Genomic DNA, 288,358 nt, shown 5'->3' with positions numbered 1-288,358 from the left:
GAGTATATCAGCAACCAGTTCAGGTGCCGGTGCAGGCCATTTATCTCCTTTCACAGTTCTCCTTTCAGGTACAACTGGTTTCACAACATTTGCGGTGCTGGCAGGAGTCGATTGGCTTTGACTTTGCTCTCCTGCACCTTTGTCTGCATTCAGGTTTTTTTCACTTTCACCACTTTGCAAGTTTTCTGTATCAGCCACTTGTTCCATCCTCACAGCTTGGTCAAGCTGAACCCCTTCTTCATCAGCAGCATTCACTCTTGCAGGATAAGACTCTGCATTTTCAAGAGGACAGAGAACTTTGCGGTTGTGGCTTGTGTGAATCTAGTGCAGAAGACCAGCACACTTCACAGCTGCTGTCGTCACCAAGATAACTTGGCTCTAGGCAAGTCTTCCTCACCTGCTTTCTGATAATAATCCAGTCTTCAGCTTTCAAGCTAGGACAATGTTCTTGAGCTAGTTGAACTTGATGAGACAAAGAGTGAACCACAGGTCCAGATATTTGCAATAATCCAGCACTAAGGCCCTCATTCCAACCCTAGCGGTCTCTGACCGCCAGGGCGGAGGGCAACGGAAGCACCGCCAACAGGCTGGTGGTGCTTCCAGGGCTATTCTGACTGCGGCGGTAAAGCCGCGGTCAGAAAAGGGGATCCGGCGGTTTCCCGCCGGATTACCCCTGGCCGAGAGAATCCTCCATGGCGGCGCTGCTTGCAGCACCGCCATGGGGATTCCGACCCCCTTCCCGCCAGCCTGTTTCTGGCGGTTTACACCGCCAGAACCAGGATGGCGGGAAGGGGTGTCGTGGGGCCCCCCAACAGGGCCCCATAAAGATTTTCACTGTCTGCTTTGCAGACAGTGAAAATTGCGACGGGTGCCACTGCACCCGTCGCACCCCTGCAACTCCGCCGGCTCCATTCGGAGCCGGCTTCCTTGTTGCAGGGTCTTTCCCACTGGGCCGGCGGGCGCCCTTTTGGCGGTCGCCCGCCGGCCCAGCGGGAAAGTCGAAATGACCCCCGCGGTCTTTCGACGGGGGAACTTTGGCGGGCGGCGGAATGACCCCCTAAGTCATCTGTTATGTTCACAAGTGCATTTGCAGGTACTGCTGGTAATCTTATTGCACGCCCCATTAGAATCTTGTGGGGAGACAGTCCTGTCTTCCTGTCAGGGGTGCTACGCATGCTCATCAGAACAAGTGGTAATGCATCAGGTCATTTCAACTTTGTTGAGACAGAGCCCTTTGCCAGTCGAGCTTTCAGTGTTCCATTAATTTGCTCCACCAATCCAGATGCCTCTGGTCTGTAACTGCAGTGCAATTTTTGCTCAATGTTTAGTGCTGCACACAACAATTTAATAATCTTGTTATTAAATTGAGTTCCTCAGTCTGATTCCAAAGAAGTTGGGAACCCAAAACACGGTATCAGTTCCCCAAGCAGCAGCTTACCTTTAGTAAGACTGTCATTCTTATGTGTTGGATAAGCCTCAATCCATTGGGAAAACACATACACAACAACCAATACATACTTCAGTCCATTGCAGGCAGGTATCTCAATAGAATCAAGTTGCATTCTATTAAATGGACCTCATGACCTGCCTATGTGGCTCAAATTAACCACTGTACATTTCCCTACATTCATTTATTGATATATAACACATCTGTGACAAACCACTTCTGCAATCAACCTAAATTTGGGGTTGTACCATGTCTGTTTGAATGTGTGGATTATTGCATCTCTGCCGAGATGAATCTGACCATGATAATATCTTGCCATCGAGTTCAACAAAGAATCTGGCAACACAACTTTCCCTTCATTTGAAATCCAGACATCATCTTCCTCCCTTTGAACACAACGTGCTTTTATCAAACCTCTGTGTTCTTCCTGCAGGCTCTTGATTTCATCCCAGGTATCACTCACTAACATCAAGAAATTTTGATTTGTCTCACCAGTGAAGGTGACACAATGAAGTGCACAATATCTGGCAATTTGGTCAGCATAGGCATTACCCAATGACACAGTCATTTAACCCCTGACCGGCTGTGCACTTCACATCTGCAATCTTCTCAGGTAACTGCAGAGCATTTAACAAATTATGAATTCTTTTACCATTTCGAATGGGTGATCCTGATGAGGTCGTGCATCCTCTCTGCTGCCATAACTGTCCAAAGTCTCGTAAACACCAAACCCTTATTGAGTATCTGTGAATATTGTCTTTTTGAGCTGCTCAGATACTCAGCATGCTCTTGTAAGAGCAACCAGTTCGGCTACTTGGGAAGAAATGACTCCTTGAAGCCATGAAGCTTCGATTGCTCCTGAGAGGGTGCAAACTGCATAACTAGCTCTCAGAGTACCCTCACTATCTCTTAAACAGGAGCCACCAACAAATACAACTTGGTCATACTCCTCTAAAGGAATATCCTGAATATCAGGTCTGGGTTTGGTGCACAGTTTAGTGACATCAAGGCAGTCATGTTCTACTTCATTTATATCATTTGAACCATTAACATTTACAGGCAATAATGTAGCTGGGTTCAATGTGGCACACCCCTTGGCAATCACAGTGGCTGATCCAAGAATCAATACCTCATAACGAGTAAGACGGGCAGTGGTCAAATATTGGGTCCTAGATCTGGTAAAAGTACTTAAACTGAGTGTGGGACATAAACGGTTAAGGGATGTCCCATCACAATGCCTTTGCAGTGACCTATGCTTACATCAGCGGCCGCTACTGCCTTTAAACAACCAGGCAAAGCAACAGCAACTGGATCTAATGTGGCAGAAAAATATGCCACAGGTCTGTTTGTGCCTCCATGTAACTGTGTCAAAACAGAAAGAGCACAATCAGCACATTCATGACAAAACAGTGAAAATGTATTTGTGCAATCAGACATTCCCAAGGCTGGAGCTCTGCACAAACTCTCTCAATTAAGTGAAAGCACTCATGCCTTCTTCATTAAAGGCGGCTGGATCTGTAACTTCTTTGTGCCTTAACCTTTGCAGAGGTTTGGAAATTATGGAAAAATTTGGGATCCATTTGCGACAATAGCTCACCATTCCCAAAAACATTCTGACATCTCTCTGTGTAACTGGTGGATTCATTTGCATTTGGTGGATAAGTGTGGCGCAATGGTTAGAGCAGCAGACCCTGATGCAGAGATCTGTCCCGGGACCAGGGTTCAATTCCTGCCTCGGTGGGTCTTGAGCTGAATTCCCTTGGACCAGACAATTCTCGCCTCAGTGCCTAATCTAATTAATGGGTGTAACTCTGGGCAATAGCTTGCTCAATCTCCACAACAGCCCTGATAGTGTTTAGATGCCTGGCTTCATCCTGGGGGTTGCCCAGGAGTGGGCACCTCACAGGGAAAAGCCAAGAGGGGTTCTACAGTGGTATGCATGCAGCACCTTGAGACCCTAACGGGTAGGTGGTGCGCTATAGAAGTGCAAAGTTTATGTTTATTTGCACAATAACTGCAACACTCTCTCGAGACACTTTCCTTGACCCTTTCTCAATCTGATGACCCAAATATTTTACTTTCTTCTGGCAATACTGTAATTTTGTCTGGGAAACCTCATGCCCATTTTCGTCCAAATGATTTAATAATGCTTTGGCATTTTGTCTGCAAGCCTCACATGTATTGCATGCAACCATCAGTTCATCAATGTAAGGTACTAAAGCAGACCGAAATGGCATGATTTAAGAATAAATTCTTCTTCAGAATTTGATTAAATATGGATGGAGCTGGCACTGTGGTGCTCAATCTCTCCATTTCTGCATTAGTTCCAAAAGGTGAATATTATTGCTGATACCGAATTTGGAATCTGTGAACCACTATCATTATTACCCGGGGCATACAACGGGACTCCTGTTCCAATTGTCACAGGAACTGTTAATACATCCGGTTCTGCCAAATTTGTTTGACTTGAAGGAAACATTAATCCTTTACCTTGGCCAGTCAATATTGTATCAAAAGCCTGATTTGCCTGATTCGGGGAAACATTCTGCGGTGTTGTTACTGGGGAATACATTGGCACTGTCTGTCTCTGGTTCACAAAGGTGTCTGTACATTAGGTGTGGACTTGAATTGAGCCTTTCCTGCATGCCTCTGTCATTCTGAAAAAAAACATGTTGAGTACAGCACCACGAATACACATGGTTGCCGAATCTGAATGAGAAAAGGAATTGACTATCCTCATGTAGGAGTACAGTAAAGAAAGCCTGTGACAAATCAATAACAGAGAACCATTCTGCTTCACATGGAATCTGAAATAAGATCACTGCTGGGTTGGGCACTACAGGACAACAGGATAGCACAATTTAGTTTTCTCAAATCCTGAACTATGCGATAGTTCCACTCAGCTTTCTCAACCCCATAATTGGAGAATTACATGGGCTGCTCATTACTTTTTTCAGAACTCCCTCCTCAACAAAATCTGCACATAATGTGTTAATTCCTTCAATCACTTCTGGGTCCATGTTATACTGCGGTGTTCTGGGAAAACTGCATTTGGGGTCACAGTTACTTTACCTGGTTCAACACCTCATATGAGTCCAATATCCTTTTCAGAAAGATCCCAAACTCTTAACATCACTGTGCCTTGTCATTCATCTGGCAGGTCCTTAACTGTTATGGCAGGAAACTATGTAATAAGAGGATACATCTCATCCATGTGGCTGGAAGTTTCATCATCGCTATTGGTTTGAATTGCTTTCCCTACATGTGTACAAGTAATGAAGCATTTTAATTTGCATAGTAAGTCTCTTCCTAACAGACTCATAGGACTGGAATCGCAGTCTATGAATTGGTGCATATCCTTGACGGTTCCTATTTTAACTGGAATGGGCTCTGTCATGGGGTTTACCAAATGCTGGTTTGCTTCTCCTACAGCCTGAACCGTACTTCCAGAAAGGGGCACATTTGGGACTTCTGCAGATCTGACAGTGGAACAAATTGCTCCAGTGTCAACCAGAAATGAAACATCATAACCCATAACACTTGCATTCACATAGGGACCAAGCTGATCTACCTCCAGTGAGGCACACATTCTTCCTCTTCCGAACTCTCACTCCACTCATACATTCTTCATTCACTTCATCATCACTGAAATCAATCAGTGGGTATTGTGTGATTAACTGATTTACATTTACATTTGCTCCTTGTGCAATCTGACTTTGCTGTGGGGCTTGGAACTGGTGTTGGGGAAACTGAACTTGTTGCTGGGGTGTGTGCATTTGGACTGTTCCCATGTTTTGATTTTGAGGCCTTTGAACTCTTTGATTTTGAAATTGACTGGTGTCAACCATCTGTGCAACACCACAACCTTGCAACAAATTATTTACTTTACTATAGGGACACCCCCTTTTCCAATGTCACACATTGCCGCACACATGACAAGGAAGCATTTTCTTTATGTTATTAACATCAGCCACTTTAACATTTGGATCTACTTGAACTCCACGACCTCTACCTCTAAACTGAGGTACCATAGTTTCCTGCTGCTGTATACCCTGCATTCCGCCTGCATTCACAATACCTTGCGATCCGTACATATTTGCTGCTTGGGCAGACTTGATTTGCATCACCATTGCTTTTTCCTTTAATCTCTTCTGCTTCAACTCAGTTCCGTAAACGAGAGTATTTTGCATAATGTAATACTTCATCAATTGTCTTCCCTTGCCAACACATCAAATGAATCTGAATCATATTACTAATTTCAGGCCTTAATCCTTGAAAATGTCTGAACATAAAATGAATCATATCTCTTGGTTCAATAATGTCTATGCCACTTTGTAGGAAAATGCCTCTGTTGGCATGGTTACCCCCTAACCTTTTGCCTTTTGTTAATGCCAGTTATGATTGAAATTGAGTTGGGACTCTGCTAACCAGGCCCCACCACCAGTGGTCTTTCCCTAAACTGTACCTTTCTCTCCACAACTTGCACAGCCCTGGCACACAGATAAGAACCTTGTACATGGTACCCGTGGTACCAAGGGCCCTGATGCCAGGGAAGGTCTCTAAGGGCTGCAGCATGTAATATGCCACCCTGGGGACCCCTCACTCAGCACATGCACACTGCCTCACAGCTTGTGTGTGCTGGTGGGGAGAAAAAGACTAAGTCGACATGGCCCTCCCCTCAGAGTGCCACGCCCATAACCCACTGCCTGTGGCATAGGTAAATCGCCCCTCTAGCAGGCCTTACAGCCCTAAGGTAGGGTCCACTATAGCACAGGTGAGCCTAAGCAAATTCCTAGACATTGTAAGTGCAGGGTAGCCATAAAGAGTATATGGTCTGGGAGTTTGTCAAACATGAACTCCACAGTTCCATAATGGCTCCACTGAATACTGGGAAGTTTGGTATCAAACTTCTCAGCACAATAAATCCATACTGATGCCAGTGTGGGATTTATTGAGAAATGCACACAGAGGGCATCTTAGAGATGCTCCCTGTATACCAGTCCAACTACTAGTGCTAGGCTGACCATTTTCTACCAGCCTGCCACAACCAGACGGGTTTCCTCCCCCTGCAGGAACTGTAACACCTGGCGGTGAGCCTCAAAGGCTCAAGCCTGGTGTTGCAGTGCCCCAGGGCACTCCAGCTAGTAGAGATGCCCGCCCCCCGGACACAGCCCCCACTTTTGGCGGCAAGTCCGGAGGAGATAATGAGAAAAACTAGGAGGAGTCACCCTCCAGCCAGGACAGCCCCTAAGGTGTTCTGAGCTGAGGTGACCCCTGCCTTAGGAAATACTCCATCTTGTTTTGGAGGATTCCCCTCAGTAGGATTAGGAATGTGCCCCCCTCCCCACAGGGAGGAGGCACAAAGAGGGTGTAGCCACCCTCAAGGACAGTAGCCATTGGCTACTGTCCCCCAGACCTAAACACACCCCTAAATTGAGTATCTAGGGGCGACCCTGAACCCAGGAAACCAGATTCCTGATGTCCTACAACAACAAGAAGGACTGCTGACCTGAAAACCCCGCAGAGATGACGGAGATCACAACTGACTTGGCCCCAGCCCTACCGGCCTGTCTCCAGACTCAAAGAACCTGCACAGCGACGCATCCAGCAGGACCAGCGACCTCTGAGAACTCAGAGGACTGCCCTGCAACCAAAGGACCAAGAAGCTCCTGTGGACGGCAGCTCTGTCCAAAACAGCAACAAAGAAACCATCTTTAAAGGGTCTCCAGCCTCACTCCGGAAGCGTGAGTCCCCAACTCTCTGCACCCGACGCCCCCGGCTCATGTCCAGAAGAACCAACACTGCAGAGAGGACCCCCAGGCGACTCCAACGACGTGGACACCCTGAGACGACCTCCCTGCACCCCCACAGCGCCTCCTGCAGAGAGAATCCAGAGGCTCCCCCTGACCGTGACTGCCCGATAACAAAAAACCCGACTCCTGGAAGAAACACTGCACCCACAGCCCCCAGGCTCGAGAGAAACCAACTACTGGTGCAGGAGTGACCAGCAGTCGGCCCTCATCCTTTCCCAGTCTGTCGCTGGCCCGAGAAGCCCCCGTGCCCTGCCTATGTAGCCAGAGTGACCCCCAGGTCCCTCCAATGTTTCCAATGTAAAACCCGACACCTACTTCACACACTGCACCCTGCCGCCCCTGTGCTGCTGAGGGTGTATTTTGTGTGCCTGTTTGTGACCCCCCCCCAGTGCCCTACAAAAACCCCCTGGTCTGCTCCCCGAGGACGCAGGTACTTACCTGCTAGCAGACGAACCAGAGCACCCCTGGTCTCCATAGGCGCCCATGCTATTTGGGCCCTACTTTGATCTCTGCACATGACCGGCCCTGTGTTGCTGGTGCTGGGTGTTTGGGGTTAACTTGAACCCCCAACGGTGGGCTGCCTATGACCCGGAGATTGAACTTGTAAGTACTTTACTTACCTGAAAAACAAACTATTACTTACCTACCCATGAACTGTTGATTTTTGCAGTGTCCACTTTTAAAATAGCGTATTGCCATTTTTGCCAAAACTGTGTACATTACTGTTTTACTTCAAAGTTCGGTATTTACCTATGCCAAGTACCTTACAATCTATGTACTTACTTGAATTCTGAATCTTCTGGTTTTAAAAACAATTAAGAAAATAATATTTTTCTATATAAAAACCTATTGGCCTGGGGTGGCCTTTGAGTGTGTGTTCTCATTTATTGCCTGTGTGTGTACAACAAATGCTTAACACCACCCTCTGATAAGCCTACTGCTCGACCACACCACCACAAAATAGAGCATTAGTATTGTGAGAAAGTAGCCTCTTTCTAGCCTTGTTACCCCCACTTTTGGCCTGTATGTCAGGGTGTTTTCACTGTCTCACTGGGATCCTGCTTGCCAGGGCCCAGTGCTCATAGTGAAAACCCTATGTTTTCAGTATGCTTGTTATGTGTCACTGGGACCCTGCTAGTCAGGACCCCAGTGCTCATAAGTTTGTGACCTATATATATGTGTTCCCTGTGTGATGCCTAACTGTCTCACTGAGGCTCTGCTAACCAGAACCTCAGTGGTTATGCTCTCTTTACAAATTGTCACTAACAGGCTAGTGGCCAATTTTACCAATTCACATTGGCCTACTGGAACACCCTTATAATTCCCTAGTATATGGTACTGAGGTACCCAGGGTATTGGGGTTCCAGGAGATCCCTATGGGCTGCAGCATTTCTTTTGCCACCCATAGGGAGCTCTGACAATTCTTACACAGGCCTGCCACTGCAGCCCGAGTGAAATAACGTCCACGTTATTTCACAGCCATTTACCACTGCACTTAAGCAACTTATAAGTCACCTATATGTCTAACCTTTACCTGGTAAAGGTTGGGTGCTAAGTTACTTAGAGGGTCATTCCAACCCTGGCGGTCGGTGTTAAAGTGGCGGCTAACCCGCCAACAGACGGGCGGTAAAAAAAATTGAATTCTGACCCTGGCGGAAACCGCCAACAGAGACCGCCACTTTAAGACTCTGACCGCCACGGCGGGACAGACAAACAGTGCAGCGGTCCCCGCCAACAGACAGGCGGGAGACAATGTACCGCCCACCCTATCACAACCCACCAATCCGCCACCTTTTCCGAGGCAGTAGCCCCGCCGATAAAAACACGGCGGAAACAGACATTTCAAATGGAAAACGCTCACCTCTACACACTCCACGAGGAATCTGGACAGCATGGAACCCGAACTACACATACTGCCAGCTATTGTATTCCTGCTCCTCTACCAGGAGCACGAACGCCGGAGCAGAAGACAACGGTGAGTACTGCACCTACGACACAGGGGAGGGGGGAGGAGAAAAGATTACGGGCACACACATACGCCACACACCCACCCTCACCCTCACCCACCACTACACACACATCAATACATAGCAACAACTCAGAGTGACACCGCCAAACCCCCCGGAAGAATGCAAATACAAAAGGAAATGATGATGAAATTGGAATTATATTGTACGGCTGAGTAAAAAAATATATAAAACATCTATAACTATAGATATATAGATATAAAAAGTCCAGTCCGAATTGTGTAACAGCCATTGTTCGTGGGCCACTGGGCCAAAACACATGGGCAAAGCCCACACAGGATACCCGACTCCAATGGAGAGAACACTGCAGGGGCATCAGATAGCAAAACTACAGGCACCTCAGGGGGAAGGGAAGGGGGTGCACCTCAGCCAGATGAGTCCATGACGCCAGATCCACGAGGGGCCTCCATTGCCACTGTGCAATCCTGGGGAGTGCAAAGCCACAGTCTCTCAAGCCCAGACAGTGGGTGGCCTGCCCACTGTGCAATCCTGGGGAGTGCAAAGCCACAGTCTCTCAAGTCTCTACAGTGGGTGGTTTGCCCACTGTGCCATCCTGGGGAGTGCAAAGCCACAGTCTCTCAAGTCTCTACAGTGGGTGGTTTGCCCACTGTGCCATCCTGGGGAGTGCAAAGCCACAGTCTCTCAAGTATCTACAGTGGGAGGTTTGCCCACTGTGCCATCCTGGGGAGTGCAAAGCCACAGTCTCTCAAGTCTCTACAGTGGGTGGTTTGCCCACTGTGCCATCCTGGGGAGTGCAAAGCCACAGTCTCACAAGTGGATTACAGACTCCACTGGTTCTGGAGGAGGCATGGTGCCCAGAGTGCTTCGTGCAGCCCTGCCCGACATAGATGCGGGCCTGCCCCTTCTGCCAATGGGCCAGCGGTGCTCGAGACGGCGGTGCCCAGCGGAGCGGTGCTTGAGACGGCGGTGCCCAGCAGAGCGGTGCTTGAGATGAAGGGCCCAGCGGAGCGGTGCTTGAGACGGCGGTGCCCAGCGGAGCGGTGCTTGACACGGCGGTAGCCCAGCAGAGCGGTGCTTGAGACGGCGGTGCCCAGAGGAGCGGTGCTTGAGATGAAGGGCCCAGCGGAGCGGTGCTTGAGACGGCGGTGCCCAGCGGAGCGGTGCTTGACACGGCGGTGCCCAGCGGAGCGGTGCTTGAGATGAAGGGCCCAGCGGAGCGGTGCTTGAGATGGCGGTGCCCAGCGGAGCGGTGCTTGAGACGGCGGTGCCCAGCGGAGCGGTGCTTGAGACGGCGGTGCCCAGCGGAGCGGTGCTTGAGCCGGCGGTGCCCAGCGGAGCGGTGCTTGAGATGAAGGGCCCAGTGGAGCGGTGCTTGAGACGGCGGTGCCCAGCGGAGCGGTGCTTGACACGGCGGTGCCCAGCAGAGCGGTGCTTGAGATGAAGGGCCCAGCGGAGCGGTGCTTGAGACGGCGGTGCCCTGTTCAGCGGTTCTTGACTTGAAGGGCCATGTTCAGCGGTTCTTCACTTGAAGGGCCATGTTCAGCGGTGCTTGACTTGAAGGGCCATGTTCAGCGGTGCTTGACTTGAAGGGCCCTGTTCAGCGGTTCTTCACTTGAAGGGCCCTGTTCAGCGGTGCTTGACTTGAAGGGCCCTGTTCAGCGGTTCTTCACTTGAAGGGCCATGTTCAGCGGTTCTTGACTTGAAGGACCATGTTCAGCGGTGCTTGACTTGAAGGGCCCTGTTCAGCGGTTCTTCACTTGAAGGGCCCTGTTCAGCGGTGCTTGACTTGAAGGGCCCTGTTCAGCGGTTCTTCACTTGAAGAGCCCTGTTCAGCGGTTCTTCACTGGAAGGGCCATGTTCAGCGGTGATTGACTTGAAGGGCCCTGTTCAGCGGTTCTTCACTTGAAGGGCCCTGTTCAGCGGTGCTTGACATGAGTGTCCAGGTCACCAGATCCGGGCATGCCATGGATTTCACTCGCCACCTGACATGTGGCTGCCGGGCCCTTCGTGCCCATCTGTCTTTTCGCTTGCGGGGCCCTCCTGTGCTGCCGTACCGGGCCTGTGGGTATCCTCCTGCACACCTGGAATGGGGCTGGTGGGGCCCTCCTGGGCAGCTGGCCTGCTGCCCGACTCGTCGGGCGTGCTGCCCTTGCCACCCTTCCCTGCTCGTCTGTGGCCCTTTCCTCCCTTTGGCGGTGTGCCAGGTGGCACCCCACTTCCTGACGGTGGCAGGGTAGTGATTTTGGAGCCTGCTGTCTTTGGCCTCTCGCGCCGGGCACTGGCTTTCTTTGCTTTTTTTTCAGGGGGTGGGCTGCCCGTCTCTTTGCTCCTAGCCAAACTAGCTGGCCTTGAAGGTGGGGGACTCCAAAATCTTTGGACTATTGTCTTGGTAGGTCCAGGTTTTGTGGTGGCTGAGGTGCTGATTGGAGTCTTATGAGATGGACGGGGTGCGTGGGTTGTTGGAAAGAGGTCAAGTTTGGAAAGGAAAAGCAATTTAGAAAGAGAGGGACGGGTAGTTGTAGTGGGTATGGGTATGGGAGTGGAGGAAGAGGATGTGGTTGTAGGAGAGCGAAGTCTGGTGTCTTTGGGTGCAGGTGCTGGAGGCTGTCGTGAGGTGGATGGCTGTTGGGTGGGTGGCTGCCTGCGTTTGTGTGGCTTGGAAGAGGGGGTGACAGACACACTGGGAGAGGACACAGGGGACGTGTAAATGGTAGTGGGGGTGGTGACTGCGCGTGTGCGGAGTGTTCTGGTGGGTGTGCTGGTGATGGACGTAGTGGCTGAAGATGTTGTGCATGCAAGTGTGAGTGGAGACGTCACAGGGAGGGAGGAGGGAGACGAGGAGGAGGGGGACACAGAGGAGGCAGTGGCTGTTGGTATGTCTGCATGTGGATGTTGCTTGGGTGAATGCTTGTGTGATGTGTGGTGCTTATGTCTGGATGAGCTTCCCTTGGGTGTTGAGGTGTGTGAAGGCGGGTCTGTAGGTGTGTCTGGGATAGGCAGAGGTACAGGGGAGTGGGACGGGGTGGAGGAAGTTGGAGGAGGCAGGCAGGAGACAGGGACAATGGCTGCCGTCAGTGCTGAGGCCAGAGCGTTGAACGATCGCTGATGGGCAGCCTGACCCGAATGAATGCCCTCCAAGTATGCATTACTCCGGTGCTCCTCTCTTTCTACACCCTGGATGGCATTCAAAAGGGTAGACTGCCCAACAATGAGCGTCCTCAGTAGGTCAATGACCTCCTCACTGAGGGCAGCAGGGGTAACTGGGGCAGGGCCTGAGGTGCCTGGGGCGAAGGAGATGCCCACCTTCCTGGGTGAGCGGGCACAGGGCGAACGCTGAGGGGCTGCTGGGAGGGCGGGGCTGGTGCGCTGGGTGGCGGCTGTACCTGTTGTTGCGGGGGGCACGGATGTTGCCGCCACCACAAGGGACCTCCCTTCCGAGGACGAGTCTGTGTCGCTGGTGTCACCACGTGTCCCCGCTGTGGAGCTCCCCTCGCCCTCCGTCTCACTGGTGAATTCCGAGTCAGTTGCATGGCCCTCCATGGCCATGTGAGATGCAGCTCCCTCGTGCTCCGATGCCACTTCTCCTCCGCCTGATGATGCTAATGCACACATGAACAGGAAGACCACCAAAAAAGGGGGGAGGTGGGAGAAATAAAGACATGTTGAGTGCATGCATTGGCGACACCGTTGGCGGAGAGGACAGACACAGAAGCCCCCTGCAACCCTATGGACGACAACTCCACACATAGGTGACACAGGGCCATGAATAGCTGTACTAGGCAACCTACAGAGGTGGGGGGCGGGGGCACAGGGCCATGCCTAACGGAGGGGCCTAGCCTACAGAAATTGCCCTGGCCTAGGGAGACCCACAGCCCTCCTCCCCCACCCAGACACCTCCAATATGCGCAAAATCAGCAGAATGTGCTTGTACTCACCCCCTTGTGTCTGCTGTGATGTCCTCACGCGCCCATCCAAATCGGGGTAGGCCACCGCCAGGATCTGGGACATCAGGGGGGTCAAAGTACGACTGGCACCCCTCCTATGTTGGGAGGCCATCCACAGTAGAGCCTCTGCGGTCTTCCTGCTCCCGCGGCGGATGTCCTCCCACCTCTTCCGGCAGTGGGTGCCCCGTCTGTTGTGGACCCCCAGGGTCCGGACGTCCTTGGCAATGGCACGCCAAATGTCGATTTTCTGATGGGCGCTGACCTATGTGACATGTACAGGTGGAGAAAAAAAAATCATCACCTTCTGCATGCTCGATGTGAGTGGCCCCCCATCCCCACCCTTGCCATGTGGCACATGCTCTCATCTGTCGTTTGATGTATGCCTCATTCGCTCCCCTCCCCACCATCTTTCATTCACCCCACTCAACCCAGGCATTGGCCACAAAGCATGGTCACAGTGTACTTACCTGTTGGTCTGGAGGACCGTAGAGTAGCGCATACTGGGGGAGGACCCCATCCACGAGTTTCTCCAATTCTTCAGAAGTGAAGGCAGGGGCCCTTTCCCCAGTCGCAGCAGCCATTGTCTCTTCCAGACCGAGGTCACAGCAGCACTTGCAGTATAGGTCCTCTCCTGTGGATGATCAGGTATCGAGTGATAAAGCAGATAGAAAATGGCGGTCACGCCTGCGGCGGTGAGTACCGCGGCGGTGCGTACCGCGACCGCCGGCACACATCGTCATTGGCTCCTGAAACCCATAGGGTTTCATGTTAACCAATGCGGCTTTGCGCCGCGGTCTTCGACCGCCTACCGCCACGGTGTGCCACGCCAGCGCATTGACCTCACATCCCATTGTCACACTTCACAGGTCAGGCAGCCGCCATTTCAAGGTTGGCTTAAATTCTACTGCGTCACACATACCTAGGCCTTGCATCAACACTCATACAAGCCATTCAATGCATTGAGAATCGTATTGTGTGCAAGCTGTGGGAACGTACCTGTGGGTTGATTGACTCTGTGCTCCATGTTGTCCTTCCTAGGCACCGTCTGCTGGGACATGCGAGGAGATGGAGGAATCTTCCCGTGTACAGACCGCTGGTGGACCTGTCGACAATGGTGGAACGACATGTCATACTGACATACAGGCTTGACCGAGCCACTATACGGGAACTATGTACCTAGTTGGAGCCCGACCTGATGTCACCCATCCGCCAACCCACAGGGATCCCCCCTCTAGTGCAGGTGCTGTCAGTGCTCCATTTCTTTGCAAGTGGGTCATTTCAAACAACGGTGGCCATATCATCAGGGATGTCCCAGCCTATGTTTTCCAAGGTGTTGTCCAGAGTGTTGTCAGCCGTGCTCAAACACATGCAGAGCTACATAGTTTTCTCTGAGGTGGGGGATTTGCCTACCGTGAAGGGTGATTTCTATGCCCTTGGACATATCCCCAACATAATTGGTGCCATTGATGGGACACATGTTGCTTTGGTCCCACCCAGCAGGAGTGAACAGGTGTACAGGAACAGGAAGAGTTATTATTCCATGAATATCCAGGTGGTCTGTTTGGCTGACCAGTACATCTCCCATGTGAATGCCAAGTTCCCTGGCTCAGTGCATGACGCCTACATCCTGCGGAATAGCAGCATCCCTTATGTGATGGGTCAACTCCAGAGGCACCGGGTGTGGCTATTAGGGGACTCTGGTTACCCCAACCTTTCCTGGCTATTGACCCCAGTGAGGAATCCCAGGACCAGGGCAGAGGAACGGTACAATGAGGCCCATGGGAGAACTAGGAGGGTGATCGAGCGAACCTTTGGCCTACTGAAGGCCAGGTTTAGGTGCCTCCATATGACAGGTGGATCCCTAATGTACTCACCAAAGAAGGTGTGCCAGATCATCGTGGCCTGCTGTATGCTTCACAACCTGGCATTGCGACGCCAGTTGCCTTTTCTGCAGGAGGATGGTCCAGATGGTGGAGTTGTAGCAGCTGTGGAGCCTGTGGAGAGTGAAGAGGAGGAAGCCGAAGAGGACGACATAGAGAACAGGAACACAGTAATACAGCAGTATTTTCAGTGACCCACAGGTAAGTGTCCAACCCGTCATTTTACATATACTTCAACACTCCTATCTCTCTACTGTCTGACTATTTTCCCCAGTGTATGGTAACTGTGTTGTGACTTTCCCTTCCGCTTTCAGTGATGTGGGCTCCACTGCTTGACATCTGCTTTGTTTCCCCATGGACTACAGCTGTGTGACAGCGGTTTGTTGGCATCACAATGTGAATTGACATTTTTGCACGGTCATGTCTAATACATTTGTTCAAAATCACAGCCAGACTCCAGATTGTTTTGTGCAACAAGTGTGTTTATTCAAGTGCTCTAAATGGAGGTTGCCGAGGTTGGAATGACCCCCTTAGTGTGTGGGCACCCTGACACTAGCCAAGGTGCCCCCACATTGTTCAGGGCAAATTCCCCGGACTTTGTGAGTGCGGGGACACCATTACACGTGCGCACTATACATAGGTCACTACCTATGTATAGCGTCACAATGGTAACTCCGAACATGGCCATGTAACATGTCTAAGATCATGGAATTGTCACCGCAATGCCATCCTGGCATTGGGGAGACAATTCCATGATCCCCCGGGTCTCTAGCACAGACCCGGGGTTTCACTGCAGCTGCTGCTGCTGCCAACCCCTCAGACAGGTTTCTGCCCTCCTGGGGTCCAGCCAGGCTTGGCCCAGGAAGGCAGAACAAAGGCCTTCCTCAGAGAGAGGGTGTTATACCCTCTCCCTTTGGAAAAAGGTGTCAGGGCTGGGGAGGAGTAGCCTCCCCCAGCCTCTGAAAATGCTTTGATGGGCACAGATGGTGCCCATCTCTGCATAAGCCAGTCTGCACCGGTTCAGGGATCCCCCCAGCCCTGCTCTAGCGCGAAACTGGACAAAGGAAAGGGGAGTGACCACTCCCCTGACCTGCAGCTCCCAGGGGAGGTGCCCAGAGCTCCTCCAGTGTGCTCCAGACCTCTGCCATCTTGGAAACAGAGGTGCTGCTGGCACACTGGACTGCTCTGAGTGGCGAGTGCCAGCAGGTGACGTCAGAGACTCCTACTGATAGGCTCTTACCTGTGTTGCTAGCCTATCCTCCTTCCTGGGTAGCCAAACCTCCTTTTCTGGCTATTAAGGGTCTCTGCTTTGGGGAATTCTTTAGATAATGAATGCAAGAGCTCATCAGAGTTCCTCTGCATCTCTCTCTTCACCTTCTGCCACGGAATCGACCGCTGACTGCTCAGGACTCCTGCAAAACCGCAACAAAGTAGCAAAGACGACTACTGCAACCTTGTAACGCTGATCCTGCCGCCTTCTCAACTGTTTTCCTGGTGGTGCATGCTGTGGGGGTAGTCTGCCTCCTCTCTGCACTAGAAGCTCCGAAGAAATCTCCCGTGGGTCGATGGAATCTTCCCCCTGCAACCGCAGGCAACAAATGACTGCATCACCGGTCCTCTGGGTCCACTCTCAGCACAACGAGCGTGGTCCCTGGAACTCAGCAACTCTGTCCAAGTGACTCCCACAGTCCAGTGACTCTTCAGTCCAAGTTTGGTGGAGGTAAGTCCTTGCCTCCCCACACTAGACTGCATTGCTGGGTACTGCATGATTTGCAGCTGCTCCTGCTCCTGTGCACTCTTCCAGGATTTCCTTTGTGCACAGCCAAGCCTGGGTCCCCGACACTCTAACCTGCAGTGCACAACCTCCTGAGTTGTCCTCCGGCATCGTGGGATCTTCTTTTGTGACTTCGGGTGAGCTCCGGTTCACTCCTCTTCGTAGTGCCTGTTCCAGCACTTCTGCGGGTGCTGCCTGCTTCTGAGAGGGCTCCTTGTCTTGCTGGATGCCCCCTCTGTCTCCTCACACAATTGGCGACATCCTGGTCCCTCCTGGGCCACAGCAGCATCCAAAAACCCTAACTGCGACCCTTGCAGCTAGCAAGGCTTGTTTGCGGTTTTTCTGCGTGGGAACACCTCTGCAAGCTTCTTCATGATGTGGGACATCCATCCTCCAAAGGGGAAGTTCCTAGTCCTCTTCGTTCTTGCAAAATCCACAGCGTCTACCATCCAGTGGCAGCTTCTTTGCACCCTCAGCTGTCATTTCCTGGGCATCTGCCCAAGCTCGACTTTGTCGCGACTCTTGGACTTGGTCCCCTTGCTCCACAGGTACTCTCGTCCGGAAATCCACTTTGGTTGTATTACTGGTGTTGTTCTTTCTTGCAGAATTCCCCTATCACGACTTCTGTGCTCTCTGCGGAATATAGGTGCACTTTACACCTACTTTTCAGGGTCTTGGGGTGGGCTATTTTTCTAACCCTCACTGTTTTCTTACAGTCCCAGCGACCCTCTACAAGCTCACATAGGTTTGGGGTCCATACGTTATTCACATTCCACTTTTGGAGTATATGGTTTGTGTTGCCCCTGTACCTATGTGCTCCTATTACAATCTATTGTAACTTTACACTGCTTGTATTACTTCCTTTTGCTATTACTGCATATTTTTGGTATTGTGTACATATATCTTGTGTATATTTGGCATCCTCATACTGAGGGTACTCACTGAGATACTTTTGGCATATTGTCATAAAAATAAAGTACCTTTATTTTTAGTATATCTGTGTATTGTGTTTTCTTATGATACTGTGCATATGACACCAGTGGTATAGTAGGAGCTTTGCATGTCTCCTAGTTCAGCCTAAGCTGCTCTGCTAAGCTACCTTTTCTATCAGCCTAAGCTGCTAGACACCCTATACACTAATAAGGGATAACTGGACCTGGTACAGAGTGTAAGTACCCCTTGGTACCCACTACAAGCCAGGCCAGCCTCCTACAAGTATTAACTAAATGTGCCACTATCAACCTCTAAGGAGAACCCTTGGACTCTGTGCACACTAACTCTCACTTTGAGATAGTATATACAGAGCCAACTTCCTACACACTTTATTGCTTGAATGCTTGCAGCAATCTCTCATAATAAGCATGAACATACTCCTTTGCCTCCTGAGATGCCCTGTCAATTCTTTGCCAATCAATATATTTAGGGGAAACTCTGCTTTTCAAATATTCAATCACCTTGTAGTAGCTTTTCATCACCTCTTCAGACGGCGCACCTGTTGCGGCATCTCTTGTCGGGTCTCGCGTTCAACATCAACGGTCCGCTTACACTCAACGCACAAATCTGCTGGCACCACAATCTCAAATAAAGTGTTTAAATCTTCCCATAGTCATTTTGCAAGCTTAACAAACCTCTATGTTTGCTGGTACCACTCCACTAGTTTCTCCCTCAACTTTGGTTAATCATTTGTAAATGGCAGTATGTCACTTCTGGTCCATGGAACATGAACAAAACTCCCCCCCTGGAATTTCTCTCATTAGCATCATTTTTACATCTCCCTCTGCCTGCTGTACATCATTTGAAGATGTAGTCGACGTTTCCTTCTGTTCTCTTTTCTTTGCCCATCAGCCTTCCCATTTACCTAATGCTCCCCATGTTTGAATGTTCCAGATTAAATATTTAATTCTTTAATGCGACCTCAGGTGAACTCATGTTTGCAACATCTCTCGAATCAAATGCTAATCTGTAACTCTTCTTTAACTATTTGGATTTATTCATCTTGATTTCATACTTTTTAGCTAAATTAGTTAATTCCTCATAAAACTGTTCTCTTCGAAGAGTAATGTCCTTGCACATAAAGCACAATTCATTTTCATTGTAAGAATCCAAACTGTCTAATTCAAGTGTTCCTTCAATCATTTCATTTAAGACTAATTTTAGTCTATCCATGTTCACTGTCTTTTCCCTCTCTGGCGTGTTTCCTGAAGCTGATGTTCCACTCAAACTGTCTAACCAATCAGTAAATTTTTAGGCTGTAAATCCTTGTAAACTTATGTTATTACCATTGTCTCGTGGCATAAACTGTGAAATATTGCATGGAGCCCTCACAGCCTGTTCTTGAGCCATTAAAGATGAGCCTGTAGAGCATGGGGGACAAGTCACATCAATCAGCGGACCCACGTTATCATGTGTCAGGTTTGTACCAAAAGAATTCATACGGGTCATGGCAGGCACCATGGTGCTCAATCTCTCCAGTTCTGTTACTTCACCAAAAGCCTGAATTGACTGATTTGGGAGCAACATTGTGCGGTGTTGTTACCGGGGAATACATAGGCATTGTCTGTCTATGGTTCACAATTTGTGCAGGTGTAGGTACATTAGGCGGGGACTCAAATTGAGCCATTCTCGCAGTCTGAATTGGCTGTGGCACAACTGAAACTATGACATTCTCTGTATACTTCTGTATGTATGTTTTGTGGATTTTAAATCTGCATTCGACTCGGTACAGCGTAGCCTGCTGTAGGCAAAATTAAACTTCTTGGGTATCCCACCGAAATTATTAAATGCAGTGCAGATGCTGTATTCTGACACGTGGATTAGAGTGCAAATTGGGGATGGTACCTTTCTATCAAGGAACGCAGTCTTAAACAAGGCTGTGTCCTAGTACCCTATCTTTTCAATCTTTATTTATCAGATCTCTCCTATATATTAAGTGGGGAAAATGTGTAGCCCCCCGCCAAAGATTGGGGATCTCTTCATCTCAAATCTGCTTTACGCTGACGATGTTGTCCTTGTAAATTACACAAAAATTGGATTACAGCGTTTGGTAACGAAATTGGCAGATTTTGCAGCACAAAATGGTTTAGTTATAAATGAGAAGAAAACAAAAGACAGAAAAAATATAATTTCTACCTTCAAGGCTCAAAACTTGAACAAGTCAAATTATATGAATACTTGGGTGTACTATTAGATGAGAGGGGGTCATTTTCCCCCAAGATAACGGATTTAGAATGAAAAGGAAATACCTTGTTGCTTGCTTTTCGTTCCTTATTAAGAGTGATGGCCCCAGTTACAGACCTCCGTTACAAATGATAGCCGCCAAGTTCATAGCAAGCGTTACCTATGGTAGTGAAGCCCTGAGGGGTAGGAATGCAATCACCCTGAATGGGATTATTGGGAAAGTTCTTAGATCTCTTTTCCACCTTTCCAAGAAAGCATCTCAGGCCCAAATTAGGCTGGAGTTCGGGTATGTGAATCAAGTGATTGCAAGACAGGGGGCCTATATTAAACTCTGGAAAAGCGTGCAACTTGCAAATGAAAATGGGTTAAGCAAAGTTCTTTGGAAAGAGCTAATTATGGAACCAAGGTCCTCCTCGTGGTTATATTTTGACCAGTCCTTGAATGATCTGGGTGCCCGTTCATTAGGGGATCAGAGTTTGCCAGTGGCTGCTTTAAAAAAAGTTATTAATCGCCTGTTAAAGAAAAAATCCCTGGTTGTGGATAAGAGTCTCCTTGCTAGTAGATCTCATTCGTGGTTTATAATCAAGGAATATAAAATGCTAAAATGCCAGTTGTATCTGGACCGGGGTTGGTCAAAAAAAGACAAAGATCTATTTATTAAATATAGATTTGGTGAACTTCCAGGAGGTCAAGATTTTGCACAACCAATTCCCAAAGAGAAAGTGCTTCAAATTGTGCAGGTCTGTAGGAGGCTGGTCGGGCTTATAGTGGGTACCTGATGGTACTTACACCTTGTGCCAGGTCCAGTTATCCCTTATTAGTAGATTAGTAGTGTTCTAGCAACTTAGGCTGATAGGGGTAACTATAGCAGAGCAGCTTAGGCTGAACTAGGAGACATACAAAGCTCCTACTATACCACTTATATCATATAGCACTATATCATAAGAATCACAATACTCAGAGTTACTAAAAGTAAAGGGACTTTATTTTAGTGACAATGTGCCAAAACTATCTCAGAGGATATACTCCCTTAGGAGGTAAAATACACACAATATACACACAAACCAAAATCAGGTAAGTAAACAGTTAGAAAAGTAGTGCAAACACTGTACAATACAATAGGATGCAATAGGTCGAGGGGCAACACAAACCATATACTAAGAAAGTGGAATGCGAACCACTTAGGGGGGCCTGGCCTAGTGTAGTGTGTAGAGGGTTGCTGTGAGTGTAAGAAAACACTAAGGTTGTCCAAGATACCCCACCACAAGACCCTGAAAAGTAGGAGTAAAGTGATACTACTTCCCCAGAAACACACTAAACTCATGATAGGAGATTCTGCAAAGACCACAACAGACTGCAAAGCACTGTGAAGATGGATTCCTGGACCTGAGGACCTGTAAAGGAAGGGGACCAAGTCCAAGAGTCACAAAAGTGTCCAGGGGAGGCAGGAGCCCACTAAACCCCCGATGAAGGTGCTATTCAGCCAAAAGCAATGCAAGTGCAAGCCCTACTCAAAATTCATACCGTACACTTGTAACATGCCACTGTAATTTCATCAGCATCTACACTACACCGAAACAACTCACAATGTGGTCAAATTCTGACTCCCCTCTTCACAAGACACAAGCATAACTCTGCTACCAAACCTGCTGGCGCGCTCGCAGTGGTCTTTTTCCCACTTCAGGTTCAGAAACCGCAAGCGCGCAGGTGAGGCATCATCAATTTTCCCACCTTCAGAGGTCGACTAGATCTTTGGACTTGGCGAAGAGTGTAGTAGTCAGAATCATTCAATCACAAATCAATGGCATAAACCATAAACAATTTCTGACCACCATAAACAATATAACACTACATCAAACTCCAAACTGACTAACGTTTCAAAGCTTCATTACAATCCCAAAATCAATGTCACGTATATGGTACGCAAAACTAAATCATAAACATACATGAAAACCACTGACTGACCAAAACGTCTAAAGAGATTTAACCTACTAAACATCAGTACTGTTAAACACTCCAAAAGAATAACATAGATCAGCAGAAACACAATATGCGCATTAACATCAAATTTCCAAGCAGATGATGGTGACATCAGTGAATCATCTACATACAATTTTAAGTCAATTATAGAGCTGGGCCATCCTTATCTCTAACACGAATTGCGACTTACACGTGTGGGAGCGGGCTAAGCAAAAGAGAAAGAGCAAAATAATTTAGAAAAAAATCATCTAGCTAAGGTGACTCTATAAAAAAAAATAAGCTGGTGTAAGTGTCTAAGCTGGAAAGGAAGCAAGAAAACACATTTAGTTATACCTCTCCTCATAGGACAGCAGACAGGATATTTTATCAGCAAGAGTGGTCAACTTCTCCAAATGTCAGTTGATAGCAGCATCAGGACAGTGCAGAACACGGGCTGTACATAGGGCAGGTCAGCAGTTCAGAATTAGTTTGGGCATATTAGTAGTGAACGGCATAAACAAATTGGTCAATTAAGACTAAGAGTAAACTCATTGGAAGACTTGGAAAGTGACAGGAGGTGATACCAGCGGACAGGGTTCAAGACGGACTCGAGGCTGGGATAGACTAAGACCAAGACTAACTTCAAGTTTCAAAGTCTCTCACTAATTAGAAATATCCACAGGCTTGTGATTGGTCCTCCGGGTGGGTCAATTTTTCACACAAGATCCAGAGGCTGTCAATGGCACCACCAATATTGCAACTCTTCTGGATTTTCTCGGCAAAAGTGTGTTGTCATTTCAGTGATTTCAAACAGTTCAGAAAAAAAGATTACATTTTCTAGGTATTTGTTATTTCAGATGCCTTTCTCACGATACACAAGAAGTGCTAAACAGTTCTCATATGGGAATCATGAGTTTTCCTGTCTTGTTCAACAGCTTGTTCAACAGCTAGAACAAATATTGTTACATGGTTAGTTCTGAAATATGTTCTTTGCCTTCACCATCACGTCAGCAACCTAGGAAACAAATTCAGGTCAGAGAGAACAGAATAAACAAATAATTTTCCTCTACTGCTGCAAGAATAAACTTCAGGCCTAATTTATCTAAGAAAACCTTAATGCATATTAATTCAATTAATATATTTTTCTATTTTTCTGCACACATGTAACTCGTGGTAATAAAATCCATTCAAGTCAATATAAGTATGATTAATTTGGGTACATTTAATACTCATAATATGAGTGGCGGCCACATTGTCCACCAAATTTAAAGGTGCACATCTTCATGTTAAATTATCTGTGAGAATTTTAAATCAAAGGTTTGTAAGTCGCCATATGCTAACTTCTATGCCACTAATGTATTAGTAAAATTTTATCTCTATCAGTGCTCAACTGTAAATATAATATCTTCAACTGAAGACCTACAGAGGTTCAATTCCTGCCTCAAACTCATCCAATCTTGGATGTCAACTAACTTCCTAAAAATAAACCTGACACAGACTAAATGCCTACAGCATCAAACAAACATTCAAGCCTGGCTCTCCTACTTAACCCCACCTGACTTCACCCCTAGTTCAAAGACCATGCAAATTACTCTGGATCAACCCTTAACACAGACCTCACATTCAGGCACCACATTGCAAAGAAGACCAAGAAAGATTGACTTCAACTTGAAGAAAATTGAGCCATTTCTCCAAAAAGACGACTTCAGAACAATCATGCAAGCTTTTGTCCTTTCCCATTTGGATGGAGGCAGCACTCTGCTCAACAATCTCCATTATAATACTATAGCATCAATAGAAGGTATCCTACACGTAGCAGCATAGCTCATCATGGGCCTGAAGAAATACAACCACATTTCCCTCTTGTGAAAAGCCCTACTGTGGCTCATCTCATCAGGCCCGAATCATCTTCAAGATGAGCTCCATCAATTAAAACAAGACAGGAGTCTGGATTTTGTGAGACTGAAGACAAATCTTTGAAAGAAAAAAGTAAAACCGAATACCCGCCTATTCTGTTCATGCTCTCAAGATCAAGAACACCATCTCTATCAACATTAGATCAGCACAACCTCTTGTACAATTCACAAACAGCTGAAGATTCACCTCTTCAAGGAGCACTATCCCTGCCCCAAGGGCCTACCTTTCTGGGAGGTCATCATGCCTGTTCAATGTCCTTCTGCTCTTGAGCTAGATTTGCACTCTACAAATACATACATACATGCAATGAAAGGGAAGAATCTATATCCATGCCCTTCAATAATAACTTCTATTATGCAAGAAACAGTGAGAGTGAGATGGAAAGTGTAAAGTTTGGTTCTTAAGAGTTTCCCGAATTAAAAGTGGTTTGGTTCAGATCTCAAGGTAGGGCTAAGGGATTCCACAGTCTGGGGTGCTGGACTCCACAGAATCCACCTCCAACTTTCTTTGATTTCATCTTCATCGTAAATTAAATTTGTAATTTACTTCATACAGCCAAAGTGACCTCAGGGTGCAATTTAAACATTGGGGTAATGTGAACTACATTCATATTAGATTAACAATTAGCAGAGCTGGACTGGAAACCAAAAGCATCCTTACCTTTCTCTCTCCCCCTTAACATTCTTCCACCAGCACATGCCTCACTGTGTCTGCTGTGAGGAGAGCTTTTAAAGGCCAAGAAGCAGTTCGGGGTATTAAAAAACAGGCCTCCAGTGGCACCAGCCCTCTGGGGAAATGCCTAAGGAGCTAACTGGCCAGTCTGACCCTGATAATCAGTTCTGAATGGATCTCTTTGAGAGGAGGCTGTCATCCATGAGAAGAATGGGGAAAGGTAGTGAAGTTACCAGACCACGATGTCCTTTTAAACATGTAAAAACCAGACACCAACAGATCTGGTTGGTGTGTAGGATCAATGATGTCACTGAACATGTCATGAGTGATGTCATATGTGAGGTCATTGGCAGTGCATAGTGGGGGAACAGGTTTGACGCAGGAACTTTAAATAATTAATTAATTTCTAGTGCATTTTGGAGTTTGAAATTGTATTGTAAATGTCATTTTCACCTACCTCTGACCTCAATTTCACCTTTGTTTTTAAAGTTAATTCCCAGTTTTTTTTTTTAAAGTAACATAAACAAATTATTTCCACATGTAGGAAGTTAGACTTTTGATTGAAGAGGGGGGGCATTTTCAAGGAACAACCAAATTCCTTGTCAGGGTAAGCCACAAAAATCACTAATTTAGCCTGTCAGGCTTACCTTAGAGGCAATGTACTGCATATTTATGCAGCACACAAACTGTAATAAAGTGATAACACAATACAAGAGATACCGCACAACAATTTAGAAAAAAGAGTAACATGTAAGTAATTAAATGAAACTAAAAGGGCAGAAATACAATTAGTAGAACCAGAAATATGCAAATTTAAATCTTTAAGTAAAAATAGCTTCCAGAAGCAGAAAACGATAACTGTAGTTAAATGGTTGCACTAGACTGGGAGAAAGTCACAAGCTCCAGCCGACTGCGATGAAGTGTGGGCCGAATACAGGGTCCAGGTTAATCCAGCTGGAAAAGATACCTTCTCAAAGTCCGGAGTACTGAGTTCAAACCTTCAGCATTTCACAGGAGGAGCTCAGCTGATGCTAACTAAGGGTCCAGGTCCTCTTGGGGATCAGGAACTCACTCCATCAGATGCCAGCAGAACTCAGGCAGGTCCGGTTGCAGATCTATTTGCAGGTCCAAGATGGCAAATTTATAAGTACAGGCATGACCAGTTGCAGCAGGTCGGCTGCGCAGTTACAGGGATGCCTCTACAACTTGTTATGTCCCTTTACGTCACAACACGAGGTCACCCAACTGATTCTCAGAGTCACTCAGTTAGCCTGGGATGATGGGAGCATGTCCAGTCTTCCTTCTCAAGGAGATCTACAGAGAAACTGCTGTGTGTTTCACAAATCACTTGAAGCACATCCTTTGTGATTCTTAAATTCTAGAATGAGGCAAAAACCCTGCTCAAGGTGTCTGCTATTATGTCGTCCCTGCCTTGGATATGAATTGTTCTCAAGGATAATAGCTTCCTCTATGCACAGTCTATTACCCTTCACATTAGTAGATACAGGGACCTGTAGCCTGTTCCAAACTGTCTGTTAAAATATGACAATGCTACTGCACTGTCTATTCTTATCAGTACATTCTTCTTAAAGATTCTGGACTGAAAAATCTGGAGAGCCATTGAAACTGTTCTGAGTTCACTCCAGTTTAAAGAATCGTTCCTTTTCTGAACCTTCCAAACTCCCTGCACTAGGGACGAACCCAGACCTGCCCCTCAGCCCCTGCTGCTTGCATCTGTTGTTATCATAGCTGGCTGTTGAGGGAAAAGAGCAACCACCTTTTCCAGAATGGCAGGAGACAACCACCATTGAAGTTGAATCCTCCGAGACTTTGTTACCAGTAACAGGAGCTCAAAATAGTTGCATATCGAAAGTCAGTGCTAAAGAATGTGGAATATAAGAGGCACCTAATGTTGTCTGGCCCAAGGAACCCCAAACAGAGAGGCCACCTGAAAGACAGAAATATCAAAATCTATTTGTTTAATAAGCGAGTACTGCCCATCAAAAATCATAAAAGGAACTGTGGAGAACAGGAAACACTTATCATGTCTCCCTAAACTTGTTGGAACTCTCCTGACAATGCATGTTCCATGCTCAGAAGTGTTGACAATCCGTAAATGAGTTTTAGCCTTCTCTGTAGTGGAAGACAGACCAACCCCAAATCTGTCCAGAACCAGGCTCCAATATTAACCAAGCTCTGAGAAGTAAGCAGATTCAATATGAGATTGGGGAGAAATATAAGCCTTGTCAGGGTCCGTACTACTTTCCTAACGTCTGATGTAAACTTCTGAGCAGAACTGAAAACCATGAGAAGATTGTTCAGATAAGGATGAACCTGAATACTCATCAAGTGCAAGATAGCAATTACTGGAGCCAAAGTCTTAGTGAATGCCCACAGGAAAGCGTTTAATCCAAGTGAGAGGACTCAAAATCGCCAATGATTTTTGCCCACTGCAATCATAGAAACCTCTGATGCTCTGTGATAACGGGAATGTGATGAAGCGAATTCATCTTGAAATTAATTGTATTTAAAAAAAGATTCAGGTCTTTTGGAGATGTGATAAGGCGATCATCCCGTTGTGTTTTTGTACCATTAATATAGGAGAGTACCAGCCCTATCCCATTACAGAATCTGTAACAGGCACTTGGTGTTGTTCTGAATCAAAAAAGCAATGTACTGCCACAATGCATGGGTCTTCCCTATGGAACTGGGGAGCTGAGTCAATAGAACACAATTCTTCAGAGCAAGAGATTGGAATTCTAGGGAATAATCCTGGGAAACTACCTGAAGAATTTAGTTGTCCCTGACTAGATCCTTCCAAGAGTAGACAAAGAGAGATAGTCTCCTACCAACACCTTCATCCATCAAACCATTCCCAGCATAGTCTGGAGCGCGGATTGCTCTTTGGGCCTTGGGAATCCTTTAAATTATCGCTGCATATATGGGGTGGAACCGAATCTTGTTAAATGAGGTGTCAAATTTCTTCCCTCTGGAATAATGATAGGGCTTTCTCCTCTTTCAAGAAGATTTTCAATCATGCTCAAAAGAAAGAGTATGCTTTCTACTCTTGAAAGACTTGTGTATCATGTTCTCTAATTTCTCTCTGCATAGTTTACCACCGAAAAAGGCATCTTCAAAAGGCACATCTTTTGAGAAGATTCCGTCTTCCAACCCGTCACATACAACTGTCTCCTAGCAGACACCAATCCACTAGCTGTCATGGCTGATGCCTTTAGATTATCAAAGGTAATTACTGAGACAGATTTCAACTCCATAGCTTCCAACAAATATGTGTAATTTTCTACCTCCTAGATAGCAGATGAAAGTGCACTCTCTCCGTTTTTCTGTGCTGTTTAGTGCACACTTCTCCCCTCAACACATCATCTGACAAGAGCTTAGCTGACTGATTGTCTGTTAGCAAGCAAAGTGTCGGTACGGGGCTTTTCAGGAAGTTCCAATTCTCTCGTAGTAAAATAATACAGTCTTCCTATAAATCTTGGGATAGAAGTCTTCTTGAGATTCTTCCAATCCCTTTCTTAAGGGTCCATGTTCTGCTGAATTGATGGGAAATCTAGAAAGACTGGTTTATAAAACTATCCTAAACAGTCACCACGTGGAGAAGGCTGCTCCTCATCCAAAGGGGATGCAAATCAGAGGAATTATAAGATCCCAATCTCATTTGAATGTATTTTTCTCAGGGCACTCAGAGGCACCAGTTTCATCATCAGTGTGTGCCTCTGTAGTCCTCATGCACACCACGGAAGCACTTCCCTCATAGGATCAAAACAAAGACAACATGCTTGCAACCACACATCCTACACCGTTTAGATTGCTACTCGTGTAGGCAACTGCTTCAGCACCCCACATCAGGACAGAAAGTGCTATATAAATGTTGCTATAAAATACAACACAATAGCTGGAACTAGACCAAAAAGAAGAGACTGAAGCTGGAGATAAATAGCCAGTCTTTTCCTGTTAAAGGTCTCAGAAATGGATTTAATCAACACTGGAGCTTTTTATCAGAAATGTTCAAAGCTCTCCCAGGAGCGCTCTCTTGAACTAGTTCTTAGATAACTTAGGGGTAACTCTTGCCTAGAGGGAGAAGGGGATGGATGCCTACACTTCTCACTGTAGTTCCATTGTGAACACTCACATATAGACAGGATCAAAGTGAGATGGTACCTACACCCCCTGAAAGACCCCTAATCAGAAGAGGCTGAGACTCAAAATCCATTCAAATTCACAATTAAAATGTAAGTAAGTAATGCAATCAACTCCTGACAAACATAATAAAGACAAAAACCTCTTGAAAAAAAGAAAAAGAAAACAATACCTAACAGGCATTAAAGGCGGCAGCCTTTCAGTCGTTTTTGCTGAAACACTGTTCCCTCTGGTTTCCCTTAAAAAATAAGAATAGCGGGACAACACAACAGGCTTGTTAATTAAACGCATCACAGCAACAGTAAAAGCAAGAAAATAAGAACATGGTAAATACATTGTTTCAAAAGACTTACCGTAGAGTCAGGAATTAAATGTCTGCCCCTGCTGACTGCTTCACCGCTGCAGCAACAAACTAGGCTGCTAAACAATACAAAGCCTTATCTCTCCTTCGTTAAAAAGGCGGGCCCTCTGCCCTGCTTAAATGAAAAACAAAAAACTATAATCTTCCTAGTTATATAGAAACACTGTGCCCTCAAAGCCCATATCCATGAAGGAAACACAAACAGAAAGCACCAGCCCATTGCAGTCTCTTAAGAGCAAGCAACCCTGGGACAAGTTGGAGTTGCAGCCAGATATCCAGGCAGGACAGTATGGAGAGGCTGAAGCCAAACACAACATTCCTCTCCCCAATAAACAAGCATTGGCAAAGCCAACAGGTCTCGCCTACACAGGAGCTATTAGCTTTGTCAAAGTTTTGTTTAGCCATGATGTCCATCAAAAACTGGTTGCATGCATTTAGGACATTGGCCTGTGTGGTAGTGCAGAGGTTCTCGCGACGTGCGGCTGCACTCTTCCTCTACCAGCAAAAGATTTATGGCGCTCAGTTCATGTACCAAGGTGGGACATCGTTAAAGTATGATAAAAACAGAGAAAAGTGCAAACATGGCCCATTATAGAATGGGATCACAAGAATGTAATGGGTTTCACACACATTATGGTGGCAGCGCGGGAGGGGATGAGCAAAACTGAGACTTCATTTTGAGTCTACAGGAATAAAGGGAAGGAGGAGTGGTTCCAACAAGGCAGTAAAGCTAAACCCTACCAGGGGTGGAAAGCCGGTAAAGGCCAAACAATAGCCTGTTGGAAGTATAATAGAGGTGAATGCCAGTGAGGGCAAGCATGGAAGTTCAAACGTGCCTGTGGGAACTGCAGAGGTTCTCACCCAGCCCGTGAGTTCTGAAAAGAGAAAGTCATCACTGATAAAAAAAAATCCCCCAAGAAGCAATAGCAACGAGGATCTTTTAGGGTGAGGGAAAGGCGAGAAGGCAATGTGCAGAGCACCCACATCCATTAAAGTCAGGTAATTCATACAGCTACTCAACAGGTACAGCTAATACCTAAACGATTTGAAGAAGGTTTCTGATACCATACAATGGCCCCCAAGTAGAGTTCTTCAGCAAGAGATTCAAATCAGTGCTTAAGAATGTTGAGGTGGCTAGTCGAAAGGTAGCGAAGGAACTCCAGCTGTGCCACATGGCAGGCCCATTCTGAAAGCGCACATCCAAGGTCCTATTACCTGCCAGAAGTAGGCACATGCTGTCACTCACAGCTGCAGGTCAGCTGGCCACCACTACAAATCAGGAGTGTAATTCAAGAATGAAGGGCTTCCACGGTTTCCACAGTAGTGGAGCACAAGCTCAGTTCCCCTCCACAGCCTTTGCTTGGATACCATGGCAGGAAGCTGGCATTCCCAGTATCCATTTAGTCTCTAACCATACCCTATGCCGGCCACTGACCTGGCCAGTGGCCTGTGCAGACAATGCAAAGCAACACCCAGGGTTGCCCTGCAGGGCTTGGATCAAAGGGGTCAGGGGACCTAGTAAAGAAAGGACATGACGACCAGCGACAAAGACGGGGCTCCTGCTAAAGGTGATGTACTGCCCAGAGGACAAGCACAGTAAGTGGAGGGAAAAGATAAGGAGGCAGGACACAATGCTATCCCTCCCCATCTCTGCAGCAGGCCCCCATGCCTCACTTCACAGCAGGGAGCCAAGCAGAAGTACCCAACCTGACTGGGGCATAAGGAGGGAGTAGCACGCAAGGCTCAGAATTGAGAAGCCAGCTTGCGAGTACATAATGGCTTCCCAAGGTGAACACCCCCCAGGATTGTTAATGAGACAGGATTACCCATCCTCGTACCTTTAACAGTGAAGGAAAGAATATGTAGCAAGGAATTCATTGACATTTTCTCCTTGTTGGAGGTAAAGGCATGTTGGGTTAGACCTAGTGGCATGTGCGCAGTAAAAAATATGACGATAGAAGGGAGAAGGGCAACCCTGTGATTGAGAGGTCCACTAAAAATTGGCTGCACGCACTTAGGACATTGGTCTGTGTAGTAGTGGAGACGTTCCCTCAAGCACGGTGGCACTCTTCGTCTATCAGCAAAAAGATCAATGATACACAGTGCGTGTACCAAGGTGAGGTGTGCTTAAAGAAAGATGAAGATTTCAAAGAAAAGATGCATATGTGGTCTATTATAGAATGGGACCACCAGGATGTGACAGGTTCCACACTCAATATGGTAGCAGTGTGGGAGGGGGCAAGCAAAATAGAGACTTGATTTCGAGTCTGTGGGAAAAAAGTGAAGTAGGAGTGTTTACATCAAAGCGGCAAACCTAGACCTTGCCCTGGGGAGGAAGCTGGTAGAAGACAAACAGCAGCCTGTTGGAAGTATGATAGAGGTGAATGCCACTGGAGGCAAGCATGCAAGTTCAAACATGTCTGTGGAAACTGCGGGGGTTCTTACTGGGCTAGGGAGTGCCGAAAAGAGGAAGACACCACTGATAAAAAAGATCCCCACAGAAGCAGTAGCAGTGGGGATCATTTAGGGTGCGGGGAAGGTGAGCAGACCATGTGCCCACACCCATTAACGTGAGGCAACTCAGACAATTGCTCAATGTAGGAAGCTGGATCTGTATATACTATATGAAAATTAGATATGGTGTGCACAGAGTCCAGGGGTTCCCCAGAGGCTTAACAGAGGCTAAAGTAGATAATACTAATAGTCTCTTTTGTGGTAGTGTGGCCGAGCAGTTAGGCTTATCAGAGGGTAGTGCAAAACATTTTTGTACACACACAGACAATAGACGAAGCACACACTCAATGACTTAACTCCAGACGAATGGTTTTTATATAGCAAAAATATATTTTCTTAATTTATTTTAGAACCACAAGATTCAAGTTGCAGTTAAGTACTTCAATACATTTGCATTTCACATATTTATCAACAGTACTTTGTTTGAAATCGATAAGTTATACAGTTTTTTAATTATTGGCAATAATCTGTTTTAAAAAGGACACTGCAATTTTCAGAAACAGTTCCCGGGGGGAAGAAATGTTCGTTTGATTTGCAGGTAAGTACAACACTTACAGTTTCAGTATCCGGGTTTTAGGAAGTCCACCGGTTGGGGTTCAACTTAACCCCAAACACCCACCACCAGCAACAAGGGGCTGGTCAAGTGCAAAGGTCAAAGATGAGCAATTTTAATGTGGGCTCCTATGGAGAAAGGGGGTACTCAGAGTCAGGTCTGCCTGAAGGTGAGTACCTGTGACTCGGAGGGCAGACCAGGGGGGATTAAAGGTGCACTGGAGGGGCCAAAAGTAGGCACCAAACATACACCCTCAGCGGCACCGGCACGGCCGGGTGCAGGGTGCAAACAGGATGTCGGATTTCCAATGCTGGTCTAAGGGGGGAACCCAGGGGTCACTCAGAGGCTTCAGGCGAGGTCAAGAGGGGTGTCTCAGACACACCACCGGTTGGACAGGGAGGAGGGCCACCTGTTGAACGTGGCTGCTCTGGGTATCGGTTTCTCCAAGGCCTGGTGGCTGCGGGTGCAGTGGGTTCTTTGGCATCGGACATCTTTGTTCAGAGCTGTTACGGTCAGGGGGGATTCCCTCTGCAGGCGTCGTCGTGGAGGGGTGGAGAGGTCAACGCAGGGTGGGCACTTGCTCAGAATCGCCTGGGGATCCTCTCTACCTGGTTGGGCCACCTGGATAAGGGCTTTGGGCGTCAGGTGCAGAGTAGTTGTACTCACCCTTCGGGAGTGAGGTGAGAGTCCCTTTAAAGTGGGTTTCTTGGTCTTCATTTTGGACAGGTCCGCTGTCCATGGGAGTTAATTGATCCTTGGTGATGCAGGCAGCCTTCTGGAGGCTTTTCAGGGGTCGCTAGTCCTGCAGAACGCATTGCTTCTTTTCTTGCAGCTTTTTGAAGCAGGAGACGGGCCGGTAGGGCTGGGGCTGAGTCAGTTGGTGTCTCCTTCTCGTCTCTGCTAGGTTTTCAGCTCAGCAGTCCTTCTTCTTTCTTGAGGTTGTCAGGAATCTGAAGAGATGGGTTCAGGGTCACCCCTAAATACTAAATTTAGGGGTATGTTAGGGTCAGAGGGCAAAAGCCAATGGCTACTCTGGGGAGGGGGGCACATCCCTATCCCTATTGGTCCTAATCCTCCAAAGCAAGAAGGAGGATTTCTTAACGAGGGGGTCACTTACGCTCTGGACACCTTAGGGGTGGTCCTGGCTGAGTTGGTGACTCCTCCTTGTTTTTCTCATTATCCCTCTGGACTTGCCGCCAAAAGTGGGGGCTCATCTGGGGGTGGCCATCTCCACTAGCTGGAATGCCCTGGGGCACTGTAACACCAGGCTTGAGCCTTTGAGGCTCACCACCAGGTGTTACAGTTCCTGCAGGGGTGGTGTGAAGCACCTCCACCCAGGACAGGCTTTGTTTCCGACCACAGAGTGCACAAAGGCACTCACCCCATGTGGTCAGAAACTCTTCTGGAAGTGGCAGGCTGGCACAGACCAGTCAGCCTTGCACTAGCAGATGGGCTAACATACAGGGGGCATCTCTGTGTGCATTTTTCAATAAAGCCCACACTGGCATCGGTGGGGGTTAATTGTGCTGAGAGGTTTAATACCAAACTTCCCAGTATTCAGTGTAGCCATTATGGTGCAGTGGAGTTCGTAATGACAAACTCCCAGACCATATACTCAGTATGGCTACCCTGCACTTACAATGTCTAAGAATTGACTCAGACACTGTAGGGGCATAGTGCTCATGCAGCTATGCCCTCACCTGTGGTATAGTGCACCCTGCCTTAGGGCTGTAAGGCCTGCTAGAGGGGTGACTTACCTACGCCTCAGGCAGTGGTTTGTGGGCATGGCACTCTGAGGGGAGTGCCATGTTGACTTTGTCTTTTCTACCCACATGCACAAGCTGCAAAACAGTGTGCATGTACTGAATTAGGGGTCCCTGAGGGTGGCATAATACATGCTGCAGCCCTTAGGGACCTTCCCTGGCCACAGGGCCCTTGGTACCAGGGGTACCTTTTACAAGGGACTTAACTGTGAGCCAGGGCTGTGCCAATTGTGGAAACAAAGGCACAGTTTTAGGGAAAGAACACTGGTGCAGGGGCCTGGTTAGCAGGGTCCTAGCACACTTCCAATCAAAGCTGGCATCAACACTAGGCACAAAGTGGGGGGTAACCATGCCAACAGTGGCACTTTCCTACACTGAACAAGTAAGGGGATGCATAGCTACTAGGTAAAGGCTTTGAAGAAGAGTTCCCAATATGATACAGTGGCCCCCCAACTGGAGTGTTTCAGCAAGAATCTCAAGCCAGTGCTTGAGAATGCCGAGGTAGCTAGGCGAAGGAACTCCAGCTGGGCCACATGGTATACCTGTTTTGGCACCCACCTTTGGATAATTTTGTGGTGCCATCACTCAGAATGGTTCCTGTAGGAGGCTGGCCTGGCTTGTAGTGGGTACCAAGGGGTACTTACACTCTGTACCAGGTCCAGTTATCCCTTATTAGTGTAGAAGAGGTGTCTAGCAGCTTAGGCTGATAGAAAAGGTAGCTTAGCAGAGCAGCTTAGGCTGAACTAGGAGACGTGTGAAGCTCCTACTATACCACTGGTGTCATATGCACAATATCATAAGAAAACACAATACACAGATATACTAAAAATAAAGGTACTTTATTTTTATGACAATATGCCAAAAGTATCTCAGTGAGTACCCTCAGTATGAGGATAGCAAATATACACAAGATATATGTACACAATACCAAAAATATGCAGTAATAGCAATAGAAAGCAATGCAAGCAATGTACAGTCACAATAGATTGCAGGGAGAGCACATAGGTATAGGGGCAACACAAACCATATACTCCAAAAGTGGAATGCGAATAACGTATGGACCCCAAACCTATGTGACCTTGTAGAGGGTCGCTGGGACTGTAAGAAAACAGTGAGGGTTAGAAAAACAGCCCACCCCAAGACCCTGAAAAGTAGGTGTAAAGTGCACCTAAGTTCCCCAGAGAGCACAGAAGTAGTGATAGGGGAGTTCTGCAAGGAAGACCAACACCAGCAATGCAACAACAATGGATTTCCAGACGAGAGTACCTGTGGAACAAGGGGACCAAGTCCAAGAGTCACACTCAAGTCGTGAGTGGGCAGATGCCCAAGAAATGCCAGCTGAGGGTGCAAAGAAGCTGCCACCGGATGGTAGAAGCTGTGGATTCTGCAAGAACGAAGAGGACTAGGTACTTCCCCTTTCGAGGATGGATGTCCCACGTCGTGAAGAAGCTTGCAGAGGTGTTTCTGTGCCGAAAGGCCGCAAACAAGCCTTCCTAGCTGCAAGGGTCGCGGTTAGGGTTTTTGGATGCTGCTGTGGCCCAGGAGGGATCTGGATGTCGCCAATTGCGTGAGGAGACAGAGGGGGCGCCCAGCAAGACAAGGAGCCCTCTTAGAAGCAGGCAGCACCCGCAGAAGTGCCGGAACAGGCACTACAAAGAAGAGTGAACCGGAGCTCACCCGAAGTCACAAAAGAGGGTCCCATGACGCCGGAGGACAACTTAGGAGGTCGTGCACTGCAGGTTAGAGTGTCGGGGACCCAGGCTTGGCTGTGCACAAAGGAAATCCTGGAAGAGTGCATAGGACCCGGAGCAGCTGCAAATCACGGGGTACCCAGCAATGCAGTCTAGCGTGGGGAGACAAGGACTTACCTCCACCAAACTTGGACTGAAGAGTGACTGGACTGTGGGAGTCACTTGGACAGAGTTACTGAGTTCCAGGGACCACGCTCGTCGAGCTGAGAGGGGACCCAGAGGACTGATGATGCAGTCTTTTGGTGCCTGCGGTTGCAGGGGGAAGATTCCGTCGACCCACGGGAGATTTCTTCAGAGCTTCTAGTGCAGGGAGGAGGCAGACTACCCCCACAGCATGCACCACCAGGAAAACAGTCGAGAAGGCCGCAGGATCAGCGATACAAGGTTGCAGTAGTCGTATTAGCTACTTTGTTGCGGTTTTGCAGGCGTCCAGAGCAGTCAGCGGTCGATTCCTTGGCAGAAGGTGAAGAGAGAGATGCAGAGGAACTCTGATGAGCTCTTGCATTCGTTATCTAAAGAATTCCCCAAAACAGAGACACTAAATAGCCAGAAAAGGAGTTTTGGCTACTTAGGAAGGAGGATAGGCTAGCAACACAGGTAAGAGCCTATCAGAAGGAGTCTCTGACGTCACCTGCTGGCCCTGGCCACTCATAGCAGTCCAGTGTGCCAGCAGCACCTCTGTTTCCAAGATGGCAGAGGTCTGGAGCACACTGGAGGAGCTCTGGGCACCTCCCAGGGGAGGTGCAGGTCAGGGGAGTGGTCACTCCCCTTTCCTTTGTCCAGTTTCGCGCCAGAGCAGGGCTGGGGGATCCCTGAACCGGTGTAGACTGGCTTATGCAGAGATGGGCACCATCTGTGCCCATGAAAGCATTTCCAGAGGCTGGGGGAGGCTACTCCTCCCCAGCCCTGACACCTTTTTCCAAAGGGAGAGGGTGTAACACCCTCTCTCTGAGGAAGTCCTTTGTTCTGCCTTCCTGGGCCAAGCCTGGCTGGACCCCAGGAGGGCAGAAACCTGTCTGAGGAGTTGGCAGCAGCAGCAGCTGCAGTGAAACCCCGGGAAAGGTAGTTTGGCAGTACCCGGGTCTGTGCTAGAGACTCGGGGATCATGGAATTGTCTCCCCAGTGCCAGAATGGCATTGGGGTGACAATTCCATTATCTTAGACATGTTACATGGCCATGTTCGGAGTTACCATTGTGACGCTATACATAGGTAGTGACCTATGTATAGTGCACGCGTGTAATGTGTCCCCGCACTCACAAAGTCCGGGGAATTTGCCCTGAACAATGTGGGGGCACCTTGGCCAGTGCCAGGGTGCCCACACACTAAGTAACTTAGCACCCAACCTTTCCAGGTAAAGGTTAGACATATAGGTGACTTATAAGTTACTTAAGTGCAGTGGAAAATGGCTGTGAAATAACGTGGACGTTATTTCACTCAGGCTGCAGTGGCAGGCCTGTGTAATAATTGTCAGAGCTCCCTATGGGTGGCAAAAGAAATGCTGCAGCCCATAGGGATCTCCTGGAACCCCAATACCCTGGGTACCTCAGTACCATATACTAGGGAATTATAAAGGTGTTCCAGTATGGCAATGTGAATTGGTGAAATTGGTCACTAGCCTGTTAGTGACAATTTGGAAAGAAATGAGAGAGCATAACCACTGAGGTTCTGGTTAGCAGAGCCTCAGTGAGACAGTTAGTCATCACACAGGGAACACATACAGGGCACACTTATGAGCACTGGGGCCCGGGCTGGCAGGGTCCCAGTGACACATACAACTAAAACAACATATATACAGTGAAATATGGGGGTAACATGCCAGGCAAGATGGTGCTTTCCTACACAACCCCCCCCCCAAACGAAGGACAATAAGACTAGCCATGACCTGATGAGTCTTCATTGTCTAAGTGGAAATTTCTGGAGAGTCCATCTGCATTGGAGTGGGTACTCCTAGGTCTATGTTCCACTGTATAGTCCATTCCCTGTAGAGATATGGACCACTTCAACAATTTAGGGTTTTCACCTTTCATTTGTTTTAGCCAAAGTAGAGGTTTGTGGTCTGTCTGAACAATGAAGTGAGTGCCAAACAGGTATGGCCTCAACTTCTTCAGTGCCCAGACCACAGCAAAGGCCTCCCTCTCTATGGCAGACCAACGCTTTTCTCTAGGGGTCAACCTCCTGCTGATAAAAGCAACAGGTTGATCCTGGCCCTCAGAATTGAGTTGTGATACGACTGCCCCTACCCCTAATTCAGATGCATCAGTTTGAACAATGAATTTCTTGGAGTAACATTGGCTTTTTAGGACAGGTGCAGACCAAATGGCCTGTTTCAGCTCCTCAAAAGCTTTCTGACAGCTGTCTGTCCATAATACCTTTTTAGGCATTTTCTTAGATGTGAGGTCATTAAGAGGGGCTGCTATGGAGCCATAGTTATTTATGAACCTCCTGTAATACCCAGTGAGGCCTAAGAAGGCTCTCACCTGGGTCTGAGTTGTAGGGGGAACCCAATCTATAATAGTTTGGATTTTTCCCTGAAGTGGTGGAATCTGTTCTCCACCTACCAGGTGTCCCAGATAAACCACTTTCCCCTGCCCTATCTGGCACTTTGAAGCCTTGATAGTGAGGCCTGCCTTTTGCAGGGCCTCCAAAACTTTCCACAGGTGGACCAGGTGATCATCCCAGGTGGAGCTATAGACAGCTATATCATCTAGATATGCTGCACTAAAAGCCTCCAACCCTTGCAGGACTGTATTCACCAACCTCTGAAAAGTGGCAGGTGCATTTTTCAAACCAAAGGGCATTACTGTGAATTGGTAGTGCCCTCCAATAGTCGAAAATGCAGTTTTTGCTTTAGCATCCTCTGATAACTTGATTTGCCAATACCCTGCAGTCAAATCAAAGGTGCTTAGATACTTGGCAGATGCCAGTGTATCTATTAGCTCATCTGCCCTGGGTATAGGGTGAGCATCAGTTTTAGTTACCTGGTTGAGACCTTTGTAATCCACACAAAATCTCATTTCCTTTTTTCCATCTTTGGAATGAGGTTTTGGTACAAGTACCACAGGAGAGGCCCATGGACTTTCAGAGTGCTCAACCACTGCCAGTTCCAGCATTTTCTGAACCTCTTGTTTTATGCAGTCCCTGGCATGGTCAGGCTGCCTATAGATCTTACTTTTGACAGGCAAGCTGTCTCCAGTATCTATAGTGTGCTCACACCAAGAAGTGGTGCCTGGCACAGTAGAAAAGAGTTCAGAAAACTGACCCAGGAGATTTATGCAGTGGTCTTTCTGCTCAGCAGTAAGACAATCTGCCAAAACTACACCTTCCACTAGAGCATCTTGCTCTGTGGAAGAGAAGAGATCAGGGAGAGGGTCACTCTCTTCTTCTTGTCCTTCATCTGTTGCCATGAGCAGGGTGAGATCAGCCTTGTCATAGTAGGGTTTCAGGCGATTGACATGGAGTACCCTAAGGGGACTCCTGGCAGTGCCTAAGTCAGCCAAGTAGGTGACTTCTCCCTTTTTCTCAACAATAATGTGGGGTCCACTCCATTTGTCTTGGAGTGCTCTTGGGGCCACAGACTCCAAGACCCACACTTTCTCCCCTGGTTGGTACTGAATCAGAACAGCCTTCTGGTCATGCCATTGCTTTTGGAGCTCTTGGCTGGCCGGAAGGTTTTTGCTGGCCTTTTTCATGTACTCAGCCATTCTGGATCTTAGTCCAAGTACATAGTCCACTATGTCTTGCTTAAGAGCTTTTAAAGGTTGTTCCCAACCCTCCTTCAGAAGTGTTAGAGGACCTCTTACAGAGTGTCCAAATAGGAGTTCAAAGTGGCTGAAGCCCACTCCTTTCTGGGGTACCTCCCTGTAAGGAAAAAGGAGGCAAGGTAACAGTACATCCCATCTTCTCTGGCGTTTTTCAGGGAGTCCCATTATCATTCCTTTGAGAGCTTTGTTAAATCTCTCAACCAGTCCATTTGTTTGTGGATGATAGGGTGTGGTGAATTTGTATGTCACACCACATTTCTTCCACATGGCCTTTAAGTAAGCAGACATGAAGTTGCTACCCCTGTCTGATACCACCTCTTTTGGGAAGCCCACCCTGGAAAAGATTCCCAGGAGGGCCTTTGCCACTGCAGGAGCTGTAGAGGTCCTTAGAGGGATTGCTTCAGGATATCTGGTGGCATGGTCCACTACCACCAAAATAAACCTATTGGCTGAAGCAGTAGGAGGATCAAGGGGGCCAACTATGTCAACCCCTACCCTTTCAAAGGGAACCCCAACCACAGGTAGTGGAATAAGGGGTGCCTTTGGAGTGCCACCTGTTTTGCCACTGGCTTGACAGGTTTCACAGGACTTACAAAATTCTTTTGTGTCCTCTGACATTCTAGGCCAATGAAACAGGGGGACAAGCCTATCCCATGTTTTCATCTGTCCTAAATGTCCAGCCAAGGGAATGTCGTGGGCTAGAGTTGGGAGGGATCACCAATCTCCTGGAAGCTCCAGGTTTTGGGTCCCTTGCCTCTGTATACAAGAGGTTGTCCTCCCAGTAAACTCTGTGAGAGTCACTGACATCCCCATTTAGCTGTTTGACAGCTTGCTGTCTTAGACCCTCTAGTGTGGGACAGGTCTGCTGTGCCACACTCAACTCCTCCCTGGCAGGCCCCCCTCCACCCAAAAGCTCAGCAGTGTCTGCTTCCAGCTCCTCTGGTGAAGGTTCTGCACAGGGTGGAAATTCTTCTTCCTCAGAAGTTGAATCCACTGTAGAGGGAGGGATAGTAGGTAGTGTTTTACTTTTACTAACCCTAGCTTTAGGGAGCACTTGGTCCATTGTTCCAGGATCCAAGTCACCCTGTCCTTTTTGCTTTTTGGCCTGAGCCCTTGTCAAAGCAAAAATATGCCCAGGAATGCCCAGCATTGCTGCATGAGCCTCCAACTCCACTTCTGCCCAAGCTGATGTCTCTAAATCGTTCCCTAGTAGACAGTCTACAGGTAAATCTGAGGCAACCACAACTTTCTTTGGACCAGTAACCCCCCCCAGTTGAGATTCACAACAGACATGGGGAGGCTAAGAGTGTTGTTATGAGCATCAGTCACTTGGTACTGGTGACCAAGTAGGTGTTGTTCAGGGTGGACCAGTTTCTCTATTACCATGGTAACACTGGCACCTGTGTCCCTGTAGGCCTGAACCTCAACACCATTTATTAGGGGAAGTTGCTTGTACTTATCCATATTAAGGGGACAAGCAACTAAGGTGGCCAAATCAATGGCACCTTCAGAGACTAACACAGCCTCTGTGGTCTCCCTAACAAGACCAACCCCAACTAAATTACCAAACGTGAGCCCAGCTACTCCCTTGGATTGGCTATTAGTAGGTTTGCTCCCACCACCACTGCTATTACTAGGGGCACTAGGTGTAGCAGCAGGGGTTGTAGTGGTGGGAGGCTTGGTGCTTTTCTTTGGACAACTGGCATCAGTTGTCCAATGGCCTTTTACTTTACATAAATAGCACCATGGTTTCTTTACTTGATTTGAAGAGGATTTGGGCCCACCACCCCCACCAGAGTGTTTTTGTGGGCCTGATGAAGACTCATTTTTAGATTTGTCCCCACCCTTGTCTGAAAACTTACCATCCTTCTTCTTGCCATCCTTGTCACCCCCTGTATGAACTTTTCTGTTCACTCTTGTTCTGACCCATTTGTCTGCCTTCTTTCCCAATTCTTGGGGAGAGGTCAGATCTGAGTCCACTAGATATTGGTGCAACAAATCAGACACACAGTTATTAAGAATATGCTCTCTCAGGATTAAGTCATACAGGCTTTCATAGGCAGAAACTTTACTGCCATGTAACCACCCCTCCAAGGCCTTCACTGAATGGTCAACAAAGTCTACCCAGTCTTGTGAAGACTCCTTTTTGGTTTCTCTGAACTTGATCCTGTACTGTTCAGTGGTTAAGCCATAACCATCTAGGAGTGCATTCTTTAAAACTGTAAAATTATTGGCAGCCCACTGCCTTTGAGGGACCCCCTGTACAACACAGGCCCTCTCAAGTGCAGCAAACCACTTGTTAATGTCACCCCCCTCCTTGTAAGGGGGAACTATCTTGTGCAGATTCCTAGAATCATGCTCTTTTACAGGATTACTATCTGTAATACTGCTGCTGCCACCATGGGGTTCAAACCCCAACCTCTGCCTTTCTTTTTCTAAAAATGCTTCCCTGTCTAGATCCAGCTGTTGCTTTTTAAGCTTTTAAGCTTCAGCCTGGACTCTTCCACTATCAATCTATTGAGTTCCCTTTCTAACAGTCTGTCATCAGGGTGGGTGGGTTGGGCATGCCTTGACACAGAAGAATGGTGTGAATGAACAGAGGGAGACCTGTCCCTAACAGATGGCACTCTAACAACCTGGCCTGCAGAAGTAACACTCCTACTGTGATGAGAACTCACATTAGTACCAGCCATGCTAGGTGGCCTGCTAAGGGGCAGGTTGGGAAGAATACTATCTAATACTTTTACTGGGGCTACCCCAGAATCAGAGTGTGACCCATCTGCTAATTTCTCACCTGATGTGCCACCTAAGGACTTATCATTTTCAATGAGCATATTAACCAACAATCCTCTAGAGGGATTCTTCCCTACCCCTAAACCTCTATCAATGCAGAGACTCCTTGCTTCTTTCCAGCTAAGGTGGTCATACGCTGTGCTGGCAAGATCAAGAGTTTGGCCTGTACCAGACATGATAGAAAAGAGTTTAAGGGATAGATAAAGAAAGAAAAAGTTTCAGAACTTTTTAAGGAAACAGAAAAAAACTTTTTAAACTTTTTAAGAAACTTTTTGAAAGTTTAGAGGTACTTTTCAGCACTTAGCAATAGAGTAAGAGAAGAAAAGCAAAACTTTTTGGTTAGGTGTACATACTTTGAACTTGTTTTGTATATTTTTTTCTTATGAAAAGTACAATATGACAAAGTGGTAAGTAGTTGCAAGTACTTATCCCACCGCTGCACAACCAATGTAGGAGGCTGGCCTGGCTTATAGTGGGTACCAAGGGGTACTTACACTCTGTACCAGGTCCAGTTATCCCTTATTAGTGTAGAAGAGGTGTCTAGCAGCTTAGGCTGATAGAAAAGGTAGCTTAGCAGAGCAGCTTAGGCTGAACTAGGAGACTTGTGAAGCTCCTACTATACCACTGGTGTCATATGCACAATATCATAAGAAAACACAATACACAGATATACTAAAAATAAAGGTACTTTATTTTTATGACAATATGCCAAAAGTATCTCAGTGAGTACCCTCAGTATGAGGATAGCAAATATACACAAGATTTATGTACACAATACCAAAAATATGCAGTAATAGCAATAGAAAGCAATGCAAGCAATGTACAGTCACAATAGATTGCAAGGAGAGCACATAGGTATAGGGGCAACACAAACCATATACTCCAAAAGTGGAATGCGAATAACGTATGGACCCCAAACCTATGTGAGCTTGTAGAGGGTCGCTGGGACTGTAAGAAAACAGTGAGGGTTAGAAAAATAGCCCACCCCAAGACCCTGAAAAGTAGGTGTAAAGTGCACCTAAGTTCCCCAGAGAGCACAGAAGTCGTGATAGGGGAGTTCTGCAAGGAAGACCAACACCAGCAATGCAACAATGATGGATTTCCAGACGAGAGTACCTGTGGAACAAGGAGACCAAGTCCAAGAGTCACACTCAAGTCGTGAGTGGGCAGATGCCCAAGAAATGCCAGCTGAGGGTGCAAAGAAGCTGCCACCGGATGGTAGAAGCTGTGGATTCTGCAAGAACGAAGAGGACTAGGAACTTTCCCTTTGGAGGATGGTTGGCCCACGTCGTCAAGAAGCTTGCAGAGGAGTTTCCGTGCAGAAAGGCCACAAACAAGCCTTGCTAGCTGCAAAGGTCGCGGTTAGGGTTTTTGGATGCTGCTGTGGCCCAGGAGGGACCAGGATGTTGCCAATTGCGTGAGGAGACAGAGGGGGCACCCAGCAAGACAAGGAGCCCTCTTAGAAGCAGGCAGCACCCACAGAAGTGCCGGAACAGGCACTACGAAGAAGAGTGAACCGGAGCTCACCCAAAGTCACAAAAGAGGGTCCCACGACGCCAGAGGACAATTCAGGAGGTCGTGCACTGCAGGTTAGAGTGTCGGGGACCCAGGCTTGGCTGTGCACAAAGGAAATCCTGGAAGAGTGCACAGGAGCCGGAGCAGCTGCAAATCACGCGGTACCCAGCAATGCAGTCTAGCGTGGGGAGGCAAGGACTTACCTCCACCAAACTTGGACTGAAGAGTCACTGGACTGTGGGAGTCACTTGGACAGAGTTGCTGAGTTCCAGGGACCACGCTCGTCGTGCTGAGAGGGGACCCAGAGGACCGGTGATGCAGTCTTTTGGTGCCTGCGGTTGCAGGGGGAAGAATCCGTCGACCCACGGGAGATTTCTTCGGAGCTTCTAGTGCAGGGAGGAGGCAGACTACCCCCACAGCATGTACCACCAGGAAAACAGTTGCGAAGGCCGCAGGATCAGCGATACAAGGTTGCAGTAGTTGTCTTTGCTACTTTGTTGCGGTTTTGCAGGCGTCCAGAGCAGTCAGCGGTTGATTCCTTGGCAGAAGGTGAAGAGAGAGATGCAGAGGAACTCTGATGAGCTCTTGTATTCGTTATCTAAAGAATTCCCCAAAGCAGAGACCCTAAATAGCCAGAAAAGGAGGTTTGGCTACTTAGGAAGGAGGATAGGCTAGCAACACAGGTAAGAGTCTATCAGAAGGAGTCTCTGACGTCACGTGCCAGCAGCACCTCTGTTTCCAAGATGGCAGAGGTCTGGAGCACACTGGAGGAGCTCTGGGCACCTCCCAGGGGAGGTGCAGGTCAGGGGAGTGGTCACTCCCCTTTCCTTTATCCAGTTTCGCGCCAGAGCAGGGCTGGGGGATCCCTGAACCATTGTAGACTGGCTTATGCAGAGATGGGCACCATCTGTGCCCATCAAAGCATTTCCAGAGGCTGGGGGAAGCTACTCCTGCCCAGCCCTGACACCTTTTTCCAAAAGAAAGTCCTTTGTTCTGCCTTCCTGGGCCAAGCCTGGCTGGACCCCAGGAGTGCAGAAACCTGTCTGAGGGGTTGGCAGCAGCAGCAGCTGCAGTGAAACCCCGGGAAAGGTAGTTTGGCAGTACCCGGGTCTGTGCTAGACACTCGGGGGATCATGGAATTGTCTCCCCAATGCCAGAATGGCATTGGGGTGACAATTCCATGATCTTAGACATGTTACATGGCCATGTTCAGAGTTACCATTGTGACGCTATACATAGGTAGTGACCTATGTATAGTGCACGCGTGTAATGGTGTCCCCGCACTCACAAAGTCTGGGGAATTTGCCCTGAACAATGTGGGGGCACCTTGGCCAGTGCCAGGGTGCCCACACACTAAGTAACTTAGCACCCAACCTTTACCAGGTAAAGGTTAGACATATAGGTGACTTATAAGTTACTTAATTGCAGTGGTAAATGGCTGTGAAATAACGTGGACGTTATTTCACTCAGGCTGCAGTGGCAGGCCTGTGTAAGAATTGTCAGAGCTCCCTATGGGTGGCAAAAGAAATGCTGCAGGCCATAGGGATCTCCTGGAACTCCAATACCCTGGGTACCTCAGTACCATATACTAGGGAATTATAAGGGTGTTCCAGTATGCCAATGTGAATTGGTGAAATTGGTCACTAGCCTGTCAGTGACAATTTGGAAAGAAATGAGAGAGCATAACCACTGAGGTTCTGGATAGCAGAGCCTCAGTGAGACAGTTAGTCATCACACAGGGAACACATACAGGGCACACTTATGAGCATTGGGGCCCTGGCTGGCAGGGTCCCAGTGACACATACAACTAAAACAACATATATACAGTGAAATATGGGGGTAACATGCTAGGCAAGATGGTAGTTTCCTACAGTTCCCAAGAAGGAAGTTTAGACTGCTCCAATACCTTTCACACCTCAAGGGAGCATCAGTCAATATGGTTGCGCAAAGAAAAGTGCTCAGTGTCATACACCACTCTAAATGATGCATTCAACATGCTGAAGGCTGTAGGAAAAGGTGTGTTGATAGCCAAGGTCTGCATAGAATCTGCCTTTCGTCCACCCAGATAGCTTCTATTTGTTGTGCTTTCAGCTGGATGGACTATTCTACGTCGATAAAGGCCTCCCCTTGGGTTGAGCAATCTCCTACTCCTACTTATAGGCATTTAGGGGGTCATTATGACCCCGGCGGTCGGTGGTAACATGGCAGTAAGTACTGCCAACAGGCTGGCAGTACCTACCGCCATATTATGACATTGACGGGTTGGCTGAAGCCAATCCGCCAATGTACCACTCCGACCGCCATGGCGGTGACAGCCACTGGGCTGGAGATATCTATCTCCAGCGCGGCGGCCGTCACTGTTCTACCCGCAGGATTAGGACCCCGCCTACTGCCATGGTTTTCATGGCTTCCTTACCGCCACGAAAACCATGGCGGTAGGCACTATCAGTGACAGGGAATTCCCCCTCCCACTCCCTCTCCAGTTACCCCCTCCTCACCCCCTGCCTCTCCAAAGCCCGCCAACCACCCAACATTCATGCCTCCCTTCACACACATACACATACACACACATTCCCACAAAAATCCACGCATGCATACTTTCACTCACACATACCCGCACACACTTTCAAACATGCACGCACACATGCATTCACAAAACAACATAAACGCACTCACACCTTCATACATGCACACTCACATCCAACACACAACACACACCCGCATACACGCACATACAAACATACACACACACACCCACACACTCAACACCCCCCCCCACTCGCCTCCCCTGTCGGAGCACCCACTTACCTGTGTTTAGGGGGTCCTCCGGCAGGAAACGGGACAGGGCGCTGCTGCCAGCAGCAGTGTCTGCCAGCATTGGTCATAATACGGCTGGTGGAGAACTACTGGCGTGGTGCTGCTGCTGGCAGCAGCGCCACCTTACCGCCATCCACCGGCATGGCCACAGCCGGATTTCCGCCATCCTTCTGGCGTAAATACAGCTGTGGTCATTATATGGTGGACGGCTGGTAGCCGCGGTGACGGTTTTTTGGGCGCCGTCGCCACGGTGGTAGCCATTTTTTACCGACAATGTTGTAATGAGGGTCTTAGTACTTTACTGGAACGGGAACTCAATGCTAATCACACAGAGGGAGGGAAACTGCACTACCTTGATGCCTTCTTGTGTATTGGTGAACCGGAATAGGCAGAATGTGGGACCCTCCTTGGGCAATTTGTCCTGCTGACAGAGAAGCTGGGCATGCCTCAAGAGCATGACAAAACAACCGGCCCAATGGCTAAACTGCCACAGACCTGAGGCAGGCAATCTGGGGGCTGCTGGCAAAGAAGAAGGCAACTCTTGGGGAGGTCCAGAGCAGTTACTCAGAAAGCCGAATTTTGCATTAAGGACGACTTAATGAGACTTAAAAGAGCATTTGCCGCACACTTGGCAGGTGAAAGGTCCTTCCCAAGGAGCACCACCAGGTCAGGCTGTCCGCCGGGGTCAAGCTGGACCTTTGCAATGGCTGACCATCCTTGCCAACTTTAACGGAACATTCATATCACTGGCCCCTTAGGTAGCAACAAAGAAGTTGGAGCTCTTCACCGATACGGCACTGGGAAAAGGGTACAGTGCCATTTTAGGTGGGCTTGGTGTATGGTGCGACACTTAAGTTAAGTTTAACCTCGCACCATTCATGACCCAAGCACTGGTAAAGTAGCATAAGTCCACAAGAGGTCCTTGTCTACTTATAGTAGCTCTGAGCAGTTTAAGAAAGTTCAGGCACCCAGGATCTGCCCCAATTTCATGGCACGGGTTGGGCACAGGGAGGCACACTCGTCCACAGAGGGCCACGGTGAAGGCGGGAAGACCAGCCCAGACAAGCCATTGTTTCTCCTTATCTCGGAGAGAGGAAAGCCTGAGTGATGGCTCAGAAATCTCATCCCCCACAGAGGGACAGGGAGGGTGCTTGAAACATCACAGAGGGACAAGTAGTGTGCACTATACAGCACGGAGAGATGGGGTGCACTATACAGCACAGAGGGACAGAGAGTGCTCTATACAGCATGGCAGGAATGGGGAGAGTGCACACAACAACACAGAGGGACGGGAAGGATAAGAGGGTGCATGCAACAACACGGAGGGACATGGAGGTTAGGTGGTAGCCCGCAACATTCATCTTTGTTCACTAATGCTCCGGTTATTTACTGGTAATCTTCATCCAGTGCAAGTCTTCCCTGATACAGCCCTGGGATTCTCCCCCTCCCATCCCTTTGGGGGGGATTGGTTATATGTGCTACTTTTGTTCTGTGGTTTGCTTGGTACTACAGGATGTGTGGCTCGACTACTTCCCCTTTGTAGTGGCACCTCAATAATGGCCGCCATGTTGTGGGAAGTATTTTGAGTCAAGTAGAGAATAGGGTTTGTCAGAAGGAGATTAGATCTCTGTTGCAAGGACTTGATCAGGGAAGATGGACATGGAGGTAATGAACTTTAATAAAAGTGATTTATAAAACTGCATTCGAAAAACTTAGGTTAGCTGGTACATAGTGCCACAGTTCCGGTCACAGGGAGTTAATCCTCCAATACAGATCATTGAAATAAATGTGTGAGTTTAAGCATGTTGCTAAATGTTCACCTTAAAGATATGAAATTGTAATGCTGAAGACCATTGGAATTCATTTTCAATTCACTCATTTGGTGGGTGAACTCACAGGCACTTCGAAGCGCTGTACCGACAGCCCACAGCTTTGCGAGGGAGCACAACGCTTGCCGTATCTGCTGGCAACTCCAATCCAGGAGAAAGGAACAGATCCTGTGTTCCTTTCCTGCATGGAAGTGAGTGGGGCAGAGAAGTAAAACAAGAGAGTGCACTGTGCTAGTGAGAAATGGGAAAAAAGCAAAACCAAAACAGGAAGGAGGAAAGGCAAAAGACAACTCAGCAAGGGAGTAGCCAAAAACATAAAATACCCCCCACTTTGACCCATATGTAGCAATAAATGGGCAAGTAAGTGATCCTAACTCTTCCTATGAATTGTACCCCTGGGGAAAATTTGCAGAAATTGTTGCAAAATTACGAATATGACAGAGAGATCTCAAACGAATTTGGCCAAATGTTATACATTAACCAGTACTGGTGCATGCCTCTTATTCATCCGTTCCACCTTCTTTCTTTCCTTTTCTGCTTCTTTCCGTCCATCATCTTTTCCTTGTTTTAATGCCTATTTCATTATCTAGTTCCATCCCTTTCCTTCTGTCTATTCTTCTCCCATTCCATTAGAACTTTTTCTGGCTTTCCATCCTTCTTCATATCCCTTTATTCTAATCCTGCCCACGTTGTTTCGTCATACCTTCTTTCCATCTTTTCATTTTATGTTTGTTCCATTAGTTACTTTTATTCTCTTCTTTCAATATATTTTTCTGTTTTCTTTCATTCTCCTCTTTTATTTATTTGTTTTGTTATTCCTTCCCTTTCTTTCTATTGTACTCTTCATTCTTTTCTGTCTTTTTCCTTCCTTTTCTTCTTTTGCTTCTTTTCATATTTCCTGTGCCCTTGTGTACACTCTTTCCTTCATGCTTCTTTTTCCTTCCTCCTTTCATTATTTGCATTTTAATTTCTTTACCTTATGCTGTATCCCTTCATTTGCCACTATTTAATTTTTATCTTTTGCCATTTAATATTTTTTCATTTTCTTTGAAACCTTTTCTCCTGACTTGCTTTGACCTGCGAGTCTGAGCTAAAAGTTAAGAAGGTTCATAAAACAATTGAATCTTCTCTTGTAACGACCCCCACTCCAGCTGGTATAACGAGTGAGTCCTTGCAACCCAGGAGGGAGGATGGGGTACAAACAACGCGGACAGGCAGGAGAGGAATGCGGCAAGCAATGACAAGGGCCAGGACTAGGGCACGACAGAGTGTGGGAGGGAGATTGCAAACCCCAAATTAAACAAGCATTTGCAATGCAATAGGTCTTGCATTTGCTTGAATTAGAACTATTAGTGTTGTAAATGCATAACTTGACTTTTCTTGCATACATTGGTCAGCCCTGCCACATAGTTTGGTCCTTTGCCACATAATTCCAGTGACCCTGCATATAACTAAAGCATTTCCATTTACCTTCTTCCTCTATCTGCAGCAAAAAATGAAAATATTGCCATTATTTATTATATTTTTATATTATTATTTTGGGGTCCCCCAACCTAGTGTGTGTACGCAGAGATGGCCTAGAGAGAAAGAGCACCTTGTGTGGTGAGTTATGGGCAAAAATGTTTTGTAAAAGGAATGCCCCACAAAGCATTATGGGGCAAGTTTTCGCATGCAGCGAATATTGTAGTATTTTGACTGTAATGCTCAGAACAGCCCATAGAGGACACCATAATAAAAATAGCATTTGTAAGAAAAAATGGGCATGTTACCATATAGCCAACCCCTAGAGGGCCTAACGACATGAAAACAGAATGGCAGAAAGTAATGCAGTGTAACCATATATGTAGCCCATAGGGGGAACTGTGCCTTACATATTTTCAGACCTAGCACGCCTACTGCAATACTATTACAAACAAGGCCCTTAAAACACAAACTACGCCCAGCTGTAAAACAAAAGTTTCAGCTATAAAAGAGCTTTGAAAGAAACTGAATGGTGGGAGAGGTTACTATTTTGGAGTCCCACCAACCTAGCGTGGGGACCCAAACACCTAGACAGAAAGAGCACATTGTGCTGAACGGTTTGATGGTGGTCCCACTGGCGTAGGACCACCACAGGCTGAGTTCTGTGCAAAAATGTTTTGATAAAGAAATGCTCCAAAAAGCATTTTGGGACGAGTTTCCCAAGTGCAGTGAATGTTGTAGCATCGGCTCTCCCACTATGTTGGGAGAGACGTATTGAGGATATCTGTGGGTTTTTTATGTTTTAAATGCTCCCTTTTGAATATTTTTCAACTGCTAAACTTGTAGGTAAGTGGTAGTCATGTAAAGTGCTCCTTAGATCGCGTTCGCACTATATGATACTTAACAGACTCATGTAAAGCGCTCCTCCGATTGAGTTCCCGCTATATGAAACTTTGAAAAGCGCTCCTCCGATCGAGTTTGCGCTATATGAACCTTTAAAAAAAATATTTAAAAAACCCCTAGAGGCCTGAAGCCTTTGTGCGCAGACACCACAAAGAAACAGAGGCATGGCCAAAACAAGGAAGAGGAAGAAACAACATACAGCTACCCAGTGAGAAGTAGCGAGGCGAAAGAAAAAAGTAGTATGCCACACTAAGGTATATGGCTAATCATGCTATAATCCATGTAGCAGGGTCAGTCTTCAAGGCGGTAACAATGCAGCCTCAAGGCGGGACAAACGTAAAGCATTTATATACAAAATGAAGGGAATTCCGAAAGGCAGGCCAAGGAACGAATGAAAGTGATGGATGTGAGATGGGCGTGGTTAAAGCCCACAGATGTAGATTACAACATGTCGAGAGACCTCCCATGCGCTCTCCCTGGGCTCGACCTAAAAAAAAGTGAAATGAAAGAGGCTTCGACATTGAAAGAAACCCTGAAAATGTAATAACTGCATTTTGACAATTCACCTTGCAACCGGACGCTCTCGCCGAAGGCCAAAAGCAACATGGAGAGCGGGCTGTGGCTCAGCATTTTCATTTGGTAAGCTAGTGCGAGGGGCTTTCCTTGCGAGCACGCAGTGCATAAAAACAGATTCCAAATGTAAGAACCACAAGAAATGTCTTGAGCACCATGAAAGCACATTGATTAATATCTGCAGCAGCCTAAATGAAGAGATATTACACTACACCAGGTTACGTTTAGGGTGCACTCCTTGCACATAGTTTTGAGGGTTGCCCCTAGCACAAGTACAGTGCATCTAAGGTTACTACAGCCTGGTGTGATTTCATGACTAGCAGTTGTCTCTCGTGAGTCATAGCCCCCTGGCCACACAGTACTGATAGCATATTACACTTTACATCTCAAAATCAATACATATGAAGAAAGTATACATACATACATACATACATATGAAAACATATTATTTAGTTCATGGGCACTATTAAACAATTAGACCTTGAATGTGGATTCCTTCACTACGTGGATCAATAATCTTACCCCATATTTGAAGTTCACTTCTACCATCTCTCTAACTCAAATTCCTTTTTTGGAGTTTATGATTACTACTGAACAGGGCAAACTGAAAACCTGTACTTATCAAAAAACCACAGATCGTTAACAGCTTGCTACTTTATGAAAGTCACCATCCAAAAGCACTACAGGACAATTTACCTTATGGACAGTTTCTGCGACTACGTGGCAACTGTAGTAGTGCCCAGTCTGTTGACACACAAGATAATGACCTTTCGGCCAAGCTGCACGAAAGACACTACCCATGTCACGTAATCAATATAGCCCGGCAACGGGCACGGAACAATCATAGAGAGGCACTGCTGACAACAACACTCAAGGAGCCTGATACTCGTCCAACTTGTGTTTCCACATATACTCCACTGTCCAATACTATAAAAAAAACTCATTAACAAGAGATGGTCTATTCTTGTGAGTGGTGGGGTATCTTTTCCCAAGCCTATGTTTGACTTCTGACAAAAGTGTCGAGACACCGGGACACTTCCCAAAAGACTGGGACCATCCGGGGAAAACCGGGACGTCTGGTCACCCTATTTAAATGGAAAAAGAGAAGTGCTGGTACTCACCAAATTGATTGGGATGGTGTAGGAAAATGCCTCTCATGGCATGGTTACCCCCTAAATGTTTGCCTTTTGTTGATGCTAGATATGAATGAAAGTGTGTTGGGATCCTGCTAACCAGGTCCCAGCACCAGTGTTCTTTCCCTAAACTGTACTTTTGTCTCCACAATTGGCACAGCCCTGGCACACAGATAAGTCCCTTGTAAATGGTACCCCTGGTACCAAGGGCCCTGATGCCAGGGAAGGTCTCTAAGGGCTGCAGCATGTCGTATGCCACCCTGGGGACCCCTCACTCAGCACATGCACACTGCCTCACAGCTTGTGTGTGCTGGTGGGGAGAAAAGGACTACGTCGACATGGCACTCCACTCAGCGTGCCATGCCCACCACTCACTGCCTGTGACATAGGTAAGTCACCCCTCTAGCAGGCCTTACAGCCCTAAGGCAGGGTGCACTATACCACAGGTGAGGGCATAGCTGCATGAGCACTATGCCCCTACAGTGTCTAAGCAAAACCTTAGACATTGTAAGTACAGGGTAGCCATAAGAGTATACGGTCTGGGAGTCTGTCAAACACGAACTCCACAGCACCATAATGGCTACACTGAATACTGGGAAGTTTGGCATCAACCTTCTCAGCACAATAAATCCACACTGATGCCAGTGTGGGATTTATTGAAAAATGCACACAGAGGGCATCTTAGAGATGGCCCCTGTATACCAGTCCAATTCCTAGTGCTAGGCTGACCAGTTCCTGCCAGCCTGCCACAACCAGATGGGTTTCTGGCCACATGGGGTGATTGCCTTTGTCACTCTGTGGCCAGGAACAAAGCCTGCACTGGGTAGAGGTGCTTCTCACCTCCCCCTGCAGGAACTGTAACACCTGGAGGTGAGCCTCAAAGGCTCATGCCTTTTGTTACAGCACCCCAGGGCATCCCAGCTAGTGGAGATGCCCGCCCCTCCGGACACAGCCCCCACTTTTGGCAGCAAGTCCAGAGAAGATAATGAGAAAAACAAGGAGGAGTCACCCTTCAGCCAGGACAGCCCCTAAGGTGTCCTGACCTGAGGTGACCCCTGCCTTAGAAAATCCTCCATCTTGCTTTGGAGGATTCCCTCCAGTAGGATTAGGGATGTGCCCCACTCCCCACAGGGAGGAGGCACAAAGAGGGTGTAGCCACCTTCAAGGACAGTAGCCATTGGCTACTGCCCCCAGACCTAAACACCCTCCTAAATTGAGTATTTAGGGGCAACCCTTAACCCAGGAAACCAGATTCCTGCAACCTGAAGAAAGAAGAAGGACTTCTAACCTGAAAGCCCCGCAGAGACGACAGAGACAACAACTGACTTGGCCCCAGCCCTACCGGCCTGTCTCCAGACTCAAAGAACCTGCACAGCGACGCAGCCAGCTGGACCAGCGACCTCTGAGGACTCAGAGGACTGACCTGCACCTAAAGGACCAAGAACCTCCCGAGGACATCAGCTCTGTCCAGAAACAATAGCAAAGAAACCATCTTTAAAGAGACTCCAACTTCCCGCCAGAACCGTGAGTCTTCATACTCTGCACCCGACTCCCCCGGCTCGAGTTCAGGACAACCAACACCGCAGAGAGGACTCCCAGGCGACTCCAACAACGTGGACACCCTGAGTTGACCTCCCTGCACCCCCACAGCGACGCCTGCAGAGAGGATCCAGAGGCTCCCCCTGACCGCGACTGCCTAATAACAAAGGAACCCGACGCCTGAACCAAGCGGGGAACCACCTACCAGTGCAGGAGTGACCAGCAGGCGGCCCTCATCCTAGCCCAGTCGGTGGCTGGCCCGAGAAGCCCCCCTGTGCCCTGCCTGCATCGCCAGAGTGACCCCTGGGTCCCTCCATTGTTTTCAACGACAAACCCGACACCTACTTTGCACACTGCACCCAGCCACCCCTGTGCCCCTAAGGGTGTATTTTGTGTGCCTGTGTGTGTCCCCCTCCAGTGCTCTACAAAACCCCCCTGGTCTGCTCCCCGAGGACACAGGTACTTACCTGCTAGCAGACTGGAACCAGAGCACCCCTGTTCTCCATAGGCGCCTATGTTATTTGGGCCCTCCTTTGACCTCTGCACCTGACCAGCCCTGTGTTGCTGGTGCTGAGGTTTTGGGGTTGCTTTGAACTCCCAACGGCGGGCTGCCTATACCCAGGAGACTGAACTTGTAAGTGCTTTACATACCTGAGAAACTAACTAATACTTACCTCCCACAGGAACTGTTTATTTTTGCACTGTACACTTATAAAATAGCTCATTGCCATTTTTGCCAAAACTGTGTGTACTACTGTTTTAATTCAAAGTTCCATACTTACCTGCGTGAAGTACCTTACAATTTATGTACTTACCTAAATTTTGAATCTTGTGGTTCTAAAATAAATTAAGAAAATAATATTTTTCTATATAAAAACCTATTGGCCTGGAGTTAAGTCTTTGAGTGAGTGTTCTCATTTATTGCCAGTGTGTGTACAACAAATGCTTAACACTACTCCTTTGATAAGCCTACTGCTCGACCACACTACCACAAAATAGAGCATTAGTATTATCTAATTGTGCCACTATCAACCTCTTAGGGGAACCCTTGGACTCTGTGCACACTATCTCTTACTTTGAGATAGTATATACAAAGCCAACTTCCTACATATGGGCCTTGTAGGGGCGTGTCTGGGGGAGTGTCTGGGGGCGTGGCTTTGAGGCAACTTAAGTGGAATTTTCTTATTCAGTGCAAAACGCCTTGTTGTCCTTCGGCCACGTTTTTTCACATGTGCAGGGCACAATGGCAGTTTTTGCAGTTTTTAACAGTCCGAACTTGGCAAGCGGGCATTAAAGCTTTTTACTTAAGAAGCAGACGTTTTACATGAAAGCATACTTTTCTTGTTTTTATGGCACAGGTTGATTAAGTGACTTTCCCAGAATAACAGGACTGGGATTTCAACTTCTTGTGCTATAAAAACAAAATAAGGTATGCTTTCGTGTAAAACTTGCGCTTCATATTTAAAGCTCTTTAATACCCTCCTTTCCAGTGTGCGCAACACCTGGATAAAAGCGCCCACTGCGCTCTGTACACATGAACAAAGGATGGCGAATGTATCTCAGCGCTGCCGCCTTGCTCTCGAACTGACAACGCAACTGCTCCAGTGTTGGGGGCTCTAGCTGTCAGGCCCAGTGTTATTCCTGTCGCACTGTCAGAGTGTATGCTGCGGCGGCAACCTACCGCTGGAGTATACTCTCTGCTGACTGACAGAGGGCCTCACAGAAACCCTCCCTCTGAAGCAGTGCTTAATTTGTAAATAGAAAAGTGCCGGTGCTCAGAGCTCTCCTCTGAAACACGCGGCTGCTGCAGTTAAATGTAGGAGCAGGGAATACGGAGGCGGCGTAATCCTGAAGCCATCTCGGGCCTCTTTAATCCATTTAAAGCCACTCCAACGCTTCAGGTCACTTTTGCAGCTTTCTACTTTCTCTCTTTGTGACGCTTTTTCATTTTTCCCTTTCTCCGTCTTTCCATTCTGTGTCTTTTGCCCGCAGCAAATGCTTGAGGCAGAAGAAGCCCCAGCACTCAAAAATAAGTGCCGGTGCTCAGCACCGGAAACAACAAGCACAAATTAAGCACTGCTCTGAAGGCCTCGCAATCAGCAGCACTTAGGCTGCAGGTACCCATAACCCAAAGCCTGCCCCCACCTTGCCTCTAGGAGTAGCGGTACTCTCTTGACGCAAGGAGAAGTTCCGGTATTTAAAGCACTGTATTTGTTAGTATTTGCTGTACCCAGCTGGGAAGCAGGTAAGTGTTGTACGTTATTGGTGATTGTTTGGGAGACATTACAAGCTTGGCTAAAGCTATTGGGGTTTTTACATATTTAAACTGCATAATATTACATCTAACATATTAACCGGCGCTTAACATTTCACACATATTTACAATTTTGTGTACAGGAAAGTTAATGGGGTCATTTAGACTTTGGAGTTCGGTCCGATAGCCTGGTGGGTGGTTGGTAGATTTTGCCTCTTGCCCGAAACTCTCCCAGCAGAGGATCGCCCACTGCATGGAGAGAAGCCACCTGCCTAGCAGAGATTTCTTCCCTAAAAGGATGTAGGATGCTATGTTTGTTTATCATGCTCGACACTTTTTGTTCAGTTTCTGCATTTTGCTTCTGATAAAAACATAGCAGTGGCCTGAAGGCCCTGGAGGCCCGTCAGGCCTTTGTTTCCCTTCCCAGGTCAGGCATGCTTCCAAAAAGGGCTCACACATGTGAGCCCTGTGCTAGATCATGGGGACCTCCTCATGCGTGAAAGGCATCGACCCTCTCTCACAAGGAAAGTCCTCTTTGGCAGACGCAGACCTCGCAGTGTCCCCATCGGTGGTCACTCGGTGGTTCTCTCACAATCCATGTGCTACAGGACATTGTCTGGCATCATCACGTGCCAAATGGTGCCACAGAGGCTCTGAAACATAACGTGCACTGTGAAATAGCTGGGCAGAGCCTACATTTTCAAGAAAATGGACTTTGTCCTCTTGAAGATTGATTAAGGACAGGCTGTGTAAGCAGTCCACCTTGGGGGGGCTCTGTGCCATTCCAACTCCTGAGAGCTTCGAAGTAGGAAGCCTCCGCTTTCAAACTTTTCACAGCGTCAGGAAATGAACTGGCACCTTTCTGTCCCACAAGCATCCCTATTGGAATGACGTGGCTCTGCTGCACCAGAAGGGGATGCTCTTCACCCCTATCGATTTGCGTGGTAGGCCACCTCTTATTAGAAATTCCTACCACTTTTGCATTAGAGTCCTACAAACTGTTCGAGGCCTGGTGCCGGCCTTCACAATTATATGTAAGCACTGGCAATGCCAATAGGTTTCGCCTTTGTTTTTTCTTTTGCATTCTATTTTACTATTTAACTGGATTATACATCTTAGAAAAATATGATAATAATGTTAGTTTTAAATGGCATAAACCATTAATAGTTGTTTATGTTGGGATGTATGTTGAATTAATAAACAACTATTAACGGTTTATCAAATTAAAAAAACATTTTTCTAAAAATGTTCTTATAATTTGTAATCTAGTTATATAAAAAGAAAAAAACAAAGGCAAAATCTATCGGCTTTGCCAATGCTTGTTTTCTATATAGGCATGGGGACATTAAGTAATTTGCCTAGAATTGTGGGATGTTGAAATTATACAGAGACTCGAACCAGGTCTGTCAGTTCTAAAGTCAGTAGCTCTGCCCATTTACACTATATCTTGACAGTAGAATTAACAAGCTTGTGAGGTCCAGAGAAGGTGAAAAAACTGAGAGGTCACTTAATCAGTAGTGGTGAGAGGAAGGCAGTGGAAGTGCTTAATTTGTAAATAAAAATGTGCCGGGGCCCAACGCCCTCCTCTTAAACATGCGGCTGCTGCAATTAAATGTGCGAACAGGGAATACTGAGGCAGAGTAATCCTGAAGCCATCTCGGGCCCCTTCAATCTAATTACAGCCATTCCCTACCCCTTCAGCTCACCTTTACAGCTTTCTGCTTTCTCCCATTGTGATGCTTTTTTTTTTTCTCTTCCTCCCATATGTGTCTTTTGCTCGCAGTAAATGCTTGAGGCAGAAAAATAAGCGTCGGCCCTCAAAAATGAGTGGCGGTGTCCCGCACCGGAAACATCAAGCATAAATTAGGCACTGGTTGGTGGTGAGAGCTGTAGCCACACCTACATAACGCATTAGTTACGACTAGAGACTGTAACTTGTGCAACCGTCCCTGGCTCATCGACTTTCATCACCACCAAAAGAGGTGTTTGGAGGTTACTGATCTGTATTCCCCGAAGCTTCCCCTGGCATTAGAAGAAAAGGAGAGACTCGTGTAATTAACAAAGTCCAAACGAGGAAAGAAAACAGGGTTAACAAGTAACCGCAGCCCTGCCAATTGTCATGCATTGTGTGTTAGAATAACACTTTTCCGGTCATTTTCCTGCATTACCGCAATGCCTGAGATTGTCACGCATGTCCTGAAGTGCGTTAAAACCTTCATGTTCCAGTTTGTCACTTTGCTAGATAAGCTCCGAGGAGTGTTTACCAAAGGCCACAAGTTGGCGATAGTGAACAACAGGAGATATAGGATTCTTGATATATATATGGTTCCCTCATCTTCATCGCTTGATTTTGCTTGCAAGAAAGTGTCAATCATAGTCATTGAAGTGTCACTCATAATTACACTGAAATTATGAAAATGTCACACATAGCAATCTGAAACCATGGCAGCTATGGTTTAACAGTGCTCGGGGTCTCATTAATCACAGAGAGGAGAGCATCTGTGCTGCTTTCCCCTGAGCACACTTCCTGTTCTCCAAGGCTGACAGTGACACAGTCATGCGCAAAAAGGCCCTACTAAATTTAAATGGGAGTGCCTCAGAAGGGAAATTGTATTTTGTATTCAGAGAAGAGGCGACAGCAAAGGCCTGTGGAGGCATCTGACTTCAACTCGGAGTTGACTATCTAAAGTGCTATTCGCGAGTATATTTATAACTGTTAATTAAAGAGAGGGGGAAGCCAAATATAAGATCCTTTAGAGTTCTGAACAAGCCAGTGCATGGCCAGGAAAGGCTGTTAGTGCTGGGTTTATGTCTGACCTGCAGCTGACATGACTACAGTCCTACGGGAACGCCCTGATTTTGTAACAGCCCAGCTGTCCTCTTCATTAGGAACCTTTAGTTGACATTATTAACTTTTGATAATAGTTTGATGCAGTTAAATGGTGCACGCCACAAGGTAAACTGCCTTATAGGGTTTAAATAATTAGAGTTAATCAAACCAAACAAAACCTTGAAAGGATGAATGTCCAAGCCTATGTTCCATAAATTACGCACACAAAATAAGATTAAGTGGTGCAATCCCTCACACAACTTCCATGTGCTGTCTGACGCCTACAAACAGCCCTAGTTGTGTAGCAGTATTTAGGGAAGAGGATGTAACCTAACTGTCAGAGCTGCTGACCTTGGAGCTGGGGATCCAGGTTCCAGTCTTGGTGACGGCTCAACATCATGTGATTCTGGGCAAACCACTTAATCTCCCTGTGCCAACCAAAAATGAATGTCTTCTTCCCACATGTAAAGCGCTCCAGTACCTTGGGTGAATATGTGCTGTTGGAAATGGCCCTTTTTGCAGGGTGTTAGACCTGACAGGCTTAGGGTGGTCACCCCTAACTTTTTGCCTGCCTCCCTCCACTTTTTGGACATTGTTTTTGCTGCTTTTAGGACTCTGTGCACTTTACCACTGCTAACCAATGCTAAAGAGCATATGCTCTCTCCCTTTAAACATAATGACATTGGCTCATACCCAACTGGATTATTTAATGTACTTGTAAGTCCCTAGTAGAGCGCACTACATGTGCCCATGGCCTGTAGATTAAATTCTACTAGTGGGCCTGCAGCACTGATTGTGGCACCCACTTGAGTAGCCCCTTAACCATGTCTCAGGCCTGCCATTGCAAAGCCTGTGTGTGCAGTTTCACTGCCAATTCGATTTGGCATTTTAAGGTACTTGCCAAGCCTAAAACTCCCCTTTTTCTACATATAAGTCACTCTAAGGTAGACCCTAGGTAACCCCTAGGGCAGGGTGCTGTTTAGACAAAAGGCAGGACATGGACCTGTGTAGTTTACATGTCCTGGCAGTATAAAACTCCTAAATTCATATTGCACTGCTGTGAAGCCTGCTCCTTTCATAGGCTAACATCAGGGCTGCCCTCATATACTGTTTGAGTGGTAGCTGCTGATCTGAAAGGAGTAGGAATGTCATATTTAGTATGGCCAGAATGGTAATACAAAATCCTGCTGACTGGTGAAGTTGGATTTATTATTACTATTTTAGAAATGCAACTTTTAGAAAGTGAGCATTTGTCTGCACTTACATCCTTCTGTGCGTTACAATCCACGTCTGGCCAGCTCCCTTATGCATTCACTCAGACAAACCCCAAACACAGGATGCTCAGCCTCACTTGCATACATATGCATATTGAATGAGTCTTCCTGTGCTGGGAGGATGGAGGGTGTGACACTTACATGTCAAAGGACAGTAGCCTGCCCTCACACAAAGGACTGCTACACCCCCTACTGGGACCCTGGCAGACAGGACTGAACTGAAAGGGGACCTTGTACACTTCTAAGCCACTCTTTGAAGTCTCCCCAACTTCAAAGTCACATTTGGATATTTAAACAGTGCCTCTGGCCCTACCAACTCAGACACTTCCTGGAGAAGAGAGCCTGAACCAGAATCTGCAACCTGGCAAGAACTGCCTGGTTGCCTAAAGGACTCACCTGACTACTTTCTGAGAAAGACTGCTGCCTTGCTGTTGCCCTGCTGCCTTGCTGCTCTCTGGCTGTGCTGAGCAGAGCTCTCCAAGGGCTTGGATAGAGCTTGCCTCCTGTTCCCTGAAGTCTCAGGACCAAAAAGTCTTCAATCCTGCAAGAAGAACTCCCTGTGCGGCGAACATCGATGCACAGCCTGCCAGAAATGACGTACAGCCTGCATTGTGGTGAAAGATTCACTGCACGCAGAACCGGAATGACACAGCCCGACTTTGCAAGGAGAAGATCGACGCAGCACCAGTGTAGCAACCAGAACTTCGATGCAAAGCCGAGCCGGAACGATGCAGCTCGACTTCCTGACCGGAATCGATGCGGTGGAAATTTCCACACAGCACCCACCAGATCGACGCAGCCCCTGTGACTTCATCCTGCCAGCGCCGGAATTCAACGCATCGTCCCCGGGGTGTCCGAAAACACCGCAACCCGAAAAGGATCCAAGACCGAGCGCCGGAAATCAACGCAAAGCCTTCCCTGCGTGAAAAATAAACGACGCATCACCTTGTGTGGCCCGAGAGATTGACGCACACCTCCCTGTCTTCCACGCATCTCCTCCTCTGTGATACTCCTTGCGGAGATTTTGAACGCAAACCAGGTACGTTGTGCTTGCAAGAGACAATTGTTGCTTTTAAGAGACTAAAAGACACTTTATATCACTTTTACAGTGATATCTCAACATATACTTATTGCATCTTAATCATTTTGACCTGCATTTTACCAGATAAATATTATATATTTTTTCTAAACACTGTGTGGTGTATTTTTGTGGTGTTCTACTGTGTTATTGCATGATTTATTGCACAAATACTTTACACATGGCCTTCTAAGTTAGGCCTGACTGCTCAGTGCCAAGCTACCAGAGGGTGGGCACAGGATAATTTGGATTGTGTGTGACTTATTCTGACTAGAGTGAGGGTCCTTGCTTGGACAGGTGGTAACCTGACTGCCAACCAAAGACCCCATTTCTAACACAGGGTTATCCCCAAACTTTTTGCCTCCGTCCTCCTATTTTTTCTGACCTGTTTTTGTTGTCTTTAGGACTCTAGGCACTTTACCACTGCTGACAAGTCCTAAAGTGCAAGTGCTCCCTGTGTAAATTGTATTGGTGATTGGTTTATCCATGACTGGCATACCTGATTTACTAGTAAGTCCCTAGTAAAATGCACCAGAGGTGCCCAGGGCCTATAAATCAAATGCTACTAGTGGGCCCGCAGCACTGATTGTGCCATTCACATGGGTAGCACTGTAAACATGTCTCAGACCTGCCACTGCAGTGTGTGTGTGAGCAGTTTTGTACTGCCAGTTCGACCTGGCAAGTGTACCCACTTTGCAGGCCCAAACCTTCCCTTTTACTACATATAAGTCACCCCTAAAGTAGGTCCAAGGCAGCCCCATGGGCAGGGTGCAGTGTATTTAAAAGGTAGGACATGTACTGGTGTGTTTTACATGTCCTGATAGTAAAATACTGCAAATTTTATTCTTCACTATTGCAAGGCCTATCTTTCCATAGGTTAAAATGGGGATTGCCGTTAAATGTCTTTTAAGTGTATTTTCCCATTATGAGCAGATAGATATGGAGTTTGGGGACTTTGAACTCACAATTTAAAAATACATCTTTTGGTAAAGTTGGTTTTTAGATTGTAAGTTTGAAAATGGCACTTTTAGAAAGTGGGCATTTTCTTGCTTAACCATTCTGTGCCTCTGCTTGGCTGCTGAATATACACCAGGGTCAGACTGATAGTTGGGCTGGTTGTGAATTCACTTTAGACAGTGACACTGACATTGGAGCTATTCACTGAGGTCAGAGACCCCAAACCCGGTGCCACTAGCAGAGTGGGAGTCCCTCAGCAGTTTAGAGAGTTTCTCCTCACTTTGGCCCGTGATATCCCCCTAGCTGGTCATCTTGACCATGCAAAAACATGGAGTAGGTTGGTGAACCACTTACACTGGTCTGGTATGTCCCAGAAGGCGCAGATAGGTGGTCACCCAAAGGCCCCCTTAATTCCACTTCCAGTGATTGAGGTTCCCTTTGAAAGGGTAGGGATTGATAGTCGGTTCACTTGACCCTCCAACTGCATCAGGGAACAGATTCATACTGGTTGTGGGGGATCATGCAACCAGGTGCCCTAACACAATTCCCAGAGGATTACTACTGCCCCCTGCAGTAGCTAGGGCCCCCATTGGTATCTTTACCAGAGTGGGCTTTCCAAAGGAGGCTGTGTCAGACAGAGGTACAAACTTCACGTCTGGCTACCTGAAACACATGTGGGCTGAATGTGGTATGACCTATAAGTTCACTACCCCCTAGCACCCACAAACCAATAGGCTTGTTGAGAGATTCAACAAGACATTGAAAGGTATGGTTGGTGAACTCCCTGAAACACTCAGGAGATGGGATGTCTTGCTTCCATACCTGTTTTTTGCTTACAGGGAAGTGATACAGAAGGGAGTAGGTTTTTCCCCTTTGAGCTTCTGTTTGGGCCTTCTGTGAGGGGACCACTCTGTCTTGGGAAGGATGGATGGAGAGACCTCTCAGAGAGTCTAAACAGGATATTGTGGACAATGTACTTTGGCTATGTTCCAGAATGGCTGAGTACATGGAGAAAGCATCCAAAACCCTAGCGGCCAGCCAAGAGCTCCAGAAGCTCTGCTATGACAGAAAAGGCTGCACTGGTGGAGTTCCGACCAGGGTAAAGGGTATGGGTTTTGGAGCCTGTGGCTCCTAGGGCCCTCCAAGACAAGCGGAGTGTGCCCTACCTTATCTAAGAGAGAAAGGGGGAAGCCACCTACCTGGTGGACTTTGGCTCTTGCTGGAACCTCAAAAGGGTTATCTTTATAAACCGCATTAAACCCTATCACAACACAGCTGAGATGACCATGGTCGTGGTCACTAATGAGGAACAGGAAGCTGAGAGTGAACCTCTCCCTGATCTCCTCTCCAGCAAACCAAAAAATGACTCACTTGAAGGAGTGGTCTTTTCAGACACCCTCACTGACCAACAGCAGACTGACTGCAACCAAATCTTGCATTAGTATGCTGTGCTCTTCTCCTTGACCCCTGGTCAGACTTCCCGGTGTACAATGATGTGGAAACTGGGGATAGTTTGCCTGTCAAAAACAAAATCTATCTATCATGTCAAAGAGAGCGTCAAAGCTGAGGTCAGCAAGATGATGGAATTGGGAGTCATTGATCACCCTGAGAGCCCCTGTGCCAGTCCAGTGGTGTTAGTTCCCAAGTCTCATTCCCAGGGTGGAAAGAAAGAAATGTGGTTTTGTGTGGATTATAGGGGTCTCAATGATATGACCAAAACAGATGCCCACCCAATTCCTAGGGCTGATGAATTGATTGACAGAGTAGGGGCAGCCAAGTATCTCAGTACGTTTAATCTCACATCAGGGTACTGGCAGATAGGTCTGACCCCTCGAGCAAGACTTTAGTGTAGCATATCTTGATGATATTGCTGTCTTTATCTTTACCAGGCAGGATCACCTTATCCACCTTGGAAAGGTCTGTGAGGCTCTGTGACAGGCAGGCCTCACTATCATGGGAAGTAAGTGACAGATAAGGCAGGGACAGGTTATATATGTGGGCCATCTTGTAGGTGGAGGACAAGTTCAACCACTACAAGCCAAGATCCAGACAATTCTGGACTGGGTAGCTACAACAGCCCATACTCAAGTCTGGGCGTTTCTTGGCTTGACTGAGTACTACAAGAGGTTTGTAAAAGGATACGGCTCCATTGTGGGCCCTCTCACAGAACTGACCTCCAAGAAAATGCCCAAAAAAGTAAACTGGATAGTAAGCTGTCAAAAGGTCTTTGACACCCTGAAAAAAGCAATGTGTTCAGCACCTGTTCTTAAGGCTCCAGATTACACCAAGCAGTTCATAGTGGAGACAGATGCTTCTGAACATGGGATAGGAACAGTCCTGTCCCAAATCGATGATGGCCATTACCAACCTCTTGCTTTTATTAGCAGGAGGTTACTCTTCAGAGATCAGCGTTGGAGTGCCAATGAAAGGGAAGCCTTTTCTGTGGTTTGGTACCTGAAGAAGCTGAGACCATACCTGTTTGGTTCTCACTTCCTAGTTCAAATTGGCCTCTCCGATGGCTAGTACAAATGAAAGGTGAAAACTCCAAACTGTTAAGGTGGCCCATCTACCTACAGTTAATGGACTTTAAGTGGAACACAGGCCTGGGGCTGACCATGCCAGTGCAGATTGCCTTTCCAGGTTCTTCCACTTGGAAGATGAAGTCTCTCCGTGGAAGGGTTAGTTTCATCCTCTTTCATTTGGGAGGGTGTCATGTAGGAAAGTGCCTCTTTTGACAAGGTCACCCCCACACTTTTTTCCTGGTTTCTGATGTAATCTCTACTGAAAGTGCGCTGGATTACTGCTAACCTGGACCGCAGTGCCGGATCTCTTTCCCCCAAAACTGCAAAATCATTTTTCCCAATTGGCAAAAGCTTTAGCACCCACTGTAAGTCCCTAGTAAATGGTACCCCTGGTACCTAGAGCCTGGGGTACTAAAGAGGGTCCCTAAAGGCTGCAGCACAAACTGTGCCACCCTATGAGACTCCTCACCAAGCACATGACCAGCTGCCCTTGCAGGCTGCGTGTCTTGGTGCAGACCAAAGTGAAAATACGACATGGCACACAGCCTGTGTGCCATGTCCCCTAACACTTCATGCAACATATGTAAGTCACCCCTCTAGCAGGCCTTACAGCCCTAAAGCAGGGTGCATTATGTTACATGTCAGGGTGAATCTGCATGAGCAGATATGCCCCTGCTATGGCTTTGGCGACTCTCAGACATAGTAAGTGACCAGGGAAGCCATTTTAAATGCATGTGCTGGACACTGGTCATTACAAGTTAACCAGCTACATGATGGCTACTCTGAAAAAAGGGATGCTTGGTATCAAATATCTCAGATTAAAAAACCTCTCACTGATGCCAGTAAGAGATTTATTAATAATTGCACCCAGAGGGCACCTTAGAGGTGCCCCCTGAAAACCTAACAGCTACTAGGTTATTGACTGACTGGTCCTTACCAGTTCAGCCACCCTGGATGCATTTATGTCCCCCAAGGTGAAAGCCAGTGCTCTCGAGGGCCAGAGATAAAAGCCTGCACTGGGTGGGGGTGTTAGCCCCTCGCCCAGGCAGGATGGACATTCCAGGGTGGGAAGCTTGAAAGGCCTAGCCGTCTTTGTAATGAGACTCAGGTCTCTTCATTGGCTACCACCTGGCACTCCCTGTAGCGCCCCTAAATTGAGAATTTAGGTGGCCCCTAAACTCTAGGATTCAGATCCTGACTACCTGCAAAGAAAAAGACACAAGGAATCACACCTGCAAAAGAAGAAAAGAAGAAGCAGCTGGCTTGGTACCAGCCCCACCGTCCTGCCTGCTGACCTTAACGGACTCTTCTCAAAAAGATGACTTTTCCTGCAGCTGAGTCTCCAAGAAACCCAGGAGGACTGCCTGCCTTCCAAAAAGACTCAGACTTCCATGAACTGCGGATCTGCTCTGCAACAAAGTTTTCAAGAAAGGACTCTGAAGCCTTCAGGAATAGTAAAGACCAGACACCTGAAGTGACCTCTGCACCCAACGTCCATGTCCCGAGGTGAAGCCAACCAATGGTGCCAGCAAGGTTCTCTAGCTGCCCGGAGTCCAAGTCCACTCAGGTTTCACTCCTCTTGGACTCCCCCAAGTTGCCTGCAGCCTCTGCAAGCAGGCTTCTTTTTCTACAGCTTTGTCATGAATGAAAACCCGACACCTCCAGCAACCACTGCATCCATCGCCCCCGTTGCAGTCTTGGGGGTCACCAGTGCCAATGACATCCCCTGGCTCTCCTGAGCTCAGGTCCACCCCGAGTCCCCCCCACCGGCTGGACTACCCGATGACACCTGCAGCCTCACAATGCCCAGGACCCCCTGACTGCGAGTGTTTCCGGATGGAGAAACCCGACCCCTAACGACACCCCAAGTCTACTACCTACCTGTGTGTTGTCCCCAACTGGCTTCCTAGGAAGAGCCAGCAGCCTGTCTTCACTAGGACCAGCTCCCATAGGAAACCATTGGGCACCCAACGCCTTACTGCATGTAATGAAAATAAGTATGTTTGACCACTGACTTTGTGTTTCACCACAGTGCATATTAGTTGTTTAATGTTCACCAGTTGCAGATTACATTTTGTATTCAGTTTAGCTGCCTATTGGCTTTATCATGGCGTTAGACATTGCAGTTGAGACATTGCAGATGAGCTGTGTGTTTCCACATGGTAAACTAAGCTTGTCTTTTTCGTATTTTCTCTCACCGAACACGATAGCATGATAAAGAAGTGCATATTTTGTGTTTTTCTTTAGTGCAGAAAACAGATTGACCTTGAAAGGCGTGTCTCGAAACGGTGGCCAGCTTTCAACACATTCCTGTCAAGGTTTACCTAAACAAGCCAGCATTTTTTTAATAATTCACATCTGAGAGGGAAGGGCCTTTCAGAAGGCTTTTTCCCATGATTATTTAATCTATAAAATGTGTCCCTGGGCAACAGTGAGGGGAATTTTCCGAGACTTCAGTCAGGATTGGATGTCAAATTCCTGTCCTCCTGTGAGGGTGGAAAACTCTTTCTCGCAGTTGAAAAGGGGTCATCAACTTGCTGGCATGAGAAAGATGAAGAGCAGTGACAGGCCCTACGGTGATGAATTTTGACTTTATTCTTTGCTTTGCAGTTATGCTATAAAATCACTTTGATATATTTTCCTTTCATTGCTGTGACTATTTTTAAACGTGTGCCTCCAACCTACTAGTCTCTCTCAGGAACTTTGTGGTGAAGTATTAATAAATGTCTTCTTTAAACTAAGAAGTGCATTCCAGAGGGCGCTCTCAGGAATACTGGGAGCCTGGTCAGGCTCTCTCCAGCCTGGCAACCGTGTTGCTGAGTTGGAGAGAGCCTACTGTGCATGTATTGTATTGTAATCGTATTTATATAGCGCTTACTACCCCTGACGAGGCGTCGAAGCGCTTTTCGGTGAGTAGCACGCTACTCTGGAACCCAACAAGAATTAGTGATGGATTAGTATCGGGAAATAATGAGTACAGTTTTAGTATTATTATGAGTTAATTTGAGCGGCGGATATGAGAGTTTGTTAGTTAGATTGACAGGAGTAATGGAGGGGTGGAGGAGGAAAGAAATCCAGGAGTGTTAATTGGGAGTATATGGTAATAGGATTTAGGCTTGGGATGAGTAAAGGGGGATGGAGGATGTAGGAAAGTACCATCTTGCCTGGCATGTTACCCCCATATTTCACTGTATATATGTTGTTTTAGTTGTATGTGTCACTGGGACCCTGTCAGCCAGGGCCCCAGTGCTCATAAGTGTGCCCTGTATGTGTTACCTGTGTTATGACTAACTGTCTCACTGAGGCTCTGCTATCCAGAACCTCAGTGGTTATGCTCTCTCATTTCTTTCCAAATTGTCACTAACAGGCTAGTGACCAATTTCACCAATTTACATTGGCATACTGGAACACCCTTATAATTCCCTAGTATACTGTATGGTACTGAGGTACCCAGGGTATTGGGGTTCCAGGAGATCCCTATGGGCTGCAGCATTTCTTTTGCCACCCATAGGGAGATCTGACAATTCTTACACAGGCCTGCCAGTGCAGCCTGAGTGAAATAACGTCCACTTTATTGCTCAGCCATGTACCACTGCACTTAAGTGACTTATAAGTCACCTATATGTCTAACCTTTACCTGGTAAAGGTTGGGTGCTAAGTTACTTAGTGTGTAGGCACCCTGGCACTAGCCAAGGTGCTCCCACATTGTTCAGGGCAAATTCCCTGGACTTTGTGAGTGCGGGGACACCATTACCCGCGTGCACTATACATATGTCACGACATATGTATAGCGTCACAATGGTAACTCCGAACATGGCCATGTAACATGTCTAAGATCATGGAATTGTCACCCCAATGCCATTCTGGCATTGGGGAGACAATTCCATGATCCCCCGAGTCTCTAGCTCAGACCCGGCTACTGCCAAACTACCTTTCCCGGGGTTTCACTGCAGCTGCTGCTGCTGCCAACCCCTCAGACAGGTTTCTGCCCTCCTGGGGTCCAGCCAGGCTTGGCCCAGGAAGGCAGAACAAAGGACTTCCTCAGAGAGAGGGTGTTACACCCTCTCCCTTTGGAAAAAGGTGTCAGGGCTGGGGAGGAGTAGCCTTCCCCCAGCCTCTGGAAATGCTTTGATGGGCACAGATGGTGGCCATCTCTGCATAAGCCAGTCTACACCGGTTCAGGGATCCCTCAGCCCTGCTCTGGCGCAAAACTGGACAAAGAAAAGGGGAGTGACCACTCCCCTGACCTGCACCTCCCCTGGGAGGTGCCCAGAGCTCCTCCAGTGTGCTCCAGACCTCTGCCATCTTGGAAACAGAGGTGCTGCTGGCACACTGGACTGCTCTGAGTGGCCAGTGCCACCAGGTGACGTCAGAGACTCCTTCTGATAGGCTCCTTCAGGTGTTGCTAGCCTATCCTCTCTCCTAGGTAGCCAAACCTCCTTTTCTGGCTATTTAGGGTCTCTGCTTTGGGGAATTCCTTAGATAACGAATGCAAGAGCTCATCAGAGTTCCTCTACATCTCTCTCTTCACCTTCTGTCAAGGAATCGACTGCTGACCGCGCTGGAAGCCTGCAAAACTGCAACAAAGTAGCAAAGACGACTACTGTGACCTTGTAACGCTGATCCTGCCGCCTTCTCGACTGTTTTCCTGGTGGTGCATGCTGTGGGGGTAGCCTGCTTCCTCTCTGCACTAGAAGCTCCGAAGAAATCTCCCGTGGGTCGACGGAATCTTCCCCCTGCAACCGCAGGCACCAAAGAACTGCATCACCTGTCCCCTGGGTCTCCTCTCAGCACGACGAGCGAGGTCCCTTGAACTCAGCAACTCTGTCCAAGTGACTCCCACAGTCCAGTGACTCTTCAGTCCAAGTTTGGTGGAGGTAAGTCCTTGCCTCCCCACGCTAGACTGCATTGCTGGGAACCGCGTGTTTTGCAGATACTCCGGCTCCTGTGCACTCTTCCAGGATTTCCTTTGTGCACAGCCAAGCCTGGGTCCCCGGCACTCTAACCTGCATTGCACGACCTCCTGAGTTGTCCTCCGGCTTCGTGGGACCCTCTTGTGCAACTTCGGGTGAGCTCCGGTTCACTCCACTTCGTAGTGCCTGTTCCAGCACTTCTGCGGGTGCTGCTTGCTTCTGAGAGGGCTCCTTGTCTTGCTGGGCACCCCCTCTGCCCCCTCACGCGATTGGTGACATCCTGGTCCCTCCTGGGCCACAGCAGCATCCAAAAACCCTAACCGCGACCCTTGCAGGTAGCAAGGCTTGTTTGTGGTCTTTCTGCATGAAAATACTTCTGCACGATTTTTCACGACGTGGGATATCCATCCTCCAAATGGGAAATTTCTAGCCCTTGTCGTTCTTGCAGAATCCAGAGCTTCTACCATCCGGTGGCAGCTTCTTTGCACCCACAGCTGGCATTTCCTGGGCATCTGCCCACTCCCGACTTGATCGTGACTTTTGGACTTGGTCCCCTTGTTCCACAGGTACTCTTGTCTTGAAATCCATCGTTGTTGCATTGCTGGTGTTGGTCTTTCCTGCAGAATTCCCCTATCACGACTTCTGTGCTCTTTGGGGAACTTAGGTGCACTTTGCACCCACTTTTCAGGGTCTTGGGGTGGGCTATTTTTCTAACCCTCACTGTTTTCTTACAGTCCCAGCGACCCTCTACAAGGTCACATAGGTTTGGGGTCCATTCGTGGTTCGCATTCCACTTCTAGAGTATATGGTTTGTGTTGCCCCTATCCCTATGTGCCCCCATTGCATTCTATTGTGACTATACATTGTTTGCACTGTTTTCTATTGCTATTACTGCATATTTTGGTATTGTGTACATATATCTTGTGTATATTTGCTATCCTCATACTGAGGGTACTCACTGAGATACTTTGACATATTGTCATAAAAATAAAGTACCTTTATTTTTAGTATATCTGTGTATTGTGTTTTCTTATGATATTGTGCATATGACACTAGTGGTACTGTAGGAGCTTCACTCGTCTCCTAGTTCAGCCTAAGCTGCTCTGCTAAGCTACCTTTTCTATCAGTCTAAGCTGCTAGACACCCCTCTACACTAATAAGGGATACCTGGACCTGGTGCAAGGTGTAAGTACCCCCTGGTACCCACTACAAGCCAGTCCAGCCTCCTACAGAGGAGGGAAGAGTATGTGGAAGGGTTAGGGAGATCATAGTAGCAGGGTGAGATAAATGCGGGAGAATTTAGTAGGGTTGTGTGGGAGGTCATGGTAGTAAAGTGAGGTTTGGTGAGTTAGATGAGAAGCGGAGGGAAGAGCTTAGGCAGAGTTATTTAGGAGATGAAAGTAGTAGAAAGGATTTAGGATGAGTCAGAGTGAGAATGGAGGATAGATTGATAGAGACATGACACATGATGATGGGTAGATAAGTGTGATAAGATGAGAGCAGGAATTCATAGATAACCCACCCAGGAGCCATGCAATGACCCACGAACATGCCAAGCACGGAAACAACATATATATCACTCATTTGTAAAGATAGCTCAATAGATAAACGCTTTCGGAGTCAGAGGTGACATGATGACCTCTTTTGGGAATCCAGCACGTTTATAGGGCACTGGGAAACTGACTGTCTCCCCGTAACATTGCATTCAACAAGTCATGGAACCCCTAAAGTCTTCTGTTTGTTTCTCAACCTCTGAGTATCAGTGAATACTTTTTTTTATGACTGACGAGCACACCTGGCTGGGAGTGAGTTTCCTCTAGATACTCAGTGCCGTTACTACACCCTCTCTCTGACAGGATGAACTCCGGATAGCTGCTACCAGCCATGTTCCACACACGTCAATCACCCCTCACTTTCGCTCAGTTGTGAGTGTTGTCCATCACATCAGGAAAAGGGGTCCGTTATGTCACGGCTGCCAGAATACGGACTCCTCGTGATTTTTCTGCGTGCACGGAAACTCCGGGTTTATCTCTCAACGTGCATCGTTCACCCTGAAGAAGGGAGTGAGGTCCAATGAAGCCGAGGGTGGAGCTCTCACACTGAAACGGAGAGCTGACCCCGGCTACCTGTGGCAAGGCCTCACCAGTGGCTGAGACAACAGTGGACGCAGCTCCTGGCCTCCACCCCTTTACTGTTCAATGCCCAACACCAAGCTGGCCAGCATTTACTCTGTGGCACCGAGGCCCAGCTATGGCATCAAAGAGGCATCAGCTGTGGCTGGCTCTGGGGCATTCTGGACACTAAACACGCATACATCTCTCTCTCTCACACACACTCACTCACTCCCCCCTATCTCTTTCTCTCTCTCCCTCCCCCTCTCTCTCTCTTTCCCCCTTCCTCTCTCCCTCCTATTCCGAACTCTTCTGTGTGATTGGGCGGTCTGAGACAGCCGGACAAACACACATGCGCTCTGAGGGGAGTGCACAGTGCACTCCCCTCACTGCTCGTCACCCCCGTGGCCCCGCCCCTTTACATGAAAACAATAATAAACACAGTTTATAATTGTTTTCTTGTAAAGGTTTTGCAGCTGCTGGCGGGGGGCGACGCTCCTCTCCCCTAATGGGGGAGCCGCGCCTGGCACTGAGAAATAAGAAGAAAGCATGAGTAGAAGAGAAGGAATGAGATTGGCAAAAGAAACCGGTGTGACATGCCGCGGAAAGACATGGTAAAAGGCATGAGCGAAGTGGGCACCTGACCTACCTTCCGGGGGTTTTCCGGGGAAAGTGACGGCTCTCTTTTTTTAACCTGTCTGTTTCGCTATCTCAATCTTTCTCTGCCTTCCTCTTCCCCAGACTCCGCCTCTCTGTGCCCATAGTCATCTCAGGCAAGACATATTTCAAGTGTTTTTTTTGTGGGACCTCCTTACTGAAAGTTTAACGTATAATTAGTACAAATGGGTAATAATAGTCAACATTATTCCAAACAAGGACCCCTAAAATAGGTCTTGGCCACGGCCACCAAAATCCATAAGATGACACTTTTAGGTGGCACATTCTATGTATATTTTGACTTTGTTGCATATTACCAAATAAAATAAAAGAACCATTGCACCAGCTTGCCACGGCCGGACCAATTGGCTTTGATGATGGTGTTTGAAGAATCGATAACATGAGGTCCGCAGTGGTTGAAGTTCTCGCTGCCAGTCCTATAAGGTGTCTCCGCTGGGTAGGTGCTGCTGATGAGGTCTCCTTGGAGGGCTGCTGAGGATACCGCAGCCCACCCTGCGGCCGCTTCGGGATCACTGATTTCTCGGAAGAGGCCGCATTGTAGGAACAGAAACTTACTTTCAGTTTCGGGTCTGGGCACGAGGTGCGCGCGCCCGTGTGTCTGTAGATGGGGCGCCCTGGGGGTGGTTTACAGAGCTGGGGCTGTGGGGGAGGAGCAGGCAGACCCTACTCACGCGGAGAAGCTTCGAGGCGCTTTACAGCTTGGCACAGGTGGGTTCCTGCTATGCGAGTAGCGTTTGTTTGCGGCATTAACGCGCTGCGTTATGTTGTGACTCTGCATAGCGCCCAGTACGAGCTCTGGGGCACCTAGGCGCTGCAGCAGCCAGCAACCTCTACTACTGTAGGCAATAGATTTCCAGACTCCGAGATATAGCAAAGGAGGGAACTGCTGCAGAGGCGCTTCGGATGGGTGAAGGGAGAGGGCAGAGAAGCTGCTACGGCATCAGATTCTCAGCGCCTCCATAACCCTGGCACACACTTCCTGTTATCTGCAGTGTTTATGTTCTATGTGCGGGGCGGGGCTTCTCTATACTGGGGTGCCATTTGTTTTCAGATTCAGCCTTTTGCTTTATGATGTACGCTTCAATAGCGCCTATACGGGTTTAAGCACTTCAAGCAGCAGCTAACAAACACTACAAATTCACAGTAATAACAACTATGGAACCTGCAAGACAGGTAGACAGGCACGACGGTGAAGTAAAGGAAGAATTATTATGTTGCAAAATAGAGATTGTCGGGACTGGACGAATGAGTGGATTAATGGAGGGCGGACAGTGTGGAGAGGAACAAAGAGTGGCTGCTGCTACACCAGAATAAACACGGATCCAAGCCGTTTAAGTCATTGTAACTTGTGAACACGCAGTTATTGTATAATGCAGCGCCTGGACGCCAGGGCGCCTCTCTGCCCAGGAGGTGCCCTTTTAATGGTTTATTGATATTACGTTCTGCTTTGAACTTCTATAGCGCTCTACAAACTCAAAGGCTTCTGGGTGCTGAAGTGGCTCACCGCACCCCAACTTCCCAGTGAAACATTGGTGGTAAATGGGTGTTAATCGCACAAAGACATAGCTTCGTAATGGCTGCAGGGTCTGTACGACATAATGAGGAGTACATTTAAAATGAATTGCATGACAGAAAGAGACCTAATGGGTGGTGTCATTAACGGAGTGTGATATGGCGTGCTCAGCTGTGCAAGTTTGTATGCACCAACAAACCTTTCCCCACAAGGTCAAATCTATCCCTGGCCTACCCTGGAAATGGTCTGGGATGTCCTCCAACCTTCCAAGATGGGACGGGGAACGGACCACCTCCAGCCTTGGTGGGGATTTCCACCAGGAAAGATGAATACCCCATTAAGTTAACAAAAAAATCATTTGTGTAGCCTGCTCCGTTTCCCTGTGCGGACGTCTGTGCTATTATATACAGTTCCCTATAGAGAAAATTGGAACCCAGATGATTTGTCACATGACACTCTGGTAGCCACCTGGAAACAAGCGCCTGGCGCAGCCTTCCAGGCGCACTGCTGGAAACGTATGTGACTATTAACAAATACTAAATCTGCACCTGTACGTAGGAGTACTTTTACAGGTGTTGGTTTCCTACTTTTTGTGGGAGTTGGTGCCTTTGCCTTGATTTTTGCTAGCAGACTACCACCCTTGAAGTTGTTACATTAACCAGATCCTTAACGGCCAAGAGAGGCCCATGTCGTGGGACACCTTGGGTCATTCCCAGTTTTAACCAGCAGCGCAATGTGCCCTGGAACTTGTAGTTGAGCTTTTCACATTGCAGGAGTGTGCTCAAAGATCTCATCACAGAAAGTGCTGTCGCCTAAAGTGCATGTGTTCCTTTCCTCTCTTTATGCACGCCTTTATTTGATGTTTCTGTCTGCCACTTTACTCATTTTCAGGGAAGTACTTTGTAGGTTCCTCAACAACAACGCGCATTTACTTCTGAAGTCTCATTGTTTCTAGTGATAAAGTGCATTTCCGCTCACATTATAAGTAATGAGACACCAAGAGAGGCAAATAAAGATCCAGGCCTGGCTGGAGCAGTGACGCCGGATGGGGCAGCCATGGGCGTAGGAAGTGTGGGGGACGCGGGGGATGTATCCCCCCCAGATTTTGGAGGGTGGGGGACACGGGGGACGAAGGTGGGGGGGACAAGGGGACACAATAATTTCCCCTCTCACATCTGTCATTCAGAGGGCCATTAGCGCACAAAAGCGCTACTTACGATAGCCCTGTACAGACAAATCCTCCAAGCTGATGGTAACCAAATGAAGGTGAGTCAGGAGGCCCCCTGCGCCCTCTGCCCTTTTGTCCTGTTCTAAGGGTGCTCATAAGAACAAAGGGCACAGGAGGAGAAAAGAGTTTTGGATGATTACTGTCACCTGCTGCCTTGAAGAGGAGCACTGCAGGATGCCTTCAAGAGGAGCTGCAAAACAATGAGGAAGATCTAAAGAGAGAACAGAGTCCCACTCACCGTGATGCCTGCAGGCTAGAAAGGAGACTCTGTGAAACACAATATTTGTATTTGCCTAAGATCACACCAGTTGGTGAAACAGTGAAGACGAGACTGAGCCCAGATTTTACATTTTTACACAACAATTTAGCTATTAGAAGGGTATATTTTTCTAACATTTATGTTTAATGTTTTGTTTTCTAGGTAATGAAGGGCTTGATTACAGCGTGGCTAACAGGGAGAAGCCATATTTCATTTTGGGCCGTTATGCCTAGCGTTATTATTTATGTTGTTGTTATCGTTACATACTTCAGCATATTGAAGTATATTATCTTTTCTCTATCTTTTCTTCACTCTACTCTGAAACAATCTACCCTATGCCACTGCACCCTACACCACTTTTCTCCACTCTGTGCCACTCTACGCCACTGCAATCTATGCTGTACCACTCCACTGCACGCCACTTCAATCTATGCTATTCTACTCTAACCATTGTACACTACACCCCTGCACTCTGCCAGTGCACTATTCACCACTTTACTCAAAACCAATGCACTCTATCCCACTGCCAATCTACTCTGCACCACAGCACTCTATTCCACTGCTTTCAATGCCACTGTACTCTGCACCACAGCACTCTATGCAACTGCACTCTATGTCACTCTACAATACACCACTGTACTTTGCGACCCTCTAATCTGCAACATTGCACTTTCTGCCACTGAACTCCACGCCACTCTACTCTGCACCACTGCACTCAATGCCACTGTGCTCTGTCCCACTGCACTCTTTTCTGCACCACTGCACTGTAATCTACTCTACACCACTCCACTGTAGGGCACTTCACTCTACTTTGAAATCATCTCCTCTATGCCACTGCAATCTACGCAACTCTACTCTATGCTATGCCAGTCTAATCTATCTTGCACCACACCAATGTACCCTGCGCCACTCCAATCTGCTCTGCACCGCTCTATGCTACTGCACTCTACATCACTATGCTCCACTCTGCAACAATCTACTCTTCACCACTATACTGTACTCTGCAGCAATCTACTCTATGCCACGGCACTCTATGCAACTCTAATCTACTCTGCACCTCTGTACTCTAAGCCACTCTTCTCTACTCTGCATCACTGCAGTCTACACCAATGCATTCTATGCCACGCTACTCTACACCACTGCCCTTTATGACACTCTACTCTGCAACACTGCACTCTGCCACTGAACTATACTCCTCTCTACTCTGCACCACGGCACTCTACTCTGCACCGCTCAACTATATGCCACTCTACTGCACTCTACACCAGCGTACTATATGCCACTACACTCTATGCCACTCTACTCTGCATCACTGCACTCCACCACTGCACTCTACACTAGTCTACTCTACCTTGCACCGGATCACTCTATGACACAGTACTCTGAACCACTGCAATCTATTCTGTGCTCCCCTCTACTCTTCACCACTCTACGCTACTGCACTGTACGCTAAACCAGTGCAGTATTCGCCAATGCACTCTACACCACTTTACTCAAAACCAATGCACTCTATACCACTACACTCTACACCAATCTAGTTTGCACCACTGTACTCTATGCCACTTCACTCTAGACCACCCAACTCCACTCTATGACACTTCACTATGACATTACACTCCATGATATTAGACTCTGACACTCTATTCCATTAAACTCTAACACTTTCTCCACTCTGTAACTCCCTACACAACTCGCTATATGCCACTCCATTCCACTTTACTCCACTGTATGCCACTCCACACCACTCTATGTCACTTCAATCTACGATACTCTACTCAACGCCACTGCACAACCCTCTACGCCACTCCAATATACAACAATGTACTGTGCTCAACAACACTCTACCCAACTTTCTCTATGCTAGTTCATGTTACTTTACTTCACTCTACTCCAGTTCACTCTTCCTTATGCCTTTTCACTCTACGACACTCTGCCACTCCACTCTATGACACTCTATTACACTGTGACACTACTCCACTCTACTACTACTTTATGGCATTGGGGCTTGATTAGAGATTCAGATCTCCATTGATTGCCTTGTCACTCATATGAGACGTGAGTCCGATTTATCTTCGCCGTTATGGTTACAAGCACTCTGTAACCCTTTTAACTCAAGCTTAACGAAGGCTTAGGAGGATCCTGATACTTGTCTAGGGGATCGAAATATTGTCGGTCAAAGTACCTTGACTTGAATTTGTGATATTGTACATAAGTTGGCATAAGCATAGGTACTATGAGCTAATGACTTCTTGATTCACTATTTGAGTCATTCATGAAAAAGTCGGTGTATAAAAGCTTGTAAATCATTGTTGTGGATGCTAACCTTGTAGGAAAGTAGCCTCTTTCTAGCTTGGTTACCCCCACATTTGGCCTGTTTGCCAGTGTGTTTGCGTGTGTCTACTGGGATCCTGCTAATCAGGACCCCAGTAGTTATGCTCTCTCCCTTAAATTATTGGTTTTGCATACTGGTAACCCAGTATTTCACCCAAAATTGGCATATTGGTGCCCCCTTATAAGTCCCTAGTATATGGTACTTAGGTACCCAGGGCATTGGGGTTCCAGGAGATCCATATGGGCTGCAGCATTTCTTTTGCTACCCATAGGGAGCCCATGCAAAGGCTTCTGCAGGACTGCTATTGCAGCCTGCGTGAAAAGGTGCATGCACCCTTTCACTGCCAGTTGCACTGCACCAGGTCACTTATAAGTCACCCCTATAGCAGGCCCTCCAGCCCTGAGGGCAGGGTGCAGAGTAACTGTGTGTGAGGGCACCCCTGCACTAGCAGAGGTGCCCCCACGACCTCCAGGACCATTTCCCCAGACTTCCTGAGTGCGGGATGCCATTTTACACATGTACTTGAAGTAGGTCACTACCTATTCCCAGCTACATAATGGTAACTCGTAACACAGGTATGTTTAGTATCAAACATGTTGGAATCATAACCCAAGGCTTTTGCAAGCATTGGTTGTATGATTTTATGCACTCTGGGGCTCCTTAGAGGACCCCCAGTATTGCCATTCCAGCCTTCTGAGGTTTTCCAGGCAGGCCCATCTGCTGCCACCTCTCGGACAGGTTTCTGCCCTCCTGTTGCTTGAGAAGCTCAAGCCCATGAAGGCAGAACAAAGGATTTCCTTTGGGAGAGGGGTGTTACACCCTCTCCCTTTGGAAATAGGAGTTACAGGCTTGGGAGGGGTAGCTTCCTTCCCCAGGCCACTGGAAATGCTTTGAAGGGCACATTTGGTGCCCTCCTTGCATAATCCAGTCTACACCGGTTCAGGTACCCCCTGTCCCTGCTCTGGCACGAAACTGGACAAAGGAAAGGGGAGTGACCACTCCCCTGTCCATCACCACCCAAGGTGTGGTGCTCATAGCTCCTCCAGAGGGTCCCTGTGTTTTGCGATCTTGGATTCCAAGTTGGCAGCAAACTCTGGGAGCATCTGAGTGGGCAGTGCCAGCAGGTGGTGTCTGAGCCGTCCCCTGATAGGTGCTTACCTGTTTAGCTGACCAATCCCCCTTTCATGGCTATTTAGGGTCTCTCCTTTGGGAGGTTCTTCAGATTCGGATTGCAAGACTCCACCAGGAATCCTCTGCATCCTTTACTTCACCTTCTCACCGAAGAAACTGCATCTGGACCCTCCAGGAACTCCACAAACTGCAACAACGAAGCAAAGACGACTTCTGCAACATTGTATCTTCAGCTCTTGCCAGCATATGCAACTGTTTCCCGGTCGTGCATCCTCAGAGGACAGCCTGTCTTCAGCCTGCACCAGAAGAATGAAGGAATCTCCCTTGGAGTGAAGGAGTCACTCCCCTGCTTCAGCAGGCACCTCTCTTCAACGACGACCATCTGCTTGGGTCCCCTCTCCTGTTGAGTTGCATGGATCCTACATCACGGGTGGTGGACTGAAGTGGTCCCGATGGTCCTGACGTCCTACTGTCCAACTTTGGTGGAGGTAAGAGCTTGCCTTCCCACGCAAGACAGTAACCCTGTTCACCACGTGTTTTTCAGTTGCCAAGGCTTGTTGGCATCCTTCTATGAAATTCTTTGTGCACAATGTAATTCTGGCCCCCAGCACTCCTTCCGGCAATGCACAGCTTCCTGAGCGGTTCTCTGGCGGTGTGGGATCCTTTGTTTTTGTGCTGCGTGGGCCTCCTTTTGCAACTCCTTTGTCCCTGTGCTGGAGGACTCCTGTGTGCACTGGCTGGTCTTCTGTGGGCTCTCTGAGTTGCTGAGAGCCCCATCTGACTCCTCCTCCTGGGTAGAGTCCACCAGGTTCCTCCTGGTCCCAGGCATTGCCATTTCCCGCTAACTGTGAGCTTTGCGTGTGCCAAGGTTTGTTGGCAGAATCCAGCCACGCAACCAGACTGCAATCATCCATCCGGTGTGGGATATCATCTGCACCAACCAGGAACCCGCATCCATCTTCTTGGGTGCAGTACTGACTGTTGTTCTTCACCAGTGGTTCTTCTTTTGCACCTTTATTCGGGTTAGCAGGGGCTCCTGTCCTCCCTGGACTCTTCTGTGCTTCTTGGACCTAGTCCCATTATTCCACAGGTCTTTAGGTCCAGGATTCCCCCCTTTGTGTCTTGAAGTATCTTCTGGTTCTTGCATTATCTTCTTTCTCGTGTTCTTGTGTGTTCTAGGAAAGTTACTGTCATTTACTCCTGCGTTCCTGGGCTCTGAGGTGGGTTCTATTACTTTCCTTTGGTGTTTTCTAATACTCCCAGCGCCCCTCTACACACCACACTTGTCTAGGTGGGAAACCGACATTCGCATTCTAATTTCTTAGTATATGGTTTGTGTTTACCCTAGGCCCATTTCTAACCATTGTGATTTTCACTAATTGCACTTTTCTAACTTTTTATTGCTATTGCTGCATACTAGTGTATATAATTGGTGTATTACTTACCTCCTAAGGGAGTATAGTCTCTATGGTATTTTTGGCATTTGTGTCACTAAAATAAAGTACCTTTATTTTTGTAACACTGAGTATTTTCTTTCATGTGTGTGAGTGCTGTGTGACTACAGTGGTATTGCATGAGCTTTGCACGTCTCCTAGATAAGCCTTGGCTACAGCTACCCCTAGAGAGCCTGGCTTCTAGACACTGCCTACATTTCACTAATAAGGGATAACTGGACCTGGTATAAGGTGTAAGTACCATAGGTACCCAATACAAACCAGGCCAGCCTCCTCTAAACCACTGTACTATATAGGTTACTTTTTACATTTTTCTTGTAATTGGTGACATTGGGTCATCCAGATAACTTGTGTAATGCCCGAATACCAGTCTTTCTCGATTTCCCCTGTTGATGTTTTCCCACTACATTTGATCTTTTATATTGTGATTGAATAAATGTATGAAACAATCCATTTGCATACTACTTTAATATCATTGTTTATGGGAGTGGTGTTGCATTTTATTCAAGGGACCCCTGTTCCTTTAAAGTTAGTTTACTGCTCCATTTTAGGACACCCTACTTACTCCATGACACTACACCACACCAGTCAATGACACATCATTCTCCTTTATGCCATTAACTTTGAGCCATGCTGAATAGTAGTCTCACTAGTGTACAGCATGGCTAAAACACATTGGCAAAGGCAACAGAACTTGCATAGGCGAGACCTATTGGCTTTGCCAATGCTTGTTTATAAGGTATGAACTTCAAGGTGACTTGCAATATCCTTATGTACGCAGGGGGGGGGGGCGCAAAGGGTATGTTCTTCCTTTTTACCCTCCTACCTTTATTTGCTTGGTGCATGAAGATGCAAGGTTAATCAACATGTTATTTTCACATTTTAGCTAATTACTTTGTGAATGTAAATAACAATAAAAGATACTTTCAGACTGTGTAAACATGCCTTCCTTTCTCCCTATTTTACTTCCAATATATATGATTGTGTATATTTATCGGAGCCTGCAGTTCGTAAACAACGAGCAATTTGTATAGGGTTGATTGAAAGTCCCCAAGGCTGTCCCTGTCCCCCCCAGAAATGTATTGTCTCCTACGCCCCTGGGGGCAGCCCATGTGCCAGACGCCACGGGGGGTGGGAGGGTGACTGGGGAACCTCCACACAGTCCTGAGCTTTGCATCAACCAACCAAGGCATTCATTTCCTTGCAGATGAGCCCCATTCCCTCTCAACTTCTCTGTCTCCTTTCTAACTTGTATGTCTTTAGTTTTTCTCTCACTCTTCTTTTTTTGACCCCCCACCCAATCTTCACTCATGGCTCTGTCCCTCTATTCGTCACCTGACTTATTTTAGCCTATGTGCTTACATCACACCCTTATTCCTTTTCCCTCCAGTTCTGCACCCTCCCCCTTGTCTATCCTCCCCCTTGCAGTCTCTTCTGGGCGCCTTCGCACTCCCCCCCCCCTGTTCTGCCCTCTCTGTTGTGCCACACTGACTGCTGCTGGCCTGCCACTCTCGGAGCCGCTCCAACTCTCACCGACCACGCACGCAACCTAGGATTCATCTTAAACTCCTCATTATCCATGACCCAGCAAGTCAACGCCATCTCCTCCTCCTGCTTCAACACCCTCCGCATACTCCGAAAGATCTACAAATGGATATCCACTGAAACCAGAAGAACAGTCACCCAAGCCCTCGTAAGCAGCAAACTGGACTACGGCAATGCCCTCTACGCAGGAACCACGGCCAAACTCCAAAAGAGGCTGCAACGTATACAGAACGCCTCCGCACGCCTCATCCTGGACATCCCCCCACCACTGCCACATCACAGACCACCTGAGAAACCTGCACTGGCTCCCAATCAACAAGAGAATCACCTTCAAACTCCTCACCCACATTCGCAAAGCACTGCACAACACCGGACCAGAATACCTCAACAGACGGCTCTCCTTCTACACCCTGACCCAGCATCTCCGCTCCGCCGACTTCGCCCTCGCAACCGTCCCACGCGTCCGCAGAACTACAACCAGCGGTAGATCATTCTCGCACCTCGCCGCCAAAACGTGGAATACTCTTCCCACCCACCTGCGCCAGACCAAAGACCCCCCCTTACCTTCAGGAAACTTCTCAAGACCTGGCTGTTCGAGCAGTAGCAGCACCCCCCCCCTCGTTCTCCCCTCCTCTCCTCAGCGCCTTGAGACCCTCACGGGTGAGTAGTGCGCTTTACAAATCCTGATTGATTGATTGACTGCTTCCCAAGCATTTCCCTTCTACTCTATCCCTCTGCTCCACTCTCGCCCCATCTCCCCTTCATTGTCTCACTCCTTGAGTGCCCGGTTCCTCCCCTCTTCCCATCATCTGCCTCCCTCCTTCCTCTCTCCCTTCCTTTCTAATTTATTCAGTTCCATCTTCTCTGCCCACCCTCTCTTCCTCACCTAGGACGGAGTATCACCTCTGCACGTGTGTGTCTTCTGCTCTTTCTTATAGATCATTATTATGATTTATAAGCAGAGCTGCCTCCTTGGACTCCCTCCTCCTAACCCTTCAGAAGAGTTGTCATGTTTATGCAGATGGGCCACAATGAGGTTGGAGCCAGTAAAGTTAACTCATTCCTGGGTCTCTCTCTCAATGACCCTCACTCGCTCAAGTTCAGCGAGTTTTATCGGAATGATTATGATTTTTTAATGACACCTGGGGGGGAAAAGAGCTCTCTGTGAGGACGACAGACTGCCTCGGCTTTGCGAATGATGCTTGAAGAATTCGATAACATGAGGTCCATAGTGGCTTAAGTCGTAGCCGCCAGTCCTATAAAATGTCTCCTTCCGGGTAGGTGCTGCTGATGAGGTCTCCTTGTAGGACTGCTGAGAATACTGCAGCCCACCCCTCCGGCTGCTTTGGGATCAGTGATTTCTCAGAAACGGCCCTATTACAGGAACAGAAACTTACTTTCAGTTTCAGGTCTGGGCACGTGGCATGCATGCCCGTGGGTTGGTAGATGTGGCACCCAGGGTGTGGTTTACAGAGCTGGGGCTGTGGGGGAGGAGCAGGCATGCAGACCCTACTCAACCGGAGAAGCCTCGAGGCACCTTACAGCAGGGGACAGGTGAGGCCCTAAAATGCGAGCAGCATTTGCAGCGGATTTGCTTTGCTGAGATATTTAAACAGCATTTGCAATGCAATGGGTCTAGCATTGGCTCGGGTTAAAGCTATTAGCGTTGTAAACTCCTAACCGGTCTTTTCTTGCCACATAAACTGAAAATGAAAAGTAAAACAGTTTCAGTTTTACATATGCGAGCCCACGACCACCATAAAGCGTGAAGGAGACACAGAAAAGGAAACAGAAGTTCGCTTGTAGTCGAAAGTATCAGCAAAAGTGCAATTATCCATGTAACCGGCAAAAGTGCAATTATCCATGTAACAGGGTCGATGTCATGCAAAGCGCCTGACTACTGGCCAGCAAGATTGCTCTGCCTATGAAATAAAGAAAAAAAGTAGTCCAGAAACTATGTAGAAAACATCGAGCCTCGTACATTTTCAGGAGTTTACCGGTGCGCTCGGGGAGAGCTAAACACCAGAGAAGACTTGACATATGCATGTCTTTCACTAATGAAATCAAGCGAATTTTAAAAGGCAAGCCCACGAACCAACCAAACTGATGGTTGTGTGGTAAGCCCACTGAGAGATTACAACAGGGACAGAGCGCTTGAGCGCTCGACCATAAAAATGACATTTTATTGCATATCAAACCTTGGGAATCAAATTGAGGTACATGGGCGTAGCATGATTTGCCTAAGGTCACACTATTTGACCAAGGTGGGAATCTGGGTAACAAACCCAGGACTCTTAAGACTACAACTCAAACTCTAGACCTATGCAACTCTTCCCCCCCCCGCAACTAAAAAATCTCTAATGCTAATCACGCCTCTTGGACATTCAGTGACCCACTTAGGTACCCTCTGATCCAATCACTGAATGCACATGTTACAGTAAGTGACATCACCTGCTCTGATGATGTTAACGTTCTGTGAAACACTAATTCCAGAAAGACAGATTATAACTATTTCCCCGAATAAGTCTCCCCAATTATTATAATTTTTTCTTGTTTTTCGGAGGTTAAACATTTTTAGGGAGTTTTCATAGAAAGTGAACCATCAGACATCCCCAGAAGGAATGGCAGAAATGTGATTACTAAAGGAAAAATGTCAGGAACCCTTCTATGACTCGTATCAAGGTCAGGCACCGCTCAAGGTGACAAAAGGTCTGAGCTCTGAAAAGCATCTTCTTCCACTCTGCCTTTTAAAATTCCCCTCCAAGATCCTGCTCCCAGGCCCTCCGCTAGGTCACTTTGAATTCATCCGTATGTCTGTATGGTACGTCTGTATGGTATGTATGCATATATGTGACATTTGTACTGCACAGACTTAACCAAAAGGCAGCAGAGAGCTGTATAGGTTCAAAGGTTAACGAGTGATAGGAGACCAAAGGTAGCAAGGTACAGTTAATGAGTGATAGGAGACATGGTTGGTTACTGCATCATGGTTTAGTGTTCTGTAAGGAAGAAGTTCTTCAGCTATTTCCTAAACTAGAGCAGGGTTGGGGCAGTCCTGGTAGATACAGGGATGGTGTTCCAGATCATGAATATACATCTTTGCCTCAAGGCTGTGGGTGTCCAGGCTGTGGGTGTCCCCAGACTGTGGGTGGGTGTCCAGGCTGTGGGTGCCCGGACTATGGGTGGGTGCCCGGACTATGGGTGGGTGCCCGGACTATGGGTGAGTGTCCTGGCTGTGGGTGTCCTGGCCGTGGGTGTCCGAGCTGTGGGTGGGTTTCTAGGTTGTGGGTGTCCTGGCTGTGGGTGTTGTGAGAAAAGGCCTTTTTTGACATGGTTAGTCCCCCCTTTTTGCCTGATGTATGATGTAGCCTAGAAATTGTAGTGTCCTTGGCTCCTGCTAACCAGGTTCTCTGGGCCAGAACTCTTTCCCTAAAACTGTTGTGATGCATTGGCACAATTGGATACACCTTTAGCTACCACTATGAGTCCCTAGTAAAATGTATTGGGGACCCAGGGCATGGAGTACTAAGTGTAGGCCCCTGAGAGTAGCAGCACTGATTGTGCCACTCTCTAGGGCCATGAATCCACATGCAGAATGATGAATCCAATCTGGTACCAGTATTGGATTTATCCATAAATGTATCCAGGGGTCACCTTAGAGGTGCCCCCTGCTAAAGCTAACTACCCTGGCATGATTGATGACTGGTCCTATCCAGCCTGCCACCTCCAGACACCAAATCTACAAACCTTGGGGAGAGAGATCTGTCTCTGGTTTGTAGGACAATGCCCTTCCTGGGTGGAGGTTCTAACACCCCCTTCCTCAGGAATGTGCACTGCCCTAGCGACGAGCTTCAAAGGTCTTACTGCCTTTGAAACTTGACCCCCAGGCCTGCTGCTGGCAACAGATGGTCACCCCCTTTGCAAACCCCCACGTTTGGCGGGAGCAAAGGCGGGAAACTACACAAAGAGCAGGAGTGGGCCCACCTGGCATGCACCACCCCTAAGATGTCGCCTGCGAGGTGGGCACTCCATTTCATTTTCCTCCATCTTGGATGGAAGGAAAATAGCCAATCACAGATAGGGAAGTGAACCATCCCACAGGAAGTGTCCACTGTAGTGGGTGTAGCCACCCAAAGGTTGGTGTCCCATTGGTCACTACCAGGTTCCCCCTAAAACGCCCACTAAATTCAGTATTTAGCAGGAATCTCTAGACCAGGTAATCATATTCGACAGACAAAAGAAGACCAGCAGCAAGAAGATCCAAAGTACAAGAACTGTGGACCTGCTGCACAAAGGAAAGGTGCCAAAGCCTGTTTGCTGCACCCAGGACACGACAATCGCCACTGAGGAGCTGCTGGACAACTGGAAAAACTCTAAAGAATCCCAGAGGACCTCCAGACTTCGAAAACCACCATAGAACTCCCTCCAGAGTGGAGGTACCACTCTGCAACAGCAAGTAACCAGCAAGCCAGTGAGGGTCACTTCACTGACCAGCCGCTAACTCCCGAACCGGAAGTCGCAGCTGAAACCGACGACACACCAACGACTGCAAGGACAAACCCTGCAAGTGTGGCAAGTTTGGTGGCACTGTGCTCTCCAGTGGTAAAACCATACCAATACCCTGGGTATTAGTCAGGCAGCGTTGGACATCAAGAAAACCAGCCAACCGGGGCTGAAGAAGGACCAGGAGGAAGCCCCAGTCGAGGGACTTCAGGAACACCTGGGCCTCCTGCCAGAGTGCCGCAGTTGTCCTGCAAAACTAACTTATCTCCTGCTCCAGAGGGCATCCTTGCGCACAGCTCCTCACTCACCGATTCGCTCTGCACCTGGCAGCCCTGTGCCCTGCAGAGAAGAACCTGCTGTGTGCCCTAAGTGTCCCCCACCCTTTGCGACCTCGCCACTCCAAGGGGACCCCAAGGAACCATCTTTAGCCTTACCTGTGCACTGCTTTTCCAAGTGGTCCTTCGCAGTGACCCTGCACCAGCTCCAGAGACCTTTCATTGTTGCTTCTGCAGAACCGGGAACCGCCCAAACTTTCTAGTCACACTGTGCCCACTGACGACCTCAACCAACCTGCAAAAGAAGAACTTGGTAAACCAACTGTACAATTTTATATGTATTTTTAAATGTGACTTTCCATTAATTCCTATGGTGTGTAATGAAGCACAAAAATAAATTTTTTATTAAACTTCAAAAAATTCATATCTCAAAAAGTACTTAACCAATTTTGATAATCTTGGTCTTAAAAATTACACAAAATCGTACGTATTTTTAGAAATTGGTCTCGAGTTATTCCTTTGAGTGTGAGTTGCATGATTGATACTGTGAGTACAAGAATACTTTGCACTTCTCCAAGATTGGAATAACTGCGCGACCAAGCTACCCTAAAAATTAAAGGTGATCTAGTTTTTACCCCTGTAAACCAACGTGTGGTTGCCTGGACCCCCTGCACAGTGTGCCTAGCTTTGCACACTACATAGAGGGCCAGCCTCCTACAGGTGTCTTGGTTGTGGGTGTCCTGGCTGTGGGCGTCGTGGCTGTGGGTGTGCTGACTGTGGGTGTGCTGACTGTGGTTGTCCAGACTGTGGTTGTCCAGACTGTGGGTTTGCTGGCTGTGGGTTTGTTGGCTGTGGCTGTGGATGACCAGGCTGTGGCTTTCCTGGCTGTGGCTATCCTAGCTGTGGTTGTGAAGGCTGTGGTGGTGAAGGCTGTGGTGGTGAAGGCTGTGGTGGTGAAGGCTGAGGTGGTGAAGGCTGTGGGTGTGCTGGCTGTGGGTGTCCAGGCAGTGGGTGTCCAGGCAGTGGGTGTCCAGGCAGTGGGTGTGCTGGCTGTGGTTGCCCAGGCTATGGTTGTCCAGGCAGTGGGTTTGCTGGCTGTGGGTTGTCCAGGCTTTGGGTTGTCCGGCTGTGGATGTGCTGGCAGTGGTTGTCCAGGCAGTGGGTTTGCTGGCTGTGGGTTTGTTGGCTGTGGGTGTGCTGGCTTTGGATGTGCTGGCTGTGGATGTGCTGGCTGTGGGTGTGCTGGCTGTGGGTTGTCCGGCTGTGGGTGTGCTGGCAGTGGTTGTCCAGGCAGTGGGTTTGTTGGCAGTGGGTGTGCTGGCTGTGATTGTCCAGGCAGTGGTTGTCCAGGCAGTGGGTTTGCTGGCTGTGGGTTGCCCAGGCTGTGGGTTTTCTGGCTGTGGGTGTGCTGGCAGTGGTTGTCCAGGCAGTGGGTTTGCTGGCTGTGGGTTTGTTGGCTGTGGGTGTGCTGGCTTTGGATTTGTTGGCTGTGGTTGTGCTGGCTGTGGGTGTCCTGGCTGTGGGTTGTCCGGCAGTGGGTGTGCTGGCAGTGGGTTTGTTGGCAGTGGGTTTGTTGGCAGTGGGTGTGCTGGCTGTGGTTGTCCAGGCAGTGGTTGTCCAGGCAGTGGGTTGCCCAGGCTGTGGGTTGTCTGGCTGTGGGTGTGCTGGCAGTGGTTGTCCAGGCAGTGGGTCTGTTGGCAGTGGGTGTGCTGGCTGTGGTTGTCCAGGCAGTGGTTGTCCAGGCAGAGGGTTGCCCAGGCTGTGGGTTGCCCAGGCTGTGGGTTGCCCAGGCTGTGGGTTGCCCAGGCTGTGGGTTGTCTGGCTGTGGGTGTGCTGGCAGTGGTTGTCTAGGCAGTGGGTTTGCTGGCTGTGGGTTTGTTGGCTGTGGGTGTGCTGGCTTTGGATTTGTTGGCTGTGGATGTGCTGGCTGTGGGTGTGCTGGCTGTGGGTTGTCCGGCTGTGGGTGTGCTGGCAGTGGTTGTCCAGGCAGTGGGTTTGTTGGCAGTGGGTGTGCTGGCTGTGGTTGTCTAGGCAGTGGTTGTCCAGGCAGTGGGTTGTCCAGGCAGTGGGTTGCCCAGGCTGTGGGTTGCCCAGGCTGTGGGTTGCCCAGGCTGTGCGTTGTCTGGCTGTGGGTGTGCTGGCAGTGGTTGTCCAGGCAGTGGGTTTGCTGGCTGTGGGTTTGTTGGCTGTGGGTGTGCTGGCTTTGGATTTGTTGGCTGTGGTTGTGCTGGCTGTGGGTGTGCTGGCTGTGGGTGTGCTGGCTGTGGGCGTGCTGGCAGTGGTTGTCCAGGCAGTGGGTTTGTTGGCAGTGGTTGTCCAGGCAGTGGTTGTCCAGGCAGTGGGTTGCCCAGGCAGTGGGTTGCCCAGGCTGTGGGTGTGCTGGCAGTGGTTGTCCAGGCAGTGGGTTTGTTGGCAGTGGGTGTGCTGGCTGTGGTTGTCTAGGCAGTGGTTGTCCTGGCAGTGGGTTGCCCAGGCAGTGGGTTGCCCAGGCAGTGGGTTGCCCAGGCTGTGGGTTGCCCAGGCTGTGTGTTGCCCAGGCTGTGGGTTGTCTGGCTGTGGGTGTGCTGGCAGTGGTTGTCCAGGCAGTGGGTTTGCTGGCTGTGGGTTCGTTGGCTGTGGGTGTGCTGGCTTTGGATTTGTTGGCTGTGGGTGTCCAGGCTGTGGGTGTGCCCAGGACCACCAGAGGTGGAGAACTCTTCAGCCAGATAAGGGGAAGTTGCTTGTAATCAGATGATTCAGCTGGTTTAAAAGATTGTCCAGGGCCGACAAAGGGAGCAGGTGATGTTGCTTCAGGAAGGGATGCTGCGTCAAATTTGCCTATATTTAAGAATTAATTATAACCTTATGCTTTATTGATCAGTGATTAAGTCAGTCTTTGTGCTTTCTCATTACAGACATCCTACGGTAGCAGCCATGGTGAAAAGTGACTCCCAGGGAACACGTAATTCATGTAGGTAAAGCAGAGCAACACTGTAATTATGAAGGGAAGACAAGTATGAGCCATAGTGTAAAGCATACATGTTACGCAGTAGGATTCCAGTATGTATTACCTCTGGTGTAGGAATACTCTAGGGGCACATGGTGGGAACTACTCTATTGATATTATAAAAGTGTGGGCCTAGGTAAGCAGATGGCAAATTATACTGATTATTTATGCTCCAGAGAAGACCCCCTTGATTGGTTTGCACAGATATGCAGTGCACCTGTGTGTGAGCATGGTGCAGGGATCTGTTTCATGCAAATCAATGCAGAACACAAAATGAAGTCTATGTGATAGCAGTCTTCCTGTATACATAACCTCTCAGGGAACAGATTGACTGCATATTCCAATCATTCTTCCCAACAAATTGTAGTTGGTGAAGTGCGTTGGTGAGCATAGCGTTTGGAAACATAGAAACACAACATGTCTTCAGGATCCCCCTAAAATCATCCCTACTTTATACTTGGTTTCTTCTGTCTGCCTCTATTGGTGTATTGTCAAAAAGTAAGTACATATTCTTCTACACTTATCCACTGTGAGGAAATGGGGTGTATTATATGGTGTGGTTGTGCAACCTCACTGTGTAATACACTTACTATCCCCTGTAGGTCCAGGAGGGTTTGTCTGTCAACCCCCAGCTCAACCCTGGGTAGCTGTTGGACTGAGCAGCAAGGCTTACTCAGAGGAACAAGTGTAAAGCATTTAAACAGCACCCAAAAATTAAAAATCAACGCAACACTCACAGCAATTTATAAAAATAGACTGTATTTTTAAAAGAATTTAGACAGTACAGCGAAAAAGATTGTTGGTGATCCTCGGGAGTAGTACCTTCCAAATGCCCACCTTCCAGCAGCTCCGATTCTGGTTGGAATTCCACAGAGTATCAGAGCAGCTAGACCAGGGGAGGGAACTTAAAAGAGTAGAGAGTAAGGAAACATGCAAAGAAAATGCACATATACACCAAACCTTTTAGAAAGTTTGAGCCTCGCCTTTCCTTAGTCTCTGGAGATACATAATCAGCAATTATAAAACACGCAAGATTGAGGTGCCATCAGGGTTAGTCTTTACACCCCTTCATCACAGCCCATGAAGTACCTCACCCTTCAGTGCAGTTAGCTTGGCCTCTCTTTAGATTCAGGGGATGCACAACCAAAAAGCAGAGAATACACTTGTAGGAAAGTCCCTCTTTTTGGCATGGTTACCTCCACTTTTTGCCTGTTGTCAGTGTGCTTAGACTGTTTTCACTGGGATCCTGCTAACCAGGACCCCAGTGATTGCGCTCTCGCCTCTAAATTTGGTTACCTTGGTACCCTTTACACCCCACAATTGGTATACTGGTGTACCCCTGTAAGTCCCTAGAATATGGTACCTAAGTGACCAGGGCATTGGTACACCAGGGGTCCCCCATGGGCTGCAGCATGTATCATGCCACCCGTGGGATTCCATGCAAACTGTGGCTGCAGGCCTGCCATTTGCAGCTTTCGTGAAAAGGTGCATGCACCCTTTCACTGCTGGTCACTACACAAGGTCCCCTGTAAGTCACCCCTATGGTAGGCCCTGCAAGCCCTAAGGGCAAGGTGCAGGTCCCAGTCTGTGGGGGCACCCTTGCAAGAGCATAGGTGCCCATACGAACTCCAGTTCCAATTCCCTGGACTTGGTAAGTGTGGGGAAGCCATTTTAGGTATGTACCGGCATAGGGCAGCTACCTAATGGTAACTCCGAAACTAGGCATGTTTGGTATCAAACATGTTGGAATCATACCCCAATACTAATGCCAGTATTGGTGGCATGATTTCCAGCACTCTGGGGGCTCCAGTATTGCTCCTACCGGTCTCCCAGGGTCTGCGGGCAGCCCACGCTGCTGCAGCCCCTCAGACAGGATTCTGCCCTCCTGCTGCTTGACCAGCTCAAGCGGGGGAAGGCAGTGTAGGAAGCTGCCTCTGTATATATCAAAATGGGATACAGTAAGCACAGAGTCCAGGGGTTCCCAACAGGCTTTACAGAGGCTAAAGTAGATAATTCTAATGCTCTCTTTTGTGGTAGTGTGGTCGAGCAGTTAGGCTTATCAGAGGGTAGTGCAAAGCATTTGTTGTATACACACAGTCAAGAAATAAGGCACACACTGAATGATTAACTCCGGGCCAATGTATTTATGTAGTAAAAATATATTTTTTACTTTATCTCTAGAATCAAAAGATTCTTGTTGCAGGTAAATACAGTTGTAAGTATGTATCAAGCATATGTATCAAATGTATTTTGTTTAGGTTTGGCAAATAAAACAGTTTACAGGCAAGTAACACTTCTCACTTTCAAGAGTTGACAGTGCAGTTTTCAGTACAGTCCGAGGGTAGGAAAAGTGTTAATGCAGTTTTGAGATAAGTACTCGACTTACAGTTCCAGTGTCCGGGGTTAGGATGTCCACTGGTCATGGTTCAAGTTGACCCCAAACATGCACCACCAGCTACACAGGCCGGTCGGGTGCAGAGGTCAAAGTTGGTGCTGTATTTAGAATGGGATCCTATAGAGACTGGGGGCACTCGGAAACAGATCTGTTGGCAGGTAAGTACCCTCGACTTCGGAGGCCAGTCCTGGCAATTTAGGTGAGCACCCGGGGGGCCACAGGTTAGCACCAAACACAGCAGCACTGGGGAGACCGGGTGCAGGGTCCCAACACAGTGTCGGGCTCCTAATGCTTTTCAATTGGTGGCCCCTCTGGATCACAAAGATAAGGCAAGCTGGGTCCAAGGGGTGGATTCTGGAAAACCAAAGGCTGGACAAGGGCGAGGGCCGCTTGCTGAACGTTGCTGGACCATTGGTCGGATTCCCCAAGGCCAGGGGACTGCAAGTGCAGGGGTACCTTTGGACATCGGGTATCTTCGTCCGGTTCTCTCACGATCAAGGGGGTCCTCTGGATTTAGGCTTCAGGCGTCGTCGTGTTGGGCAGGAGGGGTCAACCCAGGGTGAGCTCAAGGTCAGAATCACCCGGGGTCCTGCTCTGGGCCGGTGGGCCAGCTAGACTCGGGTCGTGGGCATCAGGTGCAGAGTGGGCAGGGCTCGCAGCTCCGGGGCGGTTCTGGAGTCCTTTGTTGTTGGACAGGGCAGCTGTCCTCTGGAGTTCTTGGTCCTCTGCTGGGCAGGCAGTCATCTAGGGGGTTGTAGAGGTCGCTGGTCCTGCAGGATGTATCGCCTTTTTATAGCTGAGTCATTGAAGATGCAGAAAGGCCGGAAGGGCTGGGGGCAAGTCAGTTGTCGTCTGGAATCTTCACTGCTGGAGGGTCGGCTTAGCAGACCTTCTTTCTTCTTGTCTTTAGGTTGCCAGGAATCTGATGAGTAAGGTTCAGGGGTGCCCTTAAATACTAGATTTAGATGCGTTACAAAGGTCAGTGGGCAGTAGCCAATGGCTACTGTCTCCGAGGGTGGCTACACCATTCCTACACCCACTCCCTTTGGGGAGAGGGCACATTCCTATCCCTATTGGTCCCTTTCCTCCAAACCATGATGGAGGATTCTGCAAGGAGGGGGTCACTTCAGCTCTGGAGTGGTCCCAGCTGAAGTGGTCACTCTTCCTTCTTTTTCGTAATGTTCCCTCCAGACTTGCCAAAAGTGGGGCTTGGTCCGGGGGGGGGCGGGCATTTCCACTGGCTGGAATGCCCTAGGGCACTGTAACACGAAGCCTGAGCCTTTGAGGCTCACCGCTAAGTGTTACAGTTCCTGCAGGGGGGAGGTGTGAAGCACCTCCACCCAGAGCAGGCTTTGTTCCTGACCCCAGAGAGCACAAAGGCTCCCCATGGGGTCAGAAACCTGTCTGTTAGTGGCAGGCTGGCACAAACTGGTCAGTCCTACACTAAAGGGCTGGGTAAAATACAGGGGGCATCTTTAAGATGCCCTCTGAGTGCATTTTACAATAAATCCAACACTGGCATCTGTGTAGGTTTATTGTCCTGAGAAGTTTGATACCAAACTCTCTCCTCTGGGGTCGGCAAGACTTCAGCTGTGCCAAAGAAGCAAGAAGGAATCTCCCTTGGAGTGAAGGAGTCACTCCCCTGCATCTGCAGGCCCTAAGGCAACGACGTCTGGCTGTTGTGTTGAGATCTGCTGTCCTCTGGACCTGTAAAGATTCTTTAACACAGGTGGTAGTTCTGAGGAGTCTTCTGGGTCCTCTCTTCCTTCCTTCCAACTTGGGAGACAGTGAGCCCTTGCCTCTTCCTCCAGGACGGAATCCCTGTGCACCACGACTGTTGCAGCAACCAAGGCTTTTTGACTTCTGCTCTGAGGGAACTTCAAGCTCCAAGTAGCCCCAGCCCCCAGCATTCTATCTCTACAAGGACAGTCTCCACTCTGCTGCTCCAGAAACGTAGTACTCCTCTTCAGGTGTGCTGCCTGGGCCTCACTGCAATTTGCTGTGCCTGTTGCTAGTGGGTTTCTTGTGGGGGGCTGACTGCTTCTGCTGGCTCTCCTTTTTTCTTAGGGTCAGCCCAGACTCCCCTCCAAGGGTCAAGACCCCAGGACCTGGACATATCCTTCAGCTCAAATTTGCATTTGCTTGTGGTTGTTGGTGGTCATCCAGACCACTGACCCATTTGCAATCCGACGACTGTCGAGGGACAGCTCCTAAGCAACTTCAGGGACTCCTCTGCATCTCCTGGATCTTGCAGTCCATCCACCACCGTCGACCCGGAACTTCACCCACAGAAGGGTGGGCATTGTCTCCTGCCCCACCTGGACACTCCTGCATGGACTGGACTCTGACCCTTTCTTTTATAGGCCCTATTCATCAGGAATCCACCATTGGGTTCCACTGGACTGGTCCTGTCCTTGCATTGTTCCAGTTCCTCATGTTAGCCTATGGGACAACCAGGTAACTTACCTGTGCTCTCCTGGTCGCTGGGGGTCTTCTAGATACTCACCTTTTGGGGTTCCATACTCTCCCAGCCCTTGGCTAACAACTCCATATCCTTTGGTAGGGACCCATTCTCACATTCCACTATTTTGGTATATGGTTTGGCCCCCCTATGGGGCCTATACTATTTCTAAAGATTTTATGCTAATTCGTAGTATTCACCTGTGTACATTTTGTGTGTACTTACCTCCAGAAAGTGGTCATTGCCTATAGTATTCTAGTTCAGTGTTCTTATAATAAGTACCTTATTTTTTGCAACACTGTGTGGTTCCTTTCATGTGTGATAAGTTACTGTGGTATTGCAAGTGCTTCACACTCCTCCTAGATAAGTCTTGGCTGCTCACCAGAGCTACCACTATAGAGCCATGGCTTCCTAAATACTATAATGCTTACTAACAAGGGTTGCCTGGACCTGGTATAAGGTGCCAACACCATAGGTGTCCACCACACACCAGGCCAGCCTCCTACAACACTGATCTGAGATTACATCAGTGTTAATTACCACAAACCTTGTATCACAGCCTGGATATAATGGGTGTCTTTTACCAAATATGTAAAATCACAACTTGCATGCAGTGTGCACTATTAATTCAATACATCCTTAATCAATAATAAGAATAAGTTCTTTGTCCACTCAGAGTTACTTCACTCTGAGGGTTCAAGGAAGTTCCTAGACTGCACCTCATTTTCGATAAAGTCTTTATAGTGTGCCTGCCTCAAAAGATATTTCCGGGTCACACTCCTTGGAACATGACAGCAAGAATAATTAGGGTATTTCCTACTGTTTCTCCATCTGCACAGGGTAGGCGTTGCATCGCAGTGACACGGAGGCAGAAAGGAAGTGGCCACCAAGTCGGCCTGTGCCTTCCTCGTCGATTTCCTGCAGAACTGAATTCAAAGTTCCCTCCTTCCAGCTGCTTGCGTGCTGAAGCTGTTGGGTCCCTTGGAATCTGAATAACAGGCACGCAATTATGTCAGTGGGCCCCTTAAGCAGTGCAGGTAGCATGATGGCCACTAAAAGTTCTGAAACCACACAAGAAACTTGAGGATGGTAACTATCTTAACCTAGTGTCCAAGGATGGCGGCGATCTTAGCCTAGTCTATAAGGATGGTGACCATCTTGACCTACTCTGTATAGATGGCAGCCATATTGCAGGGGTGTGGAATTTAATAAAATATCTACTTGTCCATGGGACAGGTTGCTTCTCAAATCTACTTGTCCTATAAAAAAATCTACTTGTCCCTTTGGTGCCATGTAGTTTACAAATTATGGCAGCAATCTCATTATGTAAGAGCTTTGATGATAGCCTCTATGATTATGCTTTAGCTACTAATTTAGTAGGGCTTAAATTCTTGCAATTTCATTCCCTACTTTAGCAATTTCCTTATTTTGCCACCTTTTCGCAGATATACATACTGGGTCTGGAGAAAGCAGTAGGCAATGGTTACAGGGCTGGAATGCCTTTGAGTCTGCAAACCTGCTAACTTGTATGTTTAAGGATTTTCACCAGCTCTTCTCTAATCTCTTCCGATACTGAGAAAGGTTGGAAATGTACTTCTGAAAATGGCAGAAGTAGAAGTTCTTCTAAGGTTAGGAAACAAATGGTTGGAGGGAAAGTGAACTTGTAAACGCTCAATAGATTTTCACATGAGCAAATCTACACATGCATATTTGCTAGTGCTAAAATACAGATCACAAATACTTTCTAGGAGTACATTTTCCTGGTCTACTTCTGTAGGTTCTTGTGAATTCACAAAAGCCACTAATTCAAAGACATATACAAAGGGTGCACTGTTGTGGTTTTCTTTAAGAACTTGGTCCTTAATTAAGTCTGGCGTTAACCAATACATTTTGTTTTTATTAAACTTCTATTTCTCTCTGTATGCATGGGTTGGCTTTACTGAGAGTGATCATATTCTGCTCTTCCACAAGGAGCATATTGGCACACAAAGTAGTTTTGTTCAGTGCCAGGACCTGCTGTGGCAATCAGTGACATAACAAAACTGGCGGGGGCCCCCCTGCAAAGAACATGGAAGGAATCCCCCCTACATACTCACTCAGGGCAGGTGCTGTGCTAATGGGGCCTCTTGGAGGGGTCCCCCGACACCGCAGGGGCTCTGGGGCCTTTGTTACACCACTGGTGGCAATGTGTGCTTTTTGAGACCAAAAAAAAATGTTTTTGCTTTTTGCCAATGTTTGTTACAATGGTGAGGGCCTGGCAGCTTCTCCATTAATAAGGTGTTACAAAAGCCATGTCAAAACAAGACACGCATTGACAAAGCCAAAAGACTCACAACAAATGTCGGATCGGTTGGCTTTGCCAGTGCTTGTTTATTTTCATGCTTCCCATAATCTTGTTGAAAATGGTTACACTTATTTTCCATTAGAAATATTTTTTTGAAATATTAGCATGCGTCAACAAATGTTACTAAATGACGCTTTAAAGAAATAGCACCTAAAATTTCATAGTATCAAAATGTTTTTTTCATACTTGCATTTTTTTCCTGAACGTTTTATTTCAAAAGCAAATAATCATCACTCTTGCTTACAACCTTCTGCAAAAATTTGCATCTAGTCAGAGAGCATTCTGGGAGCATTATACTTAGCCTCATATTGTTAAACTTTTCAAACAAGTGCATATACTTTTTTTTACTGGAACTACTGTCAGTAGTGCAGTGTGACCTTAAAACGTTTATTTACAGCGCTCCTTTAATAGTAAAGGCTTTTCAATAATGAACCATAAATACAAGTTCGAACAGTCTTAACATATGGACACCCATATTACCTCAACTGCAGAGAGTTCCCTTATCTGTAAACTGGCAACCAAAGGGTTTGTGCTGCAGGGGGTTGGGCCTACTTGTCCCAAGGACAAAATAAACATGAAAACTTGTTGCCCTTGACCCCAAACAATATGTCCTGGGTGTGGGGCTATTGGTCAGCTGACGTCAGACACAAGGAAAACCAGCCGCCCCAGGTGGAAAAAGGACCAGGAGGAAGCCCCTGTTGAGGGACTTCAGGAACACCCTGGACCCCTCCTGGACTCAGTAAACTTGGGTGAAACTATGTGGATCCGGTCTTGGTCCTCAGCGTTGCACGGTGACTGTGGTAACAGCATGAAGACTTTGGGCTACCAAAGCTGTTGTGTGCCCTATGCTGCGAACAGGAGGTCAGTCAACTTGCCCTTGGAGTTTTCTTGGCTTCAACGGGCTCAGAAGACAACTTCTCCTTGAGCAGGACACACTCTTCTCTAGCCGCCAGGTGCAGTCTTTGTCAGAGCTGCCTCTCTTTGCTGATCCCTCTGAGCAGCAGGCCAGTGTTTCTTTGGTCCTTCTTCCAAGTTGGTCGAGATCTGATGTCTGGATTCCAAGGGTGCCTCCATTATGCTCAGCAAATGCCCTCAGGTTAGGCTGCAATTGATAGTCCATGGGCTATAGGGTTCCCTTCCACCTGGTGACCACTTCCTGTGGAGTGTGGCATCTGGCTATCCCAAGATACATAATTCTGACCCCTCTCTCGATGTTCAGATCTCCATAGCCCACCCCGGGGTGTGGCTAACTTGGGCCTGCAGGCCCCGGTGGGAACCAGATTGACAACGAGTTTCCCTCTTTGCTTCCCATGCCAGCTTATCTGCCTCAATAATGGGGCAGCCCTCCCCATGGTCTTCCCCTTTGAAGCCTGCCTTTTGAGGCTGACACCCAAGGGTTTCCTGCAGGAGGGAGATGACGCCTCAATGGCCTGCAATCCCTAATTGTTCTCTTCCTGAGAGTCTTTAGCACATCTCTGCAGAAGGGCAGACAACTTTCTTGTGGAGCAGGCTCCAGGTGTGCCCGACAAGGCACAGGAGTTTTAAAAACAACAAAGTGTCAGCTTTTCTAAAACTGCACACTGCAACAAGTTACCTTAATTTTGACTTGAAAGACAAGTCTGGCTTAATGTAACAGGTTGTTTGATATTGTGGAGTGGCCACTTTGGTTGCATCGTTCAGGAGTTAGCACAGCTGAGGGCTCAGCATATAACCCTGCACTCACTAATTGGACGACCAATCCTTTCCACAGTAAAAACGATTGTTTTGCATGCTTTACTGTCAGGACATGTAAAGTACATGTCCTTCCTGTGTCATATGTTGCACTCTGCCTTTAGGGCTCGATAGGCCTGCCAGAGGAGTGACTTATACACATGTCCAGGGAAAGTGGAGGCTTTGCCATTGCTTTCAATGGCAAGGTTGGGCTAGCAGTGCGTGACTGCTCTACCAGTTTGCAGTGGCAGGCTGGAGGACATGTTTTGTTTGAGGGACCTCCAGGGTGGCACAATCAGTGCTGCAAGCCCTGGAGTACCCTTCGAACTTACTTGCTCTGGATACCAAGGTACCATTTACTTGGGACTTACAGGTAAGTTAACCATTTCCAATTGGGTAGAATCAATTCGACATATACCTAGGGCTGACTGTAGGAAGCTGGCCTGGTGTGTGGTGAGCACCTATGGTGTAAGCAGCTTATACTAGGTACGTCCAGGTATCCCCTATTAGTGAAGTGTAGGCAGTGTCTAGGAAGCCAGGGCTCTCTAGAGGTAGCAGTGGATGAGCAGCTGAGACATATCTAGGAAACATGCAAAGCTTATGCAATATCACTATAGTCACACAGCACTTACACACAAGAAAGAACCACACAGATTTAGAAAAATAAAGGTACCTTATTATGGTAACACAAATACCAAAATACTGTATAGACAGTACCCCAACCGGAGGTAAGTAAGCACACTATTATATACACATTAGCAATCAGGAAATAGCAGAGAAGGCAATAGGCATTGGTAAAAGCAATAGAAAACAGTGAGGGCCCTACGGGAGGGCCAAACCATATCCTAAAAAAGTGGAATCTGAAAGGCCGTCCCTCACCCAAGGAAGTGGAATCAGTAGAGCAGAGCTGGAGGAACTAGCAACCCCAAGAGATGAGTACCAGGGTTCCCCCCAGCAACCAGGAGAGAAGAGGTAAGTACCTGGTTTTCCCCAAAACCAACAGGAGGACTTTGGAAAAGGACTGTGCAAGTCCCAGACAAGACTAGGAGAAACCAGAGGTGGATCCTGACAGAAGAGGACCTGCAAAGGAAGAGGACCAAGTCCAGTTCGAGTTGGAGTGTCTGGTTGTGGCAGGAGCCACTACCCACCATTCTGTGGATGCAGGACCAGGTCAACGGTGGATGAAGAAAGTCAGCAGTGCAGCACAGGAGCAGAAGAGGAGTTCCAGAAGTGATGCAAGTGATGTCCCACGTCAGTGGTCGTGATGCAGTCAGTAAGTGGTGCTGGAAAAACACCAACCAGCATTGGCAAATGCAAGAGTCAGAGAAGAAGGTTTTGCAAGGCTGAAGAGGACCAGCGAGGCCCTGGGCACTCGACCCAAGGCGGAGAGTCCAAGGTGACCCTCAGCATCTGGGAGAGTAACAAGAAGAGGATGCAGCCCCTAAGGGCAGCAGGCACAGTGTAGGAAAGTACCATCTTGCCTGGCATGTTACCCCCATTTTTCACTGTATATATGTTGTTTTAGTTGTATGTGTCACTGGGACCCTGTTCACCAGGGCCCCAGTGCTTATAAGTGTGCCTGAATGTGTTACCTGTGTAGTGACTAACTGTCTCACTGAGGCTCTGCTAATCAGAACCTCAGTGGTTATGCTCTCTCATTTCTTTCTAAATTGTCACTAACAGGCTAGTGACCAATTTTACCAATTTACATTGGCTTACTGGAACACCCTTATAATTCCCTAGTATATGGTACTGAGGTACCCAGGGTATTGGGGTTCCAGGAGATCCCTACGGGCTACAGCATTTCTTTTGCCACCCATAGGGAGCTCTGACAATTCTTACACAGGCCTGCCACTGCAGCCTGAGTGAAATAACGTCCACGTTATTTCACAGCCATTTTACACTGCACTTAAGTAACTTATAAGTCACCTATATGTCTAACCTTTACCTGGTAAAGGTTAGGTGCAAAGTTACTTAGTGTGAGGGCATCCTGGCACTAGCCAAGGTGTCCCCACATTGTTCAGGGCCAATTCCCTGAACTTTGTTAGTGCGGGGACACCATTACACGCGTGCACTACATATAGGACACTACCTATATGTAGCTTCACAATGGTAACTCCGAATATGGCCATGTAACATGTCTAAGATCATGGAATTGCCCCCTCTATGCCATCCTGGCATTGTTGGCACAATTCCATGATCCCAGTGGTCTGTAGCACAGACCCTGGTACTGCCAAACTGCCTTTCCTGGGGTTTCACTGCAGCTGCTGCTGCTGCCAACCCCTCAGACAGGTTTCTGCCCTCCTGGGGTCAAGCCAGGCTTGTCCCAGGATGGCAGAACAAAGGACTTCCCCTGAGAGAGGGTGTTACACCCTCTCCCTTTGGAAAATGGTGTGAAGGCAGGGGAGGAGTAGCCTCCCCCAGCCTCTGGAAATGCTTTCTTGGGCACAGATGTGCCCAATTCTGCATAAGCCAGTCTACACCGATTCAGGGGACCCCTTAGCCCTGCTCTGGCGCGAAACTGGACAAAGGAAAGGGGAGTGACCACTCCCCTGACCTGCACCTCCCCTGGGAGGTGTCCAGAGCTCCTCCAGTGTGCTCCAGACCTCTGCCATCTTGGAAACAGAGGTGCTGCTGGCACACTGGACTGCTCTGAGTGGCCAGTGCCACCAGGTGACGTCAGAGACTCCTTGTGATAGGATCCTTCAGGTGTTGCTAGCCTATCCTCTCTCCTAAGTAGCCAAACCCTCTTTTCTGGCTATTTAGGGTCTCTGTCTCTGGGGAAACTTTAGATAACGAATGCAAGAGCTCATCCGAGTTCCTCTGCATCTCTCTCTTCACCTTCTGCCAAGGAATCGACTGCTGACCGCACTGGAAGCCTGCAAACCTGCAACAAAGTAGCTAAGACGACTACTGCAACTCTGTAACACTGATCCTGCCGCCGTCTCGACTGTTTTCCTGGTGGTGCATACTGTGGGGGTAGTCTGCCTCCTCTCTGCACTAGAAGCTCCGAAGAAATCTCCTGTGGGTCGACGGAATCTTCCCCCTGCAACTGCAGGCACCAAAAAGCTGCATTACCGGTCCCTTGGGTCTCCTCTCAGCACGACGAGCGAGGTCCCTCGAATCCAGCAACTCTGTCCAAGTGACTCCCACAGTCCAGTGACTCTTCAGTCCAAGTTTGGTGGAGGTAAGTCCTTGCCTCCCCACGCCAGACTGCATTGTTGGAAACCGCGTCTTTTGCAGCTACTCCGGCCGCTGTGCACTTCCGGCGGAAATCCTTTGTGCACAGCCAAGCCTGGGTCCACGGCACTCTAACCTGCATTGCACGACTTTCTAAGTTGGTCTCCGGCGACGTGGGACTCCTTTGTGTAACTTCGGGTGAGAACCATTTCACGCATCATCGTAGTGCCTGTTTTTGGCACTTCTCCGGGTGCTACCTGCTGCTGAGAGGGCTCCTTGTCTTGCTCGACGTCCCTTCTCTCTCCTGGTCCAATTTTCGACCTCCTGGTCCCTCCAGGGCCACAGCAGCGTCCAAAAACGCTAACCGCACGATTTGCAGCTAGCAAGGCTTGTTAGCGTTCATTCGGCGGGAAAACACTTCTGCACGACTCTCCACGGCGAGAGGGATCCGTCCACCAAAGGGGAAGTCTCTAGCCCTTTTCATTCCTGCAGAAACCTCAGCTTCTTCTGTCCAGTAGAAGCTTCTTTGCACCCACAGCTGGCATTTCCTGGGCATATGCCCATCTCCGACTTGCTTGTGACTTTTGGACTTGGTCCCCTTGTTCCACAGGTACCCTAGATTGGAAATCCATCGTTGTTGCATTGTTGGTTTGTGTCTTTCCTGCATTATTCCTCTATCACAACTTCTTTGTCTTTTGGGGAACTTTAGTGCACTTTGCACTCACTTTTCAGGGTCTTGGGGAGGGTTATTTTTCTAACTCTCACTATTTTCTAATAGTCCCAGCGACCCTCTACAAGGTCACATAGGTTTGGGGTCCATTCGTGGTTCGCATTCCACTTTTGGAGTATATGGTTTGTGTTGCCCCTATCCCTATGTTTCCCCATTGCATCCTATTGTAACTATACATTGTTTGCACTGTTTTCTAAGACTATACTGCATATTTTTGCTATTGTGTATATATATCTTGTGTATATTTCCTATCCTCTCACTGAGGGTACACTCTAAGATACTTTGGCATATTGTCATAAAAATAAAGTACCTTTATTTTTAGTATAACTGTGTATTGTGTTTTCTTATGATATTGTGCAAGTGACACTTGTGGTACTGTAGTAGCTTCACACGTCTCCTAGTTCAGCCTAAGCTGCTCTGCTAAGCTACCATTATCTATCAGCCTAAGCTGCTAGACACCCTATACACTAATAAGGGATAACTGGGCCTGGTGCAAGGTGCAAGTACCCCTTGGTACTCACTACAAGCCAGTCCAGCCTCCTACATTGGTTGTGCAGCGGTGGGATAAGTGCTTTGAGACTACTTACCACTCTTGTCATTGTACTTTTCATAAGAGAAAAATATACAAAACAAGGTCAGTGTATATACACATAGCCAAAAAGTTTTGCATTTCCTCTTTTCACTCTTTTCTAAGTGCTGAAAAGTACTTCTAAACTTTCTAAAAAATTCTAAAAAGTTTTAAAAGTTTTTTTTTCTCTGTCTTTCTAAAAGCTCTGACAAACTTTTTTCTCTTTTTCTATCACTTTAACTCTCTCTAAAAATGTCTGGCACAGGCCAAAATGTTGATCTGTCCAAACTTGCATATGACCACCTTAGCTGGAAAGGAGCAAGGAGTCTCTGTGTAGAGAGAGGTTTGAGTGTAGGGAAGAATCCTTCCTTGGAATTGTTGCTTAATATGCTTAGAGAACAAGATAAGGCCATAGGGGCCACATCTGTTGAAAAAGTAGCAAATGGTTCCCAATCTGATCCAGGGACTCCCCCAGTTAAAGATTTAGGAAAGAAAGTTCCTAGCCTGCCCATTACTAGACAGTCTAGCATAGTTGGTAATGATGAAGAGCCACACCATACAAATAGTGTTGTCTCACATCATAGCAAGAGCATTTATTCACACCACAGTGGAAGTGATGTTTCTGTTAGCCAAGCTGTTAGGGTGGCTTCTGTAAGGGACAGGTCTCCTTCTGTTCATTCTTCTGTGTCTAAGAATGTCCCTCCCACCAACCCTGATGACAGATTGTTAGAAAGGGAACTCAATAAGTTGAGGGTGGAACAAACCAGACTGAAGCTTAAAAAGCAACAGCTGGATTTGGATAGACAGTCTTTAGAATTAGAGAAGGAAAGACAGAAGTTGGGTTTAGAAACCCATGGTGGCAGCAGCAGTATTCCCCATAGTCATCCTGCAAAAGAGCATGATTCCAGGAATCTGCACAAGATAGTTCCCCCTTATAAGGAGGGGGATGACATTAACAAGTGGTTTGCTGCACTTGAGAGGGCCTGTGTTGTACAGGATGTCCCTCAAAGGCAGTGGGCTGCTATCCTATGGCTAGCATTTAGTGGAAAAGGTAGGGATAGGCTCCTTACTGTGAAAGAAAGTGATGCCAATAATTTTACAGTACTTAAGAATGCACTCCTGGATGGTTATGGCTTAACCACTGAACAATACAGGATAAAGTTCAGAGAGACCAAAAAGGAGTCTTCACAAGACTGGGTTGATTTCATTGACCATTCAGTGAAGGCCTTGGAGGGGTGGTTACATGGCAGTAAAGTTACTGATTATGACAGCCTGTATAACTTGATCCTGAGAGAGCATATTCTTAATAATTGTGTGTCTGATTTGTTGCACCAGTACTTGGTGGACTCTGATCTGACCTCTCCCCAAGAATTGGGAAAGAAGGCAGACAAATGGGTCAGAACAAGGGTGAACCGAAAAGTTCATACAGGGGGTGACAAAGATGGCAACAAAAAGAAGGATGATAAGTCTTCTGACAAAGGTGGGGACAAATCTAAAAATGAGTCTTCATCAGGCCCACAAAAACACTCTGGTGGGGGTGGTGGGTCCAAATCCTCCTTTAATCAAAACAAAGAAAAGAAACCATGGTGCTATTTATGTAAAGTAAAAGGCCATTGGACAACAGATCCCAGTTGTCCAAAGAAAGGCACCAAGCCTCCTACCACTACAACCCCTACTGCTACACCTAGTGTCCCTACTAATAGCAGTGGTGGTGGGAGCAAACCTACTAATAGCCAATCCAAGGGAGTAGCTGGGCTCACTATTGGTAACTTAGTTGGGGTTGGCCTTGTTAGGGAGGCCACAGAGGCTGTGTTAGTCTCTGAGGGGGCTATTGATTTAGCCACCTTAGTTGCTTGTCCCCTTAATATGGATAAGTACAAGCAGCTACCCCTAATAAATGGTGTTGAGGTTCAGGCCTACAGGGATACTGGTGCCAGTGTGACTATGGTCATAGAGAAACTGGTCCACCCTGAACAACACCTACTTGGTCACCAGTACCAAGTAACCGATGCTCACAACAACACACTTAGCCACCCATGGCTGTTGTAAATCTCAACTGGGGGGGGGGGGGTTACTGGTCCAAAGAAAGCTGTGGTAGCCACAGATTTACCTGTAGACTGTCTACTAGGAAATGATTTGGAGACATCAGCTTGGTCAGATGTGGAGTTGGAGGCCCATGCAGCAATGCTGGGCATCCCAGGGCATATTTTTGCTTTGACAAGGGCTCAGGCCAAAAAGCAAAAAGGACAGGGAAGCTTGGATCCTGGAACAATGGACCAAGTGCTCCCTAAAGCTAGGGCTAGTAGAAGCAAACCACTTCCTACTGTCCCTCCCTCTACAGTGGATTCAACTTCTGAGGAAGAAGAATTCCCTCCATGTGCAGAACCTACACCAGAGGAGCTGGAAGCAGATACTGCTGAGCTTTTGGGTGAAGGGGGGCCTGCCAGGGAGGAGCTGAGTGTGGCACAGCAAACCTGTCCCACATTAGAGGGTCTAAGACAGCAAGCTGTCAAACAAGCTAATGGGGATGTCAGTGACTCTCACAGAGTTTACTGGGAGGACAACCTCTTGTACACTGAGCATAGGGATCCTAAACCTGGAGCTGCCAGGAGATTAGTGATTCCTCAGGAGTACAGAAAGTTCCTCCTAACTCTTGCCCACGACATTCCCCTAGCTGGGCATCTGGGACAAATGAAAACTTGGGACAGACTTGTTCCCTTGTTTCATTGGCCTAGAATGTCTGAGGACACAAAAGATTGTTGTAAGTCCTGTGAAACCTGTCAAGCCAGTGGCAAGACAGGTGGCACCCCAAAGGCACCCCTTATTCCACTGCCTGTGGTTGGGGTTCCCTTTGAAAGGGTAGGGGTTGACATAGTTGGCCCCCTTGACCCTCCTACTGCTTCAGGCAATAGATTCATCTTGGTGGTAGTGGACCATGCCACAAGATATCCTGAAGCTATTCCTTTAAGGACCACTACAGCTCCTGCAGTGGCAAAGGCCCTCCTGGGAATATTTTCCAGGGTGGGCTTCCCAAAGGAAGTAGTATCAGACAGGGGAAGCAATTTCATTTCTGCATACTTAAAGGCCATGTGGAAGGAGTGTGGTGTAACTTACAAGTTCACTACACCCTATCATCCACAAACAAATGGACTGGTGGAGAGATTTAACAAAACTCTCAAAGGCATGATTATGGGTCTCCCTGAAAAACTCCGCAGGAGATGGGATATCCTGTTACCATGCCTCCTTTTTGCCTACAGGGAGGTACCCCAGAAAGGAGTGGGCTTCAGCCCCTTTGAACTTCTTTTTGGACACCCTGTTAGGGGTCCACTCACACTTGTAAAGGAGGGTTGGGAACAACCTTTAAAAGCTCCTAAGCAGGATATTGTGGACTATGTACTTGGCCTCAGATCAAGGATGGCTGAGTATATGAAAAAGGCCAGTAAAAACCTTCAGGCCAGCCAAGAGCTCCAGAAGCAATGGCATGATCAGAAGGCTGTTTTGGTTCAGTACCAACCAGGGCAGAAAGTGTGGGTCTTGGAGCCTGTGGCCCCAAGAGCACTCCAAGATAAATGGAGTGGTCCCCACACAATTGTTGAGAAAAAGGGTGAAGTCACCTATTTAGTTGACTTAGGCACTGCAAGGAGTCCCCTTAGGGTACTCCATGTAAACCGCCTGAAACCCTACTATGACAGGGCTGATCTCACCCTGCTCATGGCAACTGATGAGGGACAGGAAGAAGACAGTGATCCTCTACCTGATCTCTTCTCTTCCACAGAACAAGATGCTCTTGTGGAAGGGGTAGTTTTGGCTGATTGTCTTACTGCTGAGCAGAAAGACCATTGCATAAATCTCCTAGATCAATTCTCTGAACTCTTCTCTACTGTGCCAGGTACCACTTCTTGGTGTGAGCACACTATAGATACTGGAGACAGTTTACCTGTCAAAAGTAAGATCTATAGGCAGCCTGACCATGTCAGGGACTGCATAAAGCAAGAGGTGCAGAAAATGTTAGAACTAGGAGTGGTTGAGCACTCTGAAAGTCCATGGGCTTCTCCTGTGGTACTTGTACCAAAACCCCATTCCAAAGATGGAAAGAAGGAAATGCGGTTTTGTGTAGACTATAGAGGTCTCAACTTGGTAACCAAAACTGATGCTCACCCTATACCCAGGGCAGATGAGCTCATAGATACACTGGCATCTGCCAAGTATCTAAGCACTTTTGATTTGACTGCAGGGTATTGGCAGATCAAATTGTCAGAAGATGCTAAACCTAAAACTGCATTTTCAACCATTTGAGGCCATTACCAGTTTACTGTAATGCCTTTTGGTTTGAAAAATGCACCTGCCACTTTTCAGAGGTTGGTGAATACAGTCCTGCAAGGGCTGGAAGCTTTCAGTGCAGCATATTTGGACGATATAGCTGTATTTAGCTCCAGCTGGGATGATCACCTGGTCCACCTATGGAAAGTTTTGGAGGCCCTGCAAAAGGCAGGCCTCACTATCAAGGCTTCAAAGTGCCAGATAGGGCAGGGTAAGGTGGTTTATCTGGGACACCTTGTTGGTGGGGAACAGATTGCACCACTTCAGGGGAAAATCCAAACAATTATTGATTGGGTTCCCCCTACCACTCAGACTCAGGTGAGAGCCTTCCTAGGCCTCACTGGGTATTACAGGAGGTTCATTAAGAACTATGGCTCCATTGCAGCCCCTCTTAATGACCTCACATCCAAGAAAATGCCTAAAAAGGTATTATGGACAGCAAACTGTCAGAAAGCTTTTGAGGAGCTGAAGCAGGCCATGTGCTCTGCACCTGTCCTGAAAAGCCCTTGTTACTCTAAAAAATTCTATGTCCAAACTGATGCATCTGAATTAGGAGTAGGGGCAGTCCTATCACAACTTAATTCTGAGGGCCAGGATCAACCTGTTGCTTTTATTAGTAGGAGGTTGACCCCTAGAGAAAAGCGTTGGTCTGCCATAGAGAGGGAGGCCTTTGCTGTGGTCTGGGCTCTGAAGAAGTTGAGGCCATACTTGTTTGGCACTCACTTCATTGTTCCGACAGACCACAAACCTCTACTTTGGCTAAAACAAATGAAAGGTGAAAATCCTAAATTGTTGAGGTGGTCCATATCCCTACAGGGAATGGACTATACAGTGGAACATAGACCTGGGAGTAGCCACTCCAATGCAGATGGACTCTCCAGATATTTCCACTTAGACAATGAAGACTCATCAGGTCATGGCTAGTCTTATTGTCCTTCGTTTGGGGGGGGGGGTGTAGGAAAGTACCATCTTGCCTGGCATGTTACCCCCATTTTTCACTGTATATATGTTGTTTTAGTTGTATGTGTCACTGGGACCCTGGTAACCCAGGGCCCCAGTGCTCATAAGTGTGCCTGAATGTGTTACCTGTGTAGTGACTAACTGTCTCACTGAGGCTCTGCTAACCAGAACCTCAGTGGGTATGCTCTCTCATTTCTTTCCAAATTGTCACTGACAGGCTAGTGACCATTTTTACCAATTTACATTGGCTTACTGGAACACCCTTATAATTCCCTAGTATATGGTACTGAGGTACCCAGGGTATTGGGGTTCCAGGAGATCCCTATGGGCTGCAGCATTTCTTTTGCCACCCATAGGGAGCTCTGACAATTCTTACACAGGCCTGCCACTGCAGCCTGAGTGAAATAACGTCCACGTTATTTCACAGCCATTTTACACTGCACTTAAGTAACTTATAAGTCACCTATATGTCTAACCTTTACCTGGTAAAGGTTAGGTGCAAAGTTACTTAGTGTGAGGGCACCCTGGCACTAGCCAAGGTGCCCCCACATTGTTCAGAGCCAATTCCCTGAACTTTGTGAGTGCGGGGACACCATTACACGCGTGCACTACATATAGGTCACTACCTATATGTAGCTTCACAATGGTAACTCCGAATATGGCCATGTAACATGTCTATGATCATGGAATTGCCCCCTCTATGCCATCCTGGCATAGTTGTCACAATCCCATGATCCCAGTGGTCTGTAGCACAGACCCTGGTACTGCCAAACGGCCCTTCCTGGGGTTTCACTGCAGCTGCTGCTGCTGCCAACCCCTCAGACAGGCATCTGCCCTCCTGGGGTCAAGCCAGGCTTGTCCCAGGATGGCAGAACAAAGGACTTCCTCTGAGAGAGGGTGTTACACCCTCTCCCTTTGGAAAATGGTGTGAAGGCAGGGGAGGAGTAGCCTCCCCCAGCCTCTGGAAATGCTTTCTTGGGCACAGATGTGCCCAATTCTGCATAAGCCAGTCTACACCGGTTCAGGGACCCCTTAGCCCCTGCTCTGGCACGAAACTGGACAAAGGAAAGGGGAGTGACCACTCCCCTGACCTGCACCTCCCCTGGGAGGTGTCCAGAGCTCCTCCAGTGTGCTCCAGACCTCTGCCATCTTGGAAACAGAGGTGCTGCTGGCACACTGGACTGCTCTGAGTGGCCAGTGCCACCAGGTGACGTCAGAGACTCCTGCTGATAGGCTCCTTCAGGTGTTAGTAGCCTATTCTCTCTCCTAGGTAGCCAAACCCTCTTTTCTGGCTATTTAGGGTCTCTGTCTCTGGGGAAAGTTTAGATAACGAATGCAAGAGCTCATCCGAGTTCCTCTGCATCTCTCTCTTCACCTTCTGATAAGGAATTGACCGCTGACCGCGCTGGAAGCCTGCAAACCTGCAACATAGTAGCAAAGACGACTACTGCAACTCTGTAACGCTGATCCTGCCGCCTTCTCGACTGTTTTCCTGCTTGTGCATGCTGTGGGGGTAGTCTGCCTCCTCTCTGCACCAGAAGCTCCGAAGAAATCTCCCGTGGGTCGACGGAATCTTCCCCCTGCAACCGCAGGCACCAAAAAGCTGCATTACCGGTCCCTTGGGTCTCCTCTCAGCACGACGAGCGAGGTCCCTCGAATCCAGCGACACTGTCCAAGTGACCCCCACAGTCCAGTGACTCTTCAGCCCAAGTTTGGTGGAGGTAAGTCCTTGCCTCACCTCGCTGGGCTGCATTGCTGGGAACCGCGACTTTGCATCTACTCCGGCCCCTGTGCACTTCCGACGGAAATCCTTCATGCACAGCCAAGCCTGGGTCCACGGCACTCTAACCTGCATTGCACGACTTTCTAAGTTGGTCTCCGGCGACGTGGGACTCCTTTGTGCAACTTCGGCGAGCACTGTTTCACGCATCCTCGTAGTGCCTGTTTCTGCCACTTCTCCGGGTGCTACCTGCTTCAGTGAGGGCTCTTTGTCTTGCTCGACGTCCCCTCTCTCTTCAGGTCCAATTTGCGACCTCCTGGTCCCTCCTGGGCCCCAGCAGCGTCCAAAAACGCCAAACGCACGATTTGCGTCTAGAAAGGCTTGTTGGCGTCCTTTCGGCGGGAAAACACTTCTGCACGACTCTCCAAGGCGAGTGGGATCCGTCCACCAAAGGGGAAGTCTCTAGCCCTTTTCGTTCCTGCAGAAACCTCAGCTTCTTCTGTCCAGTAGAAGCTTCTTTGCATCCGCAGCTGGCATTTCCTGGGCATCTGCCCATCTCCGACTTGCTTGTGACTTTTGGACTTGGTCCCCTTGTTCCACAGGTACCCTAGATTGGAAATCCACAGTTGTTGCATTGCTGGTTTGTGTCTTTCCTGCATTATTCCTCTAACACGACTTCTTTGTCCTTAGGGGAACTTTAGTGCACTTTGCACTCACTTTTCAGGGTCTTGGGGAGGGTTATTTTTCTAACTCTCACTATTTTCTAATAGTCCCAGCGACCCTCTACAAGGTCACATAGGTTTGGGGTCCATTCGTGGTTCGCATTCCACTTTTGGAGTATATGGTTTGTGTTGCCCCTATCCCTATGTTTCCCCATTGCATCCTATTGTAACTATACATTGTTTGCACTGTTTTCTAAGACTATACTGCATATTTTTGCTATTGTGTATATATATCTTGTGTATATTTCCTATCCTCTCACTGAGGGTACACTCTAAGATACTTTGGCATATTGTCATAAAAATAAAATAACTTTATTTTTAGTATAACTGTGTATTGTGTTTTCTTATGATATTGTGCATATGACACTAGGTGGTACTGTAGTAGCTTCACACATCTCCTAGTTCAGCCTAAGCTGCTCTGCTAAGCTACCATTATCTATCAGCCTAAGCTGCTAGACACCCTATACACTAATAAGGGATAACTGGGCCTGGTACAAGGTGCAAGTACCCCTTGGTACTCACTACAAGCCAGTCCAGCCTCCTACATTGGTTGTGCAGTGGTGGGATAAGTGCTTGAGACTACTTACCACTCTTGTCATTGTACTTTTCATAAGAGAAAAATATACAAAACAAGGTCAGTGTATATACACATAGCCAACAAGTTTTGCAGTTTCTCTTTTCACTCTTTTCTAAGTGCTGAAAAGTACTCCTAAACTTTCAAAAAGTTCTTAAAAGTTTAAAAAGTTTTTTTCTGTCTTTCCAAAAAGTTCTGAAAACTTTTTTCTCTTTTTCTATCACTTTAACTCTCTCTAAAAATGTCTGGCACAGGCCAAAGTGTTGATCTGTCCAAACTTGCATATGACAACCTTAGCTGGAAAAGAGCAAGGAGTCTCTGTATAGAGAGAGGTTTGAGTGTAGGGAAGAATCCTTCCTTGGAACTGTTACTTAATATGCTTAGAGAACAGGATAAGGCCATAGGTGCCCCATCTGTTGAAAAAGTACCTAATAGTTCTCAATCTGATTCAGGGACTCCCCCAGGAAAAGATTCAGGAAAGAAACTTCCTAGCCTGCCCATTACTAGACAGTCTAGCATAGATGGTAATGATGATGAGCCACACCATATAAATAGTGTTGTCTCACATCATAGCAAAAGCATTTATTCTCACCATACTGGTAGTAATGTTTCTGTAAACCAAGCTGTTAGGGTGGCTCCTGTAAGGGACAGGTCTCCTTCTGTTCATTCCCATCATAGCTCTGTTTCTAGAAATGTCCCTCCCACCAACCCTGATGACAGAATGTTAGAGAGGGAACTCAATAAGTTGAGGGTGGAACAAACCAGACTGAAGCTTAAAAAGCAACAGCTGGATTTGGATAGACAGTCTTTTGAATTAGAGAAGGAAAGACAGAAGTTGGGTTTAGATACCCATGGTGGCAGCAGCAGTATTCCCCATAGTCATCCTGCAAAAGAGCATGATTCCAGGAATCTGCACAAGATAGTTCCCCCTTATAAGGAGGGGGATGACATTAACAAGTGGTTTGCTGCACTTGAGAGGGCCTGTGTTGTACAGGATGTCCCTCAAAGGCAGTGGGCTGCTATCCTATGGCTATCATTTAGTGGAAAAGGTAGGGATAGGCTCCTTACTGTAAAAGAAAATGATGCTAATAATTTCCAAGTTCTTAAGAATGCACTCCTGGATGGTTATGGCTTAACCACTGAACAGTACAGGATAAAGTTCAGAAAGACCAAAAAGGAGTCTTCACAAGACTGGGTTGATTTCATTGACCAGGCAGTGAAGGCCTTGGAGGGGTGGTTACATGGCAGTAAAGTTACTGATTATGACAGCCTGTATAACTTAATCCTGAGAGAGCATATTCTTAATAATTGTGTGCCTGATTTGTTGCACCAGTACTTGGTGGACTCTGATCTGACCTCTCCCCAAGAATTGGGAAAGAAGGCAGACAAATGGGTCAGAACAAGAGTGAACAGAAAAGTTCATACAGGGGGTGACAAAGATGGCAACAAAAAGAAGGATGGTAAGTCTTCAGACAAGGGTGGGGACAAATCTAAAAATGAGTCTTCATCAGGCCCACAAAAACACTCTGGTGGGGGTGGTGGGTCCAAATCCTCCTTTAATCAGAACAAGGAAAAGAAACCATGGTGCTATTTATGTAAAATAAAAGGCCATTGGACAACAGATCCCAGTTGTCCAAAGAAAGCTCCTACCACTACAACCCCTACTGCTACACCTAGTGTCCCTACTAATAGCAGTGGTGGTGGGAGCAAGCCTACTAATAGCCAATCCAAGGGAGTAGCTGGGCTCACTTTTGGTAATTTAGTTGGGGTTGGTCTGATTAGGGAGACCACAGAGGCTACTTTAGTCTCTGAAGGGGCTATTGATTTAGCCACTTTGGTTGCTTGCCCCCATAACTTGGAGAAGTACAAGCAACTAACCCTAATAAATGGTGTTGAGGTCCAGGCCTACAGGGACACAGGTGCCAGTGTCACAATGGTGATTGAGAAACTGGTGCACCCTGAACAACACATACTTGGACACCAGTACCAAGTAACCGATGCTCACAACATAACACAAAGCCACCCCATGGCTGTTGTAAATCTCAACTGGGGGGGGGTAACTGGTCCAAAGAAAGTTGTGGTAGCTTCAGATTTACCTGTAGACTGTCTATTAGGGAATGATTTGGAGACATCAGCTTGGTCAGATGTGGAGTTGGAGGCCCATGCAGCAATGCTGGGCATTCCAGGGCATATTTTTGCTTTAACAAGGGCTCAGGCCAAAAAGCAAAAAGGACAGGGAAGCTTGGATCCTGGAACAATGGACCAAGTGCTCCCTAAAGCTAGGGCTAGTAGAAGCAAACCACTTCCTACTATCCCTCCCTCTACAGTGGATTCTAATTCTGAGGAAGAAGAATTCCCTCCCTGTGCAGAACCTACACCAGAGGAGTTGGAAGCAGACACTGCTGAGCTTTTGGGTGAAGGGGGGCCTGCCAGAGAGGAGCTGAGTGTGGCACAGCAAACCTGTCCCACATTAGAGGGTCTCAGACAGCAAGCTGTCAAACAGGCTAATGGGGATGTCAGTGACTCTCACAGAGTTTACTGGGAGGACAACCTCTTGTACACTGAGCATAGGGATCCTAAACCTGGAGCTGCCAGGAGATTAGTGATTCCTCAGGAGTACAAAAAGTTCCTCCTAACACTGGCACATGACATTCCCTTAGCTGGGCATCTAGGACAAATGAAAACTTGGGACAGGCTTGTTCCCCTGTTTCATTGGCCTAGGATGTCTGAGGACACAAAGGAATTTTGTAAGTCCTGTGAAACCTGTCAAGCCAGTGGCAAGACAGGTGGCACTCCAAAGGCACCCCTTATCCCACTGCCTGTGGTTGGGGTTCCCTTTGAAATGGTAGGGGTTGACATAGTTGGCCCCCTTGACCCTCCTACTGCTTCAGGCAATAGGTTTATCTTGGTGGTAGTGGACCATGCCACAAGATATCCTGAAGCTATTCCTTTAAGGACCACTACAGCTCCTGCAGTGGCAAAGGCCCTCCTGGGAATATTTTCCAGGGTGGGCTTCCCAAAGGAAGTAGTATCAGACAGAGGAAGCAATTTCATGTCTGCATACTTAAAGGCCATGTGGAAGGAGTGTGTTGTAACGTACAAGTTCACAACACCCTATCATCCACAAACAAATGGACTGGTGGAGAGATTTAATAAAACTCTCAAAGGCATGATTATGGGTCGCCCTGAAAAACTCCGCAGGAGATGGGATATCCTTCTACCATGCCTCCTTTTGCCTACAGGGAGGTACCCCAGAAAGGAGTGGGCTTCAGCCCCTTTGAACTCCTTTTTGGACACCCTGTTAGGGGTCCACTCACACTTGTAAAGGAGGGTTGGGAAAAACCTTTAAAAGCTCCTAAGCAGAATATTGTGGATTATGTACTTAGCCTCAGATCAAGGATGGCTGAGTACATGAAAAAGGCCAGTAAAAACCTTCCGGCCAGCCAAGAGCTCCAGAAGCAATGGCATGATCAGAAGGCTGTTTTGGTTCAGTACCAACCAGGGCAGAAAGTGTGGGTCTTGGAGCCTGTGGCCCCAAGAGCACTCCAAGATAAATGGAGTGGACCCCACACAATTGTTGAAAAAAAGGGTGAAGTCACCTACTTGGTTGACTTAGGCACTGCCAGGAGTCCCCTTAGGGTGCTCCATGTCAACCGCCTGAAACCCTACTATGACAGGGCTGATCTCACCCTGCTCATGGCAACTGATGAGGGACAGGAGGAAGACAGTGATCCTCTACCTGATCTCTTCTCTTCCACAGAACAAGATGCTCTTGTGGAAGGTGTAGTTTTGGCAGATTGTCTTACTGCTGAGCAGAAAGACAATTGCATAAATCTCCTAGGACAATTTTCAGAACTCTTCTCTACTGTGCCAGGCACCACTTCTTGGTGTGAGCACACTATAGATACTGGAGACAGTTTACCTGTCAAAAGTAAGATCTATAGGCAGCCTGACCATGTCAGGGACTGCATAAAGCAAGAAGTTCAGAAAATGGAACTAGGAGTGGTTGAGCACTCTGACAGTCCATGGGCTTCTCCTGTGGTACTGATACCAAAACCCAATTCTAAAGATGGAAAGAAGGAAATGCGGTTTTGTGTAGACTATAGAGGTCTCAACTTGGTAACCAAAACTGATGCTCACCCTATACCCAGGGCAGATGAGCTTATAGATACACTGGCATCTGCCAAGTATCTAAGCACTTTTGGTTTGACTGCAGGGTATTGGCAGATCAAATTGTCAGAAGATGCTAAACCTAAGACTGCATTTTCTACCATTGGAGGACATTACCAGTTTACTGTAATGCCTTTTGGTTTGAAAAATGCACCTGCCACTTTTCAGAGGTTGGTGAACACAGTCCTGCAAGGGCTGGAAGCTTTCAGTGCAGCATATTTGGACGATATAGCTGTCTTTAGCTCCAGCTGGGATGATCACCTGGTCCACCTATGGAAAGTTTTGGAGGCTCTGCAAAAGGCAGGCCTCACTATCAAGGCTTCAAAGTGCCAGATAGGGCAGGGTTAGGTGGTTTATCTGGGACACCTTGTTGGTGGGGAACAGATTGCACCACTTCAGGGGAAAATCCAAACTATCATTGATTGGGTTCCCCCTACCACTCAGACTCAGGTGAGAGCCTTCCTAGGCCTCACTGGGTATTACAGGAGGTTCATTAAGAACTATGGCTCCATTGCAGCCCCTCTTAATGACCTCACATCCAAGAAAATGCCTAAAAAGGTATTATGGACAGCAAACTGTCAGAAAGCTTTTGAGGAGCTGAAGCAGGCCATGTGCTCTGCACCTGTCCTGAAAAGCCCTTGTTACTCTAAAAAATTCTATGTCCAAACTGATGCATCTGAATTAGGAGTAGGGGCAGTCCTATCACAACTTAATTCTGAGGGCCAGGATCAACCTGTTGCTTTTATTAGTAGGAGGTTGACCCCTAGAGAAAAGCGTTGGTCTGCCATTGAGAGGGAGGCCTTTGCTGTGGTCTGGGCTCTGAAGAAGTTGAGGCCATACCTGTTTGGCACTCACTTCATTGTTCAGACAGACCACAAACCTCTACTTTGGCTAAAACAAATGAAAGGTGAAAATCCTAAATTGTTGAGGTGGTCCATATCCCTACAGGGAATGGATTATACAGTGGAACATAGACCTGGGAGTAGCCACTCCAATGCAGATGGACTCTCCAGATATTTCCACTTAGACAATGAAGACTCATCAGGTCATGGCTAGTCTTATTGTCCTTCGTTTGGGGGGGGGTTGTGTAGGAAAGTACCATCTTGCCTGGCATGTTACCCCCATTTTTCACTGTATATATGTTGTTTTAGTTGTATGTGTCACTGGGACCCTGGTAACCCAGGGCCCCAGTGCTCATAAGTGTGCCTGAATGTGTTACCTGTGTAGTGACTAACTGTCTCACTGAGGCTCTGCTAACCAGAACCTCAGTGCTTATGCTCTCTCATTTCTTTCCAAATTGTCACTGACAGGCTAGTGACCATTTTTACCAATTTACATTGGCTTACTGGAACACCCTTATAATTCCCTAGTATATGGTACTGAGGTACCCAGGGTATTGGGGTTCCAGGAGATCCCTATTGGCTGCAGCATTTCTTTTGCCACCCATAGGGAGCTCTGACAATTCTTACACAGGCCTGCCACTGCAGCCTGAGTGAAATAACGTCCACGTTATTTCACAGCCATTTTACACTGCACTTAAGTAACTTATAAGTCACCTATATGTCTAACCTTTACCTGGTAAAGGTTAGGTGCAAAGTTACTTAGTGTGAGGGCACCCTGGCACTAGCCAAGGTGCCCCCACATTGTTCAGAGCCAATTCCCTGAACTTTGTGAGTGCGGGGACACCATTACACGCGTGCACTACATATAGGTCACTACCTATATGTAGCTTCACAATGGTAACTCCGAATATGGCCATGTAACATGTCTATGATCATGGAATTGCCCCCTCTATGCCATCCTGGCATAGTTGGCACAATCCCATGATCCCAGTGGTCTGTAGCACAGACCCTGGTACTGCCAAACTGCCCTTCCTGGGGTTTCACTGCAGCTGCTGCTGCTGCCAACCCCTCAGACAGGCATCTGCCATCCTGGGGTCAAGCCAGGCTTGTCCCAGGATGGCAGAACAAAGGACTTCCTCTGAGAGAGGGTGTTATACCCTCTCCCTTTGGAAAATGGTGTGAAGGCAGGGGAGGAGTAGCCTCCCCCAGCCTCTGGAAATGCTTTCTTGGGCACAGATGTGCCCAATTCTGCATAAGCCAGTCTACACCGGTTCAGGGACCCCTTAGCCCCTGCTCTGGCGCGAAACTGGACAAAGGAAAGGGGAGTGACCACTCCCCTGACCTGCACCTCCCCTGGGAGGTGTCCAGAGCTCCTCCAGTGTGCTCCAGACCTCTGCCATCTTGGAAACAGAGGTGCTGCTGGCACACTGGACTGCTCTGAGTGGCCAGTGCCACCAGGTGACGTCAGAGACTCCTGCTGATAGGCTCCTTCAGGTGTTAGTAGCCTATCCTCTCTCCTAGGTAGCCAAACCCTCTTTTCTGGCTATTTAGGGTCTCTGTCTCTGGGGAAAGTTTAGATAACGAATGCAAGAGCTCATCCGAGTTCCTCTGCATCTCTCTCTTCACCTTCTGATAAGGAATCGACCGCTGACCGCGCTGGAAGCCTGCAAACCTGCAACATAGTAGCAAAGACGACTACTGCAACTCTGTAACGCTGATCCTGCCGCCTTCTCGACTGTTTTCCTGCTTGTGCATGCTGTGGGGGTAGTCTGCCTCCTCTCTGCACCAGAAGCTCCGAAGAAATCTCCCGTGGGTCGACGGAATCTTCCCCCTGCAACCGCAGGCACCAAAAAGCTGCATTACCGATCCCTTGGGTCTCCTCTCAGCACGACGAGCGAGGTCCCTCGAATCCAGCGACGCTGTCCAAGTGACCCCCACAGTCCAGTGACTCTTCAGCCCAAGTTTGGTGGAGGTAAGTCCTTGCCTCACCTCGCTGGGCTGCATTGCTGGGAACCGCGACTTTGCAGCTGCTCCGGCCCCTGTGCACTTCCGGCGGAAATCCTTCGTGCACAGCCAAGCCTGGGTCCACGGCACTCTAACCTGCATTGCACGACTTTCTAAGTTGGTCTCCGGCGACGTGGGACTCCTTTGTGCAACTTCGGCGAGCACCATTTCACGCATCCTCGTAGTGCCTGTTCCTGGCACTTCTCCGGGTGCTACCTGCTTCAGTGAGGGCTCTTTGTCTTGCTCGACGTCCCCTCTCTCTTCAGGTCCAATTTGCGACCTCCTGGTCCCTCCTGGGCCCCAGCAGCGTCCAAAAACGCCAAACGCACGATTTGCGTCTAGAAAGGCTTGTTGGCGTCCTTTCGGCGGGAAAACACTTCTGCACGACTCTCCAAGGCGAGAGGGATGCGTCCACCAAAGGGGAAGTCTCTAGCCCTTTTCGTTCCTGCAGAAACCTCAGCTTCTTCTGTCCAGTAGAAGCTTCTTTGCATCCGCAGCTGGCATTTCCTGGGCATCTGCCCATCTCCGACTTGCTTGTGACTTTTGGACTTGGTCCCCTTGTTCCACAGGTACCCTAGATTGGAAATCCACAGTTGTTGCATTGCTGGTTTGTATCTTTCCTGCATTATTCCTCTAACACGACTTCTTTGTCCTTAGGGGAACTTTAGTGCACTTTGCACTCACTTTTCAGGGTCTTGGGGAGGGTTATTTTTCTAACTCTCACTATTTTCTAATAGTCCCAGCGACCCTCTACAAGGTCACATAGGTTTGGGGTCCATTAGTGGTTCGCATTCCACTTTTGGAGTATATGGTTTATGTTTCCCCTATCCCTATGTTTCCCCATTGCATCCTATTGTAACTATACATTGTTTGCACTGTTTTCTAAGACTATACTGCATATTTTTGCTATTGTGTATATATATCTTGTGTATATTTCCTATCCTCTCACTGAGGGTACACTCTAAGATACTTTGGCATATTGTCATAAAAATAAAGTACCTTTATTTTTAGTATAACTGTGTATTGTGTTTTCTTATGATATTGTGCATATGACACTAGGTGGTACTGTAGTAGCTTCACACGTCTCCTAGTTCAGCCTAAGCTGCTCTGCTAAGCTACCATTATCTATCAGCCTAAGCTGCTAGACACCCTATACACTAATAAGGGATAACTGGGCCTGGTGCAAGGTGCAAGTACCCCTTGGTACTCACTACAAGCCAGTCCAGCCTCCTACAGGGGGGTTGTGTAGGAAAGTACCATCTTGCCTGGCATGTTACCCCCATTTTTCACTGTATATATGTTGTTTTAGTTGTATGTGTCACTGGGACCCTGTTCACCAGGGCCCCAGTGCTCATAAGTGTGCCTGAATGTGTTACCTGTGTAGTGACTAACTGTCTCACTGAGGCTCTGCTAATCAGAACCTCAGTGGTTATGCTCTCTCATTTCTTTCTGAATTGTCACTAACAGGCTAGTGACCAATTTTTACCAATTTACATTGGCTTACTGGAACACCCTTATAATTCCCTAGTATATGGTACTGAGGTACCCAGGGTATTGGAGTTCCAGGAGATCCCTATGGGCTGCAGCATTTCTTTTGCCACCCATAGGGAGCTCTGACAATTCTTACACAGGCCTGCCACTGCAGCCTGAGTGAAATAACGTCCACGTTATTTCACAGCCATTTTACACTGCACTTAAGTAACTTATAAGTCACCTATATGTCTAACCTTTACCTGGTAAAGGTTAGGTGCAAAGTTACTTAGTGTGAGGGCACCCTGGCACTAGCCAAGGTGCCCCCACATTGTTCAGGGCCAATTCCCTGAACTTTGTGAGTGCGGGGACACCATTACACGCGTGCACTACATATAGGTCACTACCTATATGTAGCTTCACAATGGTAACTCCGAATATGGCCATGTAACATGTCTAAGATCATGGAATTGCCCCCTCTATGCCATCCTGGCATTGTTGGCACAATTCCATGATCCCAGTGGTCTGTAGCACAGACCCTGGTACTGCCAAACTGCCTTTCCTGGGGTTTCACTGCAGCTGCTGCTGCTGCCAACCCCTCAGACAGGTTTCTGCCCTCCTGGGGTCAAGCCAGGCTTGTCCCAGGATGGCAGAACAAAGGACTTCCTCTAAGAGAGGGTGTTACACCCTCTCCCTTTGGAAAATGGTGTGAAAGCAGGGGAGGAGGAGCCTCCCCCAGCCTCTGGAAATGCTTTCTTGGGCACAGATGTGCCCAATTCTGCATAAGCCAGTCTACACCGGTTCAGGGGACCCCTTAGCCCTGCTCTGGCGCGAAACTGGACAAAGGAAAGGGGAGTGACCACTCCCCTGACCTGCACCTCCCCTGGGAGGTGTCCAGAGCTCCTCCAGTGTGCTCCAGACCTCTGCCATCTTGGAAACAGAGGTGCTGCTGGCACACTGGACTGCTCTGAGTGGCCAGTGCCACCAGGTGACGTCAGAGACTCCTTGTGATAGGCTCCTTCAGGTGTTGCTAGCCTATCCTCTCTCCTAAGTAGCCAAACCCTCTTTTCTGGCTATTTAGGGTCTCTGTCTCTGGGGAAACTTTAGATAACGAATGCAAGAGCTCATCCGAGTTCCTCTGCATCTCTCTCTTCACCTTCTGCCAAGGAATCGACTGCTGACCGCGCTGGAAGCCTGCAAACCTGCAACAAAGTAGCTAAGACGACTACTGCAACTCTGTAACGCTGATCCTGCCGCCTTCTCGACTGTTTTCCTGGTGGTGCATGCTGTGGGGGTAGTCTGCCTCCTCTCTGCACTAGAAGCTCCGAAGAAATCTCCAAGTTTGGTGGAGGTAAGTCCTTGCATTGTTGGAAACCGCGTCTTTTGCAGCTACTCCGGCCCCTGTGCACTTCCGGCGGAAATCCTTTGTGCACAGCCAAGCCTGGGTCCACGGCACTCTAACCTGCATTGCACGACTTTCTAAGTTGGTCTCCGGCGACGTGGGACTCCTTTGTGTAACTTCGGGTGAGCACTGTTTCACGCATCCTTGTAGTGCCTGTTTCTGGCACTTCTCCGGGTGCTATCTGCTGCTGAGAGGGCTCCTTGTCTTCCTCGACGTCCCCTCTCTCTCCTGGTCCAATTTGCGAACTCCTGGTCCCTCCAGGGCCACAGCAGCGTCCAAAAACGCTAACTGCACGATTTGCAGCTAGCAAGGCTTGTTGGCGTTCTTTCGGCGGGAAAATACTTCTGTACGACTCTCCACGGCGAGAGGGATCCGTCCACCAAAGGGGAAGTCTCTAGCCCTTTTCGTTCCTGCAGAAACCTCAGCTTCTTCTGTCCAGTAGAAGCTTCTTTGCACCCACAGCTGGCATATCCTGGGCATATGCCCATCTCCGACTTGCTTGTGACTTTTGGACTTGGTCCCCTTGTTCCACAGGTACCCTAGATTGGAAATCCATCGTTGTTGCATTGTTGGGTTGTGTCTTTCCTGCATTATTCCTCTATCACGACTTCTTTGTCTTTTGGGGAACTTTAGTGCACTTTGCACTCACTTTTCAGGGTCTTGGGGAGGGTTATTTTTCTAACTCTCACTATTTTCTAATAGTCCCAGCGACCCTCTACAAGGTCACATAGGTTTGGGGTCCATTCGTGGTTCGCATTCCACTTTTGGAGTATATGGTTTGTGTTGCCCCTATCCCTATGTGTCCCCATTGCATCCTATTGTAACTATACATTGTTTGCACTGTTTTCTAAGACTATACTGCATATTTTTGCTATTGTGTATATATATCTTGTGTATATTTCCTATCCTCTCACTGAGGGTACACTCTAAGATACTTTGGCATATTGTCATAAAAATAAAGTACCTTTATTTTTAGTATAACTGTGTATTGTGTTTTCTTATGATATTGTGCAAGTGACACTTGTGGTACTGTAGTAGCTTCACACGTCTCCTAGTTCAGCCTAAGCTGCTCTGCTAAGCTACCATTATCTATCAGCCTAAGCTGCTAGACACCCTATACACTAATAAGGGATAACTGGGCATGGTGCAAGGTGCAAGTACCCCTTGGTACTCACTACAAGCCAGTCCAGCCTCCTACATTGGTTGTGCAGCGGTGGGATAAGTGCTTTGAGACTACTTACCACTCTTGTCATTGTACTTTTCATAAGAGAAAAATATACAAAACAAGGTCAGTGTATATACACATAGCCAAAAAGTTTTGCATTTCCTCTTTTCACTCTTTTCTAAGTGCTGAAAAGTACTTCTAAACTTTCTAAAAAATTCTAAAAAGTTGTAAAAGTTTTTTTTTCTCTGTCTTTCTAAAAGCTCTGACAAACTTTTTTCTCTTTTTCTATCACTTTAACTCTCTCTAAAAATGTCTGGCACAGGCCAAAATGTTGATCTGTCCAAACTTGCATATGACCACCTTAGCTGGAAAGGAGCAAGGAGTCTCTGTGTAGAGAGAGGTTTGAGTGTAGGGAAGAATCCTTCCTTGGAATTGTTGCTTAATATGCTTAGAGAACAAGATAAGGCCATAGGGGCCACATCTGTTGAAAAAGTAGCAAATGGTTCCCAATCTGATCCAGGGACTCCCCCAGGAAAAGATTTAGGAAAGAAAGTTCCTAGCCTGCCCATTACTAGACAGTCTAGCATAGTTGGTAATGATGAAGAGCCACACCATACAAATAGTGTTGTCTCACATCATAGCAAGAGCATTTATTCACACCACAGTGGAAGTGATGTTTCTGTTAGCCAAGCTGTTAGGGTGGCTTCTGTAAGGGACAGGTCTCCTTCTGTTCATTCTTCTGTGTCTAAGAATGTCCCTCCCACCAACCCTGATGACAGATTGTTAGAAAGGGAACTCAATAAGTTGAGGGTGGAACAAACCAGACTGAAGCTTAAAAAGCAACAGCTGGATTTGGATAGACAGTCTTTAGAATTAGAGAAGGAAAGACAGAAGTTGGGTTTAGAAACCCATGGTGGCAGCAGCAGTATTCCCCATAGTCATCCTGCAAAAGAGCATGATTCCAGGAATCTGCACAAGATAGTTCCCCCTTATAAGGAGGGGGATGACATTAACAAGTGGTTTGCTGCACTTGAGAGGGCCTGTGTTGTACAGGATGTCCCTCAAAGGCAGTGGGCTGCTATCCTATGGCTATCATTTAGTGGAAAAGGTAGGGATAGGCTCCTTACTGTGAAAGAAAGTGATGCCAATAATTTTACAGTACTTAAGAATGCACTCCTGGATGGTTATGGCTTAACCACTGAACAGTACAGGATAAAGTTCAGAGAGACCAAAAAGGAGTCTTCACAAGACTGGGTTGATTTCATTGACCATTCAGTGAAGGCCTTGGAGGGGTGGTTACATGGCAGTAAAGTTACTGATTATGACAGCCTGTATAACTTGATCCTGAGAGAGCATATTCTTAATAATTGTGTGTCTGATTTGTTGCACCAGTACTTGGTGGACTCTGATCTGACCTCTCCCCAAGAATTGGGAAAGAAGGCAGACAAATGGGTCAGAACAAGGGTGAACCGAAAAGTTCATACAGGGGGTGACAACGATGGCAACAAAAAGAAGGATGGTAAGTCTTCTGACAAAGGTGGGGACAAATCTAAAAATGAGTCTTCATCAGGCCCACAAAAACACTCTGGTGGGGGTGGTGGGTCCAAATCCTCCTTTAATCAAAACAAAGAAAAGAAACCATGGTGCTATTTATGTAAAGTAAAAGGCCATTGGACAACAGATCCCAGTTGTCCAAAGAAAGGCACCAAGCCTCCTACCACTACAACCCCTACTGCTACACCTAGTGTCCCTACTAATAGCAGTGGTGGTGGGAGCAAACCTACTAATAGCCAATCCAAGGGAGTAGCTGGGCTCACTATTGGTAACTTAGTTGGGGTTGGCCTTGTTAGGGAGGCCACAGAGGCTGTGTTAGTCTCTGAGGGGGCTATTGATTTAGCCACCTTAGTTGCTTGTCCCCTTAATATGGATAAGTACAAGCAGCTACCCCTAATAAATGGTGTTGAGGTTCAGGCCTACAGGGATACTGGTGCCAGTGTGACTATGGTCATAGAGAAACTGGTCCACCCTGAACAACACCTACTTGGTCACCAGTACCAAGTAACCGATGCTCACAACAACACACTTAGCCACCCCATGGCTGTTGTAAATCTCAACTGGGGGGGGGGGTTACTGGTCCAAAGAAAGCTGTGGTAGCCACAGATTTACCTGTAGACTGTCTACTAGGAAATGATTTGGAGACATCAGCTTGGTCAGATGTGGAGTTGGAGGCCCATGCAGCAATGCTGGGCATCCCAGGGCATATTTTTGCTTTGACAAGGGCTCAGGCCAAAAAGCAAAAAGGACAGGGAAGCTTGGATCCTGGAACAATGGACCAAGTGCTCCCTAAAGCTAGGGCTAGTAGAAGAAAACCACTTCCTACTATCCCTCCCTCTACAGTGGATTCAACTTCTGAGGAAGAAGAATTCCCTCCATGTGCAGAACCTACACCAGAGGAGCTGGAAGCAGATACTGCTGAGCTTTTGGGTGAAGGGGGGCCTGCCAGGGAGGAGCTGAGTGTGGCACAGCAAACCTGTCCCACATTAGAGGGTCTAAGACAGCAAGCTGTCAAACAAGCTAATGGGGATGTCAGTGACTCTCACAGAGTTTACTGGGAGGACAACCTCTTGTACACTGAGCATAGGGATCCTAAACCTGGAGCTGCCAGGAGATTAGTGATTCCTCAGGAGTACAGAAAGTTCCTCCTAACTCTTGCCCACGACATTCCCCTAGCTGGGCATCTGGGACAAATGAAAACTTGGGACAGACTTGTTCCCTTGTTTCATTGGCCTAGAATGTCTGAGGAAACAAAAGATTTTTGTAAGTCCTGTGAAACCTGTCAAGCCAGTGGCAAGACAGGTGGCACCCCAAAGGCACCCCTTATTCCACTGCCTGTGGTTGGGGTTCCCTTTGAAAGGGTAGGGGTTGACATAGTTGGCCTCCTTGACCCTCCTACTGCTTCAGGCAATAGATTCATCTTGGTGGTAGTGGACCATGCCACAAGATATCCTGAAGCTATTCCTTTAAGGACCACTACAGCTCCTGCAGTGGCAAAGGCCCTCCTGGGAATATTTTCCAGGGTGGGCTTCCCAAAGGAAGTAGTATGTATCAGACAGGGGAAGCAATTTCATTTCTGCATACTTAAAGGCCATGTGGAAGGAGTGTGGTGTAACTTACAAGTTCACTACACCCTATCATCCACAAACAAATGGACTGGTGGAGAGATTTAACAAAACTCTCAAAGGCATGATTATGGGTCTCCCTGAAAAACTCCGCAGGAGATGGGATATCCTGTTACCATGCCTCCTTTTTGCCTACAGGGAGGTACCCCAGAAAGGAGTGGGCTTCAGCCCCTTTGAACTTCTTTTTGGACACCCTGTTAGGGGTCCACTCACACTTGTAAAGGAGGGTTGGGAACAACCTTTAAAAGCTCCTAAGCAGGATATTGTGGACTATGTACTTGGCCTCAGATCAAGGATGGCTGAGTATATGAAAAAGGCCAGTAAAAACCTTCAGGCCAGCCAAGAGCTCCAGAAGCAATGGCATGATCAGAAGGCTGTTTTGGTTCAGTACCAACCAGGGCAGAAAGTGTGGGTCTTGGTGCCTGTGGCCCCAAGAGCACTCCAAGATAAATGGAGTGGTCCCCACACAATTGTTGAGAAAAAGGGTGAAGTCACCTATTTAGTTGACTTAGGCACTGCAAGGAGTCCCCTTAGGGTACTCCATGTAAACCGCCTGAAACCCTACTATGACAGGGCTGATCTCACCCTGCTCATGGCAACTGATGAGGGACAGGAAGAAGACAGTGATCCTCTACCTGATCTCTTCTCTTCCACAGAACAAGATGCTCTTGTGGAAGGGGTAGTTTTGGCTGATTGTCTTACTGCTGAGCAGAAAGACCATTGCATAAATCTCCTAGATCAATTCTCTGAACTCTTCTCTACTGTGCCAGGTACCACTTCTTGGTGTGAGCACACTATAGATACTGGAGACAGTTTACCTGTCAAAAGTAAGATCTATAGGCAGCCTGACCATGTCAGGGACTGCATAAAGCAAGAGGTGCAGAAAATGTTAGAACTAGGAGTGGTTGAGCACTCTGAAAGTCCATGGGCTTCTCCTGTGGTACTTGTACCAAAACCCCATTCCAAAGATGGAAAGAAGGAAATGCGGTTTTGTGTAGACTATAGAGGTCTCAACTTGGTAACCAAAACTGATGCTCACCCTATACCCAGGGCAGATGAGCTCATAGATACACTGGCATCTGCCAAGTATCTAAGCACTTTTGATTTGACTGCAGGGTATTGGCAGATCAAATTGTCAGAAGATGCTAAACCTAAAACTGCATTTTCAACCATTTGAGGCCATTACCAGTTTACTGTAATGCCTTTTGGTTTGAAAAATGCACCTGCCACTTTTCAGAGGTTAGTGAATACAGTCCTGCAAGGGCTGGAAGCTTTCAGTGCAGCATATTTGGACGATATAGCTGTATTTAGCTCCAGCTGGGATGATCACCTGGTCCACCTATGGAAAGTTTTGGAGGCCCTGCAAAAGGCAGGCCTCACTATCAAGGCTTCAAAGTGCCAGATAGGGCAGGGTAAGGTGGTTTATCTGGGACACCTTGTTGGTGGGGAACAGATTGCACCACTTCAGGGGAAAATCCAAACAATTATTGATTGGGTTCCCCCTACCACTCAGACTCAGGTGAGAGCCTTCCTAGGCCTCACTGGGTATTACAGGAGGTTCATTAAGAACTATGGCTCCATTGCAGCCCCTCTTAATGACCTCACATCCAAGAAAATGCCTAAAAAGGTATTATGGACAGCAAACTGTCAGAAAGCTTTTGAGGAGCTGAAGCAGGCCATGTGCTCTGCACCTGTCCTGAAAAGCCCTTGTTACTCTAAAAAATTCTATGCCCAAACTGATGCATCTGAATTAGGAGTAGGGGCAGTCCTATCACAACTTAATTCTGAGGGCCAGGATCAACCTGTTGCTTTTATTAGTAGGAGGTTGACCCCTAGAGAAAAGCGTTGGTCTGCCATAGAGAGGGAGGCCTTTGCTGTGGTCTGGGCTCTGAAGAAGTTGAGGCCATACTTGTTTGGCACTCACTTCATTGTTCAGACAGACCACAAACCTCTACTTTGGCTAAAACAAATGAAAGGTGAAAATCCTAAATTGTTGAGGTGGTCCATATCCCTACAGGGAATGGACTATACAGTGGAACATAGACCTGGGAGTAGCCACTCCAATGCAGATGGACTCTCCAGATATTTCCACTTAGACAATGAAGACTCATCAGGTCATGGCTAGTCTTATTGTCCTTCGTTTGGGGGGGGGGGGGGTTGTGTAGGAAAGTACCATCTTGCCTGGCATGTTACCCCCATTTTTCACTGTATATATGTTGTTTTAGTTGTATGTGTCACTGGGACCCTGTTCACCAGGGCCCCAGTGCTCATAAGTGTGCCTGAATGTGTTACCTGTGTAGTGACTAACTGTCTCACTGAGGCTCTGCTAATCAGAACCTCAGTGGTTATGCTCTCTCATTTCTTTCTAAATTGTCACTAACAGGCTAGTGACCAATTTTTACCAATTTACATTGGCTTACTGGAACACCCTTATAATTCCCTAGTATATGGTACTGAGGTACCCAGGGTATTGGAGTTCCAGGAGATCCCTATGGGCTGCAGCATTTCTTTTGCCACCCATAGGGAGCTCTGACAATTCTTACACAGGCCTGCCACTGCAGCCTGAGTGAAATAACGTCCACGTTATTTCACAGCCATTTTACACTGCACTTAAGTAACTTATAAGTCACCTATATGTCTAACCTTTACCTGGTAAAGGTTAGGTGCAAAGTTACTTAGTGTGAGGGCACCCTGGCACTAGCCAAGGTGCCCCCACATTGTTCAGGGCAATTCCCTGAACTTTGTGAGTGCTGGGACACCATTACACGCGTGCACTACATATAGGTCACTACCTATATGTAGCTTCACAATGGTAACTCCGAATATAGCCATGTAACATGTCTAAGATCATGGAATTGCCCCCTCTATGCCATCCTGGCATTGTTGGCACAATTCCATGATCCCAGTGGTCTGTAGCACAGACCCTGGTACTGCCAAACTGCCTTTCCTGGGGTTTCACTGCAGCTGCTGCTGCTGCCAACCCCTCAGACAGGTTTCTGCCCTCCTGGGGTCAAGCCAGGCTTGTCCCAGGATGGCAGAACAAAGGACTTCCTCTGAGAGAGGGTGTTACACCCTCTCCCTTTGGAAAATGGTGTGAAGGCAGGGGAGGAGTAGCCTCCCCCAGCCTCTGGAAATGCTTTCTTGGGCACAGATGTGCCCAATTCTGCATAAGCCAGTCTACACCGGTTCAGGGGACCCCTTAGCCCTGCTCTGGCGCGAAACTGGACAAAGGAAAGGGGAGTGACCACTCCCCTGACCTGCACCTCCCCTGGGAGGTGTCCAGAGCTCCTCCAGTGTGCTCCAGACCTCTGCCATCTTGGAAACAGAGGTGCTGCTGGCACACTGGACTGCTCTGAGTGGCCAGTGCCACCAGGTGACGTCAGAGACTCCTTGTGATAGGCTCCTTCAGGTGTTGCTAGCCTATCCTCTCTCCTAAGTAGCCAAACCCTCTTTTCTGGCTATTTAGGGTCTCTGTCTCTGGGGAAACTTTAGATAACGAATGCAAGAGCTCATCCGAGTTCCTCTGCATCTCTCTCTTCACCTTCTGCCAAGGAATCGACTGCTGACCGCGCTGGAAGCCTGCAAACCTGCAACAAAGTAGCTAAGACGACTACTGCAACTCTGTAACGCTGATCCTGCCGCCTTCTCGACTGTTTTCCTGGTGGTGCATGCTGTGGGGGTAGTCTGCCTCCTCTCTGCACTAGAAGCTCCGAAGAAATCTCCAGTGGGTCGACGGAATCTTCCCCCTGCAACCGCAGGCAGCAAAAAGCTGCATTACCGGTCCCTTGGGTCTCCTCTCAGCACGACGAGCGAGGTCCCTCGAATCCAGCAACTCTGTCCAAGTGACTTCCACAGTCCAGTGACTCTTCAGTCCAAGTTTGGTGGAGGTAAGTCCTTGCCTCCCCACGCCAGACTGCATTGTTGGAAACCGCGTCTTTTGCAGCTACTCCGGCCCCTGTGCACTTCCGGAGGAAATCCTTTGTGCACAGCCAAGCCTGGGTCCACGGCACTCTAACCTGCATTGCACGACTTTCTAAGTTGGTCTCCGGCGACGTGGGACTCCTTTGTGTAACTTCGGGTGAGCACTGTTTCACACATCCTTGTAGTGCCTGTTTCTGGCACTTCTCCGGGTGCTACCTGCTGCTGAGAGGGCTCCTTGTCTTGCTCGATGTCACCTCTCTCACCTGGTCCAATTTGCGTCCTCCTGGTCCCTCCAGGGCCACAGCAGCGTCCAAAAACGCTAACCGCACGATTTGCAGCTAGCAAGGCTTGTTGGCGTTCTTTCGGCGGGAAAACACTTCTGCACGACTCTCCACGGCGAGAGGGATCCGTCCACCAAAGGGGAAGTCTCTAGCCCTTTTCGTTCTTGCAGAAACCTCAGCTTCTTCTGTCCAGTAGAAGCTTCTTTGCACCCACAGCTGGCATATCCTGGGCATATGCCCATCTCCGACTTGCTTGTGACTTTTGGACTTGGTTCCCCTTGTTCCACAGGTATCCTAGATTGGAAATCCATCGTTGTTGCATTGTTGGTTTGTGTCTTTCCTGCATTATTCCTCTATCACGACTTCTTTGTCTTTTGGGGAACTTTAGTGCACTTTGCACTCACTTTTCAGGGTCTTGGGGAGGGTTATTTTTCTAACTCTCACTATTTTCTAATAGTCCCAGCGACCCTCTACAAGGTCACATAGGTTTGGGGTCCATTCGTGGTTCGCATTCCACTTTTGGAGTATATGGTTTGTGTTGCCCCTATCCCTATGTGTCCCCATTGCATCCTATTGTAACTATACATTGTTTGCACTGTTTTCTAAGACTATACTGCATATTTTTGCTATTGTGTATATATATCTTGTGTATATTTCCTATACTCTCACTGAGGGTACACTCTAAGATACTTTGGCATATTGTCATAAAAATAAAGTACCTTTATTTTTAGTATAACTGTGTATTGTGTTTTCTTATGATATTGTGCAAGTGACACTTGTGGTACTGTAGTAGCTTCACACGTCTCCTAGTTCAGCCTAAGCTGCTCTGCTAAGCTACCATTATCTATCAGCCTAAGCTGCTAGACACCCTATACACTAATAAGGGATAACTGGGCATGGTGCAAGGTGCAAGTACCCCTTGGTACTCACTACAAGCCAGTCCAGCCTCCTACACACAGGAGTCTCAAGGAGGCCCACTCAGCACACCTAAAGAGGAGTCCTATGTCGCTGGAGCAGCATGCAGGAGACTGTACTTTACAAGAAGGAGTGCTGGGGTGCGGAACTACACGGAGCCTGAAGATCCCTTTGAGGGGGAACAAACAAGTCTTGGTAGCTTCAAGAGTCACGGTGCACAGGGGTACTGTCTTGCAAGGAGAGGCATGGGCTTACCGTCTCCCAAGTTGGACAGCTGGTAGACAGGACCAAGGGGTCATTCCAGACCACCATCCGTGATGCAGGATCTACGCAGTTCCGAAGAAGAGAGGATCCATGCAGCCGGTCGTCGTTGCAGTTGGTGCCTACGGATGTTGGGGAGCAACTTCTTCACTCCAAGGAGATTCCTTCTTACTTCTTGTGCAAGCTGAAGACTCGCCACCCTCAGAGGGTGCACAGCCAGGGAAATGTTGCAGTTGCTGGGAGGAGTCAGAGAAACAATGATGCAAAGTGGAGTCATTGCTGGAGTTGCAGATTGTCGGTTCCTGGAGGGTCCAGTTGCAGTCCTGGTGGCCAGAAAATGAAGTAAACGATGCAGAGGAGTCCTGCTGGAATCTTGCATGTCGAATCTGAGGACCCACCCAAGAGGGATACCCTAAATAGCCCAGGAAGGGGGATTGGTCACCTTGTAAGGTGACCACCTATCAGGAGGGGGCTGTGATGTCACCCGCCTGACCTGGCCTCTCAGATCCTCCCAGGAGCCTCTGCCCACCTTGGATTCAAAATAGCAGAACCAAGTGGCCACCTGGAGGAGCTCTGGGCACCACCCCAGGGGTGGTGATGGGCAGGGGAGTGCTCTCTCCCCTTTCCATTGTCCATGTTCGCGCCAGAGCAGGGACCAGGAGTCCCTAGACTGGTGCAAACCGGTTTATGCAAGGAGGGCACAAAATGAGCCCTTCAAAGCATACAAGTGGCTTGGGGTGGCTACCCCTCCCAAGACATGTAACACCTATTTGCAAGGGAGAGGGTGTTACCTCCCTTTCCCACAGAAGATCCTTTGTTCTGCCTTCCTCTGCCCGAGCTGGTCAAGCAGCAGGAGGGCAGAAGCCTGTCTGAGGGGTGGCAGCAGGACGTGCTACCAAGAAAACCACAGAAGACTAGTAGAAGCAATGCTGGGGGTCCTCTAAGGAGCCCCTAGAGTGCATGGAATCGTAAAACAATAGTAGCAACAGTATTGGGGTATGATTCCGACATGTTTGATACCAAATTCAATCAATCAATCAAGTAATTTATAAAGCGCGCTACTCACCTGTCAGGGTCTCAAGGCGCTGGAGGGGGGGGGGAAGCTACTGATCGAACAGCCATGTTTTGAGGCGTTTCCTGAATGTCAGGAGGTCCTGGGTCTGGCGTAGGTGGAGCGGTAGGGAGTTCCAGGTCTTGGCGGCGATGTGAGAGAAGGATCTTCCTCAGGCAGTGGTGCGGCGGATGCAGGGGACGAAGGCGAGGGCGAGGCTGGCGGAGCAGAGATGGCGGGTGGGAGTGTGGAAGGTGAGTCTGTTGTTGAGGTAGGCCGGACCAGTGTTGTGGAGGGCTTTGTGTGCGTGGGTGAGGAGTTTGAAGGTGATCCTCTTTGTTACGGGTAGCCAGTGTAGGTCTCTGAGGCGGGATGAGATCTGGTCGCGGCGTAGGACGTCGTAGATGAGGCGGGCAGATGCGTTTTGGATTAGTTGCATTTTCGTTTGGAGTTTGGCCGTGGTTCCCGCGTAGAGTGCGTTTCCGTTGTCTAATCGGCTGCTGATAAGAGTGCGGGTGACTGTTTTCCTGGTTTCGACGGGAATCCATTTGAAGATCTTGCAAAGCATGCAGAGGGTGTTGTAGCAGGAAGAGGAGATTGCATTGACCTGCTGAGTCATGCTGAGTGCTGAGTCTAGGATGTATCCTAGGTTGCATGCTTGAGTGGTGGGTGTGGGTACGGTTCCTAGGGAGGTAGGCCACCAGGAGTCGTTCCAAGCTGAGAGGTCGGTGCTGAAGATGAGGATCTCTGTTCTGTCAGTGTTTAACTTGAGGCGGCTTGATTCCATCCAGTTGGTGATGGCGTGAAGTCCATTGTGGAGATTGTTTTTTGCAGTTGCAGGGTCTTTCGTGAGCGAGTGGATCAGCTGGGTGTCGTCTGCGTAGGATACTATGTTGATGTGGTGGGTTTGTGCGATGTTGGCGAGTGGGGCCATATAGACGTTGAAGAGCGTTGGGCTGAGGGAGGATCCTTGGGGGACGCCACATATTGTCTTGGAGGCTTCGGACAAAAATGGTGGAAGGCGACTCTCTGGGTTCTGCCGGAGAGGAATGATGAGATCCAGTTGAGATCCTTGTCGCGGATCCCGGGGTTGTGGAGGCGTGTGCGAAGGGTATGGTGACAAACGGTGTTGAAGGCTGTGGAGAGGTCCAGGAGGATGAGCGCTGTGGTTTCGCCTTCGTCGAGCATGGTCCTGATGTCATCTCTAGCAGCGATGAGTGCGGTCTCAGTGCTGTGGTTCTTGCGGAATCTGGATTGGGAGGTGTCGAGCGTCTTGTTGTCTTCCAGGAAGCGAGATAGTTGGCCGTTCACAATTTTCTCGATGACCTTTGCTGGGAAGGGGAGGAGGGAGGTGGGCCGGTAGTTCTTGGGGTCGTCTTGGTCCGCCTTGGGTTTCTTCAACTTGGCGTTGAGCCGGAGTGGATGGAGGCCATGGCGTTGACGGTGTCTTCATTGTTGACGTGGGTCCAGGCACAAAGGAGGTTGGTGTCGCTTGAGGCATTAAGGTCGTGGGTGTATGTGGTTGGCTGGTGGGTCTGGGGGTTGAAGCTGTTGTGGATGTTTTCGATCTTTCGATGAAAGTAGGTGGCGAGGGAGCTGCAGAGCTCCTGTGATGGCGGGGGTTCGTTGGAGCAGGGCCTGGGGTTGGAGAGCTCTTTGATGATGCCGAAGAGCTCTTTGCTGTTTTGATCATTGGTGTCTATGCAGCTTTTGTAGTAGGCTCTTTTGGTGGTGCGGATCAGCTGGTGATGTGTGCGGATGGCAGTCTTGAGGGCGATGTGGTTGGATTTGGTAGGTTCATAATGCCAGGTTTTCTCGATTTTTCTGCATTCCCGTTTGGTGGCCTGTAGGTCGGGAGTGGACCAGCTCGCCTTGGTTCTGTAGTGGATGTGTGAGAGTTGTTTGAGTGGCGCGAGGGTGTTGGCAAAATCGTCGATCCATTGATGCAGGTTGGTGGCGGCTGTGTTGGGGTCTGGGATCCTAGGAGGTGCGGCCTAGGTGAGGATGGAGACCAGCTGTTCTGACAAGATTTTGCTCCAGTAGCGGCGGGGGGGTTGTGTAGGGTGGTGGTGAGTGACTGGCTTCTGGAAGGAAAAATGGATGCAGCGGTGGTCGGTCCAGTGGCCTGCGGTGTGAGTGGGCGACGTGACGAGTTGCTTAAGGCTGAGGTTGTCGAGGTTGTCGAGCAGGTTGGTGGTGTTGATATCGTTGTTGTTTTCTAAGTGAAAGTTCAGGTCGCTGAGGAGGATGTAGTCTGTTGAGGCTAAGGCTTGGGCGCTGATGATGTCGGCGATGGCGTCGCAGAAGTGAGGTCGGGGGCCCGGAGGTCTGTAGACCAGTGTTCCTCTGAGGGTGGTGTTGGCGTTGATGTGAATTTTGAAATGGAGGTGCTCGGCTGGGTTGAGGGTGTCGTGGGTGCTGGTTGAGACTCTGATGGTGCTTTTGTGGACTATGGTGATTCCTCCTCCTGGTTTGTTGGTGTGGTCTCTGTAGGAGGCTGGACTGGCTTGTAGTGAGTACCAAGGGGTACATACACCTTGCACCAGGCCCAGGTATCCCTTATTAGTGTATAGGGTATCTAGCAGCTTAGGCTGATAGATAATGGTAGCTTAGCAAAGCAGCTTAGGCTGAACTAGGAGACGAGTGATGCTCCTACAGTACCACTAGTGTCATATGCACAATATCATAAGAAAACACAATACACAGATATACTAAAAATAAAGGTACTTTATTTTTATGACAATATGCCAAAGTATCTCAGTGAGTACCCTCAGTATGAGGATAGCAAATATACACAAGATATATGTACACAATACCAAAATATGCAGTAATAGCAATAGAAAACAGTGCAAGCAATGTATAGTCACAATAGAATGCAATGGGAGCACATAGGTATAGGGGCAACACAAACCATATACTCTAGAAGTGGAATGCGAACCACAAATGGACCCCAAACCTATGTGAGCTCGTAGAGGGTCGCTGGGACTGTAAGAAAACAGTGAGGGTTAGAAAAATAGCCCACCCCAAGACCCTGAAAAGTGGGTGCAAAGTTCACCTAAGTTCCCCAGAGAGCACAGAAGTCGTGATAGGGGAATTCTGCCAGGAAGATAAACACCAGCAATGCAACAACAATGGATTTCCAGACAAGAGTACCTGTGGAACAAGGGGACCAAGTCCAAGAGTCACGATCAAGTCGGGAGTGGGGAGATGCCCAGGAAATGCCAGCTGTGGGTGCAAAGAAGCTGCTACTGGACAGAAGAAGCTGAGGATTCTGCAGGAACGACAAGGGCTAGAAACTTCCCCTTTGGAGGATGGATGTCCCACGCCGTGGAGAGTCGTGCAGAAGTGTTTTCCTGAAGAAAGACCGCAAACAAGCCTTGCTAGCTGCAAGTCGTGCGGTTAGGGTTTTTGGATGCTGCTGTGTCCCAGGAGGGACCAGGATGTCGCCAATTGCGTCAGGGGACAGAGGGGGCGCCCAGCAAGACAAGGAGCCCTCTCAGAAGCAGGCAGCACCCGCAGAAGTGCCGTAACATGCACTACGAAGAGGAGTGAAATGGTGCTCACCCGAAGTTGCACAAAGGAGTCCCACGCCGCCGGAGGACAACTCAGGAGGTCGTGCAATGCAGGTTAGAGTGCCGTGGACCCAGGCTTGGCTGTGCACAAAGGATTTCTGCCGGAAGTGCACAGAGGCCGGAGTAGCTGCAAAAGACGCGGTTCCCAGCAATGCAGTCTGGCGTGGGGAGGCAAGGACTTACCTCCACCAAACTTGGACTGAAGAGTCACTGGACTGTGGGAGTCACTTGGACAGAGTTGCTGGATTCAAGGGACCTCGCTCGTCGTGCTGAGAGGAGACCCAGGGGACCGGTGATGCAGTTCTTTGGTGCCTGCAGTAGCAGGGGGAAGATTCCGTTGACCCACGGGAGATTTCTTCGGAGCTTCTAGTGTAGAGAGGAGGCAGACTACCCCCACAGCATGCACCACCAGGAAAACAGTCGAGAAGGCGGCAGGATCAGCGTTACAGAGTTGCAGTAGTCGTCTTCGCTACTTTGTTGCAGTTTTGCAGGCTTCCAGCACGGTCAGCAGTCGATTCCTTGGCAGAAGGTGAAGAGAGAGATGCAGAGGAACTCTGATGAGCTCTTGCATTCGTTATCTAAGGAAATCCCCAAAGCAGAGACCCTAAATAGCCAGAAAAGAGGGTTTGGCTACTTAGGAGAGAAGGCTAGTAACACCTGAAGGAGCCTATCAGAAGGAGTCACCTGCTGGCCCTGGCCACTCAGAGCAGTCCAGTGTGCCAGCAGCACCTCTGTTTCCAAGATGGCAGAGGTCTGGAGCACACTGGAGGAGCTCTGGGCACCTCCCAGGGGAGGTGCAGATCAGGGGAGTGGTCACTCCCCTTTCCTTTGTCCAGTTTCGCGCCAGAGCAGGGCTGAGGGGTCCCTGAACCGGTGTAGACTGGCTTATGCAGAAATGGGCACCATCTGTGCCCATGAAAGCATTTCCAGAGGCTGGGGAGGCTACTCCTCCCCTGCCTGAACACCTTTTTCCAAAGGGAGAGGGTGTAACACCCTCTCTCTGAGGAAGTCCTGTGTTCTGCCTTCCTGGGCCAAGCCTGGCTGGACCCCAGGAGGGCAGAAACCTGTGTGAGGGGTTGGCAGCAGCAGCAGCTGCAGTGAATCCCCTGAAAAGGCAGTTTGGCAGTACCCGGGTCTGTGCTACAGACCCGTGGGATCATGGGATTGTACCAACAATGCCAGGATGGCATAGAGGGGGCAATTCCATGATCTTAGACATGTTACATGGCCATATTCGGAGTTACCATTGTGAAGCTACACATAGGTAGTGACCTATATGTAGTGCACGCGTGTAATGGTGTCCCCGCACTCACAAAGTCCGGGGAATTGGCCCTGAACAATGTGGGGGCACCTTGGCTAGTGCCAGGGTGCCCACACACTAAGTAACTTAGCACCCAACCTTTACCAGGTAAAGGTTAGACATATAGGTGACTTATAAGTTACTTAAGTGCAGTGTAAAATGGCTGTGAAATAACGTGGACGTTATTTCACTCAGGCTGCAGTGGCAGGCCTGTGTAAGAATTGTCAGAGCTCCCTATGGGTGGCAAAAGAAATGCTGCAGCCCATAGGGATCTCCTGGAACCCCAATACCCTGGGTACCTCAGTACCATATACTAGGGAATTATAAGGGTGTTCCAGTATGCCAATGAAAATTGGTAAAATTGGTCACTAGCCTGTTAGTGACAATTTGAAAGAAATGAGAGAGCATAACCACTGAGGTTCTGATTAGCAGAGCCTCAGTGAGACAGTTAGTCATAACACAGGTAACACATACAGGGCACACTTATGAGCACTGGGGCCCTGGCTGGCAGGGTCCCAGTGACACATACAACTAAAACAACATATATACAGTGAAATATGGGGGTAACATGCCTGGCAAGATGGTACTTTCCTACAGTCTCTTCTTGTGATTTTGTAGCCTTCATGGATGGCTATGGCTATGTCTGGTTCCGAGGCCGATTTCATCCAGGTTTCGGTGAGGAAAGCGACGTCAGGTGATGATGAGGTCAGTAGGTCCCAGAGTTCGATTGCGTGTTTGTGGACAGAGCGGGTGTTTAGGAGAATGCAGCTGAGGTGGTTGTCGGCGGGTCTGTTGCGGTGCTTGGTAGTTAGGGTGCAGGTGAAGCTGCAGGCTCTGCAGGAGAAGGGTCCCTTGGTGTGCTTCGGAGTGAACTGGAAGCAGACGGAGGAGCGTCCTGGATTGAGGGCGTGGAGGTCACTGGTTGTGCAGTTACCATTATGTAGCTGGATACAGGTGTCCAGTACACAGGTAAAATGGCTTCCCCACACTTATAAAGTCCAGTGTACTGGAGCTGGACTTCGTAGAGGCACCTTTGCTAATGCAAAGGTGCCCTCACACCCTGCCCTCTGTGCTAGGAGGGCCTACCATAGGGGTTACTTATAGTGACTTGGTGCAGTGACCTCTAGTGAAAGGGTGCATGTACCTTTTCATGCAGGCTGCAATGGCCTGCATACACATTTTGCATGGGCTCCCATTGATGGCACAATACATGCTGCAGTCCATGGGGAACCCCTGGTGCCCCATTGCCCTGAGTACCTAAGTACCATATACTAGGGACTTATATGGGGGCACCAATATGCCAATTGTGGGGTGTGCAAAGTCCTAAGCAACCAAATATAGAGGGAGAGAGCACAGTCACTGGGGTCCTGGTTAACAGGATCCCAGTGAACACAGTCAAAACACACTGATAGCAGGCAAAAAGTGGGGGTAACCATGCCAAAAAGAGGGTACTTTCCTATGGTAACCATAAAAAGAGGCTTTTCCTTACATCCACCTGCAGCTCTTTGGTCACTCCTGTCTTCCTCTGTTCAACACCAGTGGTTAACTGTATTCCCTTCCCCCATACTGCCCTCCAGTGTTCCCTTTCACCATGCTTCCCTCCAGTGTTCCCCTTCACCATGCTTTAACTCCAGTGTTCCCTTAGGAGAGTGCCCCTTTTGACATAGCCACCTGCCAATTTTTGCCACTGGTACTGAGGTTTTTCGACTGAGGTGCACTGGGTTCCTGCTGAACAGGTCCCCAGAGCTAGAGCCCTTTCCCATAAAAAGGTACCATGGTGTACATTTGGCTCCCTCCTCCACCCGTGTAAGTTTGTAGTAAGTGGTACCCCTGGTACCTAGGGCCTGGGTAGAGGAGATGGTCTCTAAGGGCTGCAGCACAGATTGTGCCACCCCCAGGGACACCCCCTAAAAAATGAGAAGCACACAGTTGTCAATGCAGTCTGCGTGCCCTGGTGCAAGCCAGAAGGCACGACATGGTGTGACATGCCCCCATCACTGCATCTAAGTCTATGTAAGTCACCCCTAAGGCAGGCCTAAGAGCCTTAGGGCAGGCTGCAGTACATTTACTGTGTGGCCATATCTGCACGAGTGGACATAGCCCTGTGATGCTCAGCCTCACTGCTGAGCATTGCAAGTGAACTGGGAATTCATTTGAAGATATGTGGTGGGCACTCTGCAACACGAGTGACCCAGTCACATAGGGGGTTATTCTAACTTTGGAGGAGTGTTAATCCGTCCCAAAAGTGACGGTAAAGTGGCGGATATACCACCAGCCGTATTACGAGTTCCATAGGATATAATGGACTCGTAATACGGCTGGTGGTAAATCCGTCACTTTTCCGTCACTTTTGGGACGGATTAACACCTCCTCCAAAGTTAGAATAACCCCCATAATGGCTTCACCAAGCCCTATGGTGTTGTGTATCCAACACTTCGTCTTAATAAATCTGGGCTGATGCCAGCCTCAGATTTATTCGGACATGTACCCAATGGGCACCTTAGAGGTGCCCGCTGATCCCCACCAGTCTCTTGGTGTGCTGACTGACTAGATTTGCCCAGTCTGCCACCACCAGACACGTTTCGGACACCCTGGAGGTGACAGCCTGTGCTTTCAGAGGTCAGAAACAATGCCTACTCTGGAGGTGGGTGTTTACACCCACTCCAGCAGGATGGCGAGCAGATTTGCATACCAAGGCCGGATCTTCAAAGACCCTCCCGCCTTTGGTATGGACACCCCTAGCTTCCCCAGTCCTGGGTGTAGCCACCCCCTTCTCTGAGGCCCATTTGACATCAGGACAGGTGGGAAAATTAGCTAGTCAGTAGGTGGGTACCACCTCAGGGCTAACCACACCCCTAAGGTGGGCCAACCGACGTGGACACTCACAGAAGGGTTCCACTATCTTGGTTTTGGTCAAAACTAGGCTTTCTGGGATAGGGATATGCCCACTCCCCACAGGAAGTGGTGATAATGTGGTGTAGGCACCGTCAAGGGCAAGTAGCCCATTGGCTGCTACTCTACACTCCTCTAAGACATCCCTAAATTCAGCATTTAGGTGGCTTCCCGACACCAGAAGCCAGATTCGCCATACAACAAGAACAAGAGGTCACAGAAGAGCTGGAAGAGCGAGAACCTCGGAAACTTGGTAAACTTTTGGCGCAAAACGCTGCCTGCTTACTTGGTGCTGTCCTGACAGTCGCAACATCACGACTCCTCCTGCAGCTGTGGGGACTCCAAAAGCCTTTGAGGTTCTCCAGCACTTCGCCAGCCCATCAGCATCTCCCTTGGAGTGGAGAAGCCAGTTCCCTACTTCTTGCAGGCACCAACCGCAACGTCTAGTTCACAGGCCTACTGACTCCCTGGTCCACCGTCACAGCAGATATACAGGAGGAGGTCCCTGTACTCTTAAGAAGTCAATCCTGTCTCCCCACCAAGTGAGAAGTCCCAAGGATCCACCGGAATTGAGCTGCACCAACACCTGGGGTACTGGACCCCTTGCACCAACCAAGGCTTGTTAAAGCCTTTCCCCGACTCCAACAGCTGAACCAGAGACCTGCCGGTGAGGGACATCAGTATTTCAGAGGACAGCTTTCTCAGTTGTCCAGTTGCCTTGTTCCGTCTCTCCTGCTGCAGGTCACCCAAAGAACCGTGTGCGCCTCGATGCAGGAGCACCACCGCCAAGGATCTACTGCACCCAAGCGCCCCAGCCCAAGTCCACAACTTCCAATGGTGTCCTCCTGCTCTCTGGATGCCCACCGACCGAGACCCCCTGTTCGGATATCCCAGACTTGTCCCAAGTCCCCGCCTTGCTTTCCCTTTCTAAGTGGACCCCCTCGTTGCCAAGTGTTTGGTGAGCAGGAACCACTGCACCAAGTCGCCCCTGGGTAGGTACACCTGAACGGCTGGTCTTACCTATAACTTTGCACTCCTAACACCCTCCCAAAAACTGAGTGTAAGGACTCCTATGCAGACTCAGTACTCTGGAACCGGTGCTGCCATAAAATGCATTTATCTACAAAAGTGTTACTTACTTGCAAATCATTCTAAGAACTGCAATAGTATGTATTTTTCTGCAAATGTTCTGGTGTTTACTTATAGTACAAACAAAGTAACTATTTTTTCCAAGCTCGAGTTGCTTCTTGAGTGTGTGTCTCATTTACTGACTCTGCACATTCAAAAAAGTGCTTAACTCTACCCTCTGATAGCCTAACTGCTCGCCCGCACTACCACAAAAGAGAGCTTTTGGGAGACTATCTGCATAGTGCCCCTTACATTGGGACATTGCATAGATAACCAGCTTCTTACAGTTCCCATTCACCATACTGCCTTCCAGGGTTCCATTTCACCATGCTGCCCTACAGTATTCACTTTCACCATGCTGCCCTCCAGTGTTCCCTTTCACCATACAGCCCTCCAGTGTTCACTTTCACCATACTGCCCTCAAGTGTTCACTTTCACCATACTGCCCTCAAGTGTTCATTTTCACCATATTGCCCTCCAGTGTTCCCTTTAACCATACTGTCCTCTGGTGTTCCCTTTCACCATACTGCCCTCCAGTCTTCCCTTTCCCCATACTGTCCTCCGGTGTTCCCTTTAACCATACTGTCCTCCGGTGTTCCCATTCACCATACGGCCCTCCAGTGTTCCCTTTCACCATACTGCCCCCCACTGTTCCCTTTCACCACAGTACCCTCAGTGTTGCCTCCCCACACCTCACACTTCTAGCTAATGTATGATTCTTATTCTGCCCACCACTGCCAGCTTCTAACACTGCCCTCTGGTATTTCCTAACTGTGGCCACTAGTGCAAGCACCTCCCATTGTGAGCCAGGATATTCTCCTCCCACCAGAATGTGCTCCTAGTACCGCCCACTAGTGTCTGCTTCTTACACTGCCTGTTACATTTGAGCTTCTCACAGTCTGTCAGTGCCAGCTGCTCACACTGCCAGCGAATTCTAGAACTACATTGCCCTCTTGGGAGACAAACTTAATAACAAAACCATCCCATATTATTTACATGCAGCATAGGTCCATGATTATTTGGAAAAAATCCTTTATTTTATATAAAAAAAAATATTCTTTACTCATATAAAAATTAGTACAAAAAAGTCCCCTATGGTAACACCAAAAAAGAAGGACAAAGAAAAGTGCAAAAAGATCAAGTGCTCGTGATTAGAAAAAGAAGAAAGAGAGCATAAATCTCACACCTATCCATTCAAAAACATAAACTTAAAAGAACAGCCCGTTGGTTAATCCTTTTTCCGCATTGAATCAATATTTAATTTTAACAGCATTGAATCCCCATTTCAGTCCTTCCTTATCTCTACGGAAAGAAACCACATCCAGGCTCAAACATCATCGTCGACGTTTCGACCCCCTCTAGCTCTCGGGCTAATTCCGGGCTCCTCAATGGGTCTTCTTCAGGACTAGTCGATAGGGGACCTCCTCATTTCAACACATCTCTTGAAGCAACAATCTTCTCCAATATCGCTTCAACTCAACCCAAATCCGAAGTACATAGGAATTTCCTACTTTGATTATATTTTCACCACTTCCATTCCATGTGTCATTTCTCCAATTGATCAATTAACATAGGCGGCCTCAAGAGACAGACGAGCGAGATATTGGCGGTTTAAAGGGAAGAAGTTAAATTTGGAGGGTGACCACCTATCAGAGAGGGTCACTGACGTTAGTTACCTGTCCTGACCAAACAGATGCTCCCAGGGGCCTCTGCACATCTTGTTTCCAAGATGGCAGAATCAAGTGGCCACCTGGAGGAGCTCTGAGCACCACCCATGGGGTGGTGATGGACAGGGGAGTGGTCACTCTCCTTTCCTTTGTGTGATTTCATGCCAGAGCAGGGACCGGGGGTCCCTGGACTAGTGCAAACCAGATTATGCAAGGAGGGCACCAAATGTGCTCTTCAAAGCAAGCCGGTGGCCTGAGGAGGTTACCCCTCCCCAGCTTTGTAACACCTATTTCCAAGGGAGAGGGTGGTGCATCCCCTCTCTCACAGGACATTCTTTGTTCTTTCGTCTCCTGCTTGAGCTGGTCAAGCAGCAGGAGGGCAGAAACCTGTTTGAGGGGCTGCTCGCACAACCATGGAAGAATGGTAGGAGAAATACTCGGGGTCCTCTAAGAATCCCCCAGAGTCCATGGAGTCATGCCACCAATACTGGCATTAGTATTGGGGTATGATTCCGACATTTTTTTATACCAAACATACCTAGGTTCAGAGTTACCATTATTTTATGTTGCTGGACCACAGGTGGACCACTGTGGCCAGTACATGGGTAAAATGGCTTCCCCTCACTTACAAAGTCCAGTGCATTGGAACCTCTGCTCATGCAGGGGTGCCCATACACACAGGGACTTGCACCCTGCCCTTTGGGCTTGGAGGGCCTACCATAGGGGTGACTTGCAGTGACCTAGTGCAGTGACAAGCAGTGAAAGGGTGCATTCACCTTTTCATGCAGGCTGCAATGGGAGGCCTTCAGAGAGTTTGCATGGGCTCCCATGGGTGGCATAATACATGCTGCAGCCCATTAAGACCCCTGGTGTACCAATGCCCTGGGTACCTAAGTACCATGTACCAGGGGTGCACCAGTATGCCATTTGTGGGGTGTAAAGGGTACCAAAGCAACCAAATGTAGAGGAGAGAGCACAATCACTGGAGTCCTGGGTAGCAGGATCCCAATGAAAACAATCTAAACACACTGATAACGGGCAAAAAGTGGGGGTAACCATGCCAAAAATAGTGACTTTCTTACACTTACACTCTGGTAGTTTGGCACAGAGCAGGCAGGCAGGCTTAACTTTAAAGGCAATATGTAAAGTATTTGTGCAATACAGCAAGCAGTAAAACAGTGAAAACACCACAAAAACACTTCACAGCAGTTTAGAAAAATAGAGTATAATTTTATAAATGAAAACAAGACAGAAACAACAAAAATCCAATAAGTAGAAGTAAAGATATTAATTTTTAAAGATTTAATGCAAAAATAGCGCTTAGAAGCAGTAAGCACTTAAAGAGTTAAATGGTCGCGCTGGACCGGGACAAAGTCAAGAGTTCAGGCTGACCGTGATGGATCGTGAGCCGGATGCAGGACCCATGCAAGGCCCGCTGAGCAAAAGTACCTTAATCCTGGTAGCAAACAGCGAGGCATGGGGTGCATGTGGTGTCAGTCCCGCATTTGAGGAGCTGTGTTGTTTTTTTCATCACAATGATGGCAGTGCGCTGGTTCGAAGCGAAGCGCCGGTGACAAGATGAGTTAGTTCTGAAGCCGATGCGCCGGGTTTTGTCTACGCAGCCGAGGGGATGCATCGATTGTCTTTTGCTGTTGTGGAGGCGATGTGGTGGTTCTGATGCAGTGGTTCCAATGGCAAATGTGCAATTTCCACATGTGATGCACTGGTTCTGTTCGCGCAACAGTGGAGATTCGTTCTGCTCGTCGCTGCAGAGGATCCATCGATTCAGCTGGAGCAAGCACCTGGGTTCACTTCCAAAGAACCAGGCACAGAAGCAGGGTTAAATACTTTGTTGTCCCCAAGTCTTTGATGAACTGGAGGCCAGTCAACTAGCCGTTGGAGTCACTCTGGGTCAAGTGATGAAGGAAATCCCAATTTTAGCTGCTAATTACTAGACATAGATCAGGATGGCTGTGGCAGTCTCAGTCGGTGCAATTTTCTAAAAACTTCTAAAACAATTAACTGTGTCAAAATTACTTGATGTTTAGAGGCTGTTATACTGGTATTTGCACAGAGAGGAAGTGGGAGTTTCTAGAAATAACTTCTTTGCACTCCATATCAGCTTCGAAAAATACTGTAGTGAATCTGGAGTGTACTGAGCTTTGCATTTTACAAATTGCATTTTAAAACTCTGTTATTATTACTGTGACATGTGCCGAGATTTTAAAAGTTTAAAAAAAAAAATCTTTTTTATTCACCAGCTCACAGCTTTCTCGCAGAAGGCAGCCTCTGGCACCCTTCTGGGTTCAGGGCACGACGTAGCACGGAGACAGAACTATTGGAGATCTCCAAATCCATTAAAGAAGGTTTGGAACCAGGACTCAATGTAGCCTTGGTGCTATTAGACTTGCCAGCAGCTTTTGACACTGTGGACTAAAAAATTCTCCTACACAGGATGGAGTACTTGGGGGTAACCAGACATACTCTGAACTGGCTGGGCTTCTTTTTTTAAAACAGCAATCAGGATGTACGGATGAAGCCCTACACCTCTGGGGTAAAACCTTTGAAATGGGGAGGGGGGGTCCCACAGGTTCCCCCCTGAGCCCCATTCTTTTACTGTTTATATGACCCCACTGGCATTTTTGGTCGAGTCTTTCGGCATGAAGGTCATATAATTTGCTGATGATACACAGCTTTTGCTCACATACGAAAGAGACTCGGAGCTAAACAAACATTCTCAAGCTGTATTAAGGCTCTACTGTGCTGGCTTAGAACAAATCGACTGCAATGCAGCCCAGACAAAACAGAGATTCTGTTGTTTGAGGCCGATCCCCAGCCAGGGTGGACAGGATCCTGGCCTAGTAGCAACACCCCTCTTCCCAACAGGCGTGGCAAGAAATCTGGGCATTCAGTTTGACACTCAACTTTCCTTTAAACCTAGATTGCAACATGAGTGAAATCCTGCATTTGGATCCTAAGAATGCTCAGGAAATTCCTGAGTGTACTTGACACAGGTCACTACCGTTGTCCAGCTACATAATGGTAACTCCGATCCTGGGCATGTTTGGTAGCAAACATGTTGGAATCATACCCCAATACTCTTGCTGGTATTGGTTGTATGATTCTGTGCACTCTGGGGGGTCCTTACAGGACCCCCAGCATTGCTCCTACCAGTCCTCTGGGGTTTTCAGGGCAGCAAGCACTGCTGCCAGCCCTCAGACATGTTTCTGCCCTCCTGCTGCTTGACCAAGCTCAGGCATATGAAGGCAGAACAAAGGATTTCCTGTGGGAGAGGAAGGTAACACCCTCTCCCTTGGAAATAGGTGTTACATGACTTGGGAGGGGTAGCCTCCCCAAGCCACCGGCATGCTTTGAAGGGCACATTTGGTGCCCTCCTGGCATAAGCTGGTTTGCACAAGTCTAGGGACCCCCGGTCCCTACTCTGGTGCGAAACTGGACAAAGGAAAGGGGAGTGAACTCTCCCCTGTCTATCACCACCCCAGGGGTGGTACCCAGAGCTCCTCCAGGTGGCCACTTGATTCTGCCATCTTGAATCCAAGGTGGGCAGAGGCCCCTGGGAGCATCTGAGTGGCCAGGTCAGGTAGGTGACGTCACAGACCCCTCCTGATAGGTGGTCACCCTGCTAGGTGACCAATCCCCCTTCCTAGGCTATTTAGGGTCTCCCTCTCGGGTGGGTCCTCTGATTCGACATGCAAGATTCAAGCAGGACTCCTCTGCATCCTTACTTCATTTTCTGGCCACCAGGACTGCAACTGGACCCTCCAGGAACTGACAATCTGCAACTTCAGCAACACCATTGTTTCGCCGGCTCCTTCCATCAACTGAAACATTTCCCCGGGTGCGCATCTTCTGAGGGTGACAAGTCTTCAGCTTGCACAAGAAGTAAGAAGGAATCTTGCTTGGAGTGAAGGAGTCACTCCACTTCATCTGCAGGCACCAACTGCAACAACAACTGGCTGCGTGGATCTTCTCTCCTCCGGAGCTGCATGGATCCTGCATCACAGGTGATGGTCTGGAGTGGTCCCTTTGGTCCTCTCTACCAGCTGTCCAACTTGGGAGATGGTAAGTCCTTGCCTCTCCTTGCAGGACAGTACCCCTGTGCAGAGTGACTCTTGCAGCTACCAAGGCTTGTTTGTTCCTCCCCCAAGGGATCTTCATGCTCTGTGTAGCCCCCGTCCCCAGCACTTCTTCCTGCAAAGCACAGTCTCCTGCCTGTTGCTCCAGTGACGTGGGACACTCCTCCAGGTGTGCTGAGTGGGCCTCACTGCGACTCCTGTGCCTGCTGCCAGTGGCTTGCCTGTGGGGGCTGTCTCCTATTCTTGTGACTCTCCAGCTGCTGAGGGTCACCCCGGACTCCCCTTCTTGGGTCGAGTCCCCTGGACCTTGCTGGTCCTCTTCAGCCTTGCAAAACCTTCTTCCATGTCTCTTGTATTTGCCAAGGCTTGTTGGTGGTTTTGTAGCACCACTGACCAACTGCATCTCGACCGCCGACGTGGGACATCACTTCCATAACTTCTTGGACTCCTCTTGGGCTCCTTTGCTTAACTGCTGACCTTCTTCATCCACTGTTGACCTGGTCCTGAATCCACAGAAGGGGGGGTAGTGGCTCCTGCCGCAACCGGACACTCCATCTCAAACTGGACTTGGTTCCCTTCCTTTGCAGGTCCTCTTCTGCCAGGATCCATCTTTGGGTTCTTCCAGTCTTGGTTGGGTCTTGCACAATACTTTTCCAAAGTCCTCTTGTTGATTTTGTGGAAAAACAGGTACTTACCTTTGCTCTCCTGGTCGCTGGGGATCACTCTGGCACTCACCTCCTGTGGTTCCTAGTTCCTCCAGCTCCCCTCTACTGATTTCACTTCCTTAGGTAGGGGACTGGCTTTCACATTCCACTTTTTTAGTATATGGTTTGGTCCTTCCCTAGGGCCCTCACCATTTGCTCTTACCAATGCCTCTTGCTTTCTCTACTATTTACTAATTGCTAATGTGTATGTAATAGTGTGTTTACTTACCTCCAGTTGGGGGATTGTCTAGTATTTGTGTCACCCTAATAAAGTACCTTTATTTTTATAACACTGTGTGGTTCTTTCATGTGTGTAAGGACTGTGTAACTATAGTGATATTGCATAAGCTTTGCATGTCTCCTAGATAAGTCTTGGCTGCTCATTCACAGCTACCTCTAGAGAGCCTGACTTCCTAGACACTGCCTACACTTCACTAATAGGGGATACCCGGACCTGGTATAAGTTGATAACACCATAGGTGCTCACACCACACCAGGTCAACTTCCTACACCAGTTACTTGAATGGGAGGATCCTCGAGTACAGACCAAGTATGGTGTTGCGCTCTAGTAATGCTCGCCTATTATCAGTCCCGCGTTTTAGAAGAAAGCGTAGTAGGGATCCTTCTTCATTGTCCTTGCCGCAAAGATTTGGACCCAGATGGTTGTCCATCTGAGATCAATTAGAGATTAAGCAACCTTTAAAAAAGCCTTGAAAACTTACTTATTTAAGCTTTCATCAGACAGCTCACACCTGACTGTCCACCCTCCTGCCGGTTCTTTCATGCCAAGCATCTGGATACTCACTGAGTAGCCATGCACTATATAAAAGTTAATCATTCATTCATTCATTAACCTAAGAGAGGGGTAAGCCTCATGGTAGTGAAAACTAATTTGGTTGTTTTTCACTACCAGGACATGCAAAACTTAAAATTACATGTCCTACGTTTTGATTACACAGCATCCTGTTCTATGGGATACATTGGTCCTACCTTAGGGGTGGCTTATAGTAATAAAAGGGGAGTTTAAGGCTTGGCAAGGGGTTTTAAATGCCACGATGACATAGCAGTGTAAACTGCACACACAGGCTCTGCAGTGGCAGGCCTAAGACATGTTTTACAGTGCCATTGTGTGGGTGCCACAACCAGTGCTGCATGCCCACTAGTAGCATTTAATTTACAGGCCCTGGGCAAAGGTAATGCACCTACTAAGGACTTATAGATAGAATAAATATTCCAGTTGTGGATAAGTCAATCAAGCCTTGTTTTAGGGGTGAAGCACATGCACTTTAGCACTGGTTGGGAGTGGTAAAGTGCTCAGAGCCCTAAAGCCAACAAAAAGAATCAGCAAAAATATGAAGCAAGCAGGCAAAAAGTTTAGGGAAAGACCCCCCTAAGACTGTCTGATCTAACAATACTTCTTTTCCATTTTTTATGTATAGCCTCTGCCAGACCGCCGAATCCCCGTAAAAGAAAATTAAACACAGGTAAGTGTAATGAATATGGCCTTTTATTCACCCTAACATGATTCCTACCTAAATTTCATAACCTTTTTTCAGCTTTTGAATAACTTCCCTGCTTTAAGGGACAATTATATTTTAGTTACCCCTTGTGTAGAGAGATCTTTAGTCTGGGGTTAAGGTTTGCTTCTCTACCTGTTGATTTCCAAGTTCCTGAACCAGCTTCATAGGAATCCTCTTTGCTGATAACTTTCAGCTGTAGTATAATACTGAGGGCTGCAGCTGTAGTATAATACTGAGGGCTGCAGCTGTAGTATAATACTGACACATATGCTCACAGGAGGCGGAGGGCTGCAGCTGTAGTATAATACTGACACATGTCCTCACAGGAGGCGGAGAGCTGCAGCTGTAGTATAATACTGACACATATCCTCGCAGGAGGTGGAGGGCTGCAGCTGTAGTATAATACTGAGGGCTGCAGCTGTAGTATAATACTGAGGGCTGCAGCTGTAGTATAATACTGACACATATCCTCACAGGAGGTGGAGGGCTGCAGCTGTAGTATAATACTGACACATGTCCTCACAGGAGGCGGAGGGCTGCAGCTGTAGTATAATACTGACACATGTCCTCACAGGAGGCGGAGGGCTGCAGCTGTAGTATAATACTGACACATATCCTCACAGGAGGTGGAGAGCTGCAGCTGTAGGATAATACTGACACATATCCTCGCAGGAGGCGGAGGGCTGCAGCTGTAGGATAATACTGACACATATCCTCACAGGAGGCGGAGGGCTGCAGCTGTAGTATAATACTGACACATGTCCTCACAGGAGGTGGAGAGCTGCAGCTGTAGTATAATACTGACACATATCCTCACAGGAGGTGGAGAGCTGCAGCTGTAGGATAATACTGACACATATCCTCACAGGAGGTGGAGGGCTGCAGCTGTAGTATAATACTGAGGGCTGCAGCTGTTGTATAATACTGACACATGTCCTCACAGGAGGCGGAGGGCTGCAGCTGTAGTATAATACTGACACATGTCCTCACAGGAGGCTGAGAGCTGCAGCTGTAGTATAATACTGACACATATCCTCACAGGAGGCGGAGAGCTGCAGCTGTAGTATAATACTGAGGGCTGCAGCTGTAGTATAATACTGAGGGCTGCAGCTGTAGTATAATACTGACACATATCCTCACAGGAGGCGGAGGGCTGCAGCTGTAGTATAATACTGACACATGTCCTCACAGGAGGCGAAGAGCTGCAGCTGTAGTATAATACTGACACATGTCCTCGCAGGAGGTGGAGGGCTGCAGCTGTAGTATAATACTGACACATGTCCTCACAGGAGGCGGAGGGCTGCAGCTGTAGTATAATACTGACACATGTCCTCACAGGAGGCGGAGGGCTGCAGCTGTAGTATAATACTGACACATATCCTCACAGGAGGTGGAGAGCTGCAGCTGTAGGATAATACTGACACATATCCTCACAGGAGGCGGAGGGCTGCAGCTGTAGTATAATACTGACACATGTCCTCACAGGAGGTGGAGAGCTGCAGCTGTAGGATAATACTGACACATATGCTCACAGGAGGTGGAGAGCTGCAGCTGTAGGATAATACTGACACATATCCTCACAGGAGGTGGAGGGCTGCAGCTGTAGTATAATACTGAGGGCTGCAGCTGTAGTATAATACTGACACATATCATCACAGGAGGTGGAGGGCTGCAGCTGTAGTATAATACTGACACATGTCCTCACAGGAGGTGGAGGGCTGCAGCTGTAGTATAATACTGACACATGTCCTCACAGGAGGTGGAGGGCTGCAGCTGTAGTATAATACTGAGGGCTGCAGCTGTAGTATAATACTCACACATATCCTCACAGGAGGTGGAGGGCTGCAGCTGTAGTATAATACTGAGGGCTGCAGCTGTAGTATAATACTGACACATATCCTCACAGGAGGTGGAGGGCTGCAGCTGTAGTATAATACTGACACATATCCTCACAGGAGGTGGAGGGCTGCAGCTGTAGTATAATACTGAGGGCTGCAGCTGTAGTATATTACTGACACATGTCCTCACAGGAGGCGGAGAGCTGCAGCTGTAGTATAATACTGACACATATCCTCACAGGAGGTGGAGGGCTGCAGCTGTAGTATATTACTGACACATATCCTCACAGGAGGCGGAGGGCTGCAGCTGTACTATAATACTGACACATATCCTCGCAGGAGGTGGAGGGCTGCAGCTGTAGTATAATACTGAGGGCTGCAGCTGTAGTATAATACTGAGGGGTGCAGCTGTAGTATATTACTGACACATGTCCTCACAGGAGGCGGAGAGCTGCAGCTGTAGTATAATACTGACACATATCCTCACAGGAGGTGGAGGGCTGCAGCTGTAGTATATTACTGACACATATCCGCGCAGGAGGTGGAGGGCTGCAGCTGTAGTATAATACTGACACATATCCTCACAGGAGGCGGAGGTCTGCAGCTGTAGTATAATACTGACACATATCCTCACAGGAGGAGGAGGGCTGCAGCTGTAGTATAATACTGAGGGCTGCAGCTGTAGGATAATACTGACACATATCCTCACAGGAGGCGGAGGGCTGCAGCTGTAGTATAATACTGACACATGTCCTCACAGGAGGCGGAGGGCTGCAGCTGTAGTATAATACTGACACATGTCCTCACAGGAGGCGGAGGGCTGCAGCTGTAGCATAATACTGACACATATCCTCACAGGAGGCGGAGGGCTGCAGCTGTAGTATAATACTGACACATATCCTCACAGGAGGCGGAGGGCTGCAGCTGTAGTATAATACTGACACATATCCTCACAGGAGGTGGAGGGCTGCAGCTGTAGTATAATACTGAGGGCTGCAGCTGTAGTATAATACTGACACATATCTTCACAGGAGGCGGGGGCTGCAGCTGTAGTATAATACTGAGGGCTGCAGCTGTAGTATAATACTCACACATATCCTCACAGGAGGTGGAGGGCTGCAGCTGTAGTATAATACTGACACATGTCCTCACAGGAGGTGGAGGGCTGCAGCTGTCGTATAATACTGACACATATCCTCACAGGAGGTGGAGGGCTGCAGCTGTAGTATGATACTGACACATATCCTGTAGGAGGCTGGACTGGCTTGTAGTGAGTACCAAGGGGTACTTGCACCTTGCACCAGGCCCAGTTATCCCTTATTAATGTATAGGGTGTCTACTGTAGCAGCTTAGGCTGATAGATAATGGTAGCTTAGCAGAGCAGCTTAGTCTGAACTAGGAGACGTGTGAAGCTACTACAGTACCACAAGTGTCACTTGCACAATATCATAAGAAAACACAATACACAGTTATACTAAAAATAAAGGTACTTTATTTTTATGACAATATGCCAAAGTATCTTAGAGTGTACCCTCAGTGAGAGGATAGGAAATATACACAAGATATATATACACAATAGCAAAAATATGCAGTATAGTCTTAGAAAACAGTGCAAACAATGTATAGTTACAATAGGATGCAATGGGGACACATAGGGATAGGGGCAACACAAACCATATACTCCAAAAGTGGAATGTGAACCACGAATGGACCCCAAACCTATGTGACCTTGTAGAGGGTCGCTGGGACTATTAGAAAATAGTGAGAGTTAGAAAAATAACCCTCCCCAAGACCCTGAAAAGTGAGTGCAAAATGCACTAAAGTTCCCCTAAGGACAAAGAAGTCGTGTTAGAGGAATAATGCAGGAAAGACACAAACCAACAATGCAACAACTGTGGATATCCAATCTAGGGTACCTGTGGAACAACGCCAACAAGCCTTGCTAGCTGCAAATCATGCGGTTAGCGTTTTTGGACGCTGCTTTGGCCCTGGAGGGACCAGGAGGTCGCAAATTGGACCAGGAGAGAGAGGGGACGTCGAGCAAGACAAGGAGCTCTCTCAGCAGCAGGTAGCACCCGGAGAAGTGCCAGAAACAGGCACTATGAGGATGCGTGAAACAGTGCTCACCCGAAGTTACACAAAGGAGTCCCACGTCGCCGGAGACCAACTTAGAAAGTCGTGCAATGCAGGTTAGAGTGCCGTGGACCCAGGCTTGGCTGTGCACAAAGGATTTCCGCCGGAAGTGCACAGGGGCCGGAGTAGCTGCAAAAGTCGCGGTTCCTAGCAATGCAGTCTAGCGAGGTGAGGCAAGGACTTACCTCCACCAAACTTGGACTGAAGAGTCACTGGACTGTGGGAGTCACTTGGACAGAGTTGCTGGATTCGAGGGACCTCGCTCGTCGTGCTGAGAGGAGACCCAAGGGACCGGTAATGCAGCTTTTTGGTGCCTGCGGTTGCAGGGGGAAGATTCCGTCGACCCACGGGAGATTTCTTCAGAGCTTCTAGTGCAGAGAGGAGGCAGACTACCCCCACAGCATGCACCACCAGGAAAACAGTCGAGAAGGCGGCAGGATCAGCGTTACAGAGTTGCAGTAGTCGTCTTTGCTACTTTGTTGCAGGCTTCCAGCGCGGTCAGCAGTCGATTCCTTGGCAGAAGGTGAAGAGAGAGATGCAGAGGAACCCGGATGAGCTCTTGCATTCGTTATCTAAAGTTTCCCCAGAGACAGAGACCCTAAATAGCCAGAAAAGAGGGTTTGGCTACTTAGGAGAGAGGATAGGCTAGCAATACCTGAAGGAGCCTATCAGAAGGAGTCTCTGACGTCACCTGGTGGCACTGGCCACTCAGAGCAGTCCAGTGTGCCAGCAGCACCTCTGTTTCCAAGATGGCAGAGGTCTGGAGCACACTGGAGGAGCTCTGGACACCTCCCAGGGGAGGTGCAGGTCAGGGGAGTGGTCACTCCCCTTTCCTTTGTCCAGTTTCGCGCCAGAGCAGGGCTAAGGGGTCCCCTGAACCGGTGTAGACTGGCTTATGCAGAATTGGGCACATCTGTGCCCAAGAAAGCATTTCCAGAGGCTGGGGGAGGCTACTCCTCCCCTGCCTTCACACCATTTTCCAAAGGGAGAGGGTGTAACACCCTCTCTCAGAGGAAGTCCTTTGTTCTGCCATCCTGGGACAAGGCTGGCTTGACCCCAGGGGGGCAGAAACCTGTCTGAGGGGTTGGCAGCAGCAGCAGCTGCAGTGAAACCCCAGGAAAGGCAGTTTGGCAGTACCAGGGTCTGTGCTACAGACCACTGGGATTATGGGATTGTGCCAACTATGCCAGGATGGCATAGAGGGGGCAATTCCATGATCATAGACATGTTACATGGCCATATTCGGAGTTACCATTGTGAAGCTACATATAGGTAGTGACCTATATGTAGTGCACACGTGTAATGGTGTCCCCGCACTCACAAAGTCAGGGAAATTTGCCCTGAACAATGTGGGGGCACCTTGGCTAGTGCCAGGGTGCCCTCACACTAAGTAACTTTGCACCTAACCTTTACCAGGTAAAGGTTAGACATATAGGTGACTTACAAGTTACTTAAGTGCAGTGTAAAATGTCTGTGAAATAACGTGGACGTTATTTCACTCAGGCTGCAGTGGCAGGCCTGTGTAAGAATTGTCAGAGCTCCCTATGGGTGGCAAAAGAAATGCTGCAGCCCATAGGGATCTCCTGGAACCCCAATACCCTGGGTACCTGAGTACCATATACTAGGGAATTATAAGGGTGTTCCAGTAAGCCAATGTAAATTGGTGAAATTGGTCACTAGCCTGTTAGTGACAATTTAGAAAGAAATGAGAGAGCATAACCACTGAGGTTCTGATTAGCAGAGCCTCAGTGAGACAGTTAGGCACCACACAGGGAACACATACATATAGGCCACAAACTTATGAGCACTGGGGTCCTGACTAGCAGGGTCCCAGTGACACATAACAACCATACTGAAAACATAGGGTTTTCACTATGAGCACTGGGCCCTGGCTGGCAGGATCCCAGTGAGACAGTGAAAACACCTTGACATACACTCACAAACAGGCCAAAAGTGGGGGTAACAAGGCTAGAAAGAGGCTACTTTCTCACACAACCCCCCCCCCCCCAAACGAAGGACAATAAGGCTAACCTTGGCCAGTTGAGACTTTATTGTCTAAGTGGTGATAAGTAGAGAGTAGTTCTGCAATAGACTGGTTACTCCCTTTATCATCCACTATATGGTTACTTCCCAGTGGGGATATAAACCACCCTGTTTGAAGTTTTTTAGCTAAGCAACAATGTGAAGATGTATTTTCAGAGTTTCTATCAGTAAGTTTTAGTTTAGAGCAGTGGGAATTGTCCACTGAACCTATTTGTAGTGATGGAAATGCCAGACAGGGATGCTGTCTCAGAAAAGCCATAGCTGGGCAAAAACTTTGTCCATATAGCTGGAAGAGAGAACAGGGATGCTGTTTCTCTTGAGTTGGAGCAGGGCAGGGATGCTGTCCTATGAGCTCCACACTAGGGCAGGGATGCTGTCCTAAGTGTTGTGAGGCAGTGCAGGGTTTCTGCACTAAAGTTTCTCTGGGAGGGTTGGAGGGATGCTCCATGTTAACTAAAATGGTGCTCTTTTTGTCACCAATGTTAGTTATCCCACAGAGAGGTACTTCTACCTCAGGGAGTCCAGCTTTGCCAGCTGATGATTCCCTTGGAACAGGTGCCACCCCAGGAGAGGTTTCTCCCACCACAGGAATGGTATCCTGAATGGTAGGGTGGTTAGGGGATACTGTGATACCCTTTTTACCTGTTGATGGAGAGGGATCCTGAGTTTTCAGGCCTTCTCTCCTTTGCTTTTTCATTTCAGTAGGAATGAGAGGGAACAATTCCTCAGGGATGCCCAGCATGGCTGCATGGGCATAAAACTCTACATCAGCCCAACCTGAGGCCTCTAGGTCATTACCTAAGAGACAGTCTACAGGTAAGCTAGGTGATACCACCACCTGCTTAGGGCCAGTAACTCCACCCCAACTAAACTGAATTATAGCTAAGGGAAGAAACTTAGTGGAGTTATGGACATCAATAATTTTATACTGTTGTCCAATGATGTGTTGTTCAGGAGCCACTAGGTTTTCAGTCACCAAAGTGATACTGGCACCTCTGTCCCTGTAGGCCAAGGCCTCAACACCATTTATTGAAACTGTCTGCCTGTACTTATCCATTGTAAGGGGACAAGCAGCCAGTGTGGCAAGGCCAATGCCACTAGGTGTGACAGAAACTGTCTTGGGACTGACTACCCCAGTTTCTACTATGGACCCATAAGTGAACCCAACTACACCCTTAACTTGACTGTTGCCAGCAGTCCCACCACTAGTACCACTACTGCTAGGGGCACTAGAGCTTGATGTATTAGTGGTGGTAGGCTCAGGGGGTTTACCTGGACAGGACTTATCCCCTGGCCTATGGCCTCTATTTTTACACACAAAGCACCAAGGCTTTTTAAATTGTGTAGGTTGAGAAGAAGAGGAAGAATTTGTTTTATCCCCACCCCCTGAAGAGTGTTTAAGATTTGAAGTGGGATCTTTGGTTTCACCCTTATCCCCATGCTTATCTTGAGATTTTTCACCATCTCTCTTGTTATTGTTCTCCTTGTCACCACCTGTATGAACTTTTCTGTTCACCCTTGTTCTGACCCATTTGTCTGTCTTCTTTCCCAATTCTTGGGGAGAGGTCAGATCAGAGTCCACCAAGTACTGGTGCAACAAATCAGACACACAATTATTAAGAATATGCTCTCTCAGGATCAAGTTATACAGGCTGTCATAATCAGTAACTTTACTGCCATGTAACCACCCCTCCAAGGCCTTCACTGAATGGTCAATGAAATCAACCCAGTCTTGTGAAGACTCCTTTTTGGTCTCTCTGAACTTTATCCTGTATTGTTCAGTGGTTAAGCCATAACCATCCAGGAGTGCATTCTTAAGTACTGTAAAATTATTGGCATCACTTTCTTTCACAGTAAGGAGCCTATCCCTACCTTTTCCACTAAATGCTAGCCATAGGATAGCAGCCCACTGCCTTTGAGGGACATCCTGTACAACACAGGCCCTCTCAAGTGCAGCAAACCACTTGTTAATGTCATCCCCCTCCTTATAAGGGGGAACTATCTTGTGCAGATTCCTGGAATCATGCTCTTTTGCAGGATGACTATGGGGAATACTGCTGCTGCCACCATGGGTTTCTAAACCCAACTTCTGTCTTTCCTTCTCTAATTCTAAAGACTGTCTATCCAAATCCAGCTGTTGCTTTTTAAGCTTCAGTCTGGTTTGTTCCACCCTCAACTTATTGAGTTCCCTTTCTAACAATCTGTCATCAGGGTTGGTGGGAGGGACATTTCTAGATACAGAGGTATGATGGGAATGAACAGAAGGAGACCTGTCCCTTACAGAGGGCACCCTAACAGCTTGGCTGACAGTGTAATGTGAGAGCACATCATCTGTATGATGTGACTCCACCTCAGTACCAACTATGCTAGACTGTCTTGTAATGGGAAGGCTAAGAAGTTTATTTCCTGAACCTTTTCCTGGGGAGTCCCTCGATCAGATTGAGAACCATTAGCTACTTTTTCAACAGATGGGGCACTTTTAGCCTTATCCTGTTCTCTAAGCATATTAAGCAACAATTCCAAGGAAGGATTCTTCCCTACACTCAAACCTCTCTCTATGCAGAGACTCCTTGCTCCTTTCCAGCAAAGGTGATCATATGCAAGTTTGGACAGATCAACATTTTGGCCTGTGCCAGACATTTTTTAGAGAGAGTTAAAGTGATAGAAAAAGAGAAAAAAACTTTTCAGAACTTTTTAGAAAGACAGAAAAAAACTTTTACAACTTTTTAGAACTTGTTAGAAGGTTTAGAAGTACTTTTCAGCACTTAGAAAAGAGTGAAAAGAGGAAATGCAAAACCTTTTGGCTATGTGTATATACACTGACCTTGTTTTGTATATTTTTCTCTTATGAAAAGTACAATGACAAGAGTGGTAAGTAGTCTCAAAGCACTTATCCCACCGCTGCACAACCAATGTAGGAGGCTGGACTGGCTTGTAGTGAGTACCAAGGGGTACTTGCACCTTGCACCAGGCCCAGTTATCCCTTATTAGTGTATAGGGTGTCTAGCAGCTTAGGCTGATAGATAATGGTAGCTTAGCAGAGCAGCTTAGGCTGAACTAGGAGACGTGTGAAGCTACTACAGTACCACAAGTGTCACTTGCACAATATCATAAGAAAACACAATACACAGTTATACTAAAAATAAAGGTACTTTATTTTTATGACAATATGCCAAAGTATCTTAGAGTGTACCCTCAGTGAGAGGATAGGAAATATACACAAGATATATATACACAATAGCAAAAATATGCAGTATAGTCTTAGAAAACAGTGCAAACAATGTATAGTTACAATAGGATGCAATGGGGACACATAGGGATAGGGGCAACACAAACCATATACTCCAAAAGTGGAATGCGAACCACGAATGGACCCCAAACCTATGTGACCTTGTAGAGGGTCGCTGGGACTATTAGAAAATAGTGAGAGTTAGAAAAATAACCCTCCCCAAGACCCTGAAAAGTGAGTGCAAAGTGCACTAAAGTTCCCCTAAGGACAAAGAAGTCGTGTTAGAGGAATAATTCAGGAAAGACACAAACCAACAATGCAACAACTGTGGATTTCCAATCTAGGGTACCTGTGGAACAAGGGGACCAAGTCCAAAAGTCACAAGCAAGTCGGAGATGGGCATGTGCCCAGGAAATGCCAGCTGTGGGTGCAAAGAAGCTTCTACTGGACAGAAGAAGTGGAGGTTTCTGCAGGAACGAAAAGGGCTAGAGACTTCTCCTTTGGTGGACGGATCCCTCTCGCTGTGGAGAGTCGTGCAGAAGTGTTTTCCCGCCGAAAGAACGCCAACAAGCCTTGCTAGCTGCAAATCGTGCGGTTAGCGTTTTTGGACGCTGCTTTGGCCCTGGAGGGACCAGTGTGAGAAAGTAGCCTCTTTCTAGCCTTGTTACCCCCACTTTTGGCCTGTTTGTGAGTGTATGTCAGGGTGTTTGTCACTGTTTTCACTGTCTCACTGGGATCCTGATAACCAGGCCTCAGTGCTCATAGTGAAAACACTATGTTTTCAGTATGTTTGTTATGTGTCACTGGGATCCTGCTGGTCAGGACCCCAGTGCTCATAGGTTTGTGGCCTATATGTATGTGTCACTGGGACCCTGTCACACAGGGCCCCAGTGCTCATAGGTGTGCATGTATATGTTCCCTGTGTGGTGCCTAACTGTCTCACTGAGGCTCTGCTAACCAGAACCTCAGTGGTTATGCTCTCTCATTACTTTCAAATTGTCACTAACAGGCTAGTGACCAATTTTACCAATTTACATTGGCTTACTGGAACACCCTTATAATTCCCTAGTATATGGTACTGAGGTACCCAGGGTATTGGGGTTCCAGGAGATCCCTATGGGCTGCAGCATTTCTTTTGCCACCCATAGGGAGCTCTGACAATTCTTACACAGGCCTGCCACTGCAGCCTGAGTGAAATAACGTCCACGTTATTTCTCAGCCATTTTTACACTGCACTTAAGTAACTTATAAGTCACCTATATGTCTAACCTTTACCTGGTAAAGGTTAGGTGCAAAGTTACTTAGTGTGAGGGCACCCTGGCACTAGCCAAGGTGCCCCCACATTGTTCAGAGCCAATTCACTGAACTTTGTGAGTGCGGGGGCACCATTACACGCGTGCACTACATATAGGTCACTACCTATATGTAGCTTCACCATGGTAACTCCGAATATGGCCATGTAACATGTCTATGATCATGGAATTGCCCCCTCTATGCCATCCTGGCATTGTTGGTACAATTCCATGATCCCAGTGGTCTGTAGCACAGACCCTGGTACTGCCAGACTGCCCTTCCTGGGGTTTCACTGCAGCTGCTGCTGCTGCCAACCCCTCAGACAGGCAGCTGCCCTCCTGGGGTCCAGCCAGGCCTGGCCCAGGATGGCAGAACAAAGAACTTCCTCTGAGAGAGGGTGTGACACCCTCTCCCTTTGGAAAATGGTGTGAAGGCAGGGGAGGAGTAGCCTCCCCCAGCCTCTGGAAATGCTTTGTTGGGCACAGATGTGCCCAATTCTGCATAAGCCAGTCTACACCGGTTCAGGGACCCCTTAGCCCCTGCTCTGGCGCGAAACTGGACAAAGGAAAGGGGAGTGACCACTCCCCTGACCTGCACCTCCCCTGGGAGGTGTCCAGAGCTCCTCCAGTGTGCTCCAGACCTCTGCCATCTTGGAAACAGAGGTGCTGCTGGCACACTGGACTGCTCTGAGTGGCCAGTGCCACCAGGTGACGTCAGAGACTCCTGCTGATAGGCTCCTTCAGGTGTTAGTAGCCTTTCCTCTCTCCTAGGTAGCCAAACCCTCTTTTCTGGCTATTTAGGGTCTCTGTCTCTGGGGAAACTTTAGATAACGAATGCAAGAGCTCATCCGAGTTCCTCTGCATCTCTCTCTTCACCTTCTGATAAGGAATCGACTGCTGACCGCGCTGGAAGCCTGCAAACCTGCAACATAGTAGCAAAGACGACTACTGCAACTCTGTAACGCTGATCCTGCCGCCTTCTCGACTGTTTTCCTGCTTGTGCATGCTGTGGGGGTAGTCTGCCTCCTCTCTGCACCAGAAGCTCCGAAGAAATCTCCCGTGGGTCGACGGAATCTTCCCCCTGCAACCGCAGGCACCAAAAAGCTGCATTACCGGTCCCTTGGGTCTCCTCTCAGCACGACGAGCGAGGTCCCTCGAATCCAGCGACTCTGTCCAAGTGACCCCCACAGTCCAGTGACTCTTCAGCCCAAGTTTGGTGGAGGTAAGTCCTTGCCTCACCTCGCTGGGCTGCATTGCTGGGAACCGCGACTTTGCAGTTACTCCGGCCCCTGTGCACTTCCGGCGGAAATCCTTTGTGCACAGCCAAGCCTGGGTCCACGGCACTCTAACCTGCATTGCACGACTTTCTAAGTTGGTCTCCGGCGACGTGGGACTCCTTTGTGCAACTTCGGTGAGCACCGTTTCACGCATCCTCGTAGTGCCTGTTCCTGGCACTTCTCCGGGTGCTACCTGCTTCAGTGAGGGCTCTTTGTCTTGCTCGACGTCCCCTCTCTCTTCAGGTCCAATTTGCGACCTCCTGGTCCCTCCTGGGCCCCAGCAGCGTCCAAAAACGTCAAACGCCGAATTGCGACTAGCAAGGCTTGTTGGCGTCCTTCCGGCGGGAAAACACTTCTGCACGACTCTCCAAGGCGAGTGGGATCCGTCCACCAAAGGGGAAGTCTCTAGCCCTTTTCGTTCCTGCAGAAACCTCAGCTTCTTCTGCCCAGTCGAAGCTTCTTTGCACCCGCAGCTGGCATTTCCTGGGCATCTGCCCATCTCCGACTTGCTTGTGACTTTTGGACTTGGTCCCCTTGTTCCACAGGTACCCTAGATTGGAAATCCACAGTTGTTGCATTGCTGGTTTGTGTCTTTCCTGCATTATTCCTCTAACACGACTATTTTGTCCTTAGGGGAACTTTAGTACACTTTGCACTCACTTTTCAGGGTCTTGGGGAGGGTTATTTTTCTAACTCTCACTATTTTCTAATAGTCCCAGCGACCCTCTACAAGGTCACATAGGTTTGGGGTCCATTCGTGGTTCGCATTCCACTTTTGGAGTATATGGTTTGTGTTGCCCCTATCCCTATGTTTCCCCATTGCATCCTATTGTAACTATACATTGTTTGCACTGTTTTCTAAGACTATACTGCATATTTTTGCTATTGTGTATATATATCTTGTGTATATTTCCTATCCTCTCACTGAGGGTACACTCTAAGATACTTTGGCATATTGTCATAAAAATAAAGTACCTTTATTTTTAGTATAACTGTGTATTGTGTTTTCTTATGATATTGTGCATATGACACTAAGTGGTACTGTAGTAGCTTCACACGTCTCCTAGTTCAGCCTAAGCTGCTCTGCTAAGCTACCATTATCTATCAGCCTAAGCTGCTAGACACCCTATACACTAATAAGGGATAACTGGGCCTGGTGCAAGGTGCAAGTACCCCTTGGTACCCACTACAAGCCAGTCCAGCCTCCTACATTGGTTGTGCAGTGGTGGGATAAGTGCTTGAGACTACTTACCACTCTTGTCATTGTACTTTTCATAAGAGAAAAATATACAAAACAAGGTCAGTGTATATACACATAGCCAAAAAGTTTTGCATTTCCTCTTTTCACTCTTTTCTAAGTGCGCTGAAAAGTACTCCTAAACTTTCAAAAAGTTCTTAAAAGTTTAAAAAGTTTTTTTCTGTCTTTCCAAAAAGTTCTGAAAACTTTTTTCTCTTTTTCTATCACTTTAACTCTCTCTAAAAAATGTCTGGTACAGGCCAAAATGTTGAACTGTCCAAAATTGCATATGATCACCTTAGCTGGAAAGGAGCAAGGAGTCTCTGCATAGAGAGAGGTTTGAGTGTAGGGAAGAATCCTTCCTTAGAACTGTTAATTAATATGCTTAGAGTACAGGATAAGGCCATAAGTGCCCAATCTGGTGAAAAAGTAGCTAATGGTTCTCAATCTGATCCAGGGACTCCCCCAGGAAAAGGTTCAGGAAAGAAACTTCTCAGCCTGCCCATTACTAGACAGTCTAGCATAGTTGGTACAGAGGTTGAATCACACCATACTGATGGTGTGCTCTCACATTATGCTGGTAGCCAAGCTGTTAGGGTGCCCTCTGTAAGGGACAGGTCTCCTTCTGTTCATTCCCATCATACCTCTGTATCTAGAAATGTCCCTCCCACCCACCCTGATGACAGATTGTTAGAAAGGGAGCTCAATAGATTGAGAGTGGAACAAACCAGACTGAAGCTCAAGAAGCAACAGCTGGATTTGGATAGACAGTCTTTAGAATTAGAGAAGGAAAGACAGAAGTTGGGTTTAGATACCCATGGTGGCAGCAGCAGTATTCCCCATAGTCATCCTGCAAAAGAGCATGATTCCAGGAATCTGCACAAGATAGTTCCCCCTTATAAGGAGGGGGATGACATTAACAAGTGGTTTGCTGCACTTGAGAGGGCCTGTGTTGTACAGGATGTCCCTCAAAGGCAGTGGGCTGCTATCCTATGGCTATCATTTAGTGGAAAAGGTAGGGATAGGCTCCTTACTGTGAAAGAAAATGATGCCAATAATTTTACAGTTCTTAAGAATGCACTCCTGGATGGTTATGGCTTAACCACTGAACAGTACAGGATAAAGTTCAGAGAGACCAAAAAGGAGTCTTCACAAGACTGGGTTGATTTCATTGACCATTCAGTGAAGGCCTTGGAGGGGTGGTTACATGGCAGTAAAGTTACTGATTATGAAAGCCTGTATAACACAATCCTGAGAGAGCATATACTTAATAATTGTGTGTCTGATTTATTGCACCAGTACCTGGTAGACTCTGATCTGACCTCTCCCCAAGAATTGGGAAAGAAGGCAGACAAATGGGTCAGAACAAGGGTGAACAGAAAAGTTCATACAGGGGGTGACAAAGATGGCAATAAGAAGAAAGATGGTGAAAAATCTCAAGATAAGCATGGGGATAAGGGTAAAACCAAAGATCCCACTTCAAATCTTAAACACTCTTCAGAGGGTGGGGATAAAACAAATTCTTCCTCTTCTTCCCAACCTGCACACATTAAAAAGCCTTGGTGCTTTGTGTGTAAAAATAGAGGCCATAGGCCAGGGGATAAGTCCTGTCCAGGTAAACCCCCTGAGCCTACCACCACTAATACATCAAGCTCTAGTGCCCCTAGCAGTAGTGGTACTAGTGGTGGGACTGCTGGCAACAGTCAAGCAAAGGGTGTAGTTGGGTTCACTTATGGGTCCATAGTGGAAACTGATGTAATCAGTCCCAAGACAGTTTCTGTCACACCTAGTGGCATTGGCCTTGCCACACTGGCTGCTTGTCCCCTTACAATGGATAAGTACAGGCAGACAGTTTCAATAAATGGTGTTGAGGCCTTGGCCTACAGGGACACAGGTGCCAGTTTCACTTTGGTGACTGAAAACCTAGTGCACCCTGATCAACACATCATTGGACAACAGTATAAGATTATTGATGTCCATAACTCCACTAAGTTTCTTCCCTTAGCTATAATTCAGTTTAGTTGGGGTGGAGTTACTGGCCCTAAGCAGGTGGTGGTATCACCTAGCTTACCTGTAGACTGTCTCTTAGGTAATGACCTAGAGGCCTCAGGTTGGGCTGATGTAGAGTTTTATGCCCATGCAGCCATGCTGGGCATCCCTGAGGAATTGTTCCCTCTCATTTCAAGTGAAATGAAAAAGCAAAGGAGAGAAGGCCTGAAAACTCTGGATCCCTCTCCATCAACAGGTAAAAAGAGTATCACAGTATCCCCTAACCACCCTACCATTCAGGATACTATTCCTGTGGTGGGAGAAACCTCTCCTGGGGTGGCACCTGTTCCAAGGGAATCATCAGCTAGCAAAGCTGGACTCCCTGAGGTGGAAGTACCTCTCTGTGGGATAACTAACATTGGTGAGAAAAAGAGCACCATTTTAGTTAACATGGAGCATCCCTCCAACCCTCCCAGAGAAACTTTAGTGCAGAAACTCTGCACTGCCTCACAACACTTAGGACAGCATCCCTGCCCTAGTGTGGAGCTGATAGGACAGCATCCCTGCCCTGCTCCAACCCAAGAGAAACAGCATCCCTGTTCTCTCTTCCAGCCATATGGACAAAGTTTTTGCCCAGCTATGGCTTTTCTGAGACAGCATCCCTGTCTGGCATTTCCATCACTACAAATAGGTTCAGTGGACAATTCCCACTGCTCTAAACTAAAACTTACTGATAGAAACTCTGAAAATAAATCTCCACATTGTTACTTAGCTAAAAAACTTCAAACAGGGTGGTTTACATCCCCACAGGGAAGTAACCATATAGTGGATGATAAAGGGAGTAACCAGTCTATTGCAGAGCTACTCTCTACTTATCACCACTTAGACAATAAAGTCTCAACTGGCCAAGGTTAGCCTTATTGTCCTTCGTTTGGGGGGGGGGTTGTGTGAGAAAGTAGCCTCTTTCTAGCCTTGTTACCCCCACTTTTGGCCTGTTTGTGAGTGTATGTCAGGGTGTTTGTCACTGTTTTCACTGTCTCACTGGGATCCTGATAACCAGGCCTCAGTGCTCATAGTGAAAACACTATGTTTTCAGTATGTTTGTTATGTGTCACTGGGATCCTGCTGGTCAGGACCCCAGTGCTCATAGGTTTGTGGCCTTTATGTATGTGTCACTGGGACCCTGTCACACAGGGCCCCAGTGCTCATAGGTGTGCATGTATATGTTCCCTGTGTGGTGCCTAACTGTCTCACTGAGGCTCTGCTAACCAGAACCTCAGTGGTTATGCTCTCTCATTACTTTCAAATTGTCACTAACAGGCTAGTGACCAATTTTACCAATTTACATTGGCTTACTGGAACACCCTTATAATTCCCTAGTATATGGTACTGAGGTACCCAGGGTATTGGGGTTCCAGGAGATCCCTATGGGCTGCAGCATTTCTTTTGCCACCCATAGGGAGCTCTGACAATTCTTACACAGGCCTGCCACTGCAGCCTGAGTGAAATAACGTCCACGTTATTTCACAGCCATTTTTACACTGCACTTAAGTAACTTATAAGTCACCTATATGTCTAACCTTTACCTGGTAAAGGTTAGGTGCAAAGTTACTTAGTGTGAGGGCACCCTGGCACTAGCCAAGGTGCCCCCACATTGTTCAGAGCCAATTCACTGAACTTTGTGAGTGCGGGGGCACCATTACACGCGTGCACTGCATATAGGTCACTACCTATATGTAGCTTCATTATGGTAACTCCGAATATGGCCATGTAACATGTCTATGATCATGGAATTGCCCCCTCTATGCCATCCTGGCATTGTTGGTACAATTCCATGATCCCAGTGGTCTCTAGCACAGACCCTGGTACTGCCAGACTGCCCTTCCTGGGGTTTCACTGCAGCTGCTGCTGCTGCCAACCCCTCAGACAGGCAGCTGCCCTCCTGGGGTCCAGCCAGGCCTGGCCCAGGATGGCAGAACAAAGAACTTCCTCTGAGAGAGGGTGTGACACCCTCTCCCTTTGGAAAATGGTGTGAAGGCAGGGGAGGAGTAGCCTCCCCCAGCCTCTGGAAATGCTTTGTTGGGCACAGATGTGCCCAATTCTGCATAAGCCAGTCTACACCGGTTCAGGGACCCCTTAGCCCCTGCTCTGGCGCGAAACTGGACAAAGGAAAGGGGAGTGACCACTCCCCTGACCTGCACCTCCCCTGGGAGGTGTCCAGAGCTCCTCCAGTGTGCTCCAGACCTCTGCCATCTTGGAAACAGAGGTGCTGCTGGCACACTGGACTGCTCTGAGTGGCCAGTGCCACCAGGTGACGTCAGAGACTCCTGCTGATAGGCTCCTTCAGGTGTTAGTAACCTTTCCTCTCTCCTAGGTAGCCAAACCCTCTTTTCTGGCTATTTAGGGTCTCTGTCTCTGGGGAAACTTTAGATAACGAATGCAAGAGCTCATCCGAGTTCCTCTGCATCTCTCTCTTCACCTTCTGATAAGGAATCGACTGCTGACCGCGCTGGAAGCCTGCAAACCTGCAACATAGTAGCAAAGACGACTACTGCAACTCTGTAACGCTGATCCTGCCGCCTTCTCGACTGTTTTCCTGCTTGTGCATGCTGTGGGGGTAGTCTGCCTCCTCTCTGCACCAGAAGCTCCGAAGAAATCTCCCGTGGGTCGACGGAATCTTCCCCCTGCAACCGCAGGCACCAAAAAGCTGCATTACCGGTCCCTTGGGTCTCCTCTCAGCACGACGAGCGAGGTCCCTCGAATCCAGCGACTCTGTCCAAGTGACCCCCACAGTCCAGTGACTCTTCAGCCCAAGTTTGGTGGAGGTAAGTCCTTGCCTCACCTCGCTGGGCTGCATTGCTGGGAACCGCGACTTTGCAGCTACTCCGGCCCCTGTGCACTTCCGGCGGAAATCCTTTGTGCACAGCCAAGCCTGGGTCCACGGCACTCTAACCTGCATTGCACGACTTTCTAAGTTGGTCTCCGGCGACGTGGGACTCCTTTGTGCAACTTCGGCGAGCACCGTTTCACGCATCCTCGTAGTGCCTGTTCCTGGCACTTCTCCGGGTGCTACCTGCTTCAGTGAGGGCTCTTTGTCTTGCTCGACGTCCCCTCTCTCTTCAGGTCCAATTTGCGACCTCCTGGTCCCTCCTGGGCCCCAGCAGCCTCCAAAAACGTCAAACGCACGAATTGCGACTAGCAAGGCTTGTTGGCGTCCTTCCAGCGGGAAAACACTTCTGCACGACTCTCCAAGGCGAGAGGGATCCGTCCACCAAAGGGGAAGTCTCTAGCCCTTTTCGTTCCTGCAGAAACCTCAGCTTCTTCTGCCCAGTCGAAGCTTCTTTGCACCCGCAGCTGGCATTTCCTGGGCATCTGCCCATCTCCGACTTACTTGTGACTTTTGGACTTGGTCCCCTTGTTCCACAGGTAACCTAGATTGGAAATCCACAGTTGTTGCATTGCTGGTTTGTGTCTTTCCTGCATTATTCCTCTAACTCGACTATTTTGTCCTTAGAGGAACTTTAGTGCACTTTGCACTCACTTTTCAGGGTCTTGGGGAGGGTTATTTTTCTAACTCTCACTATTTTCTAATAGTCCCAGCGACCCTCTACAAGGTCACATAGGTTTGGGGTCCATTCGTGGTTCGCATTCCACTTTTGGAGTATATGGTTTGTGTTGCCCCTATCCCTATGTTTCCCCATTGCATCCTATTGTAACTATACATTGTTTGCACTGTTTTCTAAGACTATACTGCATATTTTTGCTATTGTGTATATATATCTTGTGTATATTTCCTATCCTCTCACTGAGGGTACACTCTAAGATACTTTGGCATATTGTCATAAAAATAAAGTACCTTTATTTTTAGTATAACTGTGTATTGTGTTTTCTTATGATATTGTGCATATGACACTAAGTGGTACTGTAGTAGCTTCACACGTCTCCTAGTTCAGCCTAAGCTGCTCTGCTAAGCTACCATTATCTATCAGCCTAAGCTGCTAGACACCCTATACACTAATAAGGGATAACTGGGCCTGGTGCAAGGTGCAAGTACCCCTTGGTACCCACTACAAGCCAGTCCAGCCTCCTACAACCAGGAGGTCGCAAATTGGACCAGGAGAGAGAGGGGACGTCGAGCAAGACAAGGAGCCCTCTCAGCAGCAGGTAGCACCCGGAGAAGTGCCAGAAACAGGCACTACGAGGATGCGTGAAACGGTGCTCACCCGAAGTTACACAAAGGAGTCCCACGTCGCCGGAGACCAACTTAGAAAGTTGTGCAATGCAGGTTAGAGTGCCGTGGACCCAGGCTTGGCTGTGCACAAAGGATTTCCGCCGGAAGTGCACAGGGGCCGGAGTAGCTGCAAAAGTCGCGGTTCCCAGCAATGCAGTCTAGCGAGGTGAGGCAAGGACTTACCTCCACCAAACTTGGACTGAAGAGTCACTGGACTGTGGGAGTCACTTGGACAGAGTTGCTGGATTCGAGGGACCTCGCTCGTCGTGCTGAGAGGAGACCCAAGGGACCGGTAATGCAGCTTTTTGGTGCCTGCGGTTGCAGGGGGAAGATTCCGTCGACCCACGGGAGATTTCTTCGGAGCTTCTAGTGCAGAGAGGAGGCAGACTACCCCCACAGCATGCACCACCAGAAAAACAGTCGAGAAGGCGGCAGGATCAGCGTTACAGAGTTGCAGTAGTCGTCTTTGCTACTTTGTTGCAGTGTTGCAGGCTTCCAGCGCGGTCAGCAGTCGATTCCTTGGCAGAAGGTGAAGAGAGAGATGCAGAGGAACCCGGATGAGCTCTTGCATTCGTTATCTAAAGTTTCCCCAGAGACAGAGACCCTAAATAGCCAGAAAAGAGGGTTTGGCTACTTAGGAGAGAGGATAGGCTAGCAATACCTGAAGGAGCCTATCAGAAGAAGTCTCTGACGTCACCTGGTGGCACTGGCCACTCAGAGCAGTCCAGTGTGCCAGCAGCACCTCTGTTTCCAAGATGGCAGAGGTCTGGAGCACACTGGAGGAGCTCTGGACACCTCCCAGGGGAGATGCAGGTCAGGGGAGTGGTCACTCCCCTTTCCTTTGTCCAGTTTCGCGCCAGAGCAGGGCTAAGGGGTCCCCTGAACCGCTGTAGACTGGCTTATGCAGAATTGGGCACATCTGTGCCCAAGAAAGCATTTCCAGAGGCTGGGGGAGGCTACTCCTCCCCTGCCTTCACACAATTTTCCAAAGGGAGAGGGTGTAACACCCTCTCTCAGAGGAAGTCCTTTGTTCTGCCATCCTGGGACAAGCCTGGCTTGACCCCAGGAGGGCAGAAACCTGTCTGAGGGGTTGGCAGCAGCAGCAGCTGCAGTGAAACCCCAGGAAAGGCAGTTTGGCAGTACCAGGGTCTGTGCTACAGACCACTGGGATCATGGGATTGTGCCAACTATGCCAGGATGGCATAGAGGGGGCAATTCCATGATCATAGACATGTTACATGGCCATATTCGGAGTTACCATTGTGAAGCTACATATAGGTAGTGACCTAAATGTAGTGCACGCGTGTAATGGTGTCCCCGCACTCACAAAGTCAGGGAAATTTGCCCTGAACAATGTGGGGGCACCTTGGCTAGTGCCAGGGTGCCCTCACACTAAGTAACTTTGCACCTAACCTTTACCAGGTAAAGGTTAGACATATAGGTGACTTACAAGTTACTTAAGTGCAGTGTAAAATGTCTGTGAAATAACGTGGACGTTATTTCACTCAGGCTGCAGTGGCAGGCCTGTGTAAGAATTGTCAGAGCTCCCTATGGGTGGCAAAATAAATGCTGCAGCCCATAGGGATCTCCTGGAACCGCAATACCCTGGGTACCTGAGTACCATATACTAGGGAATTATAAGGGTGTTCCAGTAAGCCAATGTAAATTGGTGAAATTGGTCACTAGCCTGTTAGTGACAATTTAGAAAGAAATGAGAGAGCATAACCACTGAGGTTCTGATTAGCAGAGCCTCAGTGAGACAGTTAGGCACCACACAGGGAACACATACATATAGGCCACAAACTTATGAGAACTGGGCTCCTGACTAGCAGGGTCCCAGTGACACATAACAACCATACTGAAAACATAGGGTTTTCACTATGAGCACTGGGCCCTGGCTGGAAGGATCCCAGTGAGACAGTGAAAACACCCTGACATACACTCACAAACAGGCCAAAAGTGGGGGTAACAAGGCTAGAAAGAGGCTACTTTCTCACATATCCTCACAGGAGGCGGAGAGCTGCAGCTGTAGTATAATACTGACACATATCCTCGCAGGAGGTGGAGGGCTGCAGCTGTAGTATAATACTGAGGGCTGCAGCTGTAGTATAATACTGACACATGTCCTCACAGGAGGTGGAGGGCTGCAGCTGTAGTATAATACTGACACATGTCCTCACAGGAGGTGTAGGGCTGCAGCTGTAGTATAATACTGAGGGCTGCAGCTGTAGTATAATACTGACACATATATTCACAGGAGGCGGAGGGCTGCAGCTGTAGTATAATACTGACACATGTCCTCACAGGAGGCGGAGGGCTGCAGCTGTAGTATAATACTGACACATATCCTCACAGGAGGCAGAGGGCTGCAGCTGTAGTATAATACTCACACATATCCTCACAGGAGGTGGAGGGCTGCAGCTGTAGTATAATACTGACACATGTCCTCACAGGAGGCGGAGGGCTGCAGCTGTAGTATAATACTGACACATGTCCTCACAGGAGGCGGAGGGCTGCAGCTGTAGTATAATACTGACACATATCTTCACAGGAGGTGGAGGGCTGCAGCTGTAGTATAATACTGACACATATCCTCACAGGAGGCGGAGGGCTGCAGCTGTAGTATAATACTGAGGGCTGCAGCTGTAGTATAATACTGACACATGTCCTCACAGGAGGCGGAGGGCTGCAGCTGTCGTATAATACTGACACATGTCCTCACAGGAGGCGGAGAGCTGCAGCTGTAGTATAATACTGACACATATCCTCACAGGAGGTGGAGGGCTGCAGCTGTAGTATAATACTGACACATGTCCTCACAGGAGGTGGAGAGCTGCAGCTGTAGTATAATACTGACACATATCCTCGCAGGAGGTGGAGGGCTGCAGTTGTAGTATAATACTGACACATGTCCTCACAGGAGGCGGAGGGCTGCAGCTGTAGTATAATACTGACACATGTCCTCACAGGAGGCGGAGGGCTGCAGCTGTAGTATAATACTGACACATGTCCTCACAGGAGGCGGGGGCTGCAGCTGTAGTATAATACTGACACATGTCCTCACAGGAGGCGGGGGCTGCAGCTGTAGTATAATACTGACACATGTCCTCACAGGAGGCGGAGGGCTGCAGCTGTAGTATAATACTGACACATGTCCTCACAGGAGGCGGAGGGCTGCAGCTGTAGTATAATACTGACACATATCCTCACAGGAGGCGGAGGGCTGCAGCTGTAGTATAATACTGACACATATCCTCACAGGAGGTGGAGGGCTGCAGCTGTAGTATAATACTGAGGGCTGCAGCTGTAGTATAATACTGACACATATCCTCACAGGAGGCGGAGGGCTGCAGCTGTAGTATAATACTGACACATGTCCTCACAGGAGGCGGAGGGCTGCAGCTGTAGTATAATACTGACACATGTCCTCACAGGAGGCTGAGAGCTGCAGCTGTAGTATAATACTGACACATATCCTCACAGGAGGCGGAGAGCTGCAGCTGTAGTATAATACTGACACATATCTTCACAGGAGGCGGAGGGCTGCAGCTGTAGTATAATACTGACACATGTCCTCACAGGAGGCGGAGGGCTGCAGCTGTAGTATAATACTGACACATATCCTCACAGGAGGTGGAGGGCTGCAGCTGTAGTATATTACTGACACATATCCTCACAGGAGGTGGAGGGCTGTAGCTGTAGTATAATACTGACACATATCCTCACAGGAGGTGGAGGGCTGCAGCTGTAGTATAATACTGAGGGCTGCAGCTGTAGTATAATACTGAGGGCTGCAGCTGTAGTATAATACTGACACATGTCCTCACAGGAGGCGGAGGGCTCCAGCTGTAGTATAATACTGACACATATCCTCGCAGGAGGTGGAGGGCTGCAGCTGTAGGATAATACTGAGGGCTGCAGCTGTAGTATAATACTGACACATGTCCTCACAGGAGGCGGAGGGCTGCAGCTGTAGTATAATACTGACACATATCCTCGCAGGAGGTGGAGGGCTGCAGCTGTAGTATAATACTGACACATATCGTCACAGGAGGCAGAGGGCTGCAGCTGTAGTATAATACTGACACATATCCTCACAGGAGGCGGAGGGCTGCAGCTGTAGTATAATACTGAGGGCTGCAGCTGTAGTATAATACTGACACATGTCCTCACAGGAGGCGGAGGGCTGCAGCTGTAGTATAATACTGAGGGCTGCAGCTGTAGTATAATACTGAGGGCTGCAGCTGTAGTATAATACTGACACATGTCCTCACAGGAGGCGGAGGGCTGCAGCTGTAGTATAATACTGACACATATCCTCCCAGGAGGTGGAGGGCTGCAGCTGTAGTATAATACTGACACATGTCCTCACAGGAGGCGGAGGGCTGCAGCTGTAGTATAATACTGACACATGTCCTCACAGGAGGCGGAGGGCTGCAGCTGTAGTATAATACTGACACATATCCTCGCAGGAGGTGGAGGGCTGCAGCTGTAGGATAATACTGAGGGCTGCAGCTGTAGTATAATACTGACACATGTCCTCACAGGAGGCGGAGGGCTGCAGCTGTAGTATAATACTGACACATATCCTCGCAGGAGGTGGAGGGCTGCAGCTGTAGTATGATACTGACACATATCGTCACAGGAGGCGGAGGGCTGCAGCTGTAGTATAATACTGACACATATCCTCACAGGAGGTGGAGGGCTGCAGCTGTAGTATAATACTGACACATATCCTCACAGGAGGCGGAGGGCTGCAGCTGTAGTATAATACTGACACATGTCCTCACAGGAGGCGGAGGGCTGTAGCTGTAGTATAATACTGACACATGTCCTCACAGGAGGCGGAGGGCTGCAGCTGTAGTATAATACTGAGGGCTGCAGCTGTAGTATAATGCTGACACATATTCTCACAGGAGGCGGAGGGCTGCAGCTGTAGTATAATACTGAGAGCTGCAGCTGTAGTATAATACTGACACATATCGTCACAGGAGGCGGAGGGCTGCAGCTGTAGTATAATACTGACACATATCCTCACAGGAGGTGGAGGGCTGCAGCTGTAGTATAATACTGACACATATCCTCGCAGGAGGCGGAGGGCTGCAGCTGTAGTATAATACTGACACATATCCTCACAGGAGGCGGAGGGCTGCAGCTGTAGTATAATACTGACACATATCCTCACAGGAGGTGGAGGGCTGCAGCTGTAGTATAATACTGAGGGCTGCAACTGTAGTATAATACTGACACATATCCTCACAGGAGGCGGAGGGCTGCAGCTGTAGTATAATACTGACACATGTCCTCACAGGAGGCGGAGGGCTGCAGCTGTAGTATAATACTGACACATGTCCTCACAGGAGGCGGAGAGCTGCAGCTGTAGTATAATACTGACACATATCCTCACAGGAGGCGGAGAGCTGCAGCTGTAGTATAATACTGACACATATCCTCGCAGGAGGTGGAGGGCTGCAGCTGTAGGATAATACTGAGGGCTGCAGCTGTAGTATAATACTGACACATGTCCTCACAGGAGGCGGAGGGCTGCAGCTGTAGTATAATACTGACACATATCCTCGCAGGAGGTGGAGGGCTGCAGCTGTAGTATAATACTGACACATATCCTCACAGGAGGTGGAGGGCTGCAGCTGTAGTATAATACTGACACATATCCTCGCAGGAGGCGGAGGGCTGCAGCTGTAGTATAATACTGACACATGTCCTCACAGGAGGCGGAGGGCTGCAGCTGTAGTATAATACTGACACATATCATCACAGGAGGTGGAGGGCTGCAGCTGTAGTATAATCCTGACACATGTCCTCACAGGAGGCGGGGGGCTGCAGCTGTAGTATAATACTGACACATATCCTCGCAGGAGGTGGAGGGCTTCAGCTGTAGTATAATACTGAGGGCTGCAGCTGTCGTATAATACTCACACATATCTTCACAGGAGGTGGAGGGCTGCAGCAGTAGTATAATACTGACACATGTCCTCACAGGAGGCGGAGGGCTGCAGCAGTAGTATAATACTGACACATGTCCTCACAGGAGGCGGAGGGCTGCAGCTGTAGTATAATACTGACACATGTCCTCACAGGAGGCGGAGGGCTGCAGCTGTAGTATAGTACTGACACATATCCTCACAGGAGGCAGAGGGCTGCAGCTGTAGTATAATACTGACACATGTCCTCACAGGAGGCGGGGGCTGCAGTTGTAGTATAATACTGACACATATCCTCGCAGGAGGTGGAGGGCTGCAGCTGTAGTATAATACTGAGGGCTGCAGCTGTAGTATAATACTCACACATATCTTCACAGGAGGTGGAGGGCTGCAGCAGTAGTATAATACTGACACATGTCCTCACAGGAGGCGGGGGCTGCAGTTGTACTAATGGGGCAACTGGCATCCTCACAAAAATGATAATGTAGAGGGGTGAAAGACCTGGTTCACCCGGTTCAACCTTTCCCTGCATTCTGTTATTTGCAATTGTTTGTTAACTACACAAAGGAATAGCAGCACCAGAACAAAAAGTAAACAAAGCTTGCCTTCTTGCATTATTCATACATAGGCTTCAGAAGAATAAGTTATGCCACCTCCATATTTATTCTATGTAAGTAAGAAACCATACCCCCACCATACAAAACAGACACGAGTGTGCACTGACAACGTTGATATCTTGAGAAAATGCATCCAGTACTGTGCAGCATCTAGATTAAACTTTTCCATGGCCTCAGACAAGTGCTGGAAAACTAAGGTGGTACATGGCAGCCTATAGGACATTGCAGATGGAAAGCATTGTACTGCAAACAATTGTCTTAAGAGATTACAAGAGCGCTTAAAAAACTGAACTTGCACTGTGCTACCAACAGAGATCTTCATGGAAGAGTTTAGTGAAGATGGAAAGCTTCCGTTTCCCGATATTACAACAGAGATCCTCACATAAGAGTGCAGTGTAGATGGAACACTTGTTCAATGGTACTAGCTGCAGACCTCCTCATAGATGAGTACAGTAGACATGGAAAGCTGCATTTGCCCTCTTCTATCAACAGAGGTCCTCATAGAAAAGAATGCAGTGGTTATGGCGATGGAATGTCCCCACACAAGAGTAGAATGGCGTTCTAGCCCTTCCTAGCTGTATGCAAAAGGCACACAATGTTGACATCTTGAGAAAAAACATAAAGCATTGCTAGGTCAAAGTTTTCTTCAAAGATGTGCAATAAACAAGCCTATTAACTTCTGCAAGAGCACATTTGTCATGGGCTGACTTCCTTCATCAAACCTTCCCTTTATTTTTGGGAAATAGGTGGAGAATTCAAACTGCAGAACTATTCCGGGAATGACTCTAACACCCTGGGATTTTTGCCAACAGTGAATACATGTACCTGCAGCACTAGGGTTTCAAACAAACGTGCAGGGCAGCATAGCTAATGCAGTTCCTCAAGTTGTTACTAGAGGTCTCTCTCAAGTCCGATACAGTTGCTTGAAATGTCGGTCACAAAGTTGAGGGGTGAGGTGGCTTCACAATAGAAGTTTGCATATACACCCTTGCTACTCTTGTGTTTGTTGGAAAGATTTATTTGCACTATACTACCAACAGAGGTCCTAACAGAAGAGTAGAATTAGGATATGCATCCCAATTTGGAATGACAACTATTGCGGGATGAATCTTTACATCCTGGAATTTTTGCATACCATGTATACATGCCGCTGCAACTGCAATTAACCTATCCTTATCCTACAAGCATTGCACCACACAAAGCTTAGCATTACGTGAGAACACAGGGTAAGAAACTATTGTGGAATCTGATTTTGTTTGGTAAGGGAAAAGGAAATGCCTTTAGGGGAGAAAACCCTACTTTAGAGATCAAGGGCTTGCACATCTAAGACCCTTTTACAAGAAATCAAGCAAAGCAACATTGTGAGTTTTGCTGACAACTGCTTGCGGGACAGATACTTATTGTCAGGCCAACAATCCAGGAAGTTAAGGGCAACATTCACATCCCACAACACGGAGTATCTAGGTCGGGGAAGATTGGACATCCTGATACCACTTATGAGTTTACAAACTGTAGGGTGTTCACCAACCTGTTTACTCTCTACAGGGAGGTGGCCTGCTGAGATTGCTGCTATAAATTTATTAACTGATCTGTAAAGCATACCAGAGGATGCCAAGGAAGGCAAAAATGTATCACTAAGCAACAATCAGCCCCAACAGGATTAGTACTCCATTCACTGCACCAACTACATCAACACATCCAGGCTGAGGCAGAAGGTTTATGGGTACTAGCAGACCATGCCTGTCTGACGTAGGCCACAGCATCCTGCAAATGCCTTGTGTAGGAAAGTACCATCTTGCCTGGCATGTTACCCCCATTTTTCACTGTATATATGTTGTTTTAGTTGTATGTTTCACTGGGACCCTGTTCTCCAGGGCCCCAGTGCTCATAAGTGTGCCTGAATGTGTTACCTGTGTAGTGACTAACTGTCTCACTGAGGCTCTGCTAATCAGAACCTCAGTGGTTATGCTCTCTCATTTCTTTCTAAATTGTCACTAACAGGCTAGTGACCAATTTTACTAATTTACATTGGCTTACTGGAACACCCTTATAATTCCCTAGTATATGGTACTGAGGTACCCAGGGTATTGGGGTTCCAGGAGATCCCTATGGGCTGCAGCATTTCTTTTGCCACCCATAGGGAGCTCTGACAATTCTTACACAGGTTTGCCACTGCAGCCTGAGTGAAATAACGTCCACGTTATTTCACAGCCATTTTACACTGCACTTAAGTAACTTATAAGTCACCTATATGTCTAACCTTTACCTGGTAAAGGCTAGGTGCAAAGTTACTTAGTGTGAGGGCACCCTGGCACTAGCCAAGGTGCCCCCAAATTGTTCAGAGCCAATTCCCTGAACTTTGTGAGTGCGGGGACACCATTACACGCGTGCACTACATATAGGTCACTACCTATATGTAGCTTCACAATGGTAACTCCGAATATGGCCATGTAACATGTCTAAGATCATGGAATTGCCCCCTCTATGCCATCCTGGCATTGTTGGCACAATTCCATGATCCCAGTGGTCTGTAGCACAGACCCTGGCACTGCCAAACTGCCTTTCCTGGGGTTTCACTGCAGCTGCTGCTGCTGCCAACCCCTCAGACAGGTTTCTGCCCTCCTGGGGTCAAGCCAGGCTTGTCCCAGGATGGCAGAACAAAGGACTTCCTCTGAGAGAGGGTGTTACACCCTCTCCCTTTGGAAAATGGTGTGAAGGCAGGGGAGGAGTAGCCTCCCCCAGCCTCTGGAAATGCTTTCTTGGGCACAGATGTGCCCAATTCTGCATAAGCCAGTCTACACCGGTTCAGGGGACCCCTTAGCCCTGCTCTGGCGCGAAACTGGACAAAGGAAAGGGGAGTGACCACTCCCCTGACCTGCACCTCCCCTGGGAGGTGTCCAGAGCTCCTCCAGTGTGCTCCAGACCTCTGCCATCTTGGAAACAGAGGTGCTGCTGGCACACTGGACTGCTCTGAGTGGCCAGTGCCACCAGGTGACGTCAGAGACTCCTTGTGATAGGCTCCTTCAGGTGTTGCTAGCCTATCCTCTCTCCTAAGTAGCCAAACCCTCTTTTCTGGCTATTTAGGGTCTCTGTCTCTGGGGAAACTTTAGATAACGAATGCAAGAGCTCATCCGAGTTCCTCTGCATCTCTCTCTTCACCTTCTGCCAAGGAATCGACTGCTGACCGCGCTGGAAGCCTGCAACACTGCAACAAAGTAGCAAAGACGACTACTGCAACTCTGTAACGCTGATCCTGCCGCCTTCTCGACTGTTTTCCTGGTGGTGCATGCTGTGGGGGTAGTCTGCCTCCTCTCTGCACTAGAAGCTCCGAAGAAATCTCCCGTGGGTCGACGGAATCTTCCCCCTGCAACCGCAGGCACCAAAAAGCTGCATTACCGGTCCCTTGGGTCTCCTCTCAGCACGACGAGCGAGGTGCCTCGAATCCAGCAACTCTGTCCATGTGACCCCCACAGTCCAGTGACTCTTCAGTCCAAGTTTGGTGGAGGTAAGTCCTTGCCTCACCTCGCTAGACTGCATTACTGGGAACCGCAACTTTTGCAGCTACTGCGGCCCCTGTGCACTTCCGGCGGAAATCCTTTGTGCACAGCCAAGCCTGGGTCCACGGCACTCTAACCTGCATTGCACGACTTTCTAGGTTGGTCCCCGGCGACGTGGGACTCCTTTGTGTAACTTCGGGTGAGCACCGTTTCACACATCCTCGTAGTGCCTGTTTCTGGCACTTCTCCGGGTGCTACCTGCTGCTGAGAGGGCTTCTTGTCTTGCTCGACGTCCCCTCTCTCTCCTGGTCTAATTTGCGACCTCCTGGTCCCTCCAGGGCCACAGCAGCATACAAAAACGCTAACCTCACGATTTGCAGCTAGCAAGGCTTGTTGGCATTCTTTCGGCGGGAAAACACTTCTGCACGACTCTCCACGGCGAGAGGGATCCGTCCACCAAACGGGAAGTCTCTAGCCCTTTTTGTTCCTGCAGAAACCTCAGCTTCTTCTGTCCAGTAGAAGCTTCTTTGCATCCACAGCTGGCATTTCCTGGGCATATGCCCATCTCCGACTTGCTTGTGACTTTTGGACTTGGTCCCCTTGTTCCACAGGTACCCTAGATTGGAAATCCACAGTTGTTGCATTGTTGGTTTGTGTCTTTCCTGCATTATTCCTCTATCACGACTTCTTTGTCTTTTGGGGAACTTTAGTGCACTTTGCACTCACTTTTCAGGGTCTTGGGGAGGGTTATTTTTCTAACTCTCACTATTTTCTAATAGTCCCAGCGACCCTCTACAAGGTCACATAGGTTTGGGGTCCATTCGTGGTTCGCATTCCACTTTTGGAGTATATGGTTTTTGTTGCCCCTATCCCTATGTGTCCCCATTGCATCCTATTGTAACTATACATTGTTTGCACTGTTTTCTAAGACTACTACATATTTTTGCTATTGTGTATATATATCTTGTGTATATATCCTATCCTCTCACTGAGGGTACACTCTAAGATTCTTTGGCATATTGTCATAAAAATAAAGTACCTTTATTTTTAGTATAACTGTATTGTGTTTTCTTATGATATTGTGCAAGTGACACTTGTGGTACTGTAGTAGCTTCACACGTCTCCTAGTTCAGCCTAAGCTGCTCTGCTAAGCTACCATTATCTATCAGCCTAAGCTGCTAGACACCCTATACACTAATAAGGGATAACTGGGCCTGGTGCAAGGTGCAAGTACCCCTTGGTACTCACTACAAGCCAGTCCAGCCTCCTACACCTTGCAAATTGCATCTCTTCTGGAAACTCTCCATGTCAGTAGCAAGAGGTCCCGAGAGAATCAATCGATGAGGCTGGGTCAAGCAACAGGTTCTAACAGAACAGAATCTTCACTGGAAGCACATAAGACAGCTCCAGAAGTACAGGAAACCAAGGTTGGGCTTTCAAAAACAGAGTCTCTAGAACTATCTCCATTTTCTGATGCCTCACCTGTAAAAGAACCCTGGGATCATCATGAATGGGGGAAAGGCATAACCCAGGAAGGGAGACCAATCCTGGAGGAATGCATCTGTCGCTAGGGCTTCAGGATCCAGATGCCAGCTGAAGAAGACCAGAACCTGGCGATTGAGGTGAGAAAGAATAGAATTTCTGGAACCCCAGAAACTCTATGCATTAAGAGGGGATCAAAAGGGACATTTGCATGTTGATCACAAAGCCTAGCTCCTGTAAGAGACAAATAGCCCAGTCCAGGGGCATCAGCACTGTTTGACAGTTCTGCGTTAGAATGATGACATCATCTAGTTAAATGATCACACGCACCCTTTTTGTGCCCAGAGAATCCATGACTGTCATCATGATCTTTGTGAAGCAGAGGAAATACCAAAGGGAAGAACTTTTAATCTGCAGCAACGGCCTAGCCACATGAACCACAGAAAGCGCTGATGTGGAGAAAAAAATCAGAATTGTCAAGTAAGCGTCTTTCAAGTCTAGGTGTACCATCCAGTCACCCTCTCAAACAGTGTTGCAAAGAAGATGGATTCCTTCCACCTTGAAATTTCCTGTAGATAATCCAAGCGTTGAATCTTTGAGGTTCAGAACCAAGTTTCTCTACTAAGAAGATGGGGCTGATAAACCCGCAGGGAAGGCAGATCGCTCCCATCTCTAAAAGAGTCTGAATTTCTGGGGAGTAGAAAGTCTGCCCTTTTCGGGGAAAAATAGATCTCCTGGCTAGGAAAACTCTAACCAGGGGTGTCGTAGAACTCTAGCTTATACCCCTGGACTGACTCAACATTGACACTCATTTATAACAACTCATGACATGCTGACCCTGTCTGACTATTTCTGAGCCAATAATATAAGAGGTATATTTAAAATTTCAATATACCTTTAACAAAACACATCCCAGGCCATTCTTATCCCTTTGGGAGAGGATGAATAATCTAAGTTGTTACATAGTGCTTAGTAGTTATTGATTGTAGTTGCATTTGGCAGCGCCGGTAGGGGCAGTGAGTGGTGCAGGCTGCATTGGCTGCCTGAAAAATGTTTGGGCCCTGGAACTTATTTTCATTTTTTTTTTTTTTTTTTTTTTTTACAAATTAAGCATTGACACACCCACCTTAATGTCTCCCTGATCAGTGGACAGTGAAATAATATTGTCACAAATTCAGATCTGTGAACAAAAAGTGGTGATCATTCTGTGTGGGTTTTGGGGCTTAGGAAGTGTTGTTGTTTTAGGGGGGATGGTGGTTTATGGGTCTGAGGTGTAGGTGCACCACCTTGGGAGGAGTAGCATATGTGTGGGTGGGTGTGGAGAAGGGAAGAACTGTAAACAAAGTGCCATTAAAACTGATTGAAATAACAGTGGGACCCACTTGCTTTGAGGTTCAGGTACACTGGTCTGAACTGTAATGTTAGGTGCATGAACAACATACTTAAGTGAAGTGCACAGCTAGGCTAAGAAGAGAGGTGCCTAGATAATACTGCTGCAGGAGACACATCTTGATACAGGATTAGGGCTGGCACTGAAATGCAGTTGCTCTGGGTACATGTTTTGTACTGATATCTGCCAGCACCAAAGGGGCCTTGATTGGTGTTCACTCCAGAGTATTTGTCAGGGCCACAGAAGTATGAGCGGAAGCATCAATACTGTAGGTACCCGTGCTGTGCAGGTGGAGTATCGAGGCCTAGCTTTGGCCTTCCAAATGAGTCGAACAGTTTGAAAGAGTAACATCAAGGGTATATAACGAGAACAGCCGTTACTAATCTCCTTTCAGGTTGTTACTTTTAATGGGCCTTCCTGGTGTAGCCAAATGGATCACTCATAAAATATGTATTTTGCACTCAAGACTATTTCTCTTAGATAGAGCTTTGAATTAATCTCAGTACATCTAAGGAAGCTGGCTCTATATATACTAACTCAAAATGAGAGATAGTGTGCACAGAGTCCAGGGGTTTCCCAAGAGGCTTGACAGAGGCAATAATAGATAATACTAATGCTCTATTTATGGTAGTGTGGTCGAGCAGTTAGGCTTATCAGAGGGTAGTGCTAAGCATTTGTTGTACACACACAGCCAATACATGAGAACACACACTCAATGACTTAACTCCAGGCCAATAGGCTTTTATATAGAAAAATATTATTTTCTTAATTTATTTTAGAACCACAGGAGTCAAATTACGGGTAAGTACATAAAATGTAAGGTACTTTGCATAGGTATAGTTAGAATTTTGAATCAAAGTAATGTACACAGTTTCTCATAAAATGGCAATAAGCTATTTTTAAAGTGGACACTGCAAAATTCAACAGTTCCTGGGGGAGGTAAGTAGAAGTAAGTTTGTGAGGTAAGTAAAGCACTTACAAGTTCAGTCTCCAGGGCATAGGTAGCCCACCGTTGGGGGTTCAAGTCAACCCCAAACACCCAGCACCAGCAACACAGGCCGGTAAGGTGCAGAGGTTAAAGAGGGGCCCAAATAACATGGGCACCTATGGAGACAGGGGGTGCTCCGGTACTAGTCTACTGGCAGGTAAGTACCTGCGTCCTCGGGGAGCAGACCAGGGGGGTTTAGTAGAGCACAGGGGGGGTCCCAAGTAGGCCCACAAAGCGTACCCTCAGCGACACAGGGGCGGCCGGGTGCAGTGTGAAAACAAGGTGTCAGGTTTGTAATAAAAATCAATGGAGGTACCCGGGGGTCTCTTAGACGTTGCAGGCAGGACACAGGGGGGCTTCTCGGGCCAGCCACCGACTGGGCAAGGGTGAGGGCCGCTTGATGGTCACTGCTGCACTGTTGGTCGGTTCTTCACAGGCCTGGGGGCTGCGGGTGCAGTGCTTCTTCCAGGCGTTGGATTTCTTCGGCCTGGGCAGTCACGGTCAGGGGGTCCTCGGGATTCCCTCTGCAGGCGTCGTGGTGGGGGCGCTGGGAGGTCAGCCCATGGTGGACATGATGTCGGAGTCGCCTGGGGATCCTCGCTGGGTCGTTGGTTCCTCTGGACTCGGGCCAGGGGTGTCGGGGGCAGAGTGGTGGGGACTCACACTTCAGGAGTAAGGTGGGAGTCCCTTTAAAGATGGTTTCTTCTTTCTTCTTGTTGGACAGGTCTGCTGTCCATGGGAGTTTCTTGGTCCTTTGTAGTTGCAGGGCAGTCCTCTGAGTCGGCAGAGGTCGTTGGTCTTGTAGAATGCATCGCTGGTGCAGGTTCTTTTAATCAGGGGACAGGCCAGTAGGGCTGGGGCCAAAGCAGTTGTCGTCTTCCTTCTTCTCTGCGGGGTTGTTCAGCTAGGCAGTCCTTCTTCTTTGTAGGTCGTCAGGAATCTGATTTCCTGGGTTCGGGTTGCACCTAAATACTAAATTTAGGGGGGTGTTAGGGCTGGAGGGCAGTAGCCAGTGGCGACTGTCCCTGAGGGTGGCTGCACCCTCCTTGTGCCTCCTCCCTTTGGGGAGGGGGTCACATCCCTATCCCTATTGGGCTAAATCCTCCAAGACAAGATGGAGGATTTTCCAAGGAAGTGGTCACCTCAGCTCTGGTCCTGGCTGGGAGGCTGACTCCTCCTTGTTTTTCTCATTATCTCCCTCTGGACTTGCCGCCAAAAGTGGGGGCTTGTCCAGGGGGCGGGCATCTGCACTGGCTGGGGTGCCGTGGGGCACTGTAACACCTGCTTGAGCCTTTGAGGGTCACCGCCAGGTGTTACATTTCCTGCAGGGGGAGCCTGCAGGCTTTGTTTCTGGCCACAGAGTGCACAAAGGCACTCACCCCATGTGGCCAGAAACTCATCTGAAAGTGGCAGGCTGGCACAGACCGGTCAGTCAAACACTAGCAGAAGGCTGGTATACAGGGGGCATCTCTAAGATGCCCTCTGTGTGCATTTTTCAATAAATCCCACACTGGCATCAGTGAGGGTTTATTGTGCTGAGAAGTTTGATATCAAACTTCCCAGAATTCAGTGTAGCCATTATGGAGCTGTGGAGTTCGTTTTGACAAACTTCCAGACCATATACTCAATATGGCTACCCTGCACTTACAATGTCTAAGAATTGACTTAGACACTGTAGGGGCATAGTACTCATGCAGCTATGCCCTCACCTGTGGTATAGTGCACCCTGCCTTAGGGCTGTAAGGCCTTCTAGAGGGGTGCCTTGTCTATGCCACAGGCAGTGGTTGGTTGGCATGGCACTCTGAGGGGAGTGCCATGTCGACTTAGTCTTTTTCTCCCCACCAGCACACACAAGCTGTGGGGCAGTGTGCATGTGTTGAGTGAGGGGTCCCCAGGGTGGCGTAATACATGCTGCAGCCCTTAGAGACCCTGCCTGGCCAGAGGGCCCTTGGTAGCAGGGGTACCAGTTACAAGGGACTTATCTGTGTGCCAAGGCTGTGCCAATTGTGGAGACAAAGGTACGGTTTTAGGGAAAGAACACTGGTGCTGGGACCTGGTTAGCAGGGTCCCAGCACACTTCAATCAAAGCTGGCATCAACAAAAGGCAATACTTTAGGGGGTAACCATGCCAACAGTGGCATTTTCCTACAATCTACCTGAAAAATAGGGTCATTTTAATTGATCACAACTCATCATTGGAAAGTATGATTACTAATTCAGACTTGTATAGAAATGGTCTTTTATAGTCCTGTTCGATTACACTATTTTCGGCTAGATAATTCTGGGGCCCAACCACATATTATACTTCTAGAAGTGATGCGCACAGTTTGAAATATAAGCCTTTTCGCACTGAAACTTAAGTGACATTCCTATTCAAAGAGTTACTTTTGTTCCGACTCCATGCCATAGATGTCAGTTACCAGGCTACGTGTCTTTGTATGAGTAACTTATATTGCTTCAGTTGCACCTTTTTTTACAATTCTGCTCTTAAAGGCAGAGGGGTTACCAGTGGAAATATCTCTGAAACTTGGTCAGCAGGTCTAGGAGGCTAACTAGGCAAAACACATTTCAGAATTTCTCAAAAAAGTTTAGGCACACCGCCACTCCCCCACACCAATTTTGGTCCTTGAAATATTTGACCGAAGAATATTATAATGTGTTATAAAGCGTACCTTAATGTTTAAGAAATGAATACAAATATATATTTTGGGACACTAGTCCATATGAAAAAATCTTGACTGCTAGTGACTTCAGTTCTCTTTGTAAAATCAACATGAGATTTACAAAATACACATGCACCGAAGACCCACCCTAGAACAATTTATGTGAATTGGTACAAGAGGGCTACAGAGCAATGTCACAGGAGCTCACATGTGCAATTCTCATTCAAATTTTCGTCTGTAACTTTTTAGAAAAATGAAAGAAAGCAACCAATGGACAGATCAAACTTAAATTCCAGTTTTATTTCTGCAGTCACTCTAAAAGGGACATTCGCATACAAAAAATACAACTAATTATTCATATCTAAAGCAAGTTGGCCATGCCACAAATTCATCATCTTATCGGGTGAATCAGCAAGTGACCAAGAATGCCCAGAAATATGCTACTAATGGACCATCACGTCAGCACTGGTCTGCCTGTCTCCAATAAAGCCCATTATATGTTAGGGGTGCGATAGAATAGGCTCCATTACATATGCCTTCCTGCTCTGACCAACCAATACAATGACATTTTGGCTTCCTCCTTGAACCTTCTGCTCCAAGCTTAACCTTGCTGTTGCACGGCTGGCTGGTACTGTGTTAGTAGCCTCAACTCTCCTGCTTTCATCACCATTAAAATGATGCAGCAACAAATACAAAGGGAAAACTAAATATTTATTGAGAGCTGATACACAGGTTGCCTGAACAGCATGATACTTGCCAGAAACTGGGCCATAACGATCACCACTGAACTTTACACAACATTCAAAAGGAGAAAATCTCATGCACAAATTGAATATTTTGAGGTTGTGGTGAAGGTAAGCAAATGCAACAAGTATGGCAGGTGTCCATTTTGAATAGGGCTGCAGGTAAGAGAGAGAGGTCATGTTCCAAAATGAATTTCACTGGAAACCCATGTAGAGACCAGGAGGACACTACACGTGTGGAAGCCTGAGGCAAGGCACTTGTAAGCAAGTTTCTAAAACTAGTATAGACCAGTGTGGTGGGGGGATGCACACAACCACTGGAAACCACTGGAAAGCGACGATAGATATAGGACAGAGTCCCTGAAGGCCAGATGTGAGAGACACACACAAGCATAGAAGAGGATATAGGGAGGAACGGAGGTGCCTGAGAACTGATTGGACTCACATGCATGGACAGTCATCAGAGAGATGAATAGCCAATACATGTTGTACCCTGTTGTGGCACACAAGCCTGGGTTCTTTCCAAGAAGTGTATATAAATGTATTTTCTCTATCAGTTTCTTAAGTTAGTGGACCGTTTGTTTAAGAGGTGATACTTCTAGCTATCTGCGTATGTGTTGGGAAGCATAGTTAATGTGTAATCCCTGTGGCCGGGTCTAATCTCCTAGATTAAATAACTATATAGTGAACTCATAGCAAAGGTTAGAGTCAATAAGTCACAGTCTCGGACATTCCCTGTTGGACAGGGTACAAGACAGGGATGCCCTTGGTCTCCACTGCTGTTTACCTGTGCTATTGAACCTCTAGCGGGATGGATCCATAAGGTTGTGCAATTAAGAAGTTGGGTGTGGGAGGAGGAATGGGATGAAAGAGCATCCTTCTACACTGATATCTTATAATGTACATGGCCGAACCTGACACCTCCCTACTTAGATTAAAAGACTTATTCTGCGTCTATCAGGATTATTCTGGGTTCAATATTATTTGGGAGAAAGCATTGATGTATCTGATGTGGGGGTCAATGCCCCTGATAGTGGAGACCCATAATTTTAAATACCTGGGGCTATGAGTTTCCCAAAACAAGCAAACTATGAGAGCAATCTGCCTGCCCCTAGTGAGTACACGTGAGGTGGACATTATGTATTGGCATCATTTGCCAATTGCTCTACTTGAGAGCTGCTATGTTTAAAATGATTGCCTTGTCCAGATTCACATATACAAAACAGCCCATAAAACATACCTAAAATATTTTTTTAAACATTAGATGAAATAAAAAGGAGGCTATTATGGGCAAGTGGTGCACCACGAATAGCACTGAAAACCTATGAAGGGGGAGTAGCACCCCCAAACATCCAAAAGTACTATGAAATGTCCCATATCTGCATTGTAAACAAATGATCTTATGCCCCATTGGATGAACAAGCATAAGGACGAACTGGCTAGCGTTAGGCACGATGATGTACATGCATGTATTATAAGGAGGAGCAACTGTGGCCACCCCCTTCCCAACCACAATTATGGTGATTCATACATGGCATACACAGAATTGAGAAATGGGATGTGGGAAAAAAGATTGACCTCCAAACCTCCCCATGGGGGGCACACGATTGAACGCATTGGCAACATTGCCGGGATTCAAATGATGGGATTATATCATAATCCGAAGATTTGTGGAATGGAAACGGAATAGTGTTATTTGCCCACTTACGGACTGAGTATGGGATGGTTGCATCGCATGCAGGTATTTAAAGACTTGCAGTTGCGACATATGAAGAAACTGAAGAGGTCTCTCCACTACAGAAGCCGTACCTATAAGACGTTAATGGTAAACACTCAAAAAGAACTTGAGGCCATATGTACAGAATTTAGGGATTGTGAATTCCTAATCGTGATTCTTTGTGAATCGTAATTAAGAAATGGCAATTCTTAATGTACAAAAATATTCAGTTTAAAAATAGTGATTCCTAACTGGGTCGCAATAGATCTACCTCATGAATATTAATGAGGTAGATTGCAATTTGCAACCCATTAGGAATTTCTGCCATCACAGGGGTGATAGTCTGCTGAGGTCTGTAACCACCATGTCTGTATTTTTTAAGAATAGGCACTGGTCTTTGGGACCACTGCCTGCTCTTAAAAATATTTGTTTCAGCATTCACAAAGGGAAAGGGGTCCTATGGGGACTCCTTCCCATTTACGAATGATTACCACCACCCTCGAGGATGTTGGTAAAAAATAAGTGTTTTGCAACCGTAATTCGATCACAAACCATTCATGCATAGCACTGCAATTCAGTATTAGGAAGGCAAGCCCTAAACACTCCCCTTCCAAATACCGAATCGCTCAACACAAATTGCAACTCTTTAACATGTTACCAAATCACAGTTCGTGCTCTCTACACATGGAAAAGCATTTTTGCAGTTGGTAATGGCCCATTTCTACAAATCAGGCCATTTCTGACCGCAAAAATGCGTTTCTACATATGCCCGCAAGTGAATAAGAGGGAAATGGCAAAAGGACATTGGTGAAATGGAAGATCACATGAGATGCATCAACAAAAGCCAGATGCAGCCTTATTCAGTTCAAAATATTACATCAACGTTTCTACAGTAGAATACTAGTATATGAAACACGTAGAGCCATTGATGAGATTTGTTTGCATAACTGTGGACAGACAGGCACTTTCTTACTTATTATAAGAACCTGCCCCACAATCCAAGAATATTGGAGGGCAGTTGCAAAAAGGTTGCAAGAGTCCACGGAATCTGTCATTGGTATAGACGCCGCTCTGATACTGCTGGGTAAATGGGAAAACATACTATTCAAAAGAATATTGATACATTTGAGATTTGCTGGCGCTAAATGAGACATTGCCCAGAAATGGTGGAGTGTGGTGGTTCTGAATGCAGGAGTGGGAGAAATGTATGAATATTTGGATTGTAGCAGGAAAGAAAATATATAATGAACAATTATGCACACAAAATGTAACTAAAATATGGGGAAGCTGGGCACTAGACCTGGATGGAGGTTCATGAAGGATGGAGCTTTCTGAATGTGGCATTATACCCTAGACTTGAGATTGTGACGATACCCTCCCTTCCCCCATGCCCCCGCTAATGAAGGATTCATTTAATGAAATTGTGTACTGGAATACCATGATGCACACAACCGCCCACCCAATTAGTAACATGTTATCAATGTATAAAATTATACTGTGTATTGATGCAGCAGAGGGAGGCACGGCAAGTTAAGCAACTGCTGGCTTTTTTATGTTGTAAAAAGGAAACAAAGATCATATTATTACATAAAAATAATGGATTGTCCTGAAGTTTTCAATGTTACAAATATAGATGTTGAGCATTTAATTTAACTGTATTTGTCGAAAAGTCCAAACATGTGCAGACAGTTCCCAAAAATAATCAGCATGTCAAACAAATAGCATCTAAATGTCCAGGGAAGCTGGGGTAGTTTGCTTGTTTCCTGTGCGATCTAGGTGCCTCACTTGGACTTTGGCGGGCAGGTACTGCGTTACACGACGGGTCTCCCATCTGCCGCATTACAAGTTCCATAGGATATAATGCATTTGTAACATTCAGATGGGAAATCCATCACATTTGTGACGGAGTAACGCGTCCACCAAACTGTAAACCCTCACGGGTGATTAGCCACGCTCTACAAATCTCTGATTGTAAATCAGGCCCTAATTCACAATATGAGCATATTTAGACCCATAGCTACTATCTTTTTTGTTTCTCTCTACGACTCCAAATTTTTTTCTTGTATTCTTGCTCTCTATCCAGCGGTTCTGTGTACCCACTCCCTTTGTTTCTCTTTTTATCTGCTCTCTTCTCTCAGATTATTCTTTATGCACCTCTGCCATATGCACCCTTCTCTCACCCACATCCCTTTTCCGTCCCCAAGGATGTAGTGGCTCTCTACCTCATACCCACAAGCCTCTTTCCACTGGATCCCTCCCTCAGTATCTCCCCTCAGCTCATACATGCCAACATTCGGAAACCGTACAGAGGGAGACTTTGAAAATAAATTGTGGTAATTTGTGTTCCCATTGAACTGGAGGTAACTTTAGGTGGGAAGTAGCTAAAATGAATTCATTTTTGGCTTAAAAAATGCGAGACTCTCGCCTTGAATGCTGGATATACCCTCAGCCACCCCCACCCCCCAAGTTCATTTATCTCCCCAGGTAATCTTCCTCCGTCTTCCTCCTGTTGTTTCAAAGTGTTTGTCTCATGACACGGATGTCCAACCTCTTTCTCTGCTCTGTGTTTCTATCTGAATCCCTTACCTTATCTCTCTAGCAAGTCTCCACACACCCTTCTGCTTTCTTGATGTCACTCACCAAAATTCATATTTTATCCATGCGTTTTACTACATCGTCCCTGTGTTCTCCCTTCACCCTCACCCCATCCCTTCAACTAATTCAAACGCGATTGGCTTTGCCAATGCTCGTTTTTCATTGATGAGAGGTATATTTTAGGTGAGAAGTTAATGTAGGTTTCATTATGATATATAGCAAGGAGGGGGTAGCAGTAGTGTTTATGAGTTAGAGATTACACCGAAGATGTCACCCATTTTACATCTACTCGTGTGCTTATGACATCCCCAAGCGGGTGGGTGTTGGTACAATCCTTTGTGAAGCTGCCACTACACGGACACCCAGCAAACAGCTGCACACCAGTCACACTGCAAGACTTTCATCCGCCTTTTTCATTCTGTAATAGAAATGATCTATATGAAACAGTATTTGTTTCACATGTGCCCTAGAAAGAAAGAATTAAACCCAGCACAGTGGCATTCAAAGTTATCGATTCAAGAGCATCTTTAGCTACAGTTTAAAGCTGTATTTTAAACTTTTTAAAACTGATTTACTTCAATTTGTACAAGAGTTGCTATAGACCAGCAGCAGCTGTCTCACTGTGTGCCTGAGAGACCCTGCAGTAATGACTCGTTGTCCGCTCCTCGCAGGGAAGCGCTCCGCTGCCTCGCGCTTTCCATACTCACAAAAGAAACAAACACCGGCACAAATAATTGGGTGGACTAGTTATACCATGTAGGTGAACCTCCTCTGTTGTAGACAGTTAACTTTTCTCAGCAGGCTTTAAGCAGCGTTTCTGAACTCTCTCGTTGCAGGGACCGAGACCAGTGACTAGCAGGGTTGGCACAAAAAGGTGGGAGCCAGGACTGTTTGCCCCAGACTCTTTTTTATAGGGCCCCACGTGGGCACTGCTAAACCCATGTATATATCACAGACGTAGGTAGGACTGCTTTTGTAATAAGCCCATGAAGAGCCAAAGAATCTCACGGGCCACTAGGTCCTGCAATATTTTGGAGTGTCCTTCCTATGAGTCCCAAGACAATGTTAGTTTTTTTTTAACTAGGTGCTCACACCGAGGCCCCTCAGAATTTTGTGAAACACCTGGTGACTGAATATCTGTGCAATCCACATTTGCAGAAGTCTACTCATGTTCATCTGTGTAGGAAAGTGCCCCTATTGGCATGGTTACCCCTCACCCACACCCCCACTTTTTGCCCAATATTGATTTTGACTTGACTGAGAGCGTGCAGGGATCCTGACAAACCAGGCCCCAGCACCAGTGTTCTTTCCCTAAAACTGTACCATTGTTTCCACAATTGGCACACCACTGGCACACAGCTAAGTGCCTTGTAAATGGTACCAGTGGTACCAAGGGCTCTGCGACCAGGGAGGGTCCCTAAGGGCTGCAGCATGTATTATGCCACCCTAAGGGACCCCTCACCAAGCACATGCACACTGTCATTACAGCTTGTGTGTGTTGGTGGGGAAAAAAAGGTAAAGTCGACATGGCACCCCTCTCAGGATAGGTAAGTCACTCATCCAGCAGGCCTTACAGCCCTAAGACAGGGTGCACTATACCACGGGTGAGGGCATAGCTGCATGAGCAATATGCCCGTACAGTGTCTAAGTCCATTCTTAGACATTGTAAGTGCAGTGTGGCCATATAAAGTACATGGCTGGGAGTTTGTCATTACGAACTCCACAGCTTCATGATGGCTGCACTGAAACCTGGGAAGTTTGGTATCAAACTTCTCAGCACAATAAACCCACACTGATGCCAGTATTGGATTTATTGTACAATGCACCCAGAGGGCATCTTAGAAATTCCCCCTGTATTTTAACCAACCCTTTAGTGTGAGGCTAACCAGTCTGTGCCAGCCTGACACTAAAAGACGAGTTTCTGACCCCATGGGTTGAGGGCCTTTGTGCCCTCTGGGGTCAGAAACAAAGGCTGCTCAGGGTGGAGGTGCCACACACCTCCCCTTGCAGGAACTGTAACACTTGGCAGTGAGCCTCAAAGGCTCAGGTCTCCTGTTACAGTGCCCCAGGGAACTCCAGCTAGTGTAGATGCCCACCCCCCACACAAAGCCCTATTTTTGGTGGCAAGTCAAGCAGGAAAATATAGTAAAACAGTGAGGAGTGACCACCCAAACTGGGACCACCCCTAAGGTGTCCAGAGCTGAAGAGACCCGCCCTCCCTGCAGAATCTTCCATCTTGGTTAGGAGGACAGGGACCAATAGGGTTAGAAGTGTGCCGCCCCCTCCCTAAAGAGAGTGGGCACAGGAAGGGTGTAGCCACCCTCAGGGACATTAGCCTTTGACTACTCCCCTCTGACTCCTGTAACGTCCCTAAATCTAGTATTTAAGGGCACCCCTGCACCTAACTCACCAGATTCCTGGTGACCTCAAGAAGAAAACAAGAAGAAAGAAGGACTGCTTAGCCACCCCCCAAGAGGAGAAGACTACAGGCACCAACTGACTTGGCCCCAGCCCTCCTGGCCTGTCTGCAGCTTCTGAAGCCCTGTTACAAAAAGGCGATGCATCCTGCAGAACCAGCGACCTCTCCAAACCCCCAGAGGACTGCCTGCCCATCAGAGGACCAAGAACTTCCAAGGACAGCGGCCCTGTCCACAAGAAACTCCAGCAAGGACTCCAGAACCGCCCCAGATCCGCGAGTCCTGCTCACTCTGCATCAGACGCCCACGTCCAGGTGGCCCACCGGTCCAGAGCAGGTCCCCAGGCGATTCTGAGCTTGTGTCCACCCTAGGTTGACCCCTCCTGGCCAACATAACGACGCCTGCAGCCTAAATCAAGAGGACCCCCCTGAACGCAAGAGAACCGGACGAAGATTCCCGATGCCAAATGGTAACCCTACACCTGCAGCCCCTTGGCCTTGGGGAACCTAGCCTCCAATGCAGCAGTGTTCAGCAGACGGCCCTCCTCCTTATCCAGCCTGTGGTGTTCCGGAACCAACCCCCTGGACCCAGCCTGCAGCATACTTGTGACTCCCGGGGTTCCCCTATTGGAAAGCATTGGGAGCACAACGCTGTGTTTGCACCCTGCACCCAGCTGCCCCTGTGCCGCTGAGGGTGTGGGTTTGGTGCCAATCTGTGGCCCCCCACCCCTAAACCTCCCAGGTCTGCCCTCCGAAGTCACAGGTACTTACCTGCTAGCAGATCGGTTTCTGAGTGCCCCCAGTCTCCATAGGATCCCATCCTAAATCTACCTTCAACTTTGACCTCTGGACTCGGCTGGCCCAGTGTTGCTGGTGGTGTACGTTTGGGGTCACCCTGAACCCCGACATGTGGACATCCTAACCCCTGGAGACTGGAATTGTAAGTCGAGTACTTACCTCAAAACTGCACTAACACTTCCCTCCCAGAACTGTTTTGAAAATTGCACTGTCAACTTTTTAAAGTGAAAAATTTTACTTGCTTGTAAACCGTTTTATTTACAGAATCTGAACAAAGTGTCTGATACCTATGCTTGATACTTACTTGCAAATGTACTTCCCTGCAATAAGATCCGTTTGGTTCTAAAAATAAAGTAACAAAATATATTTTTCCACTACAGATACATTGGATCTCCAAATGGTCGCGGTGGGAGTGCGGCCGCATTGGCGGCCACCCGGCGGTCCGATCTTGGCGGGCGGCTCCAGCCACCCGCCAAGGTCGTAATGAGGGCCTATATCTCACTTTGATATAGCATATACAGAGCCAGCTTCCTACAATCTGGTGCCACCATCAGCCTTACAATTTCGATCCCTATATATTCTTTTTTTGCAATTCTTGCGTTGGTCATCAACAGACACATAAACCATTCAATGCTGCACTATAATCAGAAGAGTAGAGCAGGCTTGCACTATTGTATGCCAATACAGAGGGGAAAAGAAAACAAAAAAGGAAACAGGAAATTGAAAAACAGAGGCATGTCTTCACTGCAGTGTCGTTCTAGAGGGATACACATATTCATATTATAACATCTGTTCCTTCCAAATGTTCGCGCCAGACAGGGTCTTGCAGCAGGTAGTTGATTTTATAGAGGCGGTGCCTCCGTTAAGGCAGAGGAAAGTCGTCCACCCTGCTACTAGTGCAGCAAAGATGAGAAATAAAATGGTAATAAAATGATTTTATTACCGTTTTATTTTTCAGTGCAGCCGGGCAGCCCAAGCTGGGGTGGAGACATCACTGCTGGCTGGCAGCATGGAAGTGGTGCACACAAAGTTTAAAGTGCGCATGTCACTTTGGCCAGCTGTCTTGCCGCGGCCAGCCAGCACTTTACATTTCTGTCTTAGACACAGGCCTTCAGTGCTCTTGTGAGAGATGCTGCTCCCTCCAATCCTGGCGCTTCTCTAATGCGGGTTAGCTGCATGAGAGCAGCTTCCAGATTGCTTAGGGGAGATGGCTTAGAGAACTCTTGTTGGCAAACTTTGGGCCAGAGAGGACAGAAGAGTGTAAGTACACCTTTTTGGTCTAATTAAGTTTACTGTTTATTTTTATAGACTTGGACTTCCTTCAGGCTCAACTCAAGAGGTCCAAATCGTGGTCCTGCGTAGCCCCACCACTATTAAAAAGAATCCGCCGCCACTGGTTGATTTAGCAGACTTGTAATCTAGTGGCGCTAGGTACGTGAGCATCTGGCTCACCTGTCCATGTCACATTAGTGTAGGCAGATAATGAGGGAAAGAAGGTGAGCATCAGCTCTCCCTCCATCACTGTGAGCCCTTCAACACGCCCCTGCCTGTATGAAAGAGGTTAAGTCATGGGGTCATTGCCACTAAACAGGGTTCACGTTAGTCCGGTTTGCCATTAGCTATACCTGTAGCTCGGGGGGCAGTAGACGTGCCCAGGCAGTGGTATGTCAAAGGCAAGCGGTCTCATCAGGGGCATAATGGACAACCCCACAACCCCTGCAGTGCTGTGGGACGACAGCGTTCCATAAAGGGATCCCTCTCAGCTTGAGAGTATGGGTATTGCAAGGGGCCTCCTCACCATTCCTTGCAGGGGGACCCCTAGGGTTTCCTTAGGCCACTGGGTCACATGATATCACAGCAGCTGTGGTCACCCAAGTTGTCCTCTTCCTAGCAATCAGTTGAACCATTGGAGGCCCCGCCAAAGTATGTAGGTATGGAAGGGCTGGCGTTTTGGGATACGGCGGTGATGATGGAGGTGGTGGCAGGGAGAGGAGCAGGTGGGGGAGTGGAAAAAGAGGCGACGGTACAGGGCGGACGAAGATTCCCGATGCCAAATGGTAACCCTGCACCTGCAGCCCCTTGGCCTTGGGGAACCTAACCTCCAATGCAGGTGGAAGCTTAGGCCAGTGGCAGCCCAGACTCAGAGGTGGCCGGTAGTGGGATGAAATCACATCTCTCATCAGCGCTTCGAACTGTTCACAAGCCTTCTCAAGGACGTAGCATGAGAATGGTAGGAAGGGGAAGGTGGTGAGTCAGTTTTCAGAGAGATGCCAGGCATGGGTACAAACTCGCAATCAAGTAGACCCCACCTCCTGTCGCTCCATCGTCTAGGAATCTTATGGGAAAGGTGCCCAGAATTTTTTGATGACCTTGGCACTGTCGTGCAGTCTGTAAATAAGTCGCTCATAGGTCGCAGTTTTGCCCTGCACATTTACCTCAGTCGATACGATTCAAAATTGTTTATTTGGTACAAACAAGTTGACCATAAGAGAGTAGTTATACAGTAGCAATAATAATAAAAACAAGATAAGCTAAAAACGAATTCCAGCATTTAAAACAGAAGTCAAGAATTACATACATCATTCATAGCTCAAGTTCAGGAAATTTAGAGGACCCCTCTTTCTCTTGGTACCCAAAGAGAAAAAAAAGGGCTTAAATACCTTTCCTAATGTTTACTGCGCCCCATATAAATGAGGCGACACTAAAACATAGCAAAGGAACCACCAAAGCACATAGGAATTTTAACGCATCTTTGTTGTCCCTAATATTATTCTCACTAAAAAGCGGTTTCAAATAAATTTGTCACAATCCATCATAAAATCTACAGAAAAGAATGACATGCTTAGTGCTCTGCTTAAAAATACCATCACATGGGCAAGGGATCATCTAGATAACTGGAAAGGCAACTTAAAAGGGCCCAATTCCCATCCGCAGCCTAGTTAAAACAAATCGGTGCTGAGGGCGTGTGATCATAGACTAGTAAGGTTGAAACCCTTCTCCAGATGAAAGTGACATATATAGACAGACCATAGACTTCCCCCCTTCAGTATTCGCCCTATTTTCACATCTGAAGCTTAAGAAAAGAGCTTTCAACTCACTTTTTTGCAGGGCCAACACACTTATTAGGGGAGCACAGAGGTTCTTTAGAATATCCTTATTATGGAAGAGCCAAGGAATCTTAAAAGCATGATCAAGAGTACAGCAATGCATAATCATCTTGTAATGCTTGTTTTGGGCTTGGCCCAAATTGATCGCCAAAGCAAAATGGGTTTAAGCAGGAGTAGATCCTCTAGGTAATTAAGCCCAATTCTTTATGAGTAGTATATGTTGAAACCGAGGTGGGGATACGCAACTGATGTTTGAGAAAGGCATTCTCCTCTGTCTGTAAGAGATCCCTCTTGTCTTAACCTCAAATGCCTCTTCCATACATAGCGACAGACAGAGCTTTAGCTTGATATATTTTAATCATTTTTTTGTGATTGGAAGACTGCAGAGCTTATCTAAAGATATCCCCCCAGACCGCCTCCTTTTTAGTCTGGCACCTTGTATATGATTGACCCAAGAGCCACTGCTGGTGAACGATATATCCAGAAAATTAAAAGTCTTAACTCTCATAATTAAGGAGCCTTTAATAAAAAAGTTTTGACTACTCCAAGACTTTTTCCCAAATACCATTGTATAAGTCTTAGTTACATGTATCCTCAATTTCCTCCCTTCCATAAAGTCTACAAAGGTATCCATCAGGCTCTGCAGGCCGACAGCGTTCTTCACATCAGAACAGCGTTGTCGGCATAAAGCAACCCAGGAACTGAATGACCCGCATCAATAGGCACGTCAGCCTGCAAAGCCCTGAGGACATTATCAACCACATTAATATAAAGAGAAAAAAGAAACTGGGCCAAGATACTACCCTGTCTTATCCCCTTCTTAACTCTAAAGGAGTGAGTGCATTCCCTATTTGGGCCAAAGCGTGTCTTGGCGGGCAATTTCCCATATAAGTTAGCAAGGAAACTGACAATGTTTTCAGGTGCCCCAAGCAAGAGTAGGGTTTGCCACAGAATCGAATTCTCCACCAGGTCTAAGGCATTGCTGAGGTTGGCAAAGCATAGGTATATTGAGAAAGACTTGGTCTTTGTGTAATTCCGAATAAGTAGTTTCCCCGTTGGCACACTGTTCTACCGTCCTCAGCCCTTTCTTAAAGCCATACTGGACTTCTGACAAGATAGAATTATCGGTGCCCCACTTCTCTAATCTTTGTAGGAGAACCCTACCCATCAGTTTAACAGAGCAGTCCAATAAAGAAATTGGACGAAAGCACTTAGGGTCTGATCTATCTCCCTTCTTAAAGATAGGCACTATATTTGAATTAACCTAGCTAGAGTGGGTCATACAATCTACAGCTGCATTCAGCACGGGGGTCAGAATATGGCCCCAAAGTTCTCCCGCAGCCTTAGAGGCGTGAACCGGGACACCATCTTGCTTTACTTCCTGCACTGCAATCTAGTGCAAGAACGACTTCCTCCAGAGTTATTTCCAGGGGTTTACTGCTATTTAAACTATCTATCTCTTGGATGTCACTCACCGGAGAGCCAAAGATGTCAGAATATTGCTGAACCCACACATTAGAAGGAACATGTGAAGTAAGTCGTGGGACTGTATCATCTTTCAAGAAAGGGGGCATTTACAGTGTTCCAAAACAAGGCAGCATCCTTGGTTTCAGCTGCTTCTGCTACATTTGCCCAGGCTTCTTCCCTGAGTAACCTCTTCCTATTGTTTAGGGCCATATTATAATCCTTACTAAGTTGCTTGATGACAATTTGGTCCCTTGGTGAACTATGCAGTTCTGTCAGCAACAATTTAATGGACTGGGTGCATGGGAGATCAAGCCAACTGTGCTTCATTTCAGACCCTGGCCTAGACTTTTGGGTCACTAAGGCATTGCCTGATCTAGTAATGGCTTCATAAACATGGATCAATAACATATTATCAACCTTGTCACCTAGACAGTACTTAAATTCTGTTTCATTAGTTTTTAGCAGCTTCTGGAGCACTACTTGGGGAGCTTCCCCTGTCCACTTAATTCGAACACCATCTGGCCTTGTAGCGTCTACATTAGCGACGTTGGTAATAATCCTCTGGTTTTCTGTATATATTGCAAAGAAACAACTAACGGATTATAGTCACTTACTGCAGTCTCTATAATTCTATGATCAGTGACTGAATTCCTAAGTGAAAAGGAAACCAAATAGTGGTTGTTAATCATACTGGCTCCTCCTCCAATAAAGGAGGAAATCTGGACTTTACTCCTAGATTGGTCTCTAATAATGATAAATCGTACTTAAAAATGAGGGACTTTAGTGACTGCCCATAACCATTATGTAAAAAGTGGGGGGCTCCTTCACCGGTAGGATCAGTTATGCCACACACCATTTTGGCTGCAAGGGTACATTTTTGTATATTAAAAACCTGGGTCCGAAAAATAAAACAATTGGGGGAGAAAGCATGTAAAAACATACCTAGATCTGCCTCTAAAGTAAGTAAGTAGGCCTACATGTGGAAGCAAACCTGTCCTCCTGCATAAGACAGCCACACAGGCTGATAATAAGGTGAGGCAATGAAGGATCTCAGAATGGCCATGGGTAACAAGTTGGAAATTAATATTTGAAGACCACCCTTGGATCGGCCCGACAATGAGAGGTCTGCAGGCGTAAAATAGTAGAAAATCACATGGGAGGGAGCATCATCCCATGTTTCCTGTAAGAAAATCACATGGGGTCTGCAGAGAATGTAAACCCATTCAGGGCATCTAATTTATTTTTTAAAACAAATATATTCCATGATGTAGATGTAAAAATGCATCCCCCTTGCTGTTTCTCTGGTGCTGGTAAAAGGGATACCGCAGTTTGACTGGCGGTTCCTAGTACCAGCGATTCAGCAGGCAGAATAGTGTGATTCCAAAAAGGTACCACAGACTCTTCATTCTGCCCCTTATTGGCATGCGGAGAGCCCTGTAATTGATCACCCTGTTCCTCCCAGACGCATGGAACCCCATTGATGTTATGTAAATCTACTTCCTGTAACTCGCTTATTACCGTAAGTCTGATAAATGTGGGAACGGCGAGTTGGCAGCCATCCAGCTGAGACTGAGCAGGTGGGGTGAGAATTGGCGCTCTACGGAATGGGTGCAAGTGATGATACAAATACCCCAGGGGCAGAACAGCAATGTTTCTGGGATTTGTACCAAGTACTTCTTTAAACAAAATCTCACCTGACACTCTAAGGCAGTAGTTCCGAACCTGTAGTCCGAGGACCCCTGGGGGTCCGCGAAGCCTCCTCAGGGGGTCCGCGACTGCTTAGAAAATCAAATAATATTAACACATTAGGTCCCCAGCTTTCAGTAAGGACTTGGTGGTGGGGTCCCCGGATCCCAGTAATGTTCAGTGGGGGTCCCCGGGATCCAGTAATGATAAAGTGGAGGTCCACAGAGGTCAAAAGGTTGGGAACCATTGCTCTAAGGTATTTAACATTGATAATAACACCCTCTTGCTTGAGGGGTTTCCTAGTTGGTCCAATCCAGCAGACCGTTCTCTTCATAATACTTAAACCAGCTCTTGCTGTCGGAAATCTAAACTTGGATTGTAACTAATGAGGAACCTTATTTCTTAGTTGGTCTTTAGACTCAGCCTCACCTGGGGACACAGGGGGACATCAGTCATTATTTTCACACATGGAAACAGGGGGGATAAGAGTAATAGTCACATTATGAATCACATTAATGATTTGCCTCCGCTCCTGCTCGGGGTTAGTACACTTCCTCACTTGCTGTGAAACACATCTTAAAGGGTTACCAAAAGGACGTACGTGATCATGGGGTATAGTCTGGGTATCAGTTCCAACCTGGGCTCATTGAATACAGCATGTGACCATGGAGGTGGCGGTGGGAATAACTGCACTTTCCGGACCACCAGAGCTGTTTGCTGGCAATGCTACTGGATGACGCTCCACAAAAACATTTTTCAAATTAGTCAGGACTTCTTCCACCTTCTCTAAATGGGTCAACATTTTCCCCAACATCCTTGTAACACATGTAGCCACCACTTTGCATATTTCTTCAGTCATGTCAGACACACGTTCTCTAAATTCGCTACTACGGCCAGACGTCGAGCCAGGGTTCGTGCTGTGCAAAGGCGTTGAGGGGCTAGGGCACTGTCTCTTTGATTTGATCACTGCTTCTACCCTCTTTCTCTTTCCTCCATTACTTTTTAAATATTTTTTTCCCACAGAAGTTTGTGCCCCCTCCAAGTTGTCCAAATGATCTACCATTCTAGTGCAAACAGGATTTAATTGGCCAATTACAGTGTCTAAAGACCCAGGGATCACAGCTTGTGGCAGCGAATGAGATCCTGTATTGGCCATGGTTGGGGTGGAGTGTGCCTGCATTGACTCGGTTCCTGGGGGGAGATGACAAAGATAGACGCTGTCCGCAGTTTCAATTTCTTTATTGATTGCTCCTCCAGTCCACTGTAAATAATCACCTATGGTGGTACCAGGTGTGTGCTTCAAGGGAGCAGTCCTGCGTTTCCAAATTGCTGAAGATAATGGTGGGAGGGGATGGGGAGTTATTAGTGCTTTAAGATATATCTCAATTTGGCCCCACTATCCCACACACAGAATACAGAAGTCTTGTGTGACACCAATGATAAATAAATCAATATCCACAGTACTTTTATCCTCAGAACTAAGTGGGATGGCCCAGCCCAGCCTATTCCGGGCTATGATGGGCTAAGTAGTGCCCATCTTGGCCCAGTCTTCGCCCAGATGAGCACTGGGGGTGTCCCATGCACATCCCGCGCTACGGGAATCGCCTAGCGCTTTTAAGCACTTGATGCAGATGGAGACCAGTTGTGGGCAAATGGGGTCTGCCTCTCCACAGGAATGCTGGGGGACGTAGTGCCACCCCAGCCTTGGCACCACCACAACAGCAGCAGCAGCAGAGAGTTTAAAGCGTCCCATGCTGGGGGACTCTCCTAGTGCTTTAAGCACTTGATGCAGATGGAGACCAGCTGTGGGCAAATGGAGTCCTCCCCGCCTCAGTAATGCTGGGGGATGTAGTCCCACCCCAGCCTCCACACCACAACAACAGCGGCAGAGCACTTAAAGTGTCTGCCACAGTCATTCAGTGTGGGTTGCTATCTGGGGTGAGCATCAGTGTAGTACAATGAAGATTTTCACAGTGGTGAGTGCAGTGGTTGGACTTCATCTTCCAACAGCCATTATGGTATATTAAAGGTGGACGCGCCCAACAAGTTAACAGTGAGAGCGGGGCCAAGAGACTGGCTTCGTTGTAAGAGTCCATGCAGAAGCCAAGCCCTGAAAATGTTTGCCATGTATGCACCAAACATCACATAAAATGTGATAAAAACCATTTCAAAATTCAAACAAATGTATTTCCATAAAATGCAGATGCTTTGACCTTATATCACTTTTTACCACTGCACTGAGAGCTGCTTATTAAAAAGTGATAGTTTTTAAACATGAACTTAGAACAAATCCTGCTCCTGTCCCAGCAGGCGACAGTGCCATTAGGGAACCTGATGACAAGTCAGATGCCATGTGGCCCACAGTCTTATAGAAAGAGCAACATTATAGTCTATGAAACACAATGTTATTGTACAGCTGGTAACCTGACCGTATGTAATTGAAGGTGATATCATATGTGATAATGAAGTAAAAGAAAGGCCTCAAAATCAAATATTTGCCTAAAATCACGTAGGGCCCGATTCACAAAGGTAAAGTTAGACCAAAAGTCTAACTTAGACCAAAAGTCTAACTTTACTAATTATTGGTATTCACAAAGGTCAGCTACTACTGGCAAAATTACTAGTAGTAAAGATACTTGTAGACGTCAAGTGTAAACTTAATCTTCAGGTTACACTTGAGGTCTAAACTTAGACTTCAGGTCTAAACAGAAACTTCACGTGTAAAGTTAGATTTCAGGTGTAAAGTTAGATTTCAGATGTAAAGTTAGACTTTAGGTCTAAGTTTACCTTTGTGAATCAGGCCCACAATTTGGTTAAGCGGGATTAATCCCTGGTTTTTTTTCACTTTGTACAAATCAGTCACTAAATGGGTATCTACTTGTCTCATGTTTTATCTCAGAAGTTAATGCTTTGATTTTAACTCTTTTTCTAGCGGGTAGATAATGGTCGGCAGGCAGAAACCACATGAAATCTTGTCTTGTTTTCAGCTCCAGATTATGAAAAGGCCTCGAGCTGAGCCAGAGCCAGGCACCTGGATCGAGCTTCCAGTGGCTCACCAAGCTCTATGGAACATGAGAGCACCTTCAAATATGCCTGTCTAGTTTGATTGGATGCACAATATCTATGTCCGCCTGCGGAACTGCTTTTTTGAGATACAATATGAGGGAGACAAATACATTTTCTCTTTATGATTCAGGGGCCTGTACCACAACAGTGATTGCATATGTCACTGAGCTTCCTTTCTTTCCCTGCTGGAAACAAAATTGTACTTTTACCCTTCACATTGCATTTTGTTACACTGTATACATGCGCTAAGCATTTTATGGGTTCTGTAATTTGCCCTATATTTAGTGGAATGACGCCAGGTATGCATTATCATGACCATTTGTTCCAAGTTAACTGTAATTGTCAGGAATACTTTTGTTTCTTAAATCAGGTCCTTGGTGTGTGCAGGAGAGCGGTGGGACTCCTGAAAGTACTCTTACTTTGTTTTTAGGTCTTGTCTTATGCAGCGCGCATGCGCTGCTGCTTGCGACAGTCTGTCTAATTTCCTCTTACTCATCTTTTAATCCTGCCAACCATGTCCATGAGCTCACATATCTCCGTCCCTCACTAATGATCACAACAAACTCCCCAATATTTGATCAACTACTTGGAATCGGGGCAGGATGCAGGGAATGGTTTGCTTAAACACACAAGAACAATCCTAGTAGCCAACAATAACCAATAATACTGGACTAACCACGAAGCACAATTTAAATGCAATTATAATATGTAAGCTCAGGAAATGCATTGTTCAAAAACCTCTTGTGTTTGATTTAACAGACTATAATGTTTCCCCACCTGTAAGATTCGAATCCACATATATGTTACGCATAACAAGTGACTAGTTCACTGGTGGCATTTTTTTGCGATGTTAGAGGTGCGGGGATGTTTCTAAGATCATGTTTAAGATCCATCCCTTTTAATATTCTCCCATCAATGCGGTCCAGCTAGACTGTAAACTTCCTATAATATTGTTGCTGCCAAGCTCCATCTATGAAAAGAGGAAGTATGTAATATAAGACATATGTAACCCTTAAGCCTTTCTACCAGCACTCATCAGCCATTGGTCTGTTGTTGGCATTCACATCTTACATACACCCACTAGGGGAGTCCATGTTCCACTAAGAGTGTTCTTTCTGATACCAACATGCATGTTAAAGGGGAAGAATTCTGTCACGACTGCACCTTATATGAGTGGTCAAATTTTGGTCAAATTAGTGCGCATGTTTAAAAAAACTAGAAATCTTCAGATAAGTCCAGTTACATATAAATGTGTTCAGTTATATTATTAATGTATTATACAGACCAAAGAAATATAAACTATTATGCTTTGTACATGTTAGGCATCTACTTGCTTAATTAATATAATACTGTGTGACCTCTGTTGATGTGTCCGCAAAAATTGACTCTGTCCTTAATTTTTGTCCTGAATGTTGACCCTTTGTCCTGGATTTTTACACACACTGTCCAGAATTTGCCTCCATGGCAGGTGATCAATCTATTCTGAATTCAATATTTAGACTGAACCAATTGTGTGCCTGTTTCTAGCCCTTTCTGATTTTCTAGCATGTTGTCTTCACAGGTGCTGATGGCGGTAACAGCAACTCTTCCGGAGGAGACTTGCGGATAATCCTTGTTGGTAAAACTGGATGTGGGAAGAGCGCCACCGGAAACTGCATCCTTGGCGCCAAAATCTTTGAATCTAAAGCAAGTGCAAACTCACAAACAACAGAGTGCCGTAAAGAGACCGTTTACCGTCTGAACAGAAGGATTGCGGTTGTTGACACACCGGGGTTTATGGATACAAAGGTCTCTATGAACGATACATACACAGCACTAGCTCAGTGTGTGATCCGGGCCTCCCCTGGGCCACAAGCGATTATTGTTGTGCTGCAGATTGGACGTTTCACCCCAGAAGAAGAAGAAGCTGTGGAAAGGATCCAAGCCCTGTTTGGAGAGGAAGCCTCAAAGTACACTATTGTCTTGTTCACACGTAAAGATGACCTGGAAGAGCAAACCATTCAAGGATATCTTGAAGAAGCAGATGTAAGATTAAAAACATTGATTGAGAAATGTAGTAATCGATACTGTGCTTTCAACAACAGAGCAACAGGGGACGAACAAGACCAACAGGTGTCTGAGCTCTTGGAAATGATAGACCGGATGGTGCAAGGGAACGGGGGCTCGTACTACACACAGGCAATGTTTAAGAGAGCAGAGCGCATGATTAAGGAAAAGGAGGAGAAAATCAAGAGGAAATACGAAAAGGAGCATGAAAAGAAAAAGCGTGAGCTGCAGGGGCAGGTTGGAAAGGAGTTGGATGAAATAAAAACAAAGAATGCGAAAGACCTAGAGGAGGAGAAGGAGAAGAAGAAAAAGGATCATGAAGAGAAGATGAAACAGCTAGAGGACGAGTACAAAAAGAAACAAGAAGGGGCCCGGAAAGAAGCAGAGGACCGTCTGGCAAATAAAAAAACTGCATCAGTTGTAGGAGCCATAGTCGGAGGTGTCTTTGGAGGAGCGGTTGGTGGACTTCTTGGAGGGCCTGCGGGTTTGGCAGCAGGAATAGCGATGGGGTCATCTGTAGGAGGCGGGGTGGGTTTTGTGGTGGCAAGTTAATGCACACTTGTATACCATCAGACCCCAGTTGGCTCATGTGCTCACTCCTGTGTCTATGTGTGTAACCAGTAACAGAACTGAAGACTGGTAAACTGAGAAACAGTGACGTGCATTTATAGTGCTACGCTGTCCCAAGCTGCGACTGAAGCCGCTGTCCATGTGCATAGCATGCTTTGGTTAGGTAACTGATACTCCCTCTTCACTCTACATATTTTGGTCCAACCGACAGATCAACCATTCAATAAGTGGGGTGTCTGTCATTTTGAATGACGGTATTTATCCCTTTTACTGCATCATTCCACGCCAGGAAGAAGTAGCACCTAGATGCAGAAGGAACAGTTTTATATAGCACAAACTCGACGCAAAGGTATTGGAGTGCTTTACATGAACACAAGTTATACTACACAAGGTCACATTCATGCTTCTTCAGGCATGAGGAGATTAAGGGCCTGATTTATAGTTTAGCCGAGGGGTTACTCCATCACAACAGAGACGGATATCCCATCCGCCGAAATCTAAATTCCATGGGACATAATGGGATCTACATTTCGGCAGATGGGATCTCTGCCACCATTGTGACGGACTAACCCCGCCAAAAAGTCAGGCCCTAAATGATTTGCCCAAAATCACAGAATATTGACCCGACATCAAGACGCGAACTGGTTCCCCTGTTCCAAAATCGACAGCAGTGGCCTTCATGCCATATCCTCTCCTAACATACAGAGAACCCCAAGGAGCTGTCACATTGTGTTCTTGCAGTGAGGCTGGAAACAGCAACATAATTGATGGCGTTCTGCCTCGGAGCAGCATTTATAGTGCACTCCCCTGCCAAGAGCCATTCGGGCTGTTCTCACGCCTGCCTTCCGTGATACCGCTCATGCAGAACAAGTGTGTTCGGTGTGTTGTGTGGGGTGGCAGTGCTGACCGCTCTTGCCTCTTGGTGCCTGCTTAGTGCGTCTGGCCATCCTGTTTCACCTTCACTGAGAGCTCCACTCCCTGCTACAGCATTTGTGTAGTAGACAAGTTAGTGGCCCGCCTCACTCCAAGGCTGAACTCACAGTAAGGATGATTCCCCAGTGTCATGAGTTAAGAAACAGACACACACACCCCTCCTTCTGCCACTTGCCAGGGGATGGTTGTTGACAAGTGAACTGTCTGCAGTGACCACACTTTGGTTGGGTCTGGGACGCTTTTGCAGAGAAGTAAGAGTTTTGGGATGTTTTCAAGGTATTTTGACATCAGGGTGCTCCGTGTGAAATCAAATAAAAATAAAAATATGCTACCCTTCACTCCGGTGGTTAAATAATGTTTTCACTGATAGCACGCATTGCAATTAACCAAATTATCTCTGTAATCCAGAAAAAGGTTATCCACTGTGCTGGCACTCATTCGATAAACTTCAAAAGGACCAGTTTTTGAGTTTTTTGAGTGAGCACCCAGAATGTTTTTTAACTGTTTGTGGCTCATTACTTTAAGTTATTTCTTTGGGGAGTATGAATACCAATGCGTTATTACTGATTTATATAATGATGCAAATTACCCAGTTTATTGGTGCACATGTATTAAACCTTAAATGGAGGAAATACTGGCTGTGCCATGTAGATTCGAATCTGTGACATCCAGGTTTTTATAATAGATGTATAGAAGAACAGAGCTATCCTTTCCCCAGAAATAAATACCAAGTGCTGCTTTGCTAACCAGAGCTCATGTGAGTCTGGGATTGCAAAAAGAATATTACTCTTCAGATGCATGTTGTTGGAAAATTGGTGCTACCTATGGTGGTTCCAAGGACACTAATGTGCTTTACATATATTTAAAGATCCTAAGTTGACCCTCAAGGGGTGTGAACCCGAGTCTTTTAATGTACATTTGAAAAAAAATGTTCATGTACCTACACAACAAGCATTAACATAGCCAATAGGTCTTGGCATGTGGTATAGCAGCTGTTGGATTAGTTACAGACAAACTGTTGTCCACCTACACAACAAGCATTAGCATAGCCAATAGGTCTTGGCATGTGGAATAGCAGCTGCTGGATTAGTTACAGACATTAATTCTTACTAACCTGCTACTAGCGTACTGGGACCCACACAGACAGTAGAGCGTGCCAAGTAGGCTCAGTAATAACTCATCAGCGCTCGCGTCACAGCATCAGAGCATCAGGAGGGTCCCAGGTGGCAAATACATCACAGTGAGTTATGATTTTCCCAGACGTTCTCAGAGGTATGTGATTGCAGCCCAGGTCACAGCTTGTGCTGCACATAAAATCTGAGGCAGGCAGCCCTCCTTATGGTGTGAAATATGGTGTTTACTTCGAGAAATGCAACAAAATATCTAGGAGTTAATTTAACAAGTAAAGCGGTGAGGGGATGTGGCTCTACTGCCATAGCTGCCAACCTTCTACTGGGGACAGGATCGAGTCTCAGCGTCTTCTCAACATCCTGTGACTCTGGGCAAACTTTCAAAGGAGCTGTGTTTTGAAATCACAAGTGGGTGCACACGAGCACGAATAAACAGCAGTGGAATGAGTATGGTGTGGCAAGGAATGTGGTCACATATGCACTGGGGGGGGGCAGAGTCATGTGAAATTGGTCTGTCTGTCTCTGTGAGTCATTCAAATGATTTGTAAGATTGGTTACTAGCATTCCATCACTAGGTTGAGGGAAGTAGCTGAAGCAGGGGGTGGGTAAAGCAACAAAGAATAGGGAGGAGGGTGTGGTGGATTAAAAGCCAGGGAGCAGAGTGTGTGGTGGGTTAACACGCTGTGGAGGAGAGAAGACAACTGCAGATGCACTCTTATGGAGTGCTTGCTGAATGTCTGTAGGAAGCTGGCTCGGTATGTGGTGTGCTAAACAGAAGTACACCATGCTGAGAGTCCAGTGGATTCCCAATTGGTTTGCAGAGGCAAAAGTAGATAGGACTAATGCTCTATTTGTGGTAGTGTGGGAAAGCAGGTAGGCTTATCAGAGGGTAGTGCTAAGCATTTGTTGTACTCACAGAGGCAGTAAATAAGACACACTCAAAGAATAAATCAGAGACCAATTTAGAAAAGTAATACTTTTGTTTACATATACTTTAAACCCAATAATTTCGTTATCAGGTAAATACGTTTTCAAGCATAAATACTTTTTAGTTTAAAAAATCGACACAGTCCAATTTCAGTGTTCTTCATGGTTATCCTATGGAGGAAAACAATGTTCAGCGAGCACATGATTAACAACTATTTACGAGGCCGATCTCAGGTAGTTAAGATAATTACTAGGCAATGATCAGATTCACACCAGCAGGTTACTACAAGCAGCAATGGGGCGGCTGGGTGCAGTGGTGAAGCAATGTGTCGGATGCCCAATGGTTTTCAATCGGAATTGGTGCTCGTGAAGATAGGCTGCAGGCTCTGGGTGGAAAGCCAGTTGAAGACAACAAACAGGTAGGCTGTAGACGTGGGGTGCTTGGAGACTTAGTGCACCTTTGGTCCGTTTCTCCAGTGCCCAGGGGCAACGGATGCAGGGGTGTCCTTAGGCATCAGGGCCCATATTTATACTTTTTGACGCTAAACTGCGCTAACGCAGTTTAGCGTCAAAAAGTTTTGCGCCGGCTAACGCCATTCTGAAGCGCCATGCGGGCGCCGTATTTATTGAATGGCGTTAGCCGGCGCAAGCAGACCGGCGCTGCCTGGTGTGCGCGAGAAAAACCACGTACACCAGGCAGCGCCGGCGTAGGGGGAAAATGGCGCATGGGCGTCTTAAAATGGGGCAAGTCAGGTTACGTCGAAAAAATCGTCGTAACCCGACTTGCGCCATTTATTTTCGACGCCCATCCCCCATCAACATGACTCCTATCATTGTAAAGATAGGAGTCATGCCCCCTTGCCCAATGGCCATGCCCAGGGGACTTCTGTCCCCTGGGCATGGTCATTGGGCATAGTGGCATGTAGGGGGGCACAAATCAGGCCCCCCTATGCCAAAAAAAATTCTAAAAAAAAAATAAAAAAATACTTACCTGAATGTCCCTGGGGTGGGTCCCTCCAGCCTTGGGTGTCCTCCTGGGGTGGGCAAGGGTGGCAGGGGGGGTCCCTGGGGGCAGGGGAGGGCACTCTGGGCTCATTTTGAGCCCACTTGTCCCTTAACGCCATGCCTGACCCAGGCGTTAAAAAGCGGCGCAAATGCGCCGTTTTTAGCCACGCCCACTCCCGGGCGTCTCTTTTGCCCGGGAGTATAAATACCACGTAAAGGCCTGGGAGTCATTTTTTAGACGGGAACGCCTCCCTTGCATATCATTAACGCAAGGAAGGGGTTCACGCTAAAAAATGACGCACATTCCGGGAACTTTGGCGCTATTCGCCTCTAACGCCATAGTATAAATATGGCGTTAGTTGGCGTTAGTTTAGCGTCGAATTTGCGTCGAAAAAAACGACGCAAATTCGGCGCAAACGGAGTATAAATACGGCCCCAGGTTTCTCCATCCTGGAGCACTCGCTGTCAGTTGGTCCTGTATTTTGAGACTACAGGTGTTGTTGTGGAGTCCAGCAGGGGTGGACTCTAGCTCAGAGAAGCCAGTGGGCGTTGTTGGGACCAATTACCCACCCCTCAGATTGGGTCAGGGGTGACGGCTGCTGGAGCTGTCTGGTTTTCTCTCACCACAAGGCTGCGGGAGAGGGGGCCTGAGTGCAGAGGCTGCAGGCAACTTGCGGGAGTCCAAGAAGGGTGAAACCTGAGTGGACTCAGACTCTGGACAGCTGGGGAACCTTGCTGGCACCATTGGTTGGCTTCACCTTGGGTAGTGGACATCCAGTGCAGAGGTCACTTCGGGTGTTGGGTGTTGCTGTTCCAGAGGCTGCAGAGTCCTTTCTTGAGGCTTTGTTGTAGAACAGATCTGCTGGTCACAGGAGTTTGAGTCTTTATGGAAGGCAGGTAACCCTCCTGGGTTTCTTGGAGGCTCAGCTGCAGGATGAGTTGTGTGTTTGGGCAGAGGCATGCTGGTGGGGCTGGTACCAAGGCAACTGCTTCTACTTTTCCTCTTCTGCAGGTGTGACTCCTCCGTGTCCTTTTCTTCTTAAGTCATCAGGATCAGAGTACTAGGGTTCAAGGGTGCCACCTAAATGCTCAATTTAGGGCCATTACAGGGAGTGGGCAGGTGATAGCCAATGGGCTGAACACCTTTAGAGTGACTACACCCTTTCTATGACCACTTCTGCTGGGAAGTGAGCATAACCCTAAGCCGAGTGGCCTAACTCCTACCAAACAAGATGGAGGAATTTAAAAAGTAGTGTACACTTCAGCTCGTCCACCTTAGGGGTGGGACTGGCATGGAGTGGGTTCACCTCCTAATCTGACTAATTTTCATGCCTGTTTTGCCACCAAAAGTGGGGTCAGGACAGAGAGGTCAGTCATCTCTGCCATCTGGAGAGACCCAGATCGCATTACAAAGGCAGCTAGGCCTTTGAAGCTCCCCGCCCTGGAAAGTCTATCCTGCCTGGGTGAGGTGCTAACACCTCCAACCAGTGCAGGCTTTTGTCTCTGGCCCTCAAGACCACTTGCTCTCACCTTGGGGGAAGAGGGCAGAAATGTGTCTAAGGTGGCTGAACTGGTCAGGACCAGTCATTCAAGACACTAGTAGCTGGAAAGTTTTCAGGGGGCACCTCTAAGGTGCCCTCTGGGTGCAGTTATTAATAAATCCATCACTGGCATCAGTGAGGGTTTATTAATCTGAGATGTTTGATATCAAACATCCCCATGCTCAGAGAAGCCATCGTGTAGCTGGGAACTCATAGTGACCAGAGTCTGGCACATGCACTTAAAATGGCTTCCCTTGTCACTTACTATGTCTGAGAATGAACAAAGACATAGCAGGGGTATATCTGCTTTTGCAGATATACCCTCACATCTACTATAATGCACCCTGACTTAAAGTTGTAAGGCCTGTTGGAGGGGTGACTGACATGCATTGCATTGAAATTACACCAGAAACTAGGCAAAATGTGTGTGGGGGTGACCATGTCAAAATAGGCATTTTCGTACAGTGCCCCTGTGTAATGTAAGTGGTAATTATGTAAACCACATCAATCCCTTCAGGTCGAGTTTACGCTACATAAATGGATGTTAAATATGAATAAAATAATGAAATGAAAGGCAGTGTGGTGTGTGTCCTTGTGTAATGTAAGTGGTGCTCATCAAAAGCTCTTCAATCTCTTTGTGTCGAGTTTGCGCTACATAAATGTGCATTGAACATGAGTAAATAATTAAATGAAAGGCAATGCTCTGCCTGTTCCTGTGTAATATAAGTGGTGCTCACGTGAAGCTCTTCAATCCTTTCGGGTTGAATTTGAACGCCATAAATTTGTGTTAAACATGAATAAATTATAAATTAAAGCAAACGTGTAATATAAACGGTGTTCATCGAAAGCACTTCAATCTCTTTGTGTCGAATTTGCGCTATATAAATGAGTGTTAAACATAAATAATTAAATGAAAGGCAGTGCAGTGCGTGTCCCTGTGTAATGTAAGTGTTTCTCATGTAAAGCACTTCAATTCCTGCAGGTCATGTTTGCGCTACATAAATGTGCATTAAACATGAATAAATTATTAAATGAAAGGCAATGGGGTGCGTGTCCCTGTGTAATATAAGTGGTGAGCATGTAAAGCACTTCCATCCCTTTGGGTCGAGTTTGTGCTAGGGAGGACCAATGACAAGGATGCAAAAATAATAAACAGTTATACACAGAAAAAACAACAAGCAGCAACTGGGGTGACGGAGGGATGGCTGACGATGGGGATGCAGTAAAAGTAAACAAGCAACACCGGGAGCGTAATGTAAAAAAATCTGCTCACTTTGAAGTCTGAGAAAGAAAAGTAAACGTGCCTTCAGAAAATATCATCTGACATCGGTCTTTGATTGCGCAGCAAATGTGACGAGATAAGAAGATTTACAGGCCTGTTTACAGAAACGAAGCGAGTGAAAACACAAACGCTTGTGTGAAGTGCTCCCAAACAAAAAAAAGTAGTTCCTAAAACAGTTCCTAAAATGGGAGCAGTGGCTGGGTAGTAGTAATTGGTCCATGCTCTCAGGGAGGGCTAAACACAGGAAGAGGCATGATGCATGCATGCCATCGACAAATGGGGAGAAAGAATATGAGAGCAATAATGGAGACAGCAAATGGGAAGCTTATGGGCGGGCGCCAGGCCCACATTTTGAATATAAGTCTCTTTGAGACAGTGCATGCACTGTCTAGCCGAGACTTAAAAATGAAGACATTTGAAATAAACACTTTAAGAACTTAACTAACTGGTAGTGGAAGGGGCTATATTTACACTGTGCCAGGAAGCATTGATATGAAGTTGTTTGTTTACATTCTATGAGATATAAATGGTTTATATCATGTTTGCATGCCCTCTGCGATTGCAGATTACAGAAACAAATACTTGAGTGCACAGTGTATTTCAAGAATAACACAGGTGCACATTTGTAATGTTGGTATGTTCCCGCACATTTTCTATTTGATTGAACTTGTTCCTTACGTTCATCTTCAGGGAGGTGATTTTCTGTTGCTTACTTGTAATTTAGAGTCATCCATTAGTGGAACTTTGGATCTTTCATGCACTCTATGCACTCTTCCGGCCACCTGGCAGAGCTCTGTGCACCTCCCTAGGGGAGGAGCTGGACTGAGAGTGGTCACTCCCCTGCCCTTTGTGTAGTTTTGCCCCACAGCAGGAACTGGGGGCTCCTGAACTGGTGCAGACTAGGTTATGCAAGAAGGGTACCAAATGTGCCCTTCAAAGCAGTCTTGTGGCACTCAGAGGCCACCCCAGCCCAGAAACACCTATTTCAAAGAGAGAGGTGGTCACACCTATCCCTTGCAGGAAATCCTTTGGTCTGCCTTCCCCTGCTTGGGTTAGGCTCATCAGCAGGAGGGCAGAACAGTGTCTGTGGTCGGCAGCAGTGTGGGCTGACAGCCAGACCCCATAATGCTGCACAGGCAGAGCTGGGGGATCCTCTAAGGTACATAATATCATGCTACTAGCACTGTAATCGGTGTAGTTGCATGATTCCAACATGTTTGATACCAAACATGCCTAGGTTCAGAGAAGCCATTATGTAGTTGGACCACTTGTGTTGACCAGTGGCCACTACATACCTTAAGATTGCTTCCCTGCACTTACAAAGCACAGGGAATGGAGTCTGGGGTTTGTAGGGGTACCCTGCTCATGCAGGGGTACCCTCAAACCTAGAGACAGGCACCATGCCCTTGGGCTTAAGGGCGTATCAGAAGGGTGGCCTACAGTGTCCAAGTGCAGTGACTGTGATACAATGCAAGCCTTATATCTGAAGTGAAAGGTGCATGCACCATTTCATGCAGGCTGCAAGGGCAGACCTGCAGACACAGTTTGCATGGGGTCCCATGGGAGACCCCTGGGGTACCAATGCCCTGGGTACCTAGGTACCATATACTAGGGACTTACACAGGTGCCCCAGTATGCTAATTGTGGATGTAAAAGTTTACCAGCAACCAGATTTAGAGGAGAGAGCAGGATCCCAGTACACTACAGTCTAAACACACTGTCACCAGGCACAATGTGGGGGTAACTATGTCAGAAAGATGCTACTTTCCTACAAGCAGGTCAAGTGGCACTGGGACCCAAGGGGGTGAGGTGCCTAATGCACTCAGAATAAGACTGTCTTTTACTATCAAACCAGGATTCAGGGTTCATTTTTATTTTTTATTTTTTTACATACATGAAGGCCCATGGCACCTTTCGCATGCTACTGATCCTGCTTTCGGGGAGCACCAATATGTGTGATAAAAAGGGGACATCTGTCCACCAGTGGTACATTCCACCGGGGAAGCTGTGACAGAGGTCAGCAACTTCAAGTTATTCCCAAAATATATGCCCATGGGCAATATACAGTGACTTGTGAAATGTTCCGTTAAACGTTTATGAGCATTGTTCTTAATGGCTTGAACAATATAAGCTTTACAATCTGTGGCTTTTGGGATTCCATGCATCCTTGACACCAACCACTGGCTTAAAGTGAAAGCACTGAATTAAATGTGACTCCTTATCAAATGCACTCACATAAGGAAAATCCTGACTGCAAGAAAGATGGCTTTAGTTCCTTTGCCAGAAGAGAGGAGTAGAAAAGTCCTCCTTTTTGCCTTGGTCACCACCAACTTTTTGGGCAGATACTGGTGGTTACTGACTCTTGGCTATGCCCTGGGTACTGCTTACCAGTCCAAGGGCCAGTGCTCTGGGTAAAGTGGATATGCAAATTAGGCTACTTATAATTGCCAGTATCAACCTACCTATAAGTGCCTAGTATATGGAAGGGCATGTAGGTTTAGGGACCCCAACATAGGTAGTGCACCCATGGATGCACTGCTGAGGTGCCCAGTGTCATGTTAAAGGCAAGCCTGCCTTGCTGGCTGTTTTTAAACTAAAGTTATATGAAAATTCGACTTTGGAATTAAAAGTGCATACAAAGTCTTGAACTTCCTTATTTTTACATATAACTCCCCCCTAAGGTGTGCCCTAAGTGCCCCTAAGGTTGCGTGCTATGTAACTATAAGCAGGGCCCTTATAAAAAAAATATATATAAGCCCTGGTGAGGTAAAATAGCCAAATTTATGTTTCCCTCATTGTAGTGAATGGTCTCCAAAGGCCAAAATGGGGAGACTTTATTTTAATTAACAAATTCCCCATAAGAGACAGATACCTTGAGTTTGGTACCAAATTAATTGTTATAATAAATCCCACAACTTGAAATGTTGGATTTAATATAACTAGTTCAGGTAAAGAGTTTCTACCTGAAGGTTGCCAGCTTCAGCTCTGTAGTGGCTTTCTCTGATTGGGTAGCCTGGCCAGGCTGCCTTGATGAGGTGTGAAGTGGCCTGGGCTGAAGACAAAGGATGTGCCTTGGGAGGAGATCTGCCTCAGCAGATGGTGGAACAGGATGGGGGAGACCAGCCAAACTGGTCTTCAAAGACAGTGAAGGACATTTAGAGCAGCTCAGGACCTCCCCCTTTTCCTGCAACCCAAATTGAGTGCCCTCTTGATTAGATTAGGAGAGGGGGGGTGTTTAGGATTTTTAGCCACACCAGTGGGTGGGATCAGCCAGACATAACCTCCAAAAATGAGTTTCAGCCATGTTGGATTTTTGAAGAATGTTGCTCCCTGGGATTGATTTTTGCCACACTTCTCAGGAAGTGGTCATCCAAGTGGGAAGTGGCTTGCCTGTGATTGGACAGTCGGCCCCCCTTGCTTTTCACCCCAGGAGCAAGGATAAATATGGCAGAGCTGCACCCACACCTCAGATCCCTACAAGGAAGAACATCAGAAGACGAAGGACTGTCCTGCTGGACCCCTGGCCTGCACCTGGACACTGCACTCTGAAGGACTGCACCAGCTGCACACTTTGACTCCACCACAAGAAGGACTTTGCCTGGCTTCAACTGATTCAAGAAGGGACTCATAAAGTCTGTTCCCTTTGGGAAAACAAAAGACATTATAGTCATCTGTTTCTAGTGCCATGAACATTTAGCTTCCTTTAATCTACAGAGCCACATATAATAGCAGATGTTTGGTGCACACCTCGGTTTTAGGGTCGAGTCTGCTTGCAAGACGCTTTAGGAATTAGAAAAGGGCTCGAAGCCCCGTCCACGTCACGTCAGTGTCTTTCATTGGTTCGGGGGCTTGCCTGTTAAAATCTTCTTGCTTTCATTAGAGGAAGGCATGCATACGTCATGCCTTTTCTGGTGGTTAGCCCTCCTCGAGCGCAGCGACCAAGTACAGAAAACATGCGAGGGTCGCTGTTTCCTGTCAGGTTTGTGGACTACTTTTTGTCTATTTTCGCAGCGCGATCTCGCTTGTTATATCCTGCTCCTCTCAGTAAATACCATTTCTTTGCTGCTGACAACAGATTTTCGGATATTAAAGACAGCCTCTTTTCCAAGCCACTTTTTCACTTTCATAAAGCCCACGCAGAGTTTCGTCATCTGATGGCTCCTGGTCACTAAGAGGGGGTCAAATCCCTGGAATCACCCTTCACTCACAGGGAGTAGCATCTCTTTGTCACTGATTGTCTTTTCTCTGTCTTCCTCTTCCACCTCATCCTTCTGTGCCTACAAAGAAACCCAAATGGTACTTGTAACCGCGATAACAATCTTTAAGGGCATGCCAATGTATTGGCAAATATATTCAAGCGGGCAGAATAAGGCCTGCAAGCATTCTTCTAACTTAGGTCACATTTAACTCCATCCTGACGCCACAAATACAGCTGCTCACGTTACACACATTTTATCTGTCATAGGTTCTGTAAACTTGGGTTAATTTTCATCGGGAAATTTTTGGGCAACTGACTGGCTTAGTTTTAACATTTTATTTCAGTGCTTTTTTGGAAGTTGAAAGGCAGCGTGCATCTGCTTTTGAAATAATTTACGTATTATGTTGGAAAAGAGCTTTTCTAGTCAGTGTTTAGAAAACATGCATTTAGTCAAGGTCCACCCCAGGGAATAAGGGTAACCTGTGGTGAATGGTCGGACTAGCGAAGTCACTCAAACCATAAAGCAGTTTGCAGCGTAAGTTAATTGACTTTTACCAAAAAAAAGGTTTAATTTAGCCATCACAGGCAGTGTGTTTTGTTTTACCCTTATGTTTGCTCAGTAGAAGTAATGACTTGACATTTGTGTGGGGCTTCTTGGCGCCTCTCTGTAACTTTTAGCTGTTTTAGAGGGTAATACATCCAACTCAATGTTTTTTTGTTTTTTTGAGGTTTTATTATAGCGCTTACTCGACCCAAAAGTATTGGAGCGTTTTACATGAGAACCACTCATATTACACTAGGACACATTATTTTGTTTCATTTTAAGACACTGATCAGTTTGCACAAAAACACAGTATGTTTTTGGTTATGTCCATACAAAATAAGCATTTAGCCGCACACGTTTCCGTCGAAAGTTAAGCTAGATCAGTGGGTCGCCATATGTGGCACTAACTCATGCTACCTCCTGCTGTGCTTGTGGTTGCTGTCTATTCTAGGCTGCCTGCAAGAAAAACATGTGCTTTGGGGGAGAAGGGAAAGGGGGTGAAAAGGGATGGCAACTTTTGAGAGATTTGGGGGAAGGGGAGGTAACAGTGCTTAAAGGGGGGCCTGGCTCAAGACTAGGTTGTGCACTCTGCAGAGCATATATTAGTGATGGCACATGCTACAAATATATATTTCCATGGGTGCTCTACCCTCTGCGGTTAGTAGTAGGTTAGTTAGTAGGACAGAAGATGTAGCAAATAAGCTTGGTACACTTGGTATATCAGGAGAGTTTACCTTAACTCTCCTTCCCACACCAAGAAACATGATTCGGTTCAATTTGCTTAATCATCTTGTCTTAAATTCCTCATCAGCAACAAATAGGAGTGCATAGAAATTGAATTATTGTCATTTAAAAGGTGAACATTTGCCAAAAGTACATACATTTATTAGGAATAACTGGATTAGTCGCCTATGCGATCTTACACATTGAAACAATTAGGGGGCTTCTCATCTTCTTTGCAAAGAAAGTTGTTTCAAAAAAGGTTTTATGTTCCATATTATCACTTCCACACAGTGCCCATGGGCCGACGCTGCTTATTGCTCACGTTGTTTCCTTAAAAGCCACCCACTGCCGGCTGCTCCCACTGGCTTCTATCCACGCTGCCTTCTCCAAATGCTTACTCCTGCAAAGCACATGCTTTCTTGTGGACACACAGTTGGATGTCTGTTGCACCAACATGCTGCTTTGCTCACACATCTGTTTTACCACTTTGCGTGGAGAGCTAGCTCAGTGCACCCGTTTCTTGCTAGTCAAGGTTTATTACTCCTTCCAGGTCTGAGAATTACTCTTTGCAGTGCTCTTTCCTTCTCAGTCTGACCAAGCGCCCCTCCCCACCCCTGTTAGTTGGGGCCCCCACCTCTTAGTCTGAGCAGTTTATAGGGTCGAACCTGCGCTAGCATGCACTTGTGCATGCGTATCACTTGCGGGACGCTGTAGTAGTTGGAAAATGGCTCGGAGCCCCGTCTATGTCACGTCAGTGTTTTTCATTGGTTCGTGGCCTTGCCTTTTAAAATCTGCTTTCTTTCATTAGTGGAAGGCATGCATATGTCATGCCTTTTCCAGTGTTTAGCTCTCCTCGAGCGCAATGACCAAGTACTGAAAACATATGATGCTCGCTGTTTTCAGTCCGGTTTGTGGACTACTTTTTATATTTTTTCGCAGCGTGATCTCGCTTGGCAGAAGTCGAGCGCTTTGCATGACATCGACCCTGTTACATAGTTAATTGCACTTGTACCGGTTACATAGATAATTGCACTTTTGCCGATAGGTTTCACTACGAGTGAACTGTAGCAGCGCGATTGTGCTCTTTTTTCCATTTAATGTGGCAAGAAAAGTCCGGTTGGGAGTTTACAACTGCTAATAGCTCTAACTCGGAGAAATGCGAGATCCGTTGCATTGCAAATGCTTGTAACTGTTTGTTAGCCATACTTTTTTGGATAAACTGTTTGGATGATTTTTAACAAGTACATATGTTTTTATTTGTATTGTAGTCCTATAAGTCTATACCTCTAAAAAAGTATTGAAGCACTCAGCTTTAATATTTCAACACATCTTTCTAACCCCTCACCTCTTCCTGATGATAGAAACCCATACAATGTGTAACAGCTAAAATTCAGTCGGTAGGCCATTCCACACCTTTGCTCCTGTCCTGCCAGCAGTCTGCCACTTCGCACATCTCAGTTAAGTTTTTGACTCTCATATATCCTTATTAAAATTGAACAATGAAATCTAACATGCTTAATTTGAGCTGAAAGTTTCTGTAAGTAGGTTGAGTCAGTAAACCAAACAGTTGTCTTTCTAACTTGTGGCTTTAAACTGAACCCACAGAGCAAACAGACACCAGTACAGTCTGCACAATATAGGGGCCTTGTGTTTGGGTCGGAAGCTGTGTAGTCTGTTCAAAGGTTTCTTTGGAAAACTTAAACACAGAAGTTTACATTAATAGAACCAAGGGCCAGATGTACCAAAGGGCTTTACCCCTTCTGTGTCTATGGGAAAATGTGTTTGTACATATGGCCCCAAGTGCCTTTAACGGCTCTAGCCAAAGTTCCAAATACTTTGATTTGTTGTTGCAGTCTATGGGGGAGCCATAAATAATGACAACTTTTGTTTACTTAGTTTTTCTTAGTACTCCAGAGATAAAGCAGATTCTAGTGGATTTCTAGCTAGGATTTCAAGTCCGGTCGAGATAAGTAGAATAACCTGTCCATCGTGGAGAGCCTCTCCAAGACATTCTTCGATCATGGACATACACAGCTTGGTTCTCATGTAAACAGTTGCAGTTTATGTCCAGGCCTCATGCACCACACCAAAATTATTCCCACAAACACCACTAGTGTAGCTGGTTATGATAATTGTTGCCTTATGAAAAAGTGTATTGTGGGTGCTGTAGGCCCCATTGTTTTGTGAAGTTCACACAGCTTTTTCCTTCCACAGGGGCCTGCTTTGGGGTTGGTTGGATACACCCTTGAGCCTCATAACTGCCTATATTTGCACCTCCCAAAGTAGCTACCTTCGTCTTTGTGCACTTTCTAATCCCCACATTAAATGTGGATAGCAATGTATATGCAGATATTGGCTTTTGTGGCTCACACTTCCCTCTATGATTAAGGGCAGCTACTCATATATCTGTTACTGTTTCAGCCATATCCACACACTGAAACATCTCACACATAGACCAGACTGCACTCACACACTTCTGTCTAATAATAAGAACTGAATGCTTCAGAAAACTATTTCTCCCTCATCAGCTCTTTAATTTCACACAAACCCAGGGACCAAACGTATTAAGTGCATAACTCTGGTCCTGGCGCATGATATGCAGAACTCCCCATATAAGCAACAAACACACACTGCTCCATCTATGGGACTGCATGGAGTAGCAAGCTACCCCTCCACAGAGAAGTGATGGTGCCTCATTAAGAGTATGAACCACTGTATCAATACAACTGCAATGCAATGCAACACTTTCGAACCCTACAGCATAGTGATTCTAGAAACAACACACAAGGGTAGTAAGGGTGAAAAGACGCTGCACATCTAAGCAGTAAAACAATGATTTTGAGACAAGTATCCAAGTAAACATAGAGTCTGGTGCAACCTGGCCCAGTGCCTTACTACCCAGTAGGCACAAAGAATGGGTAACAGAATACCCCAGGACAAATTTATACAAGAAGGCCACAGCACACAGAATGTAAAGTTCAATAGTGTTGCAGGGATAGGTATCCCTGGTAGTATGTTTTTGAAGTGAAAGAGTTGAATGGAGTCTCAGGTCTGGTTTGCAGAAGATGTCTTTATTTGTGGAAGCTAGAAATCAGAGTGCCATCAATGAGATACAGCCAACACGTGTTTCGTCACACAAGTGACTTTATCAAGGCTGGGCCATCCGGCCAGAGTGGTACATAACGAGTGTAAGTAACGAGGGTGCCCCGTAATCAGTTGTATGGGCTTTAGGAAGGTCAATTAGAGCTTCTAAGAGTGAGCCTATTAAAAGTATGGCTGAGTGGGGTCATGGACACGAAAAAAAAGGCAGGTGTAGCAGGCCCTGATAAGCCTGTGGTGATAACCTGTCGAGACGCGTAGCAACGTGTGGCACCAAGTCGTCGGAGAGTATACTGTTTAAGCATAGTGATTCTATATTAATAGCAATGCAGAGCCAGGCAAATCTCTCTTGACATAACCTATCCCTCTCTTCTAGAAATGTACAGACTTTTTAGGCCTTGATTCAGAGTTGTGCATCAATTACCTGTTTTCTCCTGACAGATTTCACCAAAACACCTCAGGAAATCTATCCGTATATAATGCTGCGACATAAATGCATAAACAGTCAGTGTGGTAGACACATGTTTGGCTTCATTCTGAGTTGGGGGGACTCAGGAGGAGGGTGTTATGTTCACAGTTCAATCCCCCATACCAGATTAGATTTGGTTCCAGATGCACTTATCACTTGAATTCTACAAAAAAGGAAACCCAGGCCTTAGTCTCCAGATATGTATTAGTGATTTTATCATAAAAATGGCCACAAAATAAGTACAATATATTAGTCTCCGCTTGGGGTCACCAAACGCATGTAAGTTGCCCATTTGTATTTGTGCTGTAACTCTCTTGCCTCTCATAGCTCAGATGATATATGTTCAGGCAGGACTTTAAAACCTTTATCGATAATTGTTACACCTACTTTTACCTTCATCCGTAACACCTGTGTTCATCTTCCGCAGTCACTACTGGATGGAAGAAAGGGGTCAAACTCCTTTTGAAGAAGTCAAACTTGGACCGCAGGGCAGGGTTAACTATAGGCTGGTCTTCCTTGTGCCAGCAGCCATTAAAATCGGTAAGAAGTGCTGGCTCTGTGGCTTTCTAAGCATCTTGGCGAGCGAGCTGGAATAGGAAAAGATGCTGACCAATACGAAGCAAGGAAACGAGAGTGAGTTTGAAGCCCCTTATAGGATTTTTTTTTTTTTGTTACTAAAGATTTCGCAAGGGCTGAGCAGGCGAAACCTAAAATCAGAGACCAATTGAAAAAGGCAGGGGTGCAATTCGAAACTTAGCCACTGGGTGGCAGCTGCATTACACGATTAAGTTTTATTATGCCGGGACTAAGCAACATTAATTACTAATGATTTAACCTGTTGTAATTTGTAGTTTGCCCCTTTGAATTTATGTGCAGCGTCTCTCTTAGAGTTAACACAATCTTCGAATAATTACGAACACTTCACATGACTGCGCATTTAAGAGAAGCGAAAAGAAGAAAATATGTGCAGCCGCTCGCGGTCTAGATGCCAGATGAGACAAGTATTGACAAAACCAATAGGTCTGGTCTCAATTGTGTCTTTTATATGGCACTATTGAATGCATTATAACTAATAAAAGATTGAGAATGTATGTATCTCTTTACGTTTCATGTGTACATGGTGCTTGGACCAGTATTCGGTTTGGCATGTATTGTATTCAATGTATTGAATTCAGTACACACTCAGTGCTGGAAAGAAGGGGGATCGTACAAGATCCCTGTCCCGACAACTACTTCTGAGCCGGACCTGGGATCTGTCCAACCCAGGGAAACATGCTTAATTTGTCCTGGTGCCATTTTTCAACACCAGGACTCAATTCTGCAGCGCCCGCACTTTGTCTGAATTCCCTTCAAAGCAGCAACCTGCAGGCAGCAGGGACTTTCTTATATCAACATCCAGCTAGGTAGAAAACAAAGACCGGATTTAAAGGGCCATCAGCCCTTCTTTTGTGCAAGTATCATCGTGGCTGGGAGAAATCGGGAGCCTTACAGCTAGATGCCAAACTTAATCGAAGGAAACACAGATTGACAGCTTGTTACCACTTCACAAGTATTTTTAGAGAAACTGATTTGGAGGCAGATTTTTAACTTTGTTCAATCTTCGCTGTATGAGATTTTCTAGCACTGTAAGAATGCAACATGCATCTGTCTGAATGAGCAATTATTTAAATGGTGATTTAAATGGCACTGTAAAGAAATGGCTCCCTGTTGCAGTTACCCCCCACTTTGTGCCTGATACTGATGCTGACTTGACTGAGAAGTGTGCTGGGACCCTGCTAACCAGGCCCCAGCACCAGTGTTCTTTCACCTAAAATGTACCATTGTCTCCACAATTGGCACAACCCTCGCACCCAGGTAAGTCCCTTGTAACTGGTACCTCTGGTGCCAAGGGCCCTGATGCCAGGGAAGGTCTCTAAGGGCTGCAGCATGTATTATGCCACCCTAGGGACCCCTCACTCAGCACAGACACACTGCTTGCCAGCTTGTGTATGCTGGTGGGGAGAAAATGACTAAGTCGACATGGCACTCCCCTCAGGGTGCCATGCCAACCTCACACTGCCCATGGCATAGGTAAGTCACCCCTCTAGCAGGCCTTACAGCCCTAAGGCAGGGTGCACTATACCACAGGTGAGGGCATAGGTGCATGAGGACTATGCCCCTACAGTGTCTAAGCAAAATCTTAGACATTGTAAGTGCAGGGTAGCCATAAGAGTATATGGGCTGGGAGTCTGTCAAAAACGAACTCCACAGCTCCATAATGGCTACACTGAATACTGGGAAGTTTAGTATCAAACTTCTCAGAATAATAAACCCACACTGATGCCAGTGTTGGATTTATTAAAAAATGCACACAGAGGGCCTCTTAGAGATGCCCCCTGTATTTTACCCAATTGTTCAGTGCAGGACTGACTGGTCTCTGCCAGCCTGCTGCTGAGAGACGAGTTTCTGGCCCCATGCGGTGAGAGCCTTTGTGCTCTCTGAGGACAGAAACAAAGCCTGCTCTGGGTGGAGGTGCTTCACACCTCCCCCCTGCAGGAACTGTAACACCTAGCAGTGAGCTTCAAAGGCTCAAGCTTCGTGTTACAATGCCCCAGGGCACTCCAGCTAGTGGAGATTCCCGCCCCCTGGACACAGCCCCCACTTTTGGCGGCAAGTCCAGGAGAGATAATGAGAAAAATGAGGAGTCACTGGCCAGTCAGGACAGCCCCTAAGGTGTCCTGAGCTGAGGTGACTCTGACTTTTAGAAATCCTCCATCTTGTAGAAGGAGGATTCCCCCAATAGGAATAGGGATGTGCCCCCCTCCCCTTGGGAGGAGGCACAAAGAGGGTGTACCCACCCTCAGGGCTATTAGCCATTGGCTACTAACCCCCCAGACCTAAACACGCCCTTAAATTTAGTATTTAAGGGCTTCCCTGAACCTAAGAATTTAGATTCCTGCAACTACAAGAAGAAGAGGACTGCTGAGCTGAAAGACCCCTGCAGAGGAAGAAAAGAAGACACCAACTGCTTTGGCCCCAGACCTACCGGCCTGTCTCCTGCCTTCCAAAGAAACCTGCTCCAGCGACGCTTTCCCAAGGACCAGCGACCTCTGAATCCTCAGAGGACTGCCCTGCTTCAAGAAAGACCAGAAACTCCCGAGGACAGCGGCACTGCTCCAAAAGAACTGCAACTTTGTTTCAAAGGAGCAGATTTAAAGACCCCTGCAACTCCCCGCAAGAAGCGTGAGACTTGCAACACTGCACCCGGCGACCCCGACTCAACTGGTGGAGAAACAACGCTACAGGGAGGACCCTCCGGCGACTCCAAGACCGTGAGTAACCAAAGTTGTCCCTCCTGAGCCCCCACAGCGACGCCTGCAGAGGGAATCCCGAGGCTCCCCCTGACCGCGACTGCCTGATCCTAAAGTCCCGACGGCTGGAAAAGACCCTGCATCCGCAGCCCCCAGCACCTGAAGGAACGGAACTTCAGTGCAGGAGTGACCCCCAGGAGGCCCTCTCCCTTGCCTAGGTGGTGGCTACCCCGAGGAGCCCCCCCCCTTGCCTGCCTGCACCGCTGAAGAGACCCCTTGGTCCCCCATTGAAATCTACAGAGAACCCGATGCTTGTTTGCACACTGCACCCGGCCGCCCCCGCGCTGCTGAGGGTGTACTTTCTGTGTGGACTTGTGTCCCCCCCAGTGCCCTACAAAATCCCCCTGGTCTGCCCTCCGAAGACGCGGGTACTTACCTGCTGGCAGACTGGAACCGGGGCACCCCCTTCTCTCCATTGAAGCCTATGTGTTTTGGGCACCTCTTTGACCTCTGCACATGACCGGCCCTGAGCTGCTGGTGTGGTAACTTTGGGGTTGCTCTGAACCCCCAACGGTGGGCTACCTTGGACCCAAAACTGAGACCTGTAAGTGATTTACTTACCTGCTAAAAATAACAATACTTTACCTCCCCCAGGAACTGTGAAAATTGCACTGTGTCCACTTTTAAAACAGCTATTTGTGTTTTATGTGAAAAGTATATATGCTACTGTAATTATTCAAAGTTCCTAAAGTACTTACCTGCAATACCTTTCAAATGAGATATTACATGTAGAATTTGAACCTGTGGTTCTTAAAATAAACTAAGAAAAGATATTTTTCTATAACAAAACCTATTGGCTGGATTTGTCTCTGAGTGTGTGTTCCTCATTTATTGCCTGTGTGTATGTACAACAAATGCTTAACACTACTCCTTTGATAAGCCTACTGCTCGACCACACTACCACGAAATAGAGCATTAGTATTATCTCTTTTTGCCACTATCTTACCTCTAAGGGGAACCCTTGGACTCTGTGCATGCTATTCCTTATTTTGAAATAGCACATACAGAGCCAACTTCCTACAGGCACCTACTATTTTTTAAATTTAATTCTCTTAGAGCGCTACTCATCCCAGAGTAGGGTGTCAGAGCACTTTACATCATACACATGTACAGGATATATTATACATGACGACAAGGGTTATAAAGTGTAGGAATCACATAATCCATACTTGTAGACATTATGGCCCTCATTACGACCCAGGCGGTTGGTGATAAAGAGGCAGTAATACCGCCAACAGGCTGGCGGTAACTACTGCCAAATTATGACCATGGCAGTGATATCTCCGAAAGCCAGCCAATGTACCACACCGACCGCAAGGGTGGAAACAGCCACCACGGCGGTAGCCACCTACAGCCAGGCGGAAGACAAACTTCCGCGCACCATATTATGACATTGCAAACCGCCACCTTTTCCGGGGCGGTACCAACGCCATCAAAAGCCTGGTGGAAACAGAGCTCTGATGGGAAAGAACTCACCATTGGAGACACAGGGAAGAACCATGCCGCCATGGAACCAGAACTCCAAGTCTTTCAGATGATCTTCTATGTCATGCTCCACTACGAACACCAACGCCGGCGAAGACGACGACAGTGAGTACAGCCGCCTAGCACACAAGGGGGGGGAGGAAAATGACAGTGACACACACACATACATACCCCGAAACCGGTCCCAGGATGCTTGTTTCCAGTCCAGGGAAGATCTGGCCTAGCAGTTCGGGCTGGACTGTTCCCATGGGGAACAGGGTCAAGACTGATTTGCATATGGCTGGGTCCCAACTGGAATGGCATGGGCAGCAAAAAAACGATGGATTAAACCCAGATCTGTGACTGGGGGTGAATGTTTGACAATGTTCAGCATTCCGTCCATCACTTGTTGTTTTTGCATTTTTCGCCCTAAGTGGGAAGGGTATGCCCAGACGTGGGTCCCGTGCTTCCCATGCCACTGGATTCAAGCTAGCCTGGCTGATGAGGGGTGAAACCCCGAAACCGGTCCCAGGATGCTTGTTTCCAGTCCAGGGAAGATCTGGCCTAGCAGTTTGGGCTGGACTGTTCCCATGGGGAACAGGGTCAAGACTGATTTGCATATGGCTGGGTCCCAACTGGAATGGCATGGGCAGCAAAAAAACGATGGATTAAACCCAGATCTGTGACTGGGGGTGAATGTTTGACAATGTTCAGCATTCCGTCCATCACTTGTTGTTTCTGCATTTTTCGCCCTAAGTGGGAAGGGTATGCCCAGACGTGGGTCCCGTGCTTCCCATGCCACTGGATTCAAGCTAGCCTGGCTGATGAGGGGTGAAACCCTGAAACCGGTCCCAGGATGCTTGTTTCCAGTCCAGGGAAGATCTGGCCTAGCAGTTCGGGCTGGACTGTTCCCATGGGGAACAGGGTCAAGACTGATTTGCATATGGCTGGGTCCCAACTGGAATGGCATGGGCAGCAAAAAAACGATGGATTAAACCCAGATCTGTGACTGGGGGTGAATGTTTGACAATGTTCAGCATTCCGTCCATCACTTGTTGTTTTTGCACACACACACACACAACACACACCCCACACACACACATCATACACACACCCCACACACACACGCCATACACACAACCAGCTGCACAAGATAACCAATTTGTCCATGATAATTGTCTGAATAATGCAAGGACAACAGGAACTGACAAAAGTGATTGTAATAAGATCAAAAAATAATAAGTCGATGTGGCAATGCAACAGATATGTACACATGTATACAAAAAGGGACACTGCCCAGTCCACAGTTCACAGGGGCCACATGGCCACAGGGCAAAGTCCAAGGCCCCACTCGATTCCTGCACCAATACGGAGAGCACAGTGCAGGGGCATCTTTTGGAAAATAGGCAGGCACCTCAGGGGGAGGGGGGCACCTCATCCAGATGCAGAAACAAGACCACTGGTTCTGAAGGGGGCAACATGCCCTGTGCTTTGTCCTGGGGAGTGCAAGGCCACAGTGTCTCAAGTGGGTGTCTTCCCCACTGGTTCTGGAGGGGAAACATGCCCTGAGCTTGGTCCTGGGGAGTGCAAGGCCACAGTCTCTTGAGTGAGTGACTTGCCCTCTGGTTCTGGAGGGGGCAACATGCCCTGTGCTTTGTCCTGGGGAGTGCAAGGCCACAGTCTCTGGAGTGGGTGTCTTCCCCACTGGTTCTGGAGGGGGCAACATGCCCTGTGCTTGGTCCTGGGGAGTGCGAGGCCACAGTCTCTAGAGTGGGTGACTTGCCCACTGGTTCTGGAGGGGGCAACATGCCCTGTGCTTGGTCTTAGGGAGTGTGAGGCCACAGTGTCTGGAGTGGGTGTCTTCCCCACTGGTTCTGGAGGGGGAAACATGCCCTGTGCTTGGTCCTGGGGAGTGCAAGGCACAGTCTCTGGAGTGGGTTATTTGCCCACTAGTTCTGGAGGGGGCAACATGCCCTGTGCTTGGTCTTAGCGAATGTGAGGCCACAGTCTCTGGAGTGGGTGTCTTCCCCACTGGTTCTGGAGGGGGAAACATGCCCTGTGCTTGGTCCTGGGGAGTGCAAGGCACAGTCTCTGGAGTGGGTTATTTGCCCACTAGTTCTGGAGGGGGCAACATGCCCTGTGCTTGGTCCTTGGGATTGCGAGGCCACAGTCTCTGGAGTGGGTGTCTTCCCCACTGGTTCTGGAGGGGGCTGGCGCACAGCAGCCCATGGAGGCTGGATCATATGGCGTCCGCCGACGGTGACGGCTACACTGTGGTGGTTGTGGGAGGCTCCTGCTCAGCCCCTGCACTCTCTGATGACTGCACTGTGGTAGTTGTAGGAGGCTCCTACTCAGCCCCTGCACCCTCCGATGGTTGCACTGTGGGGGTGGGGGTTGCGGGAGGCTCCTGCTCAGCCCCTGCATTTTCTGATGGCTGCACAACCACGTCTGGCAGTGTGGTCTCTGTGACAGCTGTTGGAGAAGGCTCCTTCCCCTTCTTGCTGGCTGGTGCAGGCTCCTTCCCTTTCTTGCTGGCTGGTGCAGGCTCGTTTCACTTTTAGCTAGCTGGTGTAGGCTCCTTTCCCTTCTGGCTGGGTGGTGCAGGCTCATTCCCCTTCTGGCTGGCTGGTGCAGGCTCATTCCCCTTCAGTTTTTGTGGCCTGGAATCCTTTCTACCTCGAGTAGATGCTGCTGACACTGGGCCCATGGCCTGTTTGGCTGAGATGCTTGACTGGGACCTTGATACCCTGGCCATACGTGCAGGACGGGGGGAAGGGTAGGGAAGAGGTCAATCTGGGAAAGGGAAAGCTTTTTAGGGACACTGGAGTGGGAGGAGGGAGAAATAATGGGAGTAGAGGATGAGGGAGTGGTTGTTGGAGGTGTTGCTGGATTTGGGTGCAGGGGTTGTATGCTGTTATGCGGTGGATGGCTGTTGGGTGTCTAAGTGCTTGTGTTTGTGTACTTTACAAGGGGGCGCAGACACGGTGGGAGAGGACACAGGGGACGTGTGCATGGATGTTGTGGAGGTGTCTGCCAGTGAGGTGTGTGTTCTGCTTGGTGTGGTGATGATGCAGGTAGTGGATGATGATGATGTTGTGCATGCAGGTGTGAGTGTGGACATAACTGGGAGGGAGGTGGAGGAGGAGGAGGAGGGGGAGACAGTGGAAGCAGTGGATGTTGTCGTGTCTACAACGGTTTGGTGTTTGTGTGCGTGCCTGTGGGATGAAGTGTGGTGCTTGTGTTTGCCTGTGCCACTCTTGGGTGTTGCTTTGTGTGCATGCACATCTGTTTGCACACAAGTCGAATCACAACCACTGATCCCCAATGTTAGAAATGGGGTCTTTGGTTGGCAATCAGGTTCCACCTGTCCAAGCAAGGACCCTCACTCCAGTCAGGGTAAAAGAGAATCACCCTCAGCTAAACCCTGCGTACCCCCTCGGTAGCTTGGCACGAGCAGAAGGCTTAGCTTCAGAGTGCTAGGTGTAAAGTATTTGTACCAACACACACAGTAACTTAATGAAAACACTACAAAATGACACAACATAGGTTTAGAAAAATAGAAAATATTTATCTAAAACAAACAAGACCAAAATGACAAAAATCCACAACACACAAGTCAAGTTATCAATAAAAATGCAAAAAGAGTCTTCATGTAATTTTAAACACAACGCTAACGCTGTTAGCGTGAAAATGTACCTTGGGTGCATCATTAATAAACCTGCACGGGCGAGGGTGCATCAAAAAGGGCTTGCAATGCATCAATATCACTTACGAGCGAGACCTTGCGTCGTTTCTCCTTCAGTCGGGTCGGCGTGCTTTGTTTCTTCTCTCCACAGGAGAGCGATGCATTGATCTGGTCAGCACTCTCGGGTCCGGGCAGTCCTTGTGTCGTTTTTACACGCCCAGTGATGTTTGCGTCAGAAATCCAGCTACACAATGATCCGAAAACCACGCAGTGTGGGTTGCGATCTCACCAGCCTCTGTCAGCGATGCTGCGCGTCATTTCTCCAGTCACGTGCGTTGATCTTCCAGTCGCCCTGCAGGCGAGCATCGATTTTCAGCTGCAAAGCTGGTGGTGTGTCAATTTTTCAGCCGCGGATCGGAGTTGCGTCCATCTTTTCTCCGCACGGCGATCTGTGCATGGATTTCTCACTCTTGTCCTGCCAGCTTCTCCTTTCAGGGCCCCAGGAACTAGATGGGCACCACTTGGCAGAGTAGGAGTCTCAGCAGAGGCTCCAGGTGCTGGCAGAGAGGTCTTTGCTGTCCCTGAGACTTCAAACAACAAGAGGCAAGCTCTAAATCAAGCCCTTGGAGAGTTCTTCACAAGAAGGAAGGCACCACAAAGTCCAGTCTTTGTCCTCTAGCACAGGCAGAAGCAGCAACTGCCGGATAGCTCCGCAAAGCACAGTCACAGGCAGGGCAGCTCTTCTTCCTCAGCTCTTCAGCTCTTCTCCAGGCAGAGGTTCCTCTTGGGTTCCAGAAGTGTTTTAAAGTCTGTGGTTTTGAGTGCCCTTCTTATACCCATTTTGCCCTTTGAAGTAGGCATACTTCAAAGAAAAGTCTCTCCTGTTTGTGAAATCCTGCCTTGCCCAGGCCAAGCCCCTGACACACACCAGGGGGTTGGAAACTACATTGTGTGAGGGCAGGCACAGCACTTTCAGGTGTGAGTGACCACTCCTCCCCTCCCTTCTAGCACAGATGGCTCATCAGGAAATGCAGACTACACCCCAGCTCGCATTGTGTCACTGTCTAGTGAGAGGTGCAACCAGCCCAACTGTCAAACTGACCCAGACAGGGAATCCACAAACAGGCAGAGTCACAGAAATGATTTAAGCAAGAAAATGCTCACTTTCTAAAAGTGGCATTTTCAAACACACAATCTTAAAATCAAGTTTACTAAAAGATGTATTTTTAAATTGTGAGCTCAGAGACCCCAAACGCCACATACCTATCCGCTCCCAAAGGGAAACTACACTTTAATCATATCTAAAGGTAGCCCCCATGTTAAACTATGAGCGGGGCTGGCCTTGCAACAGTGAAAAATGAATTTAGCAGTATTTCACTGTCAGGACATATAAAACACAATACTTTATGTCCTACCTTAACCAAACACTGCACCCTGCCCTTGGGGCTACCTAGGGCCTACCTTAGGGGTGTCTTACATGTAAGAAAAGGGAAGGCTTAGGCCTGGCAAGTGGGTACACTTGCCAAGTCAAATTTACAGTTACAAACTGCACACAGACACTGCAGTGGCAGGTCTGATACATGATTACAGAGCTACTTATGTGGGTGGCACAACCATTGCTACAGGCTCGCTAGTAGCAATTGATTTACAGGCCCTGGCACCTTTAGGGCACTTTACTAGGGACTTACTAGTAAACCAAATATGCCAATCATGGATAAATCAATCAACAACACAATTTACACAGAGAGCATACACACTTTAGCACTGGTTAGCAGTGGTAACTGCTCAGAGTTCAAAAGCCAACAGCAACAGGTCAGAAAAAATAGGAGGCAGGAGGCAAAAAGATTGGGGATGGCCCTGCAGAAGGGCAAATTCCAACACATGGTTAAACACATCTTGGATCATCTCAAAAGAGCATTTTATTCTGACATCTTTCTTCTAGTTTAGATGTGTCCTTTCGCTTTTTGTGAAATGAACGTGGACCTTTTTATATCTGAAAAGCAGACTCTATCTTCACACATTCAGTTCTTCAGCTCATTCATGGTTTGCATATACAAAGTAATTTAATTCATTTACACTGATGCAGGATTTTTTTATTTGCTTTTGCCATCGGCAGACTGGGAGGCGCGAGTCTCCGAACAACCCAAAGATGTAAAAGGCCAGTCCTATTAGCCCCAGCTCCCTGAGCGGTAACCAAGCTAGGAGCAGGAAAGATGCAGTTTTACTATACTGTACAGCCGGCAGATGTCCTCTAAGGAGAATGCAATTGCCTGAAATCTGAAGTAACTCTATAGATGAAAGATATTCTCACAGAAGAATGCAAAGGAAGTGGAAAGTACTACCATAACCAATAGTGGTGGAAAGATGCAGTTGCACTGTAAAAACAAGGTAAGTCCTCACAGATGAACGCAATGAAGATGGAAAGCTGCAGTAGCTTTATACTACCGTTAGAGGTCCTCACAGAAATGGGCAATGGAACAGGAAATATCAGGGGGTGTGGCATGTATACTCTTGTCACTCTAATGCCTTTTTGATGACGCCCTACTATAAACTGGTGCTAACAGTCACTGGGGACTAGTTTTGTTTGTGATGAACTGTATGTCAATGACAATGCTGGGGGGGGGTGGTGGTTCCACATAAGACATCAAGGCCCATATTTATACTTTTTGACGCTAAACTGCGCTAACGCAGTTTAGCGTCAAAAAATTTAGCGCCGTCTAACGCCATTCTGAAGCGCCATGCGGGCGCCGTATTTATGGAATGGCGTTAGCCGGCGCAAGCAGACCGGCGCTGCCTGGTGTGCGTGGAAAAAAACCACGTAGACCAGGCAGCGCCGGCGTAGGGGGAAAATGGCGCTAGGGCGTCTTAAAATGGCGCAAGTCGGGTTGACGCTAAAAAATCGTCTTAACCCGATTTGCGCCATTTTTTCGACGCCCAGACGCCATTTAAATGACTCCTGTCTTAGTAAAGACAGGAGTCATGCCCCCTTGCCCAATGGCCATGCCCAGGGGACTTATGTCCCCTGGGCATGGTCATTGGGCATAGTGGCATGTAGGGGGGCACAAATAAGGCCCCCCTATGCCACCCAAAAAAATTTGAAAAATATAAAAAATTATACTTACGTGAACTTACCTGAATGTCCCTGGGGTGGGTCCCTCCATCCTTGGGTGTCCTCCTGGGGTGGGCAGGGGTCTCAGGGGGGGTCCCTGGGGGCAGGGGAGGGCACCTGTGGGCTCATTTTGAGCCCACAGGCCCCTTAACGCCTACCCTGACCCAGGCGTTAAAAAGTGGCGCAAATGCGGGGTTTTTTGACCCGCCACCTCCCGGGCGTGATTTTTGCCCGGGAGTATAAATACGACGCATTTGCGTCGCCGTCATTTTTTAAGACGGGAACGCCTTCCTTGCATCTCATTAACGCAAGGAAAGCGTTCACGCTAAAAAATGACGCTCTTTGCCCATACTTTGGCGCTAGACGCGTCTAACGCCAAAGTATAAATATGGCGTTAGTTTTGCGCCGAATTTGCGTCGAAAAAAACGACGCTAATTCGGCGCAAACGGAGTATAAATACGGGCCCAAATGAACAAACCTGAATACAACCAGATGACTGTCAGATGGGTAGGTGAGTGAAAGATTGAGGAGCATAGGATATAGTCTCCCTAACCTTATAATCAACACATCAAAGGTATCGCATCATCAGACTGCCCCTGGACTGGTGCTCCAAGTCACAGTGAAGCCTTGACTCATGACATATATACATTCAACGCTCAACACAGTCCACTGGAGTGTGCACAAGAAAATACAATTGTATCCCATCACAAGATATAAATACTTCCACTGCTGTTGTGGCATGGACGAAAGCCATACACAAAAACGTGGAAAAAACAAGTACGGTGAAATTACTCTGTGTTGATCACTGTAAGCAAGATAGAAACATGTGGATAGGTGCTCATGTTTCCTATATCATTAGTTCTCCACCCTATTTGGGAGTCATTCAGTGCGACATAGGAAGGGGAGGGGTCGAAATGCCCCTATAGTTACACACTGTGGGGGTCATCAGTTGTCACCCTAAAAATAATAAATAGTAGGGAGAGTCCCAGGGTACATAAAGCGAAACTGGGAAAAACAACAAAGTAGTCAGACCTTCTGCTAAATCTGTAATATAACTTTACTCATCCTCTTGTAATAATTGTGTAGTTACTCACATCACCAAGGGTGTCATCTCACCTTGCAACAACTAAATTACACTCTGATCTCTCCTTGGCTGCCCTTATAGTAAAGTTGGATGGTTATGTTTAATGAGAGTAAAACTCGTGTGCTGCTGGCAGTGTTCCACCCACGGAGTCGTCATTGTGTCATGCGCGCATCGTCCTACTCGCAGGATTGGAGTGAGACGCAGGGCCATATTTATACTCCGTTTGCGCCGAAATTGCGTCGTTTTTTTTGACGCAATTTCGACGCAAAACTAACGCCAACTAACGCCATATTTATACTATGGCGTTAGAGGCGAATAGCGCCAAAGTTCCCGGAATGTGCGTCATTTTTTAGCGTGAACCCCTTCCTTGCGTTAATGATATGCAAGGGAGGCGTTCCCGTCTAAAAAATGACTCCCAGGACTTTACGTGGTATTTATACTCCCGGGCAAAAGAGACGCCCGGGAGTTGGCGTGGCTAAAAACGGCGCATTTGCGCCACTTTTTAACGCCTGCTCAGGGCAGGCGTTAAGGGGCCTGTGGGCTCAAAATGAGCCCACAGGTGCCCTCCCATGCCCCCAGGGACCCCCCCTGCCACCCTTGCCCACCCCAGGAGGACCCCCAAGGATGGAGGGACCCACCCCAGGGACATTCAGGTAAGCTCAGGTAAGTTTTTTTTTTTTTTTTTAATATTTTATTTTGGTGGCATAGGGGGGCCTTATTTGTGCCCCCCTACATGCCACTATGCCCAATGACCATGCCCAGGGGACAGAAGTCCCCTGGGCATGGCCATTGGGCAAGGGGGCATGACTCCTATCTTTCCAATGATAGGAGTCATGTTGATGGGGGATGGGCGTCGTTAAAAAATGGCGCAAGTCGGGTTAAGACGATTTTTTCGACGTAACCTGACTTGCCCCATTTTAAGACGCCCATGCGCCATTTTCCCCCTACGCCGGCGCTGTCTGGTCTACGTGTTTTTTTTCCACGCAAACCAGGCAGCGCCGGTCTGATTGCGCCGTCTAACGCCATTCCATAAATACGGCGCCCGCATGGCGCTTCAGAATGGCGTTAGACGGCGCAAAACTTTTTGACGCTAAACTGCGTTAGCGCAGTTTAGCGTCAAAAAGTATAAATATGGGCCGCAGTCTCTATGGGAAATGTAAATGCATCCACTCATATGTAATACATTTTTGTGTAATTGGGGGTCGGCCATGTTTAATTTCATATTTAAGGAGAATTATCAACATTATAGTTCTGTCTGTATAAGTTTCAATATTACATATGTAAATGCTCCAAATGGGGCATCCTGATATAATCAACGAAGTCAAACCAGTCCTTGCTCAACAAATGTTCAAAAACTGAGAACGTGCTTTGTAAGGGTCTACGTCTTCTAGGATTGGAACCATCCCTCTAATCTTATTAAAATGTCATAGTGCCCGAAGTATGTAGGTTCTGTCTCGTGGCTTCAACCTAGAAATTACTATGGTGGTCATTACAACCCTGGCGGTCGGTGTTAAAGCGGCGGTAAAACCGCCAACAGTCCGGTGGTAAAAAAAATTGAATTATGACCGTGGCGGAAACCGCCAACAAAGACAGCCACTATAACACTCCGACCGCCACGGCGGTACAGACAAACAGCGCGGCGGTCACCGCCAACAGACAGGCGGAGGACAATGTACCGCCCACAGTATCACAACCTACCAATCCGCCACCTTTTCCGGGGCGGATTCATCACGAACAAAAACACGGCGGAAACTGGACTTCGAAGGGAAAACGCTCACCTCTACACACCCCACGAGGAACCAGGATGCCATGGAACCAGAGCTTCACATTTTCCCTGCCCTTATCTTCTTGCTCCTCTACCAGGAGCACGAACGCCGGCGGCGAAGACCACTTTCAGTACTGCACCTACGACACAGGGGAGGGGGGAGGGAAAAAACAGGGACACACACATGCAACACGCAACACCCTCACCCACTTCAATACACACTCAAGTACATGTTGATACATTACAGTTACATCCCCCCCCCCCGGAAGAATGCAAAGACAAAAGGAAATGAGTGTAACCATTGTAATCGATTAAAATCCAGTACGCAATATATATACACTATTAACAAATATATACACCAAGAATAGAAGTCCAGGTATTGCTCCATTTAAGTCTGTGGAACTCTGGGCCCACACTGCAAGGTCGAGGCCCACACAAGGTACCCGAACATGACGGAGAGAACACTGCAGGGGCATCAGATAGAAATAAAACAGGCACCTCAGGGGGAAGGGAAAGGGGGGGCACCTCAGCCGGTTGAGTGCACAATGCCAAATCCACAAGGGGGCCACATGCCCACAGTTCAATCCAGGGGATTGCAAAGCCACAGTCTCTCAAGTCTCTACAGTGGGTGGTTTGCCCACTGTTCAATCCTGGGGAGTGCAAAGCTACAGTCTCTCAAGTCTCTACAGTGGGTGGTTTGCCCACTGTTCAATCCTGGGGAGTGCAAAGCCACAGTCTCTCAAGTGGATAACAGTCTCCACTGGTTCTGGAGGGGGCTTTGTGCCCAGAGTACTTCATCCTGCCAAGGACTGAGGTAGTGGATGTATCTCTCCACTGGTTCTGGAGGGGGTTTTGTGCCCAGAGTGCTTCATGCTGTCAAGGACTGAGGTAGTGGATGCTTGTCTCCACTGGTTCTGGAGGGGGCTTTGAGCCCAGAGTGCTTCATCCTGCCAAGGGCTGAGGTAGTGGATGCTTTTCTCCACTGGTTCTGGAGGGGGCTTTGTGCCCAGAGTGCTTCATCCTGCCAAGGACTGAGGTAGTGGATGTATCTCTCCACTGGTTCTGGAGGGGGCTTTGTGCCCAGAGTGCTTCATCCTGCCAAGGACTGAGGTAGTGGATGCTTTTCTCCACTGGTTCTGGAGGGGGCTTTGTGCCCAGAGTGCTTCATCCAGCCAAGGACTGAGGTAGTGGATGTAAATCTCCACTGGTTCTGGAGGGGGCTTGGTGCCCAGAGTGCTTCATCCTGCTCGTGGCGGACTCAGTAGCGTCAGTGCTCTTGGCGCTCATGGGCCATCGGTGCTTGTGGCAGCGGTGTCCTGTTCAACGGTGCTTGTGGCGGTGGTGTCCTTGGCAGCGGTGCTTGTGGCGGTGGTGTCCTGTTCAGCGGTGCTTGTGGCGGCGGTGTCCTTTGCAGCGACTAAGCTGCTGGCGGTCCTGTCTGGGCCAGCCAGGCTAGTGGTCCTGTCTGGGCCAGCGGGGCTGCTGCTGGCGGTGCTGATGGCGGTCGCCTCCTAGGCAGCGGGACTGATGACGGTCACCTCCTGGGCAGCAGGGCTGATGGCGCTCGCCTCCTGGGCACCGGGGCTGATGGCGGTCGCCTCCTGGGCAGCTGGGCTGATGGCGGTCTTCTCCGCCGTGCCGATTGTAGGAGGCTGGCCTGGTTTGTAGTGAGTACCAAGGGGTACTTACACTCTGCACCAGGTCCAGGTATCCCTTATTAGTGTAGAAGAGGTGTCTAGCAGCTTAGGCTGATAGAAAAGGTAGCTTAGCAGAGCAGCTTAGGCTGAACTAGGAGACATGCAAAGCTCCTACTATACCACTGGTGTCATATGCACAATATCATAAGAAAACACAATACACAGATATACTAAAAATAAAGGTACTTTATTTTTATGACAATATGCCAAAAGTATCTCAGTGAGTACCCTCAGTATGAGGATAGCAAATATACACAAGATATATGTACACAATGCCAAAAATATGCAGTAATAGCAATAGAAAGCAATGCAAGCAATGTACAGTCACAATAGATTGCAATGAGAGCACATAGGTATAGCGGCAACACAAACCATATACTCCAAAAGTGGAATACGAATCACGAATGGACCCCAAACCTATGTGACCTTGTAGAGGGTCACTGGGACTGTAAAAAAACAGTGAGTGTTAGAACAATAGCCCACCCCAAGACCCTGAAATGTGGGTGCAAAGTGCACCTAAGTTCCCCAGAGAGCACAGAAGTCGTGATAGGGGAATTCTGAAAGGAAGACCAACACCAGCAATGCAACAACGATGGATTTCCAGACGAGAGTACCTGTGGAACAAGGGGACCAAGTCCAAGAGTCACACTCAAGTCGTGAGTGGGCAGATGCCCAAGAAATGCCAGCTGAGGGTGCAAAGAAGCTGCCACCGGATGGTAGAAGCTGTGGATTCTGCAAGAACGAAGAGGACTAGGAACTTCTTCTTTGGAGGATGGATGTCCCACGTCCTGAAGAAGCTTGCAGAGGTGTTTCCGTGCAGAAAGACCGCAAACAAGCCTTGCTATCTGCAAGGGTCGCAGTTAGGGTTTTTGGATGCTGCTGTGGCCCAGGAGGGACCAGGATGTCGCCAATTGCGTGAGGAGACAGAGGGGGCACCCAGCAAGACAAGGAGCCCACTCAGAAGCAAGCAGCACCCGCAGAAGTGCCGGAACAGGCACTACGAAGAAGAGTGAACCAGAGCTCACCCGAAGTCACAAAAGAAGGTCCCACGACACCGGAGGACAACTCAGGAGGTCGTGCACTGCAGGTTATAGTGTCGGGGACCCAGGCTTGGCTGTGCACAAAGGAAATCCTGGAAGAGTGCACAGGAGCCGGAGCAGCTGCAAATCACGCGGTACCCAGCAATGCAGTCTAGCGTGGGGAGGCGAGGACTTACCTACACCAAACTTGGACTGAAGAGTCACTGGACTGTGGGAGTCACTTGGACAGAGTTGCTGAGTTCCAGGGACCACGCTCTTTGTGCTGAGAGGGGACCCAAAGGACCGGTGATGCAGTCTTTTGGTGCCTGCGGTTGCAGGGGGAAGATTCCGTCGACCCACGGGAGATTTCTTCTGAGCTTCTAGTGCAGAGAAGAGGCAGACTACCCCCACAGCATGCACCACCAGGAAAGCAGACGAGAAGGCGGTTGGATCAGCGATACAAGGTTGCAGTAGTCGTCTTTGGTACTTTGTTGCGGTTTTGCAGGCGGTTTTGCAGGCGTCCAGAGCAGTCAGCGGTCGATTCCTTGGCAGAAGGTGAAGAGAGAGATGCAGAGGAACTCTGATGAGCTTTTGCATCCGTTATCTAAAGAATTCCCCAAAGCAGATACCCTAAAGAGCCAGAAAAGGAAGTTTGGCTACTTAGGAAGGAGGATAGGCTAGCAACACAGGTAAGAGCCTATCAGAAGGGGTTAGCAGCAGCAGCAGCTGCAGTGAAACCCCGGAAAAGGTAGTTTGGCAGTACCCGGGTCCGTGCTAGAGACTCAGGGGATCATGGAATTGTCTCCCCAATGCCAGAATGGCATTGGGGTGACAATTCCATGATCTTAGATATGTTACATGTGTAGGAGGCTGGACTGGCTTGTAGTGAGTACCAAGGGGTACTTACACCTTGCACCAGGCCCAGGTATCCCTTATTAGTGTATAGGGGTGTCTAGCAGCTTAGGCTGATAGAAAAGGTAGCTTAGCAGAGCAGCTTAGGCTGAACTAGGAGACGAGTGAAGCTCCTACAGTACAACTAGTGTCATATGCACAATATAATAAGGAAACACAATACACAGATATACTAAAAATAAAGGTACTTTATTTTTATGATAATATGCCAAAAGTATCTCAGTGAGTACCCTCAGTATGAGGATAGCAAATATACACAAGATATATGCACACAATACCATAATTATGCATTATAGTAATAGAAAACAGTGCAAACAATGTATAGTTACAATAGGATGCAATGGGGGCACATAGGGATAGGGGCAACACAAACCATATACTCCAAAAGTGGAATGCGAACCACGAATGGACCCCAAACCTATGTGACCTTGTAGAGGGTCACTGGGACTGTAAGAAAACAGTGAGGGTTAGAAAAATAGCCCACCCCAAGACCCTAAAAAGTGAGTGCAAAGTGCACTAAAGTTCCCCAAAGAGCACAGAAGTCGTGATAGGGGAATTCTGCAGGAAAGACCAAAACCAGCAATGCAACAACGATGGATTTCCAGACGAGGGTACCTGTGGAACAAGGGGACCAAGTCCAAAAGTCACGATCAAGTCGAGAGTAGGCAGATGCCCAGGAAATGCCAGCTGTGGGTGCAAAGAAGCTGCTACTGGACAGTAGAAGCTGAGGATTCTGCAAGAACGACAAGGGCTAGAAACTTCCCCTTTGGAGGATAGATGTCCCACGTCGTGAAGAGTCGTGCAGAAGTGCTTTCCCGCAGAAAGACCGCAAACAAGCCTTGCTAGCTGCAAAGCTCGCGGTTAGGGTTTTTGGGTGCTGCTGTGGCCCAGGAGGGACCAGGATGTCGCCACTTGCGTCAGGCGACAGAGGGGGTACCCAGCAAGACAAGAAGCCCTCTCAGAAGCAGGCAGCACCAGCAGAAGTGCCGGAACAGGCACTACAAAGTGGAGTGAAACAGTGCTCACCCGAAGTTGCACAAGAGAGTCCCACGCTGCCGGAGGACAACTCAGGAGGTCGTGCAATGCAGGTTAGAGTGCTGTGGACCCAGGCTTGGCTGTGCACAAAGGAAATCTTCGTGGAGTGCACAGGAGCCGGAGTAGCTGCAAAACACGCGGTTCCCAGCAATGCAGTCTGGCGTGGGGAGGCAAGGACTTACCTCCACCAAACTTGCACTGAAGAGTCACTGGACTGTGGGAGTCACTTGGACAGAGCTGCTGAGTTCAAGGGACCTCGCTCGTCGTGCTGAGAGGAGACCCAGAGGACCGGTGATGCAGTTCTTTGGTGCCTGCGTTTGCAGGGGGAAGATTCCGTCGACCCACGGGAGATTTCTTCGGAGCTTCTAGTGCAGAGAGGAGGCAGACTACCCCCACAGCATGCACCACCAGGAAAACAGTTGAGAAGGCGGCTGGATCAGCGTTACAGTGTCGCAGTAGTCGTCGTTGCTACTTTGTTGCAGTTTTGCAGGCTTCCAGCGCGGTCAGCAGTCGATTCCTTGGCAGAAGGTGAAGAGAGAGATGCAGAGGAACTCTGATGAGCTCTTGCATTCGTTATCTAAGGAAATCCCCAAAGCAGAGACCCTAAATAGCCAGAAAAGAGGGTTTGGCTACTTAAGAGAGAGGATAGGGTAGCAACACCTGAAGGAGCCTATCAGAAGGAGTCTCTGACGTCACCTGCTGGCCCTGGCAACTCAGAGCAGTCCAGTGTGCCAGCAGCACCTCTGTTTCCAAGATGGCAAAGGTCTGGAGCACACTGGAGGAGCTCTGGGCACCTCCCAGGGGAGGTGCAGGTCAGGGGAGTGGTCACTCCCCTTTCCTTTGTCCAGTTTCGCGCCAGAGCAGGGCTGAGGGGTCCCTGAACCGGTGTAGACTGGCATATGCAGAAATGGGCACCATCTGTGCCCATGAAAGCATTTCCAGAGGCTGGGGGAGGCTACTCCTCCCCTGCCTTAACACCTTTTTCCAAAGGGAGAGGGTGTAACCCCCTCTCTCTGAGGAAGTCCTTTGTTCTGCCTTCCTGGGCCAAGCCTGGCTGGACCCCAGGAGGGCAGAAACCTGTCTGAGGGGTTGGCAGCAGCAGCAGCTGCAGTGAAACCCCTGAAAAGGCAGTTTGGCAGTACCCGGGTCTGTGCTAGAGACCCGTGGGATCATGGGATTGTGCCAACAATGCCAGGATGGCATAGAGGGGGCAATTCCATGATCATAGACATGTTACATGGCCATATTCGGAGTTACCATTGTGAAGCTACACATAGGTAGTGACCTATGTGTAGTGCACGCGTGTAATGGTGTCCCCGCACTCACAAAGTCCGGGGAATTGGCCCTGAACAATGTGGGGGCACCTTGGCTAGTGCCAGGGTGCCCACACACTAAGTAACTTAGCACCCAACCTTTACCAGGTAAAGGTTAGACATATAGGCGACTTATAAGTTACTTAAGGGCAGTAAAAAATGGCTGTGAAATAACGTGGACGTTATTTCACTCAGGCTGCAGTGGCAGGCCTGTGTAAGTATTGTCAGAGCTCCCTATGGGTGGCAAAAGAAATGCTACAGCCCATAGGGATCTCCTGGAACCCCAATACCCTGGGTACCTTAGTACCATATACTAGGGAATTATAAGGATGTTCCAGTATGCCAATGTGAATTGGTAAAATTGGTCACTAGCCTGTTAGTGACAATTTAGAAAGAAGTGAGAGAGCATAACCACTGAGGTTCTGATTAGCAGAGCCTCAGTGAGACAGTTAGTCATAACACAGGTAACACATACAGGGCACACTTATGAGCACTGGGGCCCTGGCTGGCAGGGTCCCAGTGACACATACAACTAAAACAACATATATATACTGTGAAATATGGGGGTAACATGCCAGGCAAGATGGTACTTTCCTACACAACCCCCCCCCCCAAACAAAGGACAATAAGACTAGCCATGACCTGATGAGTCTTCATTGTCTAAGTGGAAATATCTGGAGAGTCCATCTGCATTGGAGTGGGTACTCCCAGGTGTATGTTCCACTGTATAATCCATTCCCTGTAGGGATATGGACCACCTCAATAATTTAGGGTTTTCACCTTTCATTTGTTTTAGCCAAAGTAGAGGTTTGTGGTCTGTCTGAACAATGAAGTGAGTGCCAAACAGGTATGGCCTCAACTTCTTCAGTGCCCAGACCACAGCAAAGGCCTCCCTCTCTATGGCAGACCAACACTTTTCTCTAGGGGTCAACCTCCTGCTGATAAAAGCAACAGGTTGATCCTGGCCCTCAGAATTAAGTTGTGATAAGACTGCCCCTACTCCTAATTCAGATGCATCAGTTTGGACAATTAATTTTTTGGAGTAACAGGGGCTATTCAGGACAGGTGCAGAGCACATGGCCTGCTTCAGCTCTTCAAAAGCTTTCTGACAGCTAGCTGTCCACAATACCTTTTTAGGCATTTTCTTTGATGTGAGGTCATTAAGAGGGGCTGCAATGGAGCCATAGTGCTTTATGAACCTCCTATAGTACCCAGTGAGGCCTAAGAAGGCTCTCACATGGGTCTGAGTTGTAGGGGGAACCCAATCTATAATAGTTTGGATTTTCCCCTGAAGTGGTGCAATCTGTTCTCCACCTACCAGGTGTCCCAGATAAACCACATTCCCCTGCCCTATCTGGCACTTTGAAGCCTTGATAGTGAGGCCTGCCTTTTGCAGGGCCTCCAAAACTTTCCACAGGTGGACCAGGTGATCATCCCAGGTGGAGCTAAAGACAGCTATATCATCTAGATATGCTGCACTAAAAGCTTCCAGCCCTTGCAGGACTGTATTCACCAACCTCTGAAAAGTGTCAGGTGCATTTTTCAATCCAAAAGGCATTACTGTGAATTGGTAATGGCCTCCAATGGTTGAAAATGCAGTTTTTGCTTTTGCATCTTCTGATAATTTGATCTGCCAGTACCCTGCAGTCAAATCAAAAGTGCTTAGATACTTGGCAGACGCCAGTGTATCTATTAGCTCATCTGCCCTGGGTATAGGGTGAGCATCAGTTTTGGTTACCTGGTTGAGACCTCTGTAGTCGACACAAAACCGCATTTCTTTCTTTCCATCTTTGGAATGAGGTTTTGGTACAAGTACCACAGGAGAGGCCCATGGACTTTCAGAGTGCTCAACACTTCTAGTTCAAGCATTTTCTGTACTTCTTGCTTTATGCAGTCTCTGACATGGTCAGGCTGCCTATAGATCTTACTTTTGACAGGCAAGCTGTCTCCAGTATCTATAGTGTGCTCACACCAAGAAGTGGTGCCTGGCACAGTAGAGAAGAGTTCAGAAAACTGACCCAGGAGATTTATGCAGTGGTCTTTCTGCTCAGCAGTAAGACAATCGGCCAAAACTACACCTTCCACTAGAGCATCTTGTTCTGTGGAAGAGAAGAGATCAGGGAGAGGGTCACTCTCTTCTTCCTGTCCCTCATCTGTTGCCATGAGCAGGGTGAGATCAGCCCTGTCATAGTAGGGTTTCAGGCGATTGACTTGGAGCACCCTAAGGGTACTCCTGGCAGTGCCTAAGTCAACTAAGTAGGTGACTTCACCCTTCTTTTCAACAATTATGTGGGGTCCACTCCATTTATCTTGGAGTGCTCTTGGGGCCACAGGCTCCAAGACCCACACTTTCTGCCCTGGTTGGTACTGAACCAAAACAGCCTTTTGGTCATGCAATTGCTTTTGGAGCTCTTGGCTGGCCTGAAGGTTTTTACTGGCCTTTTTCATGTACTCAGCCATACTTGATCTTAGGCCAAGTACATAGTCCACTATGTCTTGCTATGGAGCTTTTAAAGGTTGTTCCCAACCCTCCTTAACAAGTGTTAGAGGACCTCTCACAGGGTGTCCAAATAGGCGTTCAAAGGGGCTGAAGCCCACTCCTTTTTGTGGTACCTCCCTGTAAGCAAAAAGGAGGCAAGGTAACAGGATATCCCATCTCCTGCAGAGTTTTTCAGGGAGTCCCATAATCATGCCTTTGAGAGTTTTGTTAAATCTCTCCACCAGTCCATTTGTTTGTGGATGATAGGTTGTGGTGAACTTGTATGTAACACCACACTCCTTCCACATGGCCTTTAAGTAAGCAGACATGAAATTGCTTCCCCTGTCTGATACCACCTCTTTTGGGAAGCCCACCCTGGAAAAGATTCCCAGGAGGGCCTTTGCCACTGCAGGAGCTGTAGTGGTCCTTAGAGGAATTGCTTCAGGATATCTGGTGGCATGGTCCACTACCACCAAGATAAACCTATTGCCTGAAGCAGTAGGAGGGTCAAGGGGGCCAACTATGTCAACCCCTACCCTTTCAAAGGGAACCCCAACCACAGGCAGTGGGATAAGGGGTGCCTTTGGAGTGCCACCTGTCTTGCCACTGGCTTGATAGATTTCACAGGACTTACAAAATTCCTTTGTGTCCTCTGACATTCTAGGCCAATAAAACAAGGGCAAAGCCTGTCCCAAGTTTTCATTTGCCCCAAATGTCCAGCTAAGGGAATGTCGTGGGCTAGAGTTAGGAGGAACTTTCTGTACTCCTGAGGAATCACCAATCTCCTGGCAGTTCCAGGTTTTGGATCCCTTGCTTCAGTGTACAAGAGGTTGTCCTCCCAGTAAACTCTGTGAGTGTCACTGACATCCCCATTTGCTTGTTTGACAGCTTGCTGCCTTAGACCCTCTAGTGTGGGACAGGTATGCTGTGCCACACTCAGCTCCTCCCTGGCAGGCCCCCCTTCACCCAAAAGCTCAGCAGTGTCTGCTTCCAGCTCCTCTGGTGTAGGTTCTGCACAGGGTGGAAATACTTCTTCCTCAGAAGTAGAATCCACTGTAGAGGGAGGGATAGTAGGTAGTGATTTACCTTTACTAACCCTAGCTTTAGGGAGCACTTGGTCCATTCTTCCAGGATCCAAGTCACCCTGTCCTTTTTGCTTTTTGGCCTGAGCCCTGGTTAAAGCAAAAATATGCCCTGGAATGCCCAGCATTGCTGCATGGGCCTCCAACTCCACATCTGACCAAGCTGATGTCTCTAAATCATTCCCTAGTAGACAGTCTACAGGTAAATCTGAGGCAACCACAACTTTCTTTGGACCAGTAACCCCCCCCCCCCCCAGTTGAGATTTACAACAGCCATGGGGTGGCTAAGTGTGTTGTTATGAGCATCGGTTACTTGGTACTGGTGGCCAAGTAGGTGTTGTTCAGGGTGGACCAGTTTCTCTATTACCATTGTAACACTGGCACCTGTGTCCCTGTAGGCCTGAACTTCAACACCATTTATTAGGGGTAGTTGCTTGTACTTATCCATGTTAAGGGGACAAGCAACTAAGGTGGCTAAATCAATAGCCCCCTCAGAGACTAACACAGCCTCTGTGGTCTCCCTAACAAGACCAACCCCAACTAAGTTACCAAAAGTGAGCCCAGCTACTCCCTTGGATTGGCTATTAGTACGTTTGCTCCCACCACCACTGCTATTACTAGGGGCACTAGGTGTAGCAGCAGGGGTTGTAGTGGTAGGAGGCTTGGTGTTTTTCTTTGGACAACTGGGATCTGTTGTCCAATGGCCTTTTATTTTACATAAATAGCACCATGGTTTCTTTTCTTTGTTTTGATTTGAAGAGGATTTGGGCCCACCACCCCCACCAGAGTGTTTTTGTGGGCCTGATGAAGACTCATTTTTAGATTTGTCCCCACCATTGTCAGAAGACTTACCATCCTTCTTCTTGCCATCTTTGTCATTCCCTGTATGAACTTTTCTGTTCACCCTTGTTCTGACCCATTTGTCTGCCTTCTTTCCCAATTCTTGGGAAGAGGTCAGATCAGAGTCCACCAGGTACTGGTGCAACAAATCAGACACACAATTATTAAGAATATGCTCTCTCAGGATTAAGTTATACAGGCTTTCATAATCAGTAACTTTACTGCCATGTAACCACCCCTCCAAGGCCTTCACTGAATGGTCAACAAAGTCTACCCAGTCTTGTGAAGACTCCTTTTTGGTTTCTCTGAACTTCATCCTGTACTGTTCAGTGGTTAAGCCATAACCATCTAGGAGTGCATTCTTAAGAACTTTGAAATCATTGGCATCACTTTCTTTTACAGTAAGGAGCCTATCCCTACCTTTTCCACTAAATGATAGCCATAGGATAGCAGCCCACTGCCTTTGAGGGACATCCTGTACAACACAGGCCCTCTCAAGTGCAGCAAACCACTTGTTAATGTCACCCCCCTCCTTATAAGGGGGAACTATCTTATGCACATTCCTAGAATCATGCTCTCTTGCAGGATGACTATTGGGAATACTGCTGCTGCCACCATGGGTTTCTAACCCAATTTTCTGTCTTTCTCTTTCTATTTCTAAGGACTGCCTATCTAAATCCAGCTGTTGCTTCTTGAGCTTCAGTCTGGATTGTTCCACTCTCAATCTATTGAGCTCCCTTTCTAACACTCTGTCATCAGGGTGGGTGGGTGGGACATGCCTTAAAACAGAAGTATGGTGAGAATGAACAGAAGGAGACCTGTCCCTAACAGATGGCACTCTAACAGCCTGGCTAACAGAAACAGCACTTCTACTATGATGAGAAGGAATACTCTTACTGTGATGTGAGACAACACTGTTACTGTGATGTGACTCTACATCAGTACCAGCTATGCTAGGTGGTCTGCTAATGGGCAGGCTAGGAAGTTTCCCTTCTAAATCTTTTGCTAGGGGTGCCCCAGGGTCAGATTGGGAACCATCAGCTAATTTCTCACCAGAAGTGCAACCTCTGGCTTTATCCTGTTCAACAAGCATATTAACCAACAGTTCTCTAGAGGGATTCTTCCTTACACTTAAACCTCTTTCTATGCAGAGACTCCTTGCTCCTTTCCAGCTAAGGTGATCATAAGCAAGTTTGGACAGATCAACAGTTTGGCCTGTGCCAGACATTTTAGAAAGTGTTTAAGGGATAGAAAAAGTGAGAAAACGTTTTTCAGAACTTTTTGAAAGAAAGAAAAAAACTTTAAAAACTTTTAAAGAACTTTTTAGAAAGTTTAGAGGTACTTTTCAGCACTTAGTAAAGAAGTGAGAGAAGAAAAGCAAAACGTTTTGGTTAGATGTACATACACTGAACTTGTTTTGTATATTTTTCTCTTATGAAAAGTACAATGACAAAAGTGGTAAGTAGTTGCAAAGTACTTATCCCACCGCTGCACAACCAATGTAGGAGGCTGGACTGGCTTGTAGTGAGTACCAAGGGGTATTTACACCTTGCACCAGGCCCAGGTATCCCTTATTAGTGTATAGGGGTGTCTAGCAGCTTAGGCTGATAGAAAAGGTAGCTTAGCAGAGCAGCTTAGGCTGAACTAGGAGACGAGTGAAGCTCCTACAGTACCACTAATATCATAAGAAAACACAATACACAGATATACTAAAAATAAAGGTACTTTATTTTTATGACAATATGCCAAACCTATCTCAGTGAGTACCCTCAGTATGAGGATAGCAAATATACACAAGATATATGTACACAATACCAAAAATATGCAGTATAGTAATAGAAAACAGTGCAAACAATGTATAGTTACAATAGGATGCAATGGGGGCACATAGGGATAGGGGCAACACAAACCATATACTCCAAAAGTGGAATGCGAACCACGAATGGACCCCAAACCTATGTGACCTTGTAGAGGGTCGCTGGGACTGTAAGAAAACAGTGAGGGTTAGAAAAATAGCCCACCCCAAGACCCTGAAAAGTGAGTGCAAAGTGCACTAAAGTTCCCCAAATAGCACAGAAGTCGTGATAGGGGAATTCTGCAGGAAAGACCAAAACCAGAAATGCAACAACAATGGATTTCCAGGCGAGGGTACCTGTGGAACAAGGGGACCAAGTCCAAAAGTCACGATCAAGTCGAGAGTGGGCAGATGCCCAGGAAATGCCAGCTGTGGGTGCAAAGAAGCTGCTACTGGACAGTAGAAGCTGAGGATTCTGCAAGAACGACAAGGGCTAGAAACTTCCCCTTTGGAGGATAGATGTCCCACATCGAGAAGAGTCCTGAAGAAGTATTTTCCCGCAGAAAGACCGCAAACAAGCCTTGCTAGCTGCAAAGCTTGCGGTTAGGGTTTTTGGGTGCTGCTGTGGCACAGGAGGGACCAGGATGTCGCCAATTGCGTCAGGGGACAGAGGGGGCGCCCAGCAAGACAAGGAGCCCTCTCAGAAGCAGGCAGCACCCGCAGAAGTGCCGGAACAGGCACTACGAAGTGGAGTGACATGGTGCTCACCCGAAGTTGCACAAGAGAGTCCCACGCTGCCGGAGGACAACTCAGGAGGTCGTGCAATGCAGGTTAGAGTGCCGTGGACCCAGGCTTGGCTGTGCACAAAGGAAATCTTCGTGGAGTGCACAGGAGCCGGAGTAGCTGCAAAACACGCGGTTCCCAGCAATGCAGTCTGGCGTGGGGAGGCAAGGACTTACCTCCACCAAACTTGGACTGAAGAGTCACTGGACTGTGGGAGTCACTTGGACAGAGTTGCTGAGTTCAAGGGACCTCGCTCGTCGTGCTGAGAGGAGACTCAGTGGACCAGTGATGCAGTTCTTTGGTGCCTGCGGTTGCAGGGGGAAGATTCTGTCGACCCACGGGAGATTTCTTCTGAGCTTTTAGTGCAGAGAGGAGGCAGACTACCCCCACAGCATGCACCACCAGGAAAACAGTCGAGAAGGCGGCTGGATCAGCATTACAGTGTCGCAGTAGTCGTCGTTGCTACTTTGTTGCAGTTTTGCAGGCTTCCAGCACGGTCAGCAGTCGATTCCTTGGCAGAAGGTGAAGAGAGAGATGCAGAGGAACTCTGATGAGCTCTTGCATTCGTTATCTAAGGAAATCCCCAAAGCAGAGACCCTAAATAGCCAGAAAAGAGGGTTTGGCTACTTAGGAGAGAGGATAGGGTAGCAACACCTGAAGGAGCCTATCAGAAGGAGTCTCTGACGTCACCTGCTGGCCCCGGCCACTCAGCGCAGTCCAGTGTGCCAGCAGCACCTCTGTTTCCAAGATGGCAGAGGTCTGGAGCACACTGGAGGAGCTCTGGGCACCTCCCAGGGGAGGTGCAGGTCAGGGGAGTGGTCACTCCCCTTTCCTTTGTCCAGTTTCGCGCCAGAGCAGGGCTGAGGGGTCCCTGAACCGGTGTAGAGTGGCTTATGCAGAAATGGGCACCATCTGTGCCCATGAAAGCATTTCCAGAGGCTGGGGGAGGCTACTCCTCCCCTGCCTTAACACCTTTTTCCAAAGGGAGAGGGTGTAACCCCCTCTCTCTGAGGAAGTCCTTTATTCTGCCTTCCTGGGCCAAGCCTGGCTGGATCCCAGGAGGGCAGAAACCTGTCTGAGGGTTTGGCAGCAGCTGCAGTGAAACCCCTGAAAAGGCAGTTTGGCAGTACCCGGGTCTGTGCTAGAGACCCGTGGGATCATGGGATTGTGCCAACAATGCCAGGATGGCATAGAGGGGGCAATTCCATGATCATAGACATGTTACATGGCCATATTCGAAGTTACCATTGTGAAGCTACACATAGGTAGTGACCTATGTTCAGTGCACGCGTGTAATGGTGTCCCCGCACTCACAAAGTCCGGGGAATTGGCCCTGAACAATGTGGGGGCACCTTGGCTAGTGCCAGGGTGCCCACACACTAAGTAACTTAGCACCCAACCTTTACCAGGTAAACGTTAGACATATAGGTGACTTAGAAGTTACTTAAGTGCAGTAAAAAAATGGCTGTGAAATAACGTGGACGTTATTTCACTCAGGCTGCAGTGGCAGGCCTGTGTAAGAATTGTCAGAGCTCCCTATGGGTGGCAAAAGAAATGCTACAGCCCATAGGGATCTCCTGGAACCCCAATACCCTGGGTACCTTATTACCATATACTAGGGAATTATAAGGGTGTTCCAGTATGCCAATGTGAATTGGTGAAATTGGTCACTAGCCTGTTAGTGACAATTTAGAAAGAAGTGAGAGAGCATAACCACTGAGGTTCTGATTAGCAGAGCCTCAGTGAGACAGTTAGTCATAACACAGGTAACACATACAGGGCACACTTATGAGCACTGGGGCCCTGGCTGGCAGGGTCCCAGTGACACATGCAACTAAAACAACATATATACAGTGAAATATGGGGGTAACATGCCAGGCAAGATGGTACTTTCCTACAACATGGCCATGTTCGGAGTTACCATTGTGACGCTATACATATGTAGTGATATATGTATAGTGCACGCGTGTAATGGTGTCTCCGCACTCACAAAGTCCGGGGAATTTGCCCTGAACAATGTGGGGGCACCTTGGCTAGTGCCAGGGTGCCCACACACTAAGTAACTTAGCACCCAACCTTTACCAGGTAAAGGTTAAACATATAGGTGACTTATAAGTTACTTAAGTGCAGTGGTAAATGGCTGTGAAATAACGTGGAGGTTATTTCACTCAGGCTGCAGTGGCAGGCCTGTGTAAGAATTGTCAGAGCTCCATATGGGTGGCAAAAGAAATGCTGCAGCCCATAGGGATCTCTTGGAACCCCAAAATCTTGGGTACCTCAGTACCATATACTAGGGAATTATAAGGGTGTTCCAGTATGCCAATGTGAATTGGTGAAATTGGTCACTAGCCTGTTAGTGACAATTTGGAAAGAAATGAGAGAGCATAACCACTGAGGTTCTGGTTAGCAGAGCCTCAGCGAGACAGTTAGTCATCACACAGGGAACACATACAGGGCACACTTATGAGCACTGGGGCCCTGGCTGGCAGGGTCCCAGTGACACATACAACTAAAACAACATCTATACTGTGAAATGAAATATGGGGGTAACATGCCAGGCAAGATGGTACTTTCCTACACCGATCTTCCCAGACTTGACGGGTTTCTTGTGCCCCTTCCCCACCTTGGAAGGTGTCGCAGCTGACTCCACACTCCCACCTGTACCCCTGGGAGCGGCTTTGGTGGCTGGTGTCTTCCCCCTCTCTCGCCGGGCACTGGCCAACTTTTGATGCTTGACAGGTGGGGGACTGTCCGTGTTGTGGCTTCTTGCCACACTGGCTGCCCTGCTGCCTGGTGCACTGCAGAATCCGGTGACTACTGGCACCACTGATCCTGCCGATGTCGTGGCTGAGGTGCTAGGTTGGGACCTGGAGAGTCATGCCCTAGGAGACTGACGGGGTGGAGAAGGTGAGGGAAAGAGGTCAAGGGTGGACAGGAAAAGTTTCTTGGGAACACTGGGACGGGTAGCTGGAGGGGGTTTGGGAGTGGAGGAAGAGGTTGTGGTTGTAGGAGGTGTGCGTTTGCTGACTTTGGGTGAAGGTGCATGGGCTGGAGGCTGTCGTGAGGTGGATGGCTGTTTGGTGGGTGTGTGCCTGCATTTGTGTACCTTGCGAGGTGGCGTCACAGACACACTGGGAGAGGACACAGGGGATGTGTGAATGGTAGTGGGGGTGGTGACTGCACGTGAGCAGGGTGAGGTGGTGTGTGTGCTGGTGATGGAAGTAGTGGCTGTAGATGTAGTGCATGCAGGTGGGAGTGGATACGAGACTGGGAGGGAGGAGGGAGACGAGGAGGAGGGGGGCACAGTGGAGGCAGTGGATGTTGCTATGTCTGCATGTGTGTAAAGTTTGCGTGAGTGCCTGTGGGATGTGTGGTGCTTATGTTTGCCTGAGCTTCCTTTGTGTGTTGGGGTGTGTGCATGCTGGTCTGATGGTGTGCTTGGGGTAGGCTGAGGTACAGGGCTGTGGGTCTGGGTGGAGGAAGTTGGAGGGGGGAGGCTAGAGACAGGGACAATGGCTGCCATCTGTGCTGAGGCCAGAGTCTGAAAAGCTTGCTGAAGGGCTGCCTGACCAGAATGAATACCCTCCAGGAATGCATTGGTTTGTTGCAACTGCCTCTCTGCACCCTGGATGGCATTCAAAATGGTAGACTGACCAACAGTGAGGGACCTGAGGAGGTCAATGGCCTCCTCACTGAGGGCAGCAGGGGTGACTGGGGCAGGGCCTGAGGTGCCTGGGGCGAAGGAGATGCCCACCCTCCTGGGTGAGCAGGCACGGGGCAAAGGCTGAGGGGCTGCTGGGAGGGCGGTCCTGGAAGGGGGGGTGGCGGCTGTACCTGTAGATGGGGGGGGCACAGATGGGCCCGCCACCACAAGGGAGCTCCCATCAGAGGATGAGTCTGTATCACTGGTGTCAGCTCCTGTCCCCGCCGTGGAGCTCCCCTTGCCCTCCGTCCCACTGGTGAAATCAGACTCCGTAGTGTTGCCCTCCAGGGCCATGTGGGATGCAGCTCCCTCCTGCTCCGGTGCCACTGCTCCTCCGCCTGATGATGCTAATGCACACAAGAACAGGGAGACCACAAAAAGGGGGGGACGACAGAAGAAAGACATGTTGAGTGCATGCATTACCACTACCGTTGGCGGACACGATGTGATGCCCTCAAGCGCTCATCCAACTCCGGGTACGCCACCGCCAGGATCCTGAACATCAGGGGGGTCATGGTGCGACTGGCACCCCTCCCACGTTGGGAGGCTCCGTCTGTGATAGACCCCCAGGGTCCAGACGTCCTTGGCGATGGCACGCCAGATATCCTTCTTCTGGTGGGTGCTGACCTACAGGAATTGTACAGGGGAAAAAGAGAAGTTATTACCAACTGCACCGTCACAGTCATTGGCCCACATCCCTACCCTTGCCATGTGGCACATGCACTCACCGTCGTTTCATGCATGCCTCACCCCCCCTATCTTTCATCCACCCCACTCCACACAGGCATAGCCCATACAGCATGCTCCCAGTGTACTTACCTGTTTGTCTGGAGGACCGTAGAGTAGCGTGTACTGGGGGAGGACCCCATCCACGAGTTTCTCCAACTCCTCCGATTTGAAGGCAGGGGCCCTTTCCCCAGACGCAAGAGCCATTGTCTCTTCCAAACTGAGGTCACAGCAGCACTTGCAGTGTAGGTCCTCTCCTGTCGAAGATCAGGTATTGAGTGATTGAGCAGATAGAAAATGGTGGTCATGTCCGCGGCGGTGCGTACCGTCACCGCCGGCGTACATCGGCATTTGCTCCTGGGACCCATAGGGTCCAATGTTAACCAATGCAGAATTGCGCTGCGGTCTTCGACCGCCTACCGCGACGGTGTACAACGCCAGCGCAGTTACCTCATATCCCATTGTCCCACTTTACAGGTCAGGCATCCGCCATTTCAGGGGCCCACATGGCTCTATTTTTAACTGCGTCACAAATACCTAGGCCTTGCCTCAACACTCATAGATGCTAATTTCGGATTATGAATCGTGTTCTGTGTAAGCTGTGTGTACGTACCTCTGAGTTGGTTGACTATGTGCTCGCTGTTGTCCTTCATAGGCACCATCCGCTGGGACATGTGAGGAGATGGCAGCATCCTCCGGTGTACAGACCGCTAGTGGACCTGCCAACAATGGAGGAAAGACATGTAATCATCACCTACAGGCTTGATCGTGCCACAATCCTGGAACTGTGTGCCCAGTTGGAACCAGACCTGATGTCAGCTATCCGCCATCCCACAGGAATCCCCCTTCAAGTGCAGGTGCTGTCAGTACTCCATTTCTTTGCAAGTGGGTCTTTTCAAACAACAGTGGCCATAGCATCAGGGATGTCCCAGCCTATGTTTTCCAACGGGTTGTCCAGAGTGTTGTCTGCCCTGCTGAAACACATGCAGAGCTACATCGTTTTCCCTCAGGTGGAGGATTTGCCTACAGTGAAAGGTGACTTCTATGCCCTGGGACATATCCCCAACATCATAGGTGCCATTGATGGGACACATTTGCCTCCCTCCCGCAGGAGTGAACAGGTGTACAGAAACTGGAAGAGTTATCATTCGATGAATGTGCAGATGGTGTGTTTGGCAGACCAGTACATCTCCCATGTGAATGCCAAATTCCCTGGCTCAGTGCATGACGCTTACATCTTGCGGAATAGCAGCATCCCTTATGTGGTGGGGCAACTCCAGAGGCACCGTGTGTGGCTATTAGGTGAGCACCTGGAACCAAATCAGTGGGAATAGTTGTCTGGGTCTGGGGATATCCCTACAGGTTAGTGTGTGTCTAACAGTTGTCCCTCGCCTTTTTCAGGTGACTCTGGTTACCCCAACCTGTCATGGCTACTGACCCCAGTGAGGAATCCAAGGACAAGGGCAGAGGAACGGTACAATGAGACCCATGGGCGAACTAGGAGGATTATAGAGAGGACCTTCGGCCTCCTGAAGGCCAGGTTCAGGTGCCTCCATATGACAGGTGGTTCCCTATTCTACTCACCAAAGAAGGTATGCCAGATCATCGTGGCCTGCTGTATGCTTCACAACTTAGCTTTGCGACGACAGGTGCCTTTTCTGCAGGAGGATGGTCCAGATGGAGGTGTTGTGGCAGCTGTGGAGCCTGTGGACAGTGAAGACGAGGAAGCAGTAGAAGAGGACATCGACAACAGGAACTCGGTTATCCTGCAATACTTCCAGTGAGACACAGGTAAGAAGACAAACCTGCTTACTACATGTAATTTAACACTACTACCTCTCTACTGTCTGTCCTTTTCACCCAGTGTATGGTCACTGAGTTTTCACTTTCCCTTATGATTTCACAGATGTGGGTCCCACTGTGTGACATCGCTTTGTTTCCTCATGGACTAGAGCTGTGTGACATAGGTATGTTGACATTACAATTGAAAGAGCATTTTGTCACTGTAATTGCTAATACACTATTTCGAAATCACAGACAGACTTCAGATTGTTTTGTGCTTTAAGGGTGTTTATTTTAGGTACTCAATATTGGAGAATGCTGTAAAATGGGGAGGGGTGATGGTGGAGGAATGTCCATGGCAGAATCTAGGCCCGTATTTATACTTTTTGACGCTAAACTGCGCTAACGCAGTTTAGCGTCAAAAAATTTTGCGCCGGCTAACGTCATTCTGAAGCGCCATGCGGGCGCCGTATTTATTGAATGGCGTTAGCCGGTGCAAGCAGACCGGCGCTGCCTGGTGTGCGTGGAAAAAAAACACGTACACCAGGCAGCGCCGGCGTTGGGAAAAATGGCGCTAGGGCGTCTTAAAAATGGTGCAAGTCAGGTTGACGCAAAAAATCGCCTCCACCCGATTTGCGCCATTTTTAACGACGCCAAGACGCCATTTACATGACTCCTGTCTTAGTAAAGACAGGAGTCTTGCCCCCTTCCCCAATGGCCATGCCCAGGGGACTTATGTCCCCTGGGCATGGTCATTGGGCATTGTGGCATGTAGGGGGGCACAAATCAGGCCCCCCTATGCCAAAAAAAATATATAATTTTTTTTTTTTTTATACTTACCTGAACTTACCTGAATGTCCCTGGGGTGGGTCCCTCCATCCTTGGGTGTCCTCCTGGGGTGGGCAAGGGTGGCAGGGGGGGTCCCTGGGGGCATGGGAGGGCAGCTGTGGGCTCATTTTGAGCCCACAGGTCCCTTAACGCCTGCCCTGACCCAGGCGTTAAAAAGAGGCGCAAATGCGGGGTTTTTTGACCCGACCACTCCCGGGCGTGATTTTTGCCCGGGAGTATAAATACGACGCATTTGCGTCGCAGACATTTTTTTGGACGGGAACGCCTACCTTGCATCTCATTAACGCAAGGAAGGCGTTCACGCAAAAAAATGACGCTCTTTACTCCTACTTTGGCGCTAGACGCGTCTAACGCCAAAGTATAAATATGGCGTTAGTTTTGCGCCGAAGAGTATAAATATGCCCCCTAGTCTATTTGTTTCACAGGTGCATTGTCCAAAGGGGCATAGGAAGTGGAGCTGGGGCAGTTTGAGGATCGACAGGGTGACAAGGTGGGACAAAAGGATGATATTCAGGGCGGTCTCGTTTCTTGGCGGGGGTCTTGGCATCGTTCTCTGTCTTTGTCCTGGATCTCAGGGACCATTTGCGGGGTGGTTCTCCGTCTGCAGGGGGTGGGGTGCTGGTGTGGTGGTCCTGTGGCGGTACCTCCTGTCCACTAGCGCCGGAGGAGGTGGTGGGCAGTTCATCGTCCAGGCTAGTGTCAGGGGCCCCTTGTTGTGCCACTGTGTCCCTCCTGGTGTTGAGGACTTCCTTCAGCACCCCTACGATGGTGCCCAGGGTGGAATTGATGGATCTGAGTTCCTCCCTGAAGCCCAAATACTGTTCCTCCTGCATCCGCTGGGTCTCCTGAAACTTGGCCAGTACCGTTGCTATCGTCTCCTGGGAATGATGGTATGCTCCCATGATGTTGAAGAGGGCCTCGTGGAGAGTGGGTTCCCTGGGCCTGTCCTCCCCCTGTCGCACAGCAGCCCTCCAAGTTCCCCTGTGTGCCTGGGCCTCTGTCCCCTGAACGGTGTGCCCACTACCACTGCCCCAGGGTCCCTGTTTTTGGGGTGGTGGGTTAGCCTGGGTTCCTTGTAGTGGTGGACACACTGCTGATTGACGTGTCCTGGGGACAGAGGTATGAGCCCGCTGGGTGGGTGCTGTGCTGGTGTTTCCAGAGGGGGGAAGCTCTGTGGTGGCCTGTGCCACTGTGAGGGGAACCGACTGTCCCGAGGTCCCAGATGGGCCGGGCTGGTCACCTAGATCCAGTTGGACAGAGCTGCTGTCATCACTGTGGGCCTCTTCTCTTGGTGGTGTGGACATGTGTGGACCCTTCTGTGCGGTGACATTGGGTAGGGGTCCTGCAGGGGTGTAAAAGCATGATTATTTCATCTGTGTGTGCCATGGTGTGCAATGGGTGGGTGGCCGTGTACCACAGTGCTTGCATTCCTGTGTGGGACCTTGCGTGATGATGGTTTAGGGGGGTGTATGGGTATGTGCCGTGGCCATGCATTGGTGATGGGTGTCCATGCTTTGGTGTTGCATGCAGGGCTTGGTGTTGGCATGTGTTGTTTTGTGATAGTGGGACATGTGTGAGGAGTTGGAGTGATGGGGGCGACGGTGGGGGTATGTGATAGCATGCAGGTAGGTTGGGGGATAAGGTAGTTAAGGTTTGACTTACCAGAGTCCATTCTTCCAGCTACTCCTTTGAGGCCCTCAGGATGCAGAATCGCCAAGACCTGCTCCTCCCATGTTGTTAGTAGTGGGGGAGGAGGTTGGGGTCCGCCGCCAGTCCTCTGTACCGCACGGTGGTGTCTGGATACCACGGAACGCACCTTCCCCCGTAGGTCGTACCACCTCTTCCTGATGTCATCCCCATTTCTTGGGTGCTGTCCCACTGCGTTGACCCTGTCCACTATTCTGCGCCATAGCTCCATCTTCCTAGCAATGGAGGTGTGCTGCACCTGTGATCCAAATAGCTGTGGCTCCACCCAGATGATTTCCTCCACCATGACCCTGAGCTCCTCCTCAGAGAACCTGGGGTGTCTTTGCCGTGACATGGGGTGGTGTGGGTGATGTGTGGGGAAAGTGTGTTGCGATATATGGGGTGATATTTAGTGGTGTGTTGTGTGGGGTGCGTGGATTTTATGTGGGTGATGGTGTTGTGTGCGTGTGGATGCTTGTTTGTCGATTGTGGTGTCTCTCTCTGGCCTTCTTTCTCAAGTTTTGTCATAGGGGTTTGTGGGTAATGTGGGTGTGTGTTTTATATAGTGTTGGTTGTGTGGGAGTGGTGTGTGTATGTGTATCAGGTGTGTGTATTTGGAATTGTCCAATGTGGCTGTGTTTTGTAAATGTGTGTGTATTTTGAGCGCAGCGGTGTGTACCGCCAATGAAATACCGCGGTTGAAAGACCGCCGCATGGATTCGTGGGTCGTGATATTGTGGGCGTATTCCTGTTGGAGTGACGGTGGAAGTTTTGTTATCGCCAGTTCATCACTGACCTTTGGTGTGGCGGACTTGTGCGGATTCCGAGCTGTGGGTCATAATAACCGTGGCGGAATTCCGCGGCCGCGGTGGTGTGTTGGCGGTCTTCTGCACGGCGGTGAGCGGCTTTTACCGCCAATGTTGTAATGACCCCCATATGTGTTCTGACATTTTTTTTTTAAGATTAAAGAAATATAACAAAGCTGGTTGAGAGTTGTAATTCTACATTGCAATTTACAATACAATTATTGATTGTTATGGACGTAGTTAATGACCTTCTCCAATGGAGACTAGCAGTCAAAGGGGGATAAAAGTGTCTCAAACGGTTTGTTCCTAAGGAACTGTTTTTAGTTGTATATTTGCATATTACAACATGCTACCAACCCCTTGTTGCATTCTAATAAGAGCAGAGGTTCTCAGAGAAGAGTACAAAGGAGATGGAAAGCTCAACAGTGATATACTACCAATAGAGGTCCCCACCAAAGAGTACAAGGAAGATGGAGATGGAAGGCTGTAGTTGTGCTATGCTACAAATAGAGGTCCTCTTAGAAGTGTGCAGTGGAGGAGAACAGATGAGGGAGTATGCCTTCAAGCAAGACATTTCCATGTACACTCTTGCTGCTCTAATGCCTTGTGCTTCTAAAGGATAATGAATATACCAAAGCTGGTTGATAGAAATGTCTTGAATGTTAAAGAACTAGTTGATGACACTCTACTATACATGAGGACTACAGTCACTGCGGAGTACAAGAATCATGGAGCCGCCCTTTTTTGACTGTCATTTGGACAGACCATTGATGAACGAGTGTTCACTGAGAGTCTTTTTATAGGTATGATTTGTTGTATGGTATTGTTTGGAAAACATGAGGCTGGGAATCCTGCTGAAGCAGTCTTCAGGCCAAACTTGAAAATGGCAGTTGCTGGTGACGTAATTTGAAACTTAGCTTGTGATCCAGATCTGCATGGGATGTGGTTCAGGCTTAACTCAGTCCAACAACCAGTATCTTTTAATTCGTGCTCTGTAGGAAAAACAGAACGGAAAACCTCCTGATGAACAGTTTAACGCAGTCCGATGCGTCAGTGAATTTGTCCCCAAAGTAGATGATCAGGACAGTAGAAGTAGAATAATGCATAGCGTTAATCATGACAGTGACCAATTGGCAGTATAGCACTGAACTGTTAGCTCACCTGCATACAAGCTGCTATCTCTAGAGACAGCTTGGATTCTTCACAAAAGAACTAAATTAGTGATCAGTGAGAATACTCTCAGCGTAGATATAGCTATGCAGCATGGATGACTAAACGTTGACGAATGCTGGAAGGCTTCAGTAACAGTTAGGCATCATAGGTCTACCAAAAAGGTTGTTATGCTTCTAGGATCTAAATAAGCTCTTGCACGATATTAATGATGTTGATAGGTAAAGAAGGATTGGACAAGAAGCAAGATTTGGATGTAGAGGTGACCAGACACTTATTGTAACAAGATTAGTGAGCTTTGAGGAGTTGGATGTAGAGGCTTCTCTCAGGTGGCCATCTTTCCTTCCTCTTCAGTGTTAACACAATTATTTGGCAATTAGTTGTCCAGTCAGAGGCGCTCACAATGCAAGAAGTGAACTCCATTTGGAGAACTGATCAAGATGTGGTCACCATGAGCTTTGCAGAAAGAGTGGAGTATTGAGCAAATTTATATTCACAGTGGGTGCCTGAAAGGGGTTTGGTGAGGGGCTACCTTTGTCTATGTAATTCTGTGGGACAGTGAAGAAAATTACAGTACCATGTACTGGCCCGAGCAACAGCCTGCAAGACACACTGTTTTGTTGCAGTCAAGTTGCAAGTCAACATCTTCCCCCCGTGCCAATCAAAGTTAGGAGCGCCTATATCTCAGAACTTGACTGCTGCCCAGAGCAATGGTTCTATAAAAATACAAGGCATGCCCTTAACATACGTTTTTACTATTCATGTCTTTACCACTCATAAGTCTTTACAACGCATGCCTTTACAAGGCATACACATAAGATAACACTGAAAGGGAAGCGTGATAAATGTATGCGTGGTAAAGGCCTTTTCACTGCCGAGAGGAGGAGAGTGTGATTCAGCCTGTTAGACCTGTCAGCCTTAGGGTGGTCACCCCTAACTTTTTGCCTGCCCCCCTCCACTTTTTAGATACTGTTTTTGCTGGTTTTAAGACTCTGCGCACTTTATCACTGCTAACCAGTGCTAGAGTGCATATGCTCTCTCCCTTTAAACATGATGACATTAGATCATACCCAATTGGACTATTTAATTTACTTATAAGTCCCTAGTAAAGTGCACTATATGTGCCCAGGGACTGTAAATTAAATGCTACTAGAGGGCCTGCAGCACTAATTGTGCCACCCACTTAAGTAGCCCTTTAACCATGTCTCAGGCCTGCCATTGCAAGGCATGTGCGTGCAGTCTCACTGCCAATTCGACTTGGCATTTAAAAGTACTTGCCAAGCCTAAAACTCCTCTTTTTCTACATATAAGTCACCCCTAAAGTAGGCCCTAGGTAGCCCCTAAGGAAGGGTGCTGTGTAGACAAAAGGCAGGCCACGTACTTGTGTAGTTTACATGTCCTGGTAGTGTAAAACTCCTCAATTCACTTTACACTGCTGTGAGGCCTGCTCATTTCATAGGCTAACTTTAGGGCTACCCTCATATGCTGTTTCAGTGGTAGCCTCTGATCTGAAAGGAGTACGAAGGTCATATTTAGTATGGCCAGAATGGTAATACAAAATCCTGCTGACTGGCGAAGTTGGATTTAATATTACTATTTTAGAAATGCCACTTTTAGAAAGTGAGCATTTCTCTGCACTTAAGTCCTTCTGTGCCTTACAATCCACATCCGGCTAGGTTCAGTTGACAGCTCCCTTGTGCATTCACTCAGACAAACCCCAAACACAGGATGCTCGGCCTCACTTGCATACATCTGCATATTGAATGGGTCTTCCTGGACTGGGAGGGTGGAGGGCTTGACACTTACATGTCAAAGGACAGTAGCCTGCCCTCACACAAACGACTGCCACACCCCCTACTGGGTCCCTGGCAGACAGGATGGAACTCAAAGGGGACCTTGTGCACTTCTAAGCCACTCTTTAAAGTCTCCCCCACTTCAAAGGCACATTTGGGTATTTAAACAGGGCCTCTGCCCCTACCAACTCAGACACTTCTGGACAAGAAACCTGCTGGTGAAGAATCCCTGAACCAGAACGTGCATCCTGCCAAGAAGAACTGCCTGGCTGCCAAAAGGACTCACCTGGACTGCTTTTCTGGGAGGGACTGTTGCCTTGTTGTTGCCCTGCTGCCTTGCTGATCTGTGGCTGTGCTGAGAAGTGCTCTCCAAGGGTTGAGCTTGCCTCCTGTTCCTGAAGTCTCAGGACCAAAAAGACTTCATCTCTGCAACAGAACTCCTTGTGCGGCGAAAATCAATGCACAGCCTGCATAAAACGACGCTCAGCCTGCATCGCAGTGAAAAATTCACTGCACGCCGAGCCGGATCGACACAGCCTGACTTCGCAACAGAAGATCGACGCAGTGCCAGCATTGCGACCGGAACTTCAACACACGGCCCACGGAATCGATGCACAGCCGAGCTGTATCGACACAGCCTGACTTCTTGAGAGGAAATGACGCAGTGCCAGCCGGGCAGCAGAAATTTCCACGCATCGCCATCCGGATCGATGCAGCTCCTGTGAATCGTCCCGCAAGCCCAGGATTTTCAGGCATCGTCCCAGGGCGTCCGAAAACACCACAACCCGAAGAGGATCTCCAGTCCGAGTGCCAGAAACTGACGCAAAGCCTGCCCTGCGTGCCGTGTGCGGCCCGAGAAATCAACGCACACCTCTCTGTTTTCCACACATCTCCTCCTCTGAGGTTTCTTGCAGAGATTTTGAAGCCATGTACTTTGTGCTTGCAAGAGATTTTTGTTGCTTTTAAGAGACTCAAGACACTTCATATCATTTTTACAGTGATAATCCAAAATACACTTATTGCATTTTAATCGTTTTGACCTGCATCCTATCAGATAAATATTATATATTTTTCTAAACACTGTGTGGTGTATTTGTTTGTGATGTCCTACTGTGTTATTGCATGATTTATTGCACAAATACTTTGCACATTGCCTTCTAAGTTAAGCCTGGCTGCTCAGTGCCAAGCTACAAGAGGGTGGGCACAGGATAATTTCGACTGTGTGTGACTTACCCTGACTAGAGTGGGGGTCCTTGCTTAGACTGGGGGTAACCTGACTGCCAACCAAATACCCCATTTCTAACACAGCCTGTTTCCAGAATACTGCCCTCTATCCATCAATATAAGTATTACTATGAACGGACATTATTAAAACTAACAGCCATTTTAAATCAATGGATATATAAAGTCCTTTTTTCTATTAACACTTTCAGACAATATTTCTGAACAAACACATATATCAGATAGCATGCTCATTTTACAACCATTGCCAACTCGGGAAGTTGCTGAACACGGTGAGGGGGCAGATTTGCTATTACTAACTCCAGTCTGGCCAACCTTCAGGGTAGGTGCTGGACACTGAAGGGGCACATTTACTTTTCCTAAATCCAGTCAAAATGAAAAAAAAATGTTTTACTAAAAAACAAAAATTATTTATGTTATCAAAATAAACAACCTTTTCATTTTCCTTTTAGTGCCTTGAAACACAAAGGAATGTCTAGAAAAAAAATCAACTACCACCAAAAACAGAAATAACGCAGTTATTGATCCAAAAATGAAAGCCATATTGAAGGTACAACAATTTACATTTGCAATTTAAGTCCTCAATAACCAAAACTTAACATCCAATCAGCAAAATAAACTTTCTTTTCACTTTCTTTCTCACATCAGTATCACAACAAAGGAGGCAAAACCTGAAATTTCCAAATACTTCCTTTATAAGACCAGAGAAAAACAGTTTCAAACACTCAAAGAAACAACTACATGGTATACATTTTCACACAAAATATGTATGTAAAAACTAATCACACAATCTTTCCAAATAGGAAATTAACATGACGTTTTTTTCAAATTGAACAACAAAAAATAACTTTTTTACAGCAGGTTTAAACTTGTAACAAAATCTATCTTCAGGGACCACAACAAAATAGGATAATTTACTTAACACTATAACAACATACTTATGTTTTTCATTACTGTGTATTGTTCAGATCAGCAAACTGTACAAAAATGTCATACCTACTATGTGTTATTCAAAAGAGGTAATTGGCTTTTGAAATCCGGTGGGCACATTTATTGTAAGGAGAGATTAACTGAGGCCAGGAGTCAAGGGCAGAGCTTTTACCCTTGGAGAAACAGGAGAGAGCCACCAAGCATGCAGAAAGATGGCTCTGTATATGTTGCAATAAAAAGAAATACACCATGCAGAGAGTCCAGTGGGTCCCCAATTGGTTTACAGAGGCAAACGTTAGGCTTATCAGAGGGTAGTGCTAAGCATTTGTTGTACTCACAGAGACAATAAGTGAGACACACACTCAAAGAAACAATCCGAGACCAATTTAGAAATCTGCATTCTGGGATTCAGGGGTGTCACCTAAATACTTAATTTAGGGTAGTTACAGATAGTGCCAGGTGGCAGTCAATGGGATGCCCACCTTTAGGGTGACTACACTTTGTTTAGGACCCCTTCCGTTGGTAAGTGGGCATAACCTTGACCCTATACCCTAATTTCTTCCAAACCAAGATGGAGGAATTTAAAAAGTGGTGTCCACTGCAGCTAGTCCACCTTAGGGGTGAGACTGGCATGAAGTGGGCACACCTCCTAATCTGCCTAATTTTACCACCTGTCTTGCTACCAAACGTAGGGTCAGGACAGGGGGGTTGGTCATCTCTGCCATCTGGAGAGACCTGGGTCACATTACAAAGGCAGCTAGGCCTTTGAAGCTTCCCGCTTTGGAATGTCCATCCTGCCTGGTGGAGGTGCTAACACCTGCGCCAAGTGCAGGCTTTTGTCTCTGGCCCTGAGAGCACTGGCTCTCACCTTGGGAGGTTAGAAACGTGGCTAAGGTGGCTGAACTGGTCAGGACTAGTCAGTTAACGCACTAGTAGTTGGTAGGTTTTCAGGGGGCACCTTAAGGTGCCCTCTGGGTGCATGTATTGGTGAATCCAACACTGGCATCACTGTGGGTTCACCAATACGAGATGTTTGAAGCCATCATGTATTTGGGGAACTCTTAGTGACCAGTGTCCAGCTGTAGGAAGCTGGCTCTGTATATACTATATCAAAGTGAGATATAGTGTGCACAGAGTCCAGGGGTTCCCCAGAGGCTTAACAGAGTCTAAAGTAGATAATACTGATACTCTCTTTTGTGGTAGTGTGGAGGAGCAGTTAGGCTTATCAGAGGGTAGTGCAAAGCATTTGTTGTACACACACAGACAATAGAAGATGCACACACTCAATGACTTAACTCCAGACCAATGGTTTTTATGTATCAAAAATATATTTTCTGAATTTATTTTTAGAACCACAAGATTCAAGTTGCAGGTAAGTACTTCAAGAGATTCGTATTTCACACATGTATCAACAGTACTTTGTTTGAAATCAGTAAGTTATACAGTTTTTGAATTATTGGCAATAATCTGTTTTAAAAATGGACACAGTGCAATTTTCAGAAACAATTCCTGGTGGGAAGAAATGTTAGCTCGTTTTACAGGTAAGTACAACACTTACAGTTTCAGTCTCTGAGTTTTAGGAAGTCCACTGGCTGGGGTTCAAGTTAACCCCAAACACCCACCCCCAGCAACACGGGGCCAGCCGGGTGCAGGGATAAAAAATTAGCAAATTTAACGTGGTCTCCCATGGAGACAGGGGTTACTCAGACCCAGGTCTGCCTGCAGGTAAGTACCAGCGACTCGGAAAGCAGACCAGGGGGGATTAGAAGAGCACTGTAGGGGCCACAAGAAGACATCAAACACACCCCCTCAGTAGCACAGGGGCGGCTAGGTGCAGGGTGAAAACAGGGTGTCGGGTTTCCAATGCTGGTCTAAGAGGGGACCCTGGGGGTCACTCAGAGGCTGTAGGCGAGGTCCAGGGCGTTGTCTCGGGCACGCCACCAGTCGGACAGGGAGGAGAGCCGCCTGCTGAACGTAGCTGCACCGGGTGCCGGTTTCACCAAGGCCTAGGGGATATCTTCGTCCAGAGCTTCGCTGCCGGGGGGGTCCTCGGGATTCCCTCTGCAGTCATTGTCGTGGAGTTGTGGAGAGGTCAACCTAGGGTGGACACTTGCTCGCAATTGCCTGGGGACCCCCTCTTGCTGGGTTGACCCTCTGGACACGGGCCGTGGGCATCGGGTAGAGTGGTTAGGACTCATGCTTTCAGAATGAGGTGGGAGTCCTTGGTTGTTGGTTTCTTCTTGGACAGGGCCGCTGTCCACAAGAGTTATTGGTCCTTTTGGATGCACAGCAGTCCTCTGGAGCTTGGCAGAGGTCTCTGGTCCCCCTGGATGAGTTGCTGTTCTTTTGCAGGTTATTTGAGGCAGGAGACAGGCTGGTAGGACTGGGGCCAAAGCAGTTGTCGTCTTCCTTCTTCTCTGCTGGGGGTTTCAGCTAAGCAGTCCTTTTTCTTCTTGTTAGGTAGCCAGGAATCTGGTGAGTTGGATTCAGGGAAGTACAAGATTTATGGGCATTACCGGGGTCAGAGGGCAGTAGCCAATGACTACTGTCCCTGAGGGTGGCTACACCAACCTTGTGTCCACTCCCTTTGGGGAGTGGGACACATTCCTATCCCTATTGGTTCCTGTCCTCCAAACCAAGATGAAGGATTCTGCAGGAAGAGGGTCACTTCAGCTCTGGACACGTTAGGGGTGGTCCCAGCTGAAGTGGTCGCTCCACCTTGTTTTTCTTAAGCTTCCTATTGAACTGGCTGCCAAAAGTCGGGCTTTGACAGGGGGCGGGCATCTCCACGAGCTGGTGTGCCCTGTGGCACTGTAACACGAGGTTTGAGCCTTTGAGGCTCCCTGCCAGGTGTTACAGTTCCTGCAGGGGGGAGGTGTGAAGCACCTCCACCCAGAGCAGGCTTTGTTTCTGGTCTCAGGGAGCACAATGCCCCTCACCCCATGGGGTCAAAAACGTGTCTGCTAATGGCAGGCTGGCACAGACCAGTCAGTCCTACACTAGCGGATTGGGTAAAATACAGGGGCATCTGTAAGATGCCCTATCTGTGCAGTTTTTTAATAAATCACACACTGTCATCAGTGGGGGTTTATTGTGCTGAGAGGTTTGATACCAAACATCCCAGTATTCAGTGAAGCCATTATGGAACTGTGGAGTTCGTAATGACAAACTCCCAGACTATATATTTAATATGGCCACACTGCATTTACAATGTCTAAGAATGGACCTAGGCACTATAGGGGCATATTGCTCATGTAGTTATGCCCTCTCCTGTGGTATAGAGTACCCTGCCTTAGGGGTGTAAGGCCTGTTAGAGGGGTGACTTACCTATGCCACAGGCAGTGTTGTGTGGGCATGGCACCCTGATGGGGATGCCATGTCGACTTTGCCTTTTTCTCCTCATCAACACATACAATCTGCAATGGCCCTTAGGGTGACACAACACATGCTGCAGCCCGTAGTGGGCCTCCCTGGTCACAGGGCCCTTGGTACCCCTGGTACCTTTTACAATGGACTTATCTGTGTGCCAGAGGTGTGCCAATTGTAGAAACAACGGTACATTTTTAGGGAAAGAACACTGGTACAGGGGCCTTGTTAGCAGGATTCCAGCACACTCTCAGTCAAGTCAGCATCAATATCAGGCAAAAAGCGAGGGGTAGGGTAACTTCAACAAGTGCCAGTTTTCTACACCAGAAGATGTATTTAAAATTGTTTCCCTGTTCACTTACTATATTTAAGAATTGACAAAGACATAGTAGGGGCGTATGTGCTAATGCATTTATGCCCTCATTTGTAATATAATGCACCCCGCCTTAGGGCTGAAGGCCTGCTGTAAGGGTGACTTACAGATATTACAAGCAGTGCTTTTAGGGGACATGGCACACAAGTGTGTGCCATGTTGAGTTTTCAATTTGGGGAGCACCTTGTCACGCAGCCTGCAATGGCAGTCTGCTTAAGGTTGGTGCTGGGTCCCTCGGAGTGGCACAAGTTGTGCTACAGCTCTGAGGGGCCCTCTTCAGTACCCATGCTCTAGGTACCAGGGGTACCATTTACTAAGGATTTACAGGGGGCTGAAGGGCCTGGTCACTTGGGGATCAAGTGACCAGGTGCAAGATGTATCAAGCGTTTTTGCATTCGCAAACGGTGCAAATAGCCGTTTGTGAATGCAAATATGCCTTTTCCGATGTATGAAAGGCATTTGCAGTGCGAAAATAAGGAATCGCAAAAATATGAATGAGACATGAATTACTGTGTCACAAACAGCGTATCACAAATAGCGATATGAATTACCGAATCGCAATTTGCGAAACACAAAGTGCGACACAGATTAGTGAATCACAGATAGCGATCCGCTAAATCGTGACGCTATTTGTGATACGCAGATTGCGACACGCAAAAACGGACTCACAATGCGATGCATCAAAAAAATCGCAATTTGCAATTATTTGCAGAATGGCCGTTTGCACATGCAATTTACACGAAGTGAAACCAGGTGGTAACCAGGTGCAACCTACATAAAGAGGCCCAGAATGCCTCAGCTCCTTTTCCACAATGGCTGCACTCTACGTCATGGCGAGGAGGATGAGGATCTGGGCAGGTTTGAGGAGAGAGAGGAGGAGACAAGAGCGCATATTTAGAGTGCGCATCACCCTTTTTTACCAGACTGAGGAGGAAATTTAAGAGAAGTACAGGTTAAGCTGAGCCATGCTACTTGGCCTGATAGCTGAGCTACAACCCATGCTGCAGCGCACAACACACAGGACCAATAGCATACCTACCCATGTGCAGGTATTATGCTCCCTGCACCTACTAGCCTCAGGGATCTATCAAGGGGTCATAGCAGCAGCTGGAGGGGTATCACAGAGTGCCCTCTCTAGATTTTTCAACGCATTTCTCAATGCCATGCTGAGCAGAATACAACTGTACATAAGATTCCCCAACACCCCACAGGCATTACAACAAACTAAAATTAATTTCTACCAGATAACACAGTTCCCACATGTCCTAGGTGCCATCGATGGGACACATGTAGCAATCTGTCCGCCATCGGCGAGTTTGTGTATCGCAACCATAAAAACAATCATCCTATGAACATACAGGTGATATGCAATCCCTCTTACATCATTAACGATCTTGTGGCCAGATTCCCAGGGAGCACACATGACTCCTACATCTTTCGCCACAGCGGGATACACACAAGACTGCTAGCTGGGGAGTTTGAGGAAGGATATCTACTAGGTAATTTGCTAGTTCAGAATAATGCATTGATGTAAGCGTGACGTCAGACAGCAAATTTACTCATCGTACTCTCTGTGCATTCAGGATACAGTGCATACGCAGTGCGCACCTATATGCTAACGCCCTACCTGAGCCCTGCCACTCCAGCAGAGAGGAGGTACAATGCTGCACATAGGGCCACCAGCAATGTGGTGGAGCGCACTTTTGGGCTGCTGAAGAGCCGCTTTAGGTGCATCCATAAAGGTGGAGGTGCACTACAGTACAGAACTGAGACAACATGCAAAATTGTGGCCACATGTGCTATCTTGCACAACATAGCAACCACCAGGGGCATACCAGTGGAACTCAAGGAGCCAGACTCAGATGAGGATGAGGATCCCTTACCACCCCTTCTACCAGCAGGCAAGACCAGTGCAGCAGAGGGCAGGCAAAGACGTGCTGACATCACGCGCAACCATTTTTGATGTAAGTAATGACAAATCTGCTTAAATTAAATGTATTTCTGTCGTTAGCATCTTTATTACCTTGACTTCAGGTAACCAATGTGTCAATAGGACATAGCTATTCATAATGGGCAGACATGAACAATTGACAGTGTCACACTATTAGCATCATAGCATAACTGTTTTGCTACATGTTTAGGTAGTCCCCTGTAGCCTTCAACATTACTTCTTACGTTCATGCACTCCACTTGAGTGCTCAGTGCCCTCGCTGCCACCTCTTGTAGCAGGTTCACATGCAGTACTGTGTCTGGCACTGCAACGCCTAGGATCAATCGCAGGGACTGTCAGATTGCTGAGGCTAGAGGACTCCTCACTGTCCCCAACACCCAGTTCGCTGGTTGTGGCACTGTGTGCTGTTTGCATAGCATCCAGTACGTTGGTTATTTGCACCAATCTGTGTGCAATGTCCCGATTGCAATGTGCCATCTCCACCTGTGTGGCAATGGCACGTCGTGATATCAGGGCTGTTGAACTTGTGAGCCGATTGATGGATCTACAGAAGCTATCAAACCTTCCCAAATATTGGTGATGGCGCCTGCGCTGGCTGACACGCTCCTGACGTATCTCAGTGCAGAGTTCCCCAATGCCCTGTGTCAACTCCTTGGTGTTTTCAGCAGCTGTTTGCTGTCCCTCAATCAGAGTCTCCAACTACTTGTGTAGTAACCCCATATTGCTATTGTGAGACACAAGCTGCACCTTCTGCATGGAAGCTTCAAGGCCGCCAAAGATTGATGGGCCACTCCTTCATCTGTGCACTGTCTGCCTGCATTGTGGCGCCTCCTGAGGGGAGTTGACTAGCGCTGGCGCTGGGACTGCTGTCTTCCTGTGGGACTCGCTTCTGGTGGTGGTGTTGGTTCGTGTTCTGGCATCTCATCTGAGTCCAGGTTATACTCTGGGAGTGGTAACACCCCTACCCTGCGTCTAGTGGGAACAATACTGTAGGACTCACTGGTATTTGAGTCAGACTGTGGCTGTGTTTCTGACTTTTTCAGATCCTGCAGCAGCAGGGTCCGGGTCATCTGCAAGGACAATGTGCAGCATGTCAGTTCTAGCATTTTTCACAGATTTCCGCAGTGTTGCTTTAAATGTACAATTAAATTGTGTCACCCTGAGTCATTTGTGGTGTTTCTTTATGTGGCTGACCACTATCTTACTATTTATGTTGTGTATTCTCCTTAGGGTGGTGTACTACCACTCCCATAAGGCACTGTTGTGTTGTATGTAAGATGTGACATGGACTACTTTTCACTGTGCATCAAGCTATTTTCTATTTCCTAAAGGCATTTGTACATGCACTTGTGGGGATACACATAATTACTGGCCTTACCTTTGCTGGTGCTGGGTGTCCCTGAGGTGTCAATGTCAGTAACACCACTGAGAGCTTCTGGAAGCAATGTGGACTTCACCAGGTCTTCCATAGGGGTGGACGGTGTCTGGGTGGATGGTCCGTTTCAGTTGCTCCTTACCTCCACAAGCCTGCTGGCCACCCTCTCTTTGTCAAGGGACCACAAGTCGTACCATCGCTTGCGTATCTCCTCCACAGAGTGCTGCGCAACACCCACTGTGCATATTTTTGTTTGGATGTCAGACCAGAGTCTCGGCTTCTCACTCTCAGGTACTTGGAGTGAGTTTTTGCCATATAGTCTATCATGGTTCATAACAACCTCCTCAATGAGCACCTCCAATGCTGGCTCACTGAATTTGAGCTTCCTATTCCTGTCTCCCTTCTCCTTCCCATTTCCAGCATTGGCCATGTTGCAGTTTGGTCCTGGCTTACTCACAATGCTGACTACCTGGTGCTGGGCTGTGTCTCTCTCTCCCTGCTCCTGTGGGTGTGGCTCCTGGAAACAGCATGGGCTGACTCACTTCCTGGTTGTGATGTCATCGGCTGTTCAGGTTTGCCGTTTTCGCTATTTGCGATTTTCAATTACCGAATCGCAATTTTTTTTGCGATTCGGTATTTGCATCTCGCAAAATGCGTTTGGAATTTTAAGAAATCGCTATTAGCGATTTTCAAATATGATACATTGCTTTTTGCATTTCTTAAATTGCGATTTCTTACAAACCGCAATTTGAGAATCGCTAACCAGGTGTCTTGTTTTAGGGAAGGAACACTGGCATTGGGGACCTGGTTAACAGGCACCCAGTTGATCTTGAGCGAACATTGGATTAAGCGACCTCCCAGCACTCGGGCTTTTTCCTGAAAGAGCATTCTGGATTCTTACTTTCCAAAGGGAGAGTTCACAGTGTATTCCCCAGTAACAGGGGTTACTGCTCTCGATTTTCGTCAGCCATTCCTGATGGTCTCTGCTGTTACGTCTGCTACAGCACAATCTCAGGTGTTATGATGTAATTTCCTGATGATGATGATGTCACAGACTCTTACGCACTGACCCTGCACTGTACGTATAAAGATGCAAGGGACACTCTTCCCCGACTACAACTGAAGACGCGATCTGCTGAGATGTGTCTTCTTTGTCTAGGAACGTGTCTGCGACCTGAAACGTGATCTAAGTGTGACAAAGAGTATATAATTTGTGTCATGTGTAACTGTCTGAGTTTCTTTGTATGTTTTGTGTATGCATTTTGGTCTCTCTTGACACCACCCGCTATGCTACCTAATTGTAAATAAATGCGGTTTTCTTTGCATAGCAATCAGGATATGTAAACTGCGGCTCGTCACCCAGCCGGATATTCAGGTGTTTGCTGATCCCGGAGGCTCTTTAGAACAGACAGGTCTAGAGGGCCCTTCAGAATTCTGGAAGTAAGATGATGGCCCTGAGTTGCGTGGGGAGGCTGGGCAAAAATGGAGGGAAAAGCAAGATATTGTGTCATGTTCAAATCTATTGAATTATTGAAAGTGTGGCTGTTAATTATAGGAGCATTTTAAAAATGATGTACCCTTGGTCCCTATGCACTCTCAGGTTTTCCCTTGTGTTTTTCTATATAGAGACCCCAAACTTTGTAATTTGTCAAGCAGCCAGACTATGTGAGGCTATGTGAGGAGAGGATGTGAGGAGGCGATGCTCTGCAAGATTTCTGCCTGTGTCTAGGACTGGAAGCAAAGACCTGCTAACCTTCCTGCTGGGTGAGGGTACATCATGTAGGACACTAAGATCACTTGCCCTGGAGCCTGCAGGACCAGTGCCTGTTTGCTTGCCAAGATGAGTGTATCCTGTGAGGAAGAGGAGAGTGCTGGAGGGAGCGAGGTCCAGTGTGGAGCCCTGCAAGAGGAGTCTCTGAGCAGGGTGAAAGGGAACAGCTGTGCACCAATTAGGTCATTAGCTGTGCACAGGAGTGTTGGTTTGGCAATTACAGTGTGCCAGGAGAAGGCCGCAGTGGACTGAGCTGTGACATAAGCACAGTGCAGGCCTAGACGAATCTATACCACCATGCTGAAGTGACCCCAAGTGTTAGAGGGGACCGCTGTTAAAGTTGCTACTGTGAGAGATGCTGAGACTTGTGACCATCTTGACGAGGTAGCTTGCTTCTGTGCAGACTCTGCTCATGTTAACAAGTACTGCAACAAACCTGTATGCTAGGAGGGGCTGCCAGTAGGTACCAATGTTACAGAGGGATTTGGGGTGCCACTCGAAGGAGAGACGGAGGCCACGTTCAAACGGTTGGCCCTGCACTGGAAGGGAACTGGATATGACTGAGGACTGCTGAGGATGCTGGGGATGATCTCACACCCTCACTAGGCTCCAGTCGGTAGCTGAAGAAAGGGTTCCTCCTCCCTATCCTCACTGGATAAAGCCAACTTACTGATGTTGCAAGCTAGGAGCTGCTCTGGCAACCAAAAGGAACTGGGACAGAGCAGCTCAGGAGAGGAAGCCTGTGCCGCTGGGTGGTGCCCCTTGGGCAGCAAGCAGCACAACGTCTCTGAGCACAGAAAGATTTACATGTGCTTGCACAGAAGGTATCCGCTGCAGAGCTTACCTCTTTCATGCTACAAGAGCGGGTAAGGTGTAAACTGGGCCAGTTGGGCTCTGGGGACTTGTTGCTAACCGCGCTTCGGCCCCATAGACGCTTTTGACTAAATCCTGAAAAGTCAAAGGGGAACCCTTGAGTACGACCTAATAGTGTGCATTCCCTTGATGCGACCACCAGTGAATGGGGAATAATCCTGAACACGTTATATAAAGGAGGATGGCACAGCGATTTGCCTGACAAATACTTGAGCCCCTGACCACAAGCGGATTGTGCTGTTGCTTTTGAATGTTGTATATCTTTGCATGTGTAGAGTTAGAAATAAAATACTTATTTTTTCATATAAAAACAAGTATTTGACTGGACATTGATTTTATTGTTTGTACTGTTTGCACTTTGAGTTATAAGTCATGTTCACTAACATTTATCTACACTTCCCTTTTGAGCGAGCCTCGACTGCTCGACCACAGCTACCAATGAGAGTCAAGTGCAGATAGGGTAATTCACTCAGTTGAGGGGGGTCCATAGTAGGTCGGGCCCTGAGACATCAGGAGTAAATGGCTTCAACCACCATGTTTGGGCTCAGTAGCCCCTGCGTGCCTCATGGCCTCACATTGCATTGTTAAAGAGGAACATCTCAAATTAATTAAGACATTTTCATGAGAATCTCCATGTAGAAATGTCAGAGAAAATTTTCCATTACTAAGCTTAATCATTATGGAGGCAGGTGTGTTGTTACCTCCATCCTTTTTCTTGGCCCAATCTGGTCCTCCACCCATCGAATGGTAGGAATGGGTAGATATTTTTTATAATTATTTGAAGGCACTGAATGGAGACACTTTCACTCTAAAATGAAAACAACCATCTCTTGAGCACCTTTGGAAAGGAAAAGCAACATATCTTTAAGTTTTCCCAGTACCATTATAACCTAATGGTCATCCAGTGTTGGGTGTAAACAAGGATGCAAAACAAAGACTATAATGAATATAGCCATGGCACCCTTTTCATTGTATACCCAGTCACAAGGGTGGCAGAGTCTGTAGATGAGTTTGAGGTGAGGCTGTCTAAACTTTCTGCAAAATGTCAGTCGCTCAGTTTTGTGACATCACCAACTAACTTATTTGAGACCAAGTGATAGTACAGTGCAATTGCATCAAGATGCACGAGGTATTATGAGTGACCAAGAGTCCCTCCCTGAAATATCAAACTACTGAGATGGAGAGAAAGGAGTTAATTGCAAAAAACTGATAGTGAAGTTAATGTTTTAAATAGAAGTTTGAACAAACTAGGAAGAAGTGTAACACACCCAAGCAAGGGCGGAGATGTCATAGGTGTGCCAGCAGTTACCCTGGACCTGAACATCAATGAGCTTGTTCCTTTGCTGAATGGAGGGAAATCATTTTTCAAGTTAGATTTAAAATACACATAGCACCACATCACACTCAAGAGGACCCCAAGGTGCTTTCGGCATCTATCACCATAGAAACAGTATTCCAACTTACCAGGATGCCATTTAGCTTACTATTAGCTAAAGGTGTTTTGATGTCTATTTTCAGGACGTGGTTTGTTGGCAAAGCCGAGGTAGAGCATCATTCTGTGCTGAAACAAGCCTTGGACAGATCAGCAAAGTCAGGCTTGACTTTAAGGAAAGATGAAATCAAAGTTTTAGTGGAAGAGATTGAGTGCTTAGGGTACACAATCTCGGGAGATGGTGTTAAAAGCAATAAGATTAGCTCCTACTCCATAGGACATAAAAACAATTGAGGTCTTATATGTACCTCATTGAGAAAGGTTTGCTGATAAGACTAAAGTGTTGAGAGCAATGTTATCTCTACTTGTTCCCTGTGTGCGGCAATGAAGGGTCTTCATGCACAGCATCCAAGTCCACTTGAGCTGAAGGCATCTTACAACTCACTGTGCAGGCCAATGAGCTGCCGGAATCAGTGCTACATGCCGCTTAAAGGTTTATTTTTTTATTAAAACACAAAAAGGTGCATTTGGCTCCCATTGAACTGCATGTGATAGGTTCCCGACACTGGTGGCTGCAGAGAGTGCACCACACACAGCAGATGAGCAGCACAGCAATATGATCACAGTCAGTGGAGGTCCTTCCCCAGGGTGGAAGCATTCATAGATGGTGGGCAAGCTAATGGTAGAGAATTGTTAGATGTAAATCATATCCCCTTTGACCTGAGATTCAATATTACAATGTATCTGTGAGCCTGGTGATATCCTTCAGAAATCCAGAATCACTAAGTATGAAATCCAATATCTGACCATGTGATGTATTGGTGATGAAAAGCAGAACTGCCCATGAAAATGTCTCTCTCCTCAAACAGCAAGAGTGATGTATAGGAGGCTGGACTGGCTTGTAGTGAGTACCAAGGGGTACTTGCACCTTGCACCAGGCCCAGCTATTCCTTATTAGTGTATAGGGTGTCTAGCAGCATAGGCTGATAGATAATGGCAGCTTAGCAGAGCAGCTTAGGCTGAACTAGGAGACGAGTGAAGCTCCTACAGTACCACTAGTGCCATATGCACAATATCATAAGAAAACACAATACACAGATATACTAAAAATAAAGGTACTTTATTTTTATGACAATATGCCAAAGTATCTCATTGAGTACCCTCAGTATGAGGATAGCAAATATACACAAGATATATGTACACAATACCAAAATATGCAGTAATAGCAATAGAAACAGTGCAAACAATGTATAGTCACAATAGAATGCAATGGGAGCACATAGGGATAGGGGCAACACAAACCATATACTCTAGAAGTGGAATGCGAACCACGAATGGACCCCAAACCTATGTGAGCTCGTAGAGGGTCGCTGGGACTGTAAGAAAACAGTGAGGGTTAGAAGAATAGCCCACCCCAAGACCCTGAAAAGTGGGTGCAAAGTGCACCTAAGTTCCCGAAAGAACACAGAAGTCGTGATAGGGGAATTCTGCAAGGAAGACCAACACCAGCAATGCAACAACGATGGATTTCCTGACGAGAGTACCTGTGGAACAAGGGGACCAAGTCCAAGAGTCACTATCAAGTCGGGAGTGCGTAGATGCCCAGGAAATGCCAGCTGTGGGTGCAAAGAAGCTGCCACCAGATGGTAGAAGCTGTGGATTCTGCAAGAACGACAAGGGCTAGAAACGTCCCATTTGGAGGATGGATGTCCCACATCGTGAAGAAGCTTGCAGAGGTGTTTCCATGCAGAAAGACCGCAAACAAGCCTTGCTAGCTGCAAGGGTCGTGGTTAGGGTTTTTGGATGCTGCTGTGGCCCAGGAGGGACCAGGATGTTGCCAATTGCGTGAGGAGACAGAGGGGGCACCCAGCAAGACAAGGAGCCCACTCAGAAGCAAGCAGCACCCGCAGGAGTGCCAGAACAGGCACTACGAAGTGGAGTGAACCGGAGCTCACCCGAAGTCACAAAGGAAGGTCCCACGACGCCGGAGGACAACTCAGGAGGTCGTGCACTGCAGGTTAGAGTGCCGGGGACCCAGGCTTGGCTGTGCACAAAGGAAATTCTGGAAGAGTGCACAGAAGCTGGAGCAGCTGCAAAACACGCAGTATCCAGCAATGCAGTCTAGCGTGGGGAGGCAAGGACTTACCTCCACCAAACTTGGACTGAAGAGTCACTGGACTGTGGGAGTCACTTGGACAGAGTTGCTGAGTTCAAGGGACCTCGCTCGTCGTGCTGAGAGGAGACCCAGAGGACCGGTGAAGCAGTTCTTTGGTGCCTGCAGTTGCAGGGGGAAGATTCCGTCGACCCACGGGAGATTTCTTTGGAGCTTCTAGTGCAGAGAGGAGGCAGACTACCCCCACAGCATGCACCACCAGGAAACAGTCGAGAAGGCGGCAGGATCAGCGTTACAAGGTCGCAGTAGTCGTCTTTGCTACCTTGTTGCAGTTTTGCAGGCTTCCAGCGCGGTCAGCAGTCGATTCCTTGGCAGAAGGTGAAGAGAGAGATGCACAGGAACTCTGATGAGCTCTTGCATTCGTTATCTAAAGAATTCCCCAAAGCAGAGACCCTAAATAGCCAGAAAAGGAGGTTTGGCTACCTAGGAAGGAGGATAGGCTAGCAACACAGGTAAGAGCCTATCAGAAGGAGTCTCTGACGTAACCTGCTGGCCCTGGCCACTCAGAGCAGTCCAGTGTGCCAGCAGCACCTCTGTTTCCAAGATGGCAGAGGTCTGGAGAACACTGGAGGAGCTCTGGGCACCTCCCAGGGGAGGTGCAGGTCAGGGGAGTGGTCACTCCCCTTTCCTTTGTCCAGTTTCGCGCCAGAGCAGGGCTGGGGGATCCCTGAACCGGTGTAGACTGGCTTATGCAGAGATGGGCACCATCTGTGTCCATCAAAGCATTTCCAGAGGCTGGGGGAGGCTACTCCTCCCCAGCCCTGACACCTTTTTCCAAAGGGAGAGGGTGTAACACCCTCTCTCTGAGGAAGTCCTTTGTTCTGCCTTCCTGGGCCAAGCCTGGCTGGACCCCAGGAGGGCAGAAACCTGTCTGAGGGGTTGGCAGCAGCAGCAGCTGCAGTGAAACCCCGGGAAAGGTAGTTTGGCAGTACCCGGGTCTGTGCTAGAGACCCGTGGGATCATAGGATTGTCTCACCAATGGCAGGATGGCATTGGGGGGGGCAATTACATGATCTTAGACGTGTTACATGGCCATATTCGGAGTTACCATTGTGAAGCTATACATAGATAGTGACCTATGTATAGTGCACACGTGTAATGGTGTCCCCGCACTCACAAAGTCCGGGGAATTTGCCCTGAACAATGTGGGGGCACCTTGGCTAGTGCCAGGGTGCCCTCACACTAAGTAATTTAGCACCCAACCTTTACCAGGTAAAGGTTAGACATATAGGTGACTTATAAGTTACTTAAGTGCAGTGGTAAATGGCCGTGAAATAACGTGGACGTTATTTCACTCAGGCTGCAGTGGCAGGCCTGTGTAAGAATTGTCAGAGCTCCCTATGGGTGACAAAAGAAATGCTGCAGCCCATAGGGATCTCCTGGAACCCCAATACCCTGGGTACCTCAGTACCATATACTAAGGAATTATAAGGGTGTTCCAGTATGCCAATGTAAATTGGTGAAATTGGTCACTAGCCTGTTAGTGACAATTTGTACAGAGAGAGCATAACCACTGAGGTTCTGGTTAGCAGAGCCTCAGTGAGACAGTTAGGCATGACACAGGGAACACATACATATAGGTCACAAACTTATGAGCACTGGGGTCCTGGCTAGCAGGGTCCCAGTGACACATAACAAACATACTGAAAACATAGGGTTTTCACTATGAACACTGGGCCCTGGCTAGCAGGATCCCAGTGAGACAGTGAAAACACCCTGACATACACTCACAAACAGGCCTAAAGTGGGGGTAACAAGGCTAGAAAGAGGCTACTTTCTCACATGATGCAAATGCCAGACTGAGGTGCATCCGCAGAGCTGTGTCTGGGTTCAAGAAGCATTGGAGCTACAAAGAGAAACTGGTGTGAAACAGCAGCACTTGTGTTTGAAGGTCTCAGAGTGGGAACACCTGTAATGGGGACTGTGGAAGAGAGGAAGGGGGACTCAGGGATACGGTAAAAAGAATGAGAACTGCTGGACGGGTCATGGGAAAAGGGGAACAATGGAGAAAAGAGAAGAAAGAGAAACATTAGAGACAGGGGAGGAAGAGACACTGGTGAGATGGAGGAAGACACAAGGTCACATCTGAGTGTAAATGCAGCACAAGTGATGATCCTGCGGGTGTGCGTTGGATGGGAAATGTGATTCTCTCACCCTGAAGAGTGCACTTAAAATACACACATCCACCGCCATGTGCCAGGTGAGCAGAGTGTGCGCATGTTACTGTTTTGTGCACAATATTAAAGCCTTTAGGATAGTCACGAGCCTAATATTGCCACAACTGGAAGTAGACATTTGGCTCAACTGTTTATGAAGTACCACTAACAGGGTCGCACATGAGACATGGAAAGCAGGGGAGTTCCTACAATGAAATAAAACAGACATAAGTAATACCGAGTTTGATTTTAGAAGCTTAGCTTTCCTATGCTAGCATGCTATATTATATATATATATATATATGTATATATATATATATATATATATGATTCCAAAACAAGAAAAAACACTGTTTCTCCTGAAAATTCACAGTGAACAAGACTCTTCGAAGTTGAAACTCTACAAGTCAAAAAGAACAAAACAGTACCTTGAACACGTCAGGAGCAGCGGACGGTCACTGATTAAGTTTAATCAATCAGTGCTTGGTCCCTGCGCCACAGAGAGAAGCGTAAATTATGACAGACCCGCGGTGACAAATTACGAAGCTGTAAAGAAGCTTGTTATGCAAGCCAACAAAAGGTGAACAACAGGCGGGCTCCAAGCCCTTTACTGTACACAACAGAGTCTCGCAAGTGAGACATGTGCGCTAGGCTTGACCCGAAAAGAGTGCTAGCATCAAGAGAAAGCTTATTTCCACCCTGCTGAATGTTTTTTAAATGATCAGCTGAGGAAGCCATTCCTTGAGGCCTAGAATGATCTGCGCGCTCCTGGAGAGATGCTGTGTGCTGGAAAAGTGTAGGGTGACATGCGCACACGCTACAGGGAATATTGGTTGAGAGTCCTTTTAAGGAGAGACTGCAGTTCCTAAAGGGTTGAGGGTCAGCAACAGTAGTTTGAGAACATCTGTAATGCTGGCATTTGGTGCCATGGGATATTAAATATAAAACCATCCTAAGCATTGGCGCAAGTGCCACGGGCATTGGGGCGGTACAGAGAAGACTGTGAGTTTTGCCTCCCGCTCTTCAATGAGTTCAGAACTGTGAGTGGTTGTTCTCTTGATGGGGTGCCATGTACACACTGGACCTGTATCTGTGGTATGAAATGTCCTCTTTGCACGGATCACATCTCGGATGGTAGTGTTGCTTCTTGGCTAGTGAGGCTCACAGCGCATTTACAGGAAAGTTGTTATGTGGTGGAACATATTCCTGGGTGGTTTTATGCTCAAGTCAGCTGTCTATCCCAGCAAGACATGCATGGTGTTTGGGATGGAGAAAAGGGGGGTGTTTGTTTATTTTTTTTAATCTGTTTTATTAATTTCAACACACATTGTCAGCCCCAATTACAAAACTGGATTAATATACACCACATTCCAATAAAAAAAATAAAAAATTGTTTTTTTCATTAACTCAAGCGTTAAGTCTATCATTTGGCTCCAAGCAGTGCAGACGTGCAATATCATCTCTTTACATTACGATGCCATACAATAACATTCCCATTGCAGTGCCTGTGTTACGCGTATTCCACCTCTCCTCCAGTAGACCTAGTACCATGGCACAGTTCCAGTAATAATACCATTAGCTTACCCGTGTGTGTCCCTACCGTCCAATCTAGAGCCGGAACGGCTAGGTAAATTATTGTTCCTTTCGACATTCCTCGTGGGTATGTGTTTGGGCAATAGTCTAGTCAGAATCGCACTCCACTGCCCAGATTCGTTCAATAGGAATGCACAGCCATTTCGAGCCCCCTTGTCATCAACGCGGCACAGGTAGACATAAGAGGCTGATATACATTAGAATCTTCTGTCCGCCATTTACTAAGTCACAGCGGACGCTCATCATTTTTGGTTTCCAATTTGGCCACCAAAGCTTCCCAGGTGTCATAGCCTGTAAGTGCCTACCCCCTAGCCTGCAAGGCCCGCAGGACATGTGTTTCCGCGCATGCCCATTTTAGTGTCATGACACGCCAACTAGACAATTCCAGTGGTCGAGATGCCTTCCATACCACAGCAATCAATTGCTTATACATGATAAACGCTAGATCAGCAAACTTATGAATGTGTATATGTTGCTTAGCTCTAGGGCGTATTCCTAGAAGGCAAGATTCCGGGTTAAGTGTAAATGTATGGTCCGTTATGTCTGCAATTTCTGCTATGATGTTCTGCCAGACTCTCTGCAATGAGTTACAGTCCCACACCATGTGATAGAAGCAGGCTGCATGGAGCCCGCAGCGGGGACATGCCGGGCTCGATGCAGGGTACATGCATTGAATACAATGTGGGGACAGGTACGTCTGGTGACAAAGTTAATTGTGTATAACGAAATCTAGGATTTCGAGACACTCTCTGCACCTGCTGAAGGGCATTGGTCCACTTCTTGGAGGTTAGAGGATTGGGGAGGACCGAATTCCATCTGTGGAGTGCTACCTTAAGCTGTGCATCATCTACATTAGTCAGCACTCAATATAAGTTGGTGATGACTCTTTTTTGTACCAGTGTCTGATAACAAAAAATGTAAGGCGGGGGAAGTCACAGGTTCCTGATCCCCCTGAGCCCATGCTGTTTTAATCAAATGACATATAGTGTGATATATAATAAAGTGTCCTAGTGCCAACAACGCAAGGTCCATAATTGTCTCAAAAGGCATCAAAGTACCATCATCAAAACAGTCCCACACTGTCTCTATCCCTGCCTCCACGCATGGAGCTGTGGAGTGAGTTCTAAGTAATAGTGTGCCTCCTGGTAGTTGGCCCAATGGGATGAGGGGTGAATATGGGGGATTGGGTTTTCCGCCCTGCATATACCTCCGCCAGCTGGTGTGTGCTGCTGTCAATAATGGGTTGTCACTGATACATCTCAGTATATGTTCAGATAACCATGTATCTGCATCCATGTTGCTTCAAGTGACTCAGGCTTCCTCAGCCAATATAACAGCCACTGTAATTGTGCTGCCGGATAATAGTATTCAAAATTCGGGGCACCCAACCCCCCTCCTCGCAGCGTACGTTGCAGGGTAGTGAGTGCGGCCCGGTGTCTGTCACGCCCCCAGATGAGCCCTAATAGACTGTTAAGTTCACAGAAGAAACTCCTGGGGACAACTATGGGCAAAGCTGCGAAAAAATATGGGAGCCTTGGGAGGATCAGCATATTCTCTATTGCCACCCTACCTAGAGGAGAAAGAGGCAGCGAGCACCAAATCTGGAGCAAGCTTTTTATAGAACGAAGGGTGCGGACCAAGTTACCATCCCTCAGATCATCCACCTTGTGGTATATTTGTATGCCCAGGTATTTAAAGGTGTCTAAGCACCATTTCAATCTACTCGGAGGGAGCGCCTCCCCCACGGCCATGGGAGTTCAACCAGGGGGAACAAACAGGATTTGGACCAGTTGACCCGTAAGCCTGATATCACTCCATATACGTCCAATAAGGACATCACCCCGGGCAGCGTATCCCCCCGTTTGCCAGGTAAATCAAGGCGTAATCCGCATAAAGCGAAAAAATATGGTGCGTACGCATCCTGCATAACCCCCACTGCTCGGCCCTTGTGCGTAATCGAGCAGCTAGAGGTTCCATTGCAATGGCAAACAACAGGACTGACAGTGGGCACCCCTGTCTGGTCCCCCTTTCAATGGGGAAGCTTCCTGATATAATTCCTCCCGTTTTCACCCTCGCAATGGGATCAGCGTAGAGAGTCCGCACCCATCTCACAAAACCCTGGCCAAATCCCATATGCCGCAATGTGCCAAACAAAAAGTCCCGAATTAGGGTATCAAATGTCTCCTCTATGTCCAGAGAGACAGCCACATTATCATATGCCCCAGCTAAGGTGTCACTGATGATGTCTAGCAATATACGTATATTCAGAAATGTGTTTCGAGAGGGCATAAAGCCATTTTGATCTTCATGTATCAGTGTATGTATGATAGGGGCGAGTCTATTTGCCAACATTTTACCCAAGATCTTACAATCTAAATTGAGAGGGGACAGTGGTATAATATGACACTACATCCATGGGATTGGGGAGCCCCACAACCAACGCCTCTCTTTGGGATGCTGGAAGCAGGCCACGATTCCATGCCTCCTCAAATACAGATAACAAGGGATGGGAGAGATGTTGTGAGTAGGCAGCATAATATTCAGCAGACCATCTGCACCAGGGGTTTTATTGCAGGCCATTTGTGCTATTGCCACATTGTGTTCCCCAAGTCTCAGGGGCTCTTCAAGTGCTGCTCTATTCATTGCAGAAAGCTTTGCAAGCTGCGTCTCGCATAGAAATAATTCTAACTGCTGATTATCACATACCAATTGCACATGATAACGTAATAGTCCTTAAAAGCATTGTTAATGGCTTCTTGCGAAAAAAAACCATTGTCCCATTTCCCAAACGTATGGCTCCTATTGGGGTATGTTGTCGCTCCTCACAAAACAATCACGCCAAAAGCTGCCCGAGCGATCACCCTCTGCGAGCAATCGCATTAGGTGGTAGTTATAATCATGTCGGCGGAGTCACTGATCTGCCTCTTCGTATAACCCTTGTTTATCACAAAGGAGTTCGAATGCCACTTTGTGGTGTGCGACTGCTATTTCCAATGCGCACATGTCTTTCTCTAAGGTGACCACTTCCTGGTGTAATGAGCGGCGTGCCCCCCATGAGGCCAAGAGGCAGTGAGCCCTCACCACAGCTTTGTGCACGTCCCATTCTGTAGCCCTCAGTGTAGTGGATTCGGTATTTAATTCCCAGCATTGCTTAATACAGGTAGCTAATTCCTCTCTAAATGGGATATCTAGCAGCACCTCGCTCTGCAAGCACCAAGTGGGTATAATGGAGCGCATTCTTCCCCATCTTACAGTCAGCAGCGGCGGGGAGTGATCCGAAATTGTCCTGGCAAGATAGTTTGAGTACGTTATCATAGAGCACACAGTAGGGGTTTACCAAATCAAATCTATTCTGGTATGTATATCGTGTATCGGGGAATAGAAAGAGTACTCCCTATGATTTGGGTGACCCATGCGCCACATGTCATGCACCCCATCATTCCTGGCCCATGCCGCTAATAAGTTGGAGTTACACCTGCTTATTGCTCCCTCCGCAGGCGGGGATGAACGGTCCAGTAACACATTAGGAACACAGATAAAGTCCCCGCCTCAAATGCTGGGTGCCATGGGGTCAGTCTATAAAACAGGTGCAAGTGTCTTGAGGAATTCACCTTGTGCGCAATTGGGGGCATACACCCCCACAATGGTTAGTGATTTGCCATCCAGTTGACCTTCTAGCACAATATGTCGTCCCCCCACATCCGCCCTCTGTGCGTGATACACATATGGCACCCCAGGCGCTATCCACACCAGGACCCCTCTTGCGTACGCTGAGGAAGATGTACCGTATATCTGACCCCGCCAGCGCTTCTTTAGTGCCTGCAAGTCACTATCTAGCAGGCGTGTTTCCTGTAATATGGCAAAGTGCGCCCTCTGGCGTTTAAGGAAAGTGTAAATGCAATGTCTCTTGACAGGCATAGCCATCCCACGGACGTTCCATGTTAAGATATTATAGTCTTGTAGAGTATTCGATCTACGCGAACCCATGGTGCAATAAGTAATGTAGTGGTGTGCGCCATGTCGCGTGCCCAGTTCTGAGAGGGAATGTGTGCCTGCAGTATCAGAGAGTGTGCCTGCTTGACCATTGCATTGAAATGTAGTGTAACTCATTGAAACATATTGAAAACAACCCCGCAACCCCCTCAGTAACCTCTAACCCCCAAATCTGGTGGCACTGAGGCACACCTCTAAATAACTCTAATAATAACAAGATGAAGCACATACAACAGTCGCATGTAAGGGTTGTCCATGTGAAAACCATCCAGGGGACGTGGTAGCTATCATGGGGAGACTGCGTAGTGGCCCCAAATGTAAGGATGACTGATAGCCATGAGAACGCCATCCACAGCCACATCCGTAGTAGAGAACAGTTGTCGGTGTGACATAAAAAGCTCACTGTTTATAGCTGAACTGAACATTAATTTGCCTCTTTAGGTCCTGACCAACGGACCCACTGTGTGGTGTGGCTTCGGAGTTTCCCGCACTCGTGCTGTTAACGATCCACATTGCGGTGCAGCAGATATAATAAAAGCGCCATCCCAGGCTCCCATGCACCTGAGAGATATATGTCTGAGTGTTATAGGTCATCCGCTGTCTGGGGAGTGATATCACGCCTCTTGTTCACATCCATGATAGTCGAGTCAGAGCTGCCCGAGTCTGAATCCGTTCGTGCCTGTGAATAATTTTTGGAGCAGCATAAAAGAGTTCTGCGTGTGAATCGACGTGTCCCTTAATGCTTTCGCAGCCTCCCTGTCTTCAGCCGATGGTTGGACGAAGCCCTTCGTGTGCATCCACGTACAGGCATTGGCCAGTGGAAAAGATGTGAGTGCGGTCTTCCGCGATCACCAGGAGTTTGGCAGGGAACATGAGGGCATATTTGATGTTATGCTGTCTGAGGCGTTGCTTAATCTTCACATAGGAGTATCGTTGGCGCTGCACTGCCGCCGTGAAGTCTCGGTAGGCACCCTCGCAGCGTTCTGGACCATTGTTTCGAAAGTACTGCAGTATCATGTCCCGATCTCTGTAATTAACAAAGTGCGCTATGAGCGGGCGAGGAGGTATCATGTGTGCCTGTTCAACAGAGAAAAACTTCGATATTTCCCCTTCAGCACCTCCTTTATGAGCCATTCTTCCAAGAATAATTCTGCGCTGTGGCCTTCCACAAACCTAACATTATTGTGGTGTGATCTCCCATCGGCGTCCTTCGCTCATTGCCGTAGAGCTTTCACTTCCAAATCCAATCTTTGCTCGTGTTTCTGCATATCCAAAACAGCAGAGTCCATGGCCCGCAGGCCAGTTTCCGTCACCGCCACTCTATCTGCCAGGTTGCGATGATCGACTCTAAGCAAATTGAGATCCTAAGAGACAGTGGGGGTTATTCTAACTTTGGAGGAGGTGTTAATCCGTCCCAAAAGTGACGGAAAAGTGACGGATTTACCACCAGCCGTATTACGAGTCCATTATATCCTATGGAACTCGTAATACGGCTGGTGGTATATCCGTCACTTTACCGTCACTTTTGGGACGGATTAACACTCCTCCAAAGTTAGAATAACCCCCAGTGTCCATTCTGTTCTCGAGAGACAGCTTGGTGTCCATGTTGGCCTGCAATATCCTCTCAAACTGTCCCGAGTGCACCTGAAGGGTGGTCTCCAAAGTTTGCAGGTTTAATGCTCCCAGTGGCGTATCATAGGGAGCCGTTTGCTCACATTGCGGTAGGGATTTGGTGGGTTTAGTTTTCCCCATCATTCAATCTGCTCAGTTCAGTTTCTTGGTTATTTGTACCACCTGTGTCCACTATGCTGCCCCCCGTTGCCGCTATGATGCGGAGGCAGTGATCGTCGCAACTATTGTACAGTCCAGTTTTTCCGTTCTTGTAGTGCTACTGGCGTTGTCCCCGACTGGAGGTGCCCGAAGGACAGGCTCACAAGTGGGACACAGGGAAGGGCTCCCCCCGAATAGGCCAGGTGAATGCACCGTCCTGGCCGTGATGTTTCTCCAGGCACAGGTGATCCGCAGAAGCCCTTATGGCAGGGCCAAGACTCCTGTTGGGGACAGGCAGCAGGGCCACAACTGCGACCCAGGACAAGAGCAGGGAGTGATGTCCTCCAAAACCCCCAAGTGCAGCACTCCACTATGTGGTCACACAGCTACTCCTGCCCAGAGCTTCGCCCCACAATCACCAGACTCGTCGATTATCTCGGTGCTCCGTAGCCGCCGCCGCGGCCCCAGGAGGCACGATTTCTGGGATGCGGCACTTCGGGAGACAGGACGCATCGTCGTCATGCACTGCAGTGCAGGAGGCCAGAACATGGCGAGGGGAACAGGTAGGTCAGGTTACAATGGCACCCTGCAAGGAGCAGCAGCAGCTCTGCAGCACTTATACTTGTGTACCTCATGCCATACGGTGCTACACCCGCGACGCCTCCACCAGGTGGCCTCCTTCCATCAGCAAAGCACCCCTGAGTGCACTCATGAGCCCCCGCAGCACAACAGCGGCCCCCTCAAATTCTCCTCCGGCCCAGGCAGGGTGCAGGATGTGTAAGTGTGATCTGAAGGTGCCATTACAATGTGGCTGAGTGAGATAGAAGGATAAAAAGTGATGAAGTATGGGATGAAGGGGTAAACATGATACGGAAGGAGGGAGAGTGCTGTGCAGCCTGCTGTGAGACCATATCTGAAGATTGTCGACAAGGGGGAAGGCTATACATGAGTATTATTGATATGGATATGAAAATCATCGAGGCCAAACCCTAACGAAGACTTATTTTGGTGGTCAGAGATCTGAAATCAGATAACTTATTGGGTTGAACAGTGAATATAATGCAGAGAGGGTGGGAAATAGCTACATCTGGAATGAAAGCTCATAGTGGTCACATCCGAGTTCCTGGGAAGAGGAATGACATAGTATCTGTCTGGATTCCATTTGTCCATTGTCACAGTTGCACAGTGAACGTATGTTTTTGTTACTACTAAAGAGTGTTCATTCAAAGTGGCGGGTAGTAAAGTTGTTGCATGGAATTACCATGAGTTATTATCAATGGCTTGGAAGAGTTATTTTCAGTGAGGCAGGATTTCCTTCTATCTTAATTGCAGATAATGGTGCCCAACTGACCACAAGAGCAATGACAGATTTTTAATGAAGTGTGGGCTTAAACATTGCCACACTATGTTGTATAATCTCCAACTCAATGGCATTGTTGAGAGGGAAAACAGAATAATCAAAGGTGTGATGCAGTGACATTGACCAAAGTTCAAGATGGGAAGAAAGTGTTAATGGATTTAGTTGGGTCTGGATCATTATAATTATCAGAAATCACCCTTTGTGGACATGAGGGGTAGGAATCCAGGAACTCAAACGGGTTCATCATGGTTAAAGGAGATGGTAAAGAATGAGGAGGGTGAATGGAGAGTGTAGATGGGGCAGGGGACAGCTTTGCCCCAGCCATCCTGGCAGGATGGCCATCCTGCCAACTCCCAGTCCTGTCAACTATACTGTCTGGTAGGAAAACACAAAGCCCAACATCTAGGCTATTCACAGCCCTGTGACCCAAACTTAGTGACCTTATCTGCTCTTAATTAAAAGTTAGCACTTACTAAAAATAATAAGGTAACCCAATGTTATTGAATGGGAGAGATAGACCTTACAGTAGTGAAAAAATGGATTAAGGATTTTTCCACTATCAGGACATGTGAAACTTAAAAATACATGTCTTAACACAATGCACCCTGCCCCATGGGCTTTTTAGAGCCCGTCTCAGGGATGACTTATACATATTAAGAAGGAAGGTTTAGTCCTGGCAGAAGGTTTACTTTTGTGAGATCAAAATGGCAGTTTAATTTAAAGCTGCACCACAAGCTGCTGCAATAGCAGGCATGAGCCATGTTTTAAAGTACTACTGTTGTGAGTGGCACAATCACTACTCCAGGCCCACTAGTAGCCTTCCTACGTGGATGAGAGAGGCACAGCACAGACCACAGACACTTTTTGTGTGAAAAAGACCCATGTACCCAATCAAGGCCTGCCAAGGAGCCGCATAGGGCTCTCTCCAGCCCAGCAACACGGTTGTCGGGCTGGAGAGAGCCTGCACAGGCTCCCAGTCTGCCTGGGAGCACCCTGGCTGGGCGCTCCCAGCCAATCCTAACGCTACCCTGAGCAGCGTCATGATTGGCGCAGGGCAGGCTGGGAGCCTGTGCCTGCAGGCAGAGAAGAGGACCT

At 47.8% G+C, this 288,358-nt stretch overlaps 1 protein-coding gene across 3 annotated transcripts; it reads left to right on the top strand.

The window, feature by feature from the left end:
• Positions 1-72,424: 72,424 nt before the first annotated feature.
• LOC138282977 (GTPase IMAP family member 7-like) lies at positions 72,425-206,398 on the top strand. Of its 3 annotated transcripts, none has more exons than XM_069221067.1 (4): positions 72,425-72,553; positions 89,752-89,807; positions 148,988-149,032; positions 204,073-206,398. In XM_069221067.1, the coding sequence occupies exons 2-4, from the start codon at positions 89,771-89,773 to the stop codon at positions 205,107-205,109; spliced, it is 1,119 nt and encodes a 372-aa protein (XP_069077168.1). In that variant the 5' UTR covers positions 72,425-72,553; positions 89,752-89,770; the 3' UTR covers positions 205,110-206,398. The 3 variants fall into 3 exon arrangements, with proteins under 3 accessions (XP_069077168.1, XP_069077166.1, XP_069077167.1); XM_069221065.1 differs by lacking the exon at positions 72,425-72,553 and adding an exon at positions 73,187-73,325; XM_069221066.1 differs by lacking the exons at positions 72,425-72,553; positions 148,988-149,032 and adding an exon at positions 73,187-73,325.
• Positions 206,399-288,358: the final 81,960 nt, after the last annotated feature.

Source organism: Pleurodeles waltl, chromosome 2_2, assembly GCF_031143425.1.
Source record: "Pleurodeles waltl isolate 20211129_DDA chromosome 2_2, aPleWal1.hap1.20221129, whole genome shotgun sequence".
Taxonomy (NCBI): domain Eukaryota; kingdom Metazoa; phylum Chordata; class Amphibia; order Caudata; family Salamandridae; genus Pleurodeles; species Pleurodeles waltl.
This window is presented reverse-complemented; position numbering and strand designations above follow the sequence as displayed.

Coding starts and splice junctions, on each gene's coding strand:
- LOC138282977 (XM_069221065.1), top strand. CDS start 73,222: ATGGGGCGCCCTGGGGGTGGTTTACAGAGCTGGGGCTGTGGGGGAGGA. Junction 73,326..89,751: donor CGCTTTACAGCTTGGCACAG/GTGGGTTCCTGC, acceptor TTCTCATTACAG/ACATCCTACGGTAGCAGCCA. Junction 89,808..148,987: donor CCAGGGAACACGTAATTCAT/GTAGGTAAAGCA, acceptor TTTTATGTATAG/CCTCTGCCAGACCGCCGAAT.